Source organism: Cinclus cinclus, chromosome 1 (assembly GCF_963662255.1).
Source record: "Cinclus cinclus chromosome 1, bCinCin1.1, whole genome shotgun sequence".
NCBI lineage: Eukaryota > Metazoa > Chordata > Aves > Passeriformes > Cinclidae > Cinclus > Cinclus cinclus.
The window spans coordinates 146,302,786-146,591,143 of record NC_085046.1 but is presented as its reverse complement, the minus strand read 5'-3'; the positions used below and the strand labels follow the sequence as shown (position 1 = coordinate 146,591,143).

The 288,358-nt window shown below is 38.9% G+C and overlaps 1 protein-coding gene across 1 annotated transcript; it reads left to right on the top strand.

Moving 5' to 3' along the window:
• Positions 1-62,566: 62,566 nt before the first annotated feature.
• FAM135B (family with sequence similarity 135 member B) lies at positions 62,567-187,076 on the top strand. Its single transcript, XM_062504138.1, has 19 exons — positions 62,567-62,643; positions 88,378-88,457; positions 120,121-120,260; positions 125,767-125,837; positions 127,840-128,013; positions 138,739-138,865; positions 162,067-162,220; positions 164,817-164,866; positions 167,589-167,744; positions 169,804-169,877; positions 172,817-172,971; positions 174,021-176,079; positions 177,835-178,001; positions 179,215-179,306; positions 181,460-181,557; positions 181,882-182,033; positions 182,820-182,930; positions 185,406-185,519; positions 186,871-187,076. Exons 1-19 carry the CDS (start codon positions 62,567-62,569, stop codon positions 187,074-187,076), a joined length of 4,257 nt encoding a protein of 1,418 aa, XP_062360122.1.
• The last annotated feature ends 101,282 nt before the right edge of the window (positions 187,077-288,358 follow it).

Sequence of the window (288,358 nt, the reverse complement as noted above, 5' to 3'; positions counted from 1 at the left end):
AACTGTCAGATTCACCTTAAGTGCTTTAAAAGCAGATAAAATTATTACAATATCTCAGTTATACCTGAGAATTTAAATATGTATAGAATTACAAAAATACTGCTCTTAAACCTTTACACCTCCTAAGAAATAATAAAAAAAAATCTTAAAGATGTGCATCTGATGGCCACACAGTAAAAGATGCTCGCTTCATCTGTCGTGAGAAAGCATGTAGTGAGTACATTTCAAAAGGTAGGAAGAATAGTTCTGATCCAAAAGCACATGAGGACAGCCCTTGTCATTTTACAAACAGAAGAGATACCAAGCTGTGGAGTGTCCTTGTGCAGGCAAATAGATGTGGATGAGTGTGTATGTCTGAGAAGCATGAAGGGGGGGACCATAAGAAGTAAGTTTAAGCCAAGTGTTTAAGCTATGAGTGTTTGCTGTGTAATGACTGCAGAGAGCTCTTTCCACTTCCACATAACTATTTTTATTTCTTTGTATGTTTGTTATGGTCAGCAGTAAGGAGAAAGAGATCTGATGCTGCTGCTGTCTCTTTCTCCTTCTCTGAAACACTATTATTCCTCTCTTGTGTCCCTTGTCCTCCCTAAATCATCCTGGTCTGTGTAGCTGGAAATGCTTCCTAATTCAAACATGGGGATGGTCTGGGTATGACCCAACACAATTACTCGTGTACTTGTGTCTGTATATGTATATGTATATGTATATGTATCATTGTACATAGGTTAAGAGCCACTTTTCTCTCATGTTCAACTTGATTTGAAAATCAGAATTTTTTTGGTCCCAGTCCTGCATTTTGCTATGTCTGTAGATCCTCCTAAAATCAGCAAGAGCTGGAATATAATTTAAGTTTACAGGTACAGAACAGAGGGCAGAATTGTGCCCACCCTTTCTCTCTGTTTACAAACATTCTCATCCTGCAAGCTACAGAGCAAGGAATTCCTGTAGGCAGGACCTCATGTCCAGTTCTTATGCAGAAGTGCTGTAAAAATTACTTGGGAATTATGTTCCGTCCCAAGGGAAATTGATAAGGTAAAGAATAGGAAAAAAAAAAAGAATACAGGCAGCTATTTGGAATCCGTGCTTTGATTTGAAAAATAATTTATTGAGGAACTTGACCTCATCACAACAGGTCTTCCCTACAAGGGGCTCTTTGATCCATGGTAATGACAGTGCTCACAGACACCAAGTTTAACTGAAGAGGGTGATTTTGGATACTTACATCAATTAAACTAAAGCACTGTAGGGCTACAGTCCTTAAGAGTCTGGGCACATTACAAGGAGTATTTCTGTATGAGATTTGGTGTTTGCTTCAAATTCAAAAAATATTTAAATTTTGAGACTTCTTTGTAATAACAAAGAGGGAATAAAAGTGCCTGTCAAAATGCCTGTAAAAAGAGCACAAACCTGATCATGTGTCTGACACTGAGACACCAGCAGCAGAGCCACAATCCTGTTTACGTGTGCTGCAGAGATGTACAGTGCATAATCCAGGGGCAGCTCAGTGAGGCACAAAGCAATGACCCTCTGAGCAGCACAGGCAGATGATTGAAGGTCAGAGAGCTCAGAGTATTACACATTAGCACTCTGCAATATTCCTACACAATACTACTTTGCTGCTAGCAGTAGGCAGGTGATTAAGGAGAAGTCAGAATTTGCACATGGACTTTGATTGCTACAGGGCTGAAAACTTCTGTTAGAAATGACTCTGGGTAAGGCAGGGAAGCTTGATGTTTTCATGAGCACTGCTTGGCCATAGAAATCCTCTATGGAGGGCTGTTCATGGAAAGTCAAGGCACTGAGGCTGATGCCAGTGGAAACAGCAAGGATGTTCCCCACCTCAGATATCCAGTATTTAATTCTCAGTGTCCCCCAGTCCTGCAGTTCTTTCCATTGCTTAACCTGGAAAGCGATTGTTTTCATTTTGACTTATGACTCCTATTCTATTCTATTCTATTCTATTCTATTCTATTCTATTCTATTCTATTCTATTCTATTCTATTCTATTCTATTCTATTCTATTCCATTCCATTCCATTCCATTCGTTTAGTAATAGATGGGAACACAGTCTTCCTTTTGTTTTGTGCACGGCTGTTAAGAGCTGCTACCTCAATGCTCACTTATTGTTCACTAGCACCTTTCTAAGGGGAAAAAAATACATCTCATTATATAACTAAGCATCTTTTAGAATCTTGCTCCTAATTTTCATTAGTCACCCACTGTGGCTCTCAGACCTCAGAACAAAAGAAGACTTACACAGTAGTTGCTGTTCTAAAGTCAGCATTTGCCAACAGGTTGAGGCAGGAATTTTGGAAATGCTGCAGCCAAGGTTTAGGTAGATTTTGTTGGTTTTTGTTGTTGATTTTTTTTGTTTTGTATTTTGTATTTTTTTAAATAAGGAAGATAATTTTTTCCAGATCCTGCTCTGTAGTAAGCTGAAGCAAAAGATGATTTGAAGAAGAGTGTTGTACCTTGTCTTTTTTTTAACAATGCTATTCATTTAGTTTTGAGCCTATGTTTACACTGCTGTTTATTATTCTATTCAATAATCACACTCTGTTATTTTCCCTCTTGCAATATTATGATTTTTTCCTTTACACTCTATTGTGATTGGCTAGATTCGCTGCTTAATGAGACAGACACTTAACCATGAGAAAGTTTTCCCAGTGAGGAGGGAGACAATGGGATCTTTACATTAGAAATTGAGCACTACTTTGTCTGTTTGCTTCCCTTAAAATTATGTACCCAATCTTCACTTGATACAGAAATAACCTTGTTTGTTTGTTTGTTTTTTTGTTTGTTTTTTTTTTTTTCCGATTTCCATCTTCTTGCAGAGTCAGACTGGTCTTGGTAGGTTCTCTTAGTCTAAATTATACCCATGATGATGCAATGGAAATCTTTTCCACTGATACCCCATCAGCCCTGGGAAGGTTATAATTCCTTCCTGGTCTGTTGGCTCAGGTGGTGTAAGCTTTTTGGTTTCTTTTCCCTGCAGCCCCTGGGGTTCATCACTTTCCTTGCTCATGGTTTGAAACCTTCTTCCCCACCGGTGAGACAATCTGAGTGTCTGTGCTCCGGCCCAGCACAGCTCTGACAGAAGTGTGTCCATGAGCACAAGCAGTGCAGGTGTCTCACTTTGTGTGCATTTCTTCTGGTCTCCCCTGTACCCAGTTCCCTCCCTTGCATGCTGGTAGTGCCTGACATGCTGCAAGAACCTCAGGGCCTGTGATGCAGCACGACCTCTGCTAACACTGCTCCAGGGGGGAATGGGCTGAAACCACCTGGGCAGTTGTGGCTGCTGGGCTGATCCTCCTTCAGAAGGTCAGCACCGTGACATGCCTGATCTCAACTTGTTGGGAGAGTGAGTCAGAAGCTGGCTTCCTCCAAATGTTCCAAATCCAAGAGGATATGATTTTATTCTCTCTCTAATCCTATTATTAGTGCCTGCAATGTTAGGGACTCTGTTATTCAGCAGTTTTATTTCTTCCCTGTTCCACTGCTGCAGATGGAGCATCCAAACAAAGTGTAAAAGGAAGAATTTCTTCATTCTGTGCACTCAGATGCTGCTGACATCCACATGCTGTCCCATATAGAAGGAGAATACCTTTTCTGGGGGAAAGCTCTCTCTGGTCCTACAAACCTGCCAGAAATCTCAAGGCATTTCAGCTTCTCTCTCAGGTTCAGACATGCCTTGGCGTGGATTCTTTGTTTCTGTAGCTCCCACACCTCTCACCTGGGTATGTTTCAGTACTAAGATAATTTTCAGTGGTCACAGATGGTCTCACAAAATTTGCTTCTGTTACAGCACATAAGGCACTCTGGGTAGATGCAATATTCTGATATGCTCTTCCTACCTGTTGTGTTTTCTCATCCTTAGGGTCATGGGAATTAGACAGCATAAGCAGTACTTTGACCTTTTCCTTGTATATATACCCACCAAATTCTTGATTTTGTAGTAGTATATCTAATATGTATATGTATATGTATATGTATATGTATATGTATATGTATATGTATATGTAGTAGTTAGATTCATCATAATTCCTTTTTATTTGTTCTTAGTTATATGGTGTTGTCATGAATAGTTATGGCCTTGTGCACTCTGTTGGAATTTAGAGATGAAACTGCAGGTATTAAACAACAGACTTGTACTGAAAATGAATAGCAGTGGTGTGACTGTAAATTGATATTGGAATGGAACTTGCATGGAAACTTTAAACTCTGGTCACTGGCTTTTGAGGATTCATAGAATGCAGCACAATGTTGGACTTTCTTATTGTAACTCAACTTGGTAGGGACCACCTGTGCTATTAAGACCTGATGCCACCATTTAGAAGCCTGGGGAGGATCAGGCTCTTTCTTGGTACAGCTAGCTGGGCAAAAAAATCTCCCTGTTGTAGTGCTGTTCAGATCTGCACAACTGGGCAGGAATCCAGCTCTGCACCAAGTTCTAATGTGTAATTTTGGTTTCTGTCATTGTTAACACTGCATTTATATCTGAGGCTGGCAAGCACAGTCCCCTTACCTTTTTTTGGCCCTAAAGAATGTATTATTTGGAGGATGTGGCTTGAGTGAAATATTGCTTGTATCTTGGTCAATTTGTCAACCTATACTGCCAAAACCATTGTGGCAGTAGGAAAAGCAGTCCTGTTATATGAGAATGATTTTTTAAAGAACAGAGCAAAAGTACCAGAATTTCCATCCACTGAATCCTAGACAAGAAAGGTGTTTCAGTATGAAAACTTCCATCTCTGTTAAATTATCTCCTCCTTTCCACTCAAAGCCTCTTGCTCTGCTCAGTGGCTTTGACTTGACCTCATTGCAGGGAGATGATGCCTATAGATGATGTAACCTCATATTCTTGCTAAATAGGCTCTTGCCTTGTAAGTGGCAGCTTTGAGGTGTCTGCATGAAACCAATGATTTTATTTTCATAAAAAAAGTTTCCCATTTGTTTCAGAGGTGATGGGGCAGAATGGGACAATACACACTTTTGGGAGATTGCATATCTTTGTAGGCTTCTTTTCTGGATTTGTGCATTTTTTTTAAAAAATGGAGTTCTTACTGGTATTTTGGTTTCTGCAGAGGACTCTGGGCTACAGGTTTTGGGCTGGCAGTGTGCCAGTACCTGTAGCAACTGCTCCCCCTCTGTGTGATTGAGCACCTGAGTGCTGCAGGCACTGGCTCACATCTGCACAGCTTTTCTGCTCTATTAGGGCCCAACTATCCCACATCACAGGGCATGAGGGTCTCTGTGGGACAATGCAGATGGATTTCATTAGAACTGAGCAGTGTCTGCTGCTGCAAGTATCTCTTCTTACAGGAGCTTACAGAGTACACTACCCTGCATAATAAACCTGTTCTACACCCTGCAGTCACACAGAGCTATTTATTTTCTTTTCCTGCCTGTCTTGGTTTAAAATCTCAGCTGAAAACTTCTCTTTTCTGTTCATGCCTTATTGTTTTCCCTTTGTTTCCCTTTCCCTTTGCAGCTGTGTTTAGGCTGAGATGTGTGAGGGTGCAGCTTGCCATGATAGATGATAGAGGAAATAAAGTCTCATTGTGTGATGTTCTAGAGTGCTTTGCTCCACAGCCACCCAGCCCATGCACCACTGGAGGCTGTGGGATTTTTGCCACTGACCTCAGGAACAGCAGGAGTCATCCCCATGCACAAAAGTCTTTTCAGAAGGGAAGATAATGCACAAGGCTGTGAAAAGGTTGTTGTTTGAGAAAGGCATGGAAGCCTGAACCCTCTCAGTCAAAAAGCTTTTGTTGGCTGCCATGGATGGATCAAAGTCAAGCTGCTGTTTTTGCCTGGCATGTCACAACCACCTGAACATTCCTTGTCTTTGCTTGGGGAACCAGGCAGCACTCAGGGGCATTGTGAGGCAGAAGAGGGACATGGCAGAGAGACATTTTTTCAGCATGGCTACTCTTTTTTGAAATAAGTCCATATGGATGAATAGATGAAATGGAGATGAATAATAATTACAGAAGGTTAGGCGAAAAGCCCTTAGATGTGTTCTTTCTTTTATGGTGGGGAAGGGAGGAATAGATTTTGGATTGCATCAGTTCATTTGGATTGCTTCAATTCTTCTGGATCACATCAATTCTTTTGTCTGATGAGGGAAGAAAGATTGTTGGAAAAATAGAAAAAAAAACAGTGAAAAAAAAACAGTGAGGAATGATCATCTTGCTAATTTTTAGTTGCACTGTAAATTAGGCCTTGTTTTCTTTAGGTGCCTTGCGTTGGTAGTGGGTGACATTAGTGCTTTATTAAACTCACTGTGCTGAGGAGCTCATGGGTTTAGTGCAGCTAATAATACTCTGATTGAGAAACAGAAGGTGGGATAGTTCAGCATCAGACAATGGAGTGCAGAAATAGTTGCTGAACTGAAAATACACACCAGCATAACCCTCTTGCCTACAGCAGCACATGCTGAACACACTTTGGACACTGGCAGTGGGGAGAAAAGCTTCCCTTTGTTTTTGGCAGCTGCTGGATCAGCAGTGCTCTGTGGTGATTCTTTGTGTGACTGCCTAACACTACCTTAGGTGTGCAAGGCCCCTCAGAGCAAGTTAATTAATATCCTTGGAAAGTGAATCATTATCCAGAGTCATAAACAGACTATATAGGGTGAAATGGGCTGCATCAGATGACTTGTTAAGCCAGTTTGTCCCAGGGTGGGACTTTGTGATCATGGAATCACCCAACAACTTGGGAATGACTGGTAGCAGGGACTGAGATGTAACCATGGCTACTCTGTTCCACTGCTCCCTGCTCCTGCTTGGGGACAAACAGCAGATGTCAAGATCACTGCTGAATTATGAGCCTTGGAGTTATTGCTGCACAACGTGGTCAAAGAGATTTATCTAATTTTTTCCTGCCACCTCCCAGGGTTTACCCAGCCTCTCCACCTGGGTTCTCCATGGGTGAAATTCAGCTTAGCGTGTACTAATTTTTCTGCTATGAGCTTCAACATCTCCATGACAATTAGCTAAAAGTGGCCCAGATGTAGTGGGGATGGGGTACTCTGAAATAGGTTAGGTAAATGAAATTAGGACACATCTAATGCCAGAATCAGCAGTGCAACTTGGATATCTGCTGCACTGTCAGATGGTAAATCAAAGGTGAGGAATGTCTTGTAGATGAATCATAGAACAATTTCAGTTGGAAAAGACCTTTAAGATCATCAAGTCCAATCTCTAACCCAGCACTGCTGAGATGAGGAAAAATGCTTGGTGAAAAGAGTTAATTGACCGTGTTGGGCACAAATGATGAGACATTGTCTCCAGATAAAGGGTACAAACACAAAATGCTGAGACCCTGGAGACAAGAAGCAAGGTCTGAATGCTGTGATTTGAAATTCCTGCATTATGTATAGTAAAATCCATTTGTGGTGAGACTCCTTCACTTGTTTGAATACTGAGACCTGTGGCTGGGATAGGAATGGACAAGGATATGGCTGTAGCTACTTTGGTCACCACACCTGCAGGTAGGAGGAATACAAGGGCTGCATCATCACTCTGGCCTTGCTTCCCCTCCGAAAGTCAGGTGCCTGCTTCTTGTACAAGCACAGGTGCTTTCCTCAGAGCAGAACATGTCAGGATATTGCATGAAGAAATGTCATTATTATTATTATTATTATTATCATTATTATTATTACAAGCAGGAGATCCAAGACATCAATCTTCTTTGTGTCTCCTCTGGGACTCTTTGGAGCTTGAGGGCTCAGCTGGAGACAGACCAGGAGCAGGTAAAGCACAGAGGTTTTTTCTCTTGGGGTAGGTGTTTCTTGTGTGGACTTCTCTGAGTTGGGGTTACCTTAAAAAAGGGAGCACCAGGAATGACAAGCTTCCTTGCCTGTCTTTCTTAGCCAGTCTTAGCTCCTTTCTGGGACTGCTATTGTACTTACTCTCTGATGAAGTGAGTAGCAAAAAGCTATTTTTGTTCACAGGATAGTTTTGTAGGATAATTCTGGTTGGAAGGAACATCTATTCCAGTCACCTGCTAAAATCAGGGTCACCTGTGGGGTCACACCATCCTTCTTTGAGTTTTATCTAGTCCAGCTTTTTATACATCTCTAACAGAATGTTAGTGGCCTTTACAATTTTCTCAATTGTCAGGATCAGGGTCATCAGGAGCTTTCAGAGAGAGCTTTGAGAGACAGAAGGTCTGACAGCACGTGCAAAGACCATTTCCGTGAGGACTTCTGACCATGGAGATATCCCAGGGAAACTGGCAGCAACTCTGAAAGGGGAGTGGTGTGCGGAGCATGACAGAGGTGAAAATGAACTTATCAAAAGCCTTCTTGGGCTGTCAAGGGAAGGTTTATTCCTCAGCATAAGTGGCTTCCTCTGGGGACTAGTGGAATAGGCGCTGCTGGGGGGAAGGCGCTGACGCTCGCAGTGAAGTAGGTCTGGCTTGCCCTGTGTCTCTACTTGGTAGATGGCTGTTCTGGGAGATAATGCCTCAGGTCAGTGACTTAATTATGTTTGGTTTGGAGACCTTTCACCATACCTGAGATAATTCAAGGCTAACAGGATGGTGTTTGGAAAAATCATCTTGTTCAGCAGCAATAATCACCGATTATTAAGAAAAGATCACCTTACTCAGCCATTTCCCACTGGTCCCATCTTCCCACCAAACGCTCTGTTTATGAAAGCTTTTCTTCTTCCAGGACTGGTGCCACTGATAATCAGAGCCCTCTCATCATAGAAACATTTTCAAAAGAGTTTGAGGGCCAATTATATAAATGTTTCCTCTTTTGTAAAACAGCTTGGGACTTGTAAACATATTAAGTCCACGTATCACTAAATAATTCATGATGATGAATTATTTACTTCTGTAAGCTGTGTTTTAAGTAAGGAAATTTTTTTCCTTATATGAGGAAAATAAAAATATTTTAGATAATTTTGAAAGGAGTAGCTGCCATTTCATTCTTTTGGGTTTTTTGAGTTCTAATTGATTTTTCTTAGGAGTGTGCTCTTCATGAGTGGCTGATACCAGGTCAGTAGTGTGTAACGGTGACTTCCTAAGCACAAAACTCACAAAACCTTTCAGCAGAATAAGGCTTATTCAGCAGAATAAGGACTTAGAAATCAAGGAGTCCATGTTGTAGATGTCTGAAGAGCACATTTTAGAACCTAGAATTTTATAATAATTGTTTATTTTCCAGATGAAATTGAGGATGGCCAATTCAATCCATGAAAAGTAAAGGCGGATGTTGTTACTATGGAGTCCTTTGTATGATTCTTTTAAGTTTGAGCCTTATTTATGAGAATATTTTGAACTTTGTGCCTTACATATATATGTATAGATCATCAGTTGAATTTTCTTTTCTCTCCCCTTCCTTTTCCTCCCTCAACAACAGATGATTTTGAAGACAGCATGAATGAAACAAAATGTTGGCATGGTCTAGCTGAATTTCCTGACAAGATAAACATTAAGTTAAATGTGAGACATATGCCTTACTGTGTGACTGTAATTTTGTAAGTTCTTTTATATGTTATGGTTGGCAACAGAATCCTTGTAGCCTACTCTGGCTTGAAAGAACAGTATTTCTTAGTCCTAAGACAAATATGTGATTTAAAATCTGTATTTGCTACCAGCTATACCATGCGAGTGCTGAATTGTATCATGGTTATAAGTACTGTCCATTCCAGTTCATCTCATAATCAAAGATTGTCATTCAACCCTGGTGCACTTCTGATGGGGATAATGTTCTTATCAGAAGTCCTCTTTTCTGCCTTCATCCCACCTTTGGAGCTAAACTGTCTGGAGGTGGTGCCCTTCCATTTGCCCCCACTGTGGAATGCAGGCTTGCATTGGGTGTGAATATTTCCTCTGATGGCTGCACAGGTACAAAATTAGAGGGATATAGGCTCTAGCTCATCCTGTGAGGCTTTAGTTTGTGCAGCCAGATCATCAGAGGATAAATGCTGTGCCCTTCCTCAGCCCCCTTAATTTTGGGGCCACTAGGGTAATCTTGGAGTACTTTGAACTGCAATGAAATTTTCTCATCCCCCCTTACATTTTTACACAAGGATCCCCATGCTGAAATGAGATTGATAAATCTTCTGTGGTAATATTCAGGCCTAGGAGTGCATCTTGTGTGAGATCCTGATCATGAGTGGAATCCATTTTAGTTTACTTTAGTAGAATCAGTTTTATTTAAAGTAGCCACCAGCATTCTTTTATTGGACAGGGCAGAGAAATAGATATTTCTAAGGCACTACCCAGATAACTCTTTGAAAATGCATGCTTTAGGACAGAAAAAATCATATTCAAGCTTTGTCTTCACTGTCTGAACAGGAGCCTGGACAAATAATTGAGGAACAGCCATTTATATTGTAGATATATGTCCTTTCACCAAGTGTAAACTTATTTCTTGTCAAAATATGGAACAGGGGACAGACATCCCGAGCCTTATCCCTCTTTTCCAAGCACCCCTCACACTTGTCTTTATGGCATAGTGATCTTTTGCTTTAAATTAATCATACACATTCCTACTGCCTTTGCCATTCAGGTTTCCAGACTGTTCTGGCATTTTGCATGGCGAGACCACATTTCCTGTGATCTGCCATCACATTCCTCTGTGTGATGCCCCACTCTGGACTCCTGGCTGGTTGCTGGACTAGCACAGGCAAAAAATGGTGAAGCAATCCTAGCATTGCTTCAGATTATGCATACTAAAGGATTTTGGTTCTAAGATACAATCAGGGAATAAATGGGAAATATTTGGTAAAAATGTAGCCTCTCCAGAAACATCATTTGAACTTGAAAGATGCAAAGATCCATGAGCCACCTTGGATAGCAGAGGCAGTATGACTTGCTTAGGCTGGTGCCCAGCTGCAGCAGGACATCACTGGGATGCACAGCTGTTGAGAAGGTGCTTTAGCCCAAGTAGAGCAGCATCTGTTCCTTGCCTCTGAGTGAGCTGGTTCAGAGACAGCTCATGCACACCTCTGTAGTGGTTCAGAGATTAAGAACCTTTTGTTTGGACGAGTCATGTAACACTTTGTGTGGGTGCATTTATGGGGACACACAGATCCACTTAAAGAAATAGGCATGCTTCTGGTATTTCCAGAGGTTATGGCTGCACATTAAGAATAAAAAAAAACAAAAAACAAAAGACATTTGGTAGAGGAAATTTCCATTATTCACCAACAGTTCTTATTTGTACCCTATAATGTATTCTGTGTGGGGAAAGAAGAGGAGTTGGAAGCTGATTTCCAAAAGGATGAAGTATGTCTGGTACTTCATAAATCAACAAATTGTGGAAAGAATTGCACCTGAAGGTCTAATTCCTACAAGTGCTATTAGAGTGGCAATAAGAGAGACTGAGGATGTAAGGATATAGAGCTATTGGAAATTATTCAAAGGAAGGCCATGAAGATGGTGAAGGGCCTGGAGGGGAATCTGCGCAAGGAGTAGCTGAGGTCACTTGGCTTGTTCAGGCTGAAGAAGAGGAGGCTGAGGGGGGAGGCCTCATTGTAGTCCACATGAGGAGAAGACAAGGGACAGGCACTGATCTCTTCTCTGTGGTATCCAGCAATTAGGCTCAAGAGAACAGCATGAAGCTCTCAGGGGAGGTTTAGTTTGGATATTAGGAAAAGGGTTTCCACCCAGAGGGTGGTTGGGTACTGGAACAGGCTCCCCAAGGAAGTGGTCACAGCACCAAGCTTGACAGAGTTCAAAAAATATTTGAACAATGCTCTCAGGCACATGGTGGGATTCTTGGGACATCCTATACAGAGCCAGGAGTTGGACTCAATTATCCTAGTGGGTATCTTTCAACTCAGGACATTCTATGATTCTGTGCTTCTATGAGGCTTAGCCATCACTGTCTCTATCAGAACTTTCCTGGAATCTTACTTCTGTTACTGCACAGCCTGAACTTCTAATTTGTGTAGTTGCAGATTTATCCTGCCTCACACACTGCAAGTCTTTCTGACTCTTGTTAAAGTCAAGGAGAGCAGCAGTATGATGCCAGGTGAATACTTAAAGCCTGAAGTATGTAGAATTGAGAAGAAAAATTCAAGAATCTAGGGAGTAAACTAAGCTCCCGGCCCATGGCATTCTTCTCCCACTCCACTCCTAGGCCTGGTACCCTGGGTGATGTTTGTAGGACACGGTCACTGTGCCTCTGTCTCCAGCTCCCAAGTGCTGCATCTCTCAGCATCTCTCACAGCAGCCACTCTCCAGCTGGGAATGTGCTGTGCCAGCCCAGCCTGTGGTGCCCTCACTGGTGCTGAGGTGCTGTGCTGCTGCAGAGGCTGACAAGAGTGGCTGTAGCTATCAGTGAAATTTGTGACCTTTCTCCAGCCTGTGATTAGGCAGTCCTGCTGCACAACTGTGCTGGTGCTGCTGATCATCCACTTGCTTCTCTCTGTAGTGGATGATATGTTCTGGAATCTCGTTCCAGAAATTTTCACTCCTGTGTCCTCTTAGACATTGCTGACAACATGTTAGGGAGACAAATGGTTGTGCTTCCTTGTTTCCCCACCTCTGTGCAATGCACTACCCAGTGACTGCTGTTCACTTGGTTTCTGTGGTTGCTCTGGTAGGATCAAACACAGAATCCTAGAACAGTTTGAGTTGGAACGGACCTCAGAGATCATCTCATTCCAACTCCCCTGCCACAGGCAGGGACACCTTCCACTAGACCAGGTTGCTCAGGATCTGTAGGTCAAGAGGGAGGGTCAGGAGCCTGACCAGGAACCTGAACTATTCATTTAAACTTTCTGCTGATTCAGTCTGTAGCACTGGAACTGCTGAGGTAGAAGACAAACTCCTCCTTTTTAATTTTAAGGGCAATATTTATCTTGTTTTGTTTATGAATATTTGTCAAGTCTCAGCACATCTACTGCAAGTGTCAAATCAGTGTTGAATACGTCCTTTTTTTTTTTTCCCCAGATCAGTGATTTAATGATCAACAAAGTAATAATGATGGTAGGAAATGCAGAATTATTATGCCTAGGTGAGATTTGTGGCACCTTAACAAAGCTGCCTGAAAGAAGATGAAATTCTCTGTTGATGAATACAAAGTAATGTACAATGGAAAGAATTAACTTAAATGATTCATAACCCTTGCTGGCTTAAAAATAAATTCTGACTATTTGAGAGGAAAGAAAGCCTTCAGAAAACCTTTCTATGTGAATGGATACCTTAGGAAATAAAATATGCTGTGAATATAGTATTTGGTACATAAGAACTGGGATGAAGATTATTTTTGAAAAGAAAAATTAATAATGCTTTTTTGCTTTCCCTACAGTGAAGTATTTGGCAGTTAAAAATGTTTTAACTTCAATTAACATGAACCAGTGGGAAGTATTGATCTAGAATTTGTTTAGGGCAAAATCTGGAAATTAAGGGATCCAATTGGAAAGTTCAGGGTTTGTTTGTTTTGAAACATGTTTTTAAAATGTCAAAATGTAATTGTTTTAGAAAAAGAAGATATTTACATAAAAAAAAATCTTAAATGAAAAGTGTTGATTCACTGAGACACTGTGTTTGTGATCCATCAAAATATTTTTATTTCTGTCAAAAATTTTTGTGGGAAATATAGGGCTTTCATTTGGAGTCTGAACACAAACACCCACCCACTCACAGCCTGAAAATTTCTTGCTACAGGTCCCATGAGTGTGTTCTTCAAAACATTGCAATGTCTCACCAGAAGCGTGGCCTCTCCTAAAGTGCTGCATTTTAATTTGGTCACTATCTCCCAAGGGTCCATATCACACAAGCAGGAGGCTCTAGAAGCAGGTGACCAGAATTCATACTGGTTTCTGTGTTTTGGATTTGAGTAAAATGAATCTGTTATTTCAGATAAGAATTAAGGAAAGGCTTAGCTGAAGGGTGAGCTTCTCATGTTCTCAGTTTCTACGAGGTTAATGGAAAAACTTTCTATTGGATCAGAAAGGTTTTTCACTCCTGGTTTTGGTATTGACAAAGTAGTCCATGTGGCATGCTGGTAGTCTGGCAAGAACTAACTGCTGAGTACCTAGAATAACAGAAAGTGAAACAATTTACCTTTGTCTCTTTTGTTTTCATAAATACAGGGGAAGGATAGCATACTGTGAAAGTCAAAGGCATTACTTTGAATGTAGATTAAAAAAAAAAAAAAAGCAAACACTTTTAAACCATGTAGCTTGCAAAAACTAAACAAAATCAAACTAAACAAAAAACAAAGTCTCCCCCCAAAAAATAGTAAAATATATCAGAGGAAAATTTAAAAAAGGAAAACAGGGAAGTGAGGGAAAAGTGCTCCATTTGTGGTTAGAGAATGAGAGGATGAGTTTAAAATCAGGTTTTAAACAGAGGCTGAGGTCACAGGGGCTGAAAAAGTAGAAAGTTTCCCACCTGGTTCATTTTTACATCATACAGTATCAGAGAGAAATTATAGCAAAACATACCTGCTGGGAAACCCATTTTTTAACTTTTCATTCTCATAGAATAGCCCAGATTGGAAGACATGTCCAAAGCTCATTCAGCCCAAGTTTTTATGGGAAGGGGAGCCAAGAGGGGATCATGCAGCAGCCTGCCCAGTCACATCTGAAAAACGTCCAGACATGGAGGCTCTACCATGACCATGCAGGGTTGTTCCAGGGAATGGTTCATCTCACTGTAAAAATTTCCTCTTATACAGGGATGGAACCTTTTCTGGTGTAAATGGTAACAATTTCCCCTTCTCTTCTCCATGTGGTTCCTCATGTAGAAACACTGTCCTCCTTGTAGTTACCCAGGAATAGCTACTGGAAAAATGTGATGAGATTCCCCCTGAGGTTTCTCTTCTCCAGGGAAGAAATTTCCTTCTGTCATTCCTCAGAGGCCAGGTCATGGCACTCCTTTGGAGCCTCTCCCGTTTTTCTGTGTCTTTCTTGAGCTGTGGGGACCAGAGCTGGACACACTCTGATCACCACTCTCTGAGTGCAGCCTTTTAGCCAATTTCCTGCCCATCTTGAAGACCACCCATCCAGTCTGTATCTTGCCAATTTGTCTCATAGAGGCTGTTTGGCTAATTTGTAATTTCAGGATGATTTTTTACCTTTTCATTGAAGCCTCTATCATTGGTACTGCAATGTGGCATTTGTCTCCAGTATTCTGAAATGAAAAGGTGAATTCCAGCATCTATTTCTTGGGTCATAAACCCCTATAACATATGTAGAGATGTTTCTAGGATTTTTTTTTTCTGTTTGTTTCTATCAGTAATGAAATTCTTAGGTCATAGTGCACATAACACTAGGCTTTAGTACATGGAACATGTATTCTGCATTGCTTTTTAAATGTCACAGTGCCTTCCTTGCTAAAAGCATTCAGAAAATCCGGATTTGGTGCTGCATTAGGAAATAAAAAGATTAGGGAAAAGGAATTTAAAAATACTCAACCTAACCTAGTAATTAACTTCCTTAGGACTTTTTTAAGCTTTGTTTGTTTTTTTTTTAAATTAAAGTTCTATTTATTCAGTGTGTAAGAAGTAAGAATGTTGGATTCTATATGAAAAATGGAGAAGAGGAAATACAAAGGTACTAGAGAATTCCAGGGCTCAGTATATGCACAGAAAAATAAGATACTTAATGGAAATGGAAAACAAAACTAGAAACATTTTTTTTCTCTTCTGTCTGCATGGTGAAATTGTCCTATAATAAATCAATTATTATCAATCTCTTCTTCAGGGCTCAAAAGAGACCAATCTGCATTGCCACAGTAGGTTAAAACATTCTGTGTCTCTCCCAGGAAAACTCCCTACTGTTCCATAATAAGATTTAATATTTTTCCATCATCGTGTAGCCATGATTGTAAAAGGCAATTGTTAAAAGCCCCAGTGTTCACGAAGACAGGTTTAGAACAGGAAGGCTAAAGGTAGCAAAATTCCAATGGGCATTTTACTTTCTTTTTTTTCTTTCGGTTTAGAAACACCTCTTCACAGCTTGTCCTCCCCCTTTCCCCTCTTAGCCAGCATCTTCCATGGCCTCCCCTAGCTCTCATGTAAAATGGAGGTAGAGTTGTGCAAAATACCTCTCAATGCAATGGACTTCTTGTACTGCTTGGGCACATCTTATCCCCAGGTCCCATAAACAGATTGCTGCAGAAACAAGGGAAATTCCTTCATATCCACTTTTCTGAAATTGTGTTGTGCCATTACTGCGTTGTGTTAATGTGCTCAGGCATAGTTCCTGACTGGAACACATCCTGACTTCAGTGGTGCTTCAGCAGGATTATCCTGCCCATCTCCAGTTCCTGAACATGTGCTGACCATTGCTTCCTGCTGCCTTGTACTCATCTCCTCTGTCCTTATCTCTGCTGCCCCTGCATGGGAACTTGCCACATTTCTGTCCCAGCTCAGAGTCAATCCCAGCAACCACTGTGTTGTCTGCCAGGTACTGCCCCCAGGGATTTGCCTTTTCTCTTACCCTTCTTCCCATTAGACAAGAACGAAAAGCTGTGGTGACCTGTCTCTGTTTTTAGAGAGTAGTACTTCCCTTTCAAAATTAAATCTCCTTCTCTCTTTTTCTTCAATTTGGGAATGATGTTCTTGAGCTGGGTCTACCCTTGTGCTTTTTTGTGTCAGAGACTCAGCTCCTACCCTCTGTTGGTTGATTTTTCTGGCTCTCTAGGCATGTTCAGCTCTGGATGCTGTGCAGATCTGAAGTGCTGCAGAAATAAACATCATATCTTTACTAAAATCTACCTTCATCTTAGGTGTGCTTGAGATTGTTGTATTTTCTGGGAAGTTTGCCTATGTTCTTCTTTTTATTCACTGCCTTCCCTCTCCACACCTTTGTTCCCTACCTTCCAATCTATAACCAATCTGTGTTTCTCAAAAATCTCATCATCTTTCCCTGTAATGGAGGCTTTTTTTTCATGCCTCTGTCTTCTCCTGTAGATTTCTAACCATGCAGACCCCCTGGAACCAGCAGTTCCCTTGTGGCCAGGAAGGCAAATGGTGTTCTGGGTTGCATTAGGAGGGTCATTGATTGCCAGCAGATCAAGGGAGGTGATTCTGCCCCTTTATCCAGCCCTATGGGGGAACATCTGGAGTACTGCGTCCTATTCTGGGCTCCTCAGGTCAAGAGAGATGTGGAGATCCTGGGGCAGGTCCAGTGGAGATAATGAAGGGACTGGAGCACCTCTTATAAGGAAAAGCTAAGGTAGCTGGACCTGTTCAGTCTTGAGAAGAGAAAACTGAGAGGGGACCTCATCCCCGTCTGTCAGTGTCTGCAGAGGGCTCAGAGCAGGGACCAGGCTCTGCTCCTGGTGCCCAGCAATGGGACAAGAGGAACGGGCAGGAACTGATGCCCAGGAAGTTCCACCTGGACATGAGGAATAATTTCTAATAATTTCTTCCCTGTGCAGTGACTGAGCACTGAACAGATTGCCCAGAGAGGGTGTGGGGTGTCCCTCACTGGTGATATTCCACAGACACAATCCTGTGATGTGCTCTGGGATGGCCCTGCTGGAGCAGAGAGGTTTGACCAGATGAGCCACTGTGGTTGTTTCCAACCTGACCCGTTCTGTGATTTTGTGATTGATTCTATACTGAGGTGGGGATCAATTTTGCCAGGCAGGAGCATGTTCACTCTGCTGCCAGCTGTCTTCTGGAAGGACCCCATCCTCTTCTAAGCCAGGGAAAGAAGAGAGAGGAAATGGCAATGTTTAAAATTATTCCTCTCTAAATGGTCAGAACTAATTATGAAAGCTACAGCTACTGTGAGATGAGCTATTAAATGCCTTGAACAGGTTCCTGAAGTCTGTACTAGAATGGGATGAGTCACAGTTGCACCAGCTGACTGCAAATGAGTGGGTGGGAAGGGAAGAGGCCCTGTGCCTTGTTGGCAAGGTAGGAACAAAGAGTTATCCACAGGCCTAGGGTATGATCTGGGGTGAGTTAGGACTGCTCACAGCAGTAGGATGGAGGCAACAGGATGCTCATCAAAGAGGTAAAACCTGAGCTTTTAAGTTAAATCACACCTTGAAACCATTCTGTCTGAATGAAGTAAGTGGAGATCAGCAGGGGATTGGTCAGGCTGTGAGATGCCATGTAGGATTTAGTCTCTGCTTCTTGGTCTGACTGCTTGTATAGAGCTCCTTGAACACCAGCATTAGGAAAAAGAATGTGCTGTGATTTGAGTCAAATCAGAAAACACATTCAAGCTTCAGTGTTTCAGATCAATATGATGGAACATGGGCAGATAGTGACAGGACTATCTTACCAGGAGTAAGAGTTTTAAACCAAGAGACGAGAGACTACATTAGGAAGAAATTCTTCACTGTGAGTGTGGTGAGCCACTGGAACAGGTTTGCCAGAGAAACTGTGGATACCCCATCCCTGAAAGGGTTCAGGGCCGGATTGGATGGGATTCTGAGCAACCTGGCCCAGTGGAAGGTGTTCCTGCCCATGGCAGGCAGATAGAAACTGGATGTTTTTTACAGTGCCTTTCAACTCAAGCCAATCTATGATTTCAATGAGTCTACAAAACTGTTTGCATCTGTGGCCCTGTTACAGAGGCTCCAGACGCAAAATTCAATTCTGGACCTGGGTTTATGACAATGATTTGGTGAAATTATGACAGGTTTTTTATTTGCCACCATGATCTTGCAGAGGCTGGAGTTTGTTGTGCCTGATTTGCCACAAAACTGTCCAAAACCTGTTTGAGTGAGGATAATATCCTGACTTATAAGACCCCTGAGTGTCCTTTCCCAGACTAAACACCCCTAGCTGTTGGTCACCAGACTTGTGCTCCAGACCTTTCCCCAGCTCCGTTCTCTTCTCTGGACATGTCCCAGCACCTCAATGTCCTTCTTGTCATGAGGCGTCTGACACTGAGGGCAGGATTCAAGGGGTGGCCTCCTCAGTGCCCAGTACAGGGGGACAGTCACTGCTTTGGTCCTGTTGGCCATGTTATTGCTGGTACAAGAAAGTCAGTGCTGATTATTTTGGACAACTCACCCAGCCTAGACCAGGCATGGTGTTTTCTGCTCTCTCTGATGAGATAATGAAGGAGATAACGATTTTCAGCACATCTTGAGTTTTTGAGATGTCATCTGGTCTTTTGAGGCATCCAGATCGACTTGCTGCTTTCAGCATGGCATAGGCTAGACAAAATGGGATACAGCCTTGCAGGTGGATAGACAGGGGTGGGCAGAGAGTCTTGAGTCAGGTTTAGCATGGGGCTAACAATGAATATTGGGAAAACAGGAAACTGTGCCCAACTCATGCTGGGAGGATGAAGACAATATGAGAATGTGGTCTCCTTGCAGTATGAAAAAAACAATCCACACTGACTGATCTACTTAAAAACATTCTAGAGAGGTTAAAACAATTCAGCCAGACACATCATCAATAACTGATTATTCGCAGCTAAAATTAGACCTGGAATTGGCATTTTGTATCTTAATTAAAACAAAGCTATCTTTATCAATGAGTACAACAACTTTGACCAGACATTTCCTAGTGAATGTTAATCCCTGAGTCTCTTTTGATTAGTAGATGGGATTACATTAAAATTGATCCTCCTGCTGAGGTCAATTTGTGTGCTCTGTCTCAGTATTGAATTACATGGCTGGCCTTGTGCCAGGCACAGGTTCCCCATCAGGACAATGAAATCACAGCCACAGTGATGCTCATTTGTGTTTTACAGTATGCCATTTATTTATCACAAAAGGCTCAGGAGACTTTATGCCTTGGTGAGATATTACTTAGGCTTCAGATCTCTGTGAAACCTTATTACTCTCTTCAGTTTGCTTTGCACAGAGATGGCTTTTAAAGATAAGAAGGGAAAGGCTAGGGAAGAAAAACAATGTCATATTTAAAGTCTAGCTCTAGTGAGTTTTCTTCAGTTGTACAGGCTGTTATGAGGGAATTGCTGAGTTTCAACCTGGGAGAAAAGATCTCTAGACAAGACATCAAGCTTCAGTTGTAACAGGTCAAGCTCAGTGTAACAGGTTTGGAAGCTTCCTGTGTGGATCTCATTAAAAGATGAGTCCCTCTGGCTCATAATAGAGCTTCAGAGAGCCAAGCCCTGAAAGAAGCTGTTCCTAAATTTTGCTGACCTGTTGCAGTTGTTTTCTGAGGGTCCCTGTGAAGCTGGTGGGAATAGGGTGGGACATGATCCTTACAAAATTCAGGAGCAGAGAAGAACTGCTGTGTCTTTGTTTTCTGTTTCAATGTTCTTTCTTAGTAATTGAGAGTAATTAAAGCTATGAACAATTCTCCCCAGGGGAATGGAAAAAAACTTCACAAAAAATAACAGAGAAGAGCTGTTGACAGTCTGAAAAGCTGGACAGCTTTCCATTTAACTCCCTCCCACCTTTTCCATCTGTAGCTCTTGTCATCAGCAAGCCGGCCAGGAGACGCTGATAGATAAATGGTGTGCAGTCCCCTATAGCTCCAGATTACATCTTTCCTTTCCTTCCCTTTCCTTTCTTCTCTTACATCCTTTTATAGTCAGCTTTTATAAAGGGTGCTCTGTTGCTTGGCTCTTGTGATCTGGAAGATATTTTCCAGCATCTGACTGGTTCACTAGGGAGTTACATGAGTATTTTGTAAAAGTGTGAACTGATGCCTTAACTGAGCTAGTAAAGCATCATTCTGGGCCTGCCAAGGCTCAAATGTGAAGTGGAAAGATGTATGTATGTGTGTATATATATATATATATATATATGTATAATTTAGGCAGAAACATTATGGGATTCCATACAGTGTTGTAAACAATATTCTATTCCACTTTGCTTATGTGATTTGGCATTTCTCACTAATGTTCTGTGGTAGCAGTAAGAAATATGCTGTGCTTGAGTGGAAATAATGTGGGATGCAAGTGATTGATGTTGCTTGAAATGAGGAATATAAGAGACTCCAGATAGCAGACTAATTATGTAGCTTGTTTATTTTCCAAGGAAGATCTCGTTACTACAATTGGTCTCAAATGAAGAAGTCTTGGATCACTGTCACTGTCTTGGATCTGTTTATTCTTTCATCTGCAGGTCTTTGAATTCCTAGAGATAGTCTGGTAAGAGTTTCAGAGAAAAAGAGATGGACACAGTACATGGTTATATTTTGTAAAATGTCATCTTGAATCCACAAACCCACAGTGAATCTTTTTTTTATTGTGATAACCATACCCAGGTAGATATTATCCTTTACTGTGCTTCAGCCAATATTTCTCCTGCAACATCTCCAAGTTTTCCAAGTACATGAAGTGCTACACAGCATTGTCTGCTTCTCAAAACTATACAAAAAATTGGGAGATGAGGCGTAGGTGCTAGAATTTTATTTTTTTACTGTGATCTTTCCAGTCAGGAAAAAGCAGTCTTAATTAGACTGGTTAAGAACTGATAGCAACCTTTATCAAGTGAAGTTGATGATGATAATTCTGTCTTGGAACTATAACACGAACATGAACATATGTAGCTTTAAAAGTCTCCTGCCTTTGTAGTGCACTGAGACAAGAGACTTCCAGAGCAAATCTGAAAAAGAAACAAAGAATACCTCCAGTAGTATATGACTGAGTAAAAAATAACCATCAAACCCACCGATTATTTTCTATACTTCAAATGTCTTCATAATGCTGTGGGGAACATTAATAACCCAGTTTGTTCTGTTTTAGCTGGACATTTCCAGCACAAGGAATGTTGCTGCTCCATACTGCTGTTTTCCTGCAGAATCTGGTCCTTTCCACTCTGTATCTCCAAGGGCACCATGGTGTCAGTTTGAGTTATGTTATTTTTACCTTGTCTCACTCTGCTCAGTGTAGTCCATTTTAACGTGATAACTGACCAAAAAATGAGGAACAGTAGGTTTTTTTCCTTTGCATTTCATAGTGTTTCTTCAGTCTTATGTGGCCAAATCTCATTGGACAAAGGATTTATTAATTTCATTTAATTTAATTTCATTTTCCTAGTTGTTAGTAGCTTTCTCCCAACATAAAAGAGGCTTATGCTAAACAAACCAGTTCTACTTTTTGTCTACCTAACTGCATGCAAGCTGGAAGTTTCTTCTTTATGCAGCAAGTTCCCTACTGTTTTATGGAGCCTTGGAGAGTCTTGGCTTTCCATCTACCCAGGCTCCGTGGTTGTGCTCACCATGCTTGTAATACTTGTTAAACCATAATGCCTCAAATGCTGTTTTTGAACTCAATTATTTATTTGCATGATTGGGAAGAGGCTGCAGATCTTTTAACTACTACCACAGAATCAAATAAAGTAGTAGATCTGTATATATTTTTGAAAGCAAACTGAGCTGTTGCTTAAATTTGTTTAATTTTGCTAGAAATGTGAGGAAATGACTCGTGGGAGAAATCAATCCAGTGGTGCCAGCTCCAGGTTTGACAGACAGCATGAAGACTTACCACAAAACCAGGCAGAATGATTTGGAAGATGATGTGGGTGGAAAAGTCTAATCCCCTGAAGCTTTGTTTGCATGGCTTTAGGCATGAGTTTGCACTATTAACCTGTACTCTCTCTGCCCTGGTTGTTGCGCCTTCAAAATCAGGTTAGACTGCAAATGGATTTGAGCTTCTGTTCATCCCCCTTGATCTCAGTATCAAGTTTTGCCTGGAAAAGCAGATTTTGTTTTCATAGGTGTTTCAAATAGGTTCACTATATAAATCCTTTGTACACAGCCACTGAGACCAGATTTTGCGCATGGTACTGAAAGAGAACATAAAAGGCAAGTCATACATCCTTTAACTCAGGATTCTTTCTTTAGTGGAAGGGTGTTTTCACTTAATGCCTTTTCTAGACAGACATCATATCAGTTGAGTTCTCTGGTTCAAGGTAAAGAACAGGTTGATTTCTTCATGATTTCTAGTAGACAACAGTAAATAATTCCCTCACACTTTTTTTTTACAGCATCTGAGCTACAGCTGTTCTTCCTCTGCTGGTGGTGCAAATAGTTAACTACTGTGATAAACCAAGCTGATCCCTTTTCAAGTCATTCCTTGCTGCAGGTGACTGTCCTCCATAGATCAATTCAGAACAGGGTGACAGAACTTGGTGGCAAATTGATTGTCAAAGAGACTCTAATGATACAGTGAATATGACACAAAGCAAAAATTTCAGCACCTGTTTCGAAGCAAAAATTCATACTGATTTGAAATATGAGTAGATTCCAATAAACATTAAATTTTGAATAGCTTCTACTAGTTCTGGAATATTTTAAGCTCTTGAAGCTGATTTTCAAGCACAGAAGCAAGGTAACCTTTTTTTCATACCTGCCTTTCCCATAAAAAGCTGCTGAAGCCCATGGAGAGGAACATTTTACAAGAGCCTGTAGTGACAGGCCAAGGGGCAATGGCTTCAAACTAACATAGAGGAGCTTTTCAGAGGATCAGATATTAGGAAGAAATAACCTTCACACCTTCAGTGTGAGGGTGGTGAGGCACTGGCACAGGTTGCCCACAGAAGCTGTGGATGCCCCATCCATGGAAATATTCAAGGCCAGGTTGGATGGAGCTGTGAGCAGCCTGGTCCAATGGAGGAAGATCCTGTCCATGGCAGGGGGTTCAGAACTGGATGTTTTTTAAGGTCCATTCCAAATCAAAACACTCTATGACCCTCTCTGTACACAGCCAATGATTGCAGTCAATCACCTTGTGCAGAAAAAGTGGCTCCTTAAGGTAATTAAAAAAAAAAAAAAACAAAAAAACAAACCCAAAAGAAAAGAAACCATCTATTGCTGCCTAAATAAAACCATATATTTCTGCCTAAACTGAAAAAAAGAAAAAAAAATCACCATGAAGGCTACTCTCTGACCTTGTCTTGACTGGGATGGGGTAATTTTCTTCCTAGTAGCTGGTATAGTCTGAAGCAGAGACCCTCTGATGCCAGGGCAATGTGTTTATTGCCTTGAATAAGATTAGCATTTCGTCTGCTAGTTTTTCAGAATGAAGGCTTCTCAAGCTTACTGCTGTGTGCAGTCAATAGCTGCTGCAAGAACAGAACCCACAGATGGAGGGTGAACAGCTCTGTACCAATTTCAGATACAAAATTTGAGTTTCAGTTTATCGTTTAACATTTAGCAATTTCTTAATTCTAGTACCCAGCACTTGTAGCTTTTTACCTTTCCAAAGCACTGCACAATTATTAACAAATTAATTGCTGCCTCATTGCCCCGTGAAATATGATGATAGTTATTTGATTATCTGGTTCTCCAGTAAATGAAAATAACCATATTCCTTATAAGACTACATATTGTATATATGTGTATGCATAGTAATATATAGGGCATATATATATAATTCAAAGAAAATTCTGCTAAGTGAGGGCACTGAAGCCACCCATTATAAATCTGTTTATTGTAAAGGTTATTCAGTGTTACAGTAAAATTCCTGTATTATGGCAGATTATCTGGGGAGAACAGAAAGAACAAAGGGAAATTTGTCCTGTAATGGAAGCAAAGAATCTTCTTTTGTTCATATGGGAATCCACTGTGGTGGGAGTGTGACTTAACAGGCAGAGGATTATAATTTCTGCAAGCTTCTCCTGAGAGATGGGGAAAAAATGGATATCATAGAATCCTAGAATGGTTTGGGCTGGAATGGACCTTAAACACCTTTTACCTCCAGCCCTGCTGCCATGGGCGGGACACCTTCTACTAAACCAGGTTCCTCAAAGCCCAACTCAACCTGGCCTTGGACACTTCCAGAGATGGGGCATCCATTTCCCTGGGAAACCTGTTCCAATGAGGATGAAATGAATAATGTTTGAAGCATTACAATCAGTGGGACTATAACTGGACAGAAGATCTGAACTATTTTTTTTTTCGTTTTTTTTAGAAAGGGGAACTTCCATTTTGTTGATATTCTTTCTTTACCTTCTACAAATTTAAGTATTTCCCTGAAAGGAACTCTCATCTAACATGAGGATTAATTAAACAGTTAACCACATTTATCTCCTTTACACAAGAGATTATTCCCTGATGGGGGGTGGAGGGAGAAGGGGGGTAAAGGGATGTTTTATAACGAGTAATGAAAATATGGCAATTTAGGGAATTAACATAGTGTAGTGCCTGACGCAAATGTTTTTTCTATTTATAAGATTAAATATGTTCAGCTGTCTGAGCCTTGAGAGCTAAACATTGGGAATGATGGACCCCTAGTGCCAAGGCTGTACAAACAGGCAAGGGGAACAGTTGCTTGATGAAGGCAAAGAAGGGATCAAAATGATGTGGGAGTTGTTTAATGCCTAATAAAGCTTCAGTTTTTTTTGTCCCCTTTACAAAGCCTACCAGTTTTTAAATCCAGGTTCAACATATTAAATGTATTTATTATATTTAGGTATCTTTAGGGGCTCCTCTGATAACTTTGCCTAGTCTTTTTGGGGGATTCATATATGTGTTTAGTCTTTGTGAGCAGTGATGGAAGTATTTTGATTGTTGGCATGAAAAGTCAGCTTCTTTGTCCAGTAGGTTTTTTGTGCTTCCTATTGTCTAATGCTGATTTGGCTCAATAGAGTGAGGGAAATAAAAGTCACCAGCTCTGAATTACGCAACCATGCAACACTTGAAAGAAATATACTGCCTTTATGCCTGTTTGACCTCTGAAGAACCAGCAGAAAACAACACATTCTTGTTTAAAGATTGCCCTCTCTTTTTTTTTTTTGTTTATTTGTTTTGTTTGGTTTATTGCCCATGTGTTGTATTAACCACAGCTTTGAGTTCCTAAGTTTCCTAAGATAACCTTTGTGTGGTGCCTTGTCCATTTGATGCTGCTTACACAGTTTTATTCTTCATGGTGGTACAATCCTGTATCATGATCTTTTCAGACTTCAGCTTTGTTTTTCTTGCATAGTTTTATTCATACTCATCTCAAGATCACGTTTAAACACTCTGAGAGCCTCAAACAAACTGAAAATTTAGAGTTTGCAAAGGAACAAGGGACAGGTCCTCTTCCCTGACTGATAAGTCCCTGGAGGTTATGGAGGTTAGGGAATGGCAAATACCTCCTTATTTTCAATCACTTTTGAGACTGTGGGTTCTCTGTGTGAGGCTGTGGGTCCTCCTGAAGAGAACTGTTTAACTCCTTAACCATTCCTTTGTTCATTGCTCTCATTTTTTGGTGAATTTATTCTGCTTCCTTGGATCATTTGTGTTGTTTTTACTTTGAAAACCAGGTTATGAACCTCTTTATCCAATAGCATGTCCCTGTTCTCCAGACTTTACTGCAGGTTTTTTTTTTTCTTGCTAGAGAGACTGAGCTAATGATTTGGCCACAAACTGTCCATGCAGGATTTGTCTCTTGCCATTGCAATAAAATTGACAGCCTGTGTCTGGGCTTTTTGATCTTGTTTTAGGGTTGTTTGGTTGGTTTGTTTGTTTGTTTGTTTGTTTTTTCTTTAAATGCATTAATATTCCCAGCTGACAAAACCCTCTAGCAAAAAGGATGGTTAACCTGTGAGCCATGTTTATGCATATGAAATTATCTCAGTCTAAAGATGTAATTAATATTCTGTTTCATGGGGTTACGAATAAAGTCCTGAAGGTTTTCTTTATTCTATCACTTTAAAATTTAGCATTTAGAATCTCCTCTCAAAAGATTAGTGCAGTGTTGACTAAATGGTTCAGTACATCCTTTTTATATAACCCTTTTGCTGGGCTGGATTCCAGATTTTCTTGATTTCATATGTTTTATATCTCCTCGAGAGAGATTAATTCTATGTTAATTACCATATTAGGGTCAGCTAAGTTGACAAATATGGTTTATGACTTATATAACCTTAAAAACACTTTACCTGATTTTTTTTATTTTTTGATCTGATGTTTGAATACATTTGGGAAAATGTTAATAATATATTTTTTTAAAAAGACAAACATTTTCATATATTAATATAAAGATCCAGGCTTTAATAAATGTTTCTATATTCTGTGGCACTTTGTTTTAGGGAGACTGCCAATACTGATGAGAAAAGAGTAAGTATTAATTCTTCCCTGAAGCTCAGAAACTATCACTGGCAGACTTTCAAAAAATAAAGTTCTGCTTTTTGTCCCTTCCTACCAGAGCTAGTCAGATTGTATAGATATGACCCAGTGCAAAATTAAGCCATTCTATGCTGATCATTCTTTATTAAAATTTAACACATTTAACCTTTAAAATTTCATTTCATTCTTTAATACAATTGTTTGGTTTTGGTTTTTTTGCTTGTTTGTGTTAAATCCCTTGCTCTTTGGCTGTGCTGTCAGGCAGAAGCTGTTTAAAATCTACAATTGTAGCATATAGATCATATGCTATCTGCCTATAGCATGCAGATCCCAGCATAGAGCTGCCTTTGAAGTGACAAACTGACCAGGTCCAAGCTGTTTCCCAAACCAGTGAAGCTGTGTGCAATATTTTGTATAGATACCACAAAGGAGAATTGCAGCTTCTCACAGGAGAAGGCAGAGGGGAAGGCACTGATCTCTCGGGTGATTAGTGACAGGACCTGAGAGATGATGGAGCTGTGTTAGGGCAGGTTTAGGTTGAATATTAAGAAAAGGTTCTTCACCCAAAGGGTGGTTGGGCACTGGAACAGGCTCCCCAGAGCAGTGGTCACAGCACCAAGCCTGCTGAAATTCATGAAACATTTGGACAACACTCTCAGGCATGTTGTGGGTCTGTTGGGGTGTCCTGTTTATGGCCAAGAGTTGTACTCAATTATCTTTGTGGTCCCTTCCAACTCTCTTTCTATGAAGAGATTAGATTCTATGAAGGCTTAGAAAAGAGATAATCCTTGAAAAAGCAATAAAGATTTGGAAAGACTTCTCTTTTCCACCTGTAATCAGTGCTGTGTAAAAAAAAAAGTTCCAAAATCATTCAAGGAGAGATTTCAGGTCTAGGCAAAAATCATGAGACTGAACTAAGGATAAGTGTGGGTTTGTATTCATTTGCCAAGATCATCAGCCGGGTTTCCACTTTGCTGAGTCCAAAGCTCTTTTGTTAAATATGAGGTAAAGAAGACCACTTGTGTCATAAAGTAGGAATGGTTGGTGAGCCTTTATGGAAACCAGTTCAATACCTGCAGGCTGCTGAAGTACAAATTGCTTGGTGTGCTGGAAGAAAAAGGAAGTATTTGAAATAGCATGAGAAAAACAGTGTGTGAAGTAATCTGCTGGGGTGTGAGCTTTAATTATAGCCATTGGGTCAAGTGAGTGGTATTGATTCTATGGATTTGGGGTGGGTTTGGTTTGGTTTTTCTGCAAAGGAAGCAAAAACACAAAGAAACTAAAATGTGTCTCAACACAGATACAAATGCAGATGACAACAAAATCATAAGGTTGCCCAGTGTACATGAAATCATTCTTCCACCTTGAGACAGGAACAGGGTGCCAGGCTATTTTGTATTGAACAAATATCTATGCAGGAGTGAGACTGTGAAATGAAGTTTTGGAAAGGATACAGGGACCCCTGCAATCACAGATTGGAAGAGCTGATCATGGTTGCTCCAGATCCAGCCAAGAGACGAATAGTGGAAAGATCCAAGAGCTGAATAGATAGGCCATTCCATCAAAATGTTTAGTGCCGAGAATATCCACTGCTCTTTAGTGAATAAAAGTGATGACTGTAGTGAGTCTCTGTCTCTTGAACAATTACCCTGGCTGAAGTGACTGAGGAAAACAGGCAAAACTCATAATAGGAAAATTCTTTTAGAATTCATAGGGGATTTAAACCTTTATGTAGTTTCATTTGGTTGGAAGTGTGGCTATTTAATTCTTTGAGCAGTTACCCCAAGCCATATGAAAAGCCACTCTATTCTCACAGGCAATGTACAGATATTAATTTATTTTTTTCTTAGATGAATTATGAAAATGTGGTATTTCTGTACATAAACCCTAGAAACTCCAAATTATACAGAACAGTAAAATGCGTATCTTCAGAGACATCTGGCAACCAGTCCCATGCACGTACATTATAATCTCTGTCCAAGAATATCTTAAACATTTTAGTCTTCACTAGCATCAGACAACTACACGACACCTTGGAGATCAGATAATGATGATGAAAAACTTAGTTTGTTGGACAGCTCTTGTGATCTGTTTGAACTCCATGGAGTAAAAGCTCTTATGTGTATAAGAGAGGAATTTTTCAGTGGAATTCCACATTGACCTTCTAGAGGCAGCAAAGGGTTGACATTAGTCTCACTGTTCTGTCTGTAAGAAATATTTGCCTTCAATGCTCTTTAATTCAAAAAGCGACATGAATGCTTATTAAGGGCAACTTAAATGAAACATTAAAAAAAAGTCCAAAGCAAGAAATATTCCCTGTGAATCTGGAATAATAATCACATTTGTGTGATTTATGCTGGTTTTGAACAATTTTTATTGAGAAAGGCAGAGAGTCTGGTACTGCCAAGGCTTGCTGCAGGAGCCCAGGCTTTTAGTAGAGATGCACTTTGATTTCTAACTGATTTTTCTTCTATAACTTTTTTCAATACTATTAATTTTTGTCAGGGTCATTAGACTTGAGGTTGCCCTTTTAAGGGGTTGGATGTGATCCACAATTTAAAGGACTGCTCCTACAGTGGCAAGTACCAAGGCTTGGTGAAGTGAGAGATGACACTACAGCCTAACAATTGGCTGCAGTTTGAAAGATTTTCAGCACAAATTATATAAAAAAAAAAATTCATAAAACTACAGGGTCTGCTTGTCAGTGTTGACATACATTTGTCATGTTTATACAAGTTTTAATTCACCATCTCTCTATGCTTTGGGGAAGCACTTAGTATTATTTTCAGACACTGTGGTTCAGCTGTGGAACAAAACCCTAATATTATTACTTCTGTCATGGGGATTGCTAGCCATTTTCTTAAAAAAAATCAGGAAAATGGTCTTCAAAACATTTAGATTTTGCCATTAGATATAATTGACAATGCAACACGCATGGAAATGGCATAAAGAATTATCCTGCACTCACATTAGATAAATCAACATGAGTGTACAATATTGTTCAGGTGTATTTTTGGTTGTATGCATGTATGTTGGTAGAAATATGGTGAAAGGAGTTGTGGCTGTCCCATCCCTGAAAGTGTTTAAGGTTGCCTGGGGCTTTGAGTAATATGGTCTGGTCAAAGGTGTCCTTGCCCATGGCAGGGGATTGGAACAAGATGAGCTTGAAGGTCTCTTCCAACCATTCTGTGTTGTAGCCTGGATTGCTGTTGAGATGTTTGCAGGTAAAGAAGCAGGAAGGGCCTTTGCATGTGTTCCACAGAGATTTTTATTTCAGCCACACGTGGGAACAGTCCAGGGTCAGAGGGAAAGGCAAGAAACAGGCTCCTGGTGAGGGTCTAGGTTCAAGTACCTCGGTCTTTGGGGCAGGGGGAGCATAAGAGACCAATGACCAGGGGACATGAGAGTGACACAAAGGTGGGGTTAGGGTATGAGAACCAACAGGGACACAGGGTGGGAGTGACCTGAAGACTGAGGGACAGGGAGGGGACACTGGGCTGACCCGGGAACAGAACAGGGGTACATTGGAATGACAGAACAGGGCTTGCTATGAGGGAAGCCTCCTGTGTCTCCCTAACTAGGGAATGCCTTTTTGGGTCTCCACATTCTGTGACTGTATATTTCTTCCTTTAGTCTCTAGAAAACATACCTTGAATAAGCCTCATCCTCAGCCATAGCATTTCTTGTATTCTCATGCCTGTGGTCAGTTCACTAAGGAAGTCTTTAAATTCTAATATATCTTCACATCTTACTTGCTATTTTTAAATACCCAGCTATTCCATCTCCCTCCCAAGGACTGAAGAAGGAAACACTGCTTCCTATTAAAATATTTAGCCACCTTTTTGTAGTGACAGAACATTCTGGGCTGTTGACAGGCAGAGAGGAATGAAGATGTTGACTTCACAAAGTGCAGCATGTAGATCCCTCCTGTGTGCACTTCTTGCTGCATTAAAGTATAATAATCCACTCACTCCACACAGCTGGAACTTTATGTGTTTCAAAATATAAGAACTTTATATATTTTAGTGTGAAAATCCCTGGGAAGCAGGGGATTGGAGTTGCTTTGTTGCTCTCAGGTGTTGACTGTATATGGAAAGATTAAGAATTTAATTATGAATTTACCCAAAACAGAATTATATTGGTACCTTCAAATTCAAGACAAGCTCCATGATGTTTCATCTCCCATCTTTGTTGGTTAGATGCCTCAATTCATATCACTGTGTTGGCATTCTGGGTTGACACAGTATCTGGTGCTAGGACTAAGCTTGGGCTTCCTCTACTAAAATCCTGTTTGAAACATCAAGAGTGGATTATTAGGTTTGAGGTTGCAGATCAGATGCAGTCCATGGCCGAATATTGATTTCTCACATATCAAATGCACTGAAAAGGAAGAATTTATTTTTCTTTTCTTCTTAGTTTCCTTCTTTTCTGTACCATCAAGCCAGGAGGTGGAATTTCCACCTCTCCTTGGGGTGAAGGGAGAATTGTAGCATGGAGAAGGAGGAAACAACACCTCATTTCTCCTCCTGTACAGAGTCCTGTTCACCAGTTGTGCCATTTGTGTGCTGGCCAACCAAGCACAGCTCCTAAGGTCGATTTTCATGTGTACCAGAGACAAAGAAGCATGGTATCTTTCAGATCTTGATCCTGCAGCTCACCTGGGCCAATATTCACATTTCCTGTTGTCTGCTGTCCTGGCTTGTTGGTCTGAGGGTTTTAAAATGGAGAGCTAGCAATTCTCCTGCCATTTAAAATATAGTGTTCATACATATGTAAGGGAAAAGTAAGGGACTTGAATCAATTCCTTTAAAATCTGATTTTTTTGGTGTGATGCCTTTATTCTGTGATACCAGTTTGTCAAGGCTGTGTGTGCAGCCTTCTTTCTCTTGTCCTGGAACTGTCCCTGCCCTCTGAAATCATCCTTTTTCCTGAGAATATTTCTACTATGCTGGTAAAAAAAGTATAAAAGTGCTCTGAGCTGAAACTCAACGAGGGAAGAAAAAATAACTTCTCAAAATTTGATTCTGTAAAGTATTATTTTCACAGATATTTTCAATATTTTTAATTTCTAATTAGGGAAGTGGTTGTTTATTTTAATCTTTCATGAAAATATGACTTAAAATTGTAATTCTTTTATTGCAAACTTCCAAAATTAACAATATTTTTTGCCACACTTGATGTTGGCCATAGAAAACTGGCTTTTCTCTCTTCCTTAATTTTTTTTGTTTGTTTGTTTTTCTCCCATGAAGCCAGATCTTTTTAGATCTTCAGATGGCAAATAAACAATAAAGAAACAACAGTAAGAGTAGAACCAGCACCTCACAAAAAGGAAACAAAAAGATTCTTCAGTTAACTTGTTTGTAGTCACACAGCTAGTATGCAGTCACATAGGTTATGAATCACAGAAATTTTAGGGCTGGAAGGGGCCTCTGGAGATTATCCAGTCCAAGTCCCCTGCCAAGGCAGGGTCACCTGAAGCAAGTGACACAGGAACACATCCAGGTGGGGTTGGAATATTTCCAGAGAGTGAGACTCCAAGATCTCCCTGGGCCATCTGTACCTAAATTCACAGATGGGGGAATCATCCACATCAGGTGATGCATTGTGCCTTTTCAGTTTCTCCTTTGGCCTTCTTCACTTTTCACTTTTAATAAAAGAAATATCTCTTTGTCTTTACCCTTTCAAAAAAAAAAAATCACACCTATTTTTAAATAAATGTTGCACACGTAGGTAAATAATCTACTAAAAAGTAAGTTTGTATATCACAGCTCACAACTATTTTAAAAGAGATGACCCCCATGATGTTTGCTTTAAAGTTCAACACTTTGCTTAGTGTTCTACAGCTCTCATCATTTTAATGTCCAGTGGTTAGTGTTGATAAGAAAGTGCCAGTATGCTTAAAAATCCTGGGGGAGTTTCTGCCTCCTGGCAATGCCATGAATGCTTTAAACCCAGGTAAAATGAACAAACACATTACTGTACAAATGTGAAGTTCTGAAGAGCTCTTTAAAGAGTAGCAAAACACATTGCTAGGTGACCTTGGCAGCTGAGGATATATGCAACAAGTAAATGTACCTTATGAAATTTCCAGCATTTGCCATGTGCAGCTACATACGATTTGGAGTGGGAATTTATGCACCCTCCTGCTCTTCTGCAGACACTGTCATCTTGTGCATGTTAGAGCTGATGTGATCCCACATTTGTTGTGTAGGGGACTACATGCCCGTTATAATGAACGTCAGTGCTTGTGCTGCATTTTGAAAATCATATTTTATTTCCTATATGAGACTAATGGTGATTTATTGACTACACTGAAACAACTCTTTGGTGGATTGTTTAGAAGAAATGCCAGTTCAACTGACTAAACGACACCAAACTACTAATGGGAAATTTTAACAACAAAAGAAAATACTTCTATTGTTCCTTTGATTTAGGCTATGAAGCTAGACAAAAAAAATCCATTGAAACATTCTCTTATTCTCCACCATGACTGGTTCTGGCTAACAGTTGTGTTGATATCCTCTTAGCAACAGTGAATAGCTCTTAAATAGGCTTTATCAGTATTTCAGTCTATTCCTGGCACAAAAATTATACAGAGGAATGTGATTAAATTCTGAATTGGTGAGTTGTTTAAAAAAAATAAAAAGATGTATTACAATATAATTTGTTTAATAGCTTTTTGAAAAAGCAGATGTGCAGATAGCATATTAAGCTAAATTAGATGTTGAAAGAGTGAGGCATTTGCTTGCTTGGTATTTCAGCAATAGAAGCCTTTCAGGCAGGCTGTATACAGGTGGTTTTCAGTAATTATTAGTTATTTAAATGATTAGTGACTTGCTGATATTGAAGTACCAGAGTGCTTCATTTTAATGTGTGTTGTAGTGTGGGCATTGGGGCTGATACCCAGACTGGTTTGGCTTCCACAAATTGCATTTAATGTGAGCTGCAGGTGTTCAGGAGCTCTTTAAAGGAGAGGTGAGCAGAGACAGAAAACCTCTGCTCTGCTTGCAGTGCTCTTACAGCTGCAGCCCCCACGTCTCCTCTCATATTTAGAGTTAAGTAACATCAAAGCTCAAGTGCCATCCATGAGATTTTGAGAATTTTATATTCTCTATTCAGGTGGTTTGATTGCTAGAGAAGGCTACCCAGAACAGAAATTAATCTCCCTTCTCCCAGGAGAGAAGTTTGCAAGGGTTGTAAAGGGCTTCAGGTTTTAGGCTGGCTCTTTACTGATTTATTAAAATTGCCCTGTTTTGTATTAAAAAAATTAAACATTAATGACAGTGTAGTTGGAGACAATGTGTATTGCAACCCCTACAAATTTATTATTTTATATGAAATGGAGATTTTTCTTCTATTAAAACTTGGAGAAGATAAAAAAAATCTGCTAGTATTTTTAATCCATTGAGAAATATTTTATATCTATTCCTATATACATTAAGAGTGGTGAAGAACAGGGTGACAAAACGAACAACATGGAGGTTGATCTTTATATTACCATGCCAGGAAACTTACATCACTTTTCAGTCTTCTCATTCATCCTTTAGACTCTTCGTCTTCATTCATCTCTTTCACACCACAGATTTTGAAGAGAACCCAGGAGAAAGGTGCTGATCTTTCTGCTGCAAAGATCAGCCTATAGATGTTAGCATTGGAGAAAATAGTAAATTTACAATTAACACATTTAATATAAGTTTTTATTCCAGAGATAATGCTTTCCTACAATTTAAAACAAAGTTTTGTCAAGTAAGGAAATGAAAGTTACTAGTCAGTATTTTCAGGTTTCACCTTCTCTCAATAGTTTTTAAATTAGACTCAAAATGTAAATACAGAAAGTGTTAGAATACTGTGGAGATTATTTTTTTCAGGACTGACCCAGTCTATTAATTTGTCCGCATATTGTTGCAGTGTATATGCACAGGTATGGATTTAAGTTTGCAACCTTAACAGTCTATTTCTGTAGTCAGCCATGCACCAATGACATCGGGACTTTCAGTCTCATTTCTTCCCCTTCTGCTCTTACTCCTAACTTTACAACGTGGCTGACTTGGGTAATATGAGGCAAGGATCAAGAAATGTCCCTTGGCTTGTGCATCCTGCAGTCCATCACCTTTTGCAGCCTGACCCCTGGATCTCCCAGGCCAAAGACCCCTGTGCTTGTAAGAGCAGCCTGCAGTGCTCCTCTCCATCCTGGGCTCCTCTCACTGCTTTATTTCCCCCCTGCACCCAGCCTGCAGGGCTGAGGAGCACAGAGAGATCCAGGTGTGTCTGTACCAGCTGTGAGTCTCACAGTTGGGAGCAGCTCTGTGTAGGTGTTTGCCAGGGCCCTGCTGTGAAAGCTCAGAAAGCTGCAGTGCTTCCTCCTACTTCCCTCTTGAGACATTGCTTACAGCCCATCTTGCTTGTCTGATTGTTCTCATCTTGTGTTTGGGATGTTGCAGAGTCCCAAGGTATAAGAACATTGAGGAGGTAGACCTGATAGCCTTTGTGGAACACCGGCTGATTTTTTTTCTTACAGTTATGATTGATGACATATTAATTTAATTTTGTTCTGAAATATTCTTGCTCCTGTAGTAAGAGCCACAGTAGCTCTGCTGTGGAATTTCTCCACAGTTAGTGAGTTTCTCTACAGTTGATGACATTTCTCTACATATGCCAGCAAATGCAGCACAAATACCCTTTCCCCTTTTATTCTTCCTGTTGTAACAACACAGATGTGCAGTTTTAAATGCCCGACTTAGCTGTGCCTCTTGGGAGGGATCATCTTTATACTGTAGATTTACAGTCAGGTACCATGACTAGATTTAGCTGTCTGTCAGCATGTCATGAATGCAAAGGACTGCAAAGCTTTGTCATATCTTTACTAATTTCAGTTGGAAGGCACCCCTGGAGAACTGGCCCATCCCATGCCCAAGGCAGGGAGGCCTTTGAAGATATATTCAGCTGCACAGGCCCATGTCCTAAAGAGTTTTAAAATATCTCTAGGGATTGAGATTCCATCAGCTCTCTGGGCAAGTTACCAAAGTGAAACCACCCATAGTAAATAGTTCCCTTACCTCTGATCATAATTTGCTTTGCTGCATTTTATGCCTGTTGTCACCTAAACTAAATATTTTGTCTGATGTTATCAACTCCCACTTGTATATAAGGTGATTCTCTGTTGTTTATGCACAGTTCTCAATGGACAGAGAAAACTCTTGTAGGGAAATTATCTACTGCAGAAAAAGTGACAGAACTCATACGTCAAGGATTTAACCTGCTTTTTGTATAAATCCTGAGTGTTCTGAGCAGTACCTTACTTAGCCTAAAACTGTGCTGGACCCATACTGGACTGTTTCATCAGGTGCAGTTCTTTGGATTTGCCCATATCAATCAAAATAGCATAGTGCACCAGGAGGAGTCACTTCAACTGTTGAATGTTCATTCCTACCAAACCCATGTAATTCCTCACCTGTGAACCAAGAAAGCCCACTAAATTAGCTTGGTGATGTTGATATCAAAATAGCATATGAACAGAAGTACTTAGATAAGCAGAGAGAGAAACAAGTGAGAAATGACTGCAGAGCTGAGTTAGAAGAAAAGAAGACTTTCCTAAAAATGGTTAAGATGTGCATCCTTTAATAGAAGTGTCTGGTTTTGAGGGGTTGCTGGAAATCCTATACATTGCATTACAGGTTTTGCCCTTGTATGTAGTGGAGCATAAATCTATTGATTTCATCTCCACTGCTTCAGGCCAGATGAGGATTTTGTTCTTAGGTTATTTTCATTTTCATTTAGTGCCCATTGTGCAATGGTATTGCAGTGACTGTGCAGGCAATAGAATCCTGCACTGGGTTTTTGTGGTAAGGTTCTGGTAGCAGGAGGGCTACAGGGGTGGCTTCTGTGAGAAGCTGCCAGAAACTCCCTCCATGTCTGACAGAGCCAGTCCCTGGCAGCTCTAAGATGGACCCACAGCTGGCCAAATATGAGGTCCTCAGTGATGGTGGAAGCACCTCTGAGATCATGTTTTTTAAGAAGTGTGAGAAAAATCCTATTCAACTGCAGCCAGAGAGAGGAGTGATAATAATATGTGAGAGCAACTACTCTGAAAACACCAGAGCTGCACAAAGAAGAGGAAGAGGTGCCCCAGGTGCTGGAGCAGAGGTTCCCCTCTAGCTCAGGGGGTCCATGGGGAAAGAGCAGAGATCCACCTGCAGTTCAAGAGAGACCTCACTCGAGTGCAGGTGGACATGTCCAAAGGAGGCTGTGAGCCCATGGAGAGCCTGTGCTGGAGCAGGTTTGCTGCCAGAACTTGTGAACCCACGGGGACCCGTGCTGCAGCAGTTCATGAAATATGTGGAGAGGACTCAGGATGGAGAAGGTCACGAAGGTCCCTCTCCCAAGGGAGAGATCCCACGTAGCAGAGGAAGAGTGTGAGGGTTCCTCCCGCTGAGGAGGAAGGAGTGAACAAAACAACATGTGATGAACTGACCACAATCCTCATTCCCCATCCTCCTGCACTGCTGAGAAATTGGAAGTAGAGTTGAACCCAGGAAGAAAGGAAGGGTGGGGGCAAAGGTGTTTTAAGGTTTAGGTTTTTTCTTATTATCCTACTCTGTTTTGATTTGTAATAAATTAAACTTTTTCCTAAGTCACATCTGTTTTATCCATGATGGTCACTGGTGAGTGATTTCTCTCTGTCCTTATCTCAACCCACGAGCCTTCCATCTTAATTTCTTCCTGCCCTGTCCAGCTGAGGAGGGAAGTGACAGTCTGGCTTTGATATGCCCCTGCATCCAGCCAAGGTCAACACACCACAAATGTGCCAAGTAAATATTACAGATCAAATTGAGGGAAAAATAAGTCAAGAAATATTTTCCTATTGGAAAAATGCTGGTTTAATCACAAAAGGTAGTAATATTGCAAGTAAGTTTTGATTGTGATGAAATTTTCATTTGAGAAGAGGAAATAAACAGTAGAACTGCAACTTACTTAAACACATCAGCAACGGTAAAATAATTTCTTAAAGAACCAGTAACAGAAAAAAATACCTTTCAAAAAAGAACACAAGCCTTGTCCAATATTGTCACAGGGAAAGTCTGCCAGAGGAAGCTCCTAAATTTTCCATTGATTTTGATTCAAAATCTAACCTTTTTCTCTGATGAATTACTTAATATTGCTTTTGTGGGATCTAGTCTATGAAGAACATGTTCAGGGGCACTGCTCAGGGCTCCATTCAGCCATGTCCTTGCATCTGTGACTTTCTCTCTCTGCATCTCTAAATCCACAGGGAAATATGGACCTGCAGGAGGGATTGACCAAATGGGTTCCCTTCTGTGAGGTGCACTCCATGCTTTGCATTTTCACTGAGTGTCTTCCAAGATGCTTTATCATTTATAGATACAGAATCATAGACTGATTTAAGATGACTTCTAAACGTCACGCAAAACATCTTGCTTAGAGAAAAGCCACCTGCAAAAGTAGCTGAGATTGCTCAGGAACATTTCCAGGTGATCTTCAAGTAACTTCATGGATGGAGATCCCACAGCCTCCCTGAATCCCATTTCAAATTCTGATCAAAATATGTATATAGGAGTATATAAACACTTCTGTTACTCAGTTTCAAACTTCAGAATTAAATAATTTTGTTTTATATAACCTTTAAAACTTAAAAATATTTTCCCTCCTGTTTTGCATTTATGTACCAGAAGAAGAACATTTCTATATCCACTTGTATCTGAGATCTAGAATTTCAAGAAAAGAGCAAAATATTTGGAAATTAATCATATTTTCACCTTTTTACCTTTCCTTGACTTTGTCCCCTCCTTTCTCTCAATCCAGGGTGTGGAATTTATCACTAAAAGAATTCTCTCACCAGAAATGTCTTCGGGTGACATGTACAGATAAAAGAAGTGTAAAAACCCCACATCACAAGTTCTTTCAGGTTGGAGAGCTATTACAAAGATAGGTTAATATTTCCCCTTAAATTTTGAACTTTGGCTGAATGATAAAACAAGTATAACTTTTTAGAAAATGGTTGAATACTTCTTGCTAAGGACAGCTTTGGCATCTTGTTGCAGGTTCTTAACAACTTCAGTAAATATTTAAAATGTATTGTTTAAAAATTAATACAGCAGGCATCCCTGGTGAACTTAAATAATTCAGCCTCCAGGTACCCCCACTGTAATGCAGCTAATTAGAATAATATCAGAGAAATGCAGACCAAAGTATAAACTTCTAACACTGGCTCCATAGGAAATTATAATCCAGTGGTTTCTTTGAGGTCCTTTGATCTTTCCTCAGGTGCTGGAAGTACCCAAGCACCAAGTAAAATCTAAAAACAACAGGCCTGAAATTTTCCACTAATCATCTTCCATGTATGTTTTTCCTTTTCTCATATGCAACTAGTGATAGGACGAAGGGAAATGATCTCACCTTGCACCAGGGGAAGTTCAGGTTGGATATTAGGAAAAACTTTCACTGAAACAGTGTTAAACACTGGAAAAGGATCCCCAGGGAAATGGTGGAATCATCATCTTGGGAAGTGCTCAAAGAATGAGTAGACCTGGCACTTTGCAATGTTTTAGTGGGTGTGGTGGTACTTGGTTGAAGGCTGGACTTGATCTTGGAGTTCTTTTCCACTTGATGATTTTATGAGCATTATCTCCTTTCTGTTGGAAAATTCAATTTCTCTTTTCATTAACTTGGGGGATTTGTTCCATTTAATTTCCTTTTATAAAAGATAAAACCTTTCCAGATGTGGAGGCTGCTAGAGTTGTGGGTGCTACCCATATTGGTGCCACTTACTGTCACTGAGAGGTGATTTGGGACAGATTTGCCTCACAATCACCACCTGCATGTGCAGACACTGTAAGAAGGGCATGTTGTGCCTGTGCAGGTGGCACAATAACAATACACCTGGTTATCCCAAATACCTGGTGATTGGAATGAGCTGCAATGAGTGAGGTGCACAACCTCACTGAAGCTGGATCTCTTTGTCAATGGCAACATTTTCCCCATAATTCTCAAGTAAATATCAGGATATTTTTCTATCTCTTCTCCAAGATGCCCTCAGATTCAAAATACATATTTTCCATTGCTGGCCCCAATGCCACACAGTGGGGAGGAGAACCCTGTCTTGCTCTACTGCCCTGTGCCTATGAGCAATTAATTCATTAATTCATCAAAGAGCAGAGAGAACTCAGACTGGTGGCAGTGTCAGCCCACATTCTGTTTATCCTTTTGGCCACAGAAGTTTCACTGCTTTGGAGGCACATTATCTATTCTGAGACTCCTTTATCCCACTGTTCTGATATTCCCTTATCCCAATAATTTTCATATTGCAAATCTCTGCTGTTTAAGATGACTTTATCAAGGATAATCACGCCTAATCAAGGACTGTATTGGAATAAATAAAACAATAAATACTTAATATGAACAGTCCCAGTGAGGTGACCCATTATGGTTTCTTCTGGCTGCCCTATGGCATTGCATGGAGGTGTGGGTCTCTGCCCTCTATGACTTGGAAAGAGTGAGGAGAGACTCAACCTGCAGAGAGGATCCTCTGCTTCGCCCAGCCTGTTTAATCAGAATTTCTGCTTCAGCTCAGCAGCTTTCCTAGTGCAAGATGGGTTGCAGCTCTCTGAAAAGCTGGTGTTCTCTCCTACCACCTGAAATTCCAGTCTCATCTGGGCTTTTTTCTGCGGAGGCAACATTCCCTCTGCACGGTCTGTTAAGCATAAGCTGGGAAGTCAGGAGATAACTGAACGTTTGTTATAGCAAATGAGGCAATAAATGTCTGAGGTTATGACGGGCAGAAAAGTCAAGGTATTTATCAAATTGCCATGGGAAATAGCTTTGCCAAGTGTTATGTAATAAACTTTCAATTATCACCTTTATGCTCCTACTGCAGAATGCTTCTGAGATCAGATTTGTTTCTGGTGGTTCAGATTAGATCAGAGGTGAAGCTGTTTTTCTCTGTGAGCAGAGGTGATGCGTGTCCACGTGTCCTTATGTAGTGTGCCTCTACGGCTCTCTAATGTTTTTTTTTTTTCCCCTTTATTTGGTACTTTTTCCCTTTATTTCTTTCCCTTTATTTTGGTACTTGTTTTTCTGCCTGGGGACTTTCCCCAACTCTGGATTAACTGACCTACATGCTGATAGTGAGGATTTTAGGATAATCCGCTAAGTGCCTCTTTGAAAGGTACTTACCTTTAGATTCTAAAAGATTATCATATTTTGTTATTGTTGTCATCAGTGTAGTATCATCCTCTGCCTGGTATGTACTTCCCAGCTGTATATTGGCTTCTCTGTTGTATCTTCCTTATGGAATAAGAGAGGATTTTCCCTTCTGCTGACAGCTTGTTTGACATGCTTTCTTGTCAAAACACAAGCTGTGTTTAATGTTCAACCTGTCCTTGATTTTAGTAAAAGTCAAGTCAAGATCAGATGAACTTTTCTGTAGAAGAAAAATTTCTGTCAGTTGATGAGAAAAAATGTTCAAGGGAAAAAGAATCCTCAAAATCATCAGTAGTTAAAAAAATTAGTTCTCTATAGTGAGAAGTGGCTGAGGTCACTCGTTCAGCCTGGAGGAGACTGAGGGAACAGCTCATCACAGGCTACAGCTCGTTCCTGAAGGGAAGAGGAGGGGCAGGCACTGATCTCTTCTCTCCGGTGACAGTGACAGGAGTCAAGGGAATGGCCTGAAGTTGCGTCCCAGGAGGTTCAGGTTGGATATAAGGAAATGTTTCTTCCCACAGGGAGTAGCTGGGCCCTGGAACAGGCTCCCCAGGGCAGGGATCACAGCACCAGCCTGACAGAGCTCAAGAAGTGTTTGGACAACACTCTCGGGCACATGGTGGAATTCTTAGGGTTGTCCTGTGTAAGGCTGTAAGTCTGGGAGTTGGACACAATGATCATTGTACTCCCTTCCAACTCAGGATATTCAACAATTCTGTGGTTCTATGAGACTCTTTATGCCTGAACATTCATAAATTTGCTCAGAAGAGGCCACACATGGTCAGTTGTTACTGACAGATTCCAGAGTCTTTTTAGCCAACCTCCAAAATTATGACATGCATGGAAATGTATTTTTCTCCTCTTCAGAGTTTATACTCTTCCCATCTTATTTTTATACAATGATGTTGTAATTTTTAAGACCTGCTATATCTGGAATCAGCTGTACCACCTGGCTGCTTAGCTAGCAGTTCACAAACTAGCCTTGTAAAATCCGACTCTTTGAAAACATACTTGTTAAAAAGCAGGCTTCCTCACAAGCTTTCTAGTGTACTGAATTCCCACTGCAATCCAATGTGTTCTTTTATACCTCTGAAATGGCTGGTGATTTCAGAGGGAGTCTGTGATATGCTGGTTCTGTAGAATTACAACCCTAACAGCTGTAACATCACTAAAAAGATTATTCCAGAGAAAGACTGTGTCGTAAATGAGGTGTACAAAGACTGGAACTTGCAGCTGCAGCTTCCTGACTGTGCCTGCTGCCAAAAATTATACTCCCCAGGAAAGTCCTACTCTATCCTCATTTATAGTTTGTCTTTCAAAACAGCCAGATTTTAGAAAGCTTAGGAATAAAGGGTATGAGTAAGAATTTTTGTTGGCTTCCAAAGTGGTGGAGTTTCAGATGATGAAGTCCTTGACAGATGAATGGCTGTAATGAGATGTCTAGGCTTAAAGACACAGTCAGGCTCATGTCTCCTCTGTTCCTCTATGGGAAGATTTTCCCCACCAGCCAAGGAAAGTAAGGCTGGGATGTATCTGTGTTCATTTCAGAGTTCTGTTTATTAGACAAGATATTGATGAAAGTGATTTTTTTTTTTTTTTTTTTTTGCTAAAGAAGTGTATTGGAAACTCCCAGCACACATATCTTCTGCAGCTTGTGCTCCAGCAGGCAAACTCCTGTTTGAGGGCTCAGAGTGACAGACAAAGACTGCTAAACTGTTAGAGCCAAAAGAATGAATTTAAATTTAGGAGCTGCCAGGCAAAGCATAGGGTGGGGACATACAGTAGTAAATGAGTGTTGACTGTGTTTAAACCACATACATCTCCACACTGATCCTTAGGGTGTTTCCTTCAGTTCCCAAACCCTCTCTCTTTCCAGCCTTTGCAACCACTGTTTTGGCTTTGGGCTGAAATCACCCCCAGACACGGTATTTGGGATGTAGTTTGCTCTTTATCACCTGCTCTAAGCATGTCCAGAAGATGCTTTCTAGACTAGGACAATCGAGGGACGTGGTCAAGGTTCATGCTTTGAAGTGCCCTCTCCCATTCCAGTAAAAAATGGCAACATAAATGCTCAGACCAGCCAAAATTACATCAGTGGGATCTCATCCCAAATTTCAACTACAAAGAGAGCTCTGCTGCTAAAACCTCAGGTAAGGCACTGGATACAGTGGAAGAAAGCAAGCAGGTAGACTTGTTCCTGAGCTTAATTTTAGCATAGTACTCCTATATATTCTATATACAGTACAACTTTAAATACCCAAGCTTCTCTGGGCTTCTGAATTTTAAATGTTTGAGAAATTTGGGCATTTTGTTACGCAAAAAAAAAAAAAAAAAAAAAAAAAAAAAAAAAAAAAGAAATCCAGAAACAAAATGAAGTTTAGTTTTTATGCAGAAATTTCTATTCATGTCAATCTTCAGATTTAAAAGTGTTTTGTCAAGTTCCAAAGGTTAATTACATATTGTTGCTCTGTCTCTATAGTTCTTATTACACTTGGTCTCCCACTGCATAGTGGTGCTCACAAGACAGAAATTATTTTGTTTTTCAGACAAATAGAAACTAAAAAGAAGAAAATGCATGTTTTGCAAATTCTTATCCAAGTTCCTGCCTATTTTTTAATCTATGTGTCTAATAGTGGATCCATAACATACTTTGAAAAATAATGTTCCATTTTAAAATTGTATGGTTTTATATTTTTCCTAATGCTCCTGTAAGGATTTGACTAAGGAAAGTATATTGTTTTAGAGCACAATTTCAAATTGGCATCGAGCTGAAAGGATCAATAATAAATTCCAGCTCAAACTGTGAATCTTCTGATGCTTTTCTAAATGAAATCTGCATGTGTCAGGGGTATTTTTATCCCTCTGACACAGAAATCATGTTTTTCAGAAGGCTGCAGAAATAATGGCTTATTATACAAGAACAGAAAAGGACAAGATATTTTAAACCTATAGTGGGAGACATCCTCCAGTGGTATAAGTAGGTACAAACCCCCTTGATCTCACTCAAACTGCACCAGTATTCACTGCCTGCACACCTGACTGACAAGAAATATTCCAGATGCCATGTTGTTCAGGTTCCATGCTGTTTGATAATTAATGTTCTTTGTACAGTATCAGCCCACAAACCCATTCATCTTGACAGGTTCGTGAGAATACTCTGTAATTTTTCAGAGTCATTTGTATCTCCTGATCTTAATAGTGACATGTACTTATATGCAAAAAAAAAAAAAAAAAAAAAAAAAAAATAGCCATTCTGATGCTTTGGATGAGAGGAGAAAACTTTTCTGGAGAAAATTTTTATTGATGGCCAAATTTGTAATGTTTCACAACTGAGGTACAGAATTTATTTATTATTTTTACTGGCTTAGCATAGCATGAAGTAAGATTATGTGCAATGAGTAGGCTTCAGCAGAATTGTATTATATGTCTTAGTATATCCTTACTTTGTCCATGCAAATAGAAACAAGCTTTCTTCTATCCTGAAAAAGAAACAAACAAAAAATTGCAATTAGCACTTAATATTTTGAAAATAGTTCTATCTAAGGGAGAGAGAACTGGAAAGAGGGGTAAATGTGAAAGTTTACATTGTGCCAAGGGTGTACAATGTTAAATGTGTTTATCCTGCAAAGATTTTATTTCTACAGTCCTGAAGTTGCTTTTAAATTTCACAGGTATTATATCAAAGTCCACTTGATGTTTCAGATGTTCAACAGTAAATTTCTGTGAGAATCTAGATCATGAAAATAATAATAGTATTCTGGTCTCTCCAGTGTACCTTGTGCTGATAAAATCTTAACAGTGACCTCAGATGCAACTTTGAGTTAGAAGATAGATACAGTGGTTTCTATTTTCTCATTTTTCTGATCTCCCCAAATAGCTGTTTTACATTCACAAAGCTGTTCTGTTGACACCAGTATAACCAGAATTTTACCCAACATCCTTACTTTTATTGCAGTCAGTATATTCCAGGAATCACTGGGCTATTACTCAGTGTGTGATGTTGTCTTTTCTGCCAAAATTTTATGTCAGAAGACACACAGATGGCCCATTTCTGCATATAAATATGAAGTAAAGAGTGCTTGAACAGCCTAAAGAGTGTTCATCCTCTGGGAGCTGAGCCCTGCAAACAGGACCCTGCCCCGGTCAATGCTGACTCTGCTTTGCAGGATCAGAGTGAGATTCTAGACCAGGTGAAATGCTGATCCTGGCCCAAATTTGATTTTCTTGCCTAGCAGGATGTGTGGTGCTCAGCTGTTATAAACCATGAAGCACTCAGGAATTGCTCTACCATCATCTGTCTCTGCTGTCAGGGTGGAAACACAACTGCATTTTCCTCATGACACAAGTGTAAATACGTGGGTCCCCGTCTTCATCTGCTTCATAGTGATACTTATTCAAATGCAGAAAAAGAGAACATTTCACAACTTGCTATTTATGGCCCAGTGAAATCATGTGCCTGCCACAGTTGTGTGTACAGTCTGTTTTCCTCATTTTCAGCACTGTGTGGGAATTACATTTCATGGATGTCTGGCTGCTAATGGGAGGATGAAATCAGAAATCCAGAATGAATGTTTCTTCAATACATCAAGTTCACAATTGTGATTAAAACTCCAAAGATGTGTTGAGACTTTCCCCTTGACATCACACTACTTTCCTCAGATTTTAATATTTTTTTCCTTTTACAGAAAAGGGATCTTTTGTGAGGCACTGAAAACTGATGTTGAAGGTGATAACATGAGTAGGAGAAAATAACCCTCCATATTTTCTTGTCCAGAATGACAGACCATCACTCCTGGGGAAGATGTGACTTGCTGCTTTGCTACTTTGTTCCAACAATAATTCATATTCCTTTAACCCAGAGGAGCACCAAAGTGCTCTCCAGTATACATATATCTGATTATTTTCTGTCAACTGAGGAAAGCAGATGTTTTATAGAATCAAAACTGGAAATTGGTCTGAAACAGACTGTGTGGCATTGGAAAATTATAAGCAAAAAATGCAATTGGGACTTAGGTGGAGGGCACTTCTACCTATGAGTGGACAGGATTTAGTTTCATATAATTCCTGTTGCATCTGGGATCTTTCCTGATATTATTTAATCTTACCTTTATGTCCATTCAGCCCTTAGAAATTAGAAAAGAAATATAAATACAATAAAAAAATTCATTTAAATGTCCAAGAGTCATTGGTGTCATGTTTATACACTAAATCCCTATGTAAAATCTTGTATCAATTTTTAAATCTTATTATTTATTTTTCTGAGATATAACTTCTGTAGGACAAAGTTGCATTTAGATTTATTCCACCAATAGTCTTTTTTCTGATAAGTACATAATTTGAAATTCCAAATCCTTTAAGGGGATTGTCTTGAGTTGTGTTTTGCAGAGCAGTGAAATATAGGAATTTAAAATTTAGAGTTCCAAATGAATTGATAAGTGGCTGAAGATATATGTGGGTGTCTGGTGGTACTTCTGAGATGCAGGTATCTACATATTGATTAATCCCCATATTCCAGAAGTGGCATTGGGATTTCTCATCTCTCTTTAAGAGCTACATCGGAGATAAACACTGAGATTCTCCTGCTAATCTGTGGAAACACGTGGTGTGACTCATTTCTGTGTGAAATGGATGCAGGGAAATGGGTCATGGGAATATGCTACTTCCCCGACCCCCTTTTTTTGTAGACAAGTATCCCATATGTATGTACCTAAAATAGGTGAGATAGGTTTCAGTTTGAGAATAGGATGAATTCCCACATCGAGGCACCTCCATTCTGTGGTTAAGGCACTGTGCATAGTCATCCAAGTGTTCATGGCTTCTAAAAGAGATGCAGTCAGTAGAGGCTGAATTTGTTCTCTTGGGTGGCTGTCTCAGGCTAAGTTCAACCACTTTCTAGGTTTTATTTGTTTGCAGATTTTAGACAAAATACTCAGTTCCCTAATCATAAGTGTTGTCATTTGAGAGGCTTTCAGATGCCTCATATGATGTTTAGCAGCTGCTTCCAAAAAAGTAGGGCTTTCCCACATTGTGGGTAAACTGACAATTGTTTGGGAATTGTTTAAAATATAAAAAACCCACAATTTTGGGGGAATAGTTCTTTTTTTTTATGTCTTAGGGGGTATAAAATGACATTAGATATCTATGTTTAGGTATTGGAATTTCTTCCTAGATGTTTAATTGCTGTTGAAAATAGAACTTTAATAATTTCATGTCTGGTGTTATGGGTGAAAATAGTAATACTTTGATGCTCTGGCACTTGAGTCTTCAAGATGTCCTAAATTACCCTTTTCCCAAAGTATCTTACATAGATATAAGTATTCTTGGGGGACAAAATGAGACATAGAATGCTACTGCTATAAAAAGGCAATAGAAAGACCCTAGAGGCCCCCTGTTCTTTGTTTTTTGTTGATTTTCAGATCAAATCTGAAATGTTTGCTTGCACAGCAAGCTAGTGTCTGAAATTCAAAGTGAGATACAAACATGAAGGTAGTTTCAGCTCATTTCAGCTCTGCAGGCCCATCATCTCTTTGACTGTGAGTTCTGGAAATAAAATTATGTCTCTGAAAAAAGTCATATGGAATTTTAAAATCGGCTAGACCCTCTACAGGAGAGATAAAATGACACCATAAGAAATCTGAGATATTTGCTGGGATTTGTGAAGTTGCACATAGCACTAAGTGCTCTGGAAGTGCTCCTGATGTTCTCTGTATTGATTGCACTTCTAATACAAAAACCAAAACCAGTGAGGGTTAAGAATTTGATTGTGGGACACCAAGAATGATTAATCTGCTGCCAAGAATTAGGCTATGAAAATCCCACAAGAACAGAGGAGATTTGTACTATTATTTGTACTAAACAAATATTCTCTGAAAAGGAATATTCACATGACAAGGACTTTTATTTAGATGTTGAGGTACCTATTTTTGTTACAACTTTCTGGTTAACTACATTTACTTGACTTCACACCTCACTGTCTTGGACATGGAGGGAAGGTCCTCTGCTTGTTTTAATACAGATGATTGATCTGAGCCTGATATTTGTTAATTAATTAGTGCCTCTCATAAACTGAATCTTCATTCTTAAGAGATCATGGATGTTCCCTGTGAGGTATGTTAACACAAGAAACTCAAAAAATTAGCAAGGCCAGGATTTGGAGGCTAGTCCTTTGTAGGTAATTCAGTTAATTAGGAAATGCTGTCAATAATTTTCAAAATTACATTTTATTTTAAGCTAGAAAGAAGCAAATAATCACATGGGCCAGATTCAGTAGAAGTCTGAATAGTATTATTTGGCATAAAACTAAAATTTTGGGCTGCATCTCGGCCTTGTTTGCAAAAGATTCCTTCTATGAGCAAGTGTTTCATCCAAAATGCTGTCCCAGATTCAGCTGTAGTAATGAAATTTCCTCTGCTCATAGACAACCTTTCAGTTTCTGATGTTTTGTTCTTAGAGAATTCCTGGCCAGGAGCACCAGGAGCTATTTTGGTTTGGTTTTTAGCTCAGCAGCTTGGTGTGAGATTATATAATTAATGTTGGACAAGATATTGGTGTGATATATATTTTTCTCAAGATATTCTTATTCCTGGATGTGTAGTGTATTAGCAAAATGGGAGCAAAATTAGCAAAATGTCACCTTTGCTGGCTGCAAATTTGTCATGGTATTGGGTTCATTACTTCATTTTGCAGAGATTATACCACACAATATAGAAAGGTCTAGCAGAGAACAGTTCAATTTCATTTTTCTCAGTCAGAGTTGCATATTTCCATCTGACTTTTTCCTGAAATTTTATTAGAATATGTGGACACCTTCATATAGCGTATTTTGAATGCAAATCTAATGTTCTAAAGACACGAGAAAGTGTGCTGAAAAACTTTCTTCATTCCTGAAGTGACAAAGCAAGATTATAGTGTGGGAAAGGCAAGTAACTGGGAGAATTACTCTACCACTTTCAAATTTGGAATATTTTGCCTTGGGAAGAATTTTCATGTGATGGTTTCCTAGAATATTTTCTCATGTTATGCTTATTTGAGTATAAATATTTATATGGGAAGTGTTGGAGTTTTAACAAAATTGAAGTATTTGGTGTGTTTACAGTCTGGTTCTGGCTGCTGATTGAAATTGTGTGTCTGCACCACCTAAACAAAAAATAAATTAAATAGAGCTCCAAGCTAACTAATTTTAAGCTGTACCAACTAGTAAAAGTGTTCATCATTGCTATATTGTATGAAAACCACACTCACTACTTCTACGTGGTTGTGACCAAAAATAAAATTGTCCCTTAGTTTTTCTAATTATTTCTGCACTAAGGCATAGAGTGTCCCTGTGGGCATAGAGCTTTGACAAAGGAGGTTAAAAAACCCAAACAACAATAAAAGGGTTGGTTAACCCTAAATAAAGTTAGGATAAAGTTAGCCCTTCTTTACTTAGTTTGTCAGGAATAAAAGTCTGGCAACAAAATTGGGAAGGACGTAGGAGTGGTTCTAAGAGGACGAACTTCACTGCAATGTCATGAAGAGGTGGTACCAGTCCAGCCTTGTCCTCACAAAGTCTCCAGATTTCTATTCCTGATGGGATTTCTTGTATGAATTTCTACGTGAAATTTCTTCTACCAGCTACATTAGAAAACTGCAGTTCCTTGTCGTTTATGTGCCTCTGCAGTGTGCCATGGACATCCAGTCTGTTCACAGTCACTGCCAGGAAAACACAACTTCAAGGGACACGGAGGTGACATGGTGGTACTGGTGCCTTTCTAGAAAGCTCCCTGTCTGTGTTTCCCAAGTTTACTTAGCTGGAAATACTTTTGCACGCACAAAAAGTATTTCAGGGAAAATGTCCCAAGCTGGATATCTTAGTTTTGTTAGAATCCCACCTTCCCCTTCAGACACAGTGTGTTTTAGAACTCAAGTACCTGTGTTAATGACAACACTGATGCTAACACTTAGATGCTGTGGAGAATCAGGAATTTTCAACCATTAATGGGTTGCCAGTGCCCTCAGTACTCTAAAAGCAAATCCATCTCCATGTCCAGCTGAGTCTCAGAAGCTCACCATGACTGAGGTGACTGAGCAGATCCTTTTAGCATGACAGGCACAGCTTGAGGGACAGCTGTTCTGCAGCTGAAATAAGTCATGGCCTTCAGGAAAAATACAACTCTTCTGTGAGGCAAACTTTCTTCCTGCATGAAACCTTCTGGAGGAGTTTGCCAAGATGCTGGACTGAATTTGAGACAGAAATATGTTTCCTGTTTTTTGTTAGACTCTGCTGGCCTCGCTGTATTCAGCAGCTGTACCTCAGGTCCTGTTGTGTTGGCTTCATGTCTAGCAGGGGCACAGTTGGCCCTTTCTATTTTTGTCACAGATCAAGCAGTGCCATGACAAATAAGTCAGCCTTTTCCTCTGTCTTTAAACCACTTAATTTAGCTCTTGCTCTATAGGAAAACCTGATGCCGTTATTTATGTCAACATGGCTCCAAACAGTTAAAACTAGTCAAAATTCTGATTATGGCTCTGCATATTTTATTGCCTGTACTTAAATCACACTGCTCTAAAACAGCACCTGTTCCTCGCTTATTGCATCCCAGTTGAATAGTTACTGCTTATTCAAAGAGCTGTTATGATGGAAAAGGGTCTGTAGCTTCTTTACTTACTATCAATGGCCCTTGTAATAAATGTCTGCCTCAGAGTTCGTCTGCAATTTGTTAAATATTTTACGACTGATTACAGTGATGAAAAAACTGTTTTTATATTTTTTATTTTTTTTTCTATGAGCCTGAAAGTAAATCCATGCTGTATTAATTTCATTATTGCAAATATTCCCTCTTCCAGTAATGCCAAGACCCTGGTTCTGCTGATGCTGCTCTGACTACCTCTCTCTGTCCATCAGACAGTTTTCTCACCAACATTCTTATCTTTCGTGAATCATAGCATTATAGAATGACTTGCATTGGAAGGGACCTTAGAGATCATCTAGTCCCACGCCTGTGCAGCGGGCAGGGACACCTTCCCCTAGACCAGGTTGCTCCAAGCCCCATCCAGCCTGGTCTTGGGCACTCCCAGGGACATTTTCCCACCCTGTCCCAGTCCTTCAGCATTTCTGGTGAAGGTAATTGAACCACAACTGCTTGTCATATTTCCAGGGTTCTGAATTCTGCTCTTGTTCAGTGTGTGAGGTTACAACACCTCTTGTTGTGATGTTCTCTTTCTGTCCAGCATTGCAAACACTCAATTCAATCCTCCTTTCAAACATCAATAGCTCCACTGACTCCACATGAAATATTAACATCTGCCGACAGTATTTCCTTTCTAGCAACTTCAGATAATTTTATTGAATATAACAGGCTGCATTAAGAGCCTTTAACTTGCTCAAAACTTGTATCAAGAGACCAAGACAACAGAGAACCTGACTGGTTAAATATGCACATCTTTTCTTGGATCAGCAGTTGTCTCTTTTTTACAATATCTTATCTCCCTTATCAGATGTTTTTTGAAGTCTGAAAAGCCGAAAAACCTTACCTGTAATGTCCAGATTCATTCCCAGACCTCATACGTCCAGCACACTGAAAGAGACAGAAGTGGTTTTTGATCGTTTTCTGATCATAACATGATCCATGTGCATTAAGTAAGGAGTTAATGGAGACTCCATGGCCAGTCTTATCTTTGACATTTCCCATCTCCTGAGTGCTGAGCACCTTTCCATCCAGTGATAATCTGACTGTTGATTCCAGCTGGGTGTCTACACATGTATGATAAAAGGCAAACTGTTTTCAGGCAAAGAAAGGAAAATAAAAAGTATCATCAAGTTTTGAGGATTACCTTTTTTTTTCTTTTTTTCCTTTTTCCTTTGTAAGCACATATAAGAATAATAGAATCATTAAGGTTAGAAAAGGCCTCCAAGATCATTAAGTCCAGCGTAAGGTACAAATGTATATATTGAGATACACACATGCTACCTCTCTCACCCCTTCCATGAGTGATTCTGCACACACATTCAAAACCATGTTTACATGTGGAATTTGGCTATGACTGACATTCATCTAACTAGATGTGGACTTGACTCATTTGTCTGCACCTTGAAAAGTTGCTTTCAGCTCTCTTGGAACCCAGCAATGGTGACATGAATCCTGTTGATTCTTACTTGTTACACTAAGACTTTAAGCACCTCATACATATGAAGACATTTCTAGTTGGTGAGATGAATCTCATGGGCAAGTGCCTGTGCTTTAAATTTTTCACAAACAAGGATAATCAATGCAATTAATGTGAAGTATGTGCTCACTTAGAACTTCCTTAGAACATCTGAAGGAGACTACAACTTGTCCAAGAAATTCTGCAGTGAATTTGATCACACAAAATGCAAAATAAGCATTAAAGGTCTGACAAGGACAGCTGAGTTTACAGTACAGTTAGACAGTGCCATCAAATTTTTCATGACCAGAAATGGAAATACAGTCAGAACAGCGCCAAGAAAACATATAACTCATTAGACTTTCTCTGTCATAACTGTACCTATTTTATTAGCTGTTACTAGTTTGTAGCATGAGGCTGATGTTCAAGTCTCTCTGTTTCCTATCTGGATTCTTTTGTGATGTCTCATTTGACGAACAGTTTGTGCTCTAAAGCAGAGAGCTCCTTTACTCATGCATCAGGCAACTACACATCTCTTACAAGAGGATGCATCTCATTCATCATCTTACCTCTCCTTTGCAGCCCTACAGAACCTGATGCAGGACTTTGCATCCTCCAAGGAGGATCTTGGTCACGTTGATGTAACATTCAGAATTCAGAAGACAGACAGAATTGACTTTTGCTGTAGTTTTGAATATGGCCAAGTATTCTGATAAACTCCCAAATACTTAATATAGACCTATGTCCAAGCAGTTTTTACTTCAGCCAGGTAAAAAATAATTATAAAAATAAATTGTGGGCTTCTTCTGTGAGTACATGAAAATAAAATAAGGTCAGTCCCCTAAAGAGCCCTAATTTCCTGTATGAAACCAACAAAAGAGCCCAGACTGAGATGAATATGTCTCGCTTTACTGGGAAGAAGAGCTCAGTCAAACTTGAGAACGATGGATAATTCTGTCTGAGTGTCCTATATAGGCTTCAAATAACTTGCTGCCTTTTGATGCATTTTGGGTTTCTAAGACTGACAACAGGAATATCAGAAAAAAAGACTGAGGTGAACAGTGGGAATAAGACAAAAAACCTGTTGAAGACTGAAGACGATGATGTTCTGGGTCTGAAATTTTAGCTCTCAGTTGTGCATAAAATATTAAAACATCTTTTTCTTTTGAAGGTCATAAATAAGGAAAATAAGTCAGAGAAGGAACAGGTAGAGAAGGTATGAAGAAGAGAGGATTATATAGCAGTGGGAAGCTAGTCCAGGGGAAAGTTTGTATTATCTCTTTTTGCCTTCTGCTTTGCTCTTCCTCCTCTTCTGTCTGAATTTCCCCTACTGCTTCATTTTTTGCACAATACCAACAGCAGGTTATTAACCAGTGTAAGCAGATAGTGATTTGTGCTGAGCTGAACTCAGGACTGGTATCCTGACAAGCACGTGCTAACAGAGGACAAATCGAGGCTGCTCTTCATTCTACCTTTTTTTTTTTTTTTTTGAACGCTCTGACCTAAATTTGCGCAGCTGTGTTCACATTTAATCCTGTGTAATAGCTCAAAGGCTTTATATCTCATAAGAGCAGCCTACTGGCACCTGACATTTATTCTGGCCCTCTTCAGTTCTGCCCTAAAATCCTCTGGAACAACCTAGTATTTTTGGGTTTTTCTCTTATTATTCCTTTATCTAAATACCCTTAAAATGACCAGTTTGTGGAAGGTATAATCTACACTTGCTTTTCAGCCATCTTGGACCTGGTGACCTGTGCAAAATCTCTAGTGTAGATTGGTCTCACAAACAGAATGTGAAAGGAATTGACGTAAGTTGTTGACTTGTTTTCCTAAGTGATTTTCTTTGGACCCTTTAGTTACAGTCTGTTTTCACCCAATGTGGTCCATATATTTGAAGCTATTGATCTAGAGTCAAAGTTCTCAGCTGTGTGTTTCAAGTGATTTTAATTTTTACACTAATTTTGTTGCTGGAGGTTGAATGGTCATCTACCTGCAGTGAACTGGTGCCACTGGTACTTTGTGAGTGTGAGTTGTAATGGTAAAAGACAAATCACACTGGAGTTTGTAAATGCAAAAAAAGCCCCATAAAATAGCACAACTCCTTTCTGATTTGCTCCACTCTGAGTACTCTTTGGGCTATGAGTAATTTTTAAAAGGGTCATTCCATTTCAGTGTTAGCTAATCAATGAACCTTGGGAAAAGTGACTCATGGTGTTGCACTCTGTGAACATATGCCTAATGCATCTGACAAAATTTTGAATATTGATTTTCCTGAGAATATTAAACAGCAAACTTTTTTTTTTGTAATATTGGAAGATTATTTTCAGAACTTGTATCCAAACTGATTTAGCACTTCAAAGTATAAAAACTGAATTAGTCTTTAAAATTCAAAACCATGATAAATGCTTATGTGCTGGATACAAAACCTGCTTCACAGATGTGACTGAGCAAGATTATGTGCCTTGTATTTGTTTTTACCTGTATCACAAATCTTTACTTTGGTTTCATTACTGAAGAAAATAATAAAGGATTACAGCAGACTGGAAACCTAAAAACCTTATCAAAAGAGCTGCAAGGGATTATCTGTGATGCTATCTCATTCTGTAAATTATTCAGGTAATGTTAGGTGATTGTAAAGATTGGAGACCTTACAAAGCAGTCCCTGACACTTCCATGACTAAGAGAGCATTAGAAGGTCTCTCTTGGTGGAAAATAACTTGATTTCCAGGGAAGATTTGAGACTGAAATCTTAATTGCAATACACAGGAGAGCAAACATAAAATCACAAACACACTTTGACCCAAAAGTCTAAGAAGACTAACAAGTCTTTGGGCTGAGTTTTAAATCATAAAATCACAGAATCATTTAGGCTGGAAAACACTTTGAAGATCGTTGAGTCCAACTGTGTATGTACAATGTCTCCCGTGCTGGTTTTAGCTGGGAGAGAGCTAATTTTCTTCACAGTGGCTATATGGGGCTATGTTGGATTTCTGCTGGAAACAGTGTTGATAACACAGGGAGATTTCCATTACTGCTGAGCAGACCTTACACACAGTAAAGGACTTTTCTGTCTTTTACACTTCCCCACCAGCTGGAGGGGACACAACCAGGACAGCTGACCCCAAATGACTAGAGGGATATTACAGTTTATATCCCATCCTCCTCATCAGATAAACTAGGGGAAAAGATGTCCTGGGGCTGCTGCTCAGGGGTGGCTGGACACTGGTGAATAGGTGGTAGGTAATTGTTTTTCATTTGCAGAATTTTTCCTTCTTGGGTTTTATTTCACTCTTTTTTTAAAATTTTATTTTTCAATACTCTTATTACTAATGTTTTTTACTAATATTATATTTGAATTTTTAAACCATTCTTGTCACAACCCACAGCTTTCCTCACTTTTACCCTTCCAGGTCTCTTCCCCACATCCTGCTGGGGCTAAGTGAACGTTTTGTGCATTTCTTGTTTATCAGCTTCCTTTTAGCACCTTTGGAACTCTAAGATTTCAAGACGATAGATTGATAAGAGCATAGTAGAAATTATTCATATGTTAACATTTGTGGATCACAATATTAGTTAATCTGTTCTTGATATCAGTTTCTGTGCTCTGCAGTGATTAGTGATGTTTTGCCTGGGACGTTTGTTACTAAAACAGTGATCTTGACTTTAATCTGGTATTTGTACTCTGACCTGAAGTCATGATGGTAGTTCTGGTACTCTCTTATGGAGACAATTAATAAGGAGTTCCAGTCTTTGTCAGGAACAATCTTTATTCAGATTTCCTCAAGGAAAGGCTTGTGAAGTCTCAAAGGAAATGGATACACCTGGAAGGAGATATCCAGGAAGTGAGGAAATCAGCTGTGTTGGAGGTGATCTATAAGGACCTGACATCCAGACACTAAGATGAAATCTGGTGCACAGTCCATGTGGTGAAATTTTTCACAAGATGCACTGACATCATACACCCACAGCCAGGTGACAATGAACTGGACAGACCAACTATTGATGGACAGGCCAGACAACTCTGAGAATGTGACAATTGAGACTCCTTGGTGTGGAACATTTTGTTTCCACATGGAGGCCTAATCCAATACACCTGGAATGACTGTTCCAAAGGTGAAAACATAATCCTACCATTTGTCGTGGATTAATACAGACTGCACTGGAACAAGGTCTATGTTCCCAACACCTGCAGTACATTGGTTGCTTCATTTTGTGGGGAAACACAGCAGGGGAAAGTGTTTGAGAAGAGAAGAATAATCCAGATTATTTTGTAAAATATTTCTGCTATAAAACAAGTATGGTAAATGGACCTGCACAAGAAATTCAAATTTTAGGACTAAAATAGCAAGATAGATGTTTTCATATCTCAAGGCATGTGATCGGTAAAATAACAAGTAACAAAACAGAACCACAAGACTTCTTAGGTGTCATGATTTCTTTAGAGAATGCATGTTCCAGATTATAATCTGATCTATACCGTTTAGTTTCCTTCTGTATTTTCTAAGAAGAACTTTAAAAGGGGTGCTGAGCAGCAGCAAACATTTGAAAAACCTAAATGGGTGACAATTTTGGCCAGTCCGGATGTGACAAGATATAAAAAATGTGCTTTATAACTCAGACAGGGGTAATGGCTCCATCTGGAATATCTGGCCAAAAGAGCCTGGAGAGACTCTAGGCTGGGCTCTAAGGTCTTGAAATGGGATATAGGGTTCTAAAGCCTGTTACACTCCAACTGAGAAAAAAATGTTAGCAACATATGAAGGAATTTGAGCCTCCTCAAAGGTAATTGATCCTGAAGCACAGGTGAATTTTGCATCTTGCTTTTCTGGGATCAGCTGGGTGTTCAAAGGGAGGGTCCCCTCCAGGCATTATGCAACTGATGCTACATACAATAAGTGATTGCACTGGTAATGCAGCAGGGTCAGGCGGGAAATCCTGAGTGCCTGGGAAAAGTGGAGATGATCATGGACTGGCCAGAGAGTACGTGCTCATGTACCTAAGACTGTGATACTGAGGAACATGATAACAATGGGCAGATGGACCAGACTGCTAGAGCTGAAGTGGCTCTGGTGGATCTGCATTTGGAACACATGGGTGAGCTTTTTATAGCTCAATGATTCTATGACACATCAGGACATTTACCAAGAGAGGCAAAGTACAAATGGGCATGTGATCAAGTGGTAGACTTGGTTACTGATGGCATTGACAAGCCTTGCCACTTTTTGTATCTTTAGCAGTTATACTTATATTGGCTCCTTTTAAAGTGTAAAGGAAATATCTCACTGCCACTTAATATCCTAGAAGAGAAGTACTGGCTTGATTTGTTTTAACAAAATGAGGTGTTAACTTCTGAAATCACCTTGAAGGTGAAGACCTCACCTGCCTCATTTTGCTGATGTGCTTTCAGGAAATGCTGACAGGTTCTGTAAAGTGGAGAACAACTAATGACAGTGTTGTAGTGAAAGGACTTACTGACAATTGTGATTGCTTTGTCTCAGGAAATTAATGTGTGCACAAACAAGGCTATTGTGATGCAATCACTGTCTTAAGAGCTGGGATCCAGTTCAGCTGCATGAAAGTGAGCAATTAAAAAGGAAATCAACAATGGAAAATAGATTTGGTTTAATGAGTTTGCTTCTTCTAATCCTTTCATCTCAGAGCATATGTGTGTGTTTACTGTCCTCCTTGTATTGTGCTCCCATTGCTTTTCTTACTTAGAGGTACAGTAGGTGAAGGCATTAGTGGAGAGGAGAATAACGTTATCTCACTGTGACTTTATTCACTTAATCAAGGAATTCCTAAGAAATAAATAAATTGATATAAATGCCTGCCTTGAAACAAGTGCCATCTTCTGAAAAGAATCACAATAAAAGATGCTTTAAAACCAGTAAAGACAGTGGTGATATCCTGCAGATAGCATGTGCTGTGTTTCTTGAGAGGTAGCTGTATTTTCTTAAATGAATGCTTCTAGGTTCATGAGTCATTGGCCTTGGTCACATGGCATTTAATTCTTTTCTCCTTGATGTATTTTTTCCTTTTTTTTCCTTTTTAAAACCAGTTTCTGTAATGGAGAAACTGAAGAATGGTGAAAACACTTAAAAAACAAAGCAAAACAAAAGAAAAACAAACAACAACAACAACAATAAAAACCCAGTTTATGTTTAAAAAATATGGTTTGTTTATCCCTTGGATGTAATTCTCTAAATGGTAGGAGGTTCAGATTATGTAGTGTCCTGTCCTTCTATCCAATGTACTCTCTCCCCATCTCACTTGCCTTAGCTCCCCTTTGTTTGGGGTGACAGTGATTGATGTTTTTGGGAAATGTCAGGTTCATTTTTATCTTCAAGGTCTTTAACTGTGCTGTGTGTGGTGCGCAATCAACTAATCACTTCCTGGCAGAGGTCTTGGTCAGTTGACTGGATCCCTAAAATGCCATTAAATACAAATACTGCAAATTAAAAAGGTTGCCTTTAGCCAGTATTATTTCTGGAACAGTCTCCAATGCAGAAGACATTTCCACTGACAGCAATGGGGATGTGGGGAGTAAAATTCAGCCTTCCTTTAAAAATGCAAGTGAGACACTCTCTAGTCTTTAAACATGCAGATTTTCATAGGCTCTATTTGTTTAAAGGATTCTGATTTTCAGTCGGTGTGTCCTTGCTGTGAGTAAAGTGACAATTGAAATTGACTGTCCCTTGGTAGGACACCAACCCAGCTGGAAGGACAAACTGTAAACTGGTGACCTGACTTGTGCCACTGGTGAGTGTAGGACAGCACAGCACAGCCAGTGACAATGGCAGTGCCATCTGACACAATCCAGTGCTTTGGAGTGACCAGGGTGACCATAGGCACTGCTTTTACAGAAGCAGATGGCCAAAACACTTCCTATGTTGCTTTATTAGCTTTGCATTGATATTTATTAATGTTGTCTTAAGGTCTCTCTTTGAAAAATGCAAGGAGCTTGATATAGAAACAGACATTTCAGAAATACAAATATACTAAAGCCTTCCCAAATATGACCTCTATATTTTTTCTTTAAGCTGCTGATTAGATAACTGATGATACTTCAATACTGGCAGCATTCCCTATTGTGTTTACAATGATGATGTCATGGCAACCTCTAGTTTTATTTTTACCAGCTATTGCTCTATTTATAACCCAAGGTTGTCCCACACAAGGTTTGAAGAGAAGTCCTTCATGAGCCCTTTATTTTGGAGGGTTATGATAAGGTTCCTTTGAGCAGGCGTCTGGTACAAAAGTTGAAAATTAGTGCATCATTTTAATGACACAATATTTTCTTGGTCCAGTGGTGCCTGGAGCTATTTTGTAAAATTTCATAGCTTCTTGCATTGAAGAATTATACCCATGTGCCTAAGCAGAGTTCTTTGAACCTTGCTAAGTGCCATGAAAATAAGGTGCACCAGAAGCCCCTTTTGGTACTTGTGAAGTGCTCCCTGAAGTACCAGGCTCCAGTGCTGGGGGCATAGATCTGGGTGATCTGATCCTCTGGTGTGCTGGTGAGGTAGATAGAAATTCAAACTGGTGTAGCAGGTGCTTACACTTTAATTCTGGTGATCAGTGAGGGAAATAAAGTTATAGAAGCAGGTTATTCATTTGCTTGTTTTTTTTTTTTTCTTTTAGGATAACTTCTGTATTTATTTTGAAGAGGTATGAAGCTTGCAAAATATAGTGCAAATACAGAGGAGACCTGTAAGCATATTTCCCTGTATTAAATTTTTCACGTATCTTAATTAATTTTAACTTCACATCATCATTTTTGTATTTGACAATAGTAGTACTGGGCTGAATTGGCTGACCATCCATTCACTCCTCTCCTCTTTAAACTGGTGTCTTCAAAAACATGGAGTTTCCTTTGATCCTGAGCTTTTGGTCTAGGGAAATATGCCTCAGCCCAACATGCAGATATATTGCCAGAGGCAATTCTTTTAATTAGCACTCTCCTCAAGACTAAATACCCTGTCAGAGTATTGCTTTGTGGTTTGCATGGTTTCCTAGTAGCTTCCCACACCGTCTGCTTTTTGACTCAGGCAGGACTACCACACACAGACACCCACACATAACCAGGTGGATATGTCATATTCATGACTTACACACTGCATACAGCTTCTTAATCTGTGCCAAAAAAGCAAAAGGACAAAGTATTAGTTTCATTCCTGTTGAAATGGGGACAAAGGAAACAAAAAGTATTGCTTTTCTTCCCCTGAACTCAGCACTGCTTAGGCTGTAGCTTGAGTGCTGTGTCCAGTTCTGGACCTCTCAGTTTAGGAGGATGTTGAGATGCTGGAGCAGGTCCACAGAAGGGCAGCAAGGCTGATGAGGGGTCTGGAACACAAGCCCCGTGAAGAACGACTGAGGGAGCTGGGGTTGTTTAGTCTGGAGAAAAGGAGGCTCAGGGGTGACTTTGTCACTTTACAACTCCCTGACAGGGGGGGTGCAGCAGGATGGGGTCAATCTCTTCCCTCAGGCAGCAGCAACAGGACAAGGGCACAGTCTTGAGTGGCTCCAGGGGAGGTTTAGGATGGGTATTAAGAAGAAAGAGTGATTGGGCATTGGAATGGGCTGCCCAGGGAGGTGGTCAGTGTCCCTGGAGGTGTTTAAGCAAAGACCAGATGTGGCACTCAGGGCCTTGTTCTGGTTGGCAAGGTGGTGTTAGGTCATAGGTTGGACTCGTTCTCAAGGGTCTTTTCCAACCTAGTTTATTCTGTGATACTCTGACAAGTAATAGACTTTGAATACCTTTGGCACACCCAAATCATGGCCTGACACAAGGTTATGTAGAGTTCCTTACCTCAGAGGCATATCAGATGTGTAGTTTAGCAATTCCCTTTGTCTGTCTCACATTTATAGACATATATTACATGTATTTTGTATTACATTATTGTCATTCCAAAGTTTGAGGGTGGCAGAAGAAAAAAATAATGACCTTTTAACTCTGGAATGAGATAATTTTGAAAAACTGTAGTGCTTGAGATGACAGCCAGAAAAAAATCTGAGCTTAAAATAATCAATGTAATAAGCCAGTCAGTCGGAAAATTACTAATCAGGAGCAAGCTTTGAGAAAGCTAAAGCCTAATGCTTATCTGAGGACTTCATGTATCAAAATCTTCTTCACTCCTGCTTCATTAAAGGACACAGTCAAATCTATGAGGGCCATGAAAATTATTGATTAGCACCTCTGGAGAAATTTTTCACTTTGCATCTGAGCTACATATCTCTTTAAAGCCCTGCATGTCTCAGAAAGGGGAATTGTCAAGAGCCCTGACATGGGTCTTCCACAGAGGCTGCACTTGGCTGCTGTCAAACAACAGCTAAAATGTTGCTTATGAATGTGTTAATTAAAAAGAAAAAAAAAATTTATCCTCTCATTGATCCTACAGAAAATTTCCAGGCAGCCTGGCAGATTGCCAGAAGTACAATGGGGGGAGATGGAGGGAAGGGCAAAATATAATTGGAAAGCTGCAAAAGTCATTGGCTTGCCTGTCCTATAATTAGGGAAATGTTAAGGATCTACACTTGTGTATTAAATAGAGCTGGTTTGGAAACTTACTTCATTGAGTAAGGCATGACCTCCTAAGGTCTCATCCTACCTGAATTATTCTCTGATTCAATAAGCACATGAGCTGTACTATGCAAATGTCTGTAATGCTTCAAAATCTTGATCTGACTGTTGTGGCCTATTAGGTGCCATGTCTGTCATAATTTTCTTTAAAATAATATCTCCCATTCATTAATATTTAAATTATTCATATTCCCTCAGAAGCTTCCCTTCTGGGACTTTATTTAAGTCATAAGAGAAGTCAAAAGCAAGAGAAATCTGAATTCTGCTCTCATCTGTCTAGGGTTCTTGTATTTTTGCCCTGTGCTTTTACAGAAATTAGCTGTGTTGACCCTGGAAATCTGCCTTTTCATAAAATGAGAAGGAAAAATTTCAATTTCCCATACAAGACCAGCAAGACAGTTAATTAAAATTTGCTTTGAGATTCTTGCACATAATATGTTATTTACTTTTTTCTTCTTATACTTTTCATAATATTATAATTCTGTCCTCAGGCTTAATTAGACTTTTTACTTCTCTTAATTACTGCTTTGATCTGGCTTTTAGTTAGTTTTCCTGAGGATGGAGCCAAATGATGTCACTGTAAGATATCAGTTGATTTCAAGCTTTGCATGGACCCCAAGATGCTGACTAAAATGAAACCATCCATTCATAGATTTGTTAAGTAAAATACTTCAAATGTTTACAATGTCTTTATATATGTGTTTTTTAGGTGATGACCTGAAAAAAACATGTCTGAGGTTCAGGGAACGGTCGAGTTTTCTGTGGAGCTACACAAATTCCACAATGTGGACCTCTTCCAGAGGGGGTGAGTTGATGTTTCCATTAATTTGGATCTGACAAAAGAGGAGCAGCTTACAGAAAAGAGTTAAATTGCAAAACAGGTTCCTTTCTGCCAAGTACAGTTATATTTCATGCAATCTGCAGGGCAGAGAAGATGTCATTGGGCTTTCATTGCTGTCAAGGAAGATCAATGTACATTTCTTTCACTATAAACTCAGACTGACTAACTTGTTTTTGCAATACAATGTTGTAATGCTCCAAATTATTTTAAGCCCCTGTTCAGATATAAGTACAATGGCTGTTTTAAATGCTTCTGGACTAAGATGTTCAGGTTCAGAAGTTCTGGTTTTGAGTCTCCATGGTAAATAATAGCTGCATTGAATTATAATGCAAACAATTTCATTTTAGGGCCATAAATTTAATGACCATATTCTTTTAATGAAATTCAGCTGGATCCCACCATTTCAGAAGGGAAAATGAACACTCGTATTTGTCAAAAGCTCTGCTTCTGGTGGCTGCACTGATTTTTCACATCCCCATAAATTAGAAAAACATGTACAACTCTGGTCTAGTTGAACTTTTGCCTCTGTTATTTTTGCACCACTCTTTCTAGTAGTTCTTTAACAACCTGATGGCTCTGAAGAAGCCTGGCCAGATGTGAGCCATTGCTCAGCTTGCATATTGCACCCCACAGGTGTTCTTCAGTGAAGAAAAATTAGACAAAAAAACATTTTTGGGGGAGACCAGGACTCTCAGGTCAAAAGAATGTACTTCATTGAAAATAGTGTGTCTAGAGGAATATTATTTTCTTTCACCTACCAAAACTAATGTTTACAAAACACTACATATTCTCTTTCAAGCCTTAGCTTGGCACAGAGGTGGTTCACAGCTGATTTGTCTATCTCAAGCATCATTTCCCTCATGAAAACCAGGGAATTGTTTCAGCAATTGGGATGGATTAGGTAGAACCGTTTCCATCAGTACAGAGGCATTTTGTTATTTGATTTAGTTTGATGAACTGTGTGGGAAAAATTCTGGGAACTTGAATGAAGGAAACACAGCTTTATTTGGTTTTAACAGCTGGCATCTGTCATTCTGTTGCTCTGTCTGAGAGAATATCCACCAATTTTATGTTAGAGAGTATTCTGACTATGTCAAATACTGGTGTCAAACTGAAAAAAGAATCCTCTATGCTTGAACAATTTGGTTTATCCAAGCTATTAAAAAAAAAATCTCTTGTGCATTTTGGCATTTTCATTCTCATGATAACAGAAGACTGCCCTAACTATAGAATATAGATTTTTTTTTTCCTTAGTTTATGGTGATCACTGTATTGTCTTTGATCTTCTTCACAACTGAAAATCCACTCCCATCTGTGGGCTGATATTTTGGACTTGGATAATAGGATGTTCAGAGGTTAGCCAGGAATCTTTCCATGTTCTAGTGTGATGACTTGCCTGTTTTTTCTTGTATTGGTCTGATTTTGCATTCAATCATTTCTGTGAAATGCTTTCCTTGGCTTTGACAGTCAGATCAAATCTCTGGTGTGGGGGTAAGCTTAGCACTAACACAGATAATATATTCAGCTGTCACACTAATGAGTTCCTAATTACTTTTGCTTTTTTCCCCACTGGTACTTACCTTGCTTTACTGATTAATATTCCAAACACATGTTACTATAGGTTATACTGCATTAATTTGTTTGCAGTAATTTTTCTTTCCATGGATCCTGCACAATATTACATTTGCTTTCGTTCCATCGTTTTAACTTTTACATTTCCAGCAAAATCCTTGTGTCTCATATTTGCTGGTCACCATCCTCTGGCTGACTTCATCTGCTCAGCAGGCCCTTTCACTGTAGCATGTGTGAAAAGGAAGAGTAGATGAGCTTGCCAAATTTCAACTTGGGCACGCTTTTAATTTTGACATTTTTATGCTGTCATTGTTGATATTGACTATAAACAACTGGGACATCTTGTGGTCTCCACAGATGAGAGTGTGGTAGAATTAACAGTGATGTGTATTTTCTATTTAACTAACATTTTTCTTCTCTGAGTGACTTGTAAAATGAATCAATATCATTCTGTCCTGATGAAGGTCAGAAAGGTGATTTATGAAGTGTCGTCTATCAGAAAAGCAGAGAAATTGAAATTCATCTTAATTTCTGTGGAAACCCAACATGCTGTGGTTTTTTTAACCTCAAAAGCATAAAAATAAATGAAGAGCATTAATAATAATTTATAGAATCTACTTTTCCTCCTAATATTTTGATACAAAACCACAATAAACAGTCATAATAAAAAACCCTGGATATGCCACACATGCAGAAAAGTCCTGCTCCTGTATGCCTAACTGACGAGGCTGAAATTTCTGTTTTGGAACTTGGCAGCTGCAGAAATAAGGCAATGCTTCCCAAAGCACTTAGACTTGGCTAGCTGTCCTACTGAAGGCATTGCCCTTTGGGAGAGTGTGACTGTGCCAACAATGAGTCTTTTCAAGAGGAGCACTCAATTCAAATAAAGGAATGAATAAATCAACATGATTTAGGAAGAATCAGTCCTTCTGGAACCATTAGGTGATAGTTAATCAGGCTTGATTAAGGACATGATCTGCTGTCCATAAGTCACAGAGTCAAAAGTGCTTTAAAGTGTTAGCCTGCCTGTAATGGCCGTGTTCTATTTTTGATTTTACTGGATGCTATTTGAAATCTGTATGCATGCACAGCCGGTTGCCACCTCTGCCTCTCCATGAGAAATGGAAGCTCCTTAAATTATTTGAACAACAACTTCTGCTATTGGAATAATGTTTCTTCACCCGTATAAATAGTTAACCATACAAAGATCAGGATTTTTTTTTGTGTGCGAATATTTGTCATGGTTTTATGTTTTTGGCAAATATATACCAGGAACAGTCAGTAAATTTTGTGTTGCAGGTAGTTTGGTCAGTTACTGTTAAATATATCTTCTTCTGGGGCACAAATATAACATATATGTCAGTATTTATAGAAATCAAAGGTTAAATGCTGCACCCTGTAGGGGCTGCTACAAGGGAGGAAAACTTTTTCTTTTTTGGCCAAACCAAAGCATTTGCAATGCTGCCTGATGCCAGAGTTCTAAAGGTTGAGTAGTAAGTAATGCAATTTCTGGAAGGAAAAACATTTTTTACTTTTCCGTCTTTAGTTCTTCCCATCATGTGCTGCTTAATAACTGGTGACATTTTCTCTAGTGAAATTAGCTAACTGATTCTGATTTTCCTTAATAGAGTAGGAAATAAAATTATCCCTGACTGCCAGAGATCAATTAATTGATTCATCTGGTTCTGTCAGAAGCAATCCTTCTGCACCTTTTTTTTCTTAAAGTTTTTCAAAATCTATTTAACTGAGGAAAAAAATGAATGTCACAACTACTGCATTCAAAGGGTGAGTAATATTTGGAGTTTGTGAGGAAATAGAGGGCACGAAGAAGGTGAAATAGAGACTGACTAGTGGAAGGATTCTTGCAATGATGTATCACAAAACTAGGACCAATTTAAATCACTGGTTACAGATCACAGGGCTGAATCAACTGCTTATCTTCTCAATCCCCAAATTCCAGGCTGCAATTTGTAAGTGTCTGACACTTACACTGGTGGTTTATGTGTGTGAGGGGTGGTGGTGATTAGAAATGAGTGGAAACATGAAGTCCAGTTTATTCTAAAAGGAATGCACCATTGCCCTGGAGAAAAGATCAGTGGTTTCAGAACTTGCAAAATCCTACAAGGCATCAATAGCACTCAGAGCTGCTGGAAAGATCTTCTCACTTAACAGACCAAGCTTTTGTGTAGTACAATATCCCTTTTAACTTCCAGATGGGAAGTTAACTGGGATTCAATGTATTTAGCCATGAAGTGATTCCCTTAGAGACAAAATACAGCAACTCTTTTTCCCAGCAAACTGGAGTTCAGCAATCCATCAGGGCCTCTCTTGTCAGATGGGTACCTGAAAAATATACATTGTATTCAGAGCTTCAGATCTTATTTCTCAGAGTCTTTGAGGGTAAGTGCCAGAATATATATATAAAATACAGTTTGAAAATGTAGGACAGAAGTTAATATTGTTACTTTGTTCACAAAAATATGCATTTCTTCAGACTTCTTACCTGTAATGAAATACAAATCACTTTTGGAGTGCAAATCTGTAATTTAAAAAATACTTACCCAGCACATTTATGATGCATGAATTCTCTTTATTATAAATGAAGAAAAAAAAGGAGGGAAATAAAAGGAAGAGGGCTCGTAAGCATTGTAAAGTGATGGAAGTGATGCCTTTTTGGAATAATAAGTGCTGTCCCTTGGAACAGATGCACTGACAGAACTGACTTTTGTCTTGCCATGGTGACATATTATCTTCACTTTGAGGCAGCAAATATTAAAAAAAAACCCAAAACAACAAAACAAACAAAAAACAACAGCAAAAAAACCTCCACAACATAAAAACCCCTCAGGAGTCAGTCATAGTCATGCAGTGATAGCTGAGAACCTACTGAACTGACAAGGTGGAGCTTAGTTTAGCACAAATCTAAAGTCATGAAAGTAGTGGCAGCAGTGCAGGTGAGCATGAAAGATCAGAGTTCTGAAATGTAGCAAATGGCAACTTCATGAAAATCATGAATGATGGGTTATTGTCATGACAGCTGGTGAAGGCAATTTTCTCATTTGGTTAATGAGTATAGCCATATTTAATTTCTAGGCACTCCGTGTCTGCTGAACAGTGTTGGGAAGTGCTGTGCCAGTGATAGTGGGGTGTCCTGGTTTGAAAGACAGGTATTTGCTGAGGAAGCCAGAAGCGTCCCTTTGAACTGAAAAAAGTGTGATTGCTCCTCCCTATGAATTATTATGATTTTGAAATTAAGGGAGTTCTCAGGCAAAGATATGGGGGTAGGAATAACAGTTCTTTACTAGTATATCTAGCACGACAAACAAGAACAACAGCAGCTATGAAATTACCCACAAACAGAACAGTAACTCAGTCCCAGTGTTTTTTGGCTGCAGGCACCTTTTCCCTGAGCTGCAGTTCCCGGTGCTGGGGGCGGGCGGGTCCCGCAGAGCCGCAGGAGGGCTGGGGGTGATGGCAGAGCTGTCCCAGGGGGAGAGAGAGAGATGGAGAGAGAGCTCTCCGCTCACGGTGTGGGTCCTGGTGCTCAGCAGAGTGCTGGATGGTGGCAGGTGAAAGCGAGAAGGCAGCAGGGCAGGGTCTGACAGCAGTGAGGATGGCTCCCAGTGCTGGGATGGCAGGGATGGAGCTGAGGCAGGGATCGTCCTTCTCGTCCGAAATCCATGGGGGAAATGGGGAGAGCCAGAGCCTTCCGTCTGCTCTTCTGGATGTTTGGATATCAAGGGGTTTCCCTCTTCTCTCCCCTCCCCCTTGCCACCAGGGCCCAGTCAACAGGTATCTTTGCATGACAATGGGGAAAATTCCACAGGGGGAAAAGGGAAAGAACTGACCCCCAAGAGGGGGAAATATTGAAAATAAATGGAGGGGAGCCTAAGAGGTCAGGCTTTTCTTGCAGGTGAAGAGCAGCACCTCGGCAAACTCTATCGACAGGTGATTCATTGGTCAGTGGAAAGTAGGGTGCTCTTGTATCTGGAAATTATCTTTCTCCTTCAATACTCTGCCTTACCCAACCCTAAATACATTAGATGACTGCTCTGTGTCACTTGGTCATCTATAGACAGCTGAGTTAAAGGCCAGCCCCAATGCTCCTAAGAGGCTGTCTAAACAAGGCAGTATCACAGAATTAGTACAAATTCAGAAATAAGGTACCTGGATAGATACTACTCAAGGCCTTGAGATAATGTTTTACATGCCAGTTTGTGATTGTTTTCTACACACTGTTTTCAGCAATCATTAATACAGAGTAAAAACCAGGCATGTGCAGTGTCAGAGTGAAAATTCCAGACAGCACAGTAATTTGAAACAAACACATGTTGGAGAGCCCAGAAATGTTATAGCAAATTGAGAGCTTCTGAGAACTCCAAATGTCGTCCTGCCACTCCTCAGCCCATATGGTCCAGCTTCACCACTTGTTCTGCTCCCACCTGGCACCCATGTAACACAACATGAGTTGACTGAGTCATATGTTGAGAAAGAATGTGCTCAGTTTACTTTAGCCACCCTTCACACATGGGATAGCAACTGTTTCTCTCTTGGTCATGAGCACTAGGGTGATAACTAGTAATTAAAACAACTTAGAATTGCACACTGCACAACATCCAGCAAATTAGCCTCTATTCATGGGCACATCAGAGGAAAAAAAAAAGTTCTAGTGAACCAATACATTCACCTCTTTCTGATCCTGGTCTTGTTAGACTAGTCTCTGGTTTTCCCCACCTGCAGAAAATAAACAACTGGGACTTAAGAAAGACATTTTGAAGGATTGATAAATGCTGCAAAACAATTTCTGATCCAAAGTTAAAAGGTGGTGATACTTACAGAGAGAACAGTTTGGTATAGATACTCTGGCTTCTAGGTGGGAAGCTTTGTACCCACCAGGAAAATTCATAAATCAAAAGTAAGGATACAGACAGAGAAGGCATTCTGCTTGCTCCTGAAAAACAAACATTAAAATATATCATATAGACAGTGCTAGCCAAGAGGAATGTCATGCAAACAGATGGGATCCACTCTCCTAGGAAATAAAATGCAAGCTGTGATGTTAGATTAAAATCTTGGGCAAAAAAAATAGAGTTAAATAGGAAAGAAAAAAACAAAATTAAACTTTTGGGATTTAGCCAGCTTTTAATGTTCATCAGCCATTAACCTGGAAGACAGTTCATTCTATCATCTGTAACATTAAAAATGGACTATTATAAGATTTTCTTCAAAGCTCTTGATGTGTAATTTGGCACTGCCTTTCCTATTTTTATGAATCCAATTCATAAAATAAAAAAAATAATCTATAAGCAGAGATCTTAAAGTATCATCCCCTAGAGTATCACAGAGTGGCTTTGATCCCTCTTAAGATCTGCCAATCAAATGTATTAATCTAATGGACTAAATGCATGTCTTTGAGGTGACTTTCTACTTGAACCAATAGATTTTACCCCAAAAGTATCTGCTCTTTGTTCATAGGTCTTAGAAGCATGTGATCTTCATTGATGCACTTGGATCAAACTGTTTTACCCTCTGAGTCTATCTCCTTAATGAATTGATGACACAAGCTCCTTAAATTCTTACACTCATTGTGTCATTAAGTGCAGCATTGAAAATTGAGCTCCTCTAGGATGTGACACACTTGTTGAAGAACTGGACATGGTGATATCAAGACTTGAAGCATGGAGCACGGCATGCATCTGAAAAGCAGAATGAGCCTAATTTTATTAGCAGCAAACATTTCTCAGCTAAAATCACTTATTAATGATAATCAAGTTATTCTGTTTTGTGCTGTAAGCTAAACAGCCAGGTGAATTCCTGGAGACCATCGTCCTGGTGATAAATCACTAAAACAATGTGTATTTCATGAACTGAAATTGAGTGCAAAAAGAAGTTGTACAGCTTCTTTGTTGTTCCTGTGCTGAGGAAGGCTATGGTCATACTCATCCTAGAGTCAGGGAATCATTCATGCTGGACAGGAGCTTCTGTGGTCTTCAGTCCAATACCTGCTTAAAGCAGGAGTTGTTGAATTCAGACTAAGTTACTCAAGGCCATGTCCAGTCCCATCTTGAAACTTCCAAGGATAGAGATTCCCCAGACTCTGGACAACAAGTTTCAGATCTTGACTAGAATCAAAGGATTTTGCTTTATCCCTAGCTGCTCTCCCAAGAGCTTGTCCTGTATTTGAAGACAAGGTTAGATTTGCTGCTGGTGGTTGCTCCATGCTTTCCCTAGGGACATACACAGTGTGTGCCACAGAGCCATGGAATGGTTTGGAATGGAAGGGACCTTAAAGACCATCTAGTTCCAACCCACCTGTGAAACAATGTAATAACAAATTCAAAATATGGGTAATTTCAGCTGCCTCTATTAGCTGGTGTTTGCAGAGTGCTTTGGAGAGGAAAAGTGCCAGAAGAGCTAAAAACACCAAAATCACCCTCACATGAAAACTTGGAGAATAAATTCTCATTCTTTTGATGGTTTCGTGCTGCTAAAAAATTGCATGCAAGGAGCACAATGGGTTTTCTGAAGCATTTAATAATTATTTTATTACCAGACCTTCTCATTCACTAATGGCTGGCACTGACTCTTGTTTAGAATAATTGCCCTGACACAGTCTATGCCAATGCCGTGTTTCTGGCTTGTTCTAGTTAAGATCGGTGCTTTAAAACTGTGTCACTTCACTTGTTCTTAAGTAATAAAATGTTCAGTACATACACATAAATCCCTTCACAAGCCTGAGGGTTTAAGCTTCCTCCTATGACTTACACATACAGAGAGCTGAGTGATTCCCAGCAGCAGACATGGGTCCATCTGAAACTCTGTGCTAGGAACTCTAGTCAACATCTCAGGTATAGCTGTGTATAAATATAAATCATGTGAGGCGAGGTCGAAGCTGCTTTCTGACATAATTCACTCAGAAAGTCATCAAAGCAACAATGTAAATGTCACTTGAACTGGGGGGGTATTTGCTTTCCTCAGAGGAGATAGTATGCAGATATTAAGGGGCAAAGGTTTAATTTTTGGCCAGCCAAATGCAACAGCCCCGTTTGTGGCTTTTTTTTTTCCTCTGTTACATAAGGGCTTGCACAGAACACACTTCTTTCTGCTCCTCTATGACTGATAAACAACAATGAATTGTTTAATAAGTGAATAGAACCCGGATTTAGTATTTTTAAAATATCTTTTTTTAAACTGTTACATATTTAATTATTTTGAGGAACAACCTGCCATGGTTTTCATAGCAACTGTGAGCATTCAAAGATTAATTGTAAATAGTACAAGACTTTCTTGTCAAATTGCCTTGCTCCATGAAATAAGGTTTTAAAAGAAAGGGGAAAGCGGGGGAAAAGACTATAGCTGTTACCAAAGACTCAACTACAAATTCTTTAGTTGCAAACATGCTCATAAACATGTATGTAAACACACTAGGTGACAAGCTTCTGCTTTTTTAATCTCATCCTGTATGAAATTTTTATGTGATGCTTATCACTAACATCTGAGTAGCCCTCAGTAGTGTTAGATGAAAAAAAAACAACAAAACACGCCCCTATTTTCTCTCACAGTTATGTCCTTGATGCACATTATTTTCAGAGAGGAGAGACTGCCTGATGTCCAGGAGATGTGGTTTAGCTCTATTTTCCTGTCCCATATTTGAAGCAATCCTGTCCCTTGGCTATACTGTTCATAGACTTCATTGCACTTTTGTAAGGTGCATTTTAATGCAACTGTTTCAAGCTGAAATACAGATTCTGACTGTTTCTATTTGTTGGAATGAGTAGTGAGTTTGGGAAATTACTTGAGGTGGGTGTGAACGCCCTTTTAACTTACCAACTATTATCTACAAATATGGCAGTAGTAATAATATCTCAGAAGATTGTTCTTTTAGGATACAATTACAAATGCTCAGATGCTGTGACAGTAGAAAATATAACTGTGTATGGGAAAGGCTTGTTCTGACTTTCATTTCTCAGTTATCTTTGTATTCAGCTTACAATATCCCAAAGTCTAATTTTCAGAATGGAAAACTGCACACAATCTCTTGATCAGATCCTTTTAAGATGGCTTATGCTGTCAACTCAAAATAATTACTCTATTTTTGGGCATGTAATCCTTCAGAGTTTCCTTGCTATATTAACTGGTTTTGGAGCTGTTTAATTCTATGGATGCAATTAAGCTATGTGGTGTATATGTTGCAGACAGGGTGCACTCAAGATGCAATGAAAAAAAACCAGTTTGCATTTGTCCTTGCATTAATGGAGTTGAGTATATTGTGTGTCTGGATGGGAAGATCTCTGTTAGGACTTTAATTACTTAATGTGCTTGCTGCAGCAAAAGTACATTAACAAACACAAATCAATTTCTCCCATCAATCCACGTCCACTTTGTTACAGTGGAACATTAATTCATTTGTGGGGATAACATCTGCCAGTAAAAGGTATTACAAATAAAATGCAGCTGAAAAATGAACTGTTGTTCAGTAATCTCTTGTTCCTGTTTGGCTATGCATGATAAATCTTTACAAGGATGTCTTGCAACAAATGAGAAATCAGTTTATGATGTGATTTTTTGGAGTGGTGTCTGCAACTAAAACTCACCACAAACACTGATAAAGCTGTGGATTTTTAATTTATTTTGTAATTTTTTTGTTGACCCACTAAATCTCTTTGGTTTAGATATTTCCAGGACTCACATGTTCTCACAAGATAAACTTTGCGAAGCAGTGGAAAGAACTAAGTTCATGCAATGGCCCCACTGGAGCTTGAAGAGAGATTGAGTGTGAAGATTCTCAGAGAGGAGCAGCCCTTGGTAGTTCAATCACTTAAAACTTTATAAAGAAAGAATGATAAATCATAGAATAGTTTGGATTTGGGACCTCCAAGCTCATCTTTTCCCAACCCCCCTGCCACGGGCAGGGACACCTTCCACTATCCCAGGTTGCTCCAAGCCCCATCCAGCTTGGCCTTGAACTCTTCCAGGGATGGGGCATCCACAGCTTCTCTGGGCAACTTGTGCCAGGAGTTCACGACCCTCTGAGTAAAGAATTTCATCATAATACCTAATCTAAACCTCTTCTCTATAGTTTAAAATCTCATATCCTGTCACTATCTGCTGGTGCATAAAATTCCTCACTCTCTTATAAGCCCCCTTCAGGTACTGGAAGGCTGCAGTGGGTTGACCTGGAGCGTTGTCTTCTCAGGGATGAACAACTTCTATTCTATCATCTTGCCAATAAAAATACATTGAATTTCCCCCGTTCTCAGGTCCTAACGCTTCCCTCCTTGGAAGCAAATCTGGATTATTCTTGACCTGCTCCTCTACTTCAGGACTCTGCATAATTTAGTTGATAGTCAAGCCTGTTAGATGGTCCAGTCCCAAGATTAGCCTGGTGTTGGAGAATAACCTTTATTTTTCATGATTCTCTGCTAGCCAAATTAGCAAGGTACAAAATCCACTGAGCTCAGGCCCTGAAAGTCCTGCAAAAATTAAGGATAGTAGATAAACTGTTAAAGGGAGCCAGTGAGACTTTGATTCTCTAAGGTAGATGGCAAATCCATGAATGACCTGGATGGCCAGACTGACTGAACCCTCGAGTCCAAGGTGTAGGTGAGGTGAACATGCCAGAAGGGACCTGGACAGGCTGGAACAGTGGGCAACAGCAACTGTGTGATGTTTGACAAACACAAGTGTGGGGTCCTAGCCCTGGGGTGACATAACCAAAGACCTGACCTCTGAGGAATGACAGAAGGAGATCTCTTCTGACTGAAGTTTTCATCTCCCTGGAGAGGGGATGGCTCAGAGGAAATCTCATCATAGTATTGCAAAGAGGACACAATGTCTCTTCATGAGGAGCCACATGGAGAAGACAAAAGGCAGTTTACACCAGAAAAGGTTTAATCCCTTATAAGAAAGTTTTTACAGTGAGAATAATCATTTATTGGAACAACATCAGGGGATGGGTCATTGTAGAGTCCCCATCTCTCCACATCTGAAGGTTTTCCAGACGTGACTGGTCTAGACAAAGCTGCTGCATGATGTCCTCCTGGCTTCCATTCCCATGAAAGGCTGAATTGGATTATCTTTTGAGGTCACTTCCATTATAGGCCATTCTATGATTCTGTGAATACTGTGAATACTCTATGAAGACTATTTTTCTGTGGATCCTGGTGGACGATAAGTGTGGGTTTCACTTCTAGCTATTTCGGAAATAAGCCCCCCTCATACCAAGAGCAGATTTGCAAACAACTTGAATGCTTTACTGCTGCAAAGATAAGTGGCTGCAAACTTGGTGTTTCCAGAATTCAGTGGCAGCTCAGGTGGACACATCATCATTTGTCTCTACAGCTGTGTTTTACAGTATTGCTCTGATTCTATTATTTCATCTGTGAATAATTTCTTGTGGGACAAAAATTTCTGAAACACAAGGTTTTGTGAATTCCTACATTATTAATATTAATATTTTTAGCAGTAGCTCAAAGATGAGATCAGAGCTTAAGCAGAGGGCACAGATTCATTATACAATTGGGAATGAAAATTCTTTTCACCTTTCTTTATAGATTTTCTGTAAAGGACTGAAGACTCATATTGACAAAAAACATTGTGAAGAGGTTTCTGTGCAGTTGTAAGTGCTGAATCTGTTCAGCAGAAAATGGGATTTTCATCTCTAGAGCTGTCAGGCTTGTGCCAGCACTGAGTGTGCTTTCAGAAGGGAATATTCATCCTTCTTGGTAGAGCGGGAAGTGTCCCTTCAATGCTGCCAGCACTTCAATGAGAAGCATAGGTGGACTTTGGTAAGATCCCACATTTAGCAATGAGTTTCGTTTCTGTGGAGTGAGTGGGTGGACACAGAGATGTTCCATTTCCTGAGAAAGGTTAGGAAAGAAAATATAATGCAGACATTGTATCATGAATCGGTCTTTTGAAGCTATTGGACAAGGAAAGCTGAAGGTCACTGTGCAGGTTCTGGGGACAGCAGGGAGGGGCTCTGTGGGGAGACAGGACACAGTCCCTGGGGCAAGGAGCTGGAGGAGCTGGGAAAGAATGAGTAAGGCTGAGATTCGGAAAAAGGCAGGCAGAGGAGTCAGGCATCAAAGAATGTGGCTGGCTGAGTCTCAAAATAAGGGAGTTGATGCAGGGAAAGTGGTTTATTTTTGTTTATCATCAGCCTACTCTACTTTTAAATATAAATAAATCATTTTCCCCAAACCATGTCTGTTTTCCCTGTGAAGGTAAGTGGTAAGTACTCTCTCTATCTTTAACTTGAGCCAAGAATAATTTTTTTTTTTTCCTTTCTCCTACTGTTCTTTTGAGGAAGGAGAGTGAGGGCTCTGGCAGCTGACCAAGGTCAACCCACAACACTCAGGTCCCTCTCCAGGTGTGCATTCTCTGACCAAAGCTGAGTGATGGTGGAAGTCCTGTGCTTTTCCTGCACCTCTGTCACTTCAGCTGTAATATCTCCTAATTTTTACTGATCAAATTATACCTATGTTGTTTTATTTGTTCTAATAAGGGCTAAAATCTCTCTTTTGTCACTGGTGCTTCCTGTTCTGCCTCCAGTGGTTCCTTTAGCACTTGATCAGAGATGCCTTCTGCAGGTAGCCATGTCTTGTATCATCCAATTTAAACTGTAAAGCAGACATCTGAATCTGGTTATTGTACTCTTGCTGTTGTAATCTTTCTTCATTCTCTTTTAATTCTCTTACCACGTTCTTAATTCTTTGTAGTTGTTGTTCCAACCAGCTTACAGTCTCTAAGACCTCATTATTTCTATTCTCCAGTTCTTGAATCTGTGCTAACAGTTTTCCTATTTTTTGTCAGAGGCCATAAATTCTTGATGGTTTTGTTTCTTTCCTAATAAAAAAAAATAGTTATCAATCCTCTATTTTATTTCTGCTTGCAAAAATTCTACCTCATATTCTGTAAACATTTCAGAAGTCTTTGATGTTACTCCTAAGTTTAAGCGGTTCTCTCAATTCGTTAATTTCTTGCATCTCATTAAATTTTCCTTTTAACAGCTGGTTTGTCCATCAATTGCCACTATTTTTCAAGCTGTTTTTCATGGACTAGAATTTGATTTCTTATATATACAGGCTCCAATAATTACTTACCTAAGTCCTGGTTTCTGTGCAGTTGTTCTCCATGTTCTACATCCTATTTTATCATTTGAGAGGGCAAGCTCAAATGGTCCTTTCTTGCCTGACACTGAAGCTCTAATCTTTCTTTTTCCAAAAATTCTACTTCCAGTACTAGAAAGTAATTGTTACAGGAGCAGAGGTGTTACAGTTTTGTGGCACATCACTTTCTTTTCTTATGGTTGTTGTACAGTCTGTGTGAAACATAAAAGAAAAATGATGTTTTGTTCAAACATGTAGTTTTTGCTCCACATTTTATTCTGGCACTGACAAGTGTCCACATTTCCTAGCTATTCTTTGAGTGGGTTTATTTCTGATTCTGTACAAAGGTCTTTAGTCTTTCAGAATAGGAAATACTGTTTGTTTGTTTGTTTTTCAGTTTCTCTGTTTTCTATATATATGAGACAGACACATCAACTTCTGTTTGCATCTCACAGGGGTTACCCTTATAAATAAATCTGTCTGTCTGAGTTAAGAACCTCATTTTAAGAAGAAATGGACCACTGTAATCCCTTTCTCTTTAACAGAAGAACATTGAGTTGTAATGAGTTCTAGGAATCAGATTCCAAAAGAGAGCAGGATCAAATTCCTCTCTGAAACCCACCTGAGACATCTTAGGAAATGGCTGTTGGTGTTCAAGGGGTGTCTGGATGATGCTCTCAGTCATGTGGATTAGTTTTAGTTACTCTTATGAGTGACTTGAAATCAATGATTTCTTGGACCCCGTGATGGGCCCCTTCCCAGTTGAACTATTTTATGATTCTGAGTTGAATGAAAAAACATACTCCTCTCAAAATACCCCAGAACAATAAAGCTGCACTTCAGCAGAAACCACCGAAGCTGTGTCTTTGTACTTCTGAAAAAGAGATTCTGTTCTGACCTTAAGAATTGAGCTGGACCAAGACAGAAATGCTGAATTTTGTATTTCTCTTTGCTGTGGTATACTCCCACCCTGCACCTGCTGATGCACCTGAGCAGAGCACAGGCCAGGTGTGGGGTCAGCACTGTGAAGCAGGAGCTGTAACCCCAAATTCCTTTAGGACAGAGGTGGCAGTGAGTGTGAACTCCCCTTGGGCTCCAGCAAATGCCAGGCCCTAGTGGAGGCACTTTCCAATTTCAGGAAGGTGATGCTGCTCGGCTCTTGTTCTGAAGACTGAAATTGAGTCCAGTGATGGCAGATCAGTAGCAGAGCAATGGCTCTGGGAACATGGACCTGGAGACATCCTGCAATTGTGACAGGTACAGGCACAGCCATGAGACAAAACAGGTCTGAGACCACACAGCTTGACCTATCTTTGTTCCAGCTTGTTGACACAGCTTTTTTCCACCACAGGGAGCGTTCAGCCTACATGAGACTTCCTGGTATTTGAGATGACCAATTCAGGGACAGTAGAATTTAGGGATCTGCTGGGTGGACTAAGTAAAGAGACTTGTCCTGATTCACTGTGTGTCAGGTCACACTTCATCTCCCCTTTTCTCACTTCCCTAAAGATCTTTTTTTTGTAATCTAATTCAGGATCAAAGGCTAGAAGATACCCAGCTTTTCTATTCATTTGGGATTACCAGGCTGTGAATATAGTGAAAGTCTCTGCTTTCTGTTGGATTAGACATTGTGCCCACAGTAGTTTGCACCTTTGTTTAAAGGTCAGTTTGGCTTTCAACCCTCTGAGAAGTTCTGAGATGTGAAAAAAAAAAAGGTACCATTTTTAAAGCAACAACAGCTTCTGAGAAGCCATTTATTGCCTCTAATTTTCATTTTTCTCCAGTTTCCAGGAGTGGGATACAAAACAAAATGTAGTGCAAATAACCACTCCAAACCTGTTTACCCATTTCATTCTACAAGCATTACAGAAGCACTTTAGAAATCTCATGAGACACAATGTTTGCCTTATTCTACTAAAAAAATGCAACAAAATAAAGATGTAATATAAAGGTTTGAATTGATCTCCATAAATATTCAGGTCAATCTATATCTATATATAAATATTTTTTCTAGTTTCTTGATTTCACCCAGAACAGGTGAGGGTTAATTCTCTCTCTCACTGTCTCAGATAATCAGAGTGTAAGTTTTTCCAGGAGCTTCAGTCAGAAAAGCACAAAATCTCTCATCTTTAGCTCTTCATATAATGTAAGAACAGATTGGAAAAGGTTACTACTTGACTGTGAGACTAAATTAAACTATGTTTTCAAGGTTTCCTATTGCTTTTGAGTCAAGAATATAAGCGCTCATATCCTTAGTGGGGTCCTAATTTTTCTGCCCTTTCCTTTCACAGCCTTTCTTTTCCAACAATAAAGCACATTTCTATCGTTTTTCTCTTTGTTCACCATTCTACTGCCCACTCCTCTTCACCCCTACCTTGCTATGATGAAGGAAAGGGAAGTAAAGGGCAAATTGCTTTAAAAGTATGAATATGGGACTAAATAAAAGATAGCATTGCTACCTTGATGAGCATAAAAGGGCAAGAGCCCCTGAGGTGAGCATAAAAAGAGATATAAAGAGAGCTGGTTGGTGTAATTGTCAGAGAGCTGCAGGGTTTCACAGGCTGGAGATTTTATGGCTTGTGGGACTGCAAGTTTCTGCAGAGGAGAGATGACCTGATGAAACTACAAGAAGACAGAGGTGTAAAAATGGTCAAGGTTTTGGCTTACCTGGATCCAGATAAAATCCTTGCCTGAAAAGCATTGAGTGCCAAGTGTAGGCTCTCCTTCAGCGATGCACTGAAATATTTTGTGGACACTAGAGCTCTTCTGCCAGAAGCTGGGTATATTTTTTCCACATTATGCCCAGGGCACTCTGTTCTTGAGAACTTCCAGCCCTCAATCCTGGACTCTGGATATAAGTATCATGTTTGATCCAGGGGTATGCTGAGCACCTTCTGAAGCTATTGAGAATCCACATGTACTGTTTGCTTGGATGAGGAGTCACACCAAGTGCATCTCAGGCCTGCAGAACTGGGCAGCATCCGGTTTTAAAACAGGATTTTGTATCATAATAAAAATAAGAAAAAAATAAAAAGAAGGTTGCCATGCATTTACAATTGAACAATTTCATCATATGTGCATGATGTACACTCCTGGTAGGTGGAAAGTTTTCTTTCATAGAGTCACTGTGTTTTTTGCTGAGAGACCAGTTCATTACTGCACTGCAAGGAGGGTATAGCTCACTCTCCTCACTCTTTAGACCTACCCTCATCAAAAGTTAAAAAGCCTGAGAATGAAACTGGGATGGGAATTGTAGAAATTTGGTGTGATGAATGGCTGTGGAGTCTGGATCAGAGCACTGCAGCTGTGTTTGACTGACCTGCCCTAGCACAGCAGCTCTGGGCATCACAGAGGGAGTTGCCAGACAGACCTGTCACTGTGTCTGCAAGACTGAAGGTTGAGAAAAGCCTTCCTCTCCCACCTCTAATAGCCTCCAAAGGGAGTGAAAGATTCCCTGGGCTGCCTGAGGAGTTCTTCCTTTTTCCAGAAAGGTGAGAAGAAAATGCTAATAGTGGTGATGACTTCTGTGAACAGCCACATCCTGCTTGCTGCTAGCTCCTGTGTCCCACACTCACTCCCTTTTTTTCTGGGCCATTCTAGAGCCTGCCAGAAGCTTGAGGTAGAGTTAGGTCACAAAAGCTTCTTGAAATAATATTTAATTGAGAAATGTCTGGATTTTTTAGATGCTTCTGAAATATTTTGTGGTCATATTGTAGGGCTTCCTCATGCACATGGTGTTGCAAAAGCTTGCTTATATAGAAATGTGGTAATTTTTCTGATATGCTCCACAGTCTGATTTATTTTTCTGTTTTTGCTCTTAGGTGTAAAATTATCAACCTTTTCCCATGATCTTATGTTTGAATAGCCAAAGAACCCACCAAAATATCTATATACAAAATAGGGATGCATGCACCTGTGTGTGACTCATGCACTTTAGAGATCCATGAATTACTGACTCTGTTAAATATGAAACTGAAAGCATTATCACCACAAATAAGGAAAATTATCCATTGTTTTATGAAAACTTGCAGAATTTTTGTGGCTACACCTCTGACTTGTTTCACTAAAGGGAAAGGAGAAATACACAATGGTCTGCTTGCCTTCTTTGCCCTGGTTTTCTCCTTATACCTCCACAATGGGTATTGCTTTTCAGGTTTTACTTTTGCAGCAGGAAGCTAACCAGATAGACAGCTTTATTTTTAAGCTTTAGTACCCACTGTTTGTATGGAAAATAATAGTGTGTTTGGCAGATTATAGATCACTCTTTTTTTTCTGGGAATCAGCCTGGATGGCCACAGATGTTTACTCTGTCCTGCATAAACTTCTGGAGTATCTATCAGGAAGCCTTCAGATGGTAACACACTTGTCAATCCTCTGCTGGGGATCATCAGCACAGGACAGAAAGGTCTCTTAATGTTGCCAGAGAGAGAATGAGGCTTTTTACATCTGGAGACCTTGAGTTCAAAGCTCATGAAGTTAAGCCTTGCAATGAGATTTGAGCTCTCCTCTATTGCTGTTTTCACAAAGAAATTAATTTTTTTCTTGCCTGTAAGGCTTTTCCTCACTGACTCCCAAAACAGTGTGCTGCAGTACTTGGCTCCCTGGAAGCAGCAATGCAATGGAGAAGATTTGGTGATGTCCAGGGGTTCCTGGAGGACGACGACAACAACACTGGTCTGAGGAGCAGCTGGAACTCCAGGCTGACTCACCAGGCTCAGCACACAGCTCGTTTGTTTGCTGTATGTATTAGCTTAGGGGTTGTTTATTTAAATGCAACCTAATCTGGGATGAAATTTTAAGCTTTGGAGCTATTCAGGTATAATTCAAAGCAGGTGGAATTTGAACTTGTCTGGCTCCTGTGACACTGTTACTGAGCCAAAGGTTTTGATTTCCATGGTGCAGGAATGATCAGGGATGTCTGTCAGTGCTGGTGGTGGGAGTGATCTGGTTTGGTGGCATGATGAATCAATATTGTCTTAAAAATTGCTTCTCTCAAACCAGTCAACCTTCTTTAACCTAGGTTTTACAGTGTCATTACAAGACAATTGCAGGGAAAAAAAAGGTAGGCAGCAGCTTGCACCACTAGATGAGAGCTGAGATATTCTGGTATTAATCTGAGAAGAGGAAGAAGAGGAAGGATGGAGTCCAAAGCATCAGTAACAGGGCTGGTACCACCCTGCTCTCTGTTGGTTTTGATGTAAATCCTCTAGAATTAGGTACTGCCCTGTGCTATGATTAGATCACTAGAGATGACGTGATGAGTTTCTGTAGCAAAGATGTTTTATTGTCCTAACATTAGGAAAGGAGGTCTGAGCACCTCAGTGTCGAGAGACTGAGGTGTCAGCAGCTCTGCCCCGTGCAGGGGAGGCAAGGGCAGGGAGTGTCACCAGCACATCTGTCAGTGCAGCCAGGCTCCTGAGCGAGGCTCCAAAGCCAGCAGCGGGTGACTCACTGCAGCTCCGCAGGGCTTAATTTGTGTCCGGCCACAGGAAAACAAAAAAAAGCCACTCCAACTGTTTAATTTTAAAGATTAGAAATTCACAAATAGCCAGTGAAGGGGGTGGCAAATTCATTGCTACTAGGGTGACCAATGTAGTTTATCTTGCAAGAGAGAAGGGATTTGGAGTAGTATGCACTGCCTGCATAAATAACATTGTCCTGCAAATAAAAAGGATCCGTGGCTTATAAATCATTTGGAAATTTACTGAGCTTCCCCTAAAAACAAACTGGCTTTTTCATTCCTGCTTCTGGTAGGAGCTCTTTTGATTTTTCTTTTTCTTTTTTTTCCCTACAGTCTTGTTCCTTTGCCAGCTGCACTTTTTACATCTAAACTGGATTTATTTATGGGCAGTTATATTATATGAGTTTGTTCTTGTGCCAATGTTGTACTTTCTTGTACATCAGTATTCTTTCCTCCTGATTATTTTTTTCCCAATATATTTATAGATAGAGAGGGTATCTGATTGCTCTATTTTGCTGAGTACCAAGTATACCAAGTTCCTTAAAATCAGTTTGCTGTTTCCTGATCTTCCCTTCGCAATGCCTGTACCATATTAGCTGGCAATTTTCCATGTTCTACCTGCTTTACTGAATAAAGTTTTTCTGCACTTTTCTTTGCTTTAAAAAGGGAGAAAAAAAACAACCAACCAAACAAACAAAACAACAAAACACAAAACAGATGTTTACTCAAAAAGAGGTACTGCCTAGCCTAATTCTAATGAGCCAGACTCAGCCTAATTGCAGTAAAACAGGAATTGTACTGCAGCTTCTCATTTATTCCCTACTTAGTCTTTTCCTTAAAATTTACTGTAAAGCTTTATGTATTTCAGGGAGCCAAGTGATGTCCATTCCACTCCCTTTACAAAATGACTGTTCAGCTTCTGCTCTTCGCCAGCCCTTCTGTAACTTTGTGTATTTCTTGGATTTGTTGTAAGTCTGTATTACCAAGTGTCCAATTCACATGCCACTTCTATCAAGGTTCTCTAAGAAAAATAGCTTGTTATTTTTGGAGGCAATATCTCATTTATCATTACTGTCAGCTCCATACCACTACCAGGCAGTGCTTTCCTACACACTTGTGGTAGGGAACCTCCTGTAACTATTTTGGTGGCCTTTGCAATGTCTGCCTCAGACTGATTCTCCAGCTTTAAGTTTAGATTTTGATCTCCACATCGCATTCTGTTCTTTGTAGTTTTTATGTTCATGCTTCACATAATTTTTGAGAGAGTCACTCAGCTGGGAAGACACGAAGCTGTCTGTAGGATACCTCCTCAAACCTGAAATTCAGAGACGGCTACTTACAGAAAGAGGGAGAAGCCATGTCCCTGCAATTGCCCCCCACCCAGGCAGCATCCCACCTTCAAGGCTCTGCTGCTGCAGGGCCCACACAGCAAATGTTCCTCTCAGGTGAGAACAGACGTTGCAGCTTCTAGGAGAGATCAAGAGACAAAACTGATCCCTCTTTATTTTGAGGGGATTGGAAGAGCCTGGTGAGGATGACCAGACTATGAGGCTACTCCTTGATGAGAGAATTTAGAGACAGCTGGTGATGGTTCACTTTGTTTTGAGGAAAACCAGGCACACTGTATGGTCAGGTGTACCTGTTGCTTCTCAGCATGATTTATGCCATTCATAGCTCAGAGTGTCTCACTGGAATAGATGAGTGGTTTTAGAACCCCAAAAACATTTTCCTTCTGCCATCCTGTTAGAATCATGGAATGGTTTGGGTTGGAAGGGACCTTCAAGTTCATCTTCTTCCACCTCCTCTCCAGGGCAGGTCCATCTTCCACTACACCTGCTTGCTCAGGGCCACATCCAGCCTGGCCTTGAACATTCCAAGGGATGGGGCACCCACAGCTTGTCTGGGTAACCTATTTCAGTGTTACATAACCCTCTAAGTAAAGAATATCTTTCCAATATCTGACTGAAATATATTCTGTTCAAGTTTGAAGCCATTCCTCCTTGTCCTGTCCCTTAGCAGGGACTGAGGACAGTATTAAGGCATCCAACACTGTGGGTTTTTGTGGAGGCACTGAAAAAAATATTTTATTATGCTCAAAATAACATAGTTTTGTTTTATATGTTGGTGTCAGTGTCAGACTGGTACAACCAAGAGGTGTGGGACGGTGGGATGGGGAAATGGAGACATGTATCTGTGTGGCTGCTGAAGAAATGGTGTGGGGACTCTGCATCTTGAAGTGTATTTTATAACATACTTGACTTTCTGTATTTTGATCAGGAAACCCCTCCTCACAACACACAAGCTATTATGAGTACCATCCAGCTTTACAGTGTGGGAAAAAGAACCTTCATATTTTTGGTTTTGCTTGGTTGTAAAGTCACTGTTTGGCAATTCCTCTCTGCTTACAAGGGATTAGAGGAAGTTCTGAGGAGGAATGGATAATGTTTGCCTGTCTAATGATTTAAATATTGATATATGGCTTAAAAATAGGGGGGGAAATCCCAACAACCAGCAACCACACAACAGGTAATGGGTTCTGTTCAGTTTCCTGTATGGAGGTTGCTTATTTTAACTGGACAATAAGCATTCTTGTGAAACTCAAATGAGGATGTCCTTGGGTTTTTCTGACCACCCAAGGTGAAGCTGTTCTTTGCTTATATACTGCTTGTGATATTTATCTCCTTTATTTACCTCCTCTGGAGCTGTTAATGTTTTGCCTGAAACAGTCACTGAAAATATTTTCAGGAAAAGTATTATTTCTTTAAAGGAATAAACTGATAAATCGTGAGGACTAGTATTTCTCTGCATTTTCAAATTCAATCTGCTCTCTTGAGCCTTTAACATTTTCACTGCCCTGTGTGTTCTCTACCATGAATATCCCTGAGGTGTTGGGGAGATCTGAGGTCTTTTACATCTCTGTCCTCTGCCTCTGTCCAACTGAGCTCCTTGAGGTACAAGTCTGCAATGCTCTCATATGCACAACTGAATCAACCACAGGATGTTTAGAAACTTCTTGTGTCTTCTGACTAGAAGATGACTCTCTAAAGTTTTTCTGTAGGAAGAATGTATCTAATTCCATGATAATTTATTCCAGAACTCCTTTATGCCGGTGTGTTAGGAAGGTCAGACTTTTTGGCATTAGGTGCCAAACAATCTGCAATAAATCATTTATTAATAGCTGTTTATTGCCGTTCTTTTTATCATGCTTGGTCATCTAAAAAAATATGAAGTTACATTTTTGGCTGCAATCCTTAATAGTGTGGAATTTGCTGGTCTCTGGATTCTCTTTATATCTGGACCTTCAGTCTCAGAGCTGGACCTTAGTCTGAGAGTTCCTTAGGTTTCTATGATTTTGTTATGCATCGTTTTACTCTGACCAGTTCAGTTTGGTGGGTACACAGGAAGACAACAACTTGTGACCCCTACAATATCTCTGCCATCCAAATTAATTTACCTAAGTTCAGGGGATGAATAAGGTTCAAATAAGATGTAGACCTATTTCTTTTTTCACCTAGTCCATTAGGCAAAGGACATAATGAGTGTTGGAACTAACCTTGTTATGAAGTCACCAGACTAAGGTATCTTCACGTGCTTTTGATATCCAAGGCAGTATTGCCTGGGCAATGAGGAAGTAAAGGTCTGCTCTGCATCCTCCAGGAGCTGAATGCCTCTAAGTCTGCTCAGAGTTTTGACTGCATGGCCATCATTGCCAGAAAGATTTTGGATGCCCCATCCCTGGAAGTGTTCAGGGACTGGTTGGATGGAGCTCTGAGGAACATGATCTAGTGGTGCCCCTGCCCAGGTCAGGGGGTGGACTGAGATGGACTTTAAAGTCCCTTCTGAAATCATTCTATGATTCCATTATATGAAAGTGTCACCCTATGGACCTTTGTATAATCTCAGCTTTAGGTGGCTTAATCAGAAGCACCAACCAAGCCTTTGGAAACCAGTTTCCTACTGGAAATGTTTAGGACTGTGTGGGATGTTTCTGAACATGAGACACGCATTGAGGGAAGGCTGACATTGCCATAGTGTGACAGGAGGTACCCAGTTAGATATTCCCTGAAGGAACTGCAGCCTGTGGAAGCATCTGCACTGGTGCAGGGAATGTGTGAAGAGGAGGGAGCAACTTAGAGGTGCTTTTATGGACTGATGCTAACTCCCAACCCCCTGAGCTGTTTGGGAGGAGTATAAAAGACTGAAGCTAAGCCTGGGAGAAGGGAGTAGGCTGAAGAGAGGTTTTATTTCAATGTCAGGGTTTGTTTCTTACTACCCAATTTTGAAAGAATTAAATTAATTTCCCTGAAGTTGAATCAATTTTGCCAGTGGCAGTAACTGGTAAGTGATCTCCCTGTCTTTATCCCATCCTAATTTTCAGCCTGTTTTCTCCTGCTGTTCTGTTGATGAGGGGGAGGGAGAGTGCATGTGGTTGGGAATTTGGCTGTTAGCCAAGGATAACCCACCACAATTCTGAGCAGAAAAAAATCTAAAAAGAGGTGACCTGACGGTTACAGAATATTATTCTTTGGAGCTGATCTAGTGGAATGGGCACATGGTAAATCTTCAAAATCTGCATATGGAGGAGTATGCTGTTACACTAATGTGTAATACTACTTTAATACCCTGTTACTGGTATTTGGAAGCTATTAGAATTTATGAGCAGTCCACACAGAGTATTTTTGTCAGTAAAAAAATTGTATTGCATAAAACTATAATGAAAATTCCAAGGGTCTTAAGGCATAATTCTTGTACTTGCTTTAGAAAAAATTAGGATCAATACCATCAATTAAAAACTCCTGCATAGTGCAAGAACAGCATAATGGAGAAAAAGATCAGGTAGCTTAGATTTGGCTCCTGTTATGTTTAACTAGGTACTGTATGCATTTATAATATGAGCTGCTTTTATTTTCTTTCCTGAAAACTAACATGCAAACAGAGTTTTCATACCCGTGCTCTTGACTGAAACAGATACCTAGAAATGTTTAAAGCTATGCTAGATTTATATCCCAGTTGGGAAGGAGCTGCCAGCTGAAGCAGGTAAGGTAACACGGTCTTTCAGCTGTGAAGGACATGGAACAATTGTCTCTGGAGTGGTGCTTTTTTGTTTTGTTTTGGTTTGGTTTGTTTTCTCCCCATCAAACTCTTCAGCTTCTAACCTCAGAAAGACAGATCCAATTCCTTCACTATTACACAGTTAGCAAAGATTTTATTGGTAAGTGTAGCATGTGTGAGATTTTCATACAGGAGTTCACCGGCAGCTTAGTGTTTTCATAAAGTTACAGAATGGTTCAGGCTGGAAAAGACTTTTGCATTTTGAGGCTAGGACAAAAATTGGGCCAAAACTATCTGCAAATACTAGTGAGTTAAAGGAATTTATAAACAAAGAGACCAAAGGAGGGAAAATCCAGAGAAAGGGAGACTGGCACCAACATGGTGTTACAGTGGTTAGTGGAAGGTCTACAAAGAGGTGGAAGGATCCTGAGCTACAATATCCTGGATTAGGTACTGTACTGAACAATGACTCATCCATGCAGGTCGTGATGAAGGAAGACTAGGATGAGTTTTTCCCTCTATTTAGACTGAGCTCATGTTTTGGGGACTGGAACAGGCTGCCCAGTGAAGTGATCCCAGCACCAAAGCTACCAGACTTCAAGAAGCGTTTGGACAATTCTCTCGGCACGTGGAGGGATTTCTGGATTGTCCTGTGCAGGGCCAGAAGTTTGCCTTGATTATCTTCATGGGTCTCTTCCAATTAAGGATATGCTATGATTTTATGTGTAACTTAAACCAGTGAAATTGCTGTTGTATTCTTTTTCTGTCTTTCTTCATCTAAAGCAGGGATCCCCTATGGGATAGAAAACAACCAGAATTACTGGTTTAGATATGATTAACAGAACCACAGAATGGCAGGGACAGTGGGCCATCTGATTCAACCTCCCTGCACATGCAGGGTCATCCCAGAGCAATGGCATGGGATTGTGTCCAGAGAGTTCTGGAGTATCTCCAGGAGGGAGACTCTACCTCTGTGGGCAAATGATTAATGCTAACAGCTTCTTGGTAAGGTGGACTCAATATGGAACAGAAGAGTGATAACTATTAAGCATAATTTGAATGTTCCTAGATGTAAATTAACACTTTCATTGTCTTTCCACTGAAGTTTTAGTTGTTTATTTTTGGTTTTGTTATGGTTTTTATGTTGTTTCTTATTTTTTGTTTCATATTAAATTTTTGTCACTCCTTGTCTGATCTTGAGACCTTTTATCATAGATGTTTCTCTATGTCTCCGTTTCCTACAGTAGGCCAAATGCTTTTCACACTCCTTCTTAATTATTCACACATCAGGCCATTGCGTCCACTCTGCTTGGTGTAAGATAGAAGGGGTCAGATTACACCCACTTTAATTAAAGATAAAAAGCAGAAGAAAAGATCCTGAGCATGCCTGTTCTCTTGAGCACTTTTGAGTGTAGATGCCCAGCATGTGTTCCCACAGAATTTTAGGTTGGATCAAGAGGTCACTACTCTAGCAGTGTGTAAATTTTCATCCTTTCTCTCCAGGTATTACCAGATAAGAGCTGGACTGAAGATCCCATCCAGGATTCCCCACAGGCTGTTTGCTACGATTGCAGGACAGACAGGTAAGCAGGTCCCAGAGGAACCTGACATGACTGCAGGTGGGGTAGCATGGAGAAGGAAACTCTGTGTGGGGTGATTTGGATTGGGATCCAAACCTGGTTTTCCCTAATGAACTGTAGTTGTTAATCTCTAGTCAGGTAAGGGGTTGTGCCTGGTGTTGGGTTTGCGTCTGTCAGAAAAGCAGAGGAAATTCTCACCATGTGATCTGAAAGCATGTCTCTTACACGTGACTCCTTGTTGACAATTTTCCAGTTTAATGTTACTAATGATGTATTTAAGGTTGTTATGTTTTTAAAATAAATAATAATAATAATAATAATAATAAAAGAGTACTGTTGAATTTGGAAGTCTGGCTCAATCAAAATGCAAAATTATTAGATGAGTTTCATAAAACACAAATGGTTATGCCTAAGTCTGAGAAAATTATCTAAAAAAAAAATCCCAAACTCAAAATCTGAATGAGAAAATTCCTTGGAAAATCAATGAATATATAAATAACTTAGTCTAGGTTTAGAAAAACATCTTGTTGTGAAAATCCTCAAGGAAGAAACAATATTATTTTACAACATAGTCCAGTGTAATTTTCCCTTGGCATATCCAGAATCCCCTGAAGTTCCTTTGATTGCTGGAAATTTCCTCAAATTACAGCAGTTTCTGGCATAAGTAGCCTTATACTAAGGAAATAACTGTCAGTGAAGACAGCTAGAATTTTACTTTCTTGGGGCTAAAAAAAAATTTAATAACAAAAAATAAAAAAGCCAAACTACTCCTGTTCAGAACAAACTATGTTTTGTATTTTCTTTTATTTTTTTACAAAATAGTATTTTCTTTCCCCTCTTACATCTTCAGCATCAAGAAAATACTGAAGATTCTTTCAGCTCTTCTAGAAACAATTCACGTAGACACATGGGCAGGGGAGAGGCGAGGCTGGAGCTGCAGTTACAGGATTAGCAGTTGAATTTCATGGTGCTAATGCAATCCAGACTGGGCTCTAATAGCTTTATAGGGCTAACATCAAGACAAGGGATATTTAAGCCATTAAGGCCTTAAACAGTTTCTCCTTGGCTATCTTTGCAAGTACTTCCTAATTGATTTCATAGATCTGCAAGAGAGCATTATTTAATAGGACTGAACTTAAAGGTACACAGGCCATAATGTGGGTGTCTTTCATGCCACTGATCTCTCTCAGTATGTGGGTATCTGGGGTAGAGCTAATTAAATTGCTGTGCATGTTTCAATAAGACACTCTGATTAAAAGAGCATTATGACAAAACAAGAGTGACATAAAATAGTGAATAAACTCCTACCTCACCAGCAAGAATGACTATAAAATAAATGGAATTCACGAGTTTGTTTTAAAGGAAGTATTTTTAATCTTTCCCTTATCAGGTTCGTAGCATCTGTGAAAAATGAGAATATATTTTGGAAATGATTATGTAAATTCATAAAGTAAAATCTGTGAATATATGCAGTAATAAAATATACAAAATATGGAAGTATATAAAATAAATAAGAGGCAGTATTTATCTTCCAATGCACATGGCTTTCTATTTTTATTAAATGTACAGGATTTATAGTAAAACCTTGGGAACTGACAGCATTAGCAATGTTTGTTTCCCACTAGATGTTCTCAGCAACAGAGGCAAAAACCCCCATAGTTTGCAATAATTCTGCGGAGGGAAAGCTGAAGTCTGTACTAGGTTGTCCCTTGGTGGTGACCAACCAAATGTGTGCAGAAAGAACTCCATCCATGGCACAGGAATCACAGGTTGTGCAGGAAGTTTTGGTGACCTACCACATGGTCCAATTTATCCATATCCTGTGTAAAATGTAGGAAGAGAATGAGCTCTGTGGCTCAGTGAAATCACAGGAGAGCTGTGCTGGAGCCCAGGAGCCCCTGTGGTATGGTCACTTATGTCCTCAGTACTGATCATCAGCTTGTGGTGAGTCACAGCATGAACAGGAATATGCTGTGAGCATAAATATGTTTGTGAAAACATATACATTTCATTCACGCTCCTAAGCATTTTTAGCAAGGTGTGTTTCCCTAAAGAAAAGACAAGACTTGTCTTTCACAGAATCATGCAATCATAAAATTTGGAAAAGACCTCCCAGATCAAGTCCAACCTTTGGGCCGAATAGCACCTTGCCCACTAAACCATACAGTGGAGTGACAATTCTGCTTGTTCTTTGGACACTTCCAGGGATGGTGACTCCACCACTTCCCCAGGGAGCTTGCTCCAATGCTTACCCATTCTTTCAGGGAAGAATTTTTTTCCTTCTATTCACCCTGAAACTGCCCTGAGTCATCTTGAGGTAATTTCTCTTTATCCTATCACAAGTTGTCTGGGAGAAGGGACTGACCCCCACCTCCTTTCAGGCTGTTGTAGAGAACAATAAGGTCTCCCCTGAGTCTTCTTTTCTCCAGACCAAACCACTCCAGCTCCCTCATAGGGCTTATATTCCACATTATGCTCCTCATTTCTGAGCAATGAAAAAGAGAGAGGGAACAACGCTTGTTGTGCACAATCTTTAGTTGCTGTCATGCAGATTTTATACCCCCACGAAATTCAGCTTCCTGTCTTTTAATAGATACCATGACTGAAGACTGCTTTGGGCTTGTGAAGAACGAATTATGCTCTCTGTTTATTCATGTGCAGCTCATAACACCACAAACTCCATTGCCCTCAGCACCCCTCCTACAGGGCTCAGTTAGTGCAGACATAGCCTGAATTTAAACTCTAGAAATGCCTTTCTGAGTGGATTTACAGGGCTTTGGCCTCTGGTGCTCTTCAGCAGCATGGATTGTTAATGTCACCATGTGATGGTGTCTGCCTGCAGCAAACTGGGCTGAGCCTGTGGGACCCAAGCATGAACAGCTAGAGGAGCAGGGAAGGCGAAGATGCCACCTCACAGTTATAATTTGTATAATTAGCTCCTTGTCTGAGTTGTCTTATGACCCACTAAGTGTCTACCATAAGATTTTAAAGTACTGTATAAATTTTGGGGCAAGGATTCATAGAAGTAATAGACATACAGTCATTTATTGATTTCCAGGCTACAGGCACAAGCTGAAAAACTGCAGGAGCTTATCTTAAAAACATGTATTTAAAACATATCTTTTTGCTTTTAAGCACACAAGGGTATTCTTCAAAACACTGGGAGAAAGAGCAGTGCTCAGAAACAGTTATCAAGCTGTTTTATCTTGATGTTCTGGACTGTTTGAATGAGGGGAAAATGGAGGCCAGAACAATACAGAAGAGGATAAGTTATAGAACATGACATGCATGGGATAAATCTTGGCAGCATTTTTGCCAACAGAGCCTTGAAGGGTAAATTACAACATTGAAGATGCCTGATAAACCCAATCTCAAAAAGAATATAAATTTTCATCTCCCCTGCAGTGTTTTGCAGTAGTCCACACAGCACTTGAATGCATTACCATTTTGAAACAGAATTATTCTTTAATATTGAAAGCTGCAATTGTTTTCCTTTTTGGTATGTTTTCAACCCACTCCCATGGGTGCCTCACTCCCATGTACTGCAACCAGTAATACTCATTTGCTACCAGCTTGTCTACTTGTTCGCCTTACAGGCCAAGGAAATGTTTTGCTGGGTGAACATTAAGGAAAAAAAATATTTTGTGTGGCATATATCTAAAGAAATTACTCAGGACTTTGATTTGTGTCCTGATCTCTTTTTCTTTTTTCTCCACCCAGAAATACCACATAATTATCAATACTCCAAATAGACAAATATGTTTGAAAACTTGACCTGAAAATGTAATTATAAGTAATACAAAGTATTTAAGAAAAATTATCACTGTCTATGCTAATCTTTATTAGACTGTAGAAGTCTTCCATCTAATTTATTCAATTAAACTGGGTTACTGTTTAAAAGTGCAGAAAGCCAAGGACAGACAAGGAATGTGGTTCTTTCTTCATTTTTCTCATAAAAGGCAGGGAGATAAGATACAATATTTCTTCCAGACAAGTCAAGGAAAAGTAGCTGTGATTGCCATTACACATTATCTCTTTTTATTGGTGACGTAAAATTGCGTACCCATGATTTTATGCTTCTTTATAAAATGGAGTACCTGACTTTAGGTGGCAAGTAGAAGCACAATTTCAACTGTGGTACGCAAAGAAAAAATTAAAAAGTAGGAGCATCAGAAAATCGTGGAACTGTAGAATCATTTATGTTAGAAAAGGTCTCTTAAGATTGTGTCCCACCATTACCCTAACACATTAAAGTCCACCACTAACCCATGTCCCTAAAACAAAGAACATTGCTGGAACCTCTGTCTGAACTAAACAAGTTCACGATAACACTGAAATCCTTTTACTATAAATTATATTATTTAATTAAATTAAGTCTGTGACTACCTTTCACCTAAGACATAATTTGAAGGGTTATTTGCATTTCTGATATGCTCCATAATTAGCAGTTTGTGCCTGCTTTTAATAAACAAGCGGTGATCTTAATTTCTTCATTAATGTGTGACTATCAGAGCAGCTCTCAGTGAAGGATTTCTGCTTCTATTATTAAAGAAAAACCTTTTCTTGCAAATGGCTTCTTAATGCAGTCAAAACAGAGTTGCAGTTAGTTGCTCATTAGAGCAAGGAGGAACAGCACCATGACTTGTGGAACAGTATGAAATTGCTGTCATTAGTTTCAATAACTTTTTGAAAGGTAATTTCTTCCTCCATTAAGTGAAGGTAAGGTTACTGTTTTTGAAGTATGAAGAAATGGGGTAGAAATTTATGCTTTAGCAAACACATGGGTTTATTTTCAAAGCTTATTAAAAGTAATTTGAAAATAAATGGGAATTTTCTGTATAAAATAAAACATACCTGATAAATACTAATTATATTGAGAGAACACTTCACTGTGAGAGAAGGTGTTTTGGGGATGAGTTGTGTTAGAAAACTTCAGCTGTGAGGTCATAAGAGATGAAGCCATCCCTGGAAACATTCAAGACCAGATTGGATGGGGCCCATGGTCTAGAGCAAGCTGTCCTTGACCATGGCAGGGGAGTTGGAACGAGATGATTTTTAAGGTCATTTTCAACCCAAATCGTGCCGTGATTCTATGATCAGACATTTTAAGAATGCTTAATTCACAATCTAAACATAACTAATTCCATAATAACACAAGAGAAAGGGAGAAAGAAACAGAAAAAAAAATAATAAAAATGAGCAAACAGAAGATGTTTCTGACTGACTTGATACTTCTGTGTGCATGTCTCAATCACCTTCCAGTCAAGGTCTTTCATAAATGCCTCAAAGGATGGAAGCTGAAATTTCCATTGTAGACACTCAGCTAAGCTGGAAACTCTCAATTCCTCCCTCTAGAAGCTGGGTCAGATCACTCAGATCGAAATGGAATAGGTCCCACAGTGCTGGAGAGGCTGAACATCATCCCAACCCAAAACTGAGACCTGGTCAGTGGAGAAAGCCAGGAAGGGTCTGCAAGCACCAACACATGCCACAGGTCTGCTCCCTTGGACAGTGAGTCTGAAACACAAAACTTCAACAACTGTGGCCACCTGGAGGCCTGGCTGGGACAGAATCCAGCTGTAGAGAGCCAACAGAGTATTTCTGGTGACTGAGGCCAAGGATGAACTTCACCTTTGGGGTTAAATCAGCCATGCAGCTGTTTCAGACCGACCACTCCAGGGTCAACTGGCCTTCATGGAGCTCTCTTCTCTTCAGCTTCACTTACAAGCCTTTAATTTCCCCACACAGTGATTCTTGCTGCCTTCACTCTGATGCAAATTTCAGTCTTGAGATTCCTTTAAAATCCAGCACTGCTCTAAACATTGCTGAGTCACTTAAACCAATTCAGTAGGTACATTGCACACAGACAATGGTTTTCTTGTTTTCTGCATTGATGAAAAACTATGTGCTGTTGTAATGTCCTATATTTTACTCAGAGATTTTTGCCACCTGAATTCATATTTGGAATAAATATACGGAGTGGCAGCTACAGAGCTATTTAAACACAGCAAATTAGTATTTGCTCACACAAATTTCTGAAGAACAGACTTCAGATATGAATTCTGTAACTAAACAAGGCTTTTAGTGAACTAGCAATGAGCTCAGAAACAGAAATAAACACTACAAAAACCCTAGATTCTGTTTGTTTTAGCAAAACATTAAGCATTTTAAAAAGGAAACTTTCTGCTCTTCCCAAGCAGGTCAGTTATTCCATCATCTCAAATTTCAGCATGTCTGAGAAATGAACCTTGGTTTATAGAACAAATCAGTGATAAGAGACTGTATTTATGTTATGATCCTTCGGACAAGGAAATTAATGGGACATCTTGCTTTTTATCATCACTGAATCTATGCATGGGTAGAGAGGTAGTTTTATATAATGCTTTCCATGAGGCTAATTCGAAATGTCAAAAGGCAAGGTGAAGATAAACGGTTCCTCTCAGAAATGTGTAGCTTTAATCAAAAGTCACACTGAGGGAGAAAACATCCTGAACTTTTTGATCAAGCAATTTTAAAATTATGGTGTCTTCTTTAGAAATATAACATCTCCATTTATTCTAAATATAAATATGTAAAAGATAATATTTCAAAATTAAAGCAAGTCTCTTCAAACATTTAAATATGAAAATGATTATGCATTGAACGAGTTCATGCCTGAAAAATGTTGTCTTTGCACTTTACAAGTAGGTTTATTTTAGCCCTGGAGGGTCTGCATGAGTGCTCTGCCAAAAAATGTGTAATTTCAACCTTCAGCAACTGGGTTTTCAAACTTCCTTCAAACCAGATTTGCAACTCAGTATATGAGGATAAATGTGGCATTATCAACCCTGGGGTTTTTTTTGTTTGTTTGTTTTTGTTTTTTGTTTTTTGTTTGTTTGTTTGTTTGGTTTTTTCTTTTTTTTTTTTTAATTTCAGAGCCTAAATTTTCAGAAGTCAGTGCTTATTAGTATCGATTTGGTTTTTATTTTTTGTTCAGTCTGGAACACTACATTTCCAATGGAAAGGTACTTGAAACAGGGATGTCAAAATGAGCAAACTAAAAAACAAATCACAACTTAAAGTCTGCAATAAGGTCTGATATTTCCTGTTCCCTGAGTGCCAAAAAGGTGACAAAAATGGACATCTTGCAACAAATTATGAAAATCTTGCAAGCAAGTGTTACAAACCAACTCAAAATTTTTATCTGTATCACAGGAAGAGAAAACCCAAAAAAAATGTACCCAGAATTCTATGCAGGTGACAACCCTGTTTTATTAACTAAGCTTCTTGAAGTCTGTCATCAAAACCAGGTTTTGTCCTAGTGGTTCATGGAGCTGTAAATTCCTGTGAGCTTCAAATTCCGGGAATGTTGGAGCAGCAAATTTAGTACCAAGATTGAAGAGCAAGTATATTGTCTTTCTAGAGGTATGACAGATAAAACTGAAAGATTGTCCTGCATCACTTAAGTCAGTGTGAACTCAAAGCAGTATCATGTGTAACTGGCAGCTCTAATAACCTCATATTTCCTTGAGGAAGGATATATCACAGAGACTATGACACACTGAACAGAGGTCTAGAGAACACTAGAAAATTCTGCAGAAGAAGTTCCTGTGCTGGATTTATGTTAGCTAAGAAAGTAAATAGCAAAATGGAGTGTTTTCATTGAATCATTTAGTTTGGAAAAGACCCCTGAGATGACTCAAGTCCACCACTAAATCATGTCCCTCAGTGCCACATCCACACGTGTTTTAAATACCTCCAGGGATGATTCAGCCACTTCCCTGGACAGCCTCCTCCACTGCTTAACAACCCCTTCTGTGAAGAAATTTCTCCCAATATATAATCTGAACATCTCCTGGCTCAACCTGAAGCCATTTCCTTTGTTCTATCACTTGTTACCTAGGAGAAAAAAGGAACTCCTACCTCACTACTTCATATAATTGAGGTCCATGGATCCAGCCTGAACAGATCCCTTTGTGGAGCCTTCCTCCCCTCCATCAGATCAACACTCCTGCCCACCATGACAGTTTTCTGCTGTCACCTTTCTGTTTTTCCTAAAAGCTCCTTTATACATTTTTTTTTAGTTAGTTGAACTCCTTCAAGAAAGGGACAGGCATCTTTGTGGAAGGCTGTGAATCACCAGTTAAGGGATGACCTTCTATGCATCTAGAACACAGAAGGGAGTGAGGGATTATATGAAGGAGCATGCAACATGTCTGGAGCCAGTTGTTAGAGTAACAAAATCATTTAGTGTGATTACATTCTCATTTATCTCTGCCTCTTCATGTCTTGCTTTCATATGTAGCAGGTAATTCTGCAATAAAGAGTTTGCTACACAACCAAGGTGTTAAATATAAAATGTGAGCATTATCTGAAATGAAAGACTTTGGAGTCCAGTAGCAACTGAATTATTACAGTATTTTTAAGACTTTCTTTTAAAAATCCTTATGGATGGTGGATTATGTCCCAGGGTTCTGTTTGGGAAATCATCACAGATTACAGATATTGCAGGGAGTGATGCACCTTGATAATAAGGTGGTCAGGGTTTCCTAGTGACTATGGGATGCAGAACATCTTAAAAATTAGGATTTAAGTATTCTGAGATCTATAGATGACAGTTAGATGTCAGTTTAAATAACACTTGTTACTTAAGAAGTTAATATTCATTCGTTATAACATATCCATATATACTCTTTTTATCTAGAAGTAATGTTCTTCCCTGGGGAAGGTGTCTTGCATGATTTCTAAATTAGCTTTCTAACCAACCTTCTTTCACCAAGCTTTCTATATGAGCAGGAAAGAGTTGTCCTGTAATGGTATGTTAGGCTATATTCAAAGGGCAGGCAATAAATTACCTGTAACCTGAATTGTGGCTGTGAGATGGAAGATGCCTTGGAAATCTGTGGCTAAGGGTAAAAATAATCTTATCTAAGTGCTGAAATCTGTGCTGTGGGTGTCTCTACCTAAGCCAATCAACCAGTCTCCCTTTATAGCCAGAGGAGAGAAACAGGTAATTTGAGGCAGTAATTTAACATATCTATTTTAAGATGAGCTGAATCACACCTATTTCTGTCCATTTACTATAAAAGAAGTTACAGGAACTTTTGCAAAGAGAGAAATTTTCATTGTGCTTGTAAAAGACTTGGCATAAAAAGGCTGTGATTGCAGTTTATGCCTTCATGTATCTATGCAAATTAGGCAAGTAATAATAAAAGGTAGGAAAAGTGACATAGTCAACATAGAAAGAAGATGGTGCTCTTGTCTTTCCCAGCAAATAATCAAAGATGGCATCTTGATTCAGGATTTTAAATAATGTCCCTGAAGATTTTTTCAGCATGGAGAAAAGTGCAAGAAGACTTGAGTGAGAACAAGTGTCTTATTATTTTCCTATAAATCCTTTCTGCCACCAATACAAAAAATATCAATTGTATTATGTAAAAAAATGAATTAACATTTTCCTTTTGGAAGTGGTGTAGTAGTTTGCTTATTTATATTTTGAAAGACTAAAACCATGACTATATTTTCACAATAAATCTCATAAATGAACAAAAAATATCCTGGGAAATAGAGGCCGTGTTTGAATTTTGACAAACCAGGAATTTAATTTGAGGTTCAGGAAAGTATCCTGTGCTATTAACAGATCTCTAGGACATTACTCTGTGGTCAGTACCTCTGAAGGTTAACACTATGTATGAGATGTGACCGTAAATTAGAAAACTTATAGAATTTCCTCACTTGCTAATGTATATGTGGGCCTTTTAGAATTATTTGCTTAATTTACTGTTCTAGCCAAAGAATGCTTCTTGGTTTAAATTCCCATTGATATCGCTGACAGGGAGTGCTCTGAAGAATTCCTGAAGCCTAGGTGTTAAAACAGGGAACACAACCAGCAGGAGAAACTGTGTCTTATCTGTAAAATGATGGCACTGCTTCAGAGATGAAAATATTTATATAATTTAATAACTTTCCAAACACATAAGATAACCAAAAGAAACCCAAATAGCTAGAGACATACACTCTCTAGCAGCTGCCTCAAAATATTCCATCTGAAGAAAAGCTAAGTCCCAGGTAAGGCAATGATGTCACAACAAGAGGGGAAAGTTATGGATGATTTGTGCATGACCTCTTTTATGTCCTGAAAGGGACATTTTTATACTAGTCTGAAAGGCTCTAAGCCTAAGTCATAGAGCTTTAGCATAGTGCTTTATGTGCAGAGCACAGCTCCACTATGTGAATTGTGACATATCTTTGTAGAAGTATATTCAATATTAATTTTTAAAAGAGGCAGGGGGTTTGGGGTGATTGTTTTTGGGTTAGGTTTCTCAATTGTTTCAGGTTTTCTTTTTCTTTTCCACTTCCAATTCAGAGAAAGGATTGTCCTGCTTTCTGTGAATATCTTTATACAGGAAACAACTGGAACATTCACTGCCTTTCTAGCAGCTGTAATCAGAGACATGTGATGTCCACTCATGTAGTTTTAATTAGTATTCATCTGCTTTTTCTTTTTCTCATTGCTAAAAGAAGTTAAAAAAGGCAGATACAATCTGTTAGAGAGGGCTTTTAACCACATAATCTAGTGAAAGATATCCTTGCCCACACCAGTGGGGTTGGAATTAGGTGAACTTCAAAGGTACCTTCCAACTCAAACCATCCTATGAGTCTGTGATTTTACATATGAATTGCCATGATCAGACCGAACAAAAATATGGATTTGAATGCAGAATATCCAATTTTCTATTTACAATTGCCTTATATACCCATTAAGTGTGTGAAGAAATGTGTAGACAAATTTAGGTAAAAGCACTTTTTGCTGGATTGAGATTGCCCTTCAAGTGCTTACACTGAAACTTGATGTTAAAACCGAATAGATGGGGTGTGTGAGATGGGATAAAACCACTTAGATGCACTGGTCAGCCCTGGCATTGGACCTTTTGTCCCAGGGGGATAACCCCAGTTTTGCTTTAGACTTCATTGCCTGGGATCCATTTTCACAGAGAGCAAATCTGGTTGGAATGACAGCCTTGAGCCACTTGCTGCTTACAAGACTTGATTTTGCTCTCTCTCTAACAAAAAGATTGTGGGGGGCTTTGGAAAGTCAATGGAACTACAAAAAACTGGGAAGGAAGGTAGATGGCTCACGTGAGGAAGACATCAGGTTTGTGTAACCTCCTGAGGAATAGGAGAACGATTCAGTCTCTCTTCATCCTCTTTAGACTTGCACATTCTGTTGGTGTGACACCACAGAGCCTGCAGACAGTGCTGGAACTCAGCACTTCCTTTCCTACAGATTTCCTACACACAGAAGTAATATCTGTATGTTTATATATTCACTCAACTACCCTTTTTGCATTGGATTTCAAACCTTTCATGAGTTTTCAAACCTTCCAAAGTTTTCATCCTTTCATGAATTATCAGCAAGTTATATCCTGAAAATGGATTTATTATTTCCACTGTCTTTTGCGTTTGCAGAAATTATGGGATGTACCTGAAGGACAATAACAAGCCAAATGGTTCAAACAGGGGCAAGGTTTGAAGGAACCAAACCACATATAGTTTTTTGATTTCTTCATTTCTATATCTAGGATAATATAAATTTGGATCTGCTTTCTTATGTCATGAGCAAACAACTTTCTCCATCTTATAAGTAACCCAATATTTCTGAATATGACCTAATCTGTCAGAAGCAGGTACTTTCCCCAGTGAATGATGTAAGTCACGTGTAATAAAATGCTTATTTTTAACTTAAAACTTACGAACAATCCTGCTGGCTTAAATAGACCCTGCTTATTTATTATATAAGCTGTTGCTTAAATAGCTTATCTTGTTTGATAGATTGGGGAAGAAAATTAGGAAAACCCATGGTCTCACCTTGATTTTAAATTGTGTAGCTTGTAGCACAAAAATGATGCCACAGTGAACAGGAACTAAGGAAGTTCAAAATTACACACTTGGCTTTTACAGACAGGTAGTAAAAGCTCACGTCCTACTGCAGATGGTGTGTAACTTATTCTTCCCCTTCCATATCTGTCTGGGAAGTCATAATGAGTAGTAAAATTTGCTACCACAACCCCCTCCACTGGTAAGATCATAAAACTCCCTGAAATTACATGGTGTCCATTTAAATGTTCCTCCAAGGGCTGCATGTAAAGCAGGGAGTTCAGTGGAGAAGTTGACTCACTACATCTTTCTGTGTCAGAGTAGAAAGTGATCAAATCAGTCTCCAGCAATTCTGAGCCATATTTTTTTTTTTTTACTCTAGTATTGCAGGCTATGACTTTGAGCCATCTATTTCACAAGAGTATTTTATAATGCTGTGCATAATTTAGAAAGTGTAGCATGACAAGAAAAGTGTGTAACTGAGGGATGGTACTCTATCTTCAGATTTTTTATCTTAAAGGAATTATACTGCACATTACCTAACATGTATCAGCTGTTAGTATCAAAAACTAATAGTCAAACAAAAAGCAAACAAAGTTAATTAGAAAAAATCATACAGGAGATAAACACATTATCCCTTAAGAACAAGTATTTCTCATTGTGTTAGAAGAATCATGAAATTGTTTCAGTCATGAAATTTTTACTCATATTTAGATCCTGGAAAATTATTTCAGCATTTCTTGCTGTTACAAAAGAAACTCAATTGAAAGCATAGTGTATAGAAGATTCCTGCATTGGTGGCATTTCATTTGGTTAAAGAGCACACAAAAGAAGAAACTGTGGGTAGTACACAGTGTATGTGTCCAACATACCACATCCAATGCTGTCACTCAAGCCAGTGAATCTCAGAAGCAGAACCCCAGGAAAGAATTTAACAGAAACAAATCTCTGAGTGTTTGCAGCACTGAGCTGTGTGTCTGTGTGGAATGTGATAGCTGGAGAAGTTGAGGACACAGAAGGATTTATTAGTCTTTGATTCCTATGATTGCTAGGCTCTTTTCCCCTGCTCTGATCTTGACCAATCAGGTTCTCTCTGTTTTAGTTTCCCCATAGGTATAATGGGGTTAATTGAAGATGTATCATAAGGGTATTGTGAAAATTAATTACTTAATATAAAGAGCTTTTACTTTTTTGGGGATATGTGACAGTGCAGGAGAGTAGATCATTATTCATGATTTTGAAACTTTTAATGGTTAGTTTACATTTTAGGGAATAAAACAGCAGATCTAAAGAGGGAAATGTTTGACCTACTATTTCTACTACATACTGTGTAATGAGACGCAGTGATAAGATTAATCTTGGAGTCTGTTAATGTAATTAAAACCACTGACTTTCTTCTAGGTGGGAGGTTTTTAAATGTGGCTGATGTCCTAAATGAAAGTGTGTTGCAACTTCATCATAGCTGCTGTACCACATCCAAAATTAGGAGAATAATTCTGCCTGTGAACATATTTTTCACGGAACCTCTACACATTAACATGCCAGGATTTACTAGCATGCATTCGGAAAATCTTCAGCAGTCAACAAACTTCTGCTTTTGACAGTCTGAATGTAGCCAGAGGCTCTGGAGTTTCACCAGTACTACAATCCCTCATGACAAGAAATAAGGGATTGTGTGGTGGAAGGTGTTGGCCCTCAGCACTCCAGTGTGGGTGACACAGTGAGGGAGGGAAGGGATGACCTAGGACTTGTTCTCTTATTATGTGTTAAGGAAAATATAAAACTACTTATTTTAGCTGTCCACTAAAAGTATTGGTGTTCAGCTGCACTCCACACGGGAGACTCCTCTGAGAGAGTCTGGTGGGTCTCGGACCCCTCTGGAGCCAGGTCCAGATGAGTCCCATGCTGAGCACAGGTGAATGCAGAGCTCCCTCAGAGCTCAGGCTGACACCCCATGGGATGAGGCTGCTCTGCCTCACTTGCTCCAAGACCATCAAAGCTTGGCTGCACAATTTTTGAATATGAAACAGAGACCAGCTGAGATGAGTGTGCAGTCAAGAGCTGTTCAGAGGAAAGGTGTTTTTAAACTCAAACAGCACAAATCACTTCCCCCACCACCTTAGTTACATCTCTTCTGCACAGTACCTGAGTAGTACAACATATGCAGCCAGATACTACTGTAGTGGAATTTTTTCTCTTTAATACCTTTTACACCTTAGGGCTGCTCTTAGTCAGACAACACCTTCCTGTTTACTGGGCAATGCTCTTCAATTTTCTGGGAAACTTGACCTGAATGCCTATCGTGTAGAGAGGAAGATGCATATTTATATCTTCAGAAGCAACAGGACAAACCAATTAAAATGTGGGAGGAAACCTATTTAATTTTAAACAGCTCAGATTTATTGATTTATGATATTTGGTATTTTTTCATTAACAGCTACTAGGTCTTGCCACTTCTGTATAACACTTTCCACCTGCACAGCTTATCACGTCTCATTACTGTGAGTTAACTCAGTTTTGAGGCCAAGTTCTTGTGATGTAAACAGGAGCATTTGTCTGTACAGCCAAGCACAAAAACCAAAATACTGAAGATCTTTAGCCGGGTTCTATCTTGGTGTATTCTGTGACCTAATAAACACCTTCCCTGAGCTAACTTATCTCCTGAGAGTCCGCATTAGTACTAAATGTCTCATTGTCAGCACATTGCATCCTGCCTCTCACTCCAGGGGAAGGTTGCTGGCTATTATCTTAGGGGGATTGCACCATTCACTCTTGTGCAGTTACTGGTATTGTGCTGAGTTTATTTCCCATAGTCTTCACCCCAGAAAAGCCTACACAAAGCCAAGCAATTATGATGGCCAACAATAATGTGGTTTTGTCTGCAAGTCTTCTCAGACTTGCAGATGGAAATAAATTTTTGTCCAGAAAATAATAAAAATTACTGAGGCCTCCATGAACCTCCTCTCTTCCCCTGAAGAGTATAATTTTTGCAGCAGTAATGGTGTTTTGGTGAAGGTCTCAGCAAGTTCAGCCAAGTTGTGCTGAGAGTAGTTCCAGTCATGGAGACTAATATAATTCAGTAATTTCCTGGATTTGTCTATTTATGTCAGCCCATCTGTTATCTCTCACCTCACACTTCACCTAGAAGCCATTTATGAAGGTGAATATCACTTGGCTTTAGGTTTGAGCTTTGCATGTGGAGGCACATTTTCTACCACACCTCTGATATGTGTGAATCATCTCTTGCTTCTCTACTGGTCTTGGCGTTGGATTCCCAGTCTTAGGAGAAGGAATGGGAGTTTCTCACATGATCCTAGCAATAATTACAGAGTTGGGTAGTCATGGAGTAGCCTAAGGTTGTTGTGCAAGTTTCCCCCCTAAGTAACCCTGGAAGGACTTCATTCCACATGTCTGAAGAATGAATTCTGAGTTACAGTGATTCCTGTTATTAGATCTTAATTTCTTGCACTGATATTATAAAAAAAGCAAAAAAAAAACAAACAAAAAAACCCCACCCAAAACCAGCCAACCAACCAAAAAAGGAAACCAAACCAAAAAACCCCCCAAAACCCAACCCAAACCAACCAACCAACCAACCAACAAACCAAGCAAAAAAACAGAAACAAAAACAGCCCCCCCAAAAAACCCCATCAAATTAAATTTGTTACTTGCCCTTCCTGTGGCCAAGATAAGACAGATCTCACCCTAAAAGTTTTGATCAAGGCTAGTAAGTGCAACCAAAGGGCAGTGCTGATGTGAGGTGCATCTGGGGAACCTCATCAATTGAGAAGTACATAGAAGTCAGGATATGAGTTTTCCCCATGTGACCTTCACAAAAATATTAAGGGTTTATTCCCTCTGTCTTAGGCAATGGGAAGTAGTGTAATAACTGCATCCAAACACTAATAAAGTAGTATTATATCTGTGGGAAATGAAAACACCAGAGTTCAGAGGCTCAAGGCTTAGGTTCGAAGACATTACAAAGGATTTCTGACAGGATCTAAGGAAAGACTGTGATTCTGTATTAGTGTTACTCACAGGAAGCAAAAGCAGGGCTTTAGACTTCTATAATGAATTTCTCTTTTTTGTGTATTACAATCAGAAGGCTAGGGGTTTTAAAATTTTTTTGTTGTTGAATTTTAGTTTTGTTGAAGTTTAGTTGAATGCGTTTTAGGTTTGAATAAGACAAAATTAAACTTCAGATTTTTTTTTTTTAATTTTATTTCCAGTGATAGTTGTTTCTATATACTATAGTTTCTACAATACTGGAAAGAGAAGAGGAGAAAAACACGCTCATACCGTTGCTGAACTATGAAATATGATTTCTATTTCCTTCTGTCCAATTGGCTTCGTCTCCAATGTTAGGCACTTAAATGCAGGTCTTCAATATCCCTCAAAGGTCTAATTTACATTGAATTTAATTTTATATTCCTGAAGAAACAGGTCCAAGTCAAGCTCTGCCTCAGTTTCCCACCTGTAAAAGAGACATGGACAGTAACTACAACTGGCATTGTGAGGGGTAAAGGTGGAAAATTCACACTGCGACAGTGTGGTAAAGAACATTAAAATGTTCATGCAATGCACTGCCTCTAAACCATTCAAATAATTTGGAGGCTTTCATGTTATATCAAAGAGATTTACTGTGGAATGTTGATCACTGTTTACATTAACAGTGCCTGGTTTTGGCAGCTGATAGCTGCAACAGGAAATTGAATGACTACACACAATGAAGGAAATTCTTTGACTATCATCTGGAAGTGTTGTTTCATCCATTCATTGCTGTCCTTTTGGGATAAAGAGGAAAGCCCATTTAAAATGTTCCTTTTTTATTTTTTTTCTTTCTGTGGGTATGCAGTTCTTTTCCTAGACTGAAATGAAAGGTTTTCAATGTTTTTCTTCTTTTTAATTGTGATCCAAGTGGAACCAATGGAAGTTTTCAGGAACTCCACTTTCATTTACATAATTGCTATGTGGAATGGGAAATTGGCTTATGCAAGGAAGCTGAGACTCATTAGTGAAAAGCATCTTTAGGGGAGGGAGGGGTCCCTGCATTAGTGTTCAGCTGAAGGCTGTGGGGTGTCTGAGGAGATACATTCCCTTTAGCCAGCCAGTTAATGAAAACTCCAGTGAATTGAATGGAATCCAGTGTTTGCCTGTTTCTGTGAGGTCACTTGCCTGGTGATGACAAACAAAATCTTGATGACTTGCACAGCAAAAGAAGATGCTGAAAAGACGTTTGGGGAAGTGTGGGGAGAGATACTTTGTTTTCTTACAGGGTGATAACCATAGACTAAATAAGTGCTTTGTAGTCTGAGTTTGTAGAATTTACTCATGGGTAAAAAGGATACAACCCTCTCCGTGTTCTTCAAGGTTTTAGGTCCATCAGCAGCCTGGGGAAGAGGGGAAATGCAGACACATGAGGCACCCAGCCTATTCTTGCACAGGAGTTTGATTACATTCACTTACACTTCTTGGTTCAAATGGCTCCAGCATGAGGGACAGGGTAAAATAGTGTTTTGGTAGTGATTTTGTACGAATGAGAAATTATAAAAGCCTGTTTTGCCAAAAAGGTTCAAGAAGGAGCAATGCCTCTATGGGGATTAGTCATATTTTATACTCCACTGAAAAGTTTATTCTTCACTGACCCAAACCTCACATTTTGATTTTGATATCACTCCCATCCTTGCTAATGTAATTCAGCACAGGCCAAGGGGATCTCAGCAGCATTCTTGATTTAAAAGTTCATTAACTGGTGTTTGGTGAAAAGATAAGGGATAAGTAACAGCTGTGAGTGGATGGGTTGATCAAAGTGTCTCTTCTTTTCAATCAGATCTTGTTGTTGCAAGCTTTGAGACAATCTGAGTGCAAGGTAGACCTTAATACGTACCTGCTGCTGAAAGGGAACAGCATGAAGGGAAAAACCATTCTCAGCTAGGAAGAGTTCAGCCTTACAGAACACCTCAGATAATTGTAGCAGGAAAGAAACAAAACTATTATAGTAGGCAGTTTCTGTTTTTTCAGCTTGGCAGGCTTGAGTGGGAAAACATTCCTTTTTTTGGTATATTTTGGTGGAGTTCCCAGAAGTGACCTAATGGCAAATGACTCAAGAGTGTTCTCAAGCAGGAAAGGCACAGCTGCACTGAAGAAAGAGTTACCATTCCAGCATGAGTTCTCTTCAGAGGTGCTGACCTAGCTTTACATGAAATCTTGAAACTGGCGCACTTGTAGTTCTTGCCTGACTATTTTCTCAAAAAGACATCAAAGTCCATATTAAAAGTATGAAAGAAAAACAGTTGAATATGAATAATTTCAGCCAGAGAAATGTAGGAATGAAGAAAACTTCAACTAGATTAAAGGAACATTTACCAGGTGTTGATGTTAGTGTGCTTTAAATTGTTCATCTGGTCATTGAAATTAAGATTTTCTCAGCTGTTCAGCTGTAATTCTGGCTGATTTAGACACAGTTTTTACAGGATTTAATTTTGGAAAGAATCTTCTTGCCTTTATCCTATACAGAACTTCAGCTGCAACTAAGAAAAACTAGAGAAAGAATGTTTTTCATTTTTTTTCCCCCCAATTTATTTAACTGATGACTTTTCCAAAACTCCTGAGTTTCTAAAAACCATCTCTTCTTCCAGTAAGGTCTGCTGGATAATGCTTCAGGGAACGGGGAGACCTTGCTCACATTTGGGTATAAAATAGTATAGGGTGATTCTGTGTGTATTAATGATCCAGCTTTAGGAGCATGAAGCCAGGATTTTAATCCAGTCACTTGTAATTTACTCAGAACCCCAGACCAAGTATGAGGTCAAGCTGGAACAGGAGTCTCTACTGTCAAGGTCAGTGCTGAGGTCATTGGAGCAGGGTTAGAATTTGGCCCATGGTTTCATGTTATCCTCAACCCTGCGTTTTTTTAAAAAAATACATGAAGGAGGGGCACAAAATCCTCTCAAAACACTGGTGTAAACACCTTATCTGACTATGCATATCTAGTATTTGAAGTTTATTTTTTTAAGGGGTTTCACAATAGCTCCCATTGTCACCTTCCAGCTCTGATCATTGCTACAGGGCTGGCTCACAAATAGGTAGAGTCAAAGGGATGGAAAATCTCAAAAAAATTTGTCTGCAAAAAGTTTGTTTGTTTGTTTGTTTCCCCCTGCATGAAATGCTCCCCTCAAATCTTTAAACTCCCTTTATTACATTTGAATAAGTACAAGCTAACTCTTAGTCTTTTCCCAGTGATTCATATCCATGGACTCTTACATGATTTCCCATAGCTCTCATTTTCATGGATAGCCAACCTTGCATGGACATTGGCATGTAAAAGTGTGCCTTATTTAAGAGGCACTGTGATTTTTTTTCAGCATCTTAGTATCTGTAGAGCAAGCTTTACCTAAATCACTCTTCCCTGTAAAATGAAAAAACAACATCTTGGCTTTAGGCATTTGTAAAAGTACTGAAAAGAGCAGAGACATTGTTTTTACAGGTTTTGAGCCTTCTCACCCTACTTTACATAGATAGTTTCCTGATTAGTGCATTATGGGGCTGGCAGTGTGAGCATCAGGAAAAGTGCAGCCAGCAAGTCAAGGGAGGTGATCCTGCCCCTCCACTGGGCCCTGGTGAGACCACATCTGGAATATTGTGTCCAGTTCTATTCTCCTCAATTCCAGAAAGAAAAGGGGAGACTGGAGAGGGTCCAGCAGAGGCCACAGAGATGATGAGGGGTCTGGAGCATCTTTCTTAGAGGACAGGCTGCAGGTGCTGGGCCTGTTTAGTGTGGAGAAGACTGGGGCTCAATGCAAACAAATATCTCCAAGGTGGGTGCAGAGAGGATGGTGCCAGACTCTTTTCTATGGTGCCCAGAGACAGGACGAGGAGCAAAGGCCATAAACTAAAACACAGGAAGTTCAAACTCACCATGAGGAAGAAATTCTTTACACTGAGTATGGCAGAGCACTGGAACAGTCTGCCCAGAGAGGTCAGGGAGTCTCTCTAGGGATGTTTAATACCCACCTGGATGAGTTCCTGTGCAACCTGTCTTGGCAGGGGAGTGGACTAGATAATCTCCAGAAGTTCCTTCCAACCCTAACAATTCTGTGATCTTGGGATTCCATGAATATTTTCTAGCTGGAATCTGCAGTACTTCTCTCACACTTCCCTAGTTAAATTCTCTTAATTTAACTACAACAGCAGAAATTATAATTTTTTTTCCCCAAAGTAAATGTCATTTGAATATATACTATTCATACTATCATTCTTTGGGAAAGGGTTTCAAAGTTAGGAAGGGAGCTAGCTGTAAGAACTGCAACATGGTCTCTCCTGTTGTCTTCTGTGAACTTTGTAAGAAGTTGTAATGCCTCCAGGAAATGGAGGCAAATCTTGTAAATCATGTCCTGAATACTGTCAGCTTAAACTTGTGTCCATATACTGCACTTGAAGTTGTTACTTTCAAAATTATTGGGAATGTTGATAGATAAATTTAGACAAAGAAAAGTATGATTGTCACTAAGCAAAAATATCTAAGGAAATATTGTTAAAATTTATCCCATGTGGGAGCCATGAAGGACTCACATCCTAGGCTCAGCAGTATTTCTCAGCCAAGGCAGATACAGCAGCTGAAAGCAGTGTGGTAAATATTAAAGAAACATTCAAGTGCACACTGGTTAAATGAGAGACAAAGCAAAGGAGAAGTTAATAGGTGGGAAACTGAGGCACAGAGTTGCCTCATGTCTCTCTAGAAGATAGCACAGGGATCCAGATCTGTCTGGAGACCCAAGTGCTTTGAGACTTTGAGATCCTTTCCAACTCAAACCATTCTTTGAGCTCCTTCCATGCTAGCTGTTGATGTTCAGTATTATCTTGAGTATCTGACCATAACTTTGTGCAAGATTACAGTCTATAGTGTCTATATGGCCTTTTCTGGCACTTTTTTTTGTTTTTTTTCCACTTGGGGAGGTAAAGATATTTAAAATTTTGAGTGCAGCGGAGGTTATATGAGATTTTTTTGGATCAGGAGGATTTGACCCATTTCAATTTCAAAGTCTTGGATGGGTTTTGTTGTGAAAGGCAGGTGGGGTTAGATTCAAGGCACTTTATCTAATGGTGATTACTCCATTTAAGAGCTCACTGCAGAACTATGGCTGGGTATGCAAAGTTTATGCCAAATAAAACCCAAAATGCTCAGAAAGAAATAACAGATCCTTTTCTTGAGTGACCTGTAACTCAGACTGAAGGCAATGAATGGTTTTACAAGAAAACAATCTGAAGAAAGAAAGAGAGCAGATAATAATACTTTTGGCACATCAGAGGAAGGGAGAAAACTAATGCAGTTTAGTGAAACCCCAGCCAGAAAACCAAATGGCTCCTGCCTGACATGCCTTGACAATGAAGGATAAATCTCTTGCTGATTAATATCTGTGTGATACAGATGAAGCCTGAGGATTTCAACTGAGATGATGTGCATAACAAAAGAAAAAAAAAAAAGTAAAAAAAAAAAATACCTATTCAACGGCTGAGCTTGAAGGAATCTAATTGGAGAAGCAAATAAATAAGAAAAAAGTATTGTACTTTTGTGCTGAGATGTATAGACAGCAATAAAATTACTAATCAGGCAAGAATTGGCTGACCTAAGGAGGGAGCAATCTCATGCCTCAGCTGGATGGGAAGTTTAAAAATATCTGCTAAAGGAGTATGTAAAGGACACAAAATAAGCATAGGAACATTATAGGTTTCAATTAAGTTTTTGGCTTATGGAAACAGTTCCTGTGGCAGATTAGCAATATGGTTTACTTACTTGGAAGCTATTTCATAATGATATTGGCTTTATTTTTAACAGAAACTGTTTCCCACCAAAAGGAAATGAGATTTATTTTTGTGTGCATGTGGGTTAGTATTTATGAGATTTTTTTTTATCCCTTTAGCCTATTTAGAAAGCAGATAAAATTTTGTATAGTTTTGCTTGACTATATAAGTGACACTTCTCTGCTTCAAGGGTTGTGATGACACTTGTTTTGAAAATATGAGGCCTTGATGCAACTCACCTGTGGTCTGACTCTGCCAGTCTCCATTATGTTCACTTCCTTTCTCGAGGTTGTTTTGTAATTTCTTTGCCTTGAGCATCCAGCACTGTACATGTGAAATGTCTTCAGAGCAAACATTGTATTGTAATTTATGGAAAGACTTGGGTCAGGAGAGGAACTTCTAATTTAGAGCACATTATCTTGACCTGAGGACTTGTAGAGCTCTTATACCTTTTTATGGGCAAGTAAGGACTGGATGTGTTTCTGCTTTATCTCCCATTATATATAAACACCAAATCCAGTGATCAGAATCAGAGACCATCTGGGCAGTAGGATCAGGTCTCCTCAATGAGCAAGGGATCAGTACAGGTCCAGTGGAATGTGGAGGCAAAACTTAATGTAGAGGGATTCCTTTAGAGATGTGGGTGTGCCAAGCCCACCCTGAACATCACACTGTACATTGAACTTGCAGCTTGTAGAATGAAAGACCCTCAGCTGCAGCAGCAGCTACAGCTGAGATATCAGGTTTCTTGTATCCAGATTAACTCTGAAGATTAATCATAGAAAGGATATGAAATACCTCATTACTGTTATTGTACACAGAGAAAAAAATCAGTAGGACCTTGAAGCCTTTTCTGTATATTTACTTTCGTGATCCAGTGTTGGTGGTTTCTTCCAGGGGATGTCTGAAGTCCTTCACTCTGAATCCTCAGGATTTTTGTTTTAGAGTGGAATAGTAGGAGCTACATCCTACTTCTGTTAAATTAGTTTACTTATATTTTTTATTAGACTGTCACAAAATGTTTTACATATTCAATTCAAAGTAATTTACCCTCTGGGTAAAGTACAACTGGCCAAAGTACTCAAGATAAAAGTTTGGTAAATGTACAATTTCCATCCATCACCTTCTTGAACACAGGAGGCATTGAAATAGCACATTAGGAAGCATTTAGTTCCCAATCTATACCATTGATAGAGGACTTCAAAGTGTTACAGATACAGCAAGGAAATCTTTATTTTCCAGTTTGACCTAAGCTCTGGGATTTTAATTCAGGACCTTTCTTTTTGAATCCATAGGTATTGTGTGAATGAGGTGGTGCCAGGTATGCTGTGAGGCACTGAGGGAATAATCAGTGGGTTAATGCAATATCTGTGCTAGTCTGTAACATCCAGTCACACTTCTATATATGAACTTCAACTCTTACATTTCTGGACCTCTAATCTTGGGGTTTCCCAGCTGCCAAAGCATTATATGAACAGTGGTAAGAAAACTGGAAAATAATCTTCCCATTGGTAGCCAGAGGAAAAGACTAGTTGAAATAAAATTCTGCAAGTGATTTCTTGCTTCTTTGTGCACCCCTCATTTACATGAGGAGGTCTTGGTGATTATAATGGGAAATAACTCTCTACCTGATGGCTAGAATGAATTAAAACCATGTTATTTTGATTTATCTTTTATTTTCTTTTATTAGTCCTAATTTCTGCTAGAATAGTTCTAAACTTCTTGGAAGGTCAGTACAACAGTCTGAAATTGCCAGAGTCTTGTGATGCTGAAAGAGCTATTTAGTGTTTGGGATTTTCAAAAGGCACTTCAACTTCATTTGCCATATTTAGGACTGTTTTTTTTTTTTATCTTTTAGTCTTTTTTTGTCTTTTCACATTACACAGCAAAGCAAAATAATGTTGACACTGGAGGCAGTTATAAAACATTTGCCTGAATGGTACAAATTGACATTTATACAAATGGACATTTATACAAATGCTCATTGGACATGACAGTGAAGTCTCATTTTTTTTTTTTTTTTTTTTAGCTCATTAGGAGATATATTGTTCTCTAAATAGGCTGGAATCTCTCTTCCAGAATTTAATTTTTAGTGTTGGATCTATCTTTGCTCCAGTTCTTCAGTGCTAAAAGCCAGATGATTTTGTGACAGGGTTGTTTCTCTCCTCTCTTTCACTCACTACAGCATCACAGAGGCAGTGAAGGAAAACCCAAATCACCAAGAGCACCAGAATGTGTCAGTGGATATTTATTAGACACAGCCATTTTCTGTCCCAAAGTCATCCCACCTAATGTGCTTGGTGGGAGTTGTACTTTAGCTCTTACTACTTCCACAGTTCTTTATGAATTTCTCCCATATGTTAACACAGACATGAGTGTGACAGCTTTAACTGCTGTGTACCTAAGTCCAGAAAACCCGAGAAAGGCAACCCTCTCAGAACCTGGTTTGGAGGAATTTTTATCAAGGAGAAATGAAAATCCCAGTTGAAATTTGCAAGTTACCACTATTTGATTAGTATTGGTGGAGACCTATAATTAGCTCTTATTTAAGAAGGCATATGGCTCCAACAGATGGTAAAGGAAAAAGAGAAAGTTAGATAAACAAGGATATTTGCACAGTTTTCTGATCTCTTCTGCTTATATTTTGCAGCACAGTGCTTGCTTAGGTCCTGGAAAGATGGCCTACTCTTCATATGAAAAATACTTATGTGTCTTAATTTTCTCTAAATATACCAAAATAGTATGGCCTGCAAGTATTTCAGAATTCTGACAATAATAGAAAACTTTAGGTGACAAGGGAACTTAGAAAATCCATATATTTTTGGTAGGGGTTCTGAGCAAGAACCCGCTCTGCTCGTGAGGTTAGTGGGAATTTCAGATGGGAAAGGCCAAGGAACAGGACAGAATGGTCATGGGTGGGTGAGACAGGTGATCATCTGTGAGGGAGATTTTGGTTATGTTTATGGCAGTACCAACCAGTATGCTGTGTGCTGTAGAGAGCACTCAGATTACTGCGAGTCCAGACTGAGATTTTAAATGCTCTGGGGAGACCTCACTGCAGCCTTCCAGTACTTGAAAGAGAGAGACATTTTTTACACAAATAGGGGTAGGACAAAGGCAGCAGTTTTAATCTAAAAGAGATTAGATTAGATGTTAGGAAGAAATAGTTTCTTCCCTGTGAGGGTGGTGAGGCCCTGGCACAGCTTGCCCAGAGAAGCTGTGGCTGCCCCATCCCTGGATGTGTTCAGGTCCAGGTTGGATGGGGTTGGAGCAACCTGGTCTAGTGGAAATTGTCCCTTCCCATGGCAGGGGGGTGGAACCAGAGGATCTTTAAAATCTCTTCCAACTCAAAGCATTGTGTGATTCTGTGATTATTTTATGATACTCTCACTCCTGGCTTATTTTCACCCTCCCTGTTCACCTCTGTTGAACTGACTATGCTACTGCTTCCAAGTGGCTCCAGGGTGAGGACAGGTAGCTGGGATTTACCAACAACCAGCTTTGCATGGAGGCAGATTCAGAGAGATCAGATGAACTGCTGACACCACATGTCTGTGTGGGCAGTAACATAAGGTTTGTGGGTAGGAAAGTTTCAAAACGTTCACAGCTCATTCTCAAGTGAGCGCCTTGCAGTGCCCTCCCTCTGTCTGTGCACCAGTGACCTGGGAGGTTGAACCCATCTGCCTTTAAAGGTATCATCTGAGATTTTCCTTTGTGGAAACTCAAGCATAATATGCTTCTCATGGCCATGAATTATGCTGAAATACAAATATTTAAGTGTGGACTGGTATTTATAAAGAAACATTTACAGTAAAGCTCTTTTTACAGCTGCAGGATCTTGATTTCCCTACATTACTGAAGAACATCTCTTTCATTAAAGCAGACCTTAGCAGAATCCTGCTTTTCCATTTATCTGAATAGTAGCCTAATAATACTGCTTTTCCCAGATAGTAAGAGAGATTCAAGAAGTTGCCAGCATTTGAGTAATTATCTAAATTGCAGTGCTGTAGTCATAAAAAACATTAAAGGGGCTAAATCGAAGTTAGATCTGTTTTCCATATGGATTTTTCCTAGCTGTTTAAGCACTCCTTATTTATATTACAACTCTGACACAGTGCTCATGAAACTGCAGAAAGCTAATTCTAGAGAAAGCTGATTGCAAACCTGAAGTTGTCCTTCTAAAAAGCCTGGAGCTGTAATTTTATATTTAGAATAATTTTTTAAAAATTTCTTTCTTTGTTCTCTGCCTTGCATTGGGGATAGGAAGCAATGTAATATTTTCTGCAGCAGTGTGTAAGAACTGAATTGTCAAATTCCTCCTTCCTTACTTTGAAAAGTATTAATTAATAATACTTTTGTGGCCTGCAGAATAGAAGACAGAGTTCAGGTAAATCCTGTGTCTGCTCTTCCTTTTTAAACTCAGAAGTTAAACTATACTAAACAGAAAATGTACAGATGGATATGAGTGTGTTGTTTTCCCATGAAATTCTCAGCATTCTGTATCCAAGACCTACAGGTTTAAAAGAAAACTTGTGCAGGATATAATTTGCTTTGCAGGAGGTTTTAATGTGTTTCCCCTGGAGAAACTAATTTTTCACATTTCATTTAGGTCTCACACTCCTTGTGTAGAGAAATCTAACATTATTAAAAGTTATTCTTAGTATGATAGTAACTTTAAAATAAACCAAAGAACTGACTCCAAGGGTTTTTTTCATGCTTCTAGTGTCTGTTGGAAGCAGAGCTAGAAAGTAATGTGAAGTGAGGTAATGAAAGATTTTTAACTTTCCTTTTCTAACCTCTCCAAATCAAACTCACTGATGGCTTTCAAAGTATCCTCCTATCAGAGGAGCATTCCCTCATGCACTAGTTCTGCACAAGAAATTTATTTCTTTTAAAGCCTTGAAAAAAAAATAAATATGAACAGACCTCCATCACTTCTCAAAAATTAATGCTGCTGGGTAGACCTGGGTTTGCATACTGGGGTGTTTACCATCCTTAAAAACGTTGTTGGTTGACCTTGATTCCAGTTTTCTTTGGCAGGTAGAGACATCATAAGGAAGCACAATCAAAAATGTAATTATGGATTTTAGCTGGTGAGATTGGAGCACTCCAGTCACTGAGATGGCAGACACAATTCAGAGGGCAGAAGAAGCAGCCAATCCTATTGCTTTGCAAACAGCAAGGGCTTATGTGGCTCTGGGGAAATTGTTTATCACCAGATCTCAGCTAAAACAAGATTCTGCCCTTTTAGAGTCTCTTCTTGGCAGAAATCAGAGGTTGAGATATACCTGTGTCATTGTTTGCTCCATGGGAGAGTTATTGATCTAGAACAATAATGAAACTTCTTAAACCACTTTTATAGCAGTTAAAATAAAAATAGTAAAGGAGGGTTCAAATAAATGAATTGTAAATGAAAGTGATATAATTTAGGCATGAAGAAACCAGAGACAGAATGCTATATATGCTCAGAGTTGAAAACATGTATAATTTGGATTTCCTGGAGTGAACAATTGGGATAATTGACAATTGGAGTTTGGGAGAAGGAGTGCTAATCTATCTATTGTGTGCATTAGGATATTGGAAAGTTCAAGGGGACAGTTCTGACCTGCAGAATATCACCATCACCTTCCATTACTTTTCCCTAGAAATGTTTCCCTCTCCTCATATGAATGTGAGTGGTGTGAGGATTCTTTTGGGGAAAATCACATAAATGAGAATATTTGAAACTCCCCCTTCTCCTTCTCCTTCTCCTTCTCCTTCTCCTTCTCCTTCTCCTTCTCCTTCTCCTTCTCCTTCTCCTTCTCCTTCTCCTTCTCCTTCTCCTTCTCCTTCTCCTTCCCCTTCCCCTTCCCCTTCCCATTCCCATTCCCATTCCCATTCCCATTCCCATTCCCATTCCCATCTACCTGAGACATCAATCACCCCAACCCACCTCAGTGCCTTTGTCCTGGCAGTGGTCAGAATTATATGGTTTCTATTCTCACTAAATTAGGCTTTAAATACACAATAAAATAGTTTGCAGGTCACCTATACATAAATTCCTTTCTTGTAAGATTATCTGGAGAGAATTTTTCAAGGGCTTCAAGGATGTAAATAATCTCTCTGTGAATCTTTAAAGAGATGAGTAATTTCTGTATGATGTGCTGCAATAATATTTAGAAACCTCCATCTATAGAAACACCCAGATGGGGAAACTGGGTAGACTAGAGTGTATCTGAGGAATCTTGGAAGATTGTATATGGGGAGGGAGGGAAAGCAGGACACCATAGAGTGACTGGTTTGTGCAAGCACCCTGAGCATCCATAAGTGCAAAGAACCTTTTCCTCCTTCTTTTAAGAAAATGCAGTTGTCCAATAGCCTGTGAAGGAATTTCTAGGAATGATGGGGGGATGGCATGGAAAGAATAGTAAGAGAAGGATGCATAAACAGGCTTTTCTCATTCTCTGAATGCCTGTGGAGCACAACTCTCCTCTTCATACTTGCAATTTTTCTTACAGCCCCGAGAGCTCTTTCACTTTCCAGATAAACTGAAGAACTATTCAAGCCAAAGACAATAAGCAGTAAATGGAATAGACACTTAGAAAGAGGAGACAGGAAAGCAGGATTCTTTCTAGCATAAGGAATACTGCACATGTCCCAAATAAATCTCCTGACAGGGAAATTTACTGATCAAATATTAATTACCACAAAATTAGACTTTGTTTTTTTGAATTCACCAAAGCTCAAGCCTTTGAAACTGTGAAATAAAGGCAGGTCAGTAGAGTTTTAACTCCAGGTCTCACCTGGGAGTGGGAGCTCCCAGCAGTTTCCACACAGTGTGTCTGTCTCCTTTGGGCTTCCTGCAACTGCTGAGATTTTTGAACAGCTGAGATTGTACTAGAAAGAGATGTGGGAAAACCCATGGTTCCAGTCTTCTCTCTCACACCGTCCTGTGCTTTGTGTCAAGGGACAGAGGTCCTTGTGTGAGCAGGGTATACACCCACTGTGTCTTCTGCCAGCAACCCTTTCTGAACAATGGCAGCTGTGGCAAACGCCAGCCTCAGTGCCACTGTCTGTCAGCAGACACTCCTGGGGTTTAGAGAGATGTAGGTTTCAGAAGGAATCCCAGGAACTAGGGGAAGTTTGAAAAAGGTACCAGGATGATGATGTTTTCCTGAAGTAGACTAAGGAAGGACATGTTTGGAGAAGGAACCGCTTCCAGTTAGTGCAAGAAGCTGAAGCAGAGTTGTGTAGCCTGGTCCCTGTCTGTACCTGGAAGCACAGAATACACCAGTAAGTGCTGCAGCCTGAAGGAAAATATCTGTGGAGATGTTGTCATTCCCCTTTGGTTTGAGAGTCAGGATCCCTGCTTTGCTGACAGTATTGCCAAGACTGCCAGGCTGCCCTCTGAGGAAATTGCTGCTGCAGCCTTAGGTCATACTCGAAGAGAGGAAGAAACCACCTGTGGCCACTTAAGTAGGCAGGGATGAGTGTGTTTAGGAGAGGATCAGTCACTCATCTGCTGTAATTGTCTGCCAGATGGCTGCAGAGGAGGTCGCCCTGCTTAAAACAGAGCAATGTTTGGCTCTGTAGCATCATACTCTGATTTGAGGCAGCCCCAAACACTGTGGCGTGACATTGACTTTGACCTTTCCAACAAGAGAAATGAATCCTTATGCTACCTTGCAAATCCAGCTCCTAAAGCAGTTGCACACGTGGAGTGGTCTGCTCAGGAGTGTGTTTGAAAAGAAAATGAGATTAAACTTTCCATCTGAGAAGAGTGTCTGTGTATCAATATCCAAATCAAATAACATAAAGTTTCTTTTGTCTGCCAGCTAGGAGTAAGAATGCATTATACCTCTAATGATTTTTGCAGTGGCTGTAATATCATGAGGTTTAAATTAAAATAAATATGACTAAATGCTTTTGAAGAACTAATCAGGCTGAAACATTCTAGCCTTACTGGTGTAGCACATGAAAATAAATTTGTATTTATCTAGGCTGCCTGGATTTATGCATAAGTATGCATGACTAGTGTGCAGATTGGGTGGTGGGAAGAGAATAGCAGGATTAAATACTTGGGCTGCTCCTGGGTGTGTTCGACAAAAGTCAATAATAGGAAAATTATTTGAATGTAGCCTGGATGACAGCACTATGGTTCTGCTAATTAATTACTTCAGATATTATTGGTCTTATTGTTGTTTAGTCAGTTCTACCCCATATGATTTTTTTTCTTTTTTGAGATATTTCAGTGTCCATGCTATTCCAGTTCCAGCAGATTGGCACCACAAAATTAATGACAAATTCCATTCACTTGTCTACTTTTCTTCTGTACCTTTTTATTTGTTAGTGGAGTTTTGTTTTTTTTTTTGTTATTTGTTAGTGGAATTTTTGTTTTTGTTTGTTTGTTTGTTTGGTTTTTTTGTTGTTGTTTTGAAGTCCTTTCTGTTCTTTTATTTTTATTCCCTCTAACCAAACTTTCCATTGTAAAATATTTAATCCTCTGTCAGTCTTGACTCACTGACCTATGATAGCAAATTATGTACAAATCTCAGCAGAATAGACCTGTCCTGATTTGAAACTTGACAAAACAGCAGCCCCTGGACTTTTATTTTACCACAGCTTGTGGTCCCAAAACAATTCTGCAAAGGGGCAAATTCCAAGAAGTACCTTCTGAAAAGCTATACTTTTTAAAATACATTGCCTTCTGACGTTTTGATGGTCATCACACGTCTGTCTGCTTCTGAAGGACTAGTCTTGGCATACCTTTTTGAGCACCCCTTCTCAGGAGAGTTCCAAAATACCATTTTCTATATTCAAAAGCTCAGATTCCTACAGGACTGAGTGCTGGGAAGGGACAAAACCTTTGCTTTTACTCTGAGTAAATTTTGTGACCTATTGTTGCTTTGGGGCTACTAAAGTAGAATAAGCAAGGGATTCTGATTACCAGCCAAGACAAACCTTGAAAGTTCCTAACTCTGGTGCCCAATTGTTCATTTAAAAGTCACACAATCATTGCAGACTCCTCTGGAAGGCATTAACTGTACTACAAGTTGTTACCTCCAATGTGAGTGTGCATATCTCAGCAAGCCAGGTTTTATTTTTCTCTTACTGAAAGGGGAATTGATCAAAAACAGTAGACTTGAAGCAAAAAAATTCCTTGGTATAAAGCATGTAAGGGTTTTTTTTTTTTGTTTTGTTTTGGTGGGTTTTTTGTTAATTTTATTTTTTTAATGATGTCCTAAATTCCATAGGCTCCATTGTAACCAAAACAAAATATGTACACTGAAGACACCTAAAAATGAAAAAGGATAAATCCCATCTGAGTTTATGTAATGTTTATTTGTGATGATGTGGTACATCAGCACACAGGTGATGATATTGGCTGAATTTGATGTGGAGAAGCTTAGAGTTTTGCTTCTTGAGTTCCTTTGATTTATCCAATTCTTTTGGACAAAATTGGCATCTCTCATATGTGCCAAGGACCTGAAGGATTACACAGGTATCTTGAAAACAAGGACTGTATTTTTACATTTCTGTATTTTAAGATGCCTCTGCACTTCTGGTTTCTACATTCAACATCTGCTACTGACTATTGTCCACCCTCCTAAAAAGTAACTCCTGGGAGTACCAGAGACGACAGGAAGCTCCCTCTTCTGTAAGATGCCCATTGCAGACAAAAGATGAAGTTTCAGAGCTGGACTCCCACAGTCCTCATGGTGCTGGGTGCACCAAGTTAAACATTTGATGTTTTAGCTTTTATTAGAAATAAAGCTAACAGGATAAATGCTGTCACAGGACCAAGTATTCTCACTTTGAAATCCAGCCTGCCTACAGTTTAACATTTGTTTTCTTTAAATATCATGTCTGTGAACCTTCAACCAACAATAACAACCTGCTCTACTACCATTAATTATTAAGAATGCAAGTGTTTAATTAGAAGTATTACCTAGGTAACCCTGGAGTGAAATCATAGGATAAAAAATAATCTCCCTGCTGAAATCACACCAGGAGTCTGTGTTTTGTGCAGGTGATTCCAGCCTTTGCTCGGCCTGCATTCATGAAAACAACGTTTACAGCAGAATATTTCAGATTTTGTACAGAAATGAAGAGATCATTCTTAATGAGTCAATGAACTTCAGAGTGCACCTGCTTCTGGATGGTGAAAGGGTGAGTTGTTTTGGGATGCACATAAAAAGCATCAGGGCTGGGATTCCTCTTAATTAACTTTACATGTGCAAGGTATCTCCCTTTCAGAAGTTGTGAAGAAGTCCATGTACTGCCAGAGGTCTCATGAATGCAGCTGGTGGAGGGAAAGGCACAGTTTATCTGATCAATACACCAGCAGCTGCATCAGAAGGAGACTGACTGTCCTGTACCCATCAATCCCTGTGATTTATTTGTTTGTACATGCTGACACTGTAAAACTCTGCATGAGGTTATATAGAGCCTCTGCATTGTGCCTGCTTATGAGGAACAGGCTACGCCTTGGCTTTCCAGTGGAATAAGATGTTGACATACACTGGTAAATCAGAATATCAGAAACTCAATTGTCTCAACCATAATTTGTAATTTGTGCATTGGATCATTCACTTAACACAGCTGTGCTGCTCAGCCCCACCTGAAAAAACTGGGAGTCTGCTGCATCTTTCTAGGACCAGCTACTACTGCCACCCATTACTATTAGTCTCTTCTCCTCTCTTTCATGACTGAAATTTTCCAGCTACCCAGCCCCTTTCTATCCTTCAGAGGCCTTTGTCCTTGGTGCTCCTGACTGCAGGAGCCCATGGGACAGCTGCTGGAGCTTTCCCTTCCTTATAGTCCATGTACAACCCTTTTGCTCTCTGTGGTACCTCAGCATCAACATGTCCATCCTGAGACCCTTCTCCCCTTCTTCCATCCACTCCTTCAGCCAACAGGAGAACTCACACAAGGTGAGAACACGACCTGAGATACCCAGGTTGTAGAGTCCCTTTGGTTTAATCTCACTGATGTGAAATCAAAGCCTTGCAGGAGCAATTCCTGCTCCAGGAGCTACAAGGGTGGAGCAATCTTTGTTCATAGAGAGCACTGTTTTACTGAAATCTTAAATAGGAAAGGGAGAGAGTGTCACAGTAGAATGGCATTCAGGTATGTCCAATGTGCCATCACTGTGCTTTGCCAGCCCAAGAACTCGTACAAGATGTATGGCATTGGTCTCAGTGGTGACAAGAGACATGACAACAGCATCTTTGCCAAATCAGCTTGTTGTCAAAAAGAGGCACTGTGAGTTACACAGCCAGTGTGAATCATGTGCTGTGTGTGGAACTCAGGGCCAGAGACACCCACCAGTCCTTTGTATAGCTTTCTATTTGATTATGATGAGATTTAAAATTTCTTTTTTTGTCCTATTTCAAAGCATATATATGTGTCTGTGTGTTATATGTAGATCTAAATTAAAACATCTTGAGAATCCAATTTTAGCTTAACATGCTTCCTTTTCGCTCCCACATTCGTTTTGCTGTTTTGCTTTGATTTCTTTTTTTATGATGGTGTTGTCAATTTATTCCTCCCTAAAACTGTTGGTTTTTGGTTATGTGAAAAATTGCTAAATGCAAGTCTACCAATATATGTTAGGAAAATGTCCCAACATGCTTTATTCAATATTAATTTTATCCTTCCTCTGTGGAATACGTCTGAGTAAATACCCCTCACTTCAAATTACAGCAGTTTCCACTGTGTTGAACAGGGATGATTTCTGATGATTTTTGCATCATTATTCAGGAAAGTTGTGCACCTCAAGAAATGGAAAATCAAAAATATCCCACAAGATGCCTCACAGCTAAAACTCATTGACACTCTTGATGTGCTGTGTGCAGCACCACTTGGCTTTCCACAGGAGATTCCTTGGGAAGAGGACAGCTTCCCACTTCTGTACTTTCAGAGTGGATTTGCACAAAGAAACTCAATTTTTCTGTGTGGTGAACTAACTTTGGGTTTTCATGGATGTAGAATAAGAGGGTAAACAGGTATCTTTTTCCAGATGAGTTGCTGAAGGCACTCTAAAGAATCAAATACAAAAAAATAATGTTCCATAAAATTTTTTGTGTATTGAGCAGATTAGCAGAATTCACTTCTGTTTAATTCTCCTAGGCTTCTTCTTTCTGCTTGGATGTCTTGGCCTCCACAGCTTTGTAAATTTGATATAAATGTGGGAGAGACCAACGTGTGCCACTACTACATCCACAACTACTCAGAGACAGTTTTGTATGTTTGTCACATAAGCTCCAATGTTGGATGAAATCCTTGCAATGTGGTGTTGGCATGTCAGCTAGAGATTTTTGAAGTGTTTTAAATATCATCTGTGTTCATAACTCTTAATTTATTTAGCACACAACAGATGTGATTCCTTTTTTTTTGTGCCTCTTGTGTGCTCTGGTGATTTTTCTTGGTTGAAGGTGAAGGTTCTGTTCACTGTTTTTTTTCTGTGGATGGATTATGATAAATAGACAAAGGAGTTTGAGCAATGAAAGTATTGAGTTCATACACTCCATGCAGTTTCTGCTGTCAGAACTGGAATTATCCAATATTATATTAAAGGGAACATTGTTCCTCCTGGTGTTCAGATACTTTTGCTGATTAGATGTTTTGCTGAGATAGACCAAAATAACCCCAAACAAGCAAAAACAACCAAACCAGAAAACCAATGTGAGTGTCCAAATTAGATTTTTTTTTTGTTTTGTTTTGTTTTGTGGGTTTTGTTTGTTTGTTTGTTTTATTTTTTTTCTGTTCTCTCCCTCCTCCTCTAGCATAACCCTAGATACACTTAAATATGTAAATACTTTTTTTTTTTCTTTTTGCCTGGTATTAAATGGAAGAAAGCATTATTATCTGCTTAGAAGTGGCACTGAACATACCTTTCACCATGTGAATGGTAAATGGTGCTTTAAAATTCTTGGGTTTTTTTGATGTCTTTTTCTATATTGTCCCAACATACAGCATTTCTTGAATTCAAAGGAAACAATATTGCAGGGCTGAGGCAGAATTTATTGCTACATAGAACGCTAATTTATTTTCATAAGTTTTGCTTTCTTTTTTATTAGAGAAGAAGCTTTGCCTCTTTCATTGTGCAGTAGAACAGATAACTTGTCTGGCTTCTTCATTGCTGGCCCTACTCAGGGAAAATTTAGTAGCATGGAGAGAACAGAGTGAGGCAAGCTGGAATATGACTGTATATTGGATTTTGTATTTTACAGAGAAATTTAAGTGATCTGGGACATCCAGATCATTCAGTTTGACACTCTGGCTAAATTATTAAATTTTAGGGATGGAAAAAGAAAATGTTGCCTCTGTAGTGAGAACTGTGACCAGTTTTACGTGGGATTTTGCAATATTCTGATCAGTCTGATTTCAATACAGTTTTGGGATTAAAAATATCTAATTTATGCATCTCACTGCATTCCCCCATGCAGTGAGGAGTATTTCTTGGTCTCTCAGGCATCTGCTTGCTGCCTCAAGGAGTTGAGGCGAGTACCACCAGCTACTGAACTTGTTTTGAGCACAGCCTCAGATCTCAGTGGCTGTTGCAGGGGCTCAGCAGTGTTGGGCACAGACCCAAAATTTCATCCCCTTTATTTGGAGGAGGAGGTTTGCTTTGTCTGAAGCACTATACTTAATTCCTATTTTAAATTCAGAATGCAGCTTCAGTAATGATTACTTTTTTTTTTTTTTTTGCCACTGCCAGACACTATGATTTTTAGTGAGCACAACTCATTGGAAAGGAAAAAAAATAAGTATTTTTTCTTTTTTTTTTTTTTTTTTAATAAAGGGTGTACTTCCGGGTGTTTTGAGACAATCACAAAAGAGAAAGCACATTTTCAGCATATAGAAGTGGGAATTTTCCCTTCACATCTCTATGCCTGTGGCCATGGTAGAAGAAATACCATATTACTTCAGAAGGGATTAAATTTGACATCTTTCTGATTTTTTCCAAAGCACAATCAATCCTTGATTCTCAATTTTCTTACTTCAACAGGTAAAGATTGTACATTGTCAATGTAATTTCACCTTTAGAAAACCTGGCTAAAAATGGTTTATGCTATTTATTTTGTGAATCCTACCTGTCAGAGCAGAGTAGATGCCTCTGATATTGCCTTCAGAGCATTTTTAGTGTAGTTTGTGCACTGTTGTTAAGAAGATGATGATCATCTTTGGAAAGCAGAAATCATCTTGCCTGTTTTAAATAATCTAAAATGCAAATGTATCTAGACCAAGATATTTCTGCAAGCTCTATCTATTGTCAGCGGAAAGAGACAGGCACAAACAGAAATTAATTGTCCTTCTCCAGTGGGTACCACGGGATAGAACAGGTCACTCTCTGCCTCTGCTTGCCACCAGCAGAAGACAGAACCCATAGATCTCATCTCACCATTATGTGGTGAAAACTGGGTAAAAATAAGTTGCATTTATAATACCACCTTGGTTAATAACGTCAATTTTTCACATTTATTTCTGCGCACCTCCTGCTGTATTCTGTCATGCTATAAAGGGTGTTTACATTCACAGAAAAATACTATTTGGTTATAAAATGTGTATTTTTTGTTCATATTTCCATTTAAGTTGTTAGAAATGATATTTTTTTATTCTATTAAACCTATTTTTCTTGATGAAAGAAATTTCAAAAGAGTGAATAAGAAAGTGCTGGACAGCTTAATCCTCTTCTAATTTAATTTATTTATTTCCACTGATTACAGTTATTTTAACTGTATCAATCTGGGATGTGTTATCCAGTCTAGTTCTTTCTTGGTGAAGGTAATGCACTAGCTCTAGCACTGTCTCCAAAAGTCCAATCAAATTATTTTATTGACAATAAAAGAAAGGTAATTTTACTGGTAGGATGTGTAAGATGAGTTAGAATGGAAGTCCCAGTGAGTCAGACAGGATTTCTTCAGTGGTTTTGGTGAGCAGAATACTGCCACATGTAGACATGGTCTGCCATTAGACTTCTGTTTTAGTTTTGAAAACAACCAAGGCCTTTGAGTTTTGGAAAGAAAATGGTCTGCATGAGAATCAATGACAAACCATCTCCATGAATCTGCTAAGGGCCTGAAAGAGAGACCGTGGGGCAGGAAAGCACTGGTTTGCTGAGACATAAACTCAAAGATCAGTGATGAGTGATCAGAGATTTCCACAATTATTTGAACCATTTCTGAGCATTTTAAGCTGTAACCTTTGAAATTTGTATTTGTTACAGGTAGGTAACCACACGGATTTGTGGCTGTTTCTCATCCAGGAAAACCTGGTCCTTGCTTTCTTTCAGCTGCTCAGATAACCCAAACAAGGGCTCACTCAGTGAGGGGCAGCAGCCTCAGAAATGCTCCCCTGGCTCGAGGTGTGCAAAAGCAAGGACCCAACAAATGCAGAGCTCGATGCTCTCTGGTTCCTCTTGTCTGGAGTGACTTTTTTGACATGTCATGGCACCCGGGGACAGATAACATCTCTGTCTGCTCTGATTCCCTCTGACTCCTTCAGTAATTATCTTGACTCAATGTCACATTTGCTTCTTTCTGCCTCTGCTGTCATGCTGCTGTCACTGTGTGGTTTTGCCTTTGCTCTTATCAGAAAAACCCACCCACCTTTGCCTTCTGTGTTGTAGGTGCCAACTTACAAAGGCAACCTTGTCTGTCTGTTTTTGCAGGTGGAAGATGCATTGAATGAGGCAGACTTTCAGCTCAAACTGGACCTGCACTTTACTGATAATGAACAACAGTAAGTGCTGGTTTAAAACTCAGTTGGTAATGTGGGGGTCTGTTCAAATGGAAAATTACTTTGTTGAAATGAGTCCTTTTTAAAAAAGGAGAGCTTTGTTAAGGCTTCTGTTTGCCTTAGAGTGGAAGGCAAGTGTTTTCCTGTTTCTTCTCTCTGTATTTGAAGTATGTCTTGTATTCCTGCTTAAAAGAAGAACATTTTTTTTTCACCTTGAAGTGCAAGTTTCCCAAAGGTTTTAAGTGTTGCTCCTATATCTGCTGCAGTTAAAGGGAATATCATCATTGACCTCCATGTGGTGTGGGTCTGTGAGTCAGGAATGCATTTATCTCAGGAGGTAATGAAGTATTTTCTCACTGAAGACAGGAATTATGAATATGCTAAACACTTGTCTTCTATTAAGAAAATAGCCTCTAAATTTTAGGAGGAAGTAGTTTTCCTATTGAATTTGATTTCCTCTGACTGAATTTGATTCTGTATTCTTAGGTGAAGTGGGAGTAGCATCCCTTCCTGAGACATAGTGGGAAGTGTGATCCCAGATGTTATTGAACCTCACTGAATCAGGGAGAAGGGTTCCAGTGACTTGAGTAGCATTTCTGGGGAGTGGGAAGGGATGCAGAGAAATCATCTGAGCTGTGTTTCATGCTGGGACTGTCCCCATGGGATTTTAATCATACCCACAGAGCACACAAACAAATTTCAAGAACACATTTCTGTTATCTTCAAGATACAGAAAGAGAAAACTTGTTTTCTCAGGCAGGGGGGACTTGACTATCAGTGCTTACGAGTCTTGAAGAGAGAAAACAATCATTAAGTTACATCCAAAAATAAAAAGAACTGAAGCATTTAAGTTATGGAATTATGCTCTAGACCATACAGCTAATTTTTGTTATCACCTGAAAAATTACTGTTATTTGCTATAAACAAAATAGTGACTTTTAGAAAACTGTATTCTGCAAATATCATTGAAGCATTTCCTAGAACTAACCATGCACCACCCAAACATCTATTCCTAGGTTTTGTTACCTCTGGGAAACAATTGGCTTCAGAAGTGTCTTCAATGCTTTAAAATAATTCGTCTTTAGAAGTTTTGCTTGCATTGAGAGGGTCTGCTTAGGCACACTCCAGTTTACAGCTCAGTCTCCTGTCCTGTAGATGACTCAGATGTCATGTGGTTGGCTGCACACAAGGATGGTTATTTTGGAATAGTTATAAACAAGCTTTAATGTAAAGTCTGGAGTTTTATCTACTGAAAAAAAAAAAAAACAACCTCAAAAAAAAAAAAAAAAAACACAAAACCAAACCAAACCAAACCAACAAACAAAAACAACAACAACAAAAAACCAAACCAAAAAAAAAAAACAAACCCAAAAAAACCAACCCAAAACCCAGAGAAGCATATCCAATTTCTCCTGTTTCTCTGCAGTTACTTCAATTGCTCTTTTGAATTTTGACCTCTTCCAAAAAAGATTTTTCAGGTTGACAAACAGGAAAATACTCTGAATATTTTCAGCTGTGTTCTACACAGGACTGCTTCTAACTCTCACAGATTGCCTGAGCTGATTGTTCTTACAAAGAAAAACACAAGCAGTGTGGTATCCCATCTATGAACACTCAAATAATCCAAACAGTTTTCTAAATGCATTTCCTTCTGTTATTTAGATCTTGATGTGCCTACTAGTGCATAGCTGGACATCAAGGGCAATCACCAGGGAAAAGCAGAATTGTGTCGCATCTGTTCTTCCTTTATACTGTGTAGTAATATATAACTCTGCATATGTTCTTTATTTTTTAATATTTCTATTTATATTAATTATATCGATGTTAGTATTAATATTTATGTTTGGCACAAGTACAGCACAAGATGCTCTTCAGTTATGTTAACCCTGATGAAGCTGGGGAGGGACGAAATTTCACCTGAAGCCTCTGTCTGCTGCCTGTAACACGTCACAGGCTGTGACAGCTCAGCCTTTCACTGACCCTTGTGAACCCCTTTCCCTTGCAGGCTGAGGGATGTCCCAGCCATCCCCATGATCAGCAGCCGCACGCTGTGTCTGCACTTCCACCCCCGCAGAGGGCTGCACCACCACGTTCCTGTCATGTTTGACTATTTCCACCTGTCCGTGGTCTCTGTCACAGTGCACGCCTCCCTGGTGGCTTTGCACCAGCCTCTCATCAGGTAATGGGCACAGCAATGTCAGTGGGGAGGCAGAGGAGGCTCCTCTGCTGAGTTCTCTCATACAATTTGCTCATTTGATGGGAGAAGAATGATGGGAGAGAATAGTTTAATTTAAAGGTTTTTGGTCCTGGGCTGGGAGTCTGGAGATTGGGGTTTAGAACCAAACTGACACATTCTTCTTCCCTTGGTAAAACATGGGGAGTCTGGTCAAAAATTGCAAACTTTTGGGAAAGAGGCTAAGAATTTGGATTAGTCTTGATCTCTATTCCCCACCTGTAATGAGGAGAGTGCAAATTGTGTTTTCCTTGGCTGTTTCTCCTCTTTAGTCTAAAAGCAACTAAAAGCATTTACATTGCTCCTCTCTGATGGTTTGTAAAGCATTCAGGACAACTGCACTCATCCATGGCCTCTGTGCATGAGCATAATTTATAAAGTGGTTAGGAGGAGGCACACAGAAGTCAGCTCTGGCTAAGGGTCCACTGGATTTCCTTTGCAGCATCATCTGGTTTGACTATGCAATGCTATAGTACCAGTCCCATGGGGTCTAGGTGTGACTTATGTTATCTGTTTCATAATGACAAGAAAATAATTCAGAACTCCTTCAAATAAAACAGAGCTGGAGTTCAATATTCTCTAATGCCTAGAGCAGGTGGAGGGAAGCAAAGGTCTTTCTTTTCTTAGAGCCCAATCTTGTCAGCACGTGAGATAGAGAGGGCTGGGAGGGAGGGAACTCCTTTGATTTTGAGGCAAAATACAGTGTTCAGATTTGTTCAGCTTCCCTTAACTCCCGCAAGGTCTTTCTTCCCAAATGACCAAGTGATCTTAATTTTGTCAAATACTGTGCAAAGAGCACAGTGTCAGAAAAGAAAAATGGATCTGTAGAGTTTGTTTTCCTGAGGTTTTGTGTTTTGACTTAATAATTCTTTGCTTCAGTTCTCCATTAGTGTAAAGGAATTGCTTGAACATGATGCCACAAAATGAATTTGGATTGTAAGAGGTTGAGCTTGAGGCTGTGAGAAGCCGAGAAGTTGTGGATGCCCCATTCCTAAAACTGTTCAAGGTCAAATTGGATGGGGCTTTGAGCAACCTGGTCTAGTGGAAGGTGTCCCTGCCCATGGCAGGAAGGTTGAAACTAGATTACCTTTCAGGTCCCTTCCAAACCAAACCATTCTAAGGTTCTATGATTCTGTGAGATGTGACAGGGATGTGTCTCATATCAGCAGATCAGACTGACATATCTGTGTTCTGCTGATGTGGTACAGGTAACTGCTGTATCTCTGATTTTCTATGTGTTGACTTTTTAAACAGTGAATTAGTTTGTAACAGACTACTTCTAACCACATAGTTTTGATCAGAAAATTTCCTCATTGTTCTACTATAGGAAAGGATGAAAGAACAATTGCTTAAGAGACTTAATGACTATTTTCAGTTCTGTGCTATCCTCTAATGAATGGGGTTGCACAGCCTTGTTACTGTTATTAGGCATAAATCACACGATGAGCAACTGTTCCATTAGTCAGATTATTATAGCTTTTAAAATACTATTTTGTGGACATTTGTGAAGTATACAATGTACTTACTTAATGTGGTGGAATGAAGATTTTTGACAGCACAATATACAGTCTCATTTGCTTAAGGCCATAAAATCATTTAAAGTGTGATAGCAAGGATTTATCTTCTTCTTGATAAATATTCCAAACCCAAAGAGTTTTTATATCATGAATTCTCTAAGTATAAATCAGGATGAAGACATTAATGTAAAATAAATGGCACTTCCAAGCACTCTAAAACAAAACCAGCCAATTAAAACTTATTTGGGTTTCCCACAGCTCACAACTTTCCTTTTTATCATTTATCATTGGAGTTTATTAGGAGCATAAAAAAATTAAGTATTCAATCAGATTTTAATTTTTCATAACACAATAGAACCTGAATGACTAGAGAGTCTTTTTTTGATCACATTATAGAAAAATATAAACCCCAAATCATACAATCACAGAATGGATTGGATTGGAAGGAACCTTAAAGATCATTTAGTTTGAGCCCTCCAGACATGGTCAGGGACACCTAGATCAGGCTGTTCAGAGCCCCATCCAGGCGGTCCTTGAACACATCCAAGGAAGTGAGGATAGTTACATTATGAAGGAAAAATATATCTATACAGTATTTCACTGTAGTTTTGTTGGCTACCTTGAAATGCCCCATCATGCTACATACTTTGTGTGTATATACTCATTATTCCTACACATATCTATAGATCCATATTCAAAATTTCAACAGTTCTGGACCTACCCTGAAAATAATTAAGTAAAATTGAAATTCACTGCTGTATTGAAGTTTTCCTGCAACATCATTTTGCCTGAAGCACATCTATCAGCTCACATAAGCCCTGTGGACTTAACTTTTCCTGTTTTGTCAGCTATGTTGGCAAATTAGACACCCTTGTTCAAGTTCATCCATGTTGTTTAAGGGGGAAAACCAGCAAGACCAATTCAGGCCTTTCCCTTCAGGGTAATGTAACAGGTGCTGCTGGGGGAACCTTCCCAGGGTGCCTCCTGCTTCTTTGACAAGTGAACATTTTGATATTGATGTTTGTTCTGGTTAAAAATTCTGATATCATAAATATTACGTTAGGTTTGAGACTTTGAAGCCCTCACCTATTACCAACCTGAGAATGAGTGAAATTCACATGCCTAGGATCCTTTGCAGGCTTCTGGATGGAAATTTTGTGATTCAGCTTTTCTAAAAAGTCTAACACAGCTTTTTGGTAGGGTCCAAGTTCATGGCAACTGCTAATGGCTTTGTGGATTTAATGAAAAAGTGAGAGTCTGAGTAGGAAGGTGGGGAGGCAGACTTTGAGTGAGCTCATCTCCAGATTTGTTCGCACAGAATCGCAGAGTCGTTTGGGTTGAAAGGTACCTTAAAGATGTTTTAGTTCCAAATCCCCTTCCATGGGCACCTTCTACTATTCCAGGTTGCTCCAACTCCTGTCCAACCTGGCCTTGAACACTTCCAGGGATGGGGCATGCACAACTTCTCTGGGCAACCTGTGCCAGGCCTCACCACTATCACAGTAAAAAAATAAAACAACAACAACAAAAAAACAAACAGCCCTCCCCCCACACACACAAAAAAACAAAAACAAAAACAAAAACAAAAAAAACCAAACCAAAACAAACAAATAAAAAGCCCCACCTAAAATCTCAAATAAATCTATTTTTCAGTACAAAGCCTTTTCCCCTTGTCCTGTCAGTACATCCCCTTGTCAAATGTCTCTCACTCTGTTTTATAAGCTACCCTTAGGCACGGAGAGGTGCTGCAATGTCACCCTGGAGCCTTTCCTTCTCAAGGCTGGACAGCCCCAGCTCTCTCAGCCTGTTCTCAGAGGAGAGATGCTCCAGCCCTCTGATCATTTTGTGGCCACCTCTGGGCTTGCTCTGGGAGGTTCACAATATCCCACAATTTCCTGTGCTGGGGATGCCAGAGCTGGATGCAGCACTGCAGCTGGGGTCTCACAAGGGCAGGGCAGCAGGTCAGAATCCCCTCCCTTTACCTGCTGCTCATGGAGCTTTGGATGGATGCAGCCCAGGATGTGGGCTTGTGAGCTGCAAGTGCACATTGTTGGCTCATTTCCAGTTTTCCACCCACCAGAACCCTCAAGTTCTTCTCAGGGCTCCTCTCAATGAGTCTCAGTCTGAGCTCTTACCTGGGAATGTCCAAACTCAGGGGTGGCACTTGGATCTGTTGGACCTCACGAGGGTCTTCTGGGCTCACTTTTCTCCAGAGCAACCATATTTGCTGTACATGTGGGATGACCACAAGCATGGTGTAATGCTTTGGTGCCTGGATTGCCTCTTCTCTTGGCTCCCTGGGCAGCTGCATCCCTCTGCAGCCGGGAAGGGACTGCTTGTTTTTTACTTGTCCTTACAGAGAGCTGAGCTAGAGCTGGGTTAAAAACTCTTTGTCTGATTCCTGTAGATCTTTGACTTCTCTAAATATCAGCCCCTGAATGGCTCAGGAAGCTGGACTTTCAGGGACCAAGTTCAAGACTTTATTCTAGGCAGGACTGGAATACTAGGGGAGAACTGGGGTGTAGGACTCAGTTGTTGTGATAGCTGTTGTCTTGACCTGGAACATGCTTCCCTCACCTTGCCCTAAACCCAAACCCTTTGACACAGGCACAGCAGGACACTGTGACCCCAGGGCTGGAGCTGTGCTGTGGCAGAGCAGTGACAGCTGCTGTGCTGGCTGTGGTATCTGCACTGAGTGCTCTTGGCACCTTCAGATCATGGAGTACTGTTTCAGACTTTTAGAATGTGGGAGAACCTACAGCAGGAGTTGGATGCCACATCCTAATATGATACAAGTGACAGTTCTCTTTGGAAAGTTGAGGCTTTGTTGCCTCTGGCAACCTCATTTTACCCAGGGTGACAGCAGATGAGTAGGGTGAACCTGTCAAAAGACAACCAAGAAAAGGGAACAATATTCAAGCTTGAGTCTGCTCACCTGCTGAGGCACTGTTCTCCATAAACAGCCTAAATACCTTCCATCCTCTTACCTGAATTCCAAGGACTAAATGTGAGCAGACACTTGTAAGAGGAAGGTGAGGAGGAGGAGGAGTGGAGGCTTTGAACTCGAGTTTTCCCATCCATATGGATGAGTTTGGACTCTTCTCCCTCAGCTCCCTGTCTCTAGCCAGGACTGTAAGTGCAGCCAGTGCTTGTTAGCCCAGCTGCAGCTGTTAGAAAAGACACTTTGCTCCAGCAGAGCCCAGACTCCAAGAAATATTTCTGTTTTTCCCAAAGGGAAGTGTGTGGATCTGGGTGTAGAGGTCTGCTTAGTCTCAGGCTTGCTGCAAGCACGGTGTTTTACTTATATTGGATTCACTTCAGAAGCAGACACAAAAAGCATGGTTCAGTAATTCTACAGAGCTCTTTGCTGCTTCCCAGAAAATAAAAACCGAAACCACCAAGGAAATTTAAAAAAGCCAATCTTGAAATCGCTGCAGATAAGCAGATCCTTTGCCATGGGCAGCTGGCAAACCTGTTTCCTCTTGCTTACACAAGAAGAGGGTTTATTTTTCCCAGCTTTCTGGATTCTCCTCAACTTTCTATTCCTTTCCCCACTTCCATACATAAGTTCATGTGGGGAAAAAAAAAAAAAAGAAAAAAGTAGGCTCTCAGGATTTTACTTGTTAGCATTGCATTCTTAATTTCTCATCTCCAAATCACTGTTTGAGAAACAAGAAATCTTGGTGGAATCTAAGATGGGGAAATAATATAATTTAAATTTTGGTGGTGGAGCAACCAAGACATAGGTACTCAGCTTTTCAGTGCCTTTACTTTGTTCTTTCTGGGAGAGGAGACAGAACAAAAGGGACACAGAGTATTTAAAGATTGCTGATCCAGCCTTGATCTAGTTCTCTGCTTCACTGCATTGAGGAATTAGGCCAACCCTGGCCCTTGAACAATTTTATCTCACCTGAATTTGTTTACTTCCAGGCATCCTCCTGTTCCTCAAAAGCACAACTGATCCATCTATAAATGATACACACACTGTGATGCCTTGTGTACCTTGAACCTGGGTGCAGCTTATGCAGGTCCATTTTCCTACACCTGGAGGTGTGGCTGACTCCTACCTGTGGTCAGCTTGCCTCTGAAACTGCACAAGTATTGTACTGGGGGCTAAAGTTCAATTATCTCCCCTCTCCACCATGTTTGCAAATAAATTAATCTGTAGAAAGAAAATTGAATTTTTATGCAGTAAAGAACTATTCCTTCCATAATATGTTTATTAGAAGAATACTCATTTATATTATTTTCCTTGAATAAAACATCTATAATAACTGGGTGATTTTTCCTTTGAATTTTCTTTTATTTGGTAGTTTATGTATCTGCAAAGACAAACCTCCACTTTAGCATGCCATTTTCCTGTGCTAGCAGCTGAGAAATCACATAAGAAAAACATGACAATTTCTGAGTAAAATTTAAAAAGAAAAATCCCTCTGAAAAGTAAATTAAATATCACCACATGGCTTTATCTGCTTTCAAATTTTATAGCAGCTAAGGTTAAGTTCAGGACAAATGAGCCAGCATTTTTCAGCAGTCAAAATCACTAAAGATTTAAAAACAGATTTCCCCTGAACTCTGTTTGGTATCTAAGAAGAGATATATATTTTCATTAAATTTTTATTTTAATAAACCTTATCAGTTTTACCCAAAAAGATCAGAGCATTTTACAGTCACTGATAAAACCTTAGTGAAACTCCTTGGGTAAGAGAGAACCATGTCTAGAGGAGCACAATCTGTTAACATCCACAGATTATTCTTTAAAAATGAAAAAAACAAAACAGGTCACCCATGTACCCTATGGCCGTGTGCCAGTAGTAATTTGGTAAAAGCTATATTAAAGTTTTGAGTTAAAACAATGAGAAGAATTAGTGTTGTCACTACAATGTTCCTGATCTGTGGGAGAAGGCAGTTCCTGGTGAAATGCAAACAGAGGGTGCTGGGGATTGTGAGTGTTTAATTCTGAGTTATGCTATTTCTATGGGTCTGACTTATATTTTCAATTTTTAAAGCAGTAATATTTTATGTATAAGGGACTGAGAGGAAAAGAAGTAGTTTCTCCAAGGATCTGGCCTAAATGGGATACAAGATAATTTCTTGAATTTCCATTCCTGGTTTACTCACAATATTGTAATTACTTGCCTGTGGTGATTCTGTGTATAGAGCTTGTTTGGGTGTCTTTTTTTTTTTTTTTTAGAGTTTGATAATTTCATATAGTCCAAGTTAGTTGTTTTGTTTTGTTTTTTTTTTTAACCAAGGAAGCATCAGATCCCGATTTTTTTTTTCATTCTGCTAAACAATTAATGAAAAAAACCATTTTGCTTACCAAGAAAACCCCAAACAACCAAACCCTCCCCTGCTACAAAAAGAAGGCCCCAACCCCCTCCCCCCCCCCCCCAAAAAAAAAACAACAAAAAAAACAAAACCAAAAATAAACAACTAAATATGGAATAAAAATATATATTCTTTGGGGCAGGTTAATCTGGAAGAAAACGTGGTGTTCTATTAAACTGCCCTGAAAGTATTTTTTCTGATTTGCTTCAATAGCACATCTGAATTAGCATTTATCAAAGTCATTCAATTTATTATGCTAGGAAACTGTCATTTCATTTATATGTAAGACAATTGTCCAGAGATGAAAAAGAAATAGGGAATGATTATTTAATATTTTGTGCTATACAAGTACTTGGTGTTGCCACATTGAATTCTGCAACAGCAAGTTCAAAAGAACCAGAAAGTTCAGCACTTATTACAATGTGCAGTTTATTCCAACAGATGTTACAGAGGACAAAAGTATAAATCACAAAGTAATGGACACAAATTTGTAGAAGGTAACCATGACTGCTGGAAATAATTGCTTGAATATAACCTTTGAGTCAGAAAGGTCTTAAATTTTGATTGCTGGATCTTGCAGTCTGTAATAAAGGGAAAAAAAAAAAAAGACTTTTCAAGGTAGTTTACTGTACTGTGTGTCCACAGATGACTGCTGTACTAATTGGGAGACTCCTTTGAAGGATAAAGGCATAAAATTATAGAATTATAGAATGGTTTGGGTTGGAAGGGACCTTAAAGATCATCTCATTCCTTGTCATGGGCAGGGACACCTTCCACTAAACCAGGTTGCTCCAATCCCCATCCAGCCTAGCCTTTAAAACATCCAGGAATGGGGCATCTACAAATTCTCTTGGTTACCTGTGCCAGGGCCTCACCATTCATGGTCTCATGGATAAGGTCATCAAAATGCCAGCTCAAAAAGAACCCACTAAACAGAAATTTTTATATTTCACAGAAAATATTAATATTTCTTCACATATTTTAATCCTCTTGGGCACACACATGTTACCTCTTTTGACCTTTTTTATCCTGACTTCAATTAAAAGCTGAGGTTATAATACTGGATAAGGATCTAAATGCTGATATTAAATCAGTGCTGTTAAAGAGATAGCCCAAATGAACGTGTAAGTAAACAAGGTTCATGATTCATACAAAGGAGCATGTTTGCAGAAATAATTAGAAGATATAAATACAGTGAAAAAATAATTGATGTAGCAAATTAACCTGTTACTGCTAATAAAAATTTCATTCAAGCATAACGTTCTTCAGAAAACATTAGAGGGACTCAGCACTTTGTAAGCCTTCCACTTAAACTTTCTCTCAGCAGACTGATGATTTGGCATGCTTCCCAAAAAAAAGGTTTTTGTTTTACAGTGCTATGTGAAATCAATTTCTATAAAACCAACAGATTAAAAACCCTTCTCTGCTGTAAAAGCAAAAGATAAATAACTAAAAAAAGACATTAAAAAGTGCTCTTCTTTCCCTTTAAACCTTTGAAAGCTTTGCTCATATTCAAATGAGGAGTTCTTCATGTGCACAGAACATTTGTTTAAGCTTCTCTCTCTGATACCACAGCACTCATTTTTTATTCTGGTTTCTTGAGCCTTTCCAGCAGACCACAGCAGACAATATTGTTCAATAACAGCTGAAATTATTCAGAGTGGTGTATAGCTCTTGTCTGTTGCAAATAGCTTTATTTAATTGTTTGTTTATTTATTGCATTTATCTTAAATGTAGGAAATACAGGGAAGGCTTCATGCTGCTTAGAAGCAACCAGCTGGGAATTGCTTTGATCACATAAATTAAAATATACATAAGCAAAAATAGATATTTGCTGATTTTTTTCTACCCCTACCTCCCTCTTATGGAATGGCCTTTTTCCAGTATTTATCTATAACAAGCAGAAGTTTTATTCTACAGACAAGGGAAGGATTTGTATTTAGCCTTCTAAAAAACTGGTCCAATTTGTAATTTTGCTTGAGATACTTTTTCCAGTGTTGCAAAAGAGTTTCACACCAGAACCTCAACTTTGTATGGCTATTAATGAAAAACTTTTTGTATCTTTAATATAAATCCTTCCAGAGTTCAAAAAGCACGCAGTGTGATTCTTGTGGCTGCCCTGTACAGGGTTTAGAGTTGGACTTCGGCGATCCGTGTGGATCCTTTCCATCTCAGGATGTTCTGTGATTCTATGATTCTCTGTTTTCTGTGTGTTTCTGTACAGCACTCAGCACTGTAATCCATCCTGAAAAATTGAATCAGGTATAGATATCAATTTACTGTTTTTATCTGAGCTGATGTAGCCACGTGGCACACACTACATAGAGGAAAAACCTCGGAATGGCAAGGCATTGCAGCAGGAACGGCACTTCCCTGTGGCATTTAGTTCTGGCACATTATGGTTTTAAGATGCTTTCTTGTGCTCTCCTGTAAGTTTTTATTCTTTCAAGAAGACCAGGCCTCATGGGTGCAATGGGGTTTGGGATGCTTGGATGGGCATCAGATACCAGTGGATGGTGATCCCAGTCTGGAAGCTGTAGCACAAAACCAGTGGCATTAACTCTGCCCTTGGCACAAACAACAAGTGTGATTTCCCATTTTCTCTACAGTTCATTATTTCAGTTCCACCTTTGCCTGCTTATTTTTTTTTTTAAGAACCCTTCTGGTTGCTTGCATTGCAATTTAGCAATCACAGTTTATAATTTGAATCATTGCATTCCCCACAAGTAGACTGATTTCCCTCTTGAAATCTTGATGTAGTTTGTATACAGCATGTGTTATCAGAGTGACTAACAGAGGGGTAATCTCATCTCCAGTTGTTGCTGAGGCAGTCATCCAGCCTCTCTTTACAGTCCACAATTAGCATTAAATACTTGGAGGGCAAAATTCCTCTGATCTATTTGATATCACTGCTTCAGCAAGAGATGACTCATATGCTGGAAATGCCAGTTCCTCTCCAATGAATATAAAGACAAAGCACGTCATTAACTGGGATATAAGTAGTGCTCAGATTAATCCACAGTATGAGCCCTGGCTGTGCATCAATACTCAAGGTAGGCTTGATGCTGAGTAACTCCAGACAGGTTATTCCACCCTCAATGGGTTCTTGGTCTTCAGTAGGAAATGTACAAAAAATAGCCAGAAGGGAGCACTGACCGCAATAGTCGGCACTGAGAATAAAACAACTTATATTCTGTCATATTTTTGAGGAAAAATTTGGGTAACAGAGAAATCACGTTGCACCCAGAACAAATAAGTGTTGTTTTTAGGCTGAAGCCTTGTCCTTTTGGTGCTGAAAGCTAATGCCATGGAAGAGTGTGAAGTGGCAACCCAACTTCCAATCTATAAGAATAAGTTTGGGATGAACTAGAAAATATTGGTACTTAGGAGAGATCATGCACAACTCAAAGAGTGATGTCCTTAAAGCCAGAGAGAAACATGTTGCATCCATCAAGGTGCAAACTGATGAGAGGTTGCATAAAAATGTGATACATGTGGATAGATGGAAAGGTTGTGTTTGTAAGATGTTATGCTGGAAAAAGGTCTGTAAAACAGCAGAGAAAGGAGTGAGTTAAGATAACACTCAAACCACTTGACTGCCTAGAAAACAAACATAATTCACTTAGCTTGAGCTACTGCACACTGGGCAATGATAATTTTCAAGGAAAACATGAATTTACAGTGCAACTTGAAATAAACAAAAATAAAACTCACCAAAATTGTAAATCTTTTCTAAGCAAGGAAATAATACTGGGACAACAATGATTCTTCTCTACTAATGCTCCTCTGATTACTTTTTTCTTCTCAATCTTTCTCCTTGTAGTTTTGCTCGTCCAGGGAAAGGTTCCTGGCTTGGTAAAGGCAACCTGGAGGCAGGACCAGACCAGTCCAGTATGTCATTAGAAAATCTGGTGTTTGGAGCTGGCTACTGCAAACCCACTTCTTCAGAGGTAAGGAGCATGAGGAATGATGCCTTCCTTCAGTTCGATCACACGGAGTGTCCACACTGACTGTGGAGAACATGCCATGGTTTTACGTTTCCTGCAGAGGGATTTTTTTGAAGAACAATCCTTCAAACATTTCTGCATGAGACACCTGTCACTTGGCTACCCAATTCTTGGGTGTTCAGCCCCCACCTGCAGGGACCATTTCAGAGTTCAAGATGTATGGATATACCCCCCCACCCCAACAGTGAGACTTTTAAGACAGGATTCACCTGACCAGGTCTTTACTGTAAGGTGAAACTAATTATTCAGAAAAAGGTCCTGGCTTTCAGTTCTTATGTATGACAGAGAGGATATGAGTCATTATTAAGGATGTTGTGAAAGAAGGTTTTGTTTCTAGATTATTGTGTGTGGTGGTGATGATGTGTTACACACAATTCCTTATTCATGGCAGGTCCCACAGTTAGTGTGTGTCTTTGATCTTGCTACTTATCACAGGTAAAAAGGAGAACTCTTTGTGCAATTTTTAAATAAATCTGGTTGTTTTAAAATGATTGATTTTTTTGTTGATTTTTTTTCTAATTTATTTTTAATGTTTTTTAAGTGTTAGCTTTGGGGCTTTTTTCCATTTTTGTCAAAAATGTTTCCTCAGCTCTAGAAAATCACCCCAGAATATTGCAACCATTAACCTGTTAAAATAAACTCAATTCACGGCTTCTGATTAGCATGCTGCCCTCAGCTTCCCTTAACCTTTCCTGTCAAAGCTCTTCTGTATAAATATTAAAAATAAGCAAGCCAAGAGCACCTGGTGCAGAGGAACTACCAGGGAATTAACGAGGGCTGAGAGAATGTTTGGCCTGAGGCTGCTATCCCAAACATTGGGTCAGTGTATGCTTTTGGCAAACAAACTGACCTCAACCTCTGCCTCTCTGGTAGGCAGTCACATCATAGACATTTAAATAACTGTTTGTATTTTAGGCCAGTCTCTGCACATCTCTGCACACAGCCTCTCACATAGAAGAGAGTGGTGCCTATTTTCATTATTCTCTGTACAAATCTCTGTCAAAATAAGAGAAATGGAAAGCTGTCCAGTCCCAATTTTGCTTTTAGTCTCCATGGAAAAACCTTGGTCTGTGTAATTAAAAAAAAAAAACAACCTATTTCCTTCCCAATTTTCTTCCTTAGTTGGAAGCTCTAATTTCTACCTATTTCTGTAGACTAATTTTTTTTTTCCCTCAGTGCTAGGATAATTGTGGTGAGTTGACCTTGACTAGAAACCAGGAGCTCACCACAGCATTCTATCATTCTCCTCCTCAACAGGACAGGGTGCAATAGAGAAAAGTTGTGGGTAAAGATAAAGTCAGTTTAATGAAGCAAAATCAAAGCCATGTGCAGGAGCAAAGGAAAACCAAAGATTCGTTCTCTCCTTCCCATCAGCAGGTGATGTCCAGTCACATCCTGGCAAGTGGGGCTTCAAGGTGTGAAGGGGTTTCTCTGGTACACAATCATTATAATAGTGAATGCTCCCCCTTTTCCTCTTTTCCCTCAGCTTTTATTCCTCAGCACACATCCTATGGTATGGAATACCCCCTTGGTCAGTTTGGGTCAGCTGGCCTGGCTGTGTTCCCTTCCAGGACCTTGTCCACTCCCACCCTGCTGATGGAGGAATGTTGGAGACAGTGCTGGTGCTGTGCCTGCTCTACTCAGCAGGAGCCAAAACACTGCAGTGCCACCAACACCTCTGTAGCCACCAATGCCCAGCACAGCACTGGGAGGGCTGCCATGGGGAAAGTTAACTCCATCCCAGCCAGAGCCAATACAATTATTATCCTACAATTATTATAGCAGATGAACTATGGAACACCAAAAGGAAGTTGCTCTACCAAGAGCTGGCTTTAGCACACTGCTACCCTGCAGTCATCAGAAAGCCACACACCAAACCATCATAAATATAATGCTGCACAGTCCACATGGCCAGATGTGCATTTGCTGTGCATCAGAAACCTCCATAAGTCATGACATCCACTCCTGAGCTGAATGTTTTAGTTTAATAGACCGTGATGGCCTTTTTGCCTATGCATGACGGATGATAATGAACAAAGGCTATTTTTTTTTGGCTTAACATAAGAAAATAAAAATTCAGAGCTAGAAAAGAAACTGTTGTGGGACTAAACTTAACTCAAAGCAAAGGCCATGTGACTGACTGTTGATTTTTATAGAAGTTTATACCAGGCTCTAAGGGATTGAAGGAAGAGGAGTAATATTAGCTCTTACAGTGCTGCAGTGCTTGGCACTGGGTCAAGTTTTCTTCCCTTTAAAAACCTGTAGATACTATTCCAGGTTCTTTGAATGTGTTTGTTAAACTTCAATTTGTTTGGGGAATTTTGCACCACTGATGGTGGGCATGAAAACGGATCCAACCCTTTCCATGAAATAAAAAACCCCCACACCTGCAGACCTCTCTGATTACTCTATGTATATTTTTTGTTGGGACCTTCCTTACTCCATGTCTGAATTAGTAACTGTTGAATACCAGAACTCAAAATACACCACACATATTTCTGTTTGTATCCTATTATTGTTTGATGCAACTGGCTAAATCTATGGTTGATATTGGGTGAAACATTAATAAATCTGGTCTTCCAAGGCCGACAAAACTTTAGTGGGAGGCAGAACATGGAAAAATCAATCTTATAGGGATGTTGGTTAGTTTCTTTCTATGTCATAAACTGCCATGGAATGGTTAGTGTTGGTCTATCTTGTTTTTAATTTTGTTTAGTTCTATTTTCATCTCCTTCTACTTTCAGGTGCATTTCTGTGTTTTCCTTGATCTAAGAAATCTTCAGGCTTAAGCTCTTAAAATGAATCTCTTGGGCAAGTGCCTTCTGTTTAGTATCTTTTTTTAGGGAACCAATCTGATTATTCAGTTTACTGTAAGACTGAAAACAGTCAAGACTTTCCTTATTTTAGCCTTAGCTATTGTAAGTAAATCAAAAGGAGCTTCTTCTTTCCCTGACACCTGCAGATAGATTATTTTTACAGACTGCTTTCCAAACTATTGCAAATGAGCAGAAGTATGTAAAGTGTAGGAACTCTAAATCATTATTATTGCACCCTTTTCCCCAGATCTAGGCATAAAACCCCAGGAAAGCTGTAGTTTGTGGTGTCTGAAGTCTTACTAACTCCACAGTTTTTTCAGTTTCATGAGTTTGTTATAAATCCCACAAATTCAAGAAGCAGATTGTATCACAAAAGTAAATTTTGTTCTCACTAGTGTCATCATATGCAGTAGATGGATTAGTGGCATGGTATTTTGGGCTTATGTGGCAAGGCTTTTGTTACCAGAAGGGAATGGGACCAGGGGAGGTTTCTGTGAGAGGAAAGAAGAACCTTTCCCCCCATTAAACAAAGACAATTCACTGCTCATGGTTCAGAAAAGGTTTGAACACAGTAGAGGGGTGGCTGGATTTCCAGTAGTCTTAAACCCACAGGAAACCCAGAAATGCACTGAAATATGGTGTTGAAACTGTCAGGTAACATTTTCTAGATATCTCTTGAATACAAAGTAGGAGACTCTTTCCTTGATATATCATATATAGGTCATACTTTCCACTGACCCTTTTTTTCCTGATAGGACTTGGATGTATCAGAGCGTTAATGCCCTTTTTAGGCCCACAGGTTGACTGTGGAAGTGCTCATCTAGTGTATGTCACTGATTTGCTTTTTCCTCACTGAAAAGGCAATTGCCTGCATCAATTTTTAAAGATAGTCTGCATCAATTAGCTCTTCTTTCCATTTCCTGACCTAAAGTTCTGTGTTTGGGCTCCTGAGCTATCACTGCCTAAAGACAGGACCTGAAGGATTCTCATTCTGCATTTCTGACTTCTCACTGTGGAGACTAAGTAAATGCCAGCAGGTTTGGATTGTACATGTGCATTTTCTCTAGATCTCAGTAAATGACTTCTGGACATCGCTGACACTTTCCTCATCTCCTGGCTTAGCAGAATAGTTAAAATAATTAACTCTATTTAATCCTAGGTGATTTTTTAAAGTCTTTTTGTCTCTTCCCATTCCCTTACCTAGTAAACAGGGATCTTCCTTTTCTCCTTTCCTCCTTCCCTCCCTCTCTAATATTTTCTCTCTATATATACTGCACTTTTCCCTTCAAGCACAATTAAGACAACAAAGATATTATTATTGAAAGAAGATATTTTTGTGTTGTCAGATAAATATGAAGGAAGACAATTTTGTGGTCAACAAACTATAAGAGAATAATCTACAGAATAATAAAATTTATGAAATAATAAGTGCTAGATCTTTTTCAAGTTATTTTCAGCCCATAACCTATGCTCACAGGGAATATATATTACTGTGGATGTTCTCAAAGTAGGATTATATCTACTGCAGTCTTGGGAGATGCCAGTGGGGTGAAACAGCTTTGTGAGCTATGTGTGACTGGTTTCCCTTTGGGAACCTGAATTCCCCTTTGTGTCTGCTAAATTGCTTTTGGTTGTGAGGAAGTTCAAAGGGTTGTTTTGGGTGTTACAAGGGCTGTGTCTCCACTCCACACTGACTCATGCTTTCAGGTGATTTCAGCTGTCCTAAGAGCTGGATACTGGAAAATTACAGCAGCTTTATTTATTTATTTATTTATTTTTACAATAAAATAAATTTGCACATCTGCAAATTGAATGGTCACTTATACTTTAGGATTTCTGTGCCTTACCCAGTAGCATAAACCCCTTCTGGATTCACTGATGTCAGGCTGGTTTAATGTCTTTGTAGTGTGCATCACATGCCTGCTGTGTTATAATCAAGTTGAATCAATGGCATACTGGGGATTATTAATAAACTGTACTCACAGTAATCTTATTTTCATTTGGCTAGCAGTCGCACTGCAGATAAATTGACTTCTGAGTAATCAGATTGATTAATCATGTGATTTCTCATTAATAAGGCACTGGTGTTTGATGAGAAGTGTTCTTGTTTCATCTAGCATTGATGTAGCAATCCCAAAAGACATGAGGTTTATGCCTGGCATAACACAAGTACCAGGAGTGTCATTCAAATAAAATTTGTTGATGATAAGTGTTCTTTTCCACAGACAGTTTGCTAATATTTTCATCCTTTCAACAGCATATGGAAAACCTGGGCCATTCTAGCTTAGCACCAAAACATTATGTTCAAACCCACATTTTCAGTTTCATAACAGTCATCTGTAGTTTCTTTTCTTCTCTATAGTTATGGCTCTTTGCACAAATAGTTAACTTTTTCAGCTCTTGAAGTTGGAAGACTGATATTATCTCAGTTCATTAGAGCATAGAGCTAATGACCCCAAGGTTTGTGGGTTTGATCCCTGTCCAGGCCATTCACTTAAAAGTTCAACTTGATGATCCTTGTAGGTCCCTTCCAACTCAGAATATTCTTTGATTCTGAAGTGATTGTGCATCAGAGAGTAGCCCAAATAGGATCTGTTGTTGGAAGTGTAATATGTTATATGATTCTGTGGTTCTAAGACAGTTGATACATATTATTACTTTTTTAAAAATCAAATTTTAAAAAATCCCAATATTTAAAATAGCTTTTACTTATAATTGCTTAATGTAGTTTACATCAGAATTTCATCTAGAATTGTTAGCTTTACATGGAAATGGCTTTAGTTTCCATCTCAGACTTCTCTGCTCCAATGTGAGTGTTTAATGGCAATCACTTCTTTCATGTGTTAGCGTGCATTTGTAATGGGTGGTTTTAAAAGATTCCTTGGGTGTCTTGCTGATGCAAATGGTGATTAGCTGTGACTGGGACTTCAGCAGTTGTCCAACACATAATTATTCTGAAATACTAAGACAGCTGATATACTGCTCTTTATAAGGTAAAATGACAAGTGTCTTTAATCAGTATGTTCAAGGCAGCATTTGTGATAATTACTGATGAAGTCTTTAATCTTTTGTTGCCTGAAGATAAATGGCTGATCTCTAAAAAGAACTAAATTATTTCCTAGCTGTAGCCAAAAACACGTAACTAATAAAGTGACAATAACTGGTTTCTTTAATCTCTGGCATATTACTTTTCTGTGGTTCTTACTTTCTCATCCAACATATGCAGCATATAGCAAAGCAGTGATCTGCATTTTTGTAGAGTTCAGAACTGATATTAATTTGGGTTTATGCCTGAAACATGGTGTTAAAAAGCCTTGAAATCTTTTTTCTATGGGTGTTCCATGAAAATGTCATGAAATCAACTGGAGATTCTTGTGAACCTCCAGTTAGGAGGGTGATGGTGACTTGTTCTGGAGAAATTCATTGGGAATTGCTTATATTGGACTGATAATTTATTCCTTTTGTTAAGAAATAGAATTTGCATAGGTAGTCATTCTTTTCATATGTATTTGTTGCTGGTTTTCTGCATTGTTTATGTATTAGAAATAATCAGAGTGCTGAATTCTCTTTCCAAATCTCACTGACGCTTATATAGATGAAAGGATTTTTGTTATGGCTAAATAAAAGAGATTTAATAAATCTCTTAAAATAGAGTTAGAGAGTTGTGAGTAGTGTGGTAAAAAGGTAGGCTAATCATGGAGGATTTATTTCTCTTTCACAGCTACTATTACACTTACATACTGAAGAATTTATTTGACTTCCTTCACCATAACTTCTCACTTTGTCTGAATAAATTTATGTGGTTTTCACAGTCATTCACTTGTCCAACATTCTTTCGATTCAAGGTTTTCCTTTCTGGAGACGTTAGCATTTATTTTTCAGGAATTTTATAGGAAGGGGCTTGTGCAATGTTTTCAAAATCTTTTTCTTTCTTTCTTCCTTTCTTCCTTTCTTCCTTTCTTTCTTTCTTTCTTTCTTTCTTTCTTTCTTTCTTTCTTTCTTTCTTTCTTTCTTTCTTTCTTTCTTCCTTTCTTCCTTTCTTTCTCGCTTGCTTTCTGGCTTGCTTGCTTTCTTGCTTTTCTTGCTTGCTTTCTAGCTTGCTTTCTTCTCTTTCTCTCTTTCTTCCCTAAAGTAAAGTGCCGGAGCAGTGGGAACAGACTTTTTACTCCTTACTTCAAGAACTGGACTTGGCTGCTCTCCACCTTTTGAAATAATGTTATATTATTCATTTTTCTTTCTTCTCAGTACTTTTTCCAGTGTTACCTTGCTTAAAAAAATCATGTTTGTATGCCCTAAGGAACACTAATCCTTAGTTCCTAAGGAACAATAATTCCCACTGACTGATGATGAGAGAGTTCCTGAAGGGAGACCAAATCAACACTCATAGCCTTTCCAGGGTGAGCAGAGATGCCAACAACAGCAGAATCAAGATCCATCATCTGGAAGCCAGACTTTTGCTATTGGCAAGTGTCCCAGACAGTAGCTTGGGGACTGGGGAATGAGAAAAAAATAAAAGAGTCCCTCTTTTTTTCCAACCACTTTGTCTTGTTTTGTGGAAACAAATCTTCAAGGGACAGCAAAAGCCTACACCTCTGCTCACAGCTATCACGTCAGTCATAATGATCCAGGTAACAGCTTCACAGCTGAAAAAAATTCTAAGTTTTGGTGCAGTGCTAGGCAGGATCACCTAGACAGTGCAGTCCCTGCAACATCAGTTTGTGCAAAACCAACTGACCCCGCTCAAATGGTCTCATATTTTCTGCAAGGATCAGACAGTGTGACAATCAGAAAAATAATGGGCTAAGAGAAAGAAATGGGTCAGCATATTATGATTCTCAAAAGCACTGACAAATAATAGCATTAGACAAAATACAGCCAGCAAAATATTTTTGGTAGCTTTATGGCAAAATAAGAATAATTTTAGAATCTCTTCAGGACAAGAATATCTTCTTCTGAAAATGACTTGACTTAATCATATATCCATAATCTGTACTCCGGTGTTGTGAATGCCAAAAAGAAGAGACATTTGAATCAAAATTGGTTAATGTTTCAAGGAAGCTCTTTGCATAACCAAGAAAAGTGTGTAAGTACTCATGCAGTTATACATGAATATTTGGATGAGAATATGGGTATTTATATGAGAATATACATATTTAGGGTAAGCCAGACACAGTCACAGACAAATGAGCTTACTCTACTTATTTGACTGGCATAAACCTTGAGAAATCAAGCTACCAGTCAGCCTGGTTTTAAAATAGAATTTGCCTCTACTGTTCCCAGCTTCACAATATGGTATTTGAATAAGGTCTGGTGTATTGTTAATGTCTTTGCACTGACGCATGCATGATCCCAGGTTAGCTGGCTGTGTCATGAAGTGTGAAGGAGCTGTAGCAACCTTTGTCTGCTCCCTCTGGCAGATCTGAGAAGGGCAAGTCAGATAAACCTTTATCTATCACTGTTCTTCCTTTTCTTCTTCATAGACTCATAGAATGGTTTGGATTTAAACACCATCTAGTACAAACCCCCTACAATGGGCAGGATCAACATCAACTAGAACAGGTTTCTCAGAGCCCTGTCAAACCTAGACTTGAATGTTTCCAGGGATGGGATATTTACCAGGACTCTGGGCAATCTGGCCCAGTGTCTCAGCCCACTCATGACAAAATATCCAGTCTGAATATATCCTCCTTTAGTTTCAAATCATTACACCTGGTCCCGTCTTAACATGCCCTGATAAAAAAGTCTGTCCTCATATTTCTTGTAGCCCTTAAGTATTGAAAGGCTGCTATAAAATCTCCCAAGATATTCCCAAATTCTTCCCCTGGGTAGGATAAAACCATGAAGTCAGTTGAAGGCACCATATATCTACTCTTTGATGACCTAAGGCAAAGTCATTGCCAGCTCACAAGTTTTTGTTTGGCCTAGATGCAATCTGCAATGTCCCTGCTGGAATTATGTCTTCCTGGCATTGCCAGACAGAGTTGGCTGATGAGAAGCAGGAATGGAAGGCTGAACAGGACAGCAGGACACCCCCAAGGCAATGTTAAATAACATTTATGTGGGTGGTAAAGCTCTGGTTCTGCTCTACATGTTTCTTTTGTAAACAAATACAGTTCATCTCTACAGAGCTGCCAATCAGTCTCTTTCTCCACTACTGAACTCATTAGAAGTATTTTATTTAAAACCATAAAATCATGGCCTACAGAAAAAATAGTAAACTACTCATAGCTCATGAAATTTGATTGGCTTTGAGTGTAAATTACTTGAGGGCTGGTATATGTGCTATGCATAATACAGGAGGTATCTATGGAGTTATGAAAATGAACCTGTGAAGATGCAATAGTTATGCAAATTTATACAGTTCCAGCTATTCAAAAGTTCCCTATTTTGTTGCTGTAAATTATAACATATCAATGTAATTGATTTAAAGTAACATACCCAGGAAATATTCTGATTAGCCATCATTTCTGTTTCGGTGTTAGAACAGAAATTGTGGATTTCTGCAGTGATAAAAAGGACTGTATATTATTTTATTGTTAGCTTTTCCATTTGATGTGTGTTTGCATGCATGTGAAAGACCTATAAATGATTCATTGCCTGAGAGTGTCATAAGTGAAGGCTTCAGGAATGTAGCATAATCACAGAATTAGATATTGAGCTGTTCCTGGCAGAAAAAGGCATAAAAACCACATCCCTCACATGAAAGAAACCAGAGCAGCATTACAGCACCTGGGCCAAAGAGGAGCAATTTTGTTCATACCAACTTTTTGCAAGAAGCAAGCTGCCTTTAATCCAGGCTGTAAATGATTTTTTTTTCTGAATGTGATTTGAAATAAAATAATAGAATAATACTAATAAAATAAAATAATACTAATGAAAACCAGGTTTGAATAATTTCTAAAAGAAAAATCTGATTGATCTTGTTGGGTTACTTTGATGACTTCAATTACCTGAGTGATGGGACTCTCTGAGCCTCAGAATTATCTTCAGCAAAAGAAGTACAGTAGTAATAGAAATTGATTTGACTTGGTTTTACAACAGACCTTGGAGTATGTTCTCACAACAGATCTTCTGTTGATTATTTTTTTTCAATACAATAATGGACAAAATTCAGGTAACCTGAAAAATGGCACATTTAGACCCAATAAAAGTATTCTTTATCTCCCCATTTCTTTAGACCATAAAAGAGCAGGTATAACACATTGCTGGAAGGTGCTTCTGTGAACTTTGTAGGATTTGACACAACTGCGCAAAATGACAGCACTGACACAGTCCTTGTTCTGAAAGGATGGGAACTGTGAGGGCTGTGATATAAACCAATATTTGGGTAATTTGAAGAAGACTTTGCTTGAAGGCATTCAATTTCTGAAGCTGTCAGGGCTTAGGCTTTCATTTTGTTCTCTTTGTTTACCTCTGTCTCCTCTGTGAGTATCAAATACTTGACTGTGATTGCTTGCAAAACACAAGGCTTGTTGGATTTTTCTTCTGATCTGGTTTGACAAAGAGTAGAGAAGTCAAAATCTTTTGCTCACCTCCTTGGGGAAAAATGGAAGTCAATCATAGATCAAGTAGAGAGTTTGGGATATGCAGGAGCATTTGTAAATAATGATAAAGAATAGTCTTGTCAATAGAGACATGATTTCTTTCCACTTGCATATGAATCATAGGAACCTACTTGGTAACACGTTTGGCTGTGTAACAGGCTGAAGGAAATAATAAAATAAAAACTCCGCATTGGTAACAAAATGTCAAACTGCTTAAAAAGTGAACTCATAAAGGTTGAAGTAATTTTTCACTGTCAAAAGGCAGCTAAATATTTCCTCTTTAGCCATTGTTTGACATTGTTGCTAGTTTTTAAATTTGCTAAGAATTTAGCAAATTAAAATGAGGAAAATATCAGAAATAGTGTTGTGATTGTTTCATTTTTTATCTCCATTTGTGAAGACAGAGGTAATTAACCAGCATGCCTCACCTGCTCTGATTATAGACGTTTCAACAGTGAATTCTGGGCAAAGCTGTCAATAAATAGATTTGGGTGGGTATGGTTGGCGCTGTATCTCTTCCCTCCTATGAGAATCTGTGTGATCAAGAACAAAAATAACCTATTAGGAACTTATTTTCAGATTGTACCTATGATTTCAGAAGCCAAGCCAGTGGTAGTGAAATGACAGGGTTCAGTGATCTTGGCCACCTGCTGTAGTATCCTGGAAAGCAAATGGTACAATTCATAAACTTCCATATAATAGGCAGGAGTATCAAAAAATCCCAAGGCGCTCATGTTTATACCCTTGTTATTAAAATAATTCACAATTCTTCCTAGTTTCTTGATGGCATCATGCCATGTTGTAAGACAGTAGGTGTATGTTCCCCACAACTAATACCTGTGAGTGTTGATAAAATCAAAGGTTCAGCCTGTTGGATTTATGTGGAATATAGTCAGATAGACTTTTCAAATTGTTTTTTCTTTTTTTAATGTATATGGCCTCTTTGAATTTTAGGTTTCCCAAGAAAAGGATGTAATTCTTTTTTTTTATTGTATTTATATGATGCTGGAATAGTGGTCCTCAGATTTTGCTTGTGGCAGCATGTAGCTCATAGAAATCTTTTCTACAAAATGTGAGCAGGAAATGAGGAAATTCATTACCCCATTTTAGTGAGGCTTAATTTTTATAATCTCTATAGTATTCTTTCTGCACTTTTGTTGTGTCTGGTTCTTCACATATTCCTTTCTTTGGACAGGAAGATCCTTTGCCTTTGAGTCTCCTTCTGCACAAATGGTGCTCCAGTGTTTGAAGTAAGCAATTCTTCCTCCATACATGGACATATTTGTAGCTGAGAATAGTTTTAGGAGAGTAGTGGCATGTCAATTTTGGGGATTTTTAGGCTTAAAAGGGCCACTTTGTGCCCTTCATGTGCTCAAGGTCTTCACACAACCCAAGCACAGTTGTTGGAAAATTTCAAGAAGCCCCAAATAAGTTTTCATTGGTATGACCTTCTGCATAAACAGGGGAAGAGTGGTTGCAATAGGGACATTTTATTAATGAGATTGTTCAGCACATCCTGTGCTTAAGAGCAGGATATCAGTCAGGATAACCCTAACCAGTCTGATTCCAGTGATAATACTGAACCTTAGAAATAGAACCCATCAAATATTTGATCACTTTGATATTTCATTCTGAGGTGGTTGCTGAAAACATTTTGGAAAAGTAAAAAAGAACCCAAATTTCAGAAAGCCCAAATGAAACAGTGGGACAAACACAGTGAGACTTGAGTTATTTCTAGAACCTGACTGAAGTGCAGACAAGCAGTATCAGCCTGGTCCTCCTGCAGATTGCAGCCCACTGACATGCCATTTTCCTATCAAGAAAGAAACCCCAGACTCTGTGTTCAGAGACAGGAAGGAGTGGTGTGACTGCTGAGTTCAGTCCACCACCCCTTTAGGAAGCAGTGAAATAAGCATATACTATAATAGATTGGAATATATTTTCCATATGAACATGCTCTTTGTATCCTAATGTTTATTACTCCCAACATTAAATAATTGCTATGGTGTCCTGTGCTATGTGACATGACTCAGCACATGTCAATTTATCTAAATTCACATTGTACGGGTGAATTTAAGGTATGATTTAATTTGTATTTGTAGCTCATTATAATGATGTAAAAGGTTTGTTGTGGTGCTTAAGTGGCAGGTCTTGAAATGTGAAGTCACAAGGACTAGATAGCTTTCAATCACTAAGGAAAATGTCTTTGAAAAAAAAGGAAAAAAAAACAAAAGTAGTGTGTTTCACTTCACTTTGAAGAAGGAAATACTTCTTTCTAAGTTGACTTAACACATTTCTATTTTTCCCATTTGGGCAGTGAACTGTAAAATCAATTATTCCTGTAGCTCATGTCATACGTGAACAGAGATCCAAGCTGAAGCCACTTTCTCTCTGGCAGTGATTGTCAGTACATAATAGAGCCTGGCATTTCTAAATAGGAAGCTGTAGTCCTTGTTGTTGCAATTATTAAAAAAAACCATTTTATTAAATAAAAAGTATATTTAATAGTGACCCTTTGCTTTGTGTCTGTGCTTCAGAAGACAGAACAGAGCCAAATAATTTGGTATATGCAGTTTGATAGAAGTTCAATGTGTTTAATAGCATATTCTGCCAAACACGATGACAGAAAGAGACACCTTCAAGTGAGCAGAGTTTAATTTGTTTGTTAGGTCTATGCTGGCCTACATGCATTGGCAAAGTGTCTTCAGCCAGCTCTTGTATCAGCCATGGCCATTCTATCTTCTAAGGACAAGATGAGACCTTCAGCTCCCTGCACATGTCTTCACTTCTATCTCAGGTCCCTTCAGTTCCTAACTTTTCTCTCAGAGGATTTTCAAGCTCACACTAGACCCCCGAAAAAAAACATGATCTGGAGTTTACTGCCAGCTTCTTGGAGTCAGCAATTTCTGCTGAGTGAAGAATCCAAATCATGATGTCTGAAACATTTATCCTCCCTGAGAGAAGAAAATACTTTTTCGAATTCAGGATGAGCCACATGTATTTTCCTCTGTTCAAAACGATAGGAATAAAGGGGTTTTTGTTTTTGTTTTTTGTTTGTTTGGTTGGTTTGTTTTGGTTGTGTTTTTTTTTTTTTAAATTTAATAAGCACTAGAGTGGAACTTCTCTGCACGACTCTGAACTGTCTGCCTCTGAGCTTCTAGTATAATTTTCCTTCATGCACAGTCCTTTCGTTTCATACACAGTGGAAAGCAAGGACCATTTCTAGGGAATTGTGCATTATAAGAAGGTTTAAGTGGAACTTTTGGCAAGGGTGTGAAGTGATAAGACAAAGGGGAAATTTTTAAGGGTAGAATTATGTCGGATATCTGGCAGAAATTCATCCCTGTGAGAGTGGTGAGGCACTTGAAGAGGTTGTCAGGAGAAGCTCTGGCTGTCTCAGTCCTGGAAGCGTTCAAGACCAGGCTGGTTGAGGCTCTGAGCAAGCTGGGATACTGGAAGATGTCTCTGCCCATGGCAAGGGTTTGAAACTGGTTGACCATTATGGTCCCTTCCAACCCAAACCATTCTAAGATTTCATAACAACATTTGAAGTAGAGGGGATGAACTGTGTTCCATAAATGCCAGGTTTTTTTTTCTCTGTGCTATGAAGGGTGTCCAGGATGATGAGCTGACCTGGAGATATTTATGGTCTAAATATGAAAGTTTTACTAGATACTAATCTCACCATTCTTATGCAAGCAAACTGTGGCATGTATTAGACTTTGGTCATTAACCCCTAGGTAATTACCTGTAAACTTTTGTAAACAAAGCAATAACACAAAAACAATAATCTATAAAATGCTGGGGAAAATAATTTCTTTGATTACTTAGCTCTTTATTCATACACTTAGTACCAGACAGTATAGATAGCATTGATATAAAGAGAAACACTGCCAGCTGCTAACATGAATTATTACATAGCATAAAGCCATGTCCACCCCATCCAGAGCCACAGCTGAGCACATCCTTCCCTGTTGCTAGGCATACAAGTTGAATCCCAACATTTTTGACATTTCTGATGTCCTGAATGCCAATTGTAATGGCACAATTGTGTTTATATCACTGAACAGGGTCTCCTTTTCCATGTGTGTATGTGTGTACCTACAGGAGGGACAGACAGAAAGATGTTAGCAAGTGTTCTTTAAAAAAGTTACTGTTTTATGCTGCTGCCTGCAGACACGAGTTATAACAAGGCAGCTCTTCAGCTCAGGGGTCCTCATTTGATCACAGAAACAGGAGTAGATTTGCTCTTCTTATCCGTGAGAAGGCAGCATGAATTCTCTTTTATCAGAAAGTAGAATATATTTAGGCCCTTTTTGATGTCTCCACTGTGTCATCTTTGGTTAAGAGGTCAGTATCTGCACTGTGTGCATGTATTAATAAACATTTAATTTAAAATTACATATAAAGACCAGCTTTAATTGATAGATAGATAGAAAAATATTTATCTAAATCTTTGTATCTAATCTGTCCCCCTTGTTTCATTAACTGTTATTTTTTAATATTTTTGAGGGTTTTTCCCCATAAAATTTTAATTATTCAGCATTGCTCTATCATCTCTTAGCCAAAGGATATCACTGTGTGCTTTGGGGATGTTCCCTACACAGACTCTTAGTAATAACAATATGAGAATATGGAATAATGTGTCATTTTCAGACATGGATGTAACAGAGGGAAATAAAAGCACGCCCAAAAGGTTCTATTGGATAGAGTGACGTCAGGCTGGCGATGTAAATAGTGAGATTCTGCAGGGCTCCATCCTTTCCCCGAGACTCTTCAACATCTTCATCAAAAATTTAGATGCAGAACTTGAATAAATACAAAGTATTTCAAGTAAATTTGTCATGACACTAAATTGGGAGGAGCTGTTGAGTCCCTCGAGGACAGGGAGGCCCTTCAGAGAGACCTTGACAAATCAGAGAAATGAGCAGACACCAACAGTAGGGAGATTAACAAGTGCCAGATTCTGCAGCTGGGATGGGGTAACCCTGGATGCACAGACAGCCTGGTGAGTGAGAGGCTGGAAAGCAGCTGTGGGATGGGACCTGGGGATCCTGGTTCAATGGAAAGTTGAACATGAGCCAGCAGTGCCCTGGCAGCCAGGAGGGCCAACCCTGTCCTGGGGGCATCAGGCACAGCATCACCAACCTGGCAAGGGGGGGATTGTCCCGCTCTGCTCTGCACTGGGGCGGCCTCACCTCGAGTCCCGGGAGCAGTTTAGGGTGCCACCATATAAAAAACATATAAAGGTATTAGAGAGTGTCCAAAGAAAGGTATGAAAATTGTGAAGGGCTATGAAGACAGTGAAGAGTCTAGAGGGGAAGACATATGAGAAGCAGTGGAGGATTAGGGATTGGATTCAATAATCCTAAACTGTACCTTCCAAATCAGGAGATTCTATGATTCTATGATACATGATTCATACAACTTTTCTTGTGCCAGATAATTCAGTGCTCCTCTTAGAAGAAGGATGCCTTGGGTCAGACATTGCTCTGACTTTTGTGAAACATTTTCACCAGTGCCTAATTTACTGCTAGAGCAATGTTTTTATGGCTTTAATTTTCTCTGTGGTGATGCATAAACCCTAGAGATCAAGTGGAGCAAAAGGATTTTTCCCCTTCTTATTTATCATAATCAGAATTGTTCAAGAACTTCTATAGAATACCCTCTATGTGCTTTTACAAGAAGAGCTATTGTGATTGTAGACATTTGTGATGATATATAGGGTGTAACACAGCCTCCAGTCACAAGGTTCAGTTTTTAAAGTGATGTGCGAAATGGACTTCAAATAATTGCATAGAAATTAAAAAAATTGTGACATGTCCCCTAAAAGAAAAATCTGGGAAAAAACCCACAAAAAAACCAAAACATCTGTGAATGAACAGAAGTGTTTTGGTATTTTTTTTTAACCTTAAAATTCTAAAATATATTGCTATATGAACTTTATCTTGATAAAAAATAAAAAGAAAAAAATGTATTTTAAATAAGAAATATATTTTTTTCCTTCTAAGTGGGTCAATATGAGACACTTGGAACATTATCAGTGTTTTTTCTCCTAGAAGAACTTTAAGGGAAATCAGTGCAATCTGTGAAACATTTTTGCTTTACCTAGAATGATACTTTTAGATGGTAATTTTCCTAAAAAATACTTTCCTGGCCACTTCTTCTTACTTATTGCAAGTAATAAACTTACAGCCTCCAATTAGAACAGTGACTTATAATATTGAAACCATGAGACACAGTCATTAGAGCTGACCAGGAGAATTCTCTTCTATCTGTTCAGAGAATGCTCTTTTCCAGGCTTGATTGTTACTATTTTCCAAGGGTCTCAAGTCGAATAATTTCTAACTGCTAATTTTGTACAAAGTGTAAATTATCATTGAACCTGTCACTAAATCTGACTGCAATGTCAAATATTTTTTCTACTGTGTTATTATCCCATGGATTTTAACAAAGCAGCTCTAAGTTTTAGAGGTAATATAAATGTCAAATTTTATTTACAAAATACCAATCTACATTTTCTTACATAACAGATTTAGAGAGAAGCATAACATAAATAGTTCCATATATTTCCAATGACTTTCTAATTATTTCCCATTACTGAAAGTTTGGATTATTGTTATTAGTGTAACTAAAATAGGATTTAAATAAAACATAATGATTTTACTTTTATTTTAGAACTTTGGATAATGAACCAACATATCAAATACAGACTAGTAAATCAATACCAACAAATCAATTTATTAAATTGATAGAATATGCACATCCTAATCGAATATTTGTATTTATCTTAAATATTTGGTCCTCAGTTTTACTTTTTAATGGGAAATCTTAGTTTTCTCAATTTTTCATACCTCCTATAAGGATGCTGTCTTTCTGTTGGTGGATATTAGAGGAAAGAGATTTACAGGAGCTGGCTAATGTGGGTGTCACCCTACCCTAAAGAATGTTCAGTATTCATATATCTACTGCTGTCAGATGAAAAATAGAAATGCACTGTTTTTCTGCCAAATAGGACCAAGATTTGTGTCCTGTGCCTGTTATATGTAGTCTGTGGTTGCTCTGTTCTATAAAAATATTTAAAATTCCAAAACTGGGCTGAGAAGAAACAGTGTCACCACAGAATGACTTCCACAATCTGGCCTCTGTGGGCTTCCATGACTTTAAAATATGAGTTTTGGTTTTTTGTTTTTTGTTTTTTTTTGTTTTAGATTTGCCATTAATTTTTCACTGCCTGGCACAGGGATGTAAAAGATGTTTGTATTGATGAATGAATTAATGAGGAGGAGTTGTTTGGGTTTGGCAGTTTTCCATAGCTGAATGGAGATGCAAATATGCATCCACACACATATGGAATCATTAGGGGTGGAAAAGACCTACCTTTAAGATTATCAAGTCCAGCTGTCAACTCAGCACCACCATCATTTATACCATTAAACCACGTCCTCAAATGCCACATCCAAGGGATTTTTGAACACTCCCAGAGATAATGATTCCACCACTTTCGTAGGCAACGTGATCCTATGCTTGACAACACATTTAGTAAAGAAATATTTTTTAATATCCAGTCTAACCCTCTACAATGATTCTGTGTGTACACATATGGGCTATTTTCTATATATGATGTACATATTCATAAAAATATTCTTAGCCAATCCAAATGCAGAATTTTTCCTTGTTGTTGTTTGGTTGTTGTTTTCCTCATGAAATATCATCATTAAAAGTTTTTCATTTTCAATTATCTAAATTCTTTTTTTCTCTTTAAATTACATGTAATTTCTGTCATAAGAATGCCTCAAAAGACATTATTTGCCTCTTCAGTCTTTTCTGAGCATTAATTTTAATGTATTTTCATGACAACCTCTTTAAAACAAAAATAATTGCTGATATGCAAGCAGTTTCACAAAATGGAATAAAAACTTGTCTTTCTTCTGCCACTGCTCAATCACTTTCACTAATGAGGTAGAAAAACTACAGTTTTATCTAAAGACATAACTATAATTTATTTTCCAACTATCAAATATCAGGAAATCTCCTGTCTTAAAAAGCAGCATCCAAAGTAGACAGTAAAGCCTTAGTCCTTGAGTTTGAAGCCAGAATAAAGTTTTCATATTAGGTAATCAAAATGATCTTGCAGACAAATGGGCAGATGCTGTGAACTCAGAAACTACATTTATCTTGGGTTGCTGAGATTTATTCCTCAGTTTCAAACAGTTCTATAGATCTTTCCCAGAGGTTACCTCTCTGTGCTACTGGAAAACAGTTGGAGACTGCATAACCTGTCTATTTAGTCTGCAATGGCTTTTTAGTATATGAAAATTCTTGACAAGCAATTTGAATTTGAATTGTTAAATGTTTTAGACTAAACATAAAGAGTCTCATTTACCAACTGTTAGTGCTATTGTTAAACGTTGCACGTAGTTAACATAGCTCATGAAATTGCTTTACTACAAAACAAATACAAGCTACTTATTGTACATTACAAAGCATGAAATTCAGTTGGTGCCTTTTGATATTAGACAGCAGTACACAGGTAATAAATATCCACAAATTGTTCTCTGCATTTGAATAAATGAATTGACATGAACCTTATTTGATGAGGCTGTTTGCTTTTTGCAAGTAATTTTCTTTTCTCTTATAAAGGAAAAGTACATTTATAAAGCAATAAAGTCTAATTATAGGAGGAAACTGTTGACTGATAAGAGCATTTTTCAGAAATTTATTCATTTAAAAGGCTGATTTACTTAAATATATTCAACAGAGGGAAACAATATTTAGTTTGTTTGTTTGTTGATATTGAAGGCTATTTTATTTGGCTGAGTAAATCTAGCAGAAGACCAGCTTAGAGGGTAGATGGACAAGGGTCAGTGATAATCCAGTGTTAGGGTCCAGCTTTGCACATCATGATCAAAGTGAACTGAAGCCTTTACATTTTCAAAACACTAGGTAGTATTTTTTATCTCACATTTGTCTAGTTTTTTTATTTATGTGATCATCTAGTGTGAGATCTCCCTACACATGGCTGGGGCTTTGGAATGAAATGATCTTTAAGGTTCTTTCCAATCCAAACCCTTCTATGACTCTCTGATTGATGATGATCACAGTAAATATGGAAATGGAGAAATTATGCCTATAGGCTTAGGATTCTTCATGAGAAAAGAGCTTCAGAGCTCTTTAGCTGGAGAGAGTTCTTTACCTTCGGGAGAAGTTGCAGAAAACTCAGGAGGACTACAAGAGTGTTGTAAGGTTATGCAGGCAGAACTTAATTTGGCTGCTGCTTAAAAAATACAGAATATTTTTATAAATTCTTTCAGAACAAAAGGAGGGCTAAAGAGAATTTTTGATCTATTTTGGCCTAATAATGTTGGCACAATGGAAAAAAATAATTTTGTGTCAGTGCTATTGGCTTCTGTGTCTCCATCCATCTTTGCTATCAGAGGACCTTTAGGTCTTAAGGCTTGAAGTGAAATTTGTCAGGAATTCATGTCCTCCTAAAATTTTCAGAAATGTAAAAGGGCAAAAGCCAGAGACTCAGTCTACCACTATAGACAGAGGGGACCTTGGAAAAGGAAATCAGCACAGATTCATTTTATGATCAGCATAGAAGAATCTCTCTACCTACAAATTAATGAGATTAAAATAACAGTAGGCCAAAGGAATTAGTCATGAGAATATTTACAAAGGAAACCAACATGTACTTTTATGGTGGATATTACAAGCCCAGAGCAGCCATCAGGCTTTGTGCAAAGTGGGATTTCAGCTTCAGTATTATTTTTTGATTTAATGAGAGATTTGTCTTAACCAAAAGTAAACCAATATTTGTCATCCTGAGTGAAGAAACCTGGAAAGGTGAGCACTTTGTAGCTGTTTAATGGGTCATAGCCCCTGTTTTTTCCTGAGAGCTGGTTTTGCAGCAGTGTTTTTCCTTAGAACAGCACGACATATTTGTTGCCAAACTCAATTTATTAGTGCTGTAGTCTGAATCTTTGTTTCAAGCTATTGGCAAGGAAATAGGGGATCACATGAATAAATGCACAGAAGAGGCAATTAAAATAGCAAATGGGAAAGGTCTGTAATCTTTAGACCGTCCCCAAAGGAAGATATTTCTTGACATTTCTCAGCTTACTGAACAGTGATGGATAAGCTGATTTAGCTGCTGTAGTTTATAATGGCATCATCTGACAGATGCCTGCCCTGCTGGGGTCCTTGCAGATGAAGATGTACAGACCTTACCTCACATTAGTTTAAACTGTCCCTGAGGTGGGTTTAATAATCTCTGTAATGTCCTGCTCTGCATCCTTTATGTGAGTGACAGCTTTCAGAAGAAGCAGAAGCTATCCTGTGAGAGCAGTAATATCTTTAAGTCACTGAAGTACCAGAAATTTGGAGCTTGTCACTTTTTTTTCTGTCACACTCACTTTCCACCTCGGCAGAAAGATTTTTCTGGAATGGATGTCCCCATTAAACAACAGGGTTTCAAAGCCAGTTGCTATTTAATAGAATTTAATCAAAATGCTTAATGATATGCCCTCTTACTCATGCACAGCACAACCTGGTCTGTGCAGCTCTGTTCCTCTCATGCAATGGCATTCTCAAAGCACAGCACCTTTTTTGGCACACTCTTCCCAGAGAGCTGGGACAGGAAGAGAAAAGAGAGCTTGGAGCAATCTTTTCAGCTCTCTATTCACACAGGTATACCATCCACATTTTACAGTAATTTGAGGAACGTTTTCATTGCAATGGAGAGAAATGCTGGAGAAAATTTTACTTGCCTATTGTGGTTATACTCAGTGCTTCTAAATCTTTGCAGTTTAGAACATGTGGTCAATTGTCCAGTGTAAACCAGCTGAGGACAAATTTGAAAAAGCACCATAAGATAGGAAGACAAATGCTAAAGAATTCAAAACTGGACTAATTGAGCAATATTTTAAACATTAATTCACGCAAGCTTTAAGCCCACCCGGAGGTGTATTTTCCTATTGCTTTTTATTTTTAAACTGTAATCTATGCCAAGAAATGGCTGAATATAGACCAATTAAAGTGTAGTCATGCACAACACTATGCCATAGTATTCATATAAACCATTAAATTAACTCATTTTCTTCCTTCTTCTCATCAGTGTAGCATTTAAATGCCAGACCTATTTCTACCTAAAAAAAAAAATCAACAGTGAATAATAAAGGAGGGCATATTTTCATGACATTGTGACATTGTACATCAATCCACTTCCAATTTTCTATTGTTTTGTGCAGCATTTCTTTATGCTCTCTTTTTTTGTTTTGGCCATGGTGAGAGTAAAACATATTCCTGCTGAGGCTGGAGATTTTGAAACCTTTGAAGAACACCCAGGTCTGTCAACGATCATCATCTGTTTCTCTGCAGGTTTAGAGAGCAGTTGCCTTTGTGCCTACCAGAGAATTCTCATTAACTCCTTGAAGATTTGCATGAGGGAAACACCCTGGCTCAGGTGCAGATTTGTGAAATACAGGTTTTAGGGAAGAAAAGGGAGAAAGACACAGGAGATGTGCCGGCATATAGTTGGTTCTTCTCTGTTGCTCCTGGACATGTGCAGATTTTGGGACTGTCCAAAAATGCAGTCAGCACCTGGCTGGCCTGTAGGAATTGTATTCTTACCACAGCAGTGATGACCAGTGAACTAAGCTGCAGATTGTCCATGTTTCACAAACCCAGGGATTATGAAGTAGTTTTGCTTTAAAAACAAGCAGTTCAAATTTCACATATCTGTAATTTATACAAGCATCTTTTAACAGAAGTGAAAACTTCTGATTTATGGTTCCCTAATGAAACTTCAGCTTGCATTCTAAGTATAAAAGTGTTGTTTGGGAAATATTTGTATTAAATATGCTGTGATCTATCCAATTACATTCTCCCACAAGAGATAGACTAAGACAGACATTGATCTTGGAGTACAGAGTGGCTCATATTTATTGATAACAATGCCATCTGCATTTGTTCACTAGTACAGATAACAAAGCACACCAAGGTACCATCAAGCTATAACCTTTGTAGGAAGTGATAAAGAGGAAAAGGAAAGTGAATGTAGACATCTTTATAGTTCTTTTCACCCCTCCTCCTCCAGCAGAGTGGGTGTATTTCACACCCTCTGTATTTCACACAAGGACTCTGTGCTGTGCTCCACAGTGGGACATGTGGGATGGACATTTCCAACATTTCTCTGTTGGACTGTTTGGTCTGAGGGTCTTTTCATTTTACAGCCTTGCTGAGACCTAGTAGTTTTGTTATAGTTTGGGCAAAATGAACATGTAGAATGAGATGCTATTGGATTACACATCTAGATAGTTGGGTGGCTGGGAGGTTGGGATGGTTAAAATCTCTCTTTGGTGCCATCCATTTGATTTGAATTGAAGGACTCATGGAATAGCTTGGATTGGAAGGATCCTGAAATACCATCTAGTTCAAATCCCCTGCCATGGGCAGAGACACCTTCCACTTGGCCAGGTCACTCCAAATCCCACCCAGCCTGGCACTGAATACCCCCAGGGATAAGGCAGCCACAGTTTCTCTGGAAAACCTGTGCAGGGCCTCACCATCCTCACCATGAATAATTTTCTTCCTAATATTATCCTTTCTAAACCTACACCTTTTTTTTTTTCAGTTTAAAGCCACTACCCCTTGTCATATCACTTTTGTATAAAGGGATTCATGACTGCGCACAACTGGATTTTTGTGGAAACCTGTCACACAAATGGAGACCATGAATTTTAATTCTCTATTTTATTTTCTTGATACTTTTGCTATGCAGGGCAGCTTTTATGTCCCATCTGAAAACTGCATGCAGCATGCATACAAGTGGCATAAGGATCTCTGTCTTCTGCTCCTGAATGCTCAAAGGGGTCTTCACACGTACTACACCCTCATAATGAATGAGATTCCTGATTTACCACAGCTGAAGTTGGGTAAGTGAAAAAGCATTAATATCAGTGAATATTTTACAGTGCTGCATTTTTAAACACATATTTTAGTACCAAAATTCTTGGTCTGTTCAGAGACTTTAAGGGAGTTTCATTTGTGTTTTCTGATTAGTGTTTATTTTTGCTGTTAAAGATCACTGGCTCCTCAGATTATGTGAATCCTTTCAAAGGATGTGGCCTGATGTGTAGATGGATAAAATGTTTTGATAAATTTCTCAGAATATTTGCCTTTTGGTGATTTTTGGCCTCAGTTGCATTTTGAAAAGTGTAATTTCCAGTTCTGAATGACCATGAAACCTTGGGAAGACTCTTAACATATTTTTTTTTCTCTTGAAAAAACTTTTTTTTTTGTTTTAATTGAAAAGAAAAATCTGAAAGGTGATACAAATATGTTTAAATTATACTCCCTTCTTTATAACTCACAATGCATTTCTCCACTGCCAATTATGACGTGCTTTTCAAAATTCTGTTTTTCTTCCTAATTCAATTGTTTAATAGATTTTCTGTTTTACTGGCAGAAGGGTTTTTTGGCTGGTCAAGCCTGTTAGGTCTAATGTGCAGGCTGGCTGGATTTATAGGATGGAGTTCTGGAATTTGTGTTTAGTCATCTTTTCAATGACAGCATGAGGACCTATGAAAATGAGACTCATTCATCTCATTCAAATCCTGCTGTCTCACCTGTTTCTTTGAATTCAAGGAATGTGCCTCATAATTTCGCATCTAGGATTTTATGTCTGTATTTCTGTGGTGTGCAGGTTTTGAAGTTTTCAGCTTTGTTATGTTGCAGAGATAATTACATTAGGAGGGCCGGTTCCAAAGGTCAGCAGGTTTCAAAAGGGAGCAATATTTTCCAGTATAGTCCTTTTATATAGGAATTATCAAGCACAATGCATTATGCTGCACACACTTGTGAGCTTGATAGATCCTATTTTCCACTTCATCTCTTGTTCCCCAACATATATTTCCCACATATATAGTGTGTTATTCAATCCAACTATAAGAGAAAAAAAAACAACAAAACAGCATTTTAGTGTGCAGCTTATGAGCTCTCAGACAGAACACAACATGCAACAAAACTACTTTATAGATCTTGGTTATCAGGTGTAGATAATAGAGGATTTGTGGTTCACTCAGACGGGGTTATAGGTTGTGAGGTGGCAGAGCTCTTCATGGATGAGTGGCCACAACTCCAGGACCACCCCAGAGCACATACTTATGTTCTAAACACCATTTTCCTGGCTTTGAAATGAATGCTAGTACTGAAACAGGCACTTCATTTGCAAATGTACTTCTTGTAATGCATAAAAATTTGCAAATTCAAATACCCTTTTTAGCCTCTTGAGCAGAGTGTTATTTGCATCATTTTATTCATGGTCTGAAAATCTGCTAAAGATTTGGTTTTAAGACTGATCTTCTGACACCGGCTGCAAAAAGTCAGTAAAATTATGGGGTGTAAGATGCATGCAGTAAGATGACTATAAATCAAATTTTTGTGTCTCCTTACATTCATTGGGGTGAAACACGCCCAATTAGAAATATTTTATCTGACTCAGGTAGTGCTTTCTAATTTGGGATGGAATGAACTGCAGCTTGTATGTGCTGCATTTCTCCACTGATCAGGGGAAGAATGTAAATGGCTCATTCAATTGTAACATCTATATTGGTCACATTAGTCTCATAAGTTTTTACAGAAGGTTAAGATAAATCCAAGAATATAAATCTCTGCACTTCCTTAATTATTTTTCCTAGCTTCCTGAGTACTATATTTAAAAAGAAAGTAGCTTACTTGAGACAATAAAAGTGGGAATGGTTATTTCCCAAATTTTACCAGCCCAGATTGAGTCTTTTCAAGGTGTAACCCACCTTGGTCTGTCCTTTCCCAGTTATTAGTGCTATCTGAGAAGAGACATTTGGGGATAGAGGAGGGGATTGGTCTGTGAATTGTTGTGCTCTGTTCCTGCTTTGTTTCTTTATGGACACCATTAGAAATTTCCACATTGAAAATCAAGCTGTTGAAGTTGGAGAGTTGATTGATATCCTCCTTTTCCTGATAGCTTGTGGTGCATTTAAAGCAGAGTGTCCCTGGGCTGGATTCTCTCAGGATTACATCAAAACCCTGCTGCTTGCAGTGGTGAGGTAATTCCAACTTCACAAGGGAGTGCAGAGATGCCTGATATTTTACTAGTCAGGAATTTGATGTTGATACACAGTCCTCTGTAGCACACCAGGGACAAGCATTCCTTGCACATCATTTGCTCAAACTATTCAGTTCTACAGTTGGCCATAAATACCAAAGGCTAAAAATCAAACTTCTGGTAAAAGAGAGTTAACAAAATTCTGTTATCTTTGTCGCAAAAAATCCCAACATTTTCTACTGGTTTAATGGTCCAGATTGCATGAGTTGAAGTTGCACCTGCAGGATAAAAAGTGTGTTGTGGGGTACCCACACCCAAACAGAAATTTTTCTGTCAGGAAGAATACCAAATGACTGATTTCTCTCATAAATAGACAGCAGAGAATTAACATTTCACATCCACTGTTCTCAAACCTGATGTCTTTTTTTTTTTTTTTTTTTTCCCAGAGGAGCTATCTGTGGAAGCGACATTATCCCAGCTTTGTATGGAGCTGCAGGTATTTCCTTCATCAGAACCTGCCCATGGGTTTTTCAGGTCTATTTTTCAAGTGCACTGAGACAGCCCAGTAATATATCAGAGCAGGAAAAAGGGAATTTGGTGCCATCAGAAAGTTTGTTTACTGTTTCTCTTCCACCAAATATTTTGCATAAATTTGATTAGTTGCTTATAAGGTGTTCCTGTCAGTTTTAACAAGCAACCAGCTGGATTATTCTAGCATCCTTCAGTGAGCCTACCCTAAGTACCAGGATGACAAAAAAAATATAATATTTGGGGTAGGTTGCAATTATAGCTTTTCTGCTGACAGGAGAAAATGTACTTTGGCACATTGTACAACCATATATTTTCAAATAAAAATACCTAAATGTGTTTGGAGGATCATGGGAGCAAAATAGTGATTTTGGCACAGAAGTGACTGAATTACTCTCTAGAACTTGCTTCTGCCAAGTTTATTTCAAGTGAAACAAAGACAAGTCAGCAAGACTGCCAGGATGAAATGCAAGTGCCAGCTGATCACTGGAAAAATCAGAGATTTCATATATTTTATTTATCATAAGATCATAGAATCATTAGGTTTGGAAAAGACCTCCAAGATCATCAAGTCCAGCCTTTGACCCAATATCACCATGCTATTAACCATATAAATAATGTGCCACCTGTTAATTTTTTGAACAATTCCAGGGTTGATGATTCCACTATTTCCCTGGGGAAGTGAATTTGGTAATAAGTAAAGGAGGGAAGATGAGTCCAAGCCAAATGAGAAGTCAGTTTACATTCCTGTTACAAATTGTGAGCTAATGTTTGTCAGCCATGCTTTAAAAACTGTTTCAAATGACAAATTTATTAAGCCCTGACTTGGATACTTTCAAGGAAATCTGATTTCACATAAAATTGATTTAGAGAAGCATAACTTATTGGGCTCATCCCTACTAGAGTTAGCAGTTGTAAGAGTATAGGACAGACAACACAGTCTAGAGTGTCCTTTGGACTAACTTTCAGTGCAGTAAGACTCTCACAATTAGAAATCCCTTCCTTCCTTCCTTCCTTCCTTCCTTCCTTCCTTCCTTCCTTCCTTCCTTCCTTCCTTCCTTCCTGCCTTCCTTCCTTCCTTCCTTCCTTCCTTCCTTCCTGCCTTCCTTCCTGACAAACTCAAACATTTGCTAATCAGTAAACTGGACAAATAGCCATCACACACTTATTCCTAAAATGACTTGCATTAATAATGCATCTTGTTTGAAGACTGAGCTTTCAGTTTCTGATATAAGGAACAGCTTACTGACTTAACAAATAATAAAAAAAAAAAATAACACTGACATACAGCATATAAAATCAGATGCCATAAATAAAGTCAGGCCCTGACTCTGCAAAGGGAAAGGCTTAAACAGGATCTTTTTTTTTTTTTTTTTCCCAGTGTCCCCCTGATTTTTCCCATACCAGAATGGGTGCTGGAGCTTGTGACATTTTGGGCAAGTCATTAAAACAGAATAGCATCCAAACTGTGTAAACACAGTGACAATATCTGTTTTATCTACACACACACAAATTTTCTCTGCTTCTCTCACTCACACACAATTTGGTTTTAATCATGGCTTAGTTTGCAGTGTCACCAGTGGATAAAATGAAGGTAAAATGCAATGTCTGTCTCTCATTAAAGAAATTAAGAAGTTGACAAGTTAAGGGAGCTAGGTTTGTTCAGCCTGGAGAAGACTCCAGGGAGAGCATTTAATAACTTCCAGTACCTAAAGGGGCCAACAGGAGAGCTGGAGAGGGATCTTTTACAGGATGCATGGTGCTCGGAGAAGTGGGCATGGTGTTAAACTGAGTGAGGGCAGGTTTAGATTAGATATAAGGTAGAAATCATTTATTGTGAGAGTGGTGAGGCACAGGCACAGGCTGCCCAGAGAAACTGTGGATGCCCCATCCCTGGAAATGTTAAAGGCCAGGTTGGATGGGGCTCTGAGCAACCTATCTAGTGCAAGGTAGTGCACATGGCAGATCTTTAGCCCAACCCAATCTATGATTCTATGATTCTATGATTCTATGATTCTATGATTCTATGATTCTATGATTCTATGATTCTATGATTCTATGAAATTGTGAAATGAGGAGGTTTGGTGTGCAGAGACTTTGCTTTCTTGCAAAGCTTTAGCACAGAGCTGGAGGGCACACAGACACCCAGCATATTCTGGGGTGGGGTATGGGCAACAGCACACTCTGGAATGGCTGTTTTCATCATGTGAGGATGGTGTTTTGGTTTGAGGTTTCTTGTTTAATTTCCCTTCAATTACCCATCTGTATTCTAATGTGGCATGGCTGAGAGGTCTCCTTTTGTTGAGTCTGGCCACGGTTTATCATTTCAGAGCATCCAGCACCATCTGGTGGATAATTTGGAACCCACACGCTTTGATTTCCACCCCCTCCCCCAGTTACTACACCTGCAGTAAAGTGTCTGCAAAAAATTATCTCTTCCCACTTCTTGCTCTCTAATTGCACAGCTGAGACCATTTTCACTAAAATCTGAGATTTTAAAGAGAAAAATAAAATGTCTCATCTGTTTTATTTGGGGTAAAATAACTGAAAATGGTAGCTTTAGTAATAATATTCCTAAGTCAAGAGACATTTTTCTTGTTTCTATTGTTCCTAAAAGGACTTAATCTGATGTACAAAATGTTTCTTTTCCAAAGCAGCCTTGATCTCCTAATTTCCTTTCTGTCCTTCAGCTGCTGAGCAATCCAGAGAAGATAGCAGAACAGATAAGCAAGGACCTTGCCTGGCTTTGCTCTCACCTCCTGGCCCTGTGGACCCAGTTCCTAGAGGTGGCAACACTCCATCCAGAAGTCACAGTTTATCTGACTCAGGAACATCACATGCTAAGGGTAATCTTAAGAAGTTTGTAAAAGCAAGTTCTGTAATGTTCACCTCCTGACAAACAATAGAGATTTATTTAGATATATATTTCCTATCCAATTCTGCCTCTGTGACTATTTACATGAAATGGGGAGAGCACAACAAGAGTTGACGATGAGGGGAAGAAGAGGTGAAGCTCAGGATTCAAATTTCAGTTTCTGGAATGAAGATGGTGAGTTTATGTGACTCAGGATCCTACATAAAATGAGTAATTTTGAATACCAGGATCAGACACAGAAAAGAAGGTGGGTAGGAAGGGGTATATGTCACCTATATTTGATAGATATCTGTAAATCATAAACATTTGTTTTGAAAAACCCAAACATCACAGTAACGAATTTAAAAAATATAATTTCATCTCAACGGGTTTCACAAAACTACCATAAGGAATATGGTTTGTTTACTTCACTGTCATATATATAGCTATTTGCCTTTCTCACAATGAAGTGCACACAACAAAACATTAATATTGTTGGTGTTGAAATTGCTTCTTGTACTTGGTAATAAAGAAGGTACAAAACCACTTGTCATTTGAGAGAATGTTGTCAGATCTGCTTATCTTATTAGTTCAGCAAGTGTTCTGTCTTCCATCAGGACATTCTTGCTTATTGACCAGACACCAGCTCAGCACATCACCTGAGCTGAACTCAAAGTCTGATCTAATTGTTAGAATAGGGACAGTAGAAAAAAGGGCAGGATTCACCTTGATGCATTAGGAGTGTGCAGTGTAGGTATTGACACCTCACCTTGTGTTCTACCTGTCATAGTGGAGGTCAGAATGACCAGGACGAGTCTCCCATGGAGCTTGCAAAAATAGGGCATAAAATTCGGGAAGAGGTGACTGAGTGCCTGGTGCTGAAACTCCCCTGGCTGGTCTGATGAGGTCTCCCTTGACTCTGAGGGAACCTGGGTGACTTTCAGTGAAGTGACCCAACTTTGTGGGCTCCCAGCTCCAGCAAGGTGAATCTCAGCCTCTGGTTTGTTCCAGCCTTGACTGATGCCAACTGTCTTCTTGACCTTTGTCAAATTACATCAATTTGTTTGCTCTGGTTCCTCCCCATATAAACTGTGTGTAATTATACTTTTTCACCTCTGGAAAAAGACTTGAGAGCCCTAAATGGAAAGTCCTACTCTTAAGAAACAGACTTTTCTGAAGGGGTGCTTGTCCTTTGTTCAGTAAAGCCATTTGCAAAAGCACAGCTGGGATTTAGGGAGATGCTGAGAGGCTCTGACAGGTTTTTCACTGCCATTTTCTGTCCCTATAACAGAGGTCACTTTTACAATTATTATTAGGAATGTATGGGCTGCAGTTTAACAGCTCAGTACATTTGATTGCATATTATGCTTGATTCATTTAAACACAAAGCTTATTCCAGGGCAGATGACAGCATTGAATTTTTTATAGCTTATTTCACACTCTGTGCTCTGCCAGCCACTTCTGATCCATGGCTCTTTTGTAATTGATTATCCAACACTGAAAAGATCTAATGTCCATGAAGAGATTTGAAGAGTTCTCAGTTTGTAAGTATCATGCCATAGTCAGGTGTGTTTCTACTTTGATAGGGTTCATTCTCCTCTGGACTGATATGTAAGACTTCCTTTGCTGTCGTGGTAGTTTGAGAGTCACTATGGATGTTCCCATAGAAGAGAGGATCAATTATGAATTGTTCCAATTCAGTAATTCACCCTACCATTATTTTTTTTTTTTTTTTGTACAGTGGCAAAGGAGTAAATCTTCCCAACTTTAACAATACAGGGGAAAATGGTAAATTTGACAGCTTTGAGAAAAGTACTCAGAAGATGCAGATAACCAAACTTCGATTTATTGTCAAGGGAGTCTTCTTACCTCGCAGCTAAATATGCAACAACAACAGCTGCTTTGTGTTGGACTGGGAAAAGGAAGCAGAATTGAACTCTTTTTTTAATGGCAACACTAAGGAATCTGGTCCTGATAGTCAATGCTGTGTTCTTAGATGGCACTTACCACCTTTCAGCAGATCTTAGGTTTAATTTGTGTGTCTCTCTCAGGTGAGAAGATTCTCAGAAGCTTTCTTCTACACTGAGCACCAGAAACCTGCTGTGCTTATGTTCCAGGAAGGCCTGTAAGTTACCCATTAACACTCCCCTGTCTCTGGAATGACTAAAAATTTACTTTAAAATATTTTGTAATCAAGAAAAATGAGAGATCTTTTTCTGCAGAGTATTGAGGAATTTGGTTTGAGAGAGGTAATTTTCTTTGTTTTAGCTCCATATTGTAAACCAATTGAAATTAGTTTCAAAAGTAAGTGACTGATCAGGCAGGCCCCAGAAATAATTAATATATGTATAAGTATACGTATACGTATACGTATACGTATACGTATACGTATATGTATATGTATATGTATATGTATATGTATATGTATATGTATATGTATACGTATATGTATATGTATATGTATATGTATATGTATTTACTAGCCATTCTTCAATTAACTTCCTAAACCAAATGCACCAGATCCAGCACTGGTACTTTTAGTGGGAAATAACTGATGGAAAGCAACAAATTTTACAAATTTGCTTTTTACCACCCCCCAAACCATTCCAAAGTAAGAATTTCTTTCTGCTGGAAAATTCCTGCTTGTGACCAAACTGTGAAGTGTGAGGAGCCAGTCTTAAAGCTACGCCAGGGTAAATCCTGCCTTTGGTTTTAGGCCATGAACCCAAGTGGAGGACTTGGATGACACTCAGGACCTGACCCCTGAAGGCAGATTTCAAAGAAGGATGCTCAGATTTGAATTTCTGAGTAATGAGGGTTATCCAGACTGTTTGTCACCATGGGCAGATCACAACATTACCAGTGTGAAACCCATCTTTAAGAAGGGGCTGAAAGGCCATGACATCAGATCCTGTCACAATGATGATTTTTAAGTGAGACATTTGCTTCTGACCCAGTGCAGAGGAGAAAATTGCTTTTCTCAGAGCTGTCATTGGAGACATTAAGGCTGATTCAATGTTGATAGAAAGGGCCCTGACTTCATTAGTGGATGGGTTGTACAAGGCTGCCTTGTTCTGCCAAATTAGAGCAGCACCAGAGCTGCAGGGTCCCAGCTGTGTTCATTTGGTTCTCCTGTGTCAGGATTTTAGGGAGCCGTGTAGAAGGAAAACGCCATGTCACAATCCTGGGGTGAGGACACAAACACTCAGGGCCCCATTCAAACAAACATAACCCTGCACAGGGGGAAGCCTAATTGCATGAAGTGCTTCTGTTTCTCCAGGCAGTCACAGAAGTAGCCCATTTCCTACAGATAAACATAATGCTTTCCTCAGTGGTTATCAAGAAGGGTAAGTTAAAAAAGAACAACAACAACAACCAAAAAAAAAAAAAAAGGAAAAACCAAAAAAAGAAGTTAAAAATGTGAATTGGTCTGTGTAGAAAATCTGGTCTATACAGGCTGTGTGGCAGAGTCAGGTTTTCTACCTGGCTTTGCTAGATGATGTAGTTGCAGTAACAGAGTCTGGCTGCCAGAGTATTATTGATATTGGGAGTAGCAGTAGGGATTATTAGCTGGCTTCACACAGTCACCAGCTGAGATCAGTGCTCAGTGTGCCAGGTGCTGTACAGGCACCTCAAGCAGTATGGCTCCTGTCCCCCCCTTTTTTTAAATTTTTCCTTCTTACCAGACAGGAGCTGGTTTTTGCCTCCCATGGTGTTGTGGGTTTGTGTGAAGCTGTGCAAGTATGTACCTGACAGCATTTGACTGCTTAGGCAGAAGAGGACACATTATTCCCAGTAGGCTGGGTGTGGCACAGGGTGGAGGCCTCTAGGAGGTCACATTCCCTCCTTAGATTTACAGACAAAATTATTGCTCCTCACTCATTTTAATACCAATTATTCATCTTTTTCACAAGGGTAAGGAGTAATCCGAAAAACGATAATGGTTTAAGGATGAAGAACAGGTTTGCTTTCAGCTGACCATCAATGAAAATCTTTTTGCCTTAGTCTCTGTATTTCATGTTTTCCCCATTTTTCGAGACAGATTTTAAATAGGAAAGCTCCTCAGAACTAAAAATTATTGCATTTATTACAGCCAAACACATATTCATCTGCCAGTTTGTTGTCACATTCACTGAGGAGAGCCAGGTAGCATTTTGAGTGGCCTAAATGATGGAAACGGATGGGGAGGCTACAAAAAAAGCCAGAGAGGAACTTTTTACAAGGACATGTAGGGATAGGATTGAGGGAGACGGCTTCTGACTGAAAGAGGGTAGGTTTGGATTAGAAAGAAATTATTCAAAAGAAATTCTTTAATGTGAAAGGGGTGGGGCACTGGAAAGGGTTGTTCAGAAACTTTGAGGCTGCCCCATCCCTGGAAGTGTTCAAGGCCAGGTTGAACAACCTGATCCGGCAGAAGGTATCCTTGCCCACATCAAGGGGGATAGAACTAAATGACCTTGAAGGTCCTTTCAAGCCCAAACCATTCTATGATTCTGTGACTCTGTCAAAAGACAGTGGCTGAGTAATGTGCCTTAGCTCTTCAGACTCGTACATGTGTGAAACACCTCCCTGTGAGTGCTCTGAGGTCTGAAATAAGTGAGACAGAGGACTTGCCATGCATCATTCTTGGCTTTGTTCCTCCCTGTACTGCTCAACCAAATTTTTGATTATTGCATCCTGCATCTGGGTTTTGAAACCCTGACCACAGCCATAGTGACTGACCTCGTTTCCTGACCAGAAACCAGCTGAGGGATCCAGTCCCAGCCAGCAGCTGAGACCCTTGGGAGGACAGTGATGGGTTATGGCAGCTAAGAGAAGCCTGTGGCAGTGGGATCTGGAATAATTTCAAAAACACTATTATTTTTCAGGAAGGGATTGTGCAAGTTGTAGATATCTCTAACTGAGAGATGGAAACCTTCTAAGGGTATGCCCCATCATGCAGTACTGCTTCCATTTAAATACATTGACTCTGTCCTCTGCCTGTGTATCTGGGCTTGCAGGAGTAATGGCGAAGCAGCACAGTAGCTACTCAAGCACTCATTTTGTTTTGTACTTTGCTGCCAGGATCCAGAGCCACACACAGATTTCTACAGAAATTCGTAATTCGGATTATTTCACCAGCATGCCCCCGCTGCCGGCGGAATGCCTGGACATCGATGGGGACTGGAACACGCTCCCAGTCATCTTTGAAGATAGGTACACAGACATGCCTTCCAAAGGTGAGTGAAACACCACAGGGCACAGCTGCATGAGTCAACTTGAGCTGAGGGAGGTACTTCCCCAGCTCAGCAGAAGTGATTTCACATGCAATGAGTTTATGAACTTGAAAGAGAGTGTGACCCCCTAAGTAATACAGCTCAATTTTAGTGTTTTCCCTAACAGCAGAGTATTTCCTTCACATTTTTCATCTTTCAATTAAGCTTTTTTAAAAATAAAAAAGCTGGAGGAAAAATCTAGAAAGAAAATCAGACCTTTTGGATTTTAGTTACAGTACTAATTTAAAGAAAAAAAGTAGACTTGATATCCCCACTATGACATCTAGTGGTAAGAAATCTCAGAATAAAAGTCCACAATTTCAGTATAAAGCCACACAATCCCCTGAAAGGGAGAATTGCCTTCCAAAAATATTTTGCTCAAGTCAGATTTTTAATTAAGAAATTATTTAGTTAGCGTTATTTAGCAAAACCACATGGCCCTTACTACCTTTTTCCTTTGCACTCAAACTTTAAGATTACAAAGGAAGCAATATGTATTAATACCATAGGTGTCTACAGTCTAGTGAATATTTTGTATCTACAAAATCTTCACTCTTCCAACAGTCATTCTACTGCCTAAGCTGTGACAATGTTCACTACAGGGATTTAAATTATTAAACTGAGTATTAAACTGATTCAAAGTAAGAGCTATACTATGAACAATATTGAATGAGACCAGGAATACAAAGATGTATCCCTTTTGTTTTGCTTCTCTATAGTATAAAAACTAACAGTATAGGTACAGTTATACTGAGGAAAGTGTATTTTATTGATACTGTTCTCTTTGTCCCTACTATAACAGTTCAGTGAGTGCAATTCTAGTTAAATGCACTCTGGCATGTGCATTTGTAATATTCCTTTAATGTTTGCATAATTTTTATGATATAAAACTATAGAATAATATTTTAGACTTTAAAATCCCTGTTCAAAGTCTCCCAGTTCTTTGGGGTCATTTGTTGTGTTCTTACAGGTAATACTACTATCTTTCCTTTTCTCTTTCTTTCTTTCTTTAGATCAGAATTTGGAAGTTTTCCCAGATTTTGAGGTTCCTGCAAATACTCAAATGGATGTAAAACTGGAAAATGAAGACTGTGCATCAGATGATGCCACTGCAGTAATGAAAGGAGACTTTGGGAAAGATACCCCACTAATACACACAGACAGGATAAGCAGGAATCCCTCTTGCCTACAAAGTAGTGCAGAAGCTGCTGCTAAGGGTTCAAACCAGCACTCCACATCTCAGGTATGTACAATAAACAAAGAAGGCCAAAGGAAACCTGAAAATATTTTTGTTTCAAGAGAGGAAACTATTTCTGACCCAGAGCCAGGCAATACAGAAAACATGTCAGAAGACTTTAAAACATCCAAGGAAGTTTTATTAAAAGATAATAGACTTGAGGCGGATGTTTTCTGTGGAGACATGAAACCCAGCAATAAGGACTCTCACAAAAGTGAGCCCATGCTAATTGTCAGTGCTCAGTATGAGTGTGGAGCATGTGGAACTGATGGCTTGGAAGACAGAACTGAAATACATGAACTAGATGAGTTTGGTCATACTGAAACTAATTTCACTTCATCTGAGCTTGCATTGAATAAATTGACCAGTCATGGAAAACCAGAGGATGTAGACACCAAGGCTCATCTCCCTGCTTTGAAAACTTTGCCTTCACACAGCTGTGAAGTGAAATCAGTCACAAAGGAGCAACGAAGTGAGGAGAGTGAAGAATTTACCTTGATGTCAGGGGTCATAAAAAGATCTTCCTCTATAATATCAGATTCAGGCATTGAAAGTGAACCAAGCTCGGTGGCATGGTCTGATGCTCGTAGCCGGGCCCTGGAGCTGCCCAGTGACCGAGAGATCCTGCACCACCTGGTCCGGAGACACGCCATCCACCGAAATTCCCTGGAGGGTGGCCACACGGAAAGCAACACCAGCTTGCCCAGTGGTATCCAAGCGTCACTCACATCCATCAGCTCTTTGCCCTTTGAGGAAGAGGAGAGGGAAGTGGAACTTACCAAACTGACAAAATCTGTCTCTGCTCCTCAGATCAGTAGCCCAGAGGAGCCCACGGAGGAGGTGGACATATCAAAACACAGTGAAGCCGCCTCAGGAGATTCAGATCAAAACTTAAGGAGCTGCATGGAAACAGAGGATAAAGATGGAAAAATAATCATAGACTTTTCTGAATGTCAAATGACCACTGAAAATGGACAAATAGAATACAGAGGACATCCCAAACCCCTCCTCAAACACAGTAGCAGTAATGCTGAGTTACAAGGGGAGGAGAAGAAAGGTTTTCCAGAGACTTGCTGTAGTTTGGAAAATACAAGACCACCCATTTGTCTGAAGCAGCTCCAAGATAATGTCTCTGAGTGCCTGTCACTGGAGAGCAGTGGTGAGTGTAGCTTAAAAACACCAAGGGCTTGTAATTACTTGGACAAAAATATAGATAAGGTTGACACATGCATTGAGGATCCAAAGGATAAACTTAAGCCGGACAGTTTAAAAATAAAACAGGGCTCTTCCAATAGTAGAATTTCAGGAGAGGAGAGTTTTTCACAAAGCATAAAGGTGGTACCAGATTTTTGCTATCCTGTTACAGCTCCTTCAGACCCCTCCACTGAATTTGTCCCACTGCGAGGAGAATGTGGCAGCTCTCTCCCTGAAGAGAGCCCTGCAGTTTATGCAGAAATGCAGGGGTTGCAAGAAATTGAGCTCAATGACTCTCCTGCCTCAGCAGAACCTGCAGCAGGGTCTCACCGGGCTGACCGTCCTCAGGAGCCCAGCAGTCAAGAGAATAAACTTATAGTGAACAGCACCGGGTTTCCTTTGGCCACGACAGAGGGAGTAGCCCTGGAAAGCAGAAAGGCTGCTGATGTGGTTAACCTGTCCATCTCTTGCACAGCCACCTGTCTTCCCTTTTCTTCTGTGCTCAAAGAGACCCCTGCCATGGCAGGCTCCTCGGCAAAGCAGGCTGCGTTCCCCATCACGCGCCAGCCGCTGGGCTCATTTGGAGTTGTCTGTTCTAATTCAGAGGAGATGGACGAAGAGACCAACGAAAGGATGCTGAAGTAAGAATGACTAATTTCTTCATGATTGTAGCCGTAATGCCAAGAGACCCTGACACAGTTCAGGACCCTAATGCACTAGGCATAGAGGAAGCTTGCATTTGAGACTGTTGCCTGAGGAATATCAGTATAAATAATCCAAACAGACAAATGGTTTCATATAGAATGAATAATCTAAATAGACAGGAAGGATGAAAACACAGAGAGACCAAGACTGCCAAAGACATGAGGTCCTTAATTTTCATGAAAAGCAGTGGGACTTAGGTATCTAAATAATCTTTGAGAGCTGACCCTCCTTTCTGAAATCAAGGCTACCCATACCAGACTATTGATCCCAGATAGCCAGTTCACTGTGGCAGTGCCACAGACTGTTTTAGTTTTTTACTTTAATAATTGCACTCAGTAACCAAATTATGATGTAAGGAATTCAGATTGGCTGATATGTCTCAACTTCACCTTTTCAAACTGGAAAAATGGGAAAAATGAAACCATCAGTAGCTGGAGAAGAGGCATTATTTTTGTTTCTTGCTTCATTGCCCAACAAAAAAGTGCCATATAGTGATCTTGGTGTCACAGGCGCCTATTTCACAGATTGGCACACTAACACTTATATTTTTCCAGTATAGTTTGGTGCCTCTGCTGTGCTGATGAAAAACAGTAGCACCGAAATTTCTCAACCCATTCAGCTGCCCAAAATGTTGGCTGTCTGCATGTACATTGATTTTCAACCCAAGAATTTGTTGTTATTCTTTTGAAAGCATCTTGAAGTTTTATATACCATGCTCAAGTCCTGACAAATCTAAGCACAGAATTTGTTTCTCCTTTGTGAAACAGAACATTTGAGCATGTAGGCATGCACAGGAATCCAAGGCTTCCAGTTTCATGGCCCAAAAGATTTTTTTTTTTCATTCTTGTGTCCTTTAAAATTAGTTGGGATGATGTAAGAGATTGCTCACCATTGGAGATCTTTTCCAATCTTAATGATTCTGTGATTCTATCAAGTTGCCTTAAGAGATCCCCAGTCTTTAAAGGTTATATCTCCAAAGCTTGTCTTTCCCAGTTTTCTACTTAATTTTACATGTACATTGTGATTATTAATTCCTACATTATCTGGATAAGTTTTATGGAAAAAGCCACTGAAGAACTTGGCATCTTCAGCCAGCAGAATGCTTCAGGGTCAATTCAAGTGTCAAATTTTAGACCTTTATTAGGAAAGGTGTTATCTTAATTCTGTTAGCATTAAGGTGTTCTTCTAAATGCTACTAAATGTTTTCAAAAGAATCCAAGATCAAATAAGCCTCAAAATATCTACCACATGAGGAGAATTCCTTAACTCTAGCATAAGGAAAAGGGAGAACACCCAACTATAAGTACATCTGATGATAGCAAAATTATACATTTTACATTTCAGTACCTATAAGGCCAATGACATTGTTAAGAGGCAAAATTGCTATTCTGTACATCAGTCTCATTTTATGACTGACCAGAAAATTACTTTTTGCTATTCTTTCATTCCTCTGGCAAGTGTGAGTTGCTAATACACTTTAGTTCTTCCTGTATGTAGACAAATTACAAAGAAAAAGAGTTTGTTCCTTTCATTCCAACTTCTCTCAGACCAAATAGATAAGGAATTGCATCCAGGTCTCTACTTGAAATTTGAAAATATAATTTCTTGCAAAGACAAGCCTCCTCATTTCTAGTTTGCTGGTTTGCTGCTGACCACCCAGTTCTATTGTGATTAATTAATGTATTCTCCAGTTTTTATCAGGCCAAAGAAAAATTTAAAAAAGAAATGAAGATTGAAGGATTTCTGTACAGTGACTTATCTGTACTAGCTTCTGATATCCCATATTTTCCACCAGAGGAAGAGGAAGAAAATTTGGAAGACGGAATTCACCTGGTTGTCTGTGTCCATGGATTGGATGGTAAGGGCGGGAAGAATTGCTGTTTGTAAGTCATTTTGGTGTAAATTACAAAAAAAAAAAAAAAAGACAGATGTTCAACAAGTATGAAAGAATGGAGAGTCTAAGTATTTGTTTTAGCTAAGTATTTATTCCTTATGCTATTCAGTTCATTGTAATAAACAATTTATGAGAAGATAAAGTATTGTTGCTAATATATGGTGTCCTGCTATATATATATATATGTAATTTTTTGTTTTTGTTTTTGTTTTGTTTTGTTTGGTTTGGTTTTGTTTTCTTTAAACAGCACTCTGCACCAAAGTACATCAGTCCTCCCATGTACCGGAAGAGTGCACTACAGTAACTCCTTGTCTTTCCACAGATTCTTAGTTGTTTTGCAGTATGTCCCTAAGAGGAAAATGTTGTTTAAACCCCCAAAACATTATTATAGATTAAATAGTGGCTGACTTTGTGAAGTGAGAGAAAAAAAATGATTCTTCACTGCAGAGGAAGCAGGTCTTGGGATTTTTCATGTATATGCTTTTAAACAGTTTTGATAAATGTGAACTTTCTCTTGACAAATTATTGATATTTATTTGAAAGGTGTAGATGTTAACACTGAAACCACAGAGAAGAAGGTGGTAGAGTCTCTGAAACTTAAAAAAAAAAAAAAAAGGAAAAAGAAACACTGGTTTGAGCCAGGACTGCCCTTCTCATGAGGTAGTGGTACCTTCTTCACCAACAAAATATTTCAGAAGACTTTGGAATTCCAACTACAGAATGAGGCATATCTCATAATATTAGGAGTCTGATAGCATTTCAGCACTGCCTCTAATTGTGGGTAAATTAGACAGGGCACTCTTCATCTGAAGGTACAGCCCTATTGGCCAGTGCAATTATTGAGGTGTCCCTGGGAGCCTCACCATAGCTTGTTGTGTTTTTGTCTTACCTCTTCTATTCAGCAAATAGAGGACAGACTCTTCTGGACCTGATCTTTGCCTTTTCTTCCCCACCATTTATGCAGTCCCCCACAGCAGCATGTGAGGACCAGCCCACCTGGGGCAGGCTTTGGAAATTCCTGTTCTCTTGCTGCTTCAATGGATGATCCTGAGGTGTGATAATGTTCTTAGCAGCACTTAGCAAGAGCTACATGGTGTCAAGGTTGTTGTGCTAAATTGACTCTATATTGGTTATTTTTCTGTTGAACTGCATCTTATAAAGTACCATTTCTTCTTAGGTAACAGCGCAGATCTGCGGCTGGTAAAGACTTTTATAGAGCTGGGACTTCCTGGTGGAAAACTGGACTTCCTAATGTCTGAAAGAAATCAGGTAGTACCGAGCTAATTTCTGTCTTCCTTTCAATTTCTGAAATAGTGCGTTCAGCTCAAGCCTTCTCGCCAGCTGAGTGAACAAAAGAGCTGAGGAATTCAGGGAGTTTTATGTATCATTTAGTGCAAAGGCCTGGTTCTATTCCTGTCTGATTTGATAGGGTGTTCAAACCTATTGGAAAATATTCCTGGAATTAAAGTCAAAGGCAATGACATTAGCAGTAATAGGACTGGACCTTAGAGGAAAAAAAATGGATTTATCCTGCCAGTTTGCAAACTTGTCAGCATGGTGCGTCTGCAACACAGCACCAACAGAAAGCAGCAAGTTTAGTGGTGTAAATTCTCCGGAGGATGTGGAATATCCAGCAGGTGTTGTCAGCTCCTTTTGCTGAATCAACCATTGTTTCTCCTGTTGCAGCGTTTGTAGGATTTATTTCCTTAAATGATAAAGAAATGTCTTCCAGAAAAATTGATTGCTGGTCTAGGCAGAGAAACAGAAATGAATCCTGTGCTTTGCTTGGCAGTGGAGCCATATTTATGACCAAAGGCCTAACTTTATGCACAAGATTAGGATTTCCATTGTACAGTCAGAAACATTATTCTGATTTATGAGTACCTGAGAAATCTGAGTTAAAACTTTCTAAACTTCTTTTTTCAAAAGCATTTTGAAGTGGCTTATTGGTGTACATCTGTGAACTGGCCACCTTCCAGTGCACAGCTCTGTCAACAGCAAACCTGGACAGTGAATGTAAAATAGGTGAAAATAGTCAGGAGACCACTTCATACTTCCATCAAGGCCTCTTCCAAGAGAAAAGAATGTTTTCAGAGAATGAAACATCTTACAGCATGTAACATTGAACATTATCCAGAGTCCATCATGGGAACTATTTAGAGATCGTATTGTCTGGGACGGTGGGAAACTTCTCACAGTGCTGGAAGTGGAATCTGGGTGGCTCGATGGCTATTTTAATGTTGTAAGCATCTCGTCACTGTTTTTCACTTCTTTTTGCACCACACTGAAAATTACCCAAGAAATCATTCATTTAGCTAGTTTTCCTTATAGAGGAAAATTCAAATCAATTTTTAGGTATTCATTTGTGATGCATTTGACAAGTTCAATCAGGCTGAAATGATAGTAACAGATGGAGATATAATCAGGTGAAATATGACGCTTGACATGTTTTGTTTATGATTAACATTCAAGCTGATATTCTTGCACTTTTAAACAACCTGAATGGTTTGGGACAATGAGCCTAGGAGGAAATCATTAATTATCAATGCAGACAAAACAAACAGGCAGAAGGTTACTGGACTGTTTGTAGTTTATGAGAACATTTATTTTAAGTCTGTATTGCAAAGTGAGTATTGTCATGTTTTCCTATGCAAGAGCTGCAATTAGCAAGATGAGTTGTGCCACAAAAGCATTAATTACTGATATGTTCCAAAAGCATTAATTACTCATATCTTTGCTCTGAATATCTGTTCCAGCATTTGATGATTGTTTTGTGGCATCTCATTAGTTACCAGTTTGATTTAGAGTCCTGTTGGATTACCAAATTACAAAGTTCTGAATAAGATCTGCCTGTAATTGTATAGACTGGAAATATATTGCTTGTTTTATTGTCTCACAACTGGCAGTACTTTTGCAAGCAACAAATTATTCGTCTGTCTCTAGCACTCATTCTCTTACTGATGACTGCTGAATAACAAACACACAGCATTTGATTAAGATGGCCAAATAACTTTGTGATGGCATCCTCAGCCCCAGCATATCCCTCATGTCAATTTATAATCCCATAATGTATTTTATTGCAGTAATCTGTTGAATCCTAAATGCCAAAAGCTTTTCTTCCATGTGCAGAGCCTGGTATCTAGAGCAACTGAGCATTAGCCGAACTCACCAGTGTCAAATCAGGCTGCTTTAGCATCTTGCTTATGATTCTGGAATCACTCAGCAACCTCTCTCAAGGCAGAACTTCAGTTTAAAAGAGTACCTGGAGACTGAGAAAAATCTCCCTTCTTCCCTCTTGAGCATGTATAAAGAAAAATTACACTGGTTGCTACCTTTCTGCTTGCATTTGACTTTGAAAAGAACTTCAGTGTGAAATAAGTGTAATATATTTTTCTTCATGAACTCAATTAATTTTTCAACAGACTGATACTTTTGCTGATTTTGATACAATGACTGACCGATTATTGGATGAAATTATTCAGCATATCCAGTTGTACAACCTCTCCATATCCAGAATAAGGTAAGCTATATGATAGCAAATAGTGTGTAACTGTTAGTTACATGAACAACTTCCAGTGAAATTAGCTTTGCCTAAAGTGCCCTGTGTCAGAGGCCATTGAATCAGTGAGATTAATTTTTGCATACGTAAAGAGGAGAATGAAAGAGAAAGATTCTTATGAAAGAGAATCTTGTAGGCTGAAAAAGCTCATTAAATGATAACTAAAGGATCTTATTGAAAGCCCTAACAAAGTCTTCCCTTCAGAGCCATTTGTGCCATCCTTATGTTTATTTTAAAGAAAACACAAATGGGTTTCTTATTAATATAATTCTTCTTTCCCAACAGTTTTATTGGACATTCCCTTGGTAATGTCATCATTCGATCTGTACTAACTCGCCCCAGGTTTCGCTATTACCTCAACAAGTTACACACCTTCCTGTCCCTCTCTGGGCCTCACCTGGGAACCCTTTACAACAACAGCACTTTGGTTAGTACAGGTAAGAGTCAATGGGAAAGCTTTGACTGGCTGTGGTTCATGGCAGACTGCCTGAGAGGACAACAAGTGGAGGTAGGAATTTGTTAGCATGACTTGTACCTTGAAGTTGTGGAAAACATTTGCTGAAGACTTCAAACCCATACAGAAAAAAATTGCAATTTCAATATCTAAAAAGTCCATCATATTGCTCCCTCGAAAGCTCAGGGGTGTGCAGCAGTGAGAGATGAACCTGTTGCCTCTTAGTTTCCCACTTCTCAACTGCTGCAATAAAGAGAGGCATCTCTATGGCTGAAAAAGAGATATTGTTATGGAAATGGAATGTCCCACATTTGAGTCTTCCTGAGTGTTTTCCTACTACCATGAGACAACCACAGATCCATAGAATAGTTTGGGTTGCAAGGGACTTTAAAGATCATCTAGTTCCACCCCACCATGAGCAGGGACATCTTCAATTCGGTCAGTTTGCTCCAAGCCTTGTCCAGCCTGAACTTGATTATTTCCAGGGACAAGACATCTACCACCTCTCTGGGCAACCTCTTCCACGGTCTCACCAACCTCACTGTATAGAATTCCTTCCTTATACGTAGCCTAAATCTACCTTCTTTTAGTTGAAAACTGTTGCCTCTATCCTGTGAGACCCTTATTAGACTTTTCCTGTTGATTAGAAATTCAAGAACAAGCAAGACTTCTACTAAACTAAAGTGCTATCCTTACTGTAGGCACATGTCTTTAACTCCCTGACTGACGATTTACAAAGGATAAAAATATGCACCAATTTTCATTCCAGGTCTATGGCTAATGCAAAAGTTGAAAAAGTCAGGGTCGCTTTTGCAACTGACCTTCAGGGACAACGCGGATCTGCGCAAGTGTTTCCTCTATCAGCTCAGCCAAAAAACAGGTGAGTAGGGCTTGATGTGCCTTTGTAAATACCGAGGGCTATTCCACTGCCTTGTGCTGGATTGGCCTGTTCTCCAGGGAGTAAAGGAAATATGCATTTTGTTAATGATCTTTCTTTAAATACACTTTTTAGAAGAGCTGCCCTGTCTAAAATCTTAGATCAATTTCATCTGTGCATTTTTTCTGTGAGAGTTACCTGATAATGTCTTAGCCAAACTGTTAACATTAAATAAGACCTCCATGCTGCAGTAAACAAGCACCTAAGTTTATATTCTGCAAGCAAGAAACATCATTCTTGAAAGGCCATCATTGCTTAATTTATGCCATGAGATTAAAACCATTTTTCCTTTTTTATCATTTTTTTTTGGTAAGTTTAACATCTCTTGTCTCTAGGAAATATGGCTCTGTGAGATGAAGAGCAAATTTTATTCATGTCTGTTCTGACACTTCTGTACTACAGAGAGAGATGTATGGCCTCACACTAGAAAAATGACGTCTGAATAGAGAATTTTTTTCCTATTCTTTAATCTGTCATGAATAAATGAAATAAATCAGGTTTTTCTTAAGAAAGCAAGCATGCATTGCAACAAGCATGATCCTTCTCTTGAAGCAGATTTTTTTTTAAACAGTTATTTTTAATATGGAGTGTGAGCAGACTGATGCTAAGTATGTAGTAGGTAGACAAGGTCACTACTTGATGTTAAATTATTTTCTCGTACTTTTGTACACTGCTAATAAGAAACAAAGACTATGTTAATATGAATATAACATCTACATATTACAGATATGCTACATAACTCAATCAGTGACAGGAAGTTGACGTAAATTGGTGTTTGAATTTTCCCTTTGATTCCCTAATTCTTATTTCCATGGAATACAGTTGATGACTTCTTTACTACTGTCAAGTTCAAATAAAATTTATTCTACACGAAAATCTCATATTTTAACTTCCCAAGCAATAAATTCCCAAGCATGTGTAGTGAGTCAAAGCTACTTGCTGCTTTTTAGCTTGGTAGACTGGAGATATAAGAAGCTAAAAATAAAGGTGCTGTCCTTGAAACTGGAGAAAGCAGAAATTTAAATGTGGAGAGGATTGTCTGTAAAGTCAGAATCATCTGGGTAGATGCTTAGGCAAAACATCCTAAGATGTAGACATGTCCATATGTGAGCATATGAGCTGGCATACGGATTCAATAGAGACATGTCCCTACTCTGGCACCCTGCTCCCCAAAGAAGTGGAGAGAACCCACAGAGAGAGAAATGCCAGAAGAAGTGTGTGCCTACATTGCCAGATGACTCCTTAAGCCTCCAGCAATTTGTGACTTTCTTATTAAAGTAGAAGTCCCTGTTACCTTTCAATCTCTTTAACAAATATTCCTCATGCTTGTTGTGAAAATAAAAGCCACCCTAAAATATTCTTCCCTGTTGAACCTCTTCACATAAGGTTTTAGGTATGGTAACAACCACTGGGGTTCCTCCTACTGTTTACTTCCGATGGAAGTGGCAAACTCAGTTAGTTTGACTGCACAAGAAGAAAATGTTAAACACCTCAAATCAGGTTTTGGAAAGGCAGCCAGCAGAACTTTTCATTGTGGTAGTGATGGTCAGATTTTATATGAAAGTCTAGAAATGATAGCTATGGAATCATAGAGACATGGATGGGCCTTCAAGATCATCTGGTTCCAATCTCCCTGCAATGGGCAGGGACACCTTCTACTAGACCAGGTAGCTAAAAGCCCCATCCAGGGTGGCTCTGCTTTTGAACCACTTTCCCATAAGAAGGAGAGAAAGATGAAGGACAAACCCACAACTCTTCTGTGTTCAGGATATCCTCTGAACAAGTAGGTTATGTCAGCAGTGTCCATTTTCTTACTTTTCTGTTAAATGTGGGTGATGGGGTGCTCAAGAGACCATAGACAGGTCAAACAGCAGGAGCTCATCAGTGGCCCCATTAGCTCCAGGGAAGAGGGAAGATTTGGGGTTTTCAGTTGATGTACCAGCAGTGTGGATTTGTCAACTGCCTGGTGCTTGCAGGGGCTTGATGTACCCTAAGACTCACTCAACATCAATGTAACAGTATGATATGATAACAATTCCTTTTTTTCTCCCTCTCTTTATTTTGTTTGAGAATTTTGCTAATTTTTTGCTAACTTGATCCTCTTTAGAGGTATAAATAATTGCAAGAATAAGCTTTTAATAAAAATATTTTCTTTTTACAGACAGTTGTTACTTTTCCTTGTTGTCATACAATTAACCTGAGTGTTGATAAGTAAAAAATAGTTCACAGAAGCAACAGAAATGTGTTTAAGCTGTTATGAATCTAAGATTGTGCTGCATGTTTTAATAATTGTAATCTATTTTATACTGTAGATTTTCCAAAGCCTTTGAGCATGAAATAGTGATGTTGTTTTTACACTGTATTAATTTTTATCACTGTGCTTAATTGTGATTAATGTATTTAATATATTTGCCACAGGTCTTCAGTATTTTAAAAATGTTGTGTTAGTCGCCTCACCCCAAGACAGATACGTACCTTTTCATTCAGCAAGAATAGAAATGTGCAAAAATGCACTTAAGGACAGGCACACAGGTATGTTTAAGATCTTTTATATATTCCCAAGGCTGTTGAAGAATTGCATTTCTGTGCAACTGAGGTCATTACATTAGAAGGGTTTTTCATCAACATGATGAAAACTCAAATGTTTATTTGATAAGGAGGAAAGTGTTTGCTTCCCACAGGAAATTACTGAAATCAATAAAAGAAGCTTTTCAAGAAGCTCTTTGCCTGATGAAAACAAATTTAAATCATGTCATAATCAAAGGTTTCTTACTGCTTCTGCCCCTTCCCTCTAAGTTTTTTTTTTTTTTTAAGTGATAATAGAAGTAGCTCTTGACAATGTTTTTCTGTAGTCTACTGATTTACTTGCATTGTCTCTCATTTTTTGCACATTATGAAATCTTTCTCAACACATTCAAAGTAAGGGGATTTTCCTTTTGTTTTCAATAGTGTTTGAATGATTGCAAGATAATTTAAGGAACAGATCTAAAATCATATTGTTTTGCAATAAAATCTGTAAAGCACATCAGAACTGATACCACTAGAGGCCCTCCTGTGAGCTCAGGCTGTGTGTATTGCTTTTCTTATTAGCAGTCTTCCTCATTTATAAAATTTTTCATGGCTTCAGTTTGATACCACATCCAGAAATAATGTTCTGTGCAATTTCATCCCCATTTCACATATGTGATTACCTAGAAATGGAGATACTCCTTGGAAGCAGAATGAGACACACAGGCCCAATAATCAGAATGGTTTCCTTCACACCTCTTACTTAAATGACAGCTCTTTCCATCCTAGCTGAGACATGAATTAAAAGGAAATTCTTCAACTCACCTGCAGTGGTTGTTCCTCGGGGACATGTTTGACCTAGCAGGAGCCAGATCAGTACATTTATCAACACATCATATCATTTATCTGTACATGTTTCCTGAGCCATTGTTTCTGCCCTTAAAAACACCTCAACTATCTCTACAGGTTGTGCTTCCTGCATTAGAATCCCCAGAGAAACCCAAATGAACTTCTGTCCTGCCAGGCCCTCTCACATTTGAATTCATAGGCAGTGAGTCCAACCCCACTCCCCTAAAAGAAACATGAGCATTTTCTTCACTTTCCTCTGTCATTCCTCTGACAGAGAGAAGGCTGAGGATGTCCCAGGCCTCATGGTAAGCAGCTTCAGCAGATCCCTCCTCATAGCCAATGTCTCCATTAGATGAACAGCACTCTAGCACATGGCAAATCATTGAACTGGACTGCTGTCTCTTCCATTTATTTTGGCCTTACTTCCATTGTCCTTCTCACCATGACTGTAATTGAATTGTACTGGAAGAAAAGAGAGGAACTGAGAGCTTTGGTGTGTAGGTGTGATATCTCAGCTCTTTTTCAGGTCCTGTTTATGCAGAAATGATCAACAACCTGCTTCAGCCTTTGATTGGGGCCAAGGACTGCACTTTGATCAGACACAACGTGTTCCATGCTCTGCCTAACACGGCCAACACCTTGATAGGCCGGGCTGCTCACATTGCTGTGCTGGACTCTGAACTTTTCCTGGAGAAGTTTTTCCTCGTGGCAGGACTCAACTACTTCAAATAGTGCCTGAAGTATGGGGTAACAGAGGCCAAGTTTTCCATTGAGTGGAGGAGACTCTCTTAGCCAAAGGAGTGCAATGTTAGAAATGAGATCAGGTGGGACTTTCAAACTTTCCATTTCCATTTCTCTTTCAGAGAATAAAGTGCTATGGCTTTAAGGCATTCAAGCTTCCAAGTATTGGTGCTTTTGGAAGAAATAAATATTCCTCTTCAGTTTCTATGATTTTTGTCCACATAAAGTCATGAGCCACTTCTGAAGTACAGAATCAGATTAAGAAGGTTAATTCTCTAAATATGATTGGAGCAGTGTATTTCCCATTTCTCCTGAATATTAAACCAGGAACTTGTCTGTCCTTGTTTTACTGCTTATTTATGTATTAACAAATCTCTACATTTGTAGCACTTTTGGGGTAGTTAACAAGGAAACACACGTATGTGAACTCAGGTTAAAACCTTTTTTGTGATGAACTGAGGAGTCTGAAAACCATTTATGAAAGTTTCAATCTTTCTGTTTGTTGTAAGAAAGTATTTGGATGGTTCCATTACTGGTAATAATTTGTAGCATACAAATTGTACATTCAAATAATGGAAAAGGGTAAAGTATTTTGCATAGCATGAACAAATACTGATATTTGTCTTTAAAAAGAAACCCCAACTTTAGTTTGGGAAGAATTTAATTCAAGTTAGAATCTGCCAAACCAAGAGGACTATACTGGATTACTTGTAAAATATCAGTGGCATCTGTTAACATTTCTTCTGTTTACATTTATAGACGATCATAACTGACTGTGTTTGTTATAATGTTAACAGTACAATTTTTCTGTTTACATTTGTATCTAAGTCTATTTGTCCCAACATTTTTTTTTCCAATTTATTACATGGATACCAAATTCAAAATCTAGCCAGTTATATCCTTGAAAACCCCAAACATTTGGGAAAAAAAAAAAAAAAAAGGCTGGTGATACAGAATGGTAAGGATTGTGGAAAGCTTAAAAAATATAAGGATGTCTTAATATCCCCTGCAATACTCTCTAAATGCTTTGTTAATGCCCCTTTGCAGTGCTATATAGAGTCCTAATAATTATATGATTGCAGCTAGTTGAACTATTTAAAACTATATATGTGCAATGAGACCTGGATCATTTTTAAGGGTTTGAAAAAGAACATATTTCCTAATTTTTAATTTTTTTCCATCAAATTTACATTAAGATTTTTATCACAAAGTTATCAGATTTAAAGTGATAAATTTCAATAAATTTCTGCATATTTTCATAAAATTTTGGTACATTTTCAATGTCACAGTAGTTTTTTGAGAAAAAAGAAATTTAATAATTCTTCACAATTATTTTTGATTGGAAGGCAGGCAATTTTTTAATGCAAATACAATTTGTTTAAAAATACAAATGAAGAAGTCTCTATATCTTCTAGCAATGACTGTAAAATGTTGCAAATTTGGGTTTAGGTGTCAAGACTCCCATCAGTAAATTAAGATCAAGATGGTGGAGATATGTGAAATAAGAATACAAAATGAAAACAAAAAGCATCACAGCCAAAGGGATTACAAAATGTAAAACTAATTTTTTCTCAAAAGAAAAAAATGAAAAATTTACACAAAATTAGTTCAAGAAAAGAGTTTTAGCAGACAGGCAAATGCTGGTAAAGGAAAAAGGCTGGCTTGATATCTAGTGCATGTTTATAAATAGGAAGGAGAAAGAAGGTATGTACGAAAGAGTGAGATTAAACCACCTGAAAAGGAGTATTACACATAAAAATCTTGTGCCCTCATAGAGGTAGAAATCATATAGAAACAATTCCATGGTGTGATTCAATCTTGACAACTTTCTTAATACCTCAGTACTTTAATTAAATAGGTATAAACTATTGTGTTTCAATTTTTTTTTTTTTTTTCTTTTCCTTACAGATTGACTGTTAAATGCTAACAGTCAGTTTTACCCAGTTAACAAATGAATTCTATCAGGGAACCTGTGGTTTCCACTACTTGTTTGGGAATTCTTTCTCACTTTTTGGCCTCAGCAGTCTAGTGCCAGCTGAATTGACATATCACCACTTACTTCTTCCTCAGTAAATTGTCTAGAGAGTTTTAAATACAATGAGACATGGAGGTTGAGCTGTAATATGGTGCAGCCCCTTTGCAGCAGGACAAGTACTTCTATGTGGAAAAACAGGAAAGAAAAGCAATCTCTAACCACAAGCAACCTTCAGTGTACTGTATGTGAGTTCACTTGTAGAAAACGTTCAGGAGTCTGCAAACTGAAAATTTTGAAAAACATTTAGAAAGAAGTGACTTTACACCTATATACATGCTTGCTGTGTGTGTACACAGTCTGTACAAAGAGGTTTGCTTATTTCCAGGTCTCACAGACCAACTTTCACAGCCCTGAGTCTGACAACAATCAGTGTAGCTGCTCTTACACTCAGGTGGGAAGTTCTTGCCTTGCCTTGTGCATTGGACAGCATTCCCAGCCTTCTGTTTACATGACTGTGAGAGCGTGGACATGGGAAAAGGTCTCTGCATTGCTGCAGGAGTTGGTGGGTCTTTCCAAATGTTCACTGTGACATTCTGTACTCCTACCAGTGCTCTGACTGATGGAAAAATGTACCTAAAGGTGTCAGTGTTCCTATTCATATAGAATTCTTTGATGACTCAGTCTAATTTCAGAGTTGGAGTTGGATTGTTTATGGACTTGGATCAAGTCCACATAACTTACATATTGTGGGGTATGGAAGAAAGCTCCTGTGGAACGTCAGAAACATCTGGAAACTATCATTCCTGTCAAGTGATAAGACACAGATTTTATCTTCCTTCTACTGGCAGAATATTGTGGGATATATTGGCAGTGGCTGTCTAGCTGAGCTTCCATTTTAAGGTTCTCAGGATAGCCTCCCTCACTTTTTCTTCTTTTCTTCTTTTTAATGGGATATTGCCTCTCAGTACTATAAATCCTCTCAATTATGTTGACCATACTCCTAAGAAATCTGCATTGTCATTATAATATAGATAATATCTAAGTTTTTGGACTTCATCAAAGTATAGTAATCAGCATGGACTTATTTTCAACTTTGTATCAACATGGAAAGAAATGTACACCAAGAATTATCTTCATAAAAATTAGCAAAGTGAACAGTTAGGTTCTTTGTTTCTGTCACAACCTTTGGAATTTCAATATATTGTCCCTTCCCATAAGGTCTTTTTAAATACATTTAAGTACATTTGCAGCATTTCTACAAGGATTTCCCCTGCAATATGCACAAGTCCCCTTTGGCTTCCTCTATCTATGGGGGCAGGGCTTGGACTCTTCAGTGAAACTCTCACATTCACAGAGGATAAGAGAGTTTTTCAAGACATTGGACAGAGGAGGGACAAACCTGGTTTTTTTCTGGTAGCTTGTCAATATTAGTGTCAACTGTGTTTGAAGTGAAACTCCCTTTGATTCTAAGGGATCCTTCAGTTAACTAAAAATCAAAGTCAGGACTCCAAAGTTAATTTTTAACATCTAAAAAGCTTAAAACTAGAAAGGAGGAACTTCACCAGGTAAAGTGAATTTGGCTACTGAGGTTATCCGGTGTCAGAGGTGAAGGATGGGCTGCGGCCCAGATGAGCAAATTCTCTGTGAGGAGAGGTGATTGCCCATGTGTAGAATAAGAGCAGAACCAGCAGATCTCAAAGCTTTGAAAGACAGAGACAAAGATAAGGGGATGGAAGAAAGACAAGAAGTTCCTGAAACAGACTGTAACATTTAAGAGGACTGACATTAACTGTTTTAAAAGATTTGAAGAACCTTAAAACAGGGTGGTTATAACAATTCAGTGGGTATCTATAATTCTATGATCATGCCTTTATTAGTATCTGGATTAATTTTTCTCCAGTATCCTGGGTCTCCTAGAGCCCATTGCTCTGTGCTTTTAAAAGAATTTAATATCTTCTGAAATATTTTTTTTTTTTTTAAGTATGGAGGGAGAGAAATTGCAGTATTGACTAAGTGTGTGTAGATGAGGGTCAGAGGAGTGAGCTCTATCTGCATCTGGGTTGAGGTTTTTCAAGGAGTTGGTTTTCAATCTCCTGGATCCTCTGGAATTTTTTCTTGGATAATTGTAGAATTTGTCCTGTTTATTTTCATCACATAATTAGTGCTTAAAAATTGGCTGCAAAATGAATTTGTTCTACTAAAAGAAAAGGCTTATTTTCTCTCTGTAGTCAGTGAAGAGGGATAGATACTATTGAAAGTCTGCAAGAGTGATACCGTTTTCTGCTTTGGTGATATTCAGGGTTATTTACCTCTTTTTCTTGCCCAGGGAAATTAGAATAAGACTCACTTTCTGGGTGTCTAAGACATAGACAGAAACTGGAAGGTCAGCATTTGTGGACTGGATGACTTCTTCAGTTTTTCATACCTGGGTGCAAATTTTGACTGCACACCTTGATCAAAAGCAAACACTGAAGATATGAATAAGGCTCCTTTAAAATCTGGCAGGAAATGGGTCTTTTTCTGGCCTCCAATGATTGATTATTTTCTTCTTAGTGAAATTCAAAATTTATTTTCAAAATCAGATCTGTCCACTGACAATAGAGGAAGCAGAATTTTTTTAGCTTTAAATGATTATTTTCCAAAGACTTGAAAACTTAGGACAGAGCTTTGGAATTACCTACATAAATTCTGAGCAGTATTTTACTTCAAAGCATTTCATAAATATCTACTGACCAATCCTCTTCACTGCTCCCTTGGCAGCAAAGAGCCACACTTGAGAGAGAAAGCTATCACAAGACAGTGTGAAAACTGGTAATTCAAGCAAAAGTTTTCATTAGAATTTGTAGTTTTCTTTGGTGCTTTTTGCATGTTAAAATAAAAACAAAAACAAAAACAAAAACAAAAACAAAAACAAAAACAAAAACAAAAACAAAAACAAAAACAAAAACAAAAACAAAAACAAAAACAAAAACAAACATCTTTTGCTTTCTACCTCTGCATTTAAAATAGCTGAGTGGTGATGGAGGAGAAAGATGAGGACTTCTAATAACAGGGTTAAACTCTAGTGAAGGCTTATGCAAATATCCCATGAAATTTAATATATAATGAATAGTCATGCAGCATTTCTGAGTCTGAGCATGCCAATATGTGTCAGCCTAGCTGAATGATTATTTTCTTTGTGGAATTAAATTTCCATTTATAAATTGTTATCAGAACAGCCTAACATATTTCACTCCAGCTGGTTATTTAGATGTTAAAGGTCAAGTCCACACAGAGCACTTATGGAGTGCTTTTCTGTATTTCAACACATATGCTCAGCAGTTTTGATAGTTAATGGTATCTAATTGACAGTTTCCATCTAGATAAATTTACCTCCTCCCACAAATTTTAAGTGTTTATTTAATCAATTAATTGTTTTCAATTTATAAACCAGTATAAATACAGGTCTGTTGGAGTTAGTGTTCATCTTCTTTAATACAGTTGCTTTATGGCTGTAGTGCCATAGTCTCAGGACAAATAATCACTGAATTAAAAATTAGACCAATAATGTTTGGAGTAATGAAATTCATAGTGGGGAACTTGTTTAGCTGCAGTTCACTCTCCTCTGATTTGGTTTTGCCTTTTGGGTCAAACATAATCACAGCAAGGTTGTGCCTCTGGCTCTGTTAATGGTTCCCCTAATTTGCTATTCCTTTGAGATGGCTAAATTGCCCTAAACTATTGTTCTGCTGTGTCTAGACATTCCCATATTTCCTTGGTCACCTTTCCATGACCTGACTGCATCTCCTCCATATACTGTGAAGTCAGTGCAGAGGGATTCACAAATATATCCAGCACTGCCATTCCATTTATCCAGGAGTGAGACATCGTGCTCGCACATTCATTCCAGTCAATTTTCTCAGCCCTTTATAAAGACTGCTATGCACCTATCCAGAAGTGTTACAAATGACAGAATAATTTGTTTCAGAAGGAACAGCTGGAAGCATCCCTGTATAATTCCTGTTAAAAGCAGGATTATCATGAGCCTTGTGGTAAGGTCAGCCATATATTTTTCTTGCTGGATATTGAAAACATCTGGTGATAGATATACTACAGCTACTCTGGAATACCTTCTCAGCTGCTGTATATCACTCCTAGGGAAAACAACCAAGCAAACAACAACAAAAATAACCCAATTCAAACTTTCTGAACTGCAGCTTCTTTCTGTTACCTTTTTTATCCTACCTTTTTATTCCATGGGGTTGATCTTGCTTCTGGTACAGTTGTAACTTCCTTCTCCGTTCTTTCAAACAGCTCTTTGTCACTTGGTGTCTTTTGTGCCAGGCTAGGCAAGACTAACTCAGTCTGTCCTCAGAAGCTGCATGCTTAGACCCATCACCATTTTGGCAATTTTTTTTTGGGCCCCATCCAGTTTCTCAGCCCTGAACTGGGTTTAAGAGGCACCAGAAACTGGCAAACTTAATTGGATATTAGCTCTGCTGCAGACTGGCGCCTTTTTCCTGTTCAGGAGGACTTCTGGCTGCTGGCACTCATCACATCCTCTCCCCGTCTGAGGCTCTAATCCAAAGAGCTGGGGCTGTTCACCAGTTGCCACAAATGGAATCTTCCAGCCCCTATGAATTAATCTTTACTTTGGGCACAGCTAGTGAGGAAGTGTAATGTGACAGAGCTGCTGCTGTTTCTTCTCTATTTTAGGAAGACTGTATAATACATCTGCCCTTCCCCAAGAGAAATCCATGCACTGAATAGAAACACTTATGAGAACAGTTTAATCAGTGTTAAACAGTTAGAATGCTTTAAATGCAGATGAGTCAGGCCTTCCCCTCATAGGAAAAAAAGTATAAAGAATAAATATGTATAAACTCTTCTTATGCAAAAGGTCAGACTAAATTAACTTCCGCTACAACCTTGAAACTTGATTTCTCTGCTTTTGAAAAGTCAAAACTCTACTTTCACTTAAAGTGCTACAAGATGCTCTTATCTGAGTAGCAACCTAATCATATCTATCTGAAACAGATTTGCACACATGCATATATGTTCCATAAGTCCAATGTCCATATGCTAATTGCATGGACCTTTCATGCATTAAAGTCTCTTCTGCCTCTTCAAATATGAAACTGTGATGCAATGAACTCTTACTGTAATCCATCATGCCTTCCAGTCTTTGAAAGATATCAGCTACATAAATAACTTATGCAAAGGAACAAAAAAACCCCTCCTTCTCCACATTAAAGTCCAAGTTTCAGTAATTTTCTTTTCTTTTGGAGTGGGTAGTTGGAATATTGTGATGGCCTTGCTTTTTTTATGCATCCTGTAAATGGGGTTACACTAATAAATGTAACAGCTTTTGGTGCTGAAAACTCTAATATTTCAAGCAACTAATTTAAGAAGTTTACCATTTCTTCCTGAAAGCATAAGTGCTATTAGGAATCTCCCTGTTCCAGCCCCGGGGACGCTTATTCTTTGCTACCTTATATGGATAAGACTATGTGCATCATTCCCAGCTGTTCAAAAAGGCCAAGACATTTCTGACAATTCTGATTTCTGACACTATCAAATATGCAGCTACATGCATGGGAAAGGCTGAGTGGAAATATTTTTGATGTAAAATGAGTCATCACTTTCAGTAAAAATGGTAATATAAAGTCTAGATCTTGTATGTCATCTCTCCCATATGATATATACCCTAAACAACACATATGTACACAGAAAGTATCTTTTCCCCTAGGAGCTGTATGTTATTCCCATAAGAGGTGAACCTGTGTTTCCACAAACAGTATATATATATATATATATATATATATATATATATATATATATATATATATATAATACCACATCTTGCTTAGGAGGAAGCTGGTGGTGATCATTCAGCCTCACAGGTTTTGTTGCTTTTGGGGCAGTTTGTGTTTATTGTCCTCCAGAGCTCTTGTGAAGGAGCTATTTCTTGGCTTCATCCACCTCCTTGGATGAGAGAGGATTTTTTGTGCAGTGATTTGTCAGCTTCTTGTCACACCATTAGCTGACTAATCTTGTCTAAGCAGTGCTGAGTTTGATGTGTTGATGTGTTTTATCTACCACCCCCGTGGTTTCTGTGGTCAATGCAACGTGTCAAACTGAGCTGTCCTGTTTCCTAAGACAGGAAGCTTGCTACCATCTTTTAATATTCCTTGACATCCATCCTCTTCAAACAAGCATTCATTTTTAAGCTGGTAGATCAATAATTTATCAGATTTGCCACTCTTCTTACTAATTTTAGTTTTCTATATATTTGACTATACATCCAGTTTGGGAAATTAGCTATTTCCTCATTCTGCAGTTAAATCTTCTTATGAAATACGAAGGAGATCAGTCAAGAAGTCTAGACAAGCCATGGTATTCCTTTGCACACACCACTGAAAACACACTAGTATTTGTAGAGGGTTCTGTGTTCATTTTCTACTGTGTTTGTTTTGCCAAGAAAGAAAATGCACTGATGTTTTGTCCCATTCCTTTTTGTGTCTCCAGGTGAGTCAGAGTCTAGATATAGCTCTGACAGACTGAGGAGAAGGCAAAGATAAACCCGCCTCCTCTCTAGGCTGTGACAGGAATATGCCTCACTGAGATGGCAGTAAATGACAGAGAAACGAAAATAACACCTTCCAAAATCCTATCCAGTTCATCAAAATAAATCACTCCAGAATATTATTGAATATTATTTGGTAAAAGTATCAGGTCAAAACACAGATCAGCATATTGCAAATCAAAAAGTTCAGAAGTAAATTGAAAATAATGTTGATATTTTTCTACTTGGGTTTGTCTCTGATAATAAGGTTCCTTAGAAGTAGAGTAGTTTAACCTAAAACTTGGTTTCTTGGACTTGAACAATGAATCTGTTTATTTTTGTCTTAGAGTCTGACATCAAACATCTTTATAACTCCCTTAAAATATACTCAAGCACTTAAAAAAAAAATCTGATCTTAAGTCTCTATCTTTCAATTATGCTTAGACAATTAGGCACAACATCTGACACAGCAGAAAATTAAACTTTCTCTATGTACAGAATTACCTTCAGTGAGCAGTACAAGCCTTAAGTGGGAAAGACTTGTCTGTTGGGAGATCTTCTTTCTTGTTTAGAGGAAGTTAATGTTGATGAGTCTAATTTAGCCAATAAAGTAGGTGAATTCTGTCCTCTTTCTTAGCCCTTTGTTCCATACTGCAAATTCAGGCACTTGAAATTAAACATTCCAGTTTGTGCTACAAACAAAACACATCTCAGGCAGGTTTTGATTGATGTCTTATGTTTCCCTGTATGCAATGTACCAACACACTTACTCTGGTTTGGCACTGGAACCATATTCTTGGTTTAAGGATATTTTAAACTTTAATGACATTCTCTTCAAAATGTAAAAAAATTGTAGCCCTCAAAATCAAGCTTTGACTTTTTAATACGTGAAGTTAACAATGGCAGCAGGAGTAACCACATTTTTACAGTATCTATTTAAATGGAACACCTTACACTTCTGGATTAATTCCCAGTTAAATGGTAACACATAAAATTGGACCTTCACTGTTCCTCAATTGACATGTGGACTAGAATTCAATGGACAGGAGCATTGAAGCATAGTTCTGTGAAGATCCTTATCTTGTGTTTCAGAGTTACCATTTACTTATTTTATTAAATATTTAGAAAATACCTCTTGGAACTAAACCATACAATTTCCTGTAAATAATTAGCTCCGAAGGTGGCTTTCTGTATGCACACTGTTACAATTTTTAATTAACAAAGGAAAGGCTAGAAAATTTTTGTAAAGAAATAATATGGTTTGAGGTTTTTCAGATAAGCAACTGCCAAATACTATTGGGATGAGTTTCAAATGAGCAATTTCAACTTGAGGAATTTCAAATTTACGGGGTTTTTGAACATAAAAAACTGTACAAAATCAAGATGTTGCCCCCTGAACTTGATAACAATTTGTACTCTTGCAAAGAGGATGTAAAATACTAGCACTGGATTCATGCCCATGTTTGTGCACACAGGCTGCAAAGCAAAGCATCAGAGATATATCCTTCTCCAAGTACTTCCTTTGGGGCTGATCGTTCAGGGCAAGCAATATGCATGATATAACTGGTGCATGTAACAGTTACTACAACATTCTGCGAATTTGAATTTATGCAGTAACTTGATATTGAGGCTGAACTTTGCAGATGAGTAGTCTAAGGTATTTTTAATTATAACCCTTTCTGTGGTCTGAATATGAGTACAGCCAATTCCATCATGTGACACTAGAGTTGGACTTTTAAATGAGACATTATTATATTTGATTGAGGCAGTTATGTTTCTCAAGAATTATTTCAAATCAGACAGAAGAGGCAATAATTAGAGGTTGAGAGCTTAGAAAATCTGTACTATTTTTTAAAAGCACTAAGATTTACAACACATGCTCAGTCTGCCCCTGTCTAATTTACTTCCCTTTCCCTAATGAACATTTGTCAACTGCCACACACTTCAATTTTCTTTATCTATGTCTGTCAAGATTTAACTGAGACTTACATCAAAAAACCAGAACTAATCTCACTAAGTGGAAACATGTGAAGTTGAGTCAATTCTGTGATATTTTAAGGAAAATGGAAATGCAAATCAATTTTCTTGGAATGTAGGTTCCCACTCAACAGCATTCACAAAGTCTTTATTAAAGGTCTGATCCCGAGAAAAGCTGGTCAAATGCACTCTTGGTATAATGGACCAAATCTGCAAGTGGATTGACCTGGTGAAGAGCTTTATACAGCCACAAGATCTTAAATGGCAACCAGCTGCCTCCATGACATCTCAAAGTCAGACCACCGCAAGATAACAAATGTTCTGGGTTCTTTTTAAGGCAAATTTTCCAGTTGGTCAAATGTGTTTTAAAAGTAATGTATTTTAAGACAAATGCAGACCTCTTCAAGGGATCAAGTCAATAGATTACTGTGGACAGATCCTTATAAGTTAAAGGAAAGGGCTTTTAATTTTTAAATCTACTACTTTGAGTCATGACCATACAAAAAGCTGAAGAAATCTGACATGGTCCCTTGTATAAATAAGATCATGAATGTAAAGCTGATAATGCCACTGTGAAATTTTAATGCTTATTTATTATGGTTATGATGAAACCTGTATAATAATAATATGATAATAATAATATATATAATAATAATAACAATAATAATGAATAGTCATCAGTGCCAATATGATTCTACTATTTTTCTACATATGCTTTATCGTGGCATTTTGTGTAGCTTGTGTTCTGCGTAAAGAAATGTCAATAAAATCTTTGCTTCCTTTTGTCTGTACTTTCTGTGGTTCTTGATTGTTAGGAAATTCTCCAACCCCTTTTTTCCGTGTAGCTCATGGCAAACGTGATGAGAGTGAAAAAGAGAAGTTGAATAAAAGATGCTCAATCACAAGCAAATAGTTGAGCTCTATGAAGGGCTGTGGCTGGTGTCTTATCCCTGGAAATGTTCAAGGATGGGACTTTGAGCAACATGGTCTAGTAGAAGGTGTCTCTACCCATGGCAGGGAGGTTGAAACAAGTTGGTTTTAGTGTCCATTCCAACCCAAAATATTCTGTGATTCTATGCTTCAGGCTGTCGTTCCTTTTGAAGAATGAAAACCAACTCTGACTTATTCAATTCATAATTATTAAGTAAAATAATCATGGTCTAAAAGGCCTTGAACATAGAGTTCCTTTTGACCAGTGAAATGAATGAGGCCTTGAAACAAGGTGTTGAAAGAGCAAAACCTTGAAGGCAGAAAATGAGTAAATTCGAGGACACTTTATAGGTGTTTCTGTGTTTAAAAATGAGTTTAAGGAATGTGATACATAAGTGGACTTGAGTCCCTCTGGCCCCACATATTGCATTTGTGAACTTCCTTACACCTGCCTGCACTGTTACCAAGAAGTTATGGAAATTGTTGAGCTGGGGTTGGAGGGATTTGCTGTTTCTTCATGACTCTATGGTCATGTCTGTACCAGTTAACCAAACAAGTAAAGGATATTACTGCTTTTACTCTAGTCAAATAGACATGGACTATATCCATAAGTTCTAGTCTTAACTCACAATTTCCATGAAAATACATTTGTACTTAAAATTAGTCACAGCTGCGCATCAGCAACACAAGCATCTGTTTATACTTCTATCAAGGATATATTCCTCTCTATTTGCTTAATTTTTTTCAAGAGTTGTTTACAGACGGTTGATGGCAGTGTAGTGTTACATGATGGGATACAACCCATAGTGTCTAACTTGGGAAATGGAAAGGATGGAAGTGAAGCAGAGTACAGTCCAGTCTTAGAACTTTCCTTGTCCTAACTAGTGCTTTACACTCCTTCAGGCAATTCTTGTGCAAAAAGAATTATTCAGAGGTGTCAACCCCAGAGACTCCAAAAGACAGCAAATACATTGAGAGGTTGATGGAAGCCTTTAGAGAACCAGGGAGGGAGTACAAAATTTAGGGCATTACTGCCTTCTTGTTGCAAACTGATCAGCAGTTAGCAGAAGCTGTGTTGTTGTGTCTGTGTCTATAAAGATAGTGTTTTTCCTAACTCATTCCACAATCATATCAAATGGCAAAGGGGCCAGCAGCAGGGAGGGTATAATTAGTGCATTGGTTAAATGCATTTTCCTTTTGATTATAATTACATTCCACTCCCACAGGCAGAAAATGATTTGACCTCACCTTAATCCCAACAAGTTGTTTGTCCATCCTAAAATTGTTACATCCAGGAGTTGGCATATTCTCTGTGATTTGGCAGAATATCCCTCAAAACAATCAGGATAAGCAGATAAGCAGGTACTCTGGTCAGTGCCAGGAGAGACTCATCACAAGTATACAGGAAAGCCAAACCAATGCCAGTTTTGTGATATCTGGTTCAAATTGGTATTTTTAATGCATTATTTAAAAAAAATTGCTAAATAACCCTCACTATTCTTCTGAATCTAATTGTGGTAATACAATAAACTATATCCTCATCAGAATCTAATTTTGTGCTGGGGATTCCTAGTGGAGAAACACCATGATTTGATTTCATTGCTGTCCAAAATGAAGTAGGTGTTTTCCAAAAAATCTGTGGCACAGTCCACATCCTGGTAAGGTTTTAGTCATAGACATGTGGGATTCCTAGACCAATAAAGCAACATAAGAGCAACACTTTCAAGGGAGTCCTCTATTTTCTCAAAGGCAATAGGCAGGTACCTATTAGGGGACAATTAGCTCAGTTTGGCCCTTTGAATAACTTCTTAGGGGAATGTAAGAGTAAAGGATGTATGTGCCCTTGAGAAATGGGGAGAATCACAAATAACTCCATGACAGGCATGAGGAATATGAAGTAGAACATGGGTAACACGAGCTTCTTATAGTGTTTTCAAGCCCAGGGACAGTCTTTTTTTCCTTTATGTTTGGAAAGCCAAATGCAAGTAGGCAATCTGGTAAAATATTATTCTGTATAGCCCAAAGCAAAATTGGTGTAATGCTTCTCCAGTATTTGGAAGCACAGTGTGTTCCTCATGGTTGTAGCCTTTAGATGGTTGGGCTCTGGTCCTGTTCTTCCAGATGTAACTCATGTCTGTAGTTGTAGTTTATGACCCTTCCCATAATATTTATTTTTCCTTTTTTTCTCCTCATTTTCCTCTAGCCAGTGTTTCCAACACAAACATATTCTCCTTTCAATCCTGTTACCAAAGATAGCACCCAGAGTCATGAACAATGGACTTTAAAAGTCAGCAGGCAAATTCAAAGAGATTGAATTAGTGAAGACCCAAGAACCTATTTGCACAATTAGGACTGCAATTAGCAGGCAAATAAGCTAAAACTGGTCTGCTGGACTTTGAACTAATTATTGCACTGGGAGGACTGAGGATTAATTACTGAAGAAATGAGTAAGTGTGGGTTTTCTGCATTTCATCCTTCTGGGTGTCACTGGTCAGACACTAATATGCACAGTGGTGGTTGGTGGCTTTAGTAACCTGCTCTTCAGCTTGAATGGTTCCTGAGAATTTACTTTGGCTTAATCAAGTTTTTATTATTGCTCTCCAAAGAGTTTTCCTCTCTGATTTGAGTCAAGGAGTGAGAAATGCAGTCATAAACTCCCTGTCACACACTGACACACACACAGAGTACGATATTACCTGCACAGAGTTCATATAGTACATAAAGTACAGAGTTCATATAGTACAGAGTACATGCACACTGTACTACACTTACAGTTAATTCTAATATAGGCAACTAATAGCTTTGTATTCATACAAAATTGCCTACATTTGGAGACAGATGGAACTTGGCTTGTGCTTTTCTTCCTTGAGCCATAGCATTGAAAATAAGAACCAACAGCTAGACTGAAAGTGCTACTTTCATCATTGCTTGCCTTTTCTCCCCCTCATTATTTCTTCTGCATTTTCCATTCAAATTCACTCATTAATAAATAATTTGTAGCAATTTTTGCATCTGCATCTAGGATATATTCATCCCATACGCACCATGAGTTGTTCATTGCACAGACTAGAAAGAAATGTGTAGAAACATGAGAAGTCTGCCTTGCACTGTGCAGTAGGATAGATTAGTTCAGGAATCCCTGACTATGCTCCATCAATTTGTTTTATATAGATGTGGTGATTTTTCTACCGAGTTTCGAATTATTTTGCTGGACTTAAGCATCAAATTCATAAAATTGTCTCACTTTAAATAGTACAAACTCTTCCCACAAACATCCATTTTTCCTTGGTGTATAATCCAAAGCTGCCACAAGCTGCAGAGTTATTTATGGATTACCCTGTCTGATTTTAAAGTCGGACATATACAGCAATACCTCTCTAGAGCTGTGCTCTACTGTGCTAACTGGAAAGAAGCAGCAGGCAGCTTCAAAAGAGCATCCTCAAGAAGCTTTGATAAATCATAAAAGCAATCTGTACATGGCAGGGAGACATAGCTAGTCAAAAAGAAAGTTATTTTAAATCACCAGTAAGAGTAACTGCAGACTCTCCCTGTCTGGTTCAGTCTGGGTTAGATGTGAACATTCACAGGAGCATTTCATGGTTGTATAACTGCATCCTGTCTCATCTTGCGAACGTCTTCAACAAGCAAGATCTTTGGCAGGGCTAAACTGGCAGCACATCTTTGCTCCTACTCTCAATATTAAATTCTGCGCCCAAGCTGGTACCTGCATGTCCCTGTAATTTCCTCCACAGCTGAAATTCCACTGACTAGTGAGCCAGTGGGGTGGCACTAACAGACACAAATAACCTGCAAACTCATTTCATGCGCAACAGAAAAGTCTTTTGCCACTGGAAGTATTCAGAAGGAAAACAGGAATGATGATTGAGATTCTGTATTTTTTTTAATGTTGGCTTCCCAAACTGCAAATCATTAACAGATATTTTTAAAAAGTAACAAGGATTCTTAGTCCTACAGGCAGTGGACTGTCCCAAGGGAAGCCTCAGTAAGAAGCATCTTGCCCTTGCCAGTAGCCACACGAGGTCAGTATAGGCTCATACAAATAAAATGAGCTGTGCGGCTCCCTTGAATGTCATTGTGCACCTGCCAGGGCTGCGACTGGCCAAGGATATGATGCTGGAAGTAACACCAGGTAAGTAACACCATGGCTAAGCACAGAACCAAGTGCAGAGTGGAGCGGACATAAAGGCAAAGCTGTGTGTTCTTTTGAAGTGAAATGTTACTGCTAGTAAATAATTTTGCTTTTCTAGACTACCACCATGTATCCTGGGGGCTTATGAATCACACTTTCCTTATGTTTTTCCCATTGCTGATGACTTAAATTGGAAATTCAGACCCAGCCTGTGGCTGAGTGTCCATAGATTGCTTTGTGCTTTACATCATGATGTTCTCCGAAGACGAACACTGAGTTCTCGCTGAAATCTGATTTCTTTTACAGGCTGTTCAGGACTCACTGCTTCTATTACAATAACTGAGATAAGATTAGGATATTTCACTATGAAAAAGCATGAGGGCACAGAGCTTCTTGAGATTTATCTGGAACATTTCAATAGATCAAGCTCTTAATACAAGAATTGCCATGAGGCAGTAAACAAATACCAACTTTGTGCTTCTTACAACTTTCATTAAAATGGCCAGTGAAGCTTTGGTATTAATTCATCCTCCTAGAAATGAAAACCATTTCTTCAGTGGAATGGTTATCAAAGACTGGAACAGGCTGTCTAGGGGACTGGTGGAGTCACCATCTGAAGAAACATTTTAAAAATATGTGGATATGGCAATTAAGAACATGGTTTAGTGGTGGACATGGTGGTGGGGCTGAGTTGATGGTTGGAACTGATGATATCAGAAGTGTTTTCCAACCTTAATGGTTCCAGAATAAAAAAAATAGTTTTTTTAAGTTGAATATTGACTATATTTTTCCAGTGGATAATATGCAAGTACAGAATTTGAAATTGAACAGATCTGCTGCTTGGCTGAATTTATCCTTCAGTTTGAACACCCCTAACTTTTTTAAGGAATGATGCTCTAGCACTTGTGTTAAAAATTTAATCCAATCTACTGGTGACATGTCAAAGCTCAACTGAACGCATAAACTGGGTACATTCTGGAAACCTTTTTAGGTTTCTGGCTTTCTTTTTTTCTACACTTCCTTTTCTGTGATATGATTCATAAACAGAGAAAGATTAGCTTTGTGTTAGAACAGCTGTTTTCTCTGTTGCCACACTTTTGGTGGTTTAAACACAAACAACAGCAAAAAGACAAATCATAAATACTGAAATCCTCTAAAACCTTTTTATCAGAAAGCCAGCTGTCAGTGGTGCTATAGTTAAGAAACAAGTTTCTATTTTTCTTTAATTTTAGATTTTTTGCTTTGTTTTGTTTTAGGTTTATATTTATTTAGAAGTCTTCCAGTGTGGCTGTCTCTGGAAAAAAAACAGATGCAGGAACTGGACCTACTTTTCACTGTTCCTCTCTTACACCTTGGCTGTTCTCTAAGGACAGCAGAACAGCTACCTTGTTCTTGCTTCTCTTTTTTGGTAAAATGGATTAATAGTTGATAGAGACACTGAGGTCTTTCCTTAGCGAAAGCTAGGGTTCTCTTGAAGCATTCTAAGACACTTTTGATAACTCTTCTTCTTGAGATGGGGCAAGTCCATTTGCCTACTTTATCCAGCTCAGGTCAGATTCAAGTGTCACAATAAATAGTTCTTCTCCAGAAGCCAAATCCAGGGAGAAAATGCGTCAGAACTAAAGTGGAAGTGCTTCAGTCCTTCTGGCTTCCTCAGCAAATGACAGGATCACATTATACCACTGTTCTTCCTCTTCCATTCCCTCTTAATCCTTGGGGGAGGGAGGATTCAGGGCACAGACTCTACTTTCCTCTTTATCTTGAGATCTAAATGTACAGTAAGTTAATTCTATGAGGGTGATCTTTCTTTCAACCAATCTAAAATAGTGAAAAGTGAATGTCACAGCCTCCCTGTGAAAGGCTTTCATATGGGCTTTTTCATAATTGAATACAAAGAAAATGGAAGTTCAAATCATGGAAAACGTCCTCAGACAGAATTCTCCTACCTTCCTTCAAGCCTCCTGCAATGCCATTCATTTTCTCTTGGATGAAAATTTCTGTAATAAAGTTCCTATGACAAAGACCCAAACCACAAAGCATGCCCCAACTCCCTCTTTCTTTTTGGGACTACTCTCACCAACAGCATGTGCTGAGTGCCTTCCTGCCCAGTGCACTTCCCACAGGGATGAAAATTACTTGTTTGTGTAATTTTTCCAGAAGACAAGTAAATCAACTTGAGTCAAACTTTTTTTTAGTACCAAGGGGTTTATCAGTTTTATTCCCACCCTCTACTACAAGTTAATTGGAAATAGACTCAAGGAGTGCAAAGTCTTCTTGGCTTATAGAAGTGTTGCTGGTACAACTTTAGATCTGCACTGAGAAAATTCATTTTCCCTTAACTTTTTTTAAAAATTATTATTATTTTTAATAGGATATTCTTGTAGATCCAGCTAAGCACATTGTCCTCAAGGGTGCAGCCTCCAACGCAGGTGATAAATGGATGAAATAAGGTATCAGAGGTCATACCAAACACAGTCCTAATGTGGAATGAAACACACTAAGTAATAGAAATTAATGAAGAACAATAAAAAATAATAATAATAAAAACACTTTGAAAGCCTTTTGTAAGAAAACACTCCATCAAGACTCTGTCAGAGGCTTTTAAAGCTTCAGACACATTTACAAAAATATTTCAGCTATTTCTGCAATGTTCATCATTCACAGAGGAAACAAGTACATTGTTAGGCTGAAGTTCTAAGAGAAGCAAGGAGCAAAACAAACCTGACAACTGAGAGACCCTGAAAATGCTCATATGATGTCACAATGTTTTAACCACCTGATTAATCTTCATCAGGGCAATTTTGAAACAATATTCCTAGTCGACAAGAGTGCTTATAGGTTTTGTAGTTTCAAGGCTTTTAACAGAAATTCTTCAATGGTTCCTCAATTAGAGCAAATATTGACCCCTCTTTGAACAAGACAAAACGGAAGAGAGGAATCAATTAAACACATCCTCTGACTGCCAGGCCAGGGAGAAGAGGTTTCCAATTGATCCTGAAGGAGTAGTGATTGGTGAAGTATCACTGCTCCACTTGTTCTCTCAGGGTAAAGGAGCTTCAATATTCCCTCAGATGTTTTATAGACTATTTTCTTGAGGAAATTATGCTTATACTGTCCTGCTAAGCATTTCAGCTGGAGTCCAATTTCATCTGAATTTGATGGGAAGATAGAATTCACTTATGTATTAAATTCTCACTCCTGTGCACAGGAGAATACATCTGAAAAAAAACAAAAAAAACCACCAAAAAAACCCACAAACCAAAACAAACACTGAAGTGCAAGCTTGGTCTTTATTAGATAGGTTAATTTGCTAATTTTGTTTTAGCAGCAGAGTAATTCAGCATCAGTATAAACTTAATTTATAATGATTATTTATTGCTTTTGAAATTAATGCCCACCACTAAGAAATCTAAAATTATTGAGTAGTTTCTGGTGTTCTTAAATAATAAAGAGAACGGTTAATTCTTGTCTTACTCTCATTTTCCCCTTTAAATTTTAAAATTCATGTACCCAGTCTTACTAGAAACCAGGCAATATTTTATTTTGCTCTCTGAAAGGAGTTAGCAATACCTGAGTGGTGTCCCCTGTGCTCATCTGAACACTAAACCAGCCTTAATCTACCCTAGACATATTGAGGGGATTAAAATCTCATAAATGTTACAAGGTTAAAAATTATACATAATGAGGAAAAATAGAAGAGGTGAAAGTTATAGGCAAAAGACAAGATCCAAAATTTTTGTCAGATTGATATCCTGTATTACTGCATTCAGTCTGGGCTCACAAGTGGCTGTGTCTCACTCTAAAGTAAATATAAGGGCAAAAAATTCTCCAGGGGTCTTGTTCATCCATTCCATCTTCACTGGTGGCAGAGGTGGACGATGTTCTCACTTATCAGTGTGCCACATGCACCTTGTGGGGTTATAAACAATTACATCAAATGCAAATAGTAACAAGTGATTCCCAAGGTGCCTGTCCATCAGGTTACCCACTCACTTCACTGTATTAGCTATGTATTTTCAAATACAAGTATTAAATTTGTATTGGAGAAGCTGATGGAAAACAAAATCTCATCTCACATCTGGTGTCACCACAGACAGGTCAGACATATTTTTATTTCTTAGCCTGAGCTATTGTCCCTTCCCATTGAGCAGGTTTTGTCCTGGAGCCAAACCAGAGCTCAGTGACAAAACCCACTCTTGTTTTGTTGTTTGGTGGCTGTCAAAGTGTAACTGATGTTTTTTGACAAAATTCCCATTCTTCTTGGGGCTTCCAGATGCAGCAGACTCCTGATAACTCACAGCATGGGCATTAATGTAAAAGGCAGTGAGCACAGCTTCCCTGGCTGTTACTTTCTGCAATACCATGATGTGATGAATAACAAATTGTCCATGTTACCCTCTCTCTTCTGAGGCTTTTTTATGCTTGGCAGTTACTGCTCATACGGACAGAACTAACTGGGACTCCTCTCAAATGAAATGTTATTTGTGGGAGGATTGTAGGTGTCCCAGTACTAGATCTAAATTATATGGCATGCTTGATTCAGCAGGGCAGAATATGACACCACCTGCTCTGGCCAGGAAGCAGAGTTATTTTGTCCTGTCCCTGCTGCTACAAGGACAACATAATAATTATAATGTCTAATCTGTTCAACAATCCAAGCTGGTCCTGGCCCTCATGCTGTCAAGCTTCCTGCAGTCTTACCTTTGAATACAGTGGGAAGGTCATAAGTCAGTCAGTGCCTGAGGACGTGTAAGGTGTGACTGTAGAGCTAACCAAACCCCAAGCACTTGCTCAGTTGTGCAGTTCCCCTCACTGGGGATTCAGGTACTACAGGCACTTGATCAAAACCTCTTTGCTTGTCCAAGCCTGTTTAAAAAAGCTATTTCAATTATTTTGACAAAGGGATCACAGAGGAAAGGAAGGAAGAGAGGGAGAGAGGAAGAGGAAGGTAATGAAGGAAAGCAAGCATATGTAAAGGGTTATGACAGATAATCAAGGTATCATAGAAACACAGTGGTTTGGGTTAGAAGAGACCTTCAACATCACCTTGTTCCAACCCTTCTGCTATGAAAAGGAGCACCTTCTACTCTGAGTTGCTCAGAGCCCCATCCAGCATGGCTTTGCACACTTCCTAGGATGGGGCAATCATGCTTCTGTGGGCAACTTGTGCCAGTGGCTTACCACCCTCACAGTAAATTTCTTCCTAATATTTAAAATGAGACTGCCCTTTTTCAGTTTAAAGCCATTCCATTTTATCTGGTCACTAGATGGCCTTGCAAAAAAAATCCCCCTTCAGCTCTCTTGTAGACACTTTAGGTACTGGAATGTTGCTATAAGGTTATATTAGAGCTTTCTGTTCTCCAGGTAAAATATCTCCTGTCCTGTGGGTATTACATTATAAAAAATCTGGAAGGATGGATTTATAAAACAGTCTTTTTTGAATACTCAGTCTGATTTTGTAACATTAGGTTCTCCTTTTCCTGTGGGAGCAGAAAGGCAGTGGATGAGAAGCACCTGGCCCTTCTCTCCTGTTTCTTTTCTGGAACACTCCAGAGGAGCAGGTATGAGCTTCTCACAGACTGTATGTTGTTGATGCACAGGACAGAAGTGATTCTGTAGAAGAGGTAAATTTGAATATACACATATCCATCCCTTGCATGTGATTAGCATGCAATATTTTAACAATTAAGAATATTGACTGTGGATCTTGCAAATCCAAGATAAAATTCAACATAAATCAACAAAAAGCCAAGACTAAATAACACAACAATTAATTTAAAAGACAGAGAAAAAGTCATAGATCTTATTTGTCAGACTAGTTACCAGTGAAATTTCATTTGAGGCTGAATGAACAGTGTTGGCCACTCCTGTCCAATCAATATTAAAAAATGATTAGTTGACATAAGGAGATGGAGGAATATATAAATAGGCTAATATGAAAGCAGAGTAGAAGAAAAACATTTCAAAATCTGAAGAGGTTGACTTTAGTCTAAAATAAATAATCATGGTTAAAGGGCAGAAATGCTGCCTGTAAAAAAGAAGGGGGTAATAGGGAGAAGAAGAGAAAAATGCACAACCCCCCCCCCAAACCCTTATAAAGTAGATGTGAATATAATTTCACTGAATATAAAAGGCTTCCAGCCACCAAATACTATGGTCTGAAACAGTTTTCCGTTTGGAATAAAGGAAAGTAGAAGCTGAGCTTGCCTCAAGGTGTTGGTCAGTGATTTTCTAACTGAGGTTACAGGACTTTCCTCTCTGCAAACTAAGATATCTCTTGCAATCAAACATCATACTTTTTATATAGACCTGTGTTTCTAAATCAAAATTTGATTTTCATCATGTCTCAGAGCAGTGACCTTTTCTCCTTTCAGCATATCTTGTCCACCTCTATCAAAATAAAGGTCAAGAACAGGGAATAAAAGTGATAGTGGAAGCTGCTATTGACTATTTATGAAAATATGAGTGAAGAAAGAACAGAAACATTTGCCGCTGCAATAATAACAAATTTCACAAGTAAGTTGAAATCTGAGAGTTGCTTCAAGAAACAGTATGATTTTTTCCTGCAAAGATATTCATGGCTTAAGTTTGCAAAATACAGGAATGATTTGACTTAAGTTTCATCTTCAAACAACTTTGAAAATCAAAATTTCATTTTCCTTCAAAAATCAAAAGCCTACAGCATTCCAGTACCTTAAAAAGAAATAATTTCTCATCCTGCTTTTTCTAAGACCACTTGAATCAGGGAGGAAAAGCACTGAATATGAAGTAAAATATTCCTAATCCTTTGCCACTGTGGAAAAATTCCATTTGCATTATTTTCAAACCATACTAAGGCAGTTCAGTATACAAAGAAGAAAATTACTATGCTTGCTAAAAGCATGTACACGCCTGCATGATTTTGTGGTTATTGTTTTGTCACTTAATATAGACACAGTGGACTTGCAAGTTTCAGTTTTTATCTCAGGATCTGAAATATTATCCTCCTTTCTAAATCCATCATCAGTGAATATATATGATTTACTGCCCAGTCATACATGCAATTCCATTAAATTCAGTCTCCAAAACTGATCTTTGGACTCAAAGTAAAGTATTATGCCCAGAAGAACCATGGAGACCCTGCAGTGTGTATTCTACCAACAGCAGAATTTCACCTAAAATTCCACCTACTGAAATGCATTATCTCTTAATTTCATTGAGCCTTGGACCACATTGTGTTAAACACTGCAACTTAAAGTTACAAAGAATACCTGGCAGTTTCTGCCCATGCGTCCCTGTGATTTCAAAATATGACCGAAAGGTAAGTGGGAACTTTCAGAAATGGAAAATCTGCACAGTTGAAAACTGTCCACTTTCATGTGCTAGACATGCAACTGAATTACCTTCTTGAGTTTGATTTCACTTCCCTGAGACCAAAACAGGATGAAATCTGTAGTTGTTGAGAGAAAAGACTCATCAGTACAACAAAATGGGAAAATAACCCTGAAAATAGTGCTGAGGTAAAAGCCCTTCCACTCCTGCTTATCCTTCAAAATGGCTGAGGGTGAGAAAGAACATGTTGCTAACTGTGTAAAGAGGCACAGATTGAAAATTGCTTAAAAGCCTGTGCACAGTAACAGGGTAGATTTTACCCAGCGGCACTCCAAGAAAATTATTGTAATTGCACTTTTTAGTTATTACCAACTTGGTCTCCAGGACCTTGGTAAGTGCTATTAGACATCTGCTGTGGGACAATTCTCAGCGAGCAAAGAAGATACGAAGTCTTTAAAAAATATAAATAAGTGAGAAACACACCGGGTGGGTGTTTATTTTTTTTAATTTTTTTTTTTTTGTTCCTCGCAAATAACATTCTGTTTTCTTTTTTAAACTTAAATATTATTAATATTGATGCAGGTTGGCATATGCTATTTGCTATAATAAGTACTTTCCAGATGAGTTAGATAGCATGTATTCTACTCATTCTAACATTTATAATAGCCAAACATCTGAATTAAGATGCATTTTCCAAACAGTTGAAGAAAGGTATGCTATAGGTTAGCAGAAGTTAAATATCTAGACTCCTCACTTTTCACATTTCACAACCCATATTTACTTTACTTTGGCCATAGCACTGCAGGTTTACCCTTTTTAAAAGAAGGGGAAATAGAGAGAAAATGGATTGGATCCAGAAAACTGTGGATGGATTTATAGGAAAAAAATCTATTCCTGATGTCTTCACTGTGAAAGCAGAGGGAGAAGAAGGAAAGGCCTTGGTGATGCAGGCACTATTCAGCAATAGATAAAATGTGAATGTGTTACCAGTATAACTTTAATCATGAATGTAAATCACACCTCTGTACCAGCTGCTAGGAAGGGTATAATAAACTCCAGCCAGACCAAATCTGTGCAAGCATATTGATAGCAAAGATCTCAGAGGTTCAAGTCCTGAGTGTGAAGCCTTCTTTCACTGGAGGTCTCTCATATCCCTAGGGGGAATCCCAAAGCTATCATAGAACCTGGGTAGAGATGCTGCCATCCTACCTGTGGATGAATCTGTGCTGCTGCAGTCATGGGAATGTAAAATGTATGGCTGCAGGAAGAAAACAGCATGAGAGAGCACAAGCTCCTAGTGAGGGTGGGATGGGAGCAGTTTTCACCCCAGCTCTTGGGTTGTTTCCGTGCTTGCATAGCAGAAATGAGTCAAGGCTCCAAGTACACTGTTAAATGTGCTGTGACTTCCTCTGGTACTGACCCTACTGGCATGACGGAGTCAACATCTGTCCTGTGAAACTCCCTTGCCTTCCAAAACAGGATGGATGCATTTAATGTGCTTCTTGGAAACATCTTGTGGCCCCTTCGTTGAATGGTTAAGTGCCTGGGACTTGTCTAGAAAGTGTTGGCCGGTCCTGACCAAAGCCATGCCAGGCACTATTTTAACAAATCCACAGTGTTATAGAGCAGGGTGATATCAGAGCCTGAGTAGGGCATAGACACAGTGGAATGGCCCAACAATCAGATGTGTATTTGCCCCCCTCAGCAGCCTGATTATCTGCTGTAGCTATTCAGGATTGCCAGGTGTCTGTGGAAAACAGAAGTTATTCTGCCCCAAATGGACCCACCTCAGTGGAAGTGGCTCCTAGATGGACCCAACTTCAACAATCCTTAGACTTCTAATAGTTCATCAGGCCAGTGTTCAGCAAAAAATAAGAAGCCTCTCTTGCAGATTGAGTCCTCATCTTGCAATAACCACACTGTACACAATGCAGAGCTGGAATGGCAGAAGGACAGGAAAGGATCCATCCTTCAGAAAAGTCCTGTTTCCTCCCCATGTATGCTCTACTTTTTGCTCAGGTAAGACAAAAAGGTAGGGTAACAGCAAATAACAACAATGATATTTGCAGGAATACTTCCTTTGCTCTCCTCTGCTCTACGTTGTCCCTGTTTCCATGTGTTGTTAAATTAGGACACTACATGTAAACAGAGAACTAACTCAAACTCTCTCACAGAAGCAGGCCCTCAGCCTCTTGTTTATTCCTTGATTTTTTTTGTTTTCCATAAGACCTTACCTTGGAATCAAACACAAAGCTGCTTATCTACAGCTTTTGAATCTTGGTAAGACAGGAGGGAGAGCCTTGAAAGTGAAGGTAACTGCAGAAGAGTAGGCAGATATTCACTTCACAGCAACCCTCTTGGGCTGTTTCCTGTGCTTTTACTTCTCAGTTTCCCCCTGATCAAAGAGCAGGCTCCACTGCCTGCATAATACATGAATCCAGAATAGCTGACAGCACCTCTGGCTCTGACAGCTGGGAGTGCTGGGGAGACTTTGATGTCTGCATGCTCTGAATGGCCCTAATAAAGGCTCTCTCCCTGATTGCCCACATATCCTCCAAACCCCTGCTCAGGGCAGAACTGAAGAATTACAGTTTCCTGACTTTTTTCATTAGGTTGGTGCCTTTTCTATTCCCTGAAAGAAGCCACCCCAACTGTCCTATCTGGGGCATAAGGAAGGAAGCAGAGGACAAGATTGGTATAAACGTGGTAAGGGATAAGAGAAGGAGGAAGAAAACTTATTCAGTGACACTGACAGAGATGGGTAAATACAGGGCAGTATTTCAGAGTGGAGAAAAACCTTTGCCCACTGCTGTACAAAGGAAAGGGATTAACTCCCAGCACTGAAGCCATGCTTTATGCTAGGCTTCTACAAGCTTTGAAGCACAAGCCTGAGAAATTGAAAAGAAAACAATCCTTAATCCTGCTTTTCTCACGATTTAGTGATAAAGTCAAATCCACTTTGCTGTAAGTAGCTCATCTGTTTTCTTGAAGCCAGGCCATCCCCTGAGATACAAGGCTTTGCTTACATAAAGAGATCTACATTGTTACTGGGGCAAGGGGTGGGGAGGAGCAGGCAGAAGTGTATGGGAGAAGTTTGGATGCCCTTTGTAGAAGGCTGCCTTTTTATTTCATTGTTGACATAGTTAGTATTTTTTTTTTTAATGACTCAGGGAGTTGTGTGTAAAAAAAGGTAAAAGAAATATGAGGAAAGAAAAACATTTTGTCCCTTTTACCAAGACCTTATTCTGAAATTCCATTCAACTGGCCCATTTTTTTTGCTTCCCATTACACAGAATATTTTTTTCAAAAAAGAATAACATCTGCTCTTTTCATCCTGTCCTATATGAATGACGTAGTCTGAATTACATATGACCCATCAAGCTAAAAAAGACCATCCATTTATTCCCTGAATGGCTGCTGAGCACACAGGTCTTAAAAGCATCATGCCAGTGTATTTCAAGGCATAACCCAATGAAAAAAGCTATCTGAAAAAAGAATAGAAAGCTATAAAACAATTAAAATACTGCATAAACACCATTAATAATAATGGATCTTTTAAATCGGGATGCTTTTACCGATTCCTCTTGAGACTGGAGGTTTCAATACAAGAGAAAAGAGCTTCCAGCAAATATGAAAGAAAAAAAACACTAGAATAGATAAATCCCATAGTCATTCCACTCAAAATTCTGTAGTTCTACTGATGGAACTAGGCTTATATTAGTCATCCAAAATGACATATGAAAAAAATAAGTTTATATTTGTTAAATAATATCTATACAGCTTTTTAAAATACACACTGAAAAGTCATGAATTAAATACATGGCATTTTACCTGCCTGAGAGCAGTCTGCATCTAGAAACATAATAAAAGATTAAGATATAAACCACAAATATGGACATCATGCATTTTCATATTTTGTCAAATGTTTTTTGTTAAAAACCCTGACAGTTATTGTTTTCATTTTATAATTTGAAAAGACCTTGGGTGAAGATTTCTTTCATAAGAATGAAACAAAGCATTTTAAATTTTCTGAAGTACTGAATATTGAATGACCCAATTAAATGCAATATCCAATTCCTGAAGTCACCAAACTGCACCTGAGGAAGTGAAATGGAAACTTTTTATACAACTTCACATTACTGTTTATTGCTATCAGGAAAATGTAGTCCAGGCTTTTTACAGAAACAGATACCAAAAATATCATACTGGGGGAATGGCTTTAAGGTGAAAGAGTGCAGGTTCAGATTACATATTAGGAAGAAATTTTTTACTGAGTCTGGTGAGCCATTGGCACAGGTTGCCCAGGGAAGCTGTGGATGCCCCATCCCTGGGAGTGTGCAAGGCCAGGCTGGATGAGGCTCTGAGCAATCTGGTCTAGTAGAAGATGTCCCTGTGCATGGCAGGGGAGTTGGAATGAGATGAGCTTTAAGGTCTCTTCCAGCCTAAATCATGCTATGATCTTATGAAATAACAATTCATTAGCTATTCAGTTTCTACCCTTCATGGTACCCTATCAATGCACTCCTGATTTCTCCCTTCCCTCCTGCCACTATGGACCTCATCTCCAGGTGTTTGTGAATCTCAGGAAATCTGAAAGACCAAGAGAAGCACATCATGCTCCAGACACCTATAGCTCAGAGCAAACCCTTTCACTGCTCTTTGCATCCCTTCTGTCCGAGCAATGTCGTTTTGCTTTGCAAAGTGGGGGCAACAGGTCTTTTCTTACCCGTGTGCCCCATGGCAGGCAGGCAGACAATGCACTTTTCTTTCTTTCATTACTTCCTGAGTATGGTGTGACCTTCTCCCAGTGTTGTTCTAGTCCCTGAAGTCTCTCTAAGAAGGCTTCTTTTCTGTATATTGCTTTAAGGCAACATGCTTATCTTTAATTGGAAATATTCCTTACCTTTGTTAAATCAGATCTTAAGAGAAATAATCCATATGACATCATGAGGAACTCCAAAAAAATCTCAGGTCTCTCAGAGACAAAGTAAATATAGCAATGCAAGATCTTTATTATTTTCCTGAGAATTCCCTCAGCAGGGATGGTGAAATCAATAGGGATGTAACATCACTAAATTTTATTTGTCATTTTCCAAGACTAATAAGAGGTATCCTGGACTTCTCTTTTATTTTGGGAGTAAGAATCCTCCATAGAATGACCTGCCATTACTATTATTTTTTACTTTGATCGATTTATAAATAGCCTACTTTAGGATGAATGCTCAGTTATATTGCATGAAGTGTGCAGTGTCTGAAATTCTGTCATTGAGGCACATGAGAAATCAGTATGTGAGATTTACCTGAAAGTTGAAATACACATACCAAAAAATGCCTTAAGAAAAATAAAACCATAACAAACAACCCAAAAAGGAAGCAAACCAAAAAGCTGCTGTGTGGCATTTTTTTCTTTTTGAAAGAGAAGAGAAGCAAATGAACACACAACAAAAAGTCAGTGAGGGAGAGGATGCTTCTATTGGAGACTCAATTTGCTGGTAAACCTTTTAGTGAGTCAGCCTAAGAGCTGAAATGAACTGAAATATGTCAATACAGTATGTGGGCTGTTGCTGTAGATGTTTCATTTCCTGAGGGACTGGGGGAAATCTATTGAAAATACAAATAGTTGCAACAAAGAGGTTGACCAGGCTGTTCCTTTTTATTTAATTGATTCCATTTGTTGTGTTGGGCTACAGAATTCTCACTAATTAAAATAATTGAGTAAATATTACAGATAGACATTTGCTGACAAAAGATTTGAAGGAAGAAGCTGTGGAAATCAGATTTCATACAATCATGGAATGGTTTGATTTGGAAGGGCCTTTCACAGATCATCTATGGGCAAGCTGTTCCTGGGCCTCCCCACTCTCACTGTAAAATTTCTTCCTTATGATCTAAATCTATGCGCCTTCACTTTAAAATAATTCCGCTTGTTTTATCAATAAATGCCTTTGTGAATGGTCTGTCTCCAGCTCTATTGTAGACACGCCTTGTGTACTAGAAGGTGACTGAAGTATTCCCTGGAACATCCTCTTCTCCAAGCTGAGCAACACCAACTTTCTCATCCTGTCTTTGTAAGAGAGACACTTTGAGCATCTCTGTGGCCTCCTCTAGATCTGGTCTAACAGATTCATGCCTTTCTTGTGCAGGGAACCCCAGAGCTGGACACAGTACTCCAGATGGGGTATCATAAGAGTAGAGTAGTAAGGGTGAATCACCTCCCTTGACCTGCTGGACAGCTTCCTTTTATGCAGCCCAGGAAGTCCTTTTTGCCCTTAATATTTACCTTCAAGATCTGTCAAGAGAAATTCTTAATAGGGGAAGGAGAAAGACAGAATGAAATAGAAAAGATAAATTAAATTAATTAGGGAAACTCAAGTTGGACCTTAAATACAGGTCGGAGCAACCCTTTTGAGATGTGCACATTCAAAGAAAAGTAGGAGCGCTTTTATTTACTTTACTTTTTTTTCTACTGTCAGTCACCATCCTAATCTGAAAGACCATATAAGACTTAACTGCAGATGAGACTGCAGTAAATACCTCACCTCATCATGTTTGTTTTGGGTCTGTATTAGTCTTAAACCATTAGTGTCATTGTCTTTTTACTTGAACTGTTTTTCTTCCACGCAAATCCTCCCATCATACCTTGGTCATGGCAGAGGACAAAGCTCTACCTCATTGTATATTCTGGCTCTCCATATCAACTTGGAACATGTTCCAGGGCAATACTGATCTCAATTAGAATCCATAGCCTACGTTAATACAGAGTTAAATACGTATTAATTTCTTCAGTCATTAATAATGTTTTTTCTCATACTCTAATTTGAAATGACAAACAAAATCTCCTTCAATCTTCTTTGATACCATAGAAGTCAACCAAATCTTAGTGTCAGCTTCAGAATGGTTTGAACTGACACCTAGGTGGCAGTGGCTGACAAGGAAGAAAGCAATTGCACCTTAATTATTTCAAAATAACACTACAATGAGATAGTTGTGATAAATGCATTTGTAGATATGCTTTATAAATGGAATGTGTTAATTTCTGAGCTAAAGCTAACTTCTGGAAAAATTTCATCCCCTGCCTATAGGAAAAACATAGAAGGGGAAAATAACAGAATAAGTAAATTTTAAAAGGACCTGTAGGGGTTATCAAGTTCAACTCCCTGCTCCTTTCAGCCCTGCCTATTGTTAACCATGCAACTAAGAGTATCATCCAGATGATGCTTGAACCTTGATAGGCTTGGTGCCATGACCACTTCCCTGGGGAGCTTGTTCAAGTGACCCAACACCCTCTGGTGAAGAACCTTTTCCTAAAGTCCAGTCTGAACTTCATCTGACATAATGTCACCCCATTCCTCTGGGTCACCAGAGAGAGGAGATCAGCTCTTCTTTCCCTGCTGTTCCTCTGGAGGGTGCAGACTGGAGGAGGACACCTTCAGCCTTCTCATCTCTGAACAAACCAAGTGACCTCGGCTGCTCCTCCTGTCCGGCCCCGGAGCTTTTCACCATCTTGGTCTCTCATATCTGGACACGCCCCAAGGCCCCTATATATTCTTCTTGTATTGAGGCACCCAAAACTGCCCCAGGACTCGAGATGAGGTCACCTCATCCCAGAGCAGAGTGGGACAATCCCCTCCCTTGCTCCTTTGCAGTGGTGTGCTGATGCCCCAGGACAGGGCTGGCCCTCCTGCATACCAGGGCACTTCTGGCTCATGTTCAGCTTGCTGTCACCCAGGATCCTCAGATCTCTTTCTACAGAGCTGCTTTCCAGCCTCTCTTCCAAAAATTAAGTCTTGTGTCATACGTAGTTTTAGACTATATAATTATGTCAGCATCTTCTTCATTTTATACATGGAAAGTATGCAGCAAAACTCAATAAAGAAGTTTTCTCTTTGCTGTGCAAGAAAATAATGTATTTCACAAGCAGCATGCACCAAACCTGTGACCTAATCCCTGGTCAGTTCAATTAGGTCTTGGCAACTTCTTTTTAAAGGATAAAAAATCTGAAATTCAACTGAGAGTGGTATAATGCACAAAAAAGCATTTTCACAGAACATTTCACTAAGATATAATATTTTCAGGTAGGTGTCAGTGCTGTGAAACGTCAAATACTTTTTCTTTTAGAGGGCTTTTAAATATTAGCACAGCAAAACTGCTGTTTAATTGAAATTCCCTTTGCTGCCACTCAGACAAACAGAAGGATTAAAACATCAATTAAATGGTGATTATGGCACTGTGTTACTTTGCAGAATCTGAAATTAAATGTTTAAGAATAAACTTTCGTGGAAGAAGCTGTTGAATAACTATTTGAGGAAGCATTCCCAAGCTAAATATCTGGAAAAAAAAAACTTTGAAATGTCATTTTATATGTATTTTATGAAGAAAATTAATGCTTTTTATTCAAGTTTTGAGAGTACCAACAAAATATCATAAATTAAATAAAGCTAGGAATAAAACTGAGGAACTAAGATTTCCCCTAAAGAATTTATTCAAATTCAGGCTCTAGCCTCCAAAACAGAGCTGAAAATAGATGCTTAGCTTTGCAGCTCAGGCCATTCCCTGGGAGTGCAGGATAGCTACTGGGGACAATGAAGATGATGAATGTCTAGTACAATTTAAAGCAGATTTTTTTTTTCTTAGTACACATACATGCATGATATCATGCTCCATCTCAATGCAAAATAGACATTGTCACTGCAATCCTGGGATGCAGATATAGAAAGGAAATCAGTCTCTTCCTGAGTTGTATGTAGGGACATCCATGACAATTTAGGCACAACTTCAGAACAGAGGATTTTCAAAGAGCTAATTCAGTGCCTGAAATGTAACTTCTCTTCCAAGATGATGCAAGGCAGGCTTTCCAAAAAATCTGGGAAGCTCACAACCACCAGGCATTTCCAAAATTTATCATGAATGGTCTTAAAAGCTAAAAGTAGGGAAGGTTGAAGAAGGTTTCATATCTGAGCTTCAAGACATGTAGCAAAAATTTTTAGTGTTGACTGCCAGCTATGCAAAGTGATCTAGTTATGCATTAAACTCGGTATCGTTGCAGTCACATAATAAAATAACAGGTTTTCAGCACTTTTATCACAAAATTTCAGATAAAGCAGCATTTTCCCAATGTGTTAACTGCTCTAGGCAATAACCCCTTTAGTTTTCACAGCTTTCTGGTGTGGGACTGGCACATCATGGTGTGTTCCTGACCAGGATAATGGTCTACTCCTTCTCTGATGGGCTTGTTCTGTGCTCTGGTATTCCCTGATAAAGTTATCAGTGTTCCTTCGCCTCTCCTTGTTCCTCAGTATATTTTATTTACTTAGCCTTTGGTCAGATATCAATATCAGTGCAAACTCTGCAGAAAGCACATATTGGGTATCTGGTAGCTAAAGTTGTTACCAAGCTGCACTCCTGGCAAATGCCACTGGCTTGTTGCATATTCTTATCAACTTCTTCAACAAGTTATTTCAATGTCTGTTCTCAAGTGATAAAATGTGATTAATACAAATGCATGCAGTTTTCATAATGAAGTAGCCCAGTTTCTAATCCATTACTAATGTGCAAACATAATTACTAAGGTAAATTTCTAATGTTTTGAAGACTGAAGGCATGATCTTTTCATTTCTGTTGCTTCTATATCAATATCTCAGGCATGCATTGTGCTGCCTGAACTATTTCTGTGCCACACTAAAATAAGTCAGTTGCTTTTCTCTATAATTTTATGTCAACTTCTGTTCAAATTTGATAAGCACACTCTCATAACGCAAATGCTGTGTACTACACAGGTGACTGGAGGTATGGAAATTTTCTTCTTGCTGGAACAAAACAGGAATGTATTTTTGATATGGATATGATAATAGAGGGGAGGTACCTGCAAGATCTTATGTCTTTCAGCCCATCCACGCTTTGTCTGATAACTGTAAGAAGACAAATAATTTGGAAGCTTCCACCTCAACTTTCTTTGAAAAGAAATGTTGCCACAGATGTCTTAAGCTTATAAAAAGAAATATGCCACAGGGTAGAGTGGCTGTAGTCAAAGACTTTAACAGCCTAAATGTCTAGCAAGAGGGTTCAATTCTCAGAACCAACTGTGAGTCTAAAACAGGGAAAGGATAAACAGTTGGTGGGGGAGAAGATGGGCTCAGGAGGAGAGCATCCAGTCCTGTGATTCCTGTAGGGATTTCAATGACATAAATAAACGAGTCAGAGATGTTACTGCAGCAGATCTTCCCTACAGGCATGGTCAACTCTGAGGGACTTTAAAGGAATGCCTGTTGTTTTTATTTTCCTTGCCAACACAATTCATGTGCCAGGTATTGTGTTTCTATAGCAACACAAATTTACTTCAAGAGACAGTTTGCACAAAAGGAGACCAAAGGCTCCAAGTCTCTGAGTACACTGATTTAGATAACTGCGTGGGCCATCCAGCATCTACTGCTGTGGTGGGCTGACCACCAGGTGCTCACCAAAGCTACTCTGTCAGATGGACAAGGGAGAGAAGATATAATGAAAGACATGTGGAGTGAGATAAGGACAGGGAATGATCACTCACCAGTAACCATCATAGGGAAACAGACTTGACTAGGGGAAATTAATTTAATTTATTAACAATAAAATCAGAAATAAAATGAAATCTTAAAACATTTTCTCCCTAGTCCTCCTTTTCCAGGTGCAATTTCACTCTCAAGTTCTCCACCTCTTCCTCTGCGGTAATTCAGGGGGACAGGGAATGGGAGCTGCCATCAGTTCATCACATTTCTGCTGCTCCTTCCTCTCCAGGATGAGAACTCCTCAGTTTCCCTGTGCCCTAGAGCAAGGTGCCTCCCACCTCATGGGACAGCCACCCATCAAATTCTCCAGTGTGATCCTTCCTACATGCTGCAGCTCTTGATGAACTGCTCCAGTGGCATCCCTCCCATGGGGTCAGTCCTTCAGGAACAGGCTGCTCCAGTGTGGGCTTCCCTTGGGGTCACAGGTGCTGCCAGGACCCTGCTCCAGCATGGGATCCTCTCTCCATGGGTCACAGGTGCTGCCAGGACCCTGCTCCAGCGTGGGATCCTCTCTCCATTGGTCACAGGTGCTGCCAGGACCCTGCTCCAGCATGGGATCCTCTCCATGGGTCACAGCTCCTGCCAGGATCCTGCTCCAGCATGGGCTTCCCATGGGGTCAAAGCCTCCTTCAGGCATCGCCCTGCTCCAGCATGGGGCCCTGCAGGGGCTGCAGGGGATCTCTACAGGGCTGTGTTCCTCACACTCTATCCTTCCTCTCTCTGCCCACAATTGCTATTGTGCAGTAACTCTGCTCCTTTTCAAATACATCATCCCAGGTGCTGTCACTGTGACTGAAGGGCTCAGCCTTGGCCAGTGTTGAGTCCATCATGAAGCTGTGGCATTGTCTCTGGAATGGGAGAAGCTTCTGGCAGCTTCTTAAGAAGTGACCCCTTAGTGCAGAAACCTGCATGGAGCCTTCAGTCACTTTCAGAAGGGGCAATGACCATAGTCACAGACAACCAGGCTCCCACATGGTTTGGGTTCATTCTCTTTGTCTGGAACATTTTCAGCTATTTTTCAAATGACAGCAGTTGCTCTCAAGCAGAACAGGATCCCACAACACACAGAAGTCTGAAGTTAAACAAATACACTGTTTGCTATCTGAAAATACACAGCTGCAGAATTTAAGGAAAATAATTTACTAACCTAAATTAGCAGTTACCTGTGAAAAGAGAAATAATTACCATGCTCAGCTGAGCATAGATGATTGAAATATGTTAAATTCTAATATTTTTTGATGATTCTTTCACAAATAATGTGCCATGAAGCCATATAAAAAAAAGTTATGTCAACAAGAGTTCTGCCTGCCTTCAGCTCTAGGAAATCAACCCTTTGGATCAGTGCAGAACAAAGGCAACCATGCCTGAGATCATCCTGAAATCCTCCTACGTGGATTTCTCTATTTATTTTTCCTTATTCTTGATGTTTAGGTTTTTTTGGTTTTTTTTGGTAATTTGTTTTATTTTATTTTGTTTTCATTTTCACTACTTATTTGCCAGTATTCACAAAGTATTCACACCAAGAACAAGCCAAAAAAAGGTTAGTATGAAACTATTACTCCATAGTCTAAGTGATACATGACCAGTTCTACCCCATTCCTGCTGAAACAATGGTCTGGACTTGAGAACCCATTTTTTACCTTAGGTTATTTTCCACTGTACAAGAGGGAACATGGGCACTGATCAGAGAAGGTATTGCCTCCTGGGGAGCTGGATCTAAAGTTGAGGAGAGAAGAAAGAAAGAAATTAAGCCCTGGCTGGATCTTTTATTATCCTTCCTTTCCTTTTTTCATTGGGTCCTAGTTTTCTTCAGTTGGCTTGTTGCATTTTCAACTGCTTGATTTTCCTTTCTAAAGTGACTGATGATGAATGCTGGGTCTTCTGGTAGCAGCTGGCCCAATTCTGTCTGCAAAGTGAGTCTAAATCTGTAATTGCATCAATGGTGTTCTTTCCTTTTGTTCTCAATATGCTCGTTCCTTAGTTTTAAATTAAAAACAATGTTCTTCGCAATTCCCTTATTTTAAAATGTTATGCACTCTTTAGTCTCTTTCTCTTTTCCAGCTAAATAATTAGAATTCCTCCCTTCTCTGTCATTGGCTTACTAATTCTGAGAAGCTCCCAGTGCTTTTACAGAATTTTAGGTCATCAATGGATGTGTTGAAGGGCATTACCATCACCTCAGTTCTGCTCACACATTTTGTAGATGCAAGTCTCTACTCTTGTCATCTCTGTTTTAAATGTTCGTTATTGTCAACTTACCACTTCTTCACTCTAAAATGAGCTTGGAAGTCCATCTCTGTAGGGTTCTCAAGTATGGCCCCAGTTAACCCATGCTGCCCTACGTTGTATAATATTCTCATCTGCCATGAAATTTCTTGGTGACTTCAGTGGCAGCAGACTATATTCTGACACACCAATACCACTCAAATAAATGGAAAATAAATTCTGTCTTAATACAGGTAGTGTGTTATGCTTGGGATTTTTTTTTTCCTTTTCTTACATGCTCTTTGATTTGATTAGCTTTGTTTGGTAAAATCATTAGAACTTGGTGATCTTTTTTCACATTGCCCTTCTCTTCCTCTCTCTCTTTTATTTTGTACTCTCTGAGGGCCCAAGGAATAGAGTGTCCTCTATCATCCCAGCACAAGGTTCTAGGAAGGATGTGTAAGTTTGAATTACATGGTGCCCTGTAATTGAATGTGTGTTTGTGCACACTGGATCTTGCACTCTTGCATATCATACTGTTCTCATAGGAAGGATTGCGGGAAAATAAAAGGAAAATTAAAAACCTAAATTCTTGATTTCAGTTTACATAGATATTCTAAAGATATTTTGGACTTAAAGCATCATTAGTCTGCAAGAAGGTAAAAAAGAAGACTAACCAGACTGGGCACAGAGAGAGCAGCTGTGAATGCTCAGACCGGGCTGGACGGGGCTTGGAGCAACCTGCTCTAGTGGAATGTGCCCCTGCCTATAGCAGTGGGATTGTAATGAGATAATATTTGAAGTCACTTCCAACATAAACCATTCCTTGATTCTAATAATAAATATTGTTTGTTTTTTTGTTTTTTTTTTTTGTTTGTTTTTTTTTTTACATTTGTGATCCATATCAATTCCTGTTACTGCCCTCCATTAAGTTCTGTACATCTCCCTCCAAGCTGCTGGGACAGAGTTTATAAAGAGTGCAAAGAAATTGTGATATTTGTAGTCTTTTTTAGTTCTGGGCTGAAGATGTTTCCTATAAATGTGGGCAGGAGTAGAGACAATGAGGCAAGGTTTTGATGGTGTCACTATATAAAAATCTGAATGTTCCTGATACTGTTCCAAGTAGATATATTTTTTTTCTAAAGAATAAGCAAAAGTATAGTTTTTGTACTTTTAATGGCACATACAACTTTAATGAGCTCAAACAAAGGCAGCAACCTTTCAGAATGAATTATCTTCTGAATGAGGGGATTGTGATAAACCTACTACTAATTAGACCAAGCATATTCATCTCAAATGGCTCCAAAGAAGTTTTTTTTTAAAAAAAAAAAAAACAAACCTGGATTTGGTAATCCAAATATACTGCATTATTAGAAAGACCATTACATTTCCAGTCATAAAAAACACATTCTATGTTTACGTAGGTCCTTACTTATTTACAATTTCTTTTTTTTTTTGTGACACTCTTGCTCCATCTGAAGTCGATGGAAAAAGATATGAGTCTCATCATTTTGATACCTTTGTGCGTATATTATATACATCTCAAATTCTCCATAGGGTTTATGAGGCAGTTGCACAGACTGAAAATGGGAACTAAGGACCATCATCTTGCCTAGAACCTTCTAATTTAAATATTTGGACTATTAGATCTGTTTGCTGGATGACTGTGAAGAGTGTGTGGGATCTTTCTCACATAACACAGAATGATTGGTGTTGAAAGGGACCTTAAAATCACCTGGTTCCAATCCTTTACCCTCAGAGAGACCTGCAGGGCATGGAGCAAAGCCCAGGCTAAGAGAGGCTGGGAATGTCTGTGTTTGAGTTTTGGCCTTTGAGATGCCTCACTGGACGAGTGTGCAGAGAGATCACATTAATTCTCTTATATTTTGATTAATACAGGAGGCAGCAGGCCAAAGCACAGGCACAGAGGAACCCAGTGCTCTGGGCTGCAGAGGAGTGACTTCATCTCCGTGTTTCACATCCACTGCTCCAAACAAGAGTGTCATCTCCCTCCATCCCGTGACAGCACAGCACAACCCTCTTTTGAAACCTGGCACAAGTGCTTCCAGGCAGGCAGGAACAACAGTTCCTGGGCACACATCTACAGTCAGGGACAAGAACAATGTGTGTCACAGAGCTGACATGATACAGACTTTGCCTACCAACATATTAGCTCTTTTTGAAGAGCAAACAGAAGGTGAAAACACGTCAAAGAAGCCTGGATAACTCCAAATCTCCTGACATAATGGATTTACCAATGATATTAAGACAAATAGATGGAAATCTGGGAATGGAAATTTTTGGGGGCAGGGAATAGAGTCTGGTTCTCAATTTAGACTTCAGATAAAAAAAAAATCAGCTGCAAAAATCTGCAGGAAATACAGCCATATATTTATCTTTCTGTTTAAGTGTTCGAGGCCAGATTGGCTTGGGTTTTGAGGAAACTGGTCTAGCAGGGGGATTGGAACTAAAATGCCCTTGAGGTCCCCTCTAACCCAAGCATCCTGTGGTTCTCTGTGGCCTGTTCACTGGGGACAGATGCAATGCTGATCCATACTGGGAAGGGAAAGAGAAGGCAATCGGTGCATGTGTCACTACAAGGCCTTTGCCATGACCCACAGCACTACAGCACCTCGTGCAGATGTGATCATAATTTCCCTCAAAAGAAAAACTCAGAAACTTATATCCAAAGGCTGCAGAAAACTCAGATACTGAAGTGAGATCTACCTCCTCTGTTCTGCAGAGGAAAATTAAATCCTGCCTGATATTTCCATGGCATGGCAGGTCACCCCGTTGATAATGTGCTCTAATTGGCACAGTGACACACTTCACCTGCAGGCAAATGGCAACTCAGAATGGTGTGAAATCCTCTGCCTCTTCTGACAAAGCATCAGAGCTTTTGCACTGATCTCTGCATCCAAAAGACCAGGATCAGGATAATTGAGAGGCATTTCCTTTGTGTACACAGAGATATTAAAACTCAAACTCACTGTGTAACACATTACATGCATCAGGGTGCGTGAAGGTTCCTCTGCAGGATCCTTAGGGGCTGCAGGACAGTAGTTACTCTTTGTGTGAGACATATATATATATAATTTCCCTGCCTGAATCATGCAAAGACCCTGCAGGTCCTCACTGGAGCCATGTGCTGTTCCTCAGATGAGCCTTTCAGACAGAGTCTTCCAGGAGTACATCTACTTTCTGCAATTTGGGGCAAGAAATGGTGAGGGGAGAGAGAGAAATCAAGTCCCTGGATATATATCTCCAGGTTTTCTTTGATCCTATCCTAGTTTTTCAACTTGATTTTAAGCTGAATGCTGCAACTATTTTAAGATTTAAAGAAATCCATGCCTCAAAAATAATAGAAAAGGAAAACAATTTTAGCAATGCAAGGTGACTTGCAGGGTCATAAAATTCAGTCCTCAAACTCACAGGAAACAACACAATTAATGTTTAGTTGGCAAAACATACTTCAAACCCTGGGGTAAAAATATTTTCAAAGAGTCTATGTGAATCTTAAATTTTACAGCGTGAGAACAAAATCTCCAAATATGATGTGTCAAAAAAAATGGCTGAGATGTTGAGTGTTGCCAGTGAACTCACCTTCTTCAAAGCCAACAATGATTTAGGGAAAAAAATAATAGGCAAACTATACTGCAGGTCTGCAGAACTTTGTCCTGTGCACTGTCTTCTGTCTTCAGCCTGAAACACATTTCCACTCTGAATGCATATTGAAGGGATGCCATCCAGATTCTGGAGGAAATTCTGTTTAATTCCTGTCACCAGTACATCCCACCATGCACCTCTCGGTAAACTCCCACATGTCATAGGAAAAAGCAAGGAAACAAACATCACCAGTTACTAAAAACAGAAAGAAATAATGAGCAGGGAAAGGAAAACAGTCAGACTTTTTTTGCCCCAACTATTCGAAGTAACTAAGGGAATCTGCAAAACATGAAGTACAGAATGAACACAAGGCAAGTAAAGAGCAGCCAGATCTCCTTTTAGACCTCTGACATAAGCATGTTGGTTCAAGTCCCTGGAAACCTTCTTTCAAGACTCACTTTTCCTACTTTTTATTCAAGAAACTGAGAACACCTTTTGCTTCATTTCATTCCCTCAGCTGTAACAAAGCACAATGTATCATCCAATGCATCCTCCTGTAGCAGCTGGAATGAAAGATTTTGCTTGGAGTCTGGCTGAATAATAGTGCTTTGCCTCCTCATTAAAATAAATCACACAAAGTGTTGTCATTGCATGCTCTGGGCTTAAAAACAAGTCCTCAGGTTCCTCATATCTTAAGGGACAGGCATGAAGGCAAACTGTGAAAGGCACATGGAGAATGCAGAGAAAAATGTTCACAAAGGGAGTGAGAATAAACTTTCAGTGTACCTACTTTTGAAAATTCAACCTCTGGGGTGTATTGAGGAGTCCCTAAGATTTTGCATGCAGTTGATTAATCTGCCATAGTGAGAAACTTCAAATGATGATGAATTTGGGATTGGCTACTTCCTTTTCCCCCTATCTAGAACCTGAATAATGAAATACAGCCTCTGGGAATGGGGTTGCTGAATTTTGAGGATTCAACTGATATTTATATATACGACTGGGGAGAGACAGATGCTTCTATTTACAATAGATGCATCTATTAATATTTTGTATATCTATATGTATTGAAATCTATCTATATCTATTTATACATATGTGTGTGTGTGTGTGTGTGTGTGTGTGTTTCTGTGTGTTGCATATATATGTATATTTGTATATGTGCATATGTGCCAGAAATATTCAGGAGCATCACATTATCATATTTTTTTACCTTCCCCCTTCCTGTAATTGCTAAGCAAAATATCCTAAAACCTCACATACAAATCTCAGTGGATTTTCTTTTTTCCCAAGGTCTGGGTACTGACTCCTAACCTTTACTCCCACCTCCAGGATATCTGTTAGCAGTGTGTGGGACTCTACCTGCTCCTGGCACAGGTCACCCTGAGATATTATTAAATATTACACAAAATGTTCATGTCCTGGGGAAGCCCTGGAGCCCCGAAGCTCTGCCTAGTGACTCTGAGACAGGTTTCCCACATCACTAGGTGTCACTATTAACTTAAAATCATGGCACAGCTCAAAGGGAACCTGCCTCCAAGCCGCAGATATAGAAAAGAAATAGCAAAGTGTCTCTCTGCGTGATGGAAAGGAGGCTGAGTGGAGGCCGTTGACAAAATAGTCTAGATTTTTAATTTTCGCCAAGTTCTACATCAGATGTACTTCTGAAAATGGTCCAGGGCACTTAAAACCATATGAGAAAAAATCTCCAGGCTAATTTGGCTAACTTGGATCTGCTCACAGGAAGGTCTAAGTCTCATCCTGAATCCTAGGTGGGCTGGCTCCTTTCTCAGCCCCTGCCCGGGAGCCCGCGGAGTGTTTGCACTTGCAGCGGGAGAATAAACACAGTGTAAGTTGCCTCATTAAGTTGTTACTGTCCTTAAAGCCTCAAAAGCTGTGGGATCAGCCCTGGGTGCATTACTTTATAGTAATGAAAAAGAATAAAATGGTGTTTGTTCGGAAAATCATAGTTTTTTAAATTATGATCTGAAAGCAGCAGTTTTCTGTCCCTTAGTGAGCTGATATTATCTGTGTCTTATGGTTCTTTTAGTGAGACAAATTGCTATTTGTTGCAGGATCCTTTCCAGTTTGGGTCAAAAAGCAAGGGGATGCATCAATTTGTTTATGAATTGCACTGTCTGCTGCTGCTCTCCGTGTGTCTGACTGTGCTCTCCCTCTGTCTGTGGCACAGTCAGTCTCTCCTGCCCACTCTGTGGTGTCAGGCTGGTGCTGGGGTCAGTGGAGCTGTCACAAGGATGTGAGAGTCCCCTCACAGCCCCCGGGCTGGAAGTTTCTCAGCACTGAGCACAGGGCCAGGACAAGATGCTCCAAGCACAAATAAAATCAGGACTAGAACCCACTGCTTACTTCTGGGAGCCCAGGAAAGGCAGGCTGATGCTGGTACCTCCTCATAATGCTGCTGGTGGGTTAGCACCCAGGGATGGGGGGTGTAGTGGTTAGACTTACATTTCTGAGAAGTTTGGAGTTGAGTCCCATGCCCAATGCCTTCTGCTAGGCAGACACCACTATCAGAAATCTTCTCTATTCCTGGCACTGCCATAAAGCAGTAAAACACTGTCAGAAATTGTGAACGAGATAATATATTGTGCTGCAATAAATACTTCTGATAGTCTCTGAAGTCTTAGCAATGACTAAATTGGTGTGTATTTCTGGTGAGGGCAGAGCAAAGGTGAAATCACTCCTCCAGGATTCTGCATAAGGAAATGAACACTGGAAACCTAAGAGATTCAGGTTCCCCAGCTCCTAAATTAATTCATGACCCTGAAAGAGATGCTTGGATTCCCTGCACAGTGAAGATGAAGAGGTAGGCACATAGTAATGGGTCCTGCAAATGACATTATCTTGAACAGAGTGTAGCAAAACCAAGTGCTGAGAAAGGGGCTGAAAATATATATTTCTCTCAAAGATTTTGGGGCTTACCTCTGGACTGCCCTGAGATTTCAATTTCTTCTTGCGGTTCACTTATTCTGGGAATTCAGTGTTCCAAATCTTCCAACAAACTGCAAAGAATGCTCAGTCCTCCCCATTTCCATGTCTAGCAGATAGACAGGAATTCTGTTCTGCCTTCCCATGGAGCAAGAGAGACCTTCATGATAGTGTTAAGGCTCACCTTGTGAATGAAAGAATGCAAGTTCAATTACTATGCAAATATTTTAACATAAAATGCAAGAAATAAAACAACTGAGTTGTCCATGTCCTCTTCCCTTCTCCCCCTCCCTTTCCTTCAGGATTGCCTGATGATTACAGCTTAATCTTAAGGGATTAGAGATGGGATATTGAAATACATTTAGTCCTTCTCCATCTGAATTATGATAATGTCTGAGTGAAGAACACTCTGTGACAGTGAATTTCATATGAGGGGGAATATGAAAGGTACTATATGAAAGGCTTTATTTGCTGTTTTGTTAATTTTTCTTTTCTCAAAGAAACCTCTTTGTCTCTGAGATGCTGGAGGTTTTGTGCTATTTCTGTAGAAAGCTGCAGACCATAACCAGAGCAAACTGTGAGGAATTGAGTGTGGGAGGGAATGAATAATAAAATCCAAGAGGATTTAATAAAATTGGAATATATTGACATGGTAAAGGCAGGAACTCAATAAAGAACGGACAATGCATGATTGATGGTGAGTGCTGTGCTGGTAAGCACTAACTCTGAGACCTCACTGTGAGGGAAAAACTTTTTTCTTACAAGAAACCAGGTATGTGGGGAGGAGTAAGTTTTCAAAAGTCATGTTTAAAAAAGCTTTAAGCAGAAGGAAGTGTCCTTTTACTTCCTCTCCACCCCTTCCCTTATACGCACATGCACACACATACACAAAGCTGTGGTGCTAACAAAAACTGTTATCCTCCTGCTACTAATTCCTTTACAGATTTTCCCCACTTCTTTTTCTGCTGTCATTGCAGCCAAAGTCTTCTGACACTTTGTACTGCTGTGACACCTGCCAGGAGAGGGGAGAAAAGAACAAATCCTGCCTTTCCCTTCCACAGATCTCATGTCAGTGATGGCTTTAGGAGAGCACAGCTGCTGCTTGTATGGCAGGACCAGCCAGCATGTTTTACTTTCCTGCTTGAGGAGAAGCCATCCTGGTCAGAGCAATAATGTCTACTTTCAAGAGTAGGTTGACTTTTGGGTATGTTTTTCTTCGAATTGGGTAAGGGGTGATAACTTTCTAAAGGAAAGAGCCACTGCAGAAGGTGAAATGCATTAATACCCTGCGTCTGTCATCAGCCCTGAACATTTTCTTGAATTTTGTTTCACCTAAGGAGAATGACTTACATTTCACTTTTGTGTTTGATTGCTCTAATGAAGCAGCTGGTCCTATGATTGGACCAGTTAATTTTCTCACAGTCCTCACAGAAAGATTTTGAGAGGAAAAAAAAAAAAAAAGAACTGTCCTGCATCATTTAGCAGAACTTCATTTAAGGATCTCTGTTTAGGATAGTTTGTCATTACTTTGCCCCATATATCACTAACCATTCAATAACTATGTGGCAGTTTCTTTCTACAGAGCCTCAGCTGAGAGCTTACAACAGGATTTGCAGGTGGAACAGACAGTGAAGCTTGTAAACATAGGAGGGAGGGAGTGAAGGGAGGAGGGCTGGAGGGAGGCGAGTGGGGGAAAGAAATGAAAAAAGAAAGACTGATTTATTTAGTAGAGTATGATTTTCTGTACACTAAATACAAGAGCAGAGATTTGTTTCTGGGAAATGATGAATCAAGTCAGATCTGGTGTTTGTGCAAGGGTGACAGCCTGGCTTTCCTCAGGCAGGAAACCAAAATGGAAAGCAGCCGTGCAGCAGCTGCTAATCCTCCTCTGGAAGGCATCCAGCTGATATGGTGACAGGGCTGGCACAGACCCTGTGGAAAAGAGAAGGGAATAGCCCCAGGGAAAGTGTGCCCAGAGGGTACAGTGCAGCACCAGCAGAGGTTTCTCACCAGGCTTTAGTTAAGCTTTTATTTCCACCCACAACACTAAAATCCACTGGAGCAATAAGTAAGACTTTAATGTGCTCTGGTTTTTATGTTAAAGGAAGGAATCAACCTTTTCAGAGTCAGTAAGCTTAATGCTCTAGGAGTGAGGCTCACTGAGCCATGGAAATGCTTAACTTTTATGTTTCTTGCCATGTAGGAGAAGGCATGAACTAGGCACTGGAGGCCTAAAATTGTTCCACAGTGAGAGAAGAACTAAGTCAGTTAAAAGGAAGTAGTGACAAGAACATGCAGGAAAGCCGTCCTTTTCGTATATAAGATATCTTTGACTAAAAATTAACTAGAAATTCCTTCTGAGAGTATCTGCCTACTTAATTAATTTGAATTCCAGAGCTGGGAACAGCCCAAGGATGCTCAGTTCAGCCAAGGTGGTAACAGTTCTGGGAAAAGTGTGACAAACCATGGCCAGGCACAAAGTGGTTGAGATCAGACTGGTTGGGACCAGTTTTGAGCTGTGGCCTGGACTTTGCCCCCAGGAGGACATGTGACGTCTAAAACTCCTTTGGAATGGATCTATGAGAGGGATGATGTGAAGCCCCCTGGGAATATTACAGCTCCTTTTTAGACCAGCCTAGAAATGCAAAGTGCTGATGTCTAAAGCTCAAGTCACAGACACACACAAAAGAATCTGGTACCACGAGGAGCCATTGCTCACACATTTGCTCAGGGAGAGCCAAGGCACACACACTGACTTCAGACCAGGTTTTTGGAAACCTCTTAACCTGGAGGTTTATCCTATCTAAACCCTTCTCTGCATGACAGAGAGAAGACCCAAATCTGTGGTAACCTGCCTTGAAATGCACATAAATTTTCACATTAGCTTATCTTATTGGTGACTAAGGGGGAAAGAAAGCCCAATATTTTGCTCCCATTCCAGTGGAACTTTTGACACAGTAAATTAGAGCCAATTCCATGACATGGTAGAAAAATTATGAGAAATGGGAAAAGGAAGGAAGGGGAAGAGGAGAGGAGAGGAGAGGAGAGGAGAGGAGAGGAGAGGAGAGGAGAGGAGAGGAGAGGAGAGGAGAGGAGAGGAGAGGAGAGGAGAGGAGAGGAGAGGAGAGGAGAGGAGAGGAGAGGAGAGGAGAGGAGAGGAGAGGAGAGGAGAGGAGAGGAGAGGAGAGGAGAGGAGAGGAGAGGAGAGGAGAATTAAATAATTTTTCAAAGTAGTTTTAACTTCAGGGGAGGCAACACCCAGAATTACCTTGAAGAAACCTTTCATCTATCAGGTGGGTTTTGTCCCATTGACTGATGGTATTTAAGAGCAAAAGTGACTGAATAGATTCCAAATTTCTCAAAAGAATTTTTAAAGCTTTTCCATAGTAGGAGCTTGATTTTATCTTGCACTGTATTTTTTGTACTTGTGAAGGAAAGCCTTGTGTTTGTGTACAGTGACAGATGCTGCTACACCCTTACACAAAAACATGAATCCCTTTTAACACCTGCTGGCTGTGTTAGGGTGAGATGCCATGCATGCATGAATGGAGGGATAATCCATCAAAATACTCTTTTCTCTCATGTTACAAAAAAACTGTCCCTCTACACCAGGAATGCTAATGGAAGGAGCTACATTTGCTATGGCCACCTGAGAGATCCTTTTAACCAGTCACCAGTTTATATAAAATCCTGAAATAAGCTATTGTTTACACAAAACAGATTTGTTGGGTAAATTGCTACTTGTGAGTTGTTTCTTTTTTCTCCAGCAAACTCCATCTGATACTATTTAAATCACTAAAACATCACTTCAATATCAATTCCCCCTATGAAGTAACCTGAATATGGGAGAAAGACTGAGAACTGTTCCGTGAAGATCACATCATCCTCTCTAAGGGGTGTCAGTGTAATTTCCTGCCTTGAAATCAAGGAAATAAAAATGGTTATATTAATTACAGGAAATGACAATAACTTGTGTGGAAACATTAAAACAAAGCCACAACAGATAAAACCAACCATGATACTACATAAATGATCACCTCCTCTACTGCTCTGGCACACCCTACTCTCAAATTGGAGACCAGTGATGTCATAGGATATGATGGTCTTTTCGCCCTAGGAGCAAGCAATAGGACAAAAGGAAATGGCCTCAGGTTATGCCAAAGGAGGTTTAGAGTGGATATTAGGAAACATTTCTTAGGTGAAAGAGTTGTCAAACATTGGACTAGGCTGCCAGTGGTTGAGTCAACAACCTGGAGGTATTTCAAAGTTGTGTAGCGGTGGAATTCGGGGACATGGCTTAGTGATGGACTCTGGCAGTTCTGGGTTAATGCTGAACTTGGTGACCTTAGAGGTCCTTTCCACCCTAAATGATTCTAAGATTCAGTGATTGACTGATAACAGTGTCTTATTTCAAGACTTCTATAGCCAGTGTCATCTGTTCTTGCTGCAGACTTTGGGACTGTGCAGGGGGAGAGATTTTTCAGAGAGGTCATCAGAAATCCTCTAAAGGGAATCAGTTTATAATGCTGCAACTATCCATCCCATGGAGGTCTGCATCCCCCAGACAAACATGATGACAAAGTGTAACCTCCCTAAATTAAAATACACTTTGGTTTAACTGAGATAGCCACCTGGTTTAAAATTGAAAAGAGGAATACAACCTGATTTTTCTTAAATTTTAACTTCTTTGGGGAAGAAACAGGTGATTTTATAAAGACCTGTTAAAGAAAACTGGAATGAGAGATGGTCTGGTACTAATGCAAAGACTTTACAGTTGATTGTTTTCATTTTAAAGGCAAGAAGAGCTAAATGACCCAGTATAAAATATAGTTTTCCAGAAGCCTGAACAAGACCAAACTAATCTGTGCCCTCATTCACTTTGTCAGAAAAGGGGTGCTTTTCTATGTATTCAGAAGATGGCTCATTTCCTCCAAAGGAAGGTCTCATCTGCGTGTGGAGCATCATAGCCTCCCCAGCTCTCATTTTTCTGCTCTGGTGTTTTGCCTCAAGACAAAGGCAGATATGAATTTAATTTGGATTGTGCAATTACATGTTATGCACACTGCAGTCTTTTGTTGTTTTCTCTGGCTACACTATTATATCTGAAATATCATAGTACTGCTAACTTTTACAAATATTTTATAAAGTAAATTTGTTTTCAACTCATGATTGTGGGGATGCAACTATAGCATATTGCTGGCATAGTGAGTTGGGTGGGTGTGATGGGAAAGATCATGACTTTCAGTGGAATGTCTTAAGATGGTAGAAGTCAATCCACATTTTCAGGTCTGCATCTCAGATGACACCAACAGGGAATAAAATTCTCAGTGTCTCATTTTGATGATGACAGGTTTTTACCACACAAACAGATGACTGCAAACAAACAAACAAACAAACAAATAAAAAAGCCTAGTGGAGCCATAAATGTTAAATGTATGAATGTGGACTGAGAAAAATATTTTAATATCTGAGAAGGCTCTAGTAAGGATGTTTACAAAGCTGCATTTTTGAGACAATGAGCTGATTTGTAATGAATGCTTAAAAGCCATCAACACTCCTTCTCCACTACTTCCATTTATATCTACCCATGGCCTTCCAGCTGAATGATATTTGTCATCCATGACTAAAATGTGCAGACAAAAAGCCTCTTCTGAAAATAGATACCTGGCTTTTCCCTTCAATGTCTTCCAGGCTCATGTTGCAAAGCCAGGTAAGAGAGGCATGGAATTCAACACATCCAGAAGATTTTAGCTTGCACTTTTTCTCAGAGTCTTCATCTTTTGAGTGCAACTGAGGTTTTTGAGGAATATATCTGGTTCAGGTAGCTCAGCTCACAAGCTGCACATCGAGAGAAGAGACCAAGAGCTGTTTGGGATAACAAAGAGCATGAAGATGGGTGATTGCCAACTGCGGGAATGGATGCTGGGGGATGCAGCAGAAGCAGGAGTTGCCAATCTTTTGGATAACAAACAGGACAAGGACTGATGATGCCAGAGGATGGACACAGAGAGGGAGCAGGAGCTGAAGTCTCAGGACGAAGAGTAAGACTTGTGCCAGGAGAGTGTGAGGGTATAAAAGCCCAAGAGTTCCTTTGTTGGAGACCCTCCTTGGAGGCACCGAGCCTGAACTGTTTCTGTGCTATTGCACCATGAATAAATGGTTTTATGCAATGAGACATCTGAGGCTGATAGGGGAAACCTGGGGTGGAACTGGTAAGGAAACCTGCTCTAGCTGCATGAGGGGGATTTGTTGGAAGTCAAGTAGGGATCCGTGGGCTCACTGGAGCTGCCCAGTGTGAAGGGGGCTTGGTACCTAAAGTCCCTGGCATTGGGAGTGGGACTTCTAGAGAGTCTGACAGGTTGGTGAGTTTCCTTAGCATTATCAAGACCATATGATAAAGACAACTTCTGATTGTTTTTCCCTGGTTTTAATTTATTTACTTCATTTTTGAAGAACTGGGATTTGAAAACAAATCTTTACATAAACCTGACCCGGATGTTCATTTCCCATTTTCCAAAGTAATTTTGATCTTATTATCCACCCCAAAAAGAATAATTGTCCAAAATGCAGCCTGTCCAGGCTGTTTTTTAGAAAAATAAAGAGATAAATTAGTTTCCTTTGTATTTCAGATTCCCTTGGGGAAAAAAAATCCTGGACTATAGGAAACAGACTTTGAACATCCTATACCCCTGAGAATCCATTGTTTGTTTTCTCTCTTAATTTCTGGAATTAAGTTTATTAGGCAATAGAATCATACACCCATTAGATGGCACTCTTAGTTTCCACTTTCCCCTCCATCACACCTGATGAGTTTTTAGAAAGAAGTGGGTCAAAAAAAAAAAAAAAAAAAAAAAAGAGGAAAGCCAAACTGAAACAGATTTGGGCTGTGTGCAATTCCTTTAGAGTCAGGAACAAACAGACCAGTCTGCACAGAGCTGATTTGCACAGATGCTTTGGGTTCCCCTGGCTAGAGCTGGGACCACTCCACACATCTAATAATAACCCTCTATGATTGTCAGTTGTCTGGGAGCTGTTTAGCTGGACAAACACGTAATTTCAATGGCAATTTCTGCACTCCTGGATGTATAGACATCTGGCATTTCCCAGGTACAGCATGTACTATACAGCCAGCTCTTAGCTAGACTCAGTGGGATTATTGCTGCAATTTTCTGTTGTTTCCCTCTGAGTGTGTCTGCCTTATATGAAAGGACAGTGGTTATAGAGTGTGCTTAAGGAGATATGAGCAATTTCCTGCTCTGTCCTTGACCCTCCCACATCCCCCCCCCCCACCGCCCCCCCGTGTCCCCAAACAAATAAACAATAGAAATCCAGTCTCAATGTCAATGCCTCTCTTTTCCACAGGAGTTTTTACCAAATACTGCCAATACGTAGCTTTGTGAAGGAAAATTGGTGGGTTAGAACAAACATACAAAATACACAAAAGCAGATTGAACGGAATATTTTTGGCAGCTGCGTGGAAGTAGAGTGGGCTTCATGACAGCTGATTTTAAAGGCCCTATAGTTAAGCACAGAAAACAAAATGATCAAAAATAGATGGCTATCAGTTCTCAACTTTTCTCACAGAAGTGAAATTCCTTTCCCTTACAGCTTTAAACATTTTTCCTTTTCTTTATCTTGTTGTTTCCACTTTCTTTTCTCTCTCTCTTTTTTTTTTTTTTTTTTTTTACTACATTTAGCAGGGAAAAAAAGTAACAAAATTAAGAAATAGCATGTTCCAGTAATGCTGCTTTGCCACACAAAATCAAGTAAACTCCAGTAGTTTTGGAGTTTCAGAGCTAATGAAGGTGTTTTGGATTTGTGTTTTTCAGCTGACCAACCATTTAACAATAAACAGTTTATTCTCATTTAAGTCAACCCCTTAATGTAGAGTTTGGTAGTACATTCAGACTGCCGTGTTTGATTACAGAAGTTTGCACATGAAAGTTTTTAGAAACAAAGATATGAACATCTGGACTTCCTTCTTTGCTTAGATTGTTAGTTTTGTGAAACTTTTAGGAAAGTAAACATCTTCATGATCTCTGTTTCTTGAAAAGGTTGTCAAGCATTGGAGCAGGCTGCCCAGGAAAGTGGTGGAATCACCATACCTGGAGGTGTTCAAAAGCTGTGTAGTTGAGGCCCTTGGGGAATGAGGTTTAGTGGTGGACTTGATGGCCTTAGAGATCTTTTCACACCTAAATATTTCTATGACTCTTTCAAGGGGAAAAAAGCCCGAAGGAGAGAGAAGGGACATGGTCTACTCAAGTGACTGACCCCTGGGAAAGTTTCCTAATCTAAGCAAATCCTTGTTGGTATTATTCCAAGTGTAACATTGCTTTTTCACATTTCTAGATTTGTCATAGGACTCACAAAACTCCTCTCTAGCATGCTTTGTAAATGTTGATAAGGTGAGTTATAAGAAAGGTCACATCTTTCCCTTGTTTGTTTCTTCAGCCTTTCCACTCAACAGCATTGTTCATGCCAAAGTAATGCTGCCTCATGCAATATAATCTAAAATATTGCTTCTTCTACACACTTACATTTCTTGTGACCCAGAAGCTATGAACTCTGACCAAACCTTTTCCTTCCAAAAGGGCATTTAGAAGTGTTTGTATTTTATCCCTGGCTCCCTGTAAGACTACAGACATTTATGAATCCTCTACCTTTTCAGTCAAGTTAGATACCTTCAGCCATTACTCCCAAAGTTATTGTTGAGATGAGACTGAAGGCACACACATCAGGGCTGTGTAAGTCTGGGTACTTTGGTAGTGCACTTAAACCATCCATTTTAAACCACAGATTTGAAGCAAAATGTTAGAATGAAGTTGGCAAAATTTTCACTACCTTCATGCTCATTTTTCACTTGTAAGTGATTTTTTTCCTTTCCTGATAACACATTTAACTCCATGGTCTTCCTGATGCGAGTCAAAATTTAGACATTTACATATAATTCTCTCTCCATGCAGTTTTAATCAAGATCTTTTTTGTTAAATCTTTAGAGGATTCTTAAATTTAACTCAATCTGCATCCACTGTGTAAAATGTCTTCCTGCAGCAGCTGTTTCAGTAATGGACCCTCTTCAGGGACACCTTGAGACAACAGCATCCTCAGAGCTGTGAGGTTGGTTTAAATTAAATGTTTTGATTTCCTGAGAAGCTCTACGATAGTCAGAATGGAAATGTCAGTATTCTCAGTCTAATTCCACAGAGAGCAGTCATTGCAGCCCTAAAGGTGGGACTAGAAGTCTTTACATTTGCTTTCCCAATTACTATCAGTGGTAATCATCATGGTGGTCAAATCTAGTCCTGTCTGGGGAATTTTCGAGCACAAACACACAGAGTCACTGGCACACAAATATAGACATAAGAAAATATATGAGAAAAGACAATATATTGCTAATAGAACTCCAACAAATTAATATAGGTACATTTAGGGGCATTGGGAATATGGAAATATTCACTGTAATTGCTTTTCACTACAAATTCATTTCAAGAAGATGAAAAGGTTGAAATGAAGGGCTCTTGTAAAAAGCCTATTTACTGGGAGTAAAAAAGCTAATTTTGTAGTAGTGTTTCATCACTGCACTTTCTGTAATTTATTTATTTATTTATTTATTTATTTATTTATTTATTTATTTATGTAGCTGTTAAGGAAAATCCAGTGAAAACTCCCAGAACAATCTCATTATTCCTTTTCCATTTTTCTCTAAAATGAGCATGGAGGACCTATACATAATGGACTGCTCCAAAAGAAATCATTATTTTTACTGGCTTTTAAAACAAGCAAGTAGCCATCATCTGTACTCTTTGGAAACCACCAGAAACAAGATACTTCAATGTTCCTTACTGTGGTGATAAAAATTCAGGTTTAAATAAATTGTGGAGCTGATTCTAACTTTACCGTGTGGAGGCAGTTGTGTATATGGCATGCAAAGACAGACACGCAAAACCTGTGGCCACCTCAGAAATTCCCACACTTCTTCAATTACAGTAAGTAATTGAAATTGATCTGGTAGTAAAGCTTTCAAACATCCACGGCCACTTTTAATGTCATCTTGATAACAGACAGAGAGAACCTTAATTCAGGAAATTACATGTTTAAAGCTCAGTGTTTGATGTTATCTTTAAAATGGTGGACTTAAACCCAACAAACTCATTATCTCCTTTCACAGAATAATTCACAGAGACTAAATTCCTTTCATAAACCCTTCATTGTTGTGCAGATTTAATTATTTATGTCTATTCTTGAATTATAGGCATTCATGGAATGGTGCCGATATTTGGGAGGAACAAAGGAAACTGAACCAATGATACAAAATTGTCCAAAGGAAATGGACAGCATTAGGAGCAAGGTTTAGTTACTGTGTGGAGCCATTGTATGCAACACGCACCCATTCTCCCTGGGAAGATCAGACAGTTATAGTGCAATGACTGGGGAGTTTCCCTCTTAGATTTACACCTTTTTACAGTCCCAGTGGCAATAACCAATGCCCAACATAATTCTCACAAGACTTATTGAATCATGGCATGGGTATCCCCAGCCTGGGTGGACAGCTCCTCAGATATATGTATGATCTTTAAGCACTCTTCACCCACATTTGTGAAGAATGAGCTGACATGTCTTAGAAGGTGTCAAAAGAATCAAAAACCCCCAAAGTGCTACCAGACTCATTTCTGAGTCTTGACCAGAGAACTGAAAGCTCCCCCTCTTCAGGGAAGGTACCTGGCTTTCCCACTGAGCCTGAGCATATTTTAACCCATCAGGCTTTGTGCTTCTTTCCCTGCCCCAATGGATCAAGACCATGATACCAATAGACAACCAAATTGCAGTAATCAAGTGTCATAATGAGATCCACAGGTGGTGATATGTTTTATCCTCCACACACTTGATCAGTTGTCTTAGCCTCAGGAGCCCTGGATGTATGTGTGGATTTGCCTAAATTGTGTCCTCTGAGTCGTGTAGTGGAGGTGTCCAAATCTTTACATCAATTTTACAAGGAGTTGATGCCCCAGCATTTCTAAGGCATTGATTTAATCTAAAACAGTCTGAACTTGTATTTATGATTTTTTTTTAAGTTCTGCAGTTCCTCAAAAATTTAAGCAGCCACCTCAGGGACCACCCTTGTCCCTTCAAATTAATAACAATCATAGACTTCTTTCCAATGAGCAGAGATACAGTACCCTCAGAGCTCCACCTTTGTTTTTCCTCTCTGAACATGAAGAACAGATGCCTTATTATTATCCACTGAGGAGGAACGGAGCCCTGAAACATCTAGAGACAGAATATTAAGTAGATGACTGGAGACAGCTTGGTGCAAATGTTCACTCATGGTCAAGACTGGTGAGCTGATAAAATTAGAGAATTGTGTGCTCAGTTTTCACAGTGAGACTACAATTTGCTGATATTTCTGGAGAGAGTTCTTACTGCTTGGAGATATTTAAACAATCACTTGGTGTGAGGCACAACAGCTTTGTTGCCGTACTGTGGCAGTAATTAGTTATTCTGACTGTGCTTGTGTGGAGATGAAGGGATTGACACACTAAGAGGTAATATTTATTCCCATCTTTGTGCTGAAAAATTTTGTGAAGGGAACATGAAAAAGGAAATTACCCCCTCTTGTGCTTGCCATTTGAGGATGTGATTGTAGCAAGGGATGGAGCAGCAGATAGATTCTTGCAAGAAAACTCTTTTGCTGATTTTGTTGTGAAACATGATTTTGTTTTGATTTCATCTTTGTAGAAATCTGGGAAAAAAAATTAGCAAACAAAACTTAATGAAAAACAGCCAGTGTTTCTTCTTATTGTTTTATAATTGTATCCCTTGACAATTGAAATAGAAATAACATGGCATTGCAGCATAGTTTTAAGCATGGAAATGATGCATGTCCTGGGATTTTTCTCAAATCTGCATCCTCTTGAGTTGCACGAGGGCTTGCCAGAAGATTAGGAAAGTTGTCCTGCTCAAGAAAAGAGTTGATCTTTGAATGCTAAATTCAGACCTCCTATATGCTGAAAATTTGTTCTGCCTAGAAAATCCCAGAGAAGCAAATTATTTGAGGTCATAAAAACACAGAATCATTAAGGTTGGAAAAGCCTTTAAAGATCATGAAGTCAAACCATCAACCGAGCATCAGGACTACATTCACCATTAAACCATGTCCTCAAGTGCCTCATCTAAATGCTTTTTCAGCACTTACAGGGATGATGACTCCACCACTTCCCTGGCCAGTGTGCCGCAATGATTTACAGCCATTTCCATTAAAAAAAAATTAAAAAAAAAAAAGAAAAAATATATCTTATCTAAAACTCCTGTGGTGAGATATTATTTACAAAGTGGCAGGGGCATTGCACAAAAGAGTGAGATCAAGGACATGACCCAGTCCTTACTGATAGCCCTGGGATGAACAAATAGAGGAACACAGTTGTGGTCACATAGGCCAAGTAGTGCTGATGTCCTTACAGTTTCATACATAGTGTGTTCCTTTGCTTAATACTGATAAACAACATGAAGATTGTTTTCTAAAAGGTCCTCTTTCACCTAACCTTAGGTGCACAGAAGTTATTTCTGGGGAGCATCTGGATCCTTCCAAATACAAGTTTGTAAACTCATTTTTCATCGTCTGTTCACATTTAGACTATTTTCTTATTTATAAAACATTAGCCATGCAGGAGTAAAAAAATGAAGTTTTAAAGTGTGTTTCTGTTAGGATAAATAAATCCATAGGAATTACTGAAAAAGCCAGGGGCTTGGCATATTCCTAAGATCCTAGGCCCAAGACCAGAATTCTGATCATAGTTACACCACCACAGTGCTGAGTAACCAAATCAGGATTCAGTCTGCTGTCCCCTAAACCCTACCAACAAGACAGTGCAATCATGGGTTATTATTATGTGCTCAGTTAGAGTGATTATGTGTGGGACTGAGTCCAGCTGAACAGCCAAGACCAGATTTTGTTTATTTGCTTGTAAAGCTTCTAGCACATTTCAGCCATGGTATAAAGAAGAACCATTACCATTCCATTAAAGAAGTCTGACAATAAAAAAATCCTGTGCAAATTGAAAGTGATATGATTGCTACAGCACTAGATTGTTCCAAAGTCCACAAATATATCTACAAAAAAATAAGGAGAAAAATAAAAGATAAGAGAAAGTCAATAGTGAAATGAACTTCAAACCCTCGAACTACTTGTTTATAAATCCATGACATCCATACTTATTAAAACAAAGGAGGATGCCAAAAGTACAAAATTATGATGTGTCACTTTATCTGGCAAACAGCTGCATGCTCTTTTCAAATTCCTTGCTACACACGGATTTCTGTGACTGAATCAAGAGCAAACAAAACCCATAAGGAGTGAAAGCATATGAATCTATTAACAAATGAAGGATGTGTCTGGAGCAATAAACAAGAAAACATATTCAACCTGGTGAGCACAAGTTCCTGGGAAAAGCAAAAAACTGGAAGGAATAAAAGCAAGTCAGCAAGTGATCTGAAGTGCTGGAAGATATATAGATTAAAGGAAAGAAGTATGCAAGTAATCTCATATTAATTTTAGCAGATTCAGTTTGAAATATATTTCTAGCCTCCCACTAGAATGTCTGGAATTTCAAAGGTGCTTCAGTGATAGCTCTGGCTGAGCTACAGTCTGGAATATTGAACTGTGGAGTTTTTTGCACAGTTGTATGCATTCCAACTTGGCCTCAAAATAAACCCCAAAAAACAATACCTCAATGGCCACCAACAAAATCCAGCCCCAAAACTGATTATTGAACTGCAGCACTTATTATGAACCCATGACTCCACCTCTGAATTCTTTCTCAGAACTTGCTCTGCATTTTCATTTGGCTCTGCTTTTTGAGTCCACCTAAGCCTTTACCTATATTGGAAATTTCTTTAACTGAAGGTGCTTTCTGCATAGTTTGTCTCCCTACTGAAGAAATCTCTGTGTTTCTGGAATGGTGTGGTTCCTGTCTCTCTTTCCTGAGCAATTGTTGGACTTGGATTAATTTTTGATTTTGAGTGGAAAATTGCTAGCGTAATTCATCCATTCTTCCATTTTATTTAGATCTATCTGTGAAAAAGTTTATTATATCACTCAAAGGGGTACATGTTTCTTCCATTAGTGAATATGAAGGTAAAATTAGAATATAAGTCCTACAGTTTCCCCATGCTCTTTCCCACAAAGAAAAATACATTGAGAGAGAATTTGCATGTGAAATCTGTGTAAATTTTAGCATAATGTATAAGATGTTAGTAAGGCCTGCTCATTACTGAGGACAGAGTTTCCTAATCTTATGAACAGTGGTACTCAGAAAACTCTGTCAGAGGTGATGGGATATAGCTTCCCCACAAAGGTAAGTAACACTCTGGCTGAAAGCAGTGAGAATTTTCAGTAAAATAAGGAAGTCTTTGGGGCATCTGCTGACTGAAGCTGGAACACTATTCTGCTGTAAGTACAGATGGCAATCTATCCAATTCACAGCATAGAGAGAAAGTAATCAGTTAACCAGATGAAATTTCTTTAAAAGCTTTCTGGTTTTCCCCTAGTGACAAATTTTCTTAGCAAACCCTTAGAAATCACCTATCATTCTGAAAATACCAAGTCAACATTTAAATCACTTTTTGTGTCATGCTTGCTTCAATTCTGCTGCATTTTCAGATGAAATGTCTGAACTCACAGTTCACAGTGTTGCTGGAGGCAAATAGGTAGGAAAAAAGTTGCCCAGGGAAGCTGCAGATGGGCCATCCCTGGAATTGTTCAAGGCCAGACTGGATGGGGCTCTGACGAACCTGTTCTAGTAAAAGGTGTCCCTGGTCATGGCAAGGGGTTGGAACTATGTGATCTTTAAAGGCTCTTCTAATCCAAAACTTTCTATGATTTTATGGAACATGAAGCCTGCTGAAGTCCTATGGTAGTGGAAGGTGTTGGCCAAGAACAGACAGGTCCTTCTTAGTGTTTATTGGACAGCAAACCCCTGAAGACAAATCATATAGATAATGGTGATGGAATTCACTCAGAAATTCAAATAATTTAGGTGGCTACCATATAGAGATCTATATAGGAAAGACATGTGAACATTTCTGTTAGTTACTGAGGATAAAAATCCTCTAGGTGTTATCAGTGTTGCCACAATGGTAATGAGAATGAAGTTGTGGCACTATTAAAAACTTGAGTGCTTGGCAAGAGGTATTCTTTAAGCAAAATATGTTTTAATACACCAGACTGAAATGTCAGTGTTGAGGAGCAAGATATTTGTGAAATTCTTACTGCATAACAAAGTACAAGGCTAACTAGAACATAACAATGCTTCATTCTGAGACTAAATAAAATAAAATTAAATTTATTTTTATTGTGAAGCATATTCACAAGGTGTTTTCCTCCTTCTTCCCAATCAGTATTCTTCAGTGTTGCACAAGTTCAAAACAGCTCACAAGTGATTCTTCCTCCTCAAGCCCCTTGCTGCCAAGGCTTTTCCTGCCACAGTGCATTCACTTTCTGCATTTGTGTTGCAGACCTGATCAAGATCTCTTTCATTTCTTCTCTGCTCAGTAATCCTTCAATCATTCCAAGGGAAAATCTTCTCCCTCTTTTCAGCAGTTTGTGTGATGCCTTGGGTTTTAGCTGTTATAATTTTCAGAATCTCTGCCGCTTAGTGCGTAACTCTGAAACTTCATATTAGGTGTTAGTAAGTTCTCTTCACAGGGCAGTTAGACAAAACCATTCCTTTCTAGCTAGAGAATCAAAGACAACTGGTACCTAAAAAGCAAAAACAAGGGTGAGGGAAAGGGGGCAAGACAGGGGGCTGAGACGTCAGGGTGTGGGGCTGTGGCTGGATAATCGACACCGATATGCAGATGAACCAAAACTTATAAAAGTGTAAAGACTCGTGACTGGGATACATCTTGGATTTGATTTGGGGGTAGCCCTGGCTGTGCTCTTGCACTGCCCAAAGTGTACCCTTTCAACAAATAGCTATTTTATTCCTTTTGCTCTAAGCTCTGTTCCAGGTCAGCCTTTCCAGGCAACATCTGCAACAGGCAGAGTAGAGATCCCAACAGTATTGTGTCTTCCTTCCAGGCACTACCTTTTAATAGACTAATACATGTAAGTATTCATTGTACCAAATCACTTGATATAAACTCAAACCGACCACTCACAATCACTGTCTAGAAGGTCACTTGTCTTCTGGAATCTTCTAATACCTACATATTTTGGAACTACAAATGGTTTGGAAGGTGAAATCGCTTGTCAATAGATTCAGGATCCCTTATGATTTTGAGAACACTGATTCAAGATATGTCAGTGAGCACTTATTCAAGATATCTTCCCTTCATAGACATAAAGTCAATCAAATCAAGATAAGAACAAGTATTTTGCAGTGCGAGTTTACAGCTATGGCATTTTTTAAACTGTCTCTTCAATTCTCTGCACTCATCCCTGCTTACTGAAATATGAGTATTAATACATTTGTTCATGTTTACCTGGCTCACATACTGCAGAAATCAATGTTCTACTTAGGGCAATTATTCAGCAGGTATAAATGCTTCTTCATATAGCTTGTATCCATTTCCTCTTGGATATTTTCTGTCTACAAATTGCAAATCAGTAGGAAACTGTTACAACTTCAATCATAGCTAATTCTACAAAGTTCAAAAAAAGAAAGAGAAGAAAAAAGAAATAATTTTATTGAAGTAATAGAAATCTGAATGCATGAAGTGCTAAATGCAAAACTGGGTAGGGTGTTATGTGTCAGTTTGGGGAAATCAAACTGGTGTTGTATTCAGGCACTTTGCCTCTGTCACTTAAATGGTGCTAGGGGATAGAAAGAAGAAAGCATAAACTGTAATTCTTCCAAGCAAAATAGGCATCCTTCAGAGCTCATTGAAGCCACAGAGGATCTTTGAAATTCTTACATGAGATTAATTTTCTTCAAGCATAACATGCTTCCATTTCAGACTAACATGAGCAGTAAACAATACAACGTGGTTTAAAACAAAGAACACTCCTAGAACAGGGATCCAGTATGCTTCTTGTGAGAGCAGACAATATCACCCACCAAGAGAAGAAGCCCTTCTCTGCTATCAAGATGCTAAATTTGAATGTCAACACTTGAGTTTGCTCATATAAAATTTTCTCTCAGCAGAAAAGTGCAGACTGCTGCTCCTTTTTCAGAATTATACAGTGGTAATACTGCAAATATTTGTCTTCTGACATAACTTCTTAGGCCAAGAAAATAATTCTGGTGTGCCTTCTTAGAAAACAGAGGGGGTGTCAACGCATTCAGACCAAATGATAATCCCTTAAATGTCTAGATCTAGGATTTCCATTCTCCTTTCTTCCCAAGAGAGCACTCTGCTTTGTAATCATCTTTTCAGGGAGACAGAACATTTATCATGGAAGAGACAAAAGGTTTGAGGTAAGTTCTTTCTTCAAATTTCAAGCTATAATGATGAACTCTATTCTAGGTAGCATGAGAAGTCAGCTAAACCATGCAAAATAAGAGTTATGCATATGAGATTTTTGTCACCATTTTCACTGATATTTAGTTAGAGGGAAGTCTGAGATAATTGTTTTCTCCCTGTTTCCACTCCAGAATTCATTTCTAGTTCTTATCTCTCTGAAATGACCAGGACAATTCTTTTCAAAGGTGTCTAGTACATAATATACAGCTTTCCTACCCAGCCTCAATTTATGTCTTGCAATTCATTTATATAATCCAGACTTAAACTGCCTTGAGTCGATCAATAGCACTTAATTCAAGATGCTCTTGCATTTGAAAGATTCATATCAATGTCTAATACAACACCTATTACTTTTAGATCTTCTGTTAGGTGTGATACTTCAACTGTTGCAGGATGTGGGGAGCTAGGTTTAACATGGAGGTTACCAAAAAAAGTAAAGGACATAAATCTATTAAAAAACTTCCCCATCATTCTTTCTCCTCCTAAAATTTCCCATTAAGAATGAAAACACAGATTCCAGCTACTCATTAACCTGCTTAATTTCCTAAGTGGAGGTCAGAGATTAAAAAAAAAACAAAAAAAAAGCTTTAGTCAGAGAGAAATTTCCTGATCTTTCATCTAAATGTTTCTAATTTTAAAGCCTAGCTTGACCACTTAAATACAAAAAATCTGGAGTATTTTTTTTTAATAAAAGGCAATTTCAGCTTTTGTGACTAAAAATTAATGATGAAGCAATTTAAGCAATTTATGTCCTAGACTACAGAACACTTATTTATAAATTAATCCCAAAGGATCGTACATTAATACTAATGACTATGCAATTAATTGGCACCTGTACAAATTGCTAAGAGAGGCCTACATTGAGATATGTTATTATCTAATGTTTTAGCTTTTTCTCCCTAATTTTAGAATTATTGTATGACCTGTCTTTTGTATTTCACATGTTGAAAAAATTTAATATAACTAAAAATTAGTTGGCATTGGTGATGGGGTAGCCTCTCCTTACACCAGCATCCCACAGGTCTCTGATAGTTACATTCAGTTAAAGGGTAATTATATAGCAAGGTAGAGAAAGAAAATCCCTTTTTCTTCTCTAGCACGACTGTGTGACAAATTTCTACACTCACAGCTTCCTATCCCTGCCTTCCCTTTTCCTTGGTTCCTCTCAGGTCATAAGCCTTAGGAGTATAGAGTTGTTAATGAGATTTTGGAATTTCAGTCTGCTCTGACTGAGGTGGCATTTGGTGGTTACCACCCTCTTTGGGTACCTCAGCTAGTACCTACAACCTTCTTAAACAGGAGAACAAAATAAATCCATCCTCCTTAATAAGTGAATCATAGAATCATGGAATGATTTGAGTTGTAAGGGATTTTAAAGATTAACTAGTTCCAGCCTCCCTGCCATCAGCAGGTACACCTGCCCACACTGGTGCACATGATGGTACAGGATGCTGACAAGAATCAGACATTGCTGACAAAAAAATCTTCAGTGCAGAGAAATGAAATACAGAAAATAATCTAATAGTTGTATTCCTTTGAATGTTAGCAACCCTATTGTCAATATTGTGTTCCAGAAGAAAGGAAAACCCCAATTTGGGAATGCCCAGGTGCTAAAGTATGTGTAATCTCAGAGACATAGATGAATGTAGGTAATTACATAGGGAGGAGGACATCAGTATGCGAAGCTGGGAACTGATAGAGAAATTTGAATAAGTACTGTGATAAAAGGAAAAAGCTTTGAAGACTACTACGATTTGGTTTATCAGACTAAATTGAGAGGAGGAAGATCAGAGCTTTGTTGGCACATCCATACACAGGATAAACTTCTGGAACCAGCTGTTTTGTGTCACAAGAGATATTCTTCCATTTTACCCATTATGCCATAGAAAAGCTAATTCTGAGGTATGCTGAGGAAAGCAGATTAAATCTTCATTGTCAGTGTCAGACTGTCTCAAGAAACAATTGCCTTGACCAATATCACATTTTGGGAACAGCAGGGGAACATCCGGTTCTGTCCTTAATTAAATTTTGGTTTTCTTTATGAATAAAAGCAAGAAGTGACTTTGCTGAACTCTTTTCTACTTTTTATTAATTACTATTATTTACAGCTTGGCACAATACATAATAGGAAGAAAAGCATTTGCTTTGCTTAAATGAGTTCAGAATTGTATTATCTTGTGTGGTAAGAAAGAAAGCAGCACATTGAAAGTGTGTAATTAACTTGTACCATGAATGATGTGGTGGAAAACAAAGCCCAGTGTACAGCTAATGTGGTGGATGCAAAATAATGTGTTTTTCTGCACAGCATTCCGGAGGTGTACATTGTTCCTACCATTCATTGTTTCCTGAGTCATGGTGCTATTTGGAAATTAATTTGAGCCAAAACAAAAACCGAGCCTAAATCGTATGCTTTTGTGCAGGGGAAAAAATCTCATTGAAAAGGCAAATAGTGTTCTCCCCACCCCCCTTCTTTGTCTATCAGTGCAAAGAATGTCAAGGACCACAGCATAGCAAATAACCCATTTGCAGCTTAACTGCTTGACAGTCCCAGGAGCCTCTTTGGAGCCATCAACACAAGCACTCTGGCTGAATCCCATTGGTTTTCTTTAGCCCAGTCACTTTGTGTTAGCGATGTCACTCGTGTTGTGCAGCAGGTCAGACAAAGCATGATGCTTTGTGTCATATGAAAGACCTGAAAGAAAATATGCCCTGAAAAGAGTGGTGATTTTGTCCTTTCTTTAAGTATCTCAAAGTAAAATATCCTCCCCGTATATAGTTTTGTTGTTTTTTTTTTTTCCCCAAGGATTCCTGTGGCAGTTGTCAACTCTGTCCATGAAGGAATCACTGCACTCATCCATTAAATGCATATCTGTGATGGAGAGTGGAGACAAGGGGCAGCAACAACAATGAAGTTGGAGAAGGAACTCTGGGACAAGGACACCAGGGTGGCTCTCCGCAGAAATCTTCCTACAGATTAATTCAAAATAGCCTCTGATAAATAGTTTTTCCTTTTCTAACCTTTCCCCCGAAAGGACTAACTCATATTGGAATGAGAAAAGCCAGCAAGTTATATATACAGCCAAATTATTTGAAACTTTGAGATATTCAGGCTGATAAACACCTTCTTTCCTCACACCCCTTATCTGCATATATCCACTTCTGTTAGATGGAGACTCTGATTTGCATGTGAAAGGTGACTACAAAGAGAGAAAAATTATCAAATTCATAATGTTTCTTATTAAAGTATTGTTCAAAAAACATTACAAAGCAATCAGAAAATATTCTGCTGGCACTGTCACAAGTCTCCAGAGTATATGCAACCTAAAAGACCCACACCAGAAAGGAAGTGAAAAGCTACAACTTGCCTATCTCATCACCAAAATACTCCCTGGAGCCATCAATGTACCAAGTATAAACAACAGTGAGAACTGGGCTATTCAAAATAAGAAGCAGCTAATTTATTAGGATACAAGACTAAATAGGAGAGGGGAAACAGTGGTAACTCTCTTTTTCTCCTTTCTTTCCTTTTTAATAAAAATGGCAGTAAGGTTGTATCTGCCTCATCTGCTGTGAAGACACTTGAGATGCAGCAGAGATAACCCTGAGCTGGTTTCTTCTCTCCAATTCTTACTCAACAACATGTTTTTGTTTTTGAGACCAGAGTTTCTTAGTATAAAACTGCTGGTACGATGCTATTATAAATAAAATCCAAGCCCCAAAAATGAAAGGGTCTGTCCTTCCTGTCATATTAGATTTGTGCTATGGAAGACATTACTTTGATAAATAGAGGCAGTTCTGTGTCAGACTTCAACAAAAATGGCAACTTGCACACTGAACCCTTATCAAAATACCCCTTCAGGTGAGGAATAAAACCCAACAAACCACCAAAAAACCCAAAAGCCAAAACCAAAACTAAACAAAATAGGCTCCCCCCAAACTAAATAGCAGATTTTCACCCTTGATCCAGATTGTGCTTACATTTTTCATTTGCAACAGAAAGTAGGGGGAAAAGAAAGCCAAAAAGAACCCAAACCAAAACCAAAACAAACAAGAGAAAGTCCACACAGCCATCCTCATTAACAGTGTGTGTCTGTTTTCTGGGTGGAAAACCTGGCTGTGTGGGCCCATACTTTTCCAGTCTTTTCCCCTGAAATAGTCAAGGTCTGACAGACTTTTCAGACCACAGTCAACATGTAGTGAGAAGCAGGATGATTTTTCTCTTAGCTTTCCAGAGAAACAATCCAGGGCTTTCCATCATGCTACACCTCAGGCTGTGGATCAAATAAACCTCAGAAAAATCAATAAATTTTGTTTACTGGGGGGCTGCTTGAAGTGAAAGAGGCATTGTGCTCAGCCCATTTTTTATAACCACATATGGAGGGCAGAACATATGCTGAAATGCATAGCAGAAAATAAAGGAAAATGCATCCAGATTCCTTTTACATGTTATGGCCACAACCTGTATTATGGATTTAAAGGGTGGACCTGAAAACCTTTACACAGACATGCAATCTCTTGCCTTCTTTATACCACTTAGAAAATACTTGGTCCTTGCAACCTAGAATGAGATTTTTAGCACCAATTTTTCCAAAGAATGAACTGTCTTCACATCGGAAATTTAGATTGCTGTAAGAACCTGAGTAGAATTAAAATTTGAAGTGCATCTCTCTTCTTATTTCTCATAGAAAGGTATATTACCTATAAAAAGATCAGTGATTCAGACAGTTCATTTTCTCCCCTTTTCATTGAAAATTATTTGAAATAAGACAATCTCAAAACCTCAAATCTATTGACAAAGAAACTTATTGCTTGTCAATCCTTATACATTAGAACAGATTTTTATCTCCAGACAAACAGTCCTCTGGCATTTTTAGATGCAAAACGGAGTGTGAGTTTGAGTAAAAAAGAGCCTATGCCTGAAGGAATGCATTTGGGCTGCCTACTAATGCTACTTTGCATTTACTTCATTACCAGCAGGGAACAAACTGGGTCACAGGCTGCATGTCCCTACAGCACACTGCTGGCACAGAGTGTCTGGCTGTTTTGTTTTCCTCTCCACTGAGTCACACCTTTCCCTGTCCTCTCAGTAGCTGGGCATCCAAGCAAAAAACCTGCACAGAAAAGGAGCAGGGTGTGAAAATGCCCTTCTTAACTAGGGTTGAGTTGTTACCCATGTTTTCTCCAAGCCTTACAAAGAATATTTGTTCAAACAAGAAGACTGGCATTTTGTTTTGCCAAAAAAATTTGAATATCTAATCATACAACATGAGTTAGAAAAGCTGCTGATCTTGGGTCCTTGTTTAGCCATTGAAGGAAAAATTCCTTCAGAATCATATTCTTCCATTTGACTGTAAAAGGAGCTTTATGGGCTTCCCTTACATAAATATTATTAAAGGTCTTTAGGAGAAACCTCTGGAGATCTTTAACACAACTCCTCCATCAGAAAGAAAGTCTAACCCCAAAGTTAAGCTGATTTCAGACAATCTTTTCCAGACCGTCTTCCAAAAAGCTCCAAAGATGGACACACAGTATTCATCATTCTCCTGAGGGAAAATTTCCCTCATTTCCAGTCAGAACTTCCTTTCTTGAATAAAGACTGTTGTCTCTAATCTTCCTTAATACCCCTAAGAGTTTGGATCTGTGTTCTTTAAAACCCCCTTTTTTTTTTTTTTTTTTTTGTAATGATGGGAGCCCTTACAGACACCTTTACCTTTCTCTTCTCTATTCAGAGAGGAAATTCCATTTCCAGATAGAATTCCATTTACCCCAGCCTGACTTTTTATGCAACACTCCATAGACCCTGATCACCTTAGTAATCATCCATTGGGTTGCCACTGGCTTATTTGCAAAAGCAGCGATAATAAGTTGTATGAAATCACCCCAAAGATATCAACACTACTCAGCAACTCCCATATATGCAAGAAAATTCAGTGGGACAAAGGGAAATTAGCATTTGCAGTTGTGCAGTTTCTTCCATTTTTGAGATACAGCTCAGTACTGATCAAATTCTGTGAAAATCACAGCCTTTCAGAATTACACTAAGGCAGCCTTGCCAAGACCATCTAGTTTATCCTCCAGCAAAATTATGCTTTAAAATTTACAAAATTATTCTTGCCAAAATCAAAATAAAATCCGACTCAAAACCGGGCAACCTGTTTTAGGAATATCTGCAAAGTGCAAGAGAGCTGGAAAACTCTAAACATTTACTTTTATATAAAACCTTTGTGCATATTTAATCTGATTTTTCATCATACATATGCCTGTAGAACAGTGAGTAGTAAGTCTGAAAGGCATGATAAATCAGAAAAATCACTACATCTGGATAAGAATTTTCTAATTGCTCCTTAAGAAAGCCAGAAGAAGGCCCCCCAAAACATATGATGGTAGGTCAAGTATGACCAAGAAAACTCTTTTCTTTCCAGGTTCTAGTCTTGCAATCATGGTTATCCAAGCAAATTTTACTTATCCATCCTGTTCCTCTGCATTAAATAAACTTAAATGTATGAGAATGAGTCAATACAGGAAGAAATACAGGTTATGATCGTGAAGATTCAGTTAAGATGGAAACTAATTCCTCAATAAAATAAAACAATAGTTAATGATAGAAATAAAATCATTCTCAAATAAAAGTGCATTGTAAAAAGGGAAGGCTACCAGAGTATCCAGTTCTACATATTTGTATTTCTTATCTTGCTGAAGGACATTGTCTCGTATGTATGTATATATATTGTCGCTCTAATTTGAAATAGAAGCATGTTGTCAACTCTTTAAAGTCCTTTGGAAGGACAGTAATACCCAATGATTTTTATTACTTTAAATGACTTGTCAGTAGTGATTCTCAGCATATTTTTTATTCTTTTCACATGAGAGAATAGTTATACATGTGGTTTTGAGCTATAAGCATGCAGATATGCACTGACATAGACATGCACGTGCATAAAGACAAAGAACTGAATACATGGCATTATCTATCCCTCTCTTTTGGATTTCAGTGTCAACAAATAGAAACTCAATTATTAATATGCAGACAAATTTCTCTAAATTACACCTTTAACTATTTTTATGACAGTGCTGACAGTGTTATTACCGAGTAGAAGAGAATACCCTGCTGAACATTTATTTCCTGCTTTTAGTATGAAACAAAGATAAAAGCTAGGGGGAAAAGAAGAGTTTTAATTTTTCTATATTTCTTTTGGTTATGTGCCTTTTATGCAAATATCTCATAGTTTTCTACAGTAATGGTACCATTAAATGCCTTGAGATTATTTGTAAGAGAAAAGCGTTACCTTGAGATTAAGACATAAAGTACTAAGTGCATTTTTAGGAACAGAGAAGATTTCTCTGTAAAGAAGTTAATGTTCCAAAGAAAGCTTTGTTTATTTGAAAGGTTTTATAGTTGTGCTGTTTTCTTCACTTAGCACCTTAATTCTCACAAACCATACGGCTGTCCAGATGTTTAAAATAAAAAGCCCATTTGGGTATTATCAGAAATTACTGAGAAAAGATATACAGACATGATGTTTAACCATGCAACATAAATTCTCAGAGCATGTAGTACCCAATAAACACCCTATCCTAGATCTGATGAAACTGAACACATAAATAATAAAAACTAGGGAAAGGTCTCATAATACTATTTACCTCTAGCCAGATGCTTTCTGAAAAGAATCTACTAGCCAGAGTGATAATTCTTTTCTATTTTCCTATTTATTTTTATTTCTTCTCACCAAGGCATTACTGGGAAATGTGCTTACCAGGGGTGAATATGCTTCTGCCCAACTCAGATGCACTTTTCAGATGTTCTTGTTGCATGTAATGCCTTGAGAATAGGGTTGCCTAACATCTAAAATACATACATTCTCCTTATTGCCTGAATCTTTCATCTCCTCTCCTCTGGGGTTGCCTAATATGCTCACCAAGCTATTATTGTTTTGCTTCAGATAGCTTGGCCCTCTTGCCGAGTTTCATTTGCTGTCACACAGTCACAAATTACAGCATTTACTTCACGCTACCTCCATTCCAAACTATCAGTTTGTGCTTGCTGAACTGGAGAACATGATGATGGATCAGGGCACATTTGCACTAATCCATTGCAAGTTGATTCTCCAAAGAATCCAGCACGGTAGTAGTTTCTGACATTTTCTTTCCATTTTAATTTGCTTATGCTGTTTTCTAGTAACAGTTTTCTTTTGCTTTATTTTTTCCTGATTTTTTTTTTCCACAGCAGTTTGCTCTCACTTTTTTCCTTTGAATTTTGATATATCATAAAAAATAAATAAAATAAAAAAGAAGAAAAAGAGATGAAAAAGTGATTTTTGTTTTTAAAAGTTTTTTTTTTTACCTTCATAAACAAACCTTTAAAGCTAGCCAGCTTTTCTGCAGGTATAAATCATTCTGGCTTCATTGTGCACACCATTTCATGCCAGATGAGGCTGTAATACAGTACTTTGAAAATGCCAGTGCTGTAGCTGTTGTCTAGACTTGAGTTTCAAATATAGATGTGGATCCCCTAAAGGAATCAATTGCACCACATTATCTATATTCAGTAACAAACTGCATCTTCTGTGTCAAATCCTTTAAAAAAAAATTTGCTCTTTCATGTATAAGAATTCAAGGTTAGAGTGGTCAATCAATGGACATAGCATAAAAATCAATCAGTACGCGTTCAAGAACAGTCAGAAAATTCTGAAGGAATGGGTTGACATTTATAGGCTTCCTTAGTGGGCCAGGGTCTGGCTTATAGACTATACTCCCACTTCTGTAGCTGCTGGATCTTCACTGGACAACAGGAGAGTTCTCCCTTCTTGAGGAATCCGTTCTGAATGTTAACATTAGGGACATTCAATCAAAGGACCATAGGTAAGTGTTGGGTCCTGCACCTGAGGAGGAATAACCCCAGGTACCAGCATGGGCTGGGGGCTGACCTGCAGCAGAGCAGCTCTGCTGAGAAGGACTTTGGCATCTTGGTGGGTGACAGTGACCATGAGCTGGCAGTGCTCTGGTCACTGGGAGGGCCAAGGGTATCCTGGGGTGCATTGGGAAGAGTATGGCCAGCAGGTTGAGGGAGGTGCTCTTTTTCTTCTACTAGCCCCTAATGAGGCCATTTCTGGACCTTAAAGACCATTGAGTTCCAAGCCCCAGACGTAAGAAGGGACACCTTCCACTAGAGCAGGTTACTCAGAGCCCCATCCAACCATGCCTTGAACAATTCCAGGGATAGGGAGCCCACAGCCTCTCTGGAAAATATGTTTCAGTGCCTCACCACCATCACAGTAAAGAATTGAGTTTTTAATATCTAATCCTAATCTACCCACCTTCATTTTAAGGCCATTTCCCCTTGGCCTATCACCACATGCACTTGTGTACAAGACATTCAATCCATTCAAAATTCAAACGTTCTTTATTTATCCAGAATCCCCTCTACTATCACACGTAACTTAGCTCCTTATGCTTGAGCTACAGTCCCTGAGGTCTATCGTAGAAATGCAAAATGTATAAAAGGGGACCATGTTTCTGCTGGCAGGGTCGGATTAATTTGGATTTGCTGGACTTTCTGTGTGGTTCTTTGGAGTCTTATTTTACTGAAGAATGGATTCAAAGAAATACTTTACCAAGTTGAACAGATTAGGGATTACAAATATTGTTCTTACTGAATAACAATTATAGGACTGTGGTTTTTAACCAGTTATATATTTGGACGGTTATAAATATTTTTTAACAACTATCAATAGCTATAAAATAACCCACTGGACAATATAAAAGGAGAACTACTTATTAGAATTAATTTTGTTATTTGTAAGAGAGACTGATAACATGTGAGTTATGACCTAAAAATAAATTAATTACTCTAAAGGTGAAGATGACAAAATAAATAAAAATGGTTTTCATTATTTTTGAATAATATTCAAGTAAACAAAAATTGAAGGATGTGTGGTTCAATTAGCAGACAAATTTGTTGCCTCTTCAAATCAATCAGATAGTTTCACATAGGTTTGAGTTTTAAAAGAAAATAAAATAATTCCCATCACTGAACTAAAACAAACAAACAAACAAACAAACAAACAAACAACTTTGAGAATCTTTAAAACTTCCCGAGTCTCTGAATGCTTTGTGATTAGAAATGTGGTGGATACTGAGTGCTGGACACACCATGTACATCCAGGACACAACATGTCAAATTTCTCTGCTTCTCTGCCCAAGATTCATCCTGCCATCAGAGGAAGGAGGATGATAACATCTCAGAAAGGCATTCAGAACACAGGAGATTTAAGCTGGCTTCTGTAAACCCTTGCCCACTGCATTGACTACAGAGAAATTGTACAGCAATAATAGCAATTAAGACTTGTTTGGTAACAAGATTTCAGTGAAATGTGTTGGGGCCTCTGTACCTAAATCCTTTAGTGCTCATACACAAAGCTGTGTCTGTGAGAGTATCATAGTTCTGCCAGTTCATGGCTGGTCTGGGGAAGATGAATAGGGAATGGTTTCCTTTTCTCTCTTCTCAGCAAAAAATTCTACAAATTGCTGAATGCAAAAATCGTCAGATTCCAAACAAACAAGAGGTGCTGATTCTCCACACAAAGGGAAGTGGAACTGTACCTTCAGAAGTTTTACTCTAGATCTGGAGGCATTTAATGACACAGCAACTTTATTGACAGGTTTACCCAAGATTTCTCTAGCTGCTCTAAGTTCCTCCTCATCTTCACAGAGTACTTCTCTGTGGCTAGGGCTGTGATATTTTCTCCCCAGGTCACTCTGCTTAATTAGGATACTTCCTGGAAAAATGTGGTACTTTAAAGATTCCCACAGAATGTCTCACAAGGCAAAAGTTTGGAATGCCATTCATTTCTTCTCTCTGCCTTTCGCCCTATTTTTTAAATACGACTCTCTTATGAGGTGGGAGAGTGTGGTTCGATATTCAACTCTATCTGTACAGATTCATACCTACTTCTCTCATTTTCTGAATAAGATACTTTAACTGTCTAGATATAGAAAAGAGAGGGAGAATGAGTGAATTTGTGCATATTTCTCATTCTTTACTCCCCTCTGAGGATAGTAATCTACTAGATAGCAAAATAATTTGAGATTCATGAAACCCAGCAGAGCACAAGTAGCAGCATAAGTCTGTAGCCTAGTGATTAGGAACCCCTGGAGACCTAATTTACTCCTCCAACAATATGATTGAATGTGAAAACAGTTACAGGATAAACCACAGAATATTCACTTTTTCATTCTGACCAAAACTTCCAGATGTGATCTCCTTTCATAAGAGTGATTTTTTGATCCAACAATGCCATGTATGGAGATGATTTAACAGGAATGGGATCTACCATAATGACATATAGCAATAGACTTTGGTAGTTGCTAAAACCATTTTTACTCACACAGCTTTTGTGCTTTCCAGTAGTGAAAGAGCTAGTTCTGGACTTTATTCAAACCAGAAAGTTATGTCTGATCTTACCAAACACCTCAAAATAGCCATGTAGTAAGGAGATTCCATAGTCTGCTGAAGGTGTTAGGCTATGAAGACTTCCATATAAAACAGCAGTAGCTTCTTAAAGAAGTCTCCTTTAAAATTAAGTTCTCAGCATTAACACATTTTGGGGAATTGAAAATTTCTCCTTCCAAGTTGTTAACTGGGGCAGCAGGCAGACACAACAGTCAGCACAAAAATACTGAAATATGGAGATGTCTATTCTTTGGCAAAGTGCATCATTTTGGCTTCTTTCTCTTCTAAAGCTCCTTATATTATAGACTCCACATCTCCTCCAACAAAGTTAACAGTGGCAAAAACCCATCACTGAACTGAAGATTAGACTAAGTGGCCAGCAGAGATCCTTTCAAACCAATATTACCCTGACTCTGTGAAACCCATTTCACTGCTTTGAGAAATTTTGTCCTGAAATCTAAACCTAATCTTTAAAAAATAGAGGTTGGTATTTCTTAACATGGTCTACAAGGATATTTCTTTCCTCTTTTCAGCAGTACATTGCCTAAGGCTGTTACCAGTATGCTTCCAGTGTTTTCCTCTTTTGGCTGGACAGTTTGATTTTTTTCAGTATTTCCTACTTTTTTTTTTTTTTCAGATATGTGATCACTCTCAATGTGATCCTGTCCTCTGGCTTTTGGTTTTTGTCCATAGCTCTCTTTGATGTGTTGCTTTAGAAGTGGGCTTCCAAGTGCTGAATAAATTGAAGGGATAACAGCATATGGGACTGAAGGTTATGCTGCTGGTTTTGCAGTCATGCTGGAGGGAGGGGTTGGAGGAGGATGAGTGTTCACTATAACTTCTAAACACTTCTCTGTGTAACGGCTGCTCAAGCAGCTGGTCCCCATTCCGGTTTTTTACAGCTGATTATGCCTGTGAAGTGTTATATTTTGCATGAGTCCCTAATGAATTTCAGTGTAGTTTTCCAATCATATCTCCCGTGTATCAGCATAATTTTAAATTCCAGTCTTGTTCTTGAACTTCTTGAAGCTTGTTGTCACCTGCAGATTTAATAAGTACACTTTGCATTCCATCATTTGGATCATTAGCAAAAGTATTGAAGAGCTCCAAAATGAAGGCAGGCACCTGTTGGATCCTGCCCAGCAGTTCCTTCTGTTTTGACTGTGAACCACTGACAAATAATCCCTGAGTACAGCTTCCAAATTGTCTTTCCACCTACTCTGTGGCCGTTTCATCTAGTCCAGATTTCTCAGGTTTATTTGTGAAAATAATCACTAAGCCTGCATCAGAAGTCTTACCAAAGTAAAAATATGTCATAACTAGCTTCTGCTCAGTTCACAAATTATTTTATAAAAGAAAAAAATATTGGTTTGATACTTTTTTCTTCATTACAAATAATGACTCTCTGTGGCTCCCTGATATTTCCAAGGTACTTGGAAAGAACTGGTTAGATTTTTCACTGCACAAATCGCAGCACAAACTATTGCTTACCATTTCATATATTCTCTTAACAAAGCAATGTTATCTTCCAAAAAATGTCAATGAGTAAAATTTGTCTTAAAATTATATTGCAATACACATTACCTCCAAACTAATAATGCTTTTTTCTTTTGTGGTAAGAGCCATTCAACATAAATGTCTAGGTTTATGAATGCAGATGCAAATCATATTTTATATCTATGCACATATAGTACCTCAAGAAGTCTGCCTTTCAAAACTGCAAGTATTTTTCAGTCATAGAGTCCTCTGACTGAAATAAAAGGGGGAGGGGGGTGGGGTTGGGATGTAAATGCACCATGGATGTTCAGCTAAGGTGGCAACTTCTTGGAATGAATCCAGAGGAAGACACCACCATGGGGACAGTGTGAGAGAGCGAGGGCTGGAGGAACAAGGGCTACAGGGAGAACTTGGAACACCACCCAGAACGTAATGGGGGCCTCCGAGGGGGCTGGGAAAGGACTTTTCATGAAAACATATAGTGATAGGACAAGGGAGAATGACCTTGAGCTGAAGGAAGGTAGGTTTATGTTAGGCACTGGAAAGAAATTCGTTGCTATAACTGTAAGGGTCATGAGGCCTTGGCACAGGTTGCCCAGAGAACTTGTTGATGCCCCATATCGGGAAGTATTCAGTGCCAGGCTGGATAGGGCTCTGATCAACCTGGTCTAGTGGAAAGTGTCCCTACCTGTGGTGGGGGCATTTGAGACTAGGTGATTTTTAAGGTTCCTTCCAACCCAAATCATTCTATGTCTCTGACTGTGGTGGGTTGACCTTAGCTGGATGACAGGTGCCCACCAAGCTGCTCTATCACTCCCCTTCCCAGCTGGACAGGGAGAGAAAATCAGAATGGAAACAGCTCACAGTTTATGTTGTGACCCACCCCTGAAGGCAAGGGCAACCCAGGTTGTTAATAGCTCTCTTACGGCAGACTGGAGTGAAACAACACTGAATGATCAATGTTCATAAATATATATAATTATTTGTATGTGAGGTTTATTTTTACAACAATTTGGTTACAATGGAAAGCAGATATGAGGACATTTTGGTTGTTATTATTAGCATTTATAGTAATATAGCAATATAAAAGCATAAAAATATCACTTAAGAAAGTATATTAGGGAAAAATAAGAGAGAGAAAGAAAAGATAAGAGTAGACATCTGCATCATTCCTTTTCTTCCATTGTCCACCAATGCCACACTGGCCTAGCGTCAACTAACTGCCCATCAGCTTCACTTTTTTATACCTCTTAGGGTCCAGCCTTGATGTCACTGATGCATACAAAGTTGAAAAATTATTGCCCAAATCCCTGATTTAATTTCTTTTTGCTTTATTGTTACTCCCACAAGCAGAATGAGGCTTAATAGTTCATCCAAACTTTCTTTTTTATCCAGATTTACACTGGGTCTTTCTTCTTCAGGGAAATCAGGAGCTGGAAAGGTTTACTTCACTGCAGTTATAGGTTAAACAAGCAGCATGGCACAACCAACTCTATAAACTATTCCAAGCATTACTTCCCTCGGTTCTTTGTTGCTGTTCATATGACATTCAGCAGTGAGGCTCTTCAGGGGATCCTCCTGGGATGCTCATTAGTGTTTCCTAATTGCTCCATGCAGAGGAAAATAACTGTACATGGCAGGACTCTGTCGTTGCTTCAGCCTGTTTAACTCGTGGGGTCTTAAGTTATGTGTCAAACCACAGAGAATGAACTAATGAGAGAAAGATTAGTCTAACAGCCCTCTAATGCATTATCAGGAAGGCCTCTGCTATTGCATTAAGCTGTTTTTTTACAGACTAATTTCAGCTTGTCTCTGCTAAACATCAACTGTTTCCTGTCTTGCTCTCCTTGTTCCCTCGTGCTGGGTTCAGCAGCAGTCTGGTCTGCTCAGGGTGGCCTTATACATTATCCACCCCATTTCCCATCAGGGATCTGCCATGAACCAGCCACTGGTATGCTTAAGGAGTGGGAAACACCAGCCTCCTCTTAAATTTTCAATGCAGCAAAAAATAATAAAATTTGGAGAAAGAGGGATCATAGAATTATAGAGTAATTTAGGTTGGAAAAGACCTCCAAGATGATAAAAAAGAAGCCAGGTAAAAATTGAAAAGCTAATAGTTTCTTTTGATAAGCTTAACATATTTCTGTAATCATGTATCAAGATATGATGTGGGACAATGAACTTTAACAGCAGCTCGTGTAGCTGAACAGAAGAAGAATGGTGCAATTTTCCAGAGTGCACATTTTGCTTTTAATCTGTGTAGGTAAATATGTTCATTAATGGAATCTGAGATTTCCTTTAAGAAGCCAAAGCGATGAAGAGGTAGATGAAGAAGAATGAAATAAAGGCAAATAAAATGAAATGTCTTGCACTTGGGGATGTCCTTTCCACCCCAAAAAACAATGCAAACAAAAGTCAGCATATTTTTGGTTTTTCACAGTTTGCAAACTTTGATCCCTACACCTGGTCTCTGCACATACTGCTCTGATGTGGCGAACACAGTTGGAATGGCTTGGCAGACACCTTGAAAGGTGACCTCTTCAGACACTGTGTCTAAATTTGACAGGGACCATAAATCAGGTATTTTATTTTGGTTTCAACCACCTTATTTTACTTCACTTAAAAACAAGAAGATCCAAAAAAATTACTACACTGCCCATAAATTATATTTAATCAGTGAATTTAGGGATGTAGGTTTTAAAAAAATTATATCAATTTTTAGAGAAAACCATAATTTTTTAATTTCTACTTTAATAGAGTGTAGGCCGTAAACTTTTTTTTTTATTGTCTTGATCAAAAGCTTATATAAAAACTCCTTTCTTCAGCTATGGAGGCAAACTGATTCTTCAGAATAAACTACCATGCACAGATAAAATTGACCAATTTAAAAATTGATCCATTCCTTGCTCATGAGTTTCAGAACAACAACAAAAAAGTGTTAGTATATAGGGATAGATAGATTTTAAAATATGACTGCTACTTCATGACATTGCAGAAGTCTACAAATAATAATAAAGTTTCTTGATGAAGAATAAGTCAGATTTTAAGATGGCCAGCATTTCTCATTTATTGTAAGCAGAAATTAACTTTGTCTCTACTGACAAAATCAGTCAAATCCATGCAGTAAAAAGGGAACGGCAATATTTTTTTTTTATGTCTTCAAGGTGTATAAAGAGGACTGGAAGTAGTTTTGTGAACTATGAAAATTGCTTGGTTAAAATACACATACTGAGGCAGAGCCCCATATATATAACTGTCTCAAATATAAAAAAACAGAAGCTTTGAATTGAGGCAATCATATAATTTAATGTTTATCTGTTCTCAGTTTCATTTCATGTGTAACTTTTCTGTACTAGTAAAATAAAATTTAAAGTTTAAAAAAAAAATCAGACTGAAAACCAGAACCCTGCCTTTAAAAAGCTTACACTTCAACCATTCTAGAATTGTCCTTAGTAGGGGCAGCTTTTAAAATTACCACTTCCTGTAAACAATTTTACTTATCACATTGGAAAATTATGATTAAAAGAATGTATTGAAAAATAGATGTGCACTTCTACTAATGGCCATGATACAACTAGGTGTGGTACTTAGACACTTGTGTTTCTGTACAGGCTTTTTCAGATAATTTTCAAATGTCCAAAAATATTTTGAACATTAAATTTAAGACTAATATTTTTAAATGCTCTGGTGTCCCTTACTAGAGTCATAAAATAGCTTGGTTTAGATGGGAACTTGAAGATCATCCAGTTTCAACCTCCTTGTGGTGGACAGGGACACCTCCCACTAGACCAGGCTGCTCAGGGTCCCATCCAGCCTGGACTTAGACACTTCCAAGTATGGGGCATCCACAGCTTCTCTGGGCAACCTGTGCCAGGACCTCACCTCCCTTTTAGTGAAGAATTTCTTACAGATATCTAATCTAAATCAACTTCACTTCAAATCCATTTCCCCTCATCCCATCACTCCACGCTCTTTAGATTAAAAAGTGCCTCTGTGGCTCTCTTGCAGCCCCTTTAGGTACTGGAGGGTGTTCTAAGAACTCCCCAGAGCCTTTCTTCTCCAGGCTGAGAGATCCTTCCCAGCCTGTCTTGACAGCAGAGGTACTCCATCCTTCTGATCATCTCTGTGGCCTCATCCGGGTCTGTTCCAACAGGTTGATGCCTTTCTTCTGTTGGGGACCCCAGAACTGGATGCAACAGATCCAGGTGGGATTTCACAAGAGCAGAGTAGGAGGGGGAGAATCCCCTCCTTTGACCTGCTGGGCCCAGATCCTTTGTTGCAGCCCAGGATGCAGATGGTTTTCTGGGCTGTGAGTACACATTCCCAAGTCACATGGAAGCTCTGGAATGAAGAGCAGGTAAATACCTTGCCAGCAGATGTTTTTGAGGCTTCTTCTATTATAAACTCTAGTGCTGAATCTACAGAAAGAAGCAGTTACACATTTTGCTCGTGTCTGTAGAAGAAAGAGGGGGTTCTTAGTGGTAATTAGCTCATTGTATAGGGGACCTTCTGCACCTGTTCACAGTGGATGAAGCTGCTGTATCTAGAGCTAAATTATTCTCTATTTTCAAAGAGTTCTTACCAATGATGTGCAGGTTTGCTCCTGAACACATTATTGTCACTGGACCATGAAATAAATGTATGAATTCATTGCAGCCTTTTCTGATCGAGCCTGTCTAATGACAGAAATTAAGCTTTTATCTCTTAAAAGCTTTGACTCCATACAACTTGTTGAGCAGGCCTCGTCATACCCCAAACCGACACTCAAGATCTAGATCTACAAATAAAAAGAAAAGAAAGAAAGAGAAAAGGAAGACAAGATCTTATAGGGCAGATAGAGAAGCTTTTAAAATAGGAGTACAGACCTGTCTACTGGAAATACTGATAAAGATTCTGTTATGGAACTTACTAATTACAGAGAAGATATAATTTGGTTTGTAAAAGTCTGTTTCTGAAGCAGAAAATAGCAGGAAATAAGCCTTCAGTTAAGCCTATCAGACATTACAGTGCCAACCCCTGGCACATTAAAAAGTTAATGCGACTTTAATAGGTCATAATCACACTAATAAAGTTTATAACCGCTGTAGTAGCCAGAGAAATTTGACAAAACTATAACTTTTGTTCTTGGGGTTTGCTTCAGACTTAAAGTACAATTAAGTTTAACAGGGCAGAGCTCTACTTTAATGGAGCTCAACAGCAAGAGACTCAGGCCCACTCCTTGTTAAACAGCAGTTGCAATGAAGCTGGGGCTAAAATGTCCTGCTGCTGAATGTAGATGTGCACAGAAATCTTCATCTGCAGTGGAAGGGAGAAGATTGAGCATACCCAGGGTGCATCTCTTGTTCTGAGACATCATGGACCTCCTGGAGGTCACTTCAAAGACCTTCTCTGTCTGCCACAGCCAAGCCAATTAATGTCAAAAATATCACATTGTTCTGTGTGCTTTCTTTTTGGCTGAATAGGCTAGAAAATGTTCCCATTGAAGGGTATTTTTTATCCCAAACCAGCTCAAAAATATACTCACCTTAATGTGAAAGATTTATTGAGGTGAACCTCATCAAATAGGAAACATTCTGTGTGCCAATTTGGCACTGTAAGAACAGAGAACAACCTGGTCTAAGCAGGACTGGAGATTGATATCAGTAAATAAGATTAAATCTTGCTTTTATAGGCAGTTAGAAAAGCAGTCAATAACATTATACTTTCCTTTAAGTGGTGCCATACTCCCCTTGCCCACAGCAGAAGTGTTTATCCTTCAGTAAAGTTGGTAAATCAAAGGTGGATTGGTTCTCATCACTGCACAAAGACAGTGACAGCAACCCCCGTTTTCAGAAAGGTCTATATTGCATGAGAAAACATCAGGGGACTGAAGGGCTTTGAAAAGCAAAAGAGTTCCCGTCATTTGAACTTTAGTTTATCTGATAGAAATAACTGTCAGATATATTCAGCTTCTCTTTCTTCTTTTCAGTGACTCTGAGACAGGGCCTATTGAGATAAGCCTAAGAAAGAGGAGGAAAGGGCAGATAGTCAGCATAAAGCAGTTGTATTGTGTAATGTGACAGAAAAGAAAGGTTGAAGAGCTCGCCAGGAAGCCTGTAGTTAATGTTTTAAATATTACCCTATTGAGCTTAAGTGCTGGCTGAAGCAATTTCATGTTAATGACAATTCCACTTTCTAGGCATTCTGCCTAAAAGGAAAATCGTGCTGTTCATTCATTTAGCACTTCTTCAGACAGAGATGTGCCTCTGAAGGCCATGGGGGGTAAAGGGGACTGGCTCCCTGCTCCAAAAACAAGGGAATTTCTCCCAGTAATTTGTGAGATGTTCCTCCCCTGCTCAACAGATGCTGAATGATGATGAAAAAATGTTGAGATCAAATTATTTTGTTCTGCTTTATCTTAATACCAATTAGAATATCTATGTGATAACATATTTTACAGAAGAATATTAATTAAGACCTTTCCAATCACCTTAAATATGCTCTATGAAAAACAGCAGAAGGAAAAATAAATGGGAGAATACATATTTACACTTGAAGCTCACAAATAAAAATATAGTAAAACCAATTGAGGTCCATTCTGACACTTCTTGTGGTATTTTTCTTGTATCAGCATAGCTGCTGTGGTTCTTTATATGCATGTAAGTTAAAAATGCTTACATAGCAAATATATAATATGAACTTAACTTTTAAGATCTAAGGCATTTTAGATAAATGACTAAATTCCATCCTTTCCTTTTCCAACTCTTGGTTTGAAAATACCTAAGCTAATATCTTAGCCCTAAACTGTCCTGTTTCCTATATACTCATTTTCAATTAAAATACATGCTTTGAGATTTTTGCTGTTTCCTTCATGTGTATTTTTGTGCAGTATTTAAATTTTGCTTCAGTTAAAAATAAATTCAGTTATTATTTTATTACAGACATACTAAAAAAAAACAACAACATTTACCCGAAGTTCTTACGTGTTCTAAAATATTGAGAAACAGAAACAGAAACCACAATAATGAGACAATCCCAGATCATGCTTAAAACTTAACAGCAGCTAATAATATCTCTAGAAAGTGTTTTCTTCTTGTCACCCATGCTTCTAATGAAGGCTTGACTCTGTGAACTTTGTTCAAGTCAGTGAATATTTGCTGTTTTGTTGAAGAGGTAATAGCAGAGACTAGGAAACAGCAATTACTTCACAACCGTATGCTGAATTGTTTCTGCAGGTATTTGGAGATGATTTGCAGTAATGAAAATGGCTTTATTGTATGTATGCAACTTGTAATTGAAAGCATAAAGTATCAGCTCTGAATACAACTTCAGGCAAAAAAAGAAAAAAAATTCCTGCCTAAATGTTTGGTCTACAGTAGAGGTGTGTACATCTCATAGAATCAAGGGCTTTTTTTCCCCTTTTGCAGTACACAGAAGCCTGGTAATATTGCCATTGAAGTTTTTTATATGATTCAGCCTGTGTTAGTGTAAGCACATATGGGTCAGCTGTAGCTGCATTCACTCTTCTTATTTGGTACAGTAGGAACCTGAGCTCTTTCTCAAACTAGATGTTGACACTCTGAACCTGCAGGCTTGTAGTAGCTCAATCCCCCACAAAGTGCTTCTCTAATTTAGGGAACCAGATTGTCATGCTCACAGAAAACCAAAAGTGCAACCCCACCCCCAGGTAAATTCATGCTGCTCTCTGGATGGCTGAGATTACGCATTCACATAGTAAGGAATAAGATTTTGGGATGAAGAATATTCCTCTTATTTGTTGTTTTTTGTTTGATTGTCTTTCACAAGGGGACCCAGGGTTACTAGAACAGGACTCTGATCTTTGTGGTGGCATAAAGATGGTGTTTAATACTACTGCTCATTAAGAAATACCCACCACCCAAAAAAAAAAAAAAGGTAAAAAGACCAATTCTCCTTCACTTAACAAAAGGAAATAAGAAGGGAACAAAGTCTTATGTCAGTCAGATGAGATTTCCTTGATGCACAGATGTATTTGTGGTGAAATGTACAAATTTTATGTAGGAAAATAAAGTTGCTTTACTCCTGAGTTTGTCTGTGAGATCTAATGATGGCTGAAGTAACAGAGCTTTTTCAAAGCTGTGGAATAATAAAAAAACACTGTGTAAAGCGTTAATTTTTTCTCTTCCTGCCCTTTCATTTCATAGGAAACAGATGCAGGATCAGTTGGCAACCTGGCATCAGTCTGCATGGCTTGTTTTAAGAGAGTCTACTGTTCATAAAATGTTAGGAATACAGTTGCACCACAGATGTGTGGAACTGAATTTGTTGTGACATCAGTTTAATGGAAACACATGAAAGATTCAGAGAACTTCTGGTTGTGTTGCCTCATTATATGTGTGATTGCATGAAAATGCACTAATAAAGCACAGAACCTGTGTAAATGACTCATGGATATTGGCTGCTGGGTAAATCCACAGTTATTCAGTAATATCTTAATGAAACCAGGAAAAAAGTTGTAAAGACAACTATCTAATATTCTTCAGCCTCATGAGACATTTTGATGATTGCTTCACTATTATTTTGTTTACAAAATTTCTATGGAAACATTGTTTTCTTTTTGCAAGAGGAGGGTTTAGAAGAGCCTCTCTCATTTGACAAAGAGGGAAACATAATGATAAAGGAATAAGAAAAGGCTGCGATGTTTCGAGCCACCTTCATCCCAGCCTTTAGTAGGAAAGCTGGTATCCCACCCCTGAGCTGGAAGCCTTATAACCCAAAGGGAAATGGCTGATGACCTGCTCCAAGACTTATACAGATACAGCCTGTGGATCCACCCAAGGCTACTGAGGAAACCAGCAGTTCTCACCAGACCATCTTCAATCATTCACCGGCAGTCTTGGTCAGCTGGGGAGGTCCCAGTTATCTGGAAGTTAGCAAATATGATGGTCTTCTAGAGAAAGGGCTGGAAGGAGGCTCTGGGGAGACCCAGGCAGGTCAGCCTGACCTCAGTGTCAGGGAAGGGCATGGTGCAGATCACCTTGAGTGGCACGACATTGCCATCTGTGGGCTACCACATGATCAGGTCCAGCCAGTGTGGGTTTATGAAAGATGGATCCTGCTTGACCAACCTGACCTTTTAAGACCAGATGACCCTCTAAGGGAATGAGGAAAAGGCTGTCAATGTTGTTTACTTGGACTTTAGTAAAGGCTTTGACTTTATTTCTCACAGCTTTCTCCTGGAGAAATGATTTCCCATGGTGTGGAGAGTTGCACTGACTTGAGGAGATGTTTAGTCTGGAGAAAAGAGGGCTCAGGTGAGACCTTATTGCTCTCTACAACTCCCAGGAAGGAGGCAGAAACCAGGTGGGGGTTGGTCTCTTCTTCCAGGTAGCAAACAACAGGACAAGAGGGAAAAGCCTCAGATTGCACAAGGGCAGGCTTAGATTTGGTCTATGGAAAAAAAAAAAATTCACTGAAAGTACAGTTAAGCATTGGAACAGACTGCCCAGGGAAGCTGTGGAGTCACCACCTGCCCTATGCATTTGAAAGATGCATAAACGTGGCACTTGGGGATGTGGTTCAGTGGTGGACTTGGCAGTGTGCAGTTAGAAGTTGAACTTGACAATCTTTGAGGTCTTTTCAAGCCTTAACGACTATGATTTTATATATGCCTCATAAGCAGACATCAGTCAAGGGCTGGACAAGTCAATGACCAGGATTGATTAGGGAATGGTACAAAATGCAGAGGGATTGCACCACATTCAGAATAGTTTCCTATTCTATTATTGTTTTTTTAATGAGGAGATTTTATAGCTGGGATCTTGATCATGCTTATGGTGGGTACCTACTCTAACTCCTTTGCATTGCAAATGGTACCTTGTACAGCAGCAGCACATTCCCAAATCCATTCCTAAATTCCTGAGCCACTACTGAGTGTCAACGGGCATTCCATGATGCTCCTCTCTCATGAGTTGTTTGTCCAAGTAAAGCAAACACAAACCACACCTCTGTAGAACCAAGAAATTGTTTGCCTGGATTATCACTGATGGCCATGTTTCATGGGACTGAATTGCAATACCTTTGTTATCCACCAAAGTCTTGGACCCTACTACACAGCAGTTTTAAAAAGTGGAGGCAAGTCATTATGTGTTAGTAGCATTACTGGAACCTGGGGGCTGATGGGGCTGCACAGAAATGCACATTAGTCCAAACCAAGAATTTGCATGTGGCTGATTGAATTGAGATCCTGCTGTCTGAGGGCTTGATTTGCACAGGGTGTAAAGGTGTCTTAGACACTGATTGAAATTTTGAATGTCTGTATACATTGAAATTAAGGAGAGCTCTCTATGGATCTAATTTTGACTTCCAGTGTACACTAAGGATTCACTTACCTGCTCTCAGACAAATATATAGGAAGGAGGGTTTTATTAATATTATTAATATAAACATTATTTTAATCTTTAGAAACTTCAAAGAAAAAAAACATTCCCAGAGCTTTTTCTTCCCAGTTCCTCTTGTTTTAATATAGAAAGTCAGTGACAGATAACCACCTTTCACATTTGCAAAGTGCTGTGAATTTAGAAGCAGCATGCTGAGTGCTACCCATCATTATTAAAAGCTGCACAGTAATTAAAAGAAGAATGATAGCATTGCCTGCAAGGTAAAAGTGCTAAATAAATATTTATTTTGCACCGACAGGGCAAATAATCTCACAGAAGCAAAAATATGTAGTATAATTACATGGACCCAATCAACACCAAAATGAATGAGAGTTTTCTTCTGCCTTCATGTCTGGGCTACTCAAGCACATTTTTCAGGCTGCTGTACCTTCAAATTATTGACTCCAATCTTTGTGCAGGGTGATGGGAATTCTAAACACATAATATTCACATTCAAGGGAAACTTTGCTTAATAAATCAAGGCATGGCAATGATGCTACCAAGTGTCTTTATCTTTCCAAGATGCTGGTTCAGCAATTATCTTCTGCTTCAAGTTGCTTAGAGACAGGAAAACAGAAACAGACCTCTCAACCCACAACCTTAATGAAGGCCCATTTTTTAGATTAGTTATTACTATGTCAAATTTGTGCAGCTTGCTCTGAAGCAAAGGAGAGAAACCTCTCCTTTGTATGACACCATAAGAAAATATAAAAAATTGTATCTGTCCAAGACCATTGCTACCTTTTCTTGGTACCTTGCCAGCTGGCTTGAAGTGCCCTTCTCCTGTCTAGTAAAGATATTACCTATATATCTTAGGTATATAAAATACCTAGAAATATCATATTTCTAGAAGATATAAGATATCTTCTAGAATAGAAGAAAATTTAGAAGAATAGAAAGGCAAGATCTGGAGGCTGTAAAGGAAGGCAATAGCAATGAATCTTGAATTTGCAGTATGTTGGTTAGGTCATTCAGCTAAGAGGGAAAATAGCTAATGTTGTTTAATTAGATAATAACTGGATAAATATTACAGAAGTAATATGGAGAATGGGAGCAAGATTTCAACTGTATTCCTAAGTAAGGCACAAATATTTGCACTCTGCAAGGCAAACCTGGATGCAATTTCCTAGAGGTAAATTAGCTCAAACCAAGAACAGATTCTCCTGCTGTTGAACTATTGATTTCTTTTGGGTTGGTATGAATGATGAAAAAGGACCTTTATCTCCTTTCTCTGCAAGGGGAACCCACACACTTAACCTATCTTTAGGAACTCTTCTCAACCTTTGCACCTTCATCTTGCACATTTGATGACCATAGTAATGCCCTTGGTGAAGGCTTGCCATCAACCCTTTTCAGTCTCCTGATTCTCTTTGTCAGTCAAGCACTTGTGTGCCTAAATTGATCCATCGATCTCTGTCATTGTCCTATATGCTGGAATGCATATTTGAGTAAGAACCTAACTGGAATTTCAGATTTTTAAATGAGTTTCACATCTTGACTAGCCTAGTTTTAGGAAGCTCAAGATCAAGAAGATAGCTCAAAGTTAGTTAGAATTTGGAAAATCAGGTGTATGGGTTTGTTTCAGAACCATGGAGACAGATAGGACAAATAGGCATCAATATTTAGGTTGTTTTACAATTAAGTTTCTGATATTCCAATGAGAAATAGGTTATTTTTTTAAAAAAAATCCCATTTGAATGCATGAGTTCTTTTGCTTCCAGAAAGTATTCCCTCTTCAGTCTAGCATTAGGGAAGAATCCTAACTACTTTCTTTTTTTTCCCTGCACAACAAGTTTTGTTCTAACTGTTAGTACATTATCTTACACTCACATAATCCGTTATTTTAATTGCACAGCATCCCTCAGGTCTCACCAAGGGCAAGCACTTTATCAATAAAACGATAATTATAGCAACTTAATGAGGCCAGCCAGGAAACACAAAGAATCTTGATCCAGTTGTCAGAAAACCATAGATAATTTAGTGGGGCTTAGTCTGTTTCTGGTCCACAATCTGATAACTCCACATCCTATCAATTACCCTATGGTAACCCAGAGACATCATTCCTAACTGCTGGCATCCTGAATTCAGAGCTATCATCTGCAGGGTAAAGAGATTCCCTTCCCTTCCCTTCCCTTCCCTTCCCTTCCCTTCCCTTCCCTTCCCTTCCCTTCCCTTCCCTTCCCTTCCCTTCCCTTCCCTTCCCTTCCCTTCCCTTCCCTTCCCTTCCCTTCCCTTCCCTTCCCTTCCCTTCCCTTCCCTTCCCTTCCCTTCCCTTCCCTTCCCTTCCCTTCCCTTCCCTTCCCTTCCCTTCCCTTCCCTTCCCTTCCCTTCCCTTCCCATTATTCCTGGGGCAGGATAAAAACTTTATGAGAAGCCAGTGCCCTCCATGGCTCACACAAATACTGAATCCTTGAATTCTAGCATGGATCTCACAAGTCCCAATGGGCAGAGCACTGAGGGCAGCAGATCTTGCATTGCATTATTGCAACCCTCATCCCTACCTAACAGTCAGAATAATGCCAAAGCACTGGAGCTTTGTTTGGAAACTGAGGTTTGGAATTCAGCCCCTCTTCCCAAACATTTCACTTCTCCAGTCAGAAGTGGCCTCTCTCAGTAGCCACGACCCAGCTCTGGTACTGACACAAAGAACATTGCTCACAGGGTCACTTCAGAGAGGTTTCCTTGCCCACACAGTTCCTTTCACCTCCCTGCATGGGGACACGGGGACCTTGAGCTCAGCTCTTTCCTGTACCAGGTGTCCCAAGAGCAAAAGTGAGCATCAGTCAGGGGCTGGAGAAGGGATTCAGAGTGCAGCAAAGAAAGTAAAGGGCACCACAAAACATCAGTGATTAAGGACAAAGATATCAGCCTCAGTGGCCCATCTTCACCGGGAGGAAGCTTGTGAGAAGGTGCACAGGTGTTCTGTTCTCTTCCTTCTGCCCTTCCCAGGTATCACACTGCTCTATTAAAGGGGGAGAAGAAAAAAAAAAAAAACAAAAAAAAACAACAACCAAATTTAAGCAGCCTTAACACGTTTTTTCAGGCAACTCTTAATGGCATCTTCAGCAATTACATTTTACTGAGAGCAATAGATAAGCTGACACAGTTTCCAATATGCCCCTTCATTTTCTTTTTCCCTTGTGCTGGCAAGTTTTGACAAGTCACAGCTGTTGGTTGAGGATACTGAAAAGAGAAAAGGAGATAATATGCAAATGTACCCAGCCTAACTGAACAGTGAAACGAAACACATTTCATTTACATTTTAAAAGAAAGTACAATTTTAGGATACATTAATATAAGTTTGTTTATTTGCTTTCCCTGGCCCTGAGCTTTCCTAATACAGGGTGTTCTGTTCTGGTTGCTATTTTGTATTTTCATCCCATGCATCTTAAGGTATAAAACAATTAAATCTTGACTTCCAGAGCTCTCTCCGTAAAGACAAAGTACATCTTAGCATGTAAAATTTGCCATTTGGAAATTTCCAATTGTAATTGTGAGCTCACAGTAGACCTCCAGGGCAGGATTTGTACTGAATATGAAATAGGTGTGATGGTTTGGGCTTTTGTTTTTTCAAAATAGTTTGAATATGGAAGCACATTTCTGAAATAACTTGGACTCAAAGAGATATTTTTCCACCAGGACAGAAGAACTGCCTCCAAAATGGTATTTTTTTTTCCACAGATAATTTTAACTATTTTACTTCATAAATTAAACACACAGATACCCGGGCTTCCACTTAAAAGAGGGCAAGAAGTCACTGCCTTGATTACATCTTCATTACATAAACTTGTTGACTTCTGTAGAATGTCTGTAAAGAAACCACTTCATGTCTCTCATCCCAGCTTTAAAAAACACTTTAAAAATTAATTAACTTTAAAATTATCCATATAATTTACATATATCAAACATAACTACTAATTATTACTATTTCTATTCTTATTACTATTACTATTATTACTTCTGTCCAGTTTCTTCTTCCAGTTTCTTAGTGACAGTCAATTGATTCATTTCTACAACGCAAGATATTAGTCAAATCTCATGGGATGTCTATTTCTTACCCCTAAGCTCATTTCAAGAACGTGTAAGGAAGACAGTCAAACTTTATCATGGTTACAGGAAATGTCTGTTGCTTGACTGTCAGCAAGAGTTTATAAGTGTTGTAAACCAAAGTAAATTTGCTATTACATAATAATTTTAGAACTTATTAGGTGTTAGCTATTTTAAATAAATAAACAAATAACTAGCAGTAGTGGCCAATAAGTTCAAAAGCCTTTGAATTTGGACAACTGGGTGGTCTCAGTCACCACCAAAATTTATGTCATGGATAAACACATAAAAACAAAGACAACACTTTGTATCTTCCACAGTCTGGGTATTTTCTTTATTTTATTATATTGTTTTTATTATTTTATTTTGTTCCACCTCATTTATGATTTGCTTCAAAGGCAACAAGTTTAAGCTGTGAAAAATGGATCAATGCAAGCCATGCTTTCAAGAGTGATAATACAGAAGAAATAGAAAAATAAGAGCGTGTGAGTGAGAGAGCTCAGAACAACATCCATTTAACTTTGGAAGCAATAACTATTTCTTAATAAGGAATCCTGTATTGAGGAAAAAAGATTTCTAGCTTACAGGACTAAGAGCTGAGACAATAAAGCAAAATCCAAAACATATACAAAAACTAAATTTTTCTTACTTTGTAGTTCTCTATTGTTATACATACATAAATACATATATATATATATACACATATATATGCACACACATAGATACAAAGATATCATTTCTATTTCTATCCTTGTTCGGTATAGATTGACTACATATATATATATATATATGTATAAAAATTATATATAACATCTTCTGAACTTGCTGATTACTTTTCATATGTTAAGCTTGTATACCTTTTTCACTTCACCTATTTTTAATTTTACTTCTATATTTTTCCAAATAAGCTGTTCTGCTTCTGGTAAACTCATCATTTAATATATTTTTATTCCTTTTAATGAAGAGTATTTACATAAGAAGTAAGAATGACATGTGGTAAATAATAACGAGGAGGGAAACTCCTAATCAGTGGGAGAAAAAATACTTATTCTGTTACGTTGAATTAAAATTTAAGCACATTTCTCAAGAGACAGCAACCAAGGTCCTTCCCAAATTTTTAATATGCAACAAAATAATATTGTTGCAAGTTACCACATTATCTCCTTGCATGTCCTTTTACGTCACTTCTCACTGCAAGAAAAGATAATATGCTTTTAGCTCAAGAGCAAAAATATCTAGAAAATACTTTTAAGAATCTGTTCTCATATTTTAAAAAATATTTTATGTGTCTCCCCCCCCAAAAAAAAAAAAAGACAAGTCACAGAAATGCCCAGAAGTATTTCAAAATAGACAACACAAAACCCTCAGAATTGAGAGATCCATGTTCACATCTTCCTTATTTCTGAAAGACTTTGATCCCACATTACCCATTTCCCCAGAGCGTGCTCTAATCTTATGTGGTATTCTCAGTATCTCCTCTGACTTTATTCCATATTCAACTCTATTAAATATTCACTAGATCAGTACTGCAACACAAATATGCCCTTTGGGCATACTGTTGGCCAGGATACAGAGTCATTCCTTCTACTTCTGAATTTCTGCTGCTCTATCTCACGTTGGCTAAGCATGCTAACTAGACATAAATGAAGATATTTTGGCAGCCACCATTTTTGGAATTTAGTTGGATTTTTTTTTTTTTTTGTTTTAAGTCTCTACTCCAGGAATGTCAATTTAGTTTGAAAATTAATAATTTAATTGCTTTCAACATTTACAAAAATACCGTATTTTCTATTTATACAGAATTATTCAATGGGTTTAAACTAAATTCAGAAATGTCTCCAATTACTCTTTTTTTTACTATGTACTTAACTAACATAAACTGCAGATTTTTCTTTCACGTTTTTCCTTCCATGAGGAAAAGAAGCAATAGGCAGAAACTGATGCACAAGTGAATGTGAGGAATTATTTCTTTCCTGTGTGGGTGACCGAGCAGTGGAACAGTGAAATCTCCCTCACTAGAGATATTCCAGAATTGTCAGGACACAATCCTGTGCCGTGTGCTCTGGGATGACCCTGCTGGAGGAGAGGGGCTGGACCAGAAGAGCCACTGTGGTCCCTTCCCACCTGACCCATTCTGGGATTCTGTATGTGGGATTTTTTTACATATTTACAGGAAAAATAGAAATCAATCTGAATAGAACTTTGCAAAAAGCTAAAAATTATTTTAAAAGAGGGAAAAATACACAAAAAACATCCCACAACCTGATTAACAGAGAAAATTATGTGATATCCTAAAAGAAGGCACTTTGATAAATAGGTTTGGTCATTCCATCACATGCATGAAATAAAATCAGCTCATTTTTAGCTCACTGCTAATTTTCAACTTGTGACAAAATACATGTCATTCTATCGACACAAAATAGTTCAGTGAGTTTTACTTTATAATAACCTGGAGGTTCAGGATCTTGTTTGTTTATCTGCACAACAAATGAATTGTATTACTTTATCTTAGATGCTGACTATGGATTGAACAGATGAGAACAGATGAGAAACTTCAGTTTTTGCAATTAGAATTCCTAACTGAAATATTTAACATTTAAATGGTATAATAAGGGTCAATTTATATGGAAACAGGAGTTGTTCTTTTGTCATGTTCCCCTCTGCCAGGCTCTTTCACTGAGTTTCAGTCTTCCCTTCTGCATCAGTTTCTGACCATGGGACATGCTGTGCTTGGGAACTCCCATCAAACACACAGGCCCATCAGGAAATAATGAAATAACACACTTGGTGAATGACACCTGTGCAGTACAGGCTGAACTGCAGCAAGTTTAGCTTCTCAGTGACATATATCCTTTCTAAAACGTGGAAAATCTACATGCCTGAAATAATTCTGCCTCATTTTTTTTTTTTTTATTCAAAAGTCAAATATTGTTGTAATACTTTGTCTTTCACAAGTCTCTAGTAACAGCATGAGAGATTTTCAGTCTCTGATCAAGGCTGATGCTGGGCCACATCAACCTTAGTGCAAAACCAACCCAGCACTGCACTGGGCTGGTCTCAGATGCAGGTGTTTAATGAACCCAACAAATCCACCTCAATCAACATTATAGCAATATCCCAACCAGCTTTTATAACACAACTCTTTTATACCTCTCTGGAGGAAGTCAGGGAGTGCTCTTGGTCCTAGGAAAGGGGCAAGGAGATGAAAGATGTTGCTTTAAGGTTTGTCTTTGTTTCTCATTGCCTAAATCCACATAAACTGGCAATAATTTAAGTAATTTCAACCAAGTCGAGTCTGTTTTGTCTGACAGAGTAATTGGCAAGTTTCTCTCTAGTTCATTCCTCATACTTTTCCACCCTGCCCACTTGAGGAGTGGGAATGAGTGAGCAACTGGGTGGGCATTTGAACCCTAGCCAAGGTTATCCCACCACAGCTCTTCTTCATGATCTGTTTTCTTAGCACAACTGCATGTCTAAAATATCATCTGAATGCCTAATCTTGCTTCTGATGTCAATAACCATTCAGGCATTGAACTGTATGTCAAACCATGTGCAAAAAGTTTTCTTGCTTTTCTTGCTTTTGTGTAAGTGAAAAAAATCCAGCCTAAATGCAACTTACTCTTCTCTGTGTGACAGATTTTTTATATGCTTAACTTGTACAGCAGGAAGTGCCTAAAAACAATTTATTGTTTTACACCATAAAGTCATATTGGACCTCCTGCTGAAAGATATTTTGGAAGCCAACAATTTAAATAAATTCTAACCTGTGGACGCTACTGTTATGTACAAATCACTGCTGAAATTTGGATCCTTTTAAAATCCTAACTGCATCTTGCATTTGAAATGTCTCATTCACTACTTCGGAGAGACAAATGAGAACTTGGGTCTGTATTTTTCAGTTGCAGAGCTAAGCAGATTTGCTACAATTTCAAAAGTTATTTCCATTAGCTGTTTTCTGCGGCCCATAAGCTTAGTTTGGGAGTGCCAGGGCCATAAAAAGACATACAAGAAGTTTCATGCTGCTTGGTAGTGTTAAAACTTACCAAAAGTTAAACATTAGCATGACCAGTGAATTTTTATTCTTTTTTGCAGAGGTGATATTTACCCTGTCGAGATGGAAACACGAGCAGGATGCCTTTCAGAAGGCAACCAGATTTTTTAGCAGGATAAACCTTGTCTCTCTGAGGCACAAATGCATCATCAAATTGTGCAAAAATAACGAATATGAACTTTGAAAGGCTATGTTTTGCTGTTTGCAACACCGACAGATTAATTAATGCCAAAAGGAAAAGATCTTGAGTAACTGTTATAAAGCTGCCTTTAGGCTGTAGAAATTGCATTTGCCAGAAAACAGTCGACAGGGGTCCCCTGGATGTCAGGCCACAGATCCTAAAATAGGGGATAAAATGTGTTGTAGCTCTGAAAAGACTTCCAGAATTTCACCAAAGTAGGAGACAAAACATGTGCTGACTACAGAACTGGGGTTATGGAGAGGAGAAACTCTCAGTCTCAGCATGGACGACACAAAATTGCCTGAAGCTGTATAAAGCACAGTGAAGAGCAATGAGCCATTGTTGCACACAGGTATGCACAGCACAAATGCCAGGAGTGTTGTTTAGTGAGGGTAGCTCACTTTAAAAGCAGCTCTGTTTTTCATCGAATCTTATACAGGTCCCTTATGAACACAACTCATATTCAAAGTTCCCCAGAGTGGCCTCAGCAAAATACAGTGGGTGGTTTCTACCATAAGTTCTCGGAATAAAAAAAACAAAGATATGTCACAGAGACAAGCTGAGGACTTCCATATCCTTAAGGGGACCTATATGTGCAAAGCTGGCTGCTGGGGCAGCTGGGTGTCCCATGGCAGGAGGAGAAGGTGAGTGAGTGATTTAGAGAATCACATCATTCAGACAAGCACAGCGAGCTGGGAAGGATGGGGAGATTTCTCTACAGGACTGCCAATTTGCAGAACTTCTTGAAATTAAAATGGCTGGGGAAATCAAACATAAAAGTATTAAGGGGGTATATCCTTAGAGGCTTTAGTCTTTCATTTAGTATCAGTTAGCTGGAAAAATGTCAGCTGAAAGTCTACCTTTTGAGCCCTTGTTTTCTGTTCCACACTCTTGTGGTTTTGGAACAATTACAGAAACAGAACGTGATTCTATATAAGAAAAAAACAATCTTATTGATTGTGTTTTAGTTTCCAGACCAGAGTGCAGGACAGTTCTCCCTTATATTTCCTTCAATTTTTAACTTTTCTCCTTAATTTTCAGAGTAAACACAGTAACTGTAGCTTAGCTCTGGCACAAGTTGTTTGAGTTGACATTTTAAATATACAGTTCCCAAATTATTCCAACTCTGGGAAAGAGAAAACCTCCAAGGGACTACTAGGTCAGCCCAAAAGTTTAGCTGAATTGTCACTAAGGAGACGGTCTGATGCCACAGGCCTTGATCACAGAGTGCTTGGGCTGGCAGAGTAGCTCTCTTTGCTACTGAGATGTGTGGAGAGTGAGAGGGAAATGCTGCTTTCATTAAAAGGTCCCTTTCCACTCAAATTATGCAAGCATTGATCTGGTGCCACAATCATATCCTGTGACACTGGAGATAGTTGAAAGAACTAGCACCAATTAATCTGCTCTTAAGAAAAGGAGGATGAAGACAAAAGATGGTAAAGGAAAGAGGTACTATCTAATTAGTACAGATAAGTTGGTTTGCTGGAAAAATATCCAACAAGTGTGAACCAAGAGTTGTGCGACTATTCGCATTCCCCAGCTTAAGGTATCTCTGCATGGCAGAGTTTATAGGTGATTAACAACCATGAGGAAAATTTTGAAACACATATTTATATAAGATAGAATTTTAACAATTTTAATGATTATTCTACCTTAAGTGAAGTTTTTGGGGTTTTTTGTCTTTTTTGTTTGTTTGTTTTATTTTTAATGTTTTGTTGTTGTCTGATGGTTTGGCTTGTCTGAGACTTTCTTTTGGGATGGTGTCATAGGTGGGTTGTGCTGTTTCATTTTTACAAATGTTTTATTATTCTTAACCTTTTCCTATTTGCACTTTGTTCACTGATGTGAATTTGTAATCTCTCTGTTTACAAATTCTTTTTTATCTGATAACTTTGGGATTCAGTGGCTACTTTAGAGAACATTGAAGAGGTGGGTATAAGCCACAAAAAGACTAAAAAGTATTTTTTCAAAATTGGTGCCAGAGTAGGGTAGAAATCCTATTTTGGACTCTCTTCAGCCTTTATTCTCTCCCCCAAGAGATGACTGAACTGTCAGCTAGTCACATATAGCAAAAAATATTTAGATAGTTCTGAGTTGCTCACAGTATTGCTGCTATTTATTTAGCTGCCTTATCAGACAACCCTCCCCCAAACATATATAAAGGATGTGCCAGAAACTGACAGCTATCCTCAGCCATCCTCCAGGCTTCAAAATCTTTGGCTTTCCAGCAGCTAGTTGGGATAATGAATTTGTGACACAGTTGAGGAACTCAATTAATTTTGTATGTGACGCTAGCAGGAATATTTCAGCAGGAATTTTTCAGTCCTTAATGGTCTGGACCGGCTTTATACTTGCAGGGAATGGCTCCATAAAGGCCCCATTCACCAGGCACTTAAACCGGCTCAAACCATTGTTTTAAAATTTATCACAAAGATATGGGAGAATACAGAATCATAGACTCATTTATGTAGGAAAAGACCTTTAAGATCCTTGAGTCCAGCACTGCCAAGACCATCTCTAAATAACCCCAAATGCCACATCCACATCTGCTTTTTGGACATTCCCAGGGAGAGTAAGTCAAAACACTTCCCTGGTCAGCCTGTTCCAATGTTTGACCACCCTTTCACTAAAGAAATTTTTCCTAATATCCAATATGAACCTCCCCTGGTGCAGCTTGAGGCCATTTCCTCTTGTCCTACCATGTGTTACTTGGGAGAAGAGACCCATCACCACCTCACCACAACCTTCTGTCTGGTGGTTCTAGAGGGCAATAAGGTTTTTTTCTTGAGCCTCCTGTTCTCCAGGCTGAACACCTGCAGCTCTTTCAGCTGCTCCTCATCAGACTTGTGCTCCAGACCCTTTTCCAGCTCCATTCCCTCCTCTGGACAGGCTCAGTGTGCTCCCTCCATATTCTTCTGCAGAAGTTGTCATAGAACCTTTTGAGCCAGATCTTTGCCTCTCATTCCATCAGTTGAGTATCTCTGTATATCCATGTATAAATTACATATATACTTAAATATATACAATATAAATTGTTATATGTAGCGCATACAACTATAGAAACTTATATTAAATTTATTCATTTGGGTTTTGTTTTGTTTTTCTCCAAATGAAATTCTGTTTTTAAATTCAATGTGCAGAACTTGTGTCTCAGTCCTTATGCTGAGGCTAGCTAACGATTGTCAGAATTCTGGGAAGGTTTTTTAGGCTGGCATCATTCTGCTGTCCAGTGTCTGTGTCCAGAAAGGAAAGATGATTTGCACTGAACACACCAGATGGCAAAGGCAGTTAGAGTGGGAAGAGGCTTGGTGCTCTGCCACTGAGTGTTGGACAGTGCAGGAAGCCAGTAAGGTAACGATGTGGAAAGAAATGAAAGGTTGAAAATAAAATCTCAGCAGAAAGGGGATCTTTCTACAGAACTGAAGGCAAGGACATTTTCAGGAAAATGGGAAATCACAAGTTAAAAGATGAATTTCTCTTATGATGCTAATTTGATGTAGAATAGCCATGTGTGAGGGAGCTCTTTGGTGAAGGAGATGTAATGGAACTCCAGAACTGTAATGGAACTCCAGAAAAGTATGTGAGCAAGACAAAGGAAATCCTGAAGAAAAAAAAAAAAAAAAAAAAAAAAAAAGAGGAAGAGAACAAAAGTGAAGAATAGGAAGAGAACATGTCAAACCTAATGTCAACATTAGGATAAAAGCCATAGGCAGCTCTGAAGTCCCTGCCGTTCAGGGCACAAATCCCTGTGGGCCATTGTTTCTGAAGACTTGCAGGTATTTTATTCAGTGGGAGAAAACACTTTCCATTCATTTATATAAAAATATTTAAGTCTTTTCATTTCTTCTTGAGAACAGTGGTGGTCATAAGGAGGGTACATTATCATGTTTTGTGTTTGGGAGGAAAGAACAGCTCCTGTTTCACGAAATTAATTGTTTAATAAAATAAATAATAGGAAACTGAGAGGCAATGAGTGCATTTTGTTTTTTAACATTTTACCCCTTATGCTCCTTATAACACATTTAATACACAGACTCTTGCTTGGCAGGGCGGAGAAGGAGATGGGTGGGGAACAACACTTCTGTTTAATTTGGAAGAGAGCAATGCTTCTCTTAATCCTTTTCCTTCATGATGCATGCTCTCCTCTCTTCTCTTTTCCTCTCCTCTCTACTCACCTCTTGCACAGCAAAGAGGAAGGAAAAGAGCCCAACAAAGAAAAGCAATCTAGTAGAACACAGTGGGTATCAATGACAAAAATATTCTTCATTTTATAGCTATTTTATATAAAATATCAATGACAAAAATATTCTTCATTTTATAGCTATTTTATATAAAAAGATATATGAGGCAGATACATCAAAATCTAGTGGGTTATATAAGATCTGTGGGAAAAAATGCTACGGGTGAGTGCAATCAATGTCATCCACTTTCAGTGCAACAGCTGTGATTTCCAGATGCTGAAGGCCTGGCCTATAACCTGTGGGTAATGTGACTTTCAGGACTATTCTCGGGATTTTTCAGCCCTCCCTACCTGCAGAAGGGTTGGCAACTAGCCTCCTGTTCTGAGAACTAATCTCCAAATGCTCATTTGAGCATCAGTCATCCTTAACTGGGACTCCCCAAATTTACATGGTGCTACTGCTGCTATTTCATCTTGGAACTGTGAATTTCCCAAGTATGGGATTCAGCAGAGCCTGGTGGGAAACCTTAACACATCAACAGAGCTGAAGGAAATGTCACTGCTCTCACATTGGAGAAATGCCAAACTAAACTTCTGGCCAATAAAAGGAAAATTTCACCCTGTAAACTTTTGGCCTGGGACTTCATCAACCAGAATCAGGTAATATTATAATCTATAAGTTTTTGGCCTATCCATCAGTGTTTATTTATCATAATATAGAATGACCTTTTTTCAAGAAGAATATAATCAGAACTTTTTATTATAGAATGAAGGTATTTCCCCACCCCACATTAAATAGATTATTGTTTCAAGTCATATATACCTGACATATTTTTTTTAATTGTTCCCTTCTGGCTGATACTGATAAGAAGACTTTGTGAAGACTGCACATGTCTCAATCCCTTGTAGGTGATGGTATCCGCCTGCTCCCAACTAGATGTGACCCTTTTTCTAAGATCTCTCTTTTAAATGATCGAACAGTAATATTTCCAATTTACTCAACATTTTTTTTGTTTTGTTTTGTTTTTGTTTAGGTGCATTTCACAGAATACCTAAACGTTGTGTAACATCAAATCTACAATTATCTCCTGCATGTTTTTACAGCTGTTCAATGAAGCTGTCTTTACTAATAATTCATTTTTCAGAATTTTTCTCACTGAAGGAAAACCACCAGTTTGGTTATTGAAAAGCGTATCAAATAAGAAATTAATTTGTTTCAGGAACTCATCAAAGAAAGAGAACCACAAATGGAAATAACAAATAGAAGCAGATCTCAAGCCCAAGAAAGTGAATGCCTTCTTCCCCTGGAGTCAGCAGCACGTCACGAAGGACTTTTGACAGTCTCTAGGGGGGTTTCTTTTAGAGGGAGCACTAAAATTGAGCTGGAGAGTTAAAGAAACCCTTGCATTACCTCTTTCTAAGTAAATATAAATGACATGTGAAGTGTTTTTGACAGGTCACAGCTTCCACAGACCAAGCCCTGGGTAACAGGACTGTTATCTGAAATACTCTAACCTGGTCTGAGAGCAGGCAAATAGCTGGATTGCAATCCATCATTGAATGACACAACTCTTGCCATGCTGGGTCAGAGGTTCAGGTGTTTGTCAAATAACACTATAAATCATTTTACACAGGAGTTCCTTTAAGGATAGGAACCGGGTGCAAAGTTGAGTCTGGGAAACCAGAAAACACGTGTGCTTCATGCTGGGATTTAGGCACCCAGCTGCCAAAGGCTCCTGCAACAATCCCAGGTAAAAATAGACACATATGGTCATGGTGACCGTAGAATATTAATTGAACTCAGTGCTACTTCTAGGCAGGACTGTGGGTAGCAGCCTTTTCATTGTTGTGGTTCATGTGAAAATCTCGTTTCTGATTCACAGTCAGAACCCAATCTGAGAGCAATGCCCCTCAGAACAAACACATTTCAGAATGATCTTTCCCAACCATGAGTATGGACTCACTAACAAAATTCGGATCTCTGATATTGTATCAAACAGATGCCAAAAATGTCTGGCTATGTATCTTGCTGCTTCTCTTGCTTTATTTTTTGTTTTGGATGATTATATAAAGTAGTTTCCCTTTAACATCTGCTGCTCCCTCTAAATGATGGACTAGGTTCCAGACACAATTTGTGCAGGTAACCAGCTGTGATACCCTGCAGTGATTCATAATAGTAAAGTGTTTATGGAGATTTTTGAATTTACATGTTTATGAAGTTTACAGTGTGACATAAGAGAAAATAATTGAATTGATGTTGTTTATTTTACTGCAGCCATGCCTCTGAAGTGCTCAGTACAGTAAATTAGGTTAGTAGATACTTCTCACTATATGGTTGCAAACCTCTACTCAACACAACATATCTTGTGGAGAGAGAAGTATGTGAGATCAGATTTTTTTACTCTGAAAGCCATGCACAATGAGCCTGTAATACAATTTAGTTTACGGCTCTAAATTGTTAAAAATAATTTTAAAAAAATCAAGCAGGGAATTGTTGTCTGTCTTTGTTACAGAATTAAGTATCCTTTGGGAAGTAAAATATAGACTGCAAAAATGTTTCACTGCATGAAAAAAAAAAAGGTAACAGGTTCACTGGAGAAGATCCCAAGACAGGCTGCTGTCATAGGATTTTATTGCAATTTAATATCTTCTCATCCTGCCTGTCATAAGAAGCACTGAGAGGAGGCATCTGCGTCAAGGTGTGCAACACAGATTATTGTGAGGGGCTGTGTTTTGGCACAAACTACACTGATTGGGTTCAGTAGGGTTGTTGAGGTCAGGACTAGCCCTCAGCTGTACAAAACCCATCGACTTTGACAGCGTTGCTGAGTGTGTGGCAGCAACTCAGTAGTTCTGCAAAGCACCATCTTGTTTCTGGTGTTCTGTTGGAAATCAGGGACTTGGAAAAATTAGTGAACTATGTATAAGGAGGTTTAAATTGTACTTTCTTTCCTCCTTTTTCATGATTCCTCCAACATCCTCAAAGTATGATCTAATTTTGACAAGGGTGGTGCTGTTTCCTTGGTACATAATTCCATAGGATGATCTGTGCTGCACAGGCAATGGAGCGGGAGAGCTGGGATTGCCATGCAGCAGGAGGGAGGGCTATGGGACATCCCCCAAGAGTGTGATACCCTGACCCCTTCCCATCTGGGACCCTTTCCCCTCCTGCACTATGGGATTCTTTATCCCAGACTCCAGGATGGACCCAATGCACTTTATTGGGTCCTTCCTTAAATATTCAAATTGATCCTGCATGCACGATAAGCTTTCAGAATTTGTATTTGCTCTTTGCTGGTAGGTTAGGAAATGCAAGAAACAGCCAACATCTGGATGTAACTGTGAGATGGAAGGAAGGAAGGAAGGAAGGAAGGAAGGAAGGAAGGAAGGAAGGAAGGAAGGAAGGAAGGAAGGAAGGAAGGAAGGAATCAAAGTTCTGATTTTTTTTCTTTCAGAAGTGTAGAATTCAGTTTTGCTTTCTCAGCATCTGGACTTTTCAGAGGCAAATTTATACTAAACAATCACATCTACGTGCTAGTTTTGTGCTTAGCCCAGTTACCATTCCTGTGGCTAGCCAATTTACAAATAGAGATGGTAATGAAAAAGTAGGAAGAAGTAAAAATTAAAAACAACTATAGATAATGAATATTCAAACAATATTTTAAGCAGCAATTATGGGATAAGGATTATAGAAGAAAACTCAGATCTTGATACTGTGAAAAAAAAACCCCAAACAAACAAAAACAAGGAAAAATTGACTACTTTTCAAAAGCACTATAAGTAAAAAATGGAATAGGAAAAATTACTCTTCCATCCTTCACTTTCTTCTAAATTTGGATAATAAATAGCAATTATATATAGATTAGCATAATGTTACTGCAGTGAACTAAATTTCAATTTAACCAATTTATCCTTTTAAATCAGCAATGTTGTCTTCATTCTACTTCTGGAAAATGACAGTTAAAGTACATTGATAACATATTTAAAATAATTTTGAATCATTCTGGCTTCCTACTTCATGCTTTAAAGCATTTCCTTAACAAAAAATTATGTAGAACTTGACAGAAAATATCTAACATTCAATAATCTGTTTTTTTTTTTTTTTACTTGAAACTATAATTTGGTATTTAGTAGAGAATTAGATCCCTGTTTTTGAATTCTACAGGATGACTCAGACATCCTACAGAGAATAAAGTTTTGTCTATTAAGTGTCTTAGGTTTTGTTCTAGAGAACATCATTGATTAAGTCACGATAAAATTCTAAATTTCCCACCAGGGTAGAAACAATTCACATGAGGCAGATTCTTCACTGCCTGTCTTCTCATGCAGAGTGAATGGAAAATTCTTATGATGTGACATTGTGCACATATTTTCTATTTACTATGCATTAATGTAGAGGCCACCAAGTGTTCTTTCCTCATTTTTTGGACTTTTTTTTCTAAGACTCTTCGTTTTCAGGCTCTGTAATAGTGACTCACCCATGTGAGTCTGTTGTGCTTCAGTTGTGCTTCACTGAGTTTTTTCAATAGTTTATCGATGTCCTTTGTGTCCTCAGGGACTCAGCTGTGCCCTCCACTTAATTGTCTGCTGTGCCAAGGGAGGAAATGTTGGACACAATCCTTCATATCACACCCAAGTAGCTCCTATTTAGCATTTTTGGTGGCATACTCAAAGAAAGTTTCTAGGAACTGGATTCCTTCTGGCTCACCTGACCTGAATTCCATCTGCTGAGCACTACCTGTTCATGTTTGAGTTTAGTTAACTAAATGCAATTTGATCTAATACAGGGCAACAAATCAGGTTGCAGTACGTCTCCTGAGTGTATGACTGCTCCTAGAGGTCTTCTACAAAGCTAATTGGACTGAGGCAAAGACTGTTTAGTAAAAAGAGACAACTGAGGCAAAGCACATCTAGCTAATCTGAAATTGCCCATCCTACATGGCAAGTATGCATTTGGCACAGACATGTACGATAAGAATCTTTATCTGGAATGTAAGGGTCAGACACAATACAAAAAAGTACTGGACTCCAATTTTTTTTTTTTCTTCTGAAAGCAGTATCATAAGTAAGAAATATCACTTTTTATTTTGAGGAGAAGGACTATAAATGTCTAGAATACATGCAAATACGGCAAAGTCATTGCGGTGGCAAAAAAAAAAAAAGACATAAAAAGAGCCTTCTGGAAAGTGTAAGAGGTTTGATGCAATGTTTTTAAATTAATGTCATCACAAAACAAGAAGATTCCCCATGAATTATGGGTTGTCTGGACACTTTTCAGAAACCAACATCTGAAATGCATTTAATAACCTTTTATTTAAAAGAAAAAAAAAAGCCGGAACATGTGTTTACATGATTCTATCTTAATGTCCCTGCAGAATCAGCTAAAGTTCTGAAAAAATAGACTACAATGTCCTTCCACTTCAGTTCTGAAGTTCTAATAGGCTGGTTAATAAGTTGTTAAAAAACATATTGGATTTTTTTTCTTTTAATAGTCTCTCCCTAATGCAAAATTTCAGTTATGGATTAAAAGTTCCAGATCTGAGTTCTGGTTTGTTCTGCAAAATTTCTGTGGAGAATAAAGTAGACATTAATATCTAAAGAGAAAATGGGATGCAATAAAAGATATTATATACTTACAAACTGCAAATAGGTAACATCTTTAAGATGTTTATACAGTAGGACAAACAAATATTAATCAATTTTTTTTATATTTTGTCTGAAAAAGTATCAAAGAATTTTATCTGTCAATAAGCATTCAGTAGCCCAGTACAGATATCCATGGCAAACTGTACACCACAGGTACATTTTCAGGCTATAATTACCTCC

Bases quoted from the DNA above. Each gene is read 5' to 3' on its own strand.
- FAM135B (XM_062504138.1), top strand. From the start codon at position 62,567: ATGTCTGAGGTTCAGGGAACGGTCGAGTTTTCTGTGGAGCTACACAAA. The intron at 178,002-179,214 runs GTAAGGGCGGGA...ATTTCTTCTTAG, and splicing joins CTGTGTCCATGGATTGGATG to GTAACAGCGCAGATCTGCGG. The intron at 181,558-181,881 runs GTAAGCTATATG...CTTTCCCAACAG, and splicing joins CTCTCCATATCCAGAATAAG to TTTTATTGGACATTCCCTTG.